This window comes from Columba livia, chromosome Z (assembly GCF_036013475.1).
Source record: "Columba livia isolate bColLiv1 breed racing homer chromosome Z, bColLiv1.pat.W.v2, whole genome shotgun sequence".
NCBI classification, from domain to species: domain Eukaryota; kingdom Metazoa; phylum Chordata; class Aves; order Columbiformes; family Columbidae; genus Columba; species Columba livia.
Window position 1 is genome coordinate 66807797 of NC_088642.1, and position 288358 is coordinate 67096154.

At 42.2% G+C, this 288358-nt stretch overlaps 4 protein-coding genes and 1 long non-coding RNA gene across 20 annotated transcripts; 2 read left to right on the forward strand and 3 right to left on the reverse strand.

Moving 5' to 3' along the window:
• Positions 1 to 10107: 10107 nt before the first annotated feature.
• Positions 10108 to 79645, reverse strand: TJP2 (tight junction protein 2). 7 transcript variants are annotated; one of them, XM_065046229.1, is made up of 24 exons: positions 79454 to 79645; positions 65851 to 65971; positions 34434 to 34487; positions 31480 to 31604; positions 29489 to 29591; positions 28168 to 28750; positions 26424 to 26527; positions 26111 to 26264; positions 24973 to 25081; positions 24737 to 24876; positions 24154 to 24220; positions 21979 to 22129; positions 21117 to 21225; positions 20357 to 20567; positions 18255 to 18442; positions 17135 to 17230; positions 16944 to 17023; positions 15691 to 15901; positions 15173 to 15273; positions 14614 to 14826; positions 14152 to 14262; positions 12888 to 13229; positions 12377 to 12462; positions 10108 to 11020 (listed from the first exon to the last, which is right to left on the reverse strand). In XM_065046229.1, exons 3-24 carry the CDS (start codon positions 34476 to 34478, stop codon positions 10852 to 10854), a joined length of 3498 nt encoding a protein of 1165 aa, XP_064902301.1. In that variant the 5' UTR covers positions 34479 to 34487; positions 65851 to 65971; positions 79454 to 79645; the 3' UTR covers positions 10108 to 10851. The 7 variants fall into 7 exon arrangements, with proteins under 7 accessions (XP_064902301.1, XP_064902299.1, XP_064902302.1 ...); XM_065046227.1 differs by lacking the exon at positions 79454 to 79645 and adding an exon at positions 79386 to 79406; XM_065046230.1 differs by lacking the exon at positions 65851 to 65971 and having other exon boundaries at positions 79454 to 79532.
• Positions 79024 to 81669, forward strand: LOC110356451 (uncharacterized). The gene is made up of 3 exons (XR_010469010.1): positions 79024 to 79150; positions 80301 to 80490; positions 80831 to 81669. It is a non-coding gene; the product is annotated as an uncharacterized LOC110356451 (long non-coding RNA).
• A 2199-nt stretch (positions 81670 to 83868) lies between these two features.
• On the reverse strand, positions 83869 to 97467 carry FXN (frataxin). 4 transcript variants are annotated; one of them, XM_021283257.2, is made up of 5 exons: positions 97326 to 97467; positions 94840 to 94937; positions 93376 to 93496; positions 88861 to 88958; positions 83869 to 85555 (listed from the first exon to the last, which is right to left on the reverse strand). In XM_021283257.2, the coding sequence occupies exons 1-5, from the start codon at positions 97344 to 97346 to the stop codon at positions 85402 to 85404; spliced, it is 492 nt and encodes a 163-aa protein (XP_021138932.1). In that variant the 5' UTR covers positions 97347 to 97467; the 3' UTR covers positions 83869 to 85401. The 4 variants fall into 4 exon arrangements, with proteins under 4 accessions (XP_021138932.1, XP_064902311.1, XP_013226996.3 ...); XM_065046239.1 differs by lacking the exon at positions 97326 to 97467 and adding an exon at positions 96671 to 96838; XM_013371542.3 differs by lacking the exon at positions 97326 to 97467 and adding an exon at positions 95332 to 96143.
• Positions 97468 to 102215: 4748 nt separating this feature from the next.
• PIP5K1B (phosphatidylinositol-4-phosphate 5-kinase type 1 beta) lies at positions 102216 to 216896 on the reverse strand. 7 transcript variants are annotated; one of them, XM_065046233.1, is made up of 15 exons: positions 216824 to 216896; positions 179631 to 179712; positions 177793 to 177861; positions 165117 to 165247; positions 155211 to 155328; positions 151019 to 151171; positions 148913 to 149212; positions 138684 to 138895; positions 134269 to 134352; positions 134120 to 134168; positions 133498 to 133582; positions 129224 to 129379; positions 128485 to 128629; positions 114210 to 114327; positions 102216 to 102958 (listed from the first exon to the last, which is right to left on the reverse strand). In XM_065046233.1, the coding sequence occupies exons 2-15, from the start codon at positions 179685 to 179687 to the stop codon at positions 102956 to 102958; spliced, it is 1680 nt and encodes a 559-aa protein (XP_064902305.1). In that variant the 5' UTR covers positions 179688 to 179712; positions 216824 to 216896; the 3' UTR covers positions 102216 to 102955. The 7 variants fall into 7 exon arrangements, with proteins under 7 accessions (XP_064902305.1, XP_064902304.1, XP_064902310.1 ...); XM_065046232.1 differs by lacking the exon at positions 216824 to 216896 and adding an exon at positions 216654 to 216818; XM_065046238.1 differs by lacking the exon at positions 216824 to 216896 and adding an exon at positions 216654 to 216817 and having other exon boundaries at positions 177793 to 177873.
• Positions 216897 to 243203: 26307 nt separating this feature from the next.
• Positions 243204 to 246385, forward strand: LOC135575269 (E3 ubiquitin-protein ligase Topors-like). The gene is made up of 2 exons (XM_065047389.1): positions 243204 to 244952; positions 245232 to 246385. The coding sequence occupies exon 2, from the start codon at positions 245319 to 245321 to the stop codon at positions 246372 to 246374; it is 1056 nt and encodes a 351-aa protein (XP_064903461.1). The 5' UTR covers positions 243204 to 244952; positions 245232 to 245318; the 3' UTR covers positions 246375 to 246385.
• Positions 246386 to 288358: the final 41973 nt, after the last annotated feature.

Consider the following 288358-nt stretch of genomic DNA (forward strand, 5'->3'; position numbering starts at 1 on the left):
GCCATATATTATATTCCATACTATATCATTCTACACCATAACTCATACCATTCCATACCATACCATACCATACCATACCATACCATACCATACCATACCATACCATACCATACCGTAAACCATAGGGTACGGTATACCATACCATACCATACCATACACCATACCTTACCATACCATACACATTCCCATACCATACCATAGCACACACCATACCATACCATACCATACCATACCATACCATACCATACCATACCATACCATACCATACACCAGACCAGACCATCACCATCCCATCCCATCCCATCCCATCCCATCCCATCCCATCCCATCCCATCCCATCCCATCCCATCCCATCCCATCCACCATTCCATACCCCATACCATACCATAGTATAAGTTAACACACATCATAGCATACCATATGTTACCATATGACACCATGCCATTCATCATACCATACTATACCATAGCATACACCATAGATACCATACCATGCCATACTCCATATCATACAACACCATATCATATGAACCATACCATACCATACCCTATCATACAATACCATACCATACCATAGCCTACCATACCATCCCTCATACCCCACCCTACCGTACTACACCATACCATACCATACCATACCATACCATACCATACCATACCATACCATACCATACCATACCATACCATACCATACCATACAATACCATATCCTAGGATAGCATGCCATACACCATACAATGATAGCATACAATACCATAAAATGTACCATACAATACCATACACGATACAATACCATACACCATATTGTGCCATGCCATATACCATACCATACCGTACCATACCATATCATACCATACCATACACCATACCATACAAAACACAATACCATACCATACACCATACCATAACATACCATACCATAACATACCATACCATAACATACAAACTAACAATACCATACCATAACATAAACCATATCATACCGTATTATACTATACCCCATACCATACCCCATACCATACCATACCATACCATTCCATACCATACCATACCATACCAGACACCATAAAATACGGCATACCATACACCATACCTTACCATACCATACACATTACCATACCGTACCATAGCACACACCATACCATACGATACCATACCATACACCATACCATACCATACCATACCATACCATACCATACCACATACAATACAATTTAATACCATACCATAAGCCAAATGACACAATACGATACCATACCATACGATGCAATACTGTACACTACCATACCATACACCATGCCGTACCACGCCATACCATACCCCATACCATACCTCATACCATACCATACTCTACAACATACTATATCATAAAATACTACACACCATACCATACCCCATACCATAACCCACACAATACCATACCATACCATACCATACCATACCATACCATACCATACCATACCATACCATACCATACCATACCGTAATCTAGGATAGCATACCATACACCATGCAATGATAGCATACTATACCATAAAATGTACCATACCATACCATATACGATACAATACCATACACCATATTATGCCATGCCATATATTATATTCCATACTATATCATTCTACACCATAACTCATACCATTCCAACCATACCATACCATACCATACCATACCATACCATACCATAAACCATAGGATACGGTATACCATACCATACCATACCATACACCATACCTTACCATACCATACACATTCCCATACCATACCATAGCACACGCCATACCATACCATACCATACCATACCATACCATACCATACCATACCATACCATACCATACCAGACACCATAAAATACGGCATACCATACACCATACCTTACCATACCATACACATTACCATACCGTACCATAGCACACACCATACCATACGATACCATACCATACACCATACCATACCATACCATACCATACCATACCATACCATACCATAAACCATAGGATACGGCATACCATACCATACCATACCATACCATACCATACCATACCATACCATACCATACCATACCACATACAATACAATTTAATACCATACCATAAGCCAAATGACACAATACGATACCATACCATACGATGCAATACTGTACACTACCATACCATACACCATGCCGTACCACGCCATACCATACCCCATACCATACCTCATACCATACCATACTCTACAACATACTATATCATAAAATACTACACACCATACCATACCCCATACCATAACCCACACAATACCATACCATACCATACCATACCATACCATACCATACCATACCATACCATACCATACCATACCATACCATACCATACCATACCATACCGTAATCTAGGATAGCATACCATACACCATGCAATGATAGCATACTATACCATAAAATGTACCATACCATACCATATACGATACAATACCATACACCATATTGTGCCATGCCATATATTATATTCCATACTATATAATTCTACACCATAACTCATACCATTCCATACCATACCATACCATACCATACCATACCATACCATACCATACCATACCATAAACCATAGGATACGGTATACCATACCATACCATACCATACACCATACCTTACCATACCATACACATTCCCATACCATAGCACACGCCATACCATACCATACCATACCATACCATACCATACCATACCATACCATACCATACCATACCATACCATACCATACCATATACCATACCATATACCATACACCATACCGTATACCATACCATACCATATACCATACCATAGCATACTATGCAGCATAGCATGCCGTACCATACGATAGCATACCATACACCGTAGCATAACATATACTTTACCATACCATGCCATTCCATACCGTACATCATACCAGACCATACACTATAACATAACATTCCATACCATTCTGTGCACCATTCCACATCATACCATGCACCATACCATACCATACCATACTAAAGAATATACCATACCATAGAATACCTTTCACCATATCATACCATACTAGATACCATACCATACGATAACATACAACGTACCATACCATACCATACCATACCATAAACCATACCATACTATAAACAATACCATACCATAGACCATACCATAAAATACCATACCATACACCATACTATACCGTAGACATTATCATACCACACACCATACCATACCATACACCATGCCATGCCATGCCATGCCATGCCATACCATACCATACCATACACCATAACATACGGCATACCATACACCATACCTTACCATACCATACACATTACCGTACCATACCATAGCACACACCATACCATACGATACCATACCGCATAACATACTATACACATTACCATATCATACACCATAACATTCCATACCATACAACGTACCATACCATACCACACCATACCATACACCACACCATAACATACAATACCATACACCACAGCATGCCATATACTCTACCATACCATATACTATACCATACAATACCATACCATACACCATACCATACACCATACAACAGAGTATCATACACCATACAATACCATACCATATACCACACCATACCATACCATACCATACCATACCATACCATACCATACCATACCATACCATACCATGCCATGCCTTCCCATACCATACCATACCATACACCATACCATATGTCGAGGGTTTAGTTTGCGGTGTGACAATAAAACCCTGGCAGAAGTATCGTTCATCCTCCTCTCCCCCGCACTTCCCCCTTTTGCCCCTCCCTCTCCCCCGTTCCTACCAAGGACAGGCGATTGGGAGGGAAGGAAGGACAGAGAGAAGAGAGCTGGATGTATTACTAATGCTACTAATACCAATAGAGAAAATAATACAAAATATACAAAACCAATCTTGAAAGTCTCAGCAACTGCAGAGGTGGCACCCAAAGTCCTGGATTGAACTCTGCAGCCAACCGGAGCTGGATTCAGTCTCTTACTAGGCCTCAGTTCGCAGGGACGACTAGCAAGGTCCTCTCCTAATGTCGGCCATAAGCAGAAGGGAAAAGGGAAAAAGGGACGAGATCCTCGTGATCTCCCGCTTTTATATGAAGTATTCACGTGAATGGAATGTTATGCACAGTTGGTCAGTTTCTTGGTCACCGGTTTCTCGTCGCCCCTCTCGTGAGATATCTATCCATGCTTATCAACAAGTTTGCATTCCATTACTATGTTTGCCAAAAGATGTCTCTGGTTCTCCAGGAAAATGCAGCTAATATGAAGGCTTTAGCTGACAGGCAAATTCACTAAAAGAGAAACTTGTTATTTAACAAAACCAGGACATTCCACCCCTTATAATATGCCATTCACTGAATGCTTAAACCTTATCAATGCAATCTATCAACACAGTCTGATCACTACTACTATATATATATATATATACATATCTATATATGTACACAGGAGTAATTAATCAGTGGACCATCCTTTGAAAAGTTCATTAAGTTCATTTTGTCACAACAGTCTCCCAGGGCAGGAAAAATGGTACGGTATGGTGTATGGTATAGTATCGTATGGTATGGTGTATGGTATGGTGTATGTTACGGTAAGGTATGGTGTATGGTAAGGTATGGTATGGTGTGTGTATGGTATGGTATTGTATGGTATGGTATGGGGTATGGTTTTGCATGTAATGATATGCGGTATGGTATGGGATAAGATGGCATATGGTATGGTATGGTATGGTATATGGGAGGGGATGGATGACCTATGGTACGGTATGGTACGGTATGAATCAGCAATTGGTGTATGTAATAAATACCAAGAAGTGCGAATCACATGCACGCTCGTTTGGAGGAGCACTCCTGTGAGTGGGTGCAGCGAGTGATGCCCTGTTCCCTTGGCGGCCGCAGCTGGACCCCAAAGCAGCTCCTGGCACCAGCCCCAGGGAGGTGACGGCCACATCTCCATGGGCAGTGTTGGCCGTGTCACTGTGATGTCACTGTGGGTGTGTGACGTAGGTGCCCTGGCGGGGATAAAAGGGGCTGCTCCTGGAGGTGGGCAAGCATCCGGAGGAGAACTTCGGTGCTGCGGGGCAGGAGTCTGGAGAGTAGTTGCCAAGGACCTGTCCTGTGTCCACTGTGCAGTGGAAGGCTCTGGGCATCCCTCAGTGTGCCCGTGTGTGTCCGTGTCCTCATCGCTCTGAGTTCGGCTGTGCCTGCCCTTGGGAAGCGTCTCTGCGCGTGTCCGTGCCCGACAGTGCCCACGGCCGTGCCGTTCACGCCTCGCAGAGTCCCAACACACAAGTGCAGGCATGGAGAGGGACATGCTGGAGGAAGAGATGCGCATGCTCCGGGAGTGCCTGGCTCAGCGTTCTGCTGAGTCTGAAATGCGAAGTGCGATGCTGCGGCGTCTGGTAGGTGTGGAGTTGTCCTCTTGTCCCCGGGGGCTGGGGCCGTGAGACTTGAGCCCCTGACCCCTCCTTTCCCCACGCAGGCAAAGAAGCAGGAGCAGCTGAAGGACAGCATCACGCAGCTGAGCGCGGAGGTCAGTGTCCCCTCCCCTGCCCACGTCCCCAGGCTGCGGTGGCTGGGGCTGTGTCACGGGCTCAGGGCCTCTGTGCGGCTCCTCTTCCCAGACCTCTGCCGCGGTGGAAAGTTTGGAGAACCGGCGCCGGGAGTGCCGGCACCTGGAGAGTCTGCTGGGCCAGTGTAAGGTGAGTTCCCCGAGTCACAGACGGGTTGCGCTTGGAAGGGACCTCTGGAGATCATGTTGTCTCACCTCGTGGCCCTGCTCAAGCAGGCTCACCTAGAGCCAGTTGCTCAGGACCATGTCCAGACGTGGACTGCGTCCCGAGTGGGGCGTGGGGGTCCCTGTGTCTGCCCACAGCGCCTGCAGGGCTGGGAAGGAGAGGGGATGTGAGGGCAAAGGAGGTGCCCAGAGGGAGCTGGGAGGCCATAATGGCAGGGGAGCGCACTGGTGGCAGTGTCCTGCTGCCCTGATGGCTGCTCCTCACCCCCTCCCCTCCCCCAGGAGCAGTGCCAGGCTATACAGGAGGCTGCAAGAAAGCGAGAAGAGGCGCAGCAGGTAGGGGGGAGAAGGAGGCCTGAGTGGGCACGGCCCTGGGGCTGGAAAGGCCCAGGGGTGTCCAGGTCCCGGCTCAGCCGCCCGCATGGTGCACCCGTTGTTTAGCAGATGGAAAAGCGCTATGCCGAGGCCGGGGCCTTTGTGCGGCGGGAGACCGAGGTAATGCCAAAAGGGCTGGGGGAAAGGGCTGTGTGCCCGCAGGCCCTGGGGTGGGGGATTGGCGGAGGGCCGCAGCGGGCTCAGGCACTCGCAACCCTTCCTTCTCCCAGGCGCTGTTCCGGGAAGTAAGCAATCTTCAAGAGGAGATGGAGTATTTAGAGGCCTGGTGAGTTGGGCCCCTGGCCCCACACGTGTCTCCGGGGTGTCTCTGCAGCACCGCATGATGGGGCTGCCAATGCTGGTGCAGGCACCGGAGTGGGGGGAACGTGCAGCAGGCGGTGTGACAGGGGAGCCCTTTCCCTGCCTGGGGTGGTGTGTGTTTGGAAGGGGACCCCTTGCGTGGCCATGGAGCTCTGTAAGTCGTCCAACCAAGCCCTGTTGCCCGCAGCCAGCTGCAGAGGAAGGAGGAGTCCGAGATACCACAGACTGCACGTCCGGAGCTGGTGGAAGAACAGCTGGTAAGCGGGAGAGCCTGTGCCAGCCCCTGTCCCCCTGCCAGCGGGGGTGTCCCTGGGGAGAGGGTCCACGGAGGTGCCAGCCACACACGGGCTACGCTCCTGCGCAAGGCGGGGGCCAGGGGCACCGTGCAACTCCAGCTGTCCCCACCATGCACCAGTGCTTGACAAGCGTCCGTGTCCTCTGTTGCCCTGCAGGAGAAGGACTCGCTGGCGAGGAGATGCGGCTTCCTGTACTGGCTGCAGTGAGTGTCCCCACTGCGTCCCCTGTGCCCCGGGGCCCGCTCCTGGGCAGCCACTGGGGTGGGCTGGTCACCTGCTGCAACCGGTGGGGCTCACAAGCCAGGCTGCTGGCAGGCTGCTGGCCGGCTGTGGGCTTTGCAGCCGAGAAGCGCTCGGCGTCAGTTTTCCCTGGGTCGGGGTGTTTTCCCAGGCTTGCGGAGTCTCATGTCCCAGCCTGCCCGAGGGAGCAATGAGAAACGGCTGGGGAGGAGGCCTGTGGGGCTCCTGGAAAGGGCCCTGCAGCCCATATCAGGAGGGGCTTGCGAGGCGTCCACCCTGCCCTGTCTCCCATGCCTCTTCTGCCCCGCAGGATGCTCTACATGTTCTTTGCCAGCCCGAAGTTTGCTGTCACCTGCATTCTTGCTGCTGTGGTGCTCTTTGCCTCCTGCATTGGCCTCGAGCTCTTCTGCGACCTCCTGTTGAACGTACTGTGTGAGGAGACCTACAACAACGCGGCCCATGCCGTGGGAAGGATCCTCCCTGTGGTCAGCGTGGGGCCGCTGCCCATTAGAGTGCCCCCCCAATAAAGACTTTTTGATCTCCACCACCGTTTGCACGTGTGTGTCCGTGTCCTCCGTGCGAGAGAGCTCGGCTGTGCCTGCGCTTGGGAAGCGTCCCCACACGTGTCCGTGCCCGACAGTGCCCACGGCCGTGCAGACTCTGGATGCACAAGTGCAGGCACGGAGACGGACATGCTGGAGGAAGAAACGTGCCCGCCCCAGGAGCGCCTGGCTCAGCGTTCTGCTGAGTCTCAAACGCAAAGGGCGACGCTGCGGCGTCTGGTAGGTGTGGAGCTGTCCTCTTGTCCCCGGGGGCTGGGGCTGTGAGACCTGAGCCCATGGCCCCTCCTTTCTCTTGATAAGAGGAAGAAAACTCTTTTAGAAGCCCTAGGCATCATGGAGCAAGACTAGGCCTAAGGTAGCAAGACTGGGCAACAGAGCAACAACAGCTGTAGAGAGACTGGACTTGAGGCAAACGGGATGTCGTTGGCTTGTGAGCCGGGAAAGCGGAATGTCCCACCAAATGAAGAAAGAGCTACATGGCTTTTGCTGAGTAGCAGTCCAAAATGACAATATGCTTGCTCAAGAAATGAAGTCAAGAAGCCATCACCGGGGGGGCACCAGGCTAAGAAAACCACCAGGGACCACTAGAGACCCCTGATGAGGACTCTCGACTACCAAAGATGGACTTCGGGCAAAGGGCGGGGTCATGGAAATAATTTCTGCTTAATGCATTAACTGAGCAGTAGAAACAAATGAATCTGCAATACGTATATGTAATCAATAACCGAGAAGTGCGAATCACGCGCCGGCTCGATTAGAGAAGCAATCCTGCGAGCGTCCGGTGTGCTGTAAATAAAATGCCTGCTTTTTAACAGTTTCAAGGTAGTGTGAAGGGCTCTCTTTGCCAACTTGTCGGTATCAATAGGCTAACAATGTCAGGTTTCTCTAAACTTGCTGGCTTCATATCTTGTATGATTTAGTGTGTTCTAGTTCATCACCTGGTCTTTCTTATCCCTTTTTCAGGAATTTCTGCTATTTTAGAGCAACTGCTGGGATAAAAACGTCCTTGAAAAGAAGTACGTATACCCTGAAAGGCTTAGATTTTCTAGGTTACATTTTGACACAACAAAGGAGAGTAAGGACAGAAAGAATTTAAATAGCTTGCTACAAGTCTGAGGCCCTTCGTAATATTCGCCACCATACTTGTGAAAATGCTACTGCTTTTCTCCAGCTGGGCACAGTTGGGCAGACAAACTTGGCAGCATCTGATGATAATGCTTCAGCACCTTATCCCATATCTTGGGAATTAGGCTAGGTTGAAGTCCCCTGGTAAAACTGCTGCTTAGAAACATGCTCAGGGGGAACTAGCAAAGCAAATTAGGTGCTGGTTAAAGAAGTAATATTCCTTTTTCTTTCTTTTTCTCTTTTTTCTTTTTTTTCCCCCCCTTTAACAGCAGCAGTGAACTTATGTTGAACAGCACAAGAATAGGGCAGGGTTACAAAAAAGTGTTACTCTGTTGAACATAAGTCACAAAATGTAGCTGCTAACCAGGAGGCAAAAAACCTACAAGATAATTACCCGCTAAATAAGAACTATACATGAAATGAATGAGTCAAGGATCTGGGGTTGTGGTGGGGAAAATCACACTGAAGAACTGATGATCAGGACACTCACTTTAGCTTTGTTACACAACCAAGCTATAAGGTACATTCTAATATAGCAAGTACTTAAAAATTTCCAAGGTAAGTTGTTGTACTGAAGTACAGATGAACCCACCTCTAAAAACCTGTAGCTGTCAAAGTGTTAATGGTAACAAAATTCCCTCCAGCTGAATGTAAAAAGGCTTCATCAAAGTAGTATCTTCATCAATATTTTTCTACTCCTTTATACTTTTACATTATCCCTATATGTTCCTGTATTTTAACTTGTTCTATATCTTTCTAGATATCAATTTTTATATTGCTATCTTTAATCTCTTTATCAATGATGTGGATGAGGGGATCGAGTGCACCCTCAGTAAGTTTGCAGACAACACCAAGTTGGGTGGGAGTGTTGATCTGCCGGAGGGTAGGAAGGCCGTACAGAGAGATCTGGCCTGGCTGGATGTTGGGTGAGGGTTGTCAGCCACTGGAACAGGCTGCCCAGGGAAGTGCTTGAGTCACCATCCCTGGAGGTGTTTAAAAGGCATGTGCAGATGTGGCGGTTAAGAACACGGTTCAGTGGTGGACTTGGCAGTACTAGGTTAACGGTTGGACTCAGTGATCTTAAAGGTCTTTTCCAACCTTAATTATATTATGCTGTGATTCTTATCTATGGTGAGCAGTGCAGGTTTCCCCATCTGAGATGCATCTATTCCTTTGCTCCAACAGGACAATTCCACCTTTTTAAAGGAAGCATTAGAAAACCATGTTTTCTATTCCATCAGCAAATTGCAATTTCTCTGTGATCCACGGAACAATTTTTAAAACCTTGGTCAGAATATTGGGAAGCAACAGTGACATTTTGAGTTACTTGAACAACACACGAGACCTTGAGCTGAACAGCATGCTGCTGTAGGTATACTTAGGAAAGTCAGAGACTCTAGAAGACTAATACTACTGTTCAAAAGATACACAAGGTTTGTCTAGAATATATGCTTTATTATTTGCAGTCGGTAAATTTTAATATATGATTGAATTTCTACATCATTTTCTCTGTTTAAGCACATCCTGGTCTTTCCAACAACCCAGTCAATTGCACCTTTATTATGTACAGTCAGTATTTATGAAATATTGCATTTTATATCTATGAACTTAGAAAAATAACATGCAAAGGGAATTGTTACCATGAAATGGATTAAAAAAATAGGTTAAACAGTCAATCCCCTTTTAGTGTGTTATGGCTTTGCACCAAGTAGCAGATGTCAAAACAAACAGTTTAAGATGCTTCTTGTTAAAGGCACTTACTGTTCTTCATATACACTTTCAAATTCAGTTCTATTGCATTAAGAAATGCATCTCTCAGTTCATATTTTCATAACACAGCAGAACAGTCCAAAAAGGCAGCATTGATAAATGGGAAAAAAGGGTTCATCTTAAAAATATTGAAGTACTAAGAATTAACACAAATGTTCAGGATTTGGTCCTTATAAAACAGGCAACATCATTCAGGCAATAGTCATTTCTTTTCTTAGATGCTAACAAAATAATATCCCCAAAAATGAACTCTTCCAGTTCCAGCGTATAGATATGTCTAAGTTGAGTAGCGTACCCTTTAACATCTACCCCAATAAAAATGCAGGTTTTCAAGACTAACTACTGCTCCACTTCGGCTGTGAAGAAAGAAACCTTGAAAGAGCATTATACATGCACATATTAGCAAGCCTACAATTCCGTGTCTCTGTATCTGGATGGCTGTCCATAATACCCCTTCTTAGAGTGGTCTGATAGCTGCCGACGGTACTCCTCCTCCTCCTCTGCATCGCTGCCGTAACTGCCACGGTTCTCTAGGTAAGGTCTAATAGGAGGTTTCTGTGGTTCCGGAGGTCTGGAGCTAACACAGGAAGACATACACATACACATCAAGAGCTTAACAGGTTTTCAGTTGTTGCTGCTACCCCAGCTGATATTTTCCTCAATTATTTTTGGACCAGATTCTTTCTATGCCTGCTTCTTTTGCATCCCCAGTTTCCTGTCTCAAGGTCTGCAGACTTCTTATGTGACATTTCTTAAACTGATAGCCTTGTCTCCTCAATCAAGGCTTTCATCCTTAAAAGTGGACAAAAATAACCCACATATGCTTTTTCTACACTGCGACGCTACCCATTCAAAATAACACTAAGCAGCTATATAGCAATAAAACCTGCCAAGTAAGGGCATTTCCTCAGTTTCAAGAGCCATGATTTTTGCAGCTCCACACTGTATGAAAACAAGATGTTATTCTCCTTCCATACTGCCCCTGTGCTTAAACACTTCCTTTAGGCCAATCATTAACATTCCTGCAAAAAGGCCACACCACCAATTTCTGTATGTAAGAAAACATTTTGCATATGTTGTTAAAGGTTACTTTTCACTACTTCTAAAAATCTGCCAAGTCTGTATAAACAAAGTACGCTTTTCTGAATCTACCATGAAAATCTGAAAATAGTAACTCCGTGTTTTCAATTTCTGCATTTTAGATTATATAGTATGACATTAAAGGATTTAATTCACTAGCAAAAACCAAATCCCAGTGCTATTAGCTATTACCAAGAGGCATGAAAAACTTAGAAGTCCTGCAGAGCAGAAAACAAAATGTATCACACAGTGTTAGCTCTCGCAGAGGTGACTGCTCAAGTCGCAGAAATACGCAGTGTGTAGGTTAAGATGACACAATGGTTAATGAGTCCAGAACGAACTGAATTTTAATGAAAGACTTCTCCTTTCAAGAGACTTGATGGGTGACCTCAGGCAAGTTTCATCCTCAGTTTCCCTACCCACTGAATATGTACTTGAATAACCAAGTGTTATTAAGTAATTAAAACAGCAATTATTTCTTAGGAGAGACCAACAGTCATCGAGTATCTAGCAGAGGAAAAATGGACATCAAAGGGTGTGAATGCAGAAAGGCTTCTGAGTAATACTGATTGGGGCAAAAACTGGCTCTGCAAATACTTCAGCAAAAGCATATAGTGTGTCTTCCTGGGTAACTCAAAATACTATAAATGAACTAAAAGAAAAAAAAAATCCCGAAAACCAAGAAGAGTTCACAGAAACTTTGCCCCACCTTTACAATAATCTTTGAGGCACACAAAAAAATGATATACCAAAGCAGGATTATTTGTATGAATAAAAATTGGCCAGATCAGTTTACCTCCTGCTGGTGAAATAAACAATCAAAACAGAATGCTTTAAACTGGATACACCTTACCTCACAGGCTGGGGCCAGTTCTGTTCAGACTTCTGTGTTTTGACAGGGACAGCATAAATATCTGGGTGCTTCTGGGCTATTTCAAGCTTTAAAAGAAAGTAAGAGAAAAGAACTATTATTTTGAAGTCAGTTCATTAGGGATTCTAGACCACAGATCTACAGGTCACAGCTACATCTGAAACAACTAAAGCACAAATTGGTAACTGATCTTATTCATATTCCCACAATTATATAAACTTTTGCTAGAGCTGTAATTCAAAGTGCATGTGAAAATAACAGATTGCCAAAAGCAGTAGAAGTATTAGAAGACAGCTTTCTATAGTTACAATAGGAAGCCTTAAAATATATCCTCTTTTCACAATCCAAACCACACAATGGTATGTCTGTAGGTATGGTTTCCCAAAATTCTCCCTCCAGAAGCAACATAACGCAAGGGCTTGATTTTCATTTTCAGGATGCAGGCTGTTCCACGTTGGAAAGCACAGAATGGGGAGAATGCATCTCTTCATACCCTGGCGTTTTGGGCCTCTTGTAGCTCTTGCATTCTTTGCATCCTCGCCTTATGATCCATCTCCTCAAATATTTTGACCTTCCTCAATACAGATTTTGGAGTATTTTCTTGTTCGCTTCCTTCTTCTTCCAACTTTGCCGTCTCCTCCTCCTCCTCTGCAGGTGGCACTGCTGGCTGAGCGTTTCTCAGGATGGGTCGCCCAAAGGCAGGTTTCGCAGAAACAGGTGGTGGTGCTGCTTTAGCTGATACAGTTGAAGACTCACTGCTGACAGCAATGTTACTTGACTTGGAGTCATAGTTCTTGGGGAAGTCATATAGCTCCTCCTTGTTTTGTAACTTCCCCTGTCAGTATAAAACACACAAACTTAATAATTTTCATTTCAAATGAAGGCTTTAACAGTGTCAATCCTCATCCAAAGTAATACTTGAAAGGTATTTGAACTGCTGCAATGTTTTGAAGTACGCTCATACACTACAGATTAACCTACAGAAGACTAGCACACTTAGTCTCATCTGTCCCCTTTTTTAAGGATTACCAGAACTACAACATGTGGTAGGTGACAGCACAGAGAAAAGTAAGATCCCAAATGATTTGTTAGTACTACCTAATGTAGAATAACACTACCAGGAGTTTAGAAGTGCACAGGACCCACACCTGTTTTCTGTTTCATCTTCATTTGCTTTACTCATGTCCTGCTCTGCCCAATCTCCATTGTCGAGGCATACTTGAATATATTTTGAATACATGCAGGATGCGAGGGCACCCGTCTTCATAAGGAAAGGAGTTTGGGGTCAGAAGTAATCAAGAATTGATAAAATAGAATTTGGTATCCAAACATCAAAATATTTTTCCCCCTGCATCATTCCTGAGCAAGGTTTGAATAGACAGTTAACATCAATTTCTAGTGATGGAGACTAATTTCAGAAATGGTGGATTCTAGTTTTGTGCTTTGCTGTAATGGCCATCAGGTACACTTTCCCTGATTATTTACTTACATTTGTCCTTGCTAAGCTAAAAAGAGTGCCTTTCAATTTGTCGGCAGACACAAAAAGGAGTCTACTTTCTTATTCCATGTAGGGATTGCACATAAATAACACCACTTTTCTGTCTGCTTGATCCTGCAACACCCTCAGTCTTTCCTTCTCTCCACACTTAAAATGTTTTTTAATCTCTGATAATTCCTATTGCTCTTCGTAATGTGCCACCCTGGAGAGTTCTCCAGAAAAAGGAACTTTGTATTCAGAATTGTTTCTACAAGTTTACCTTAGGTGGTTCAGGCTTGAATGCTGGAGGTGGACTTGGTTCTCTAAGGATCTCCCTGCTACCAGCTTTTTTCAACTGAGCCCTTGGTTCCGGATTGGTTTTTTTTAAACTCTATGAAAGAAAATAAGAGAGAAAAATCACTGCAGTATCCAGTAACTCAATCATTTTTCTGTCAAGTTTACTATTTTGAGAACAATAACCAGGAGACAAATGACTGTCAGCAACCTGACCACAATCACTACAGACATAATTGCGAAGCTCAAGGTGATGAGACATCATCAAGAAACCTATAGAGTTAGACAGAAAAGCAGAGCTACTACTATTTTGCTCTGCAAAAGGTAGCTCCAAAACACTACTAGAGGTAAGACTGAGCTGCAGTTTTTAAAACTCATTTTTAAGGCATAAATACAGGGCTTTCAGAAAGTCCAAAGTATAGTCTTGTTGAAAATCCAATCATCTCACCTCCTCATGATGCACAGGCTCAGAGGACCGGCTAACAGATGAAATCCTTGGTTCATCCAAGGGCTCATCAAGTTCATTGTCAGTGTATGCACCTCCTTCTCCATCCGTATCCTCTAGGTCACTGATCAGCCGACTGTCACAACTCAAATAGTCAGCACCCATTGCCGTAAGGTAAGACATACGATCATCTGCATCATCTTCCAAGCTGTCCAGCTAGAGAAAAGTCAGTAAGAATTAAGGAACAAATATTAAATATGTAAGAATTAGAGTCTAGTTAGGACTCAACATCATGCCAAACAACTCCTTAAGAATTACTTTGCAGAACTGAAAGGCTAAAGTAGAATAATTAAGGCAAGTCCTCATCATTCTCCCTTAGCCACAGCATTAGTGGTGAAAGCTCCAAAGAACAATAAGTAATTTTTTATTACCAAGAAAGATATCAATCAACCACTTATCTATCCTATCCAGCACTGGCAAACAAACTTATGAAAAATTTTTACTGGCAAGAGATATCTTGAGACATTTGTACAGCTTAGCAGAGTATGGACTGACTGCTTACCTTTCCTTCTGATACCCATACTGCTTCTCCTTGCTGTTGCTGAATTGTATCTTTCAGACTACCATACCAGCTATCATTGGCAGAATTCAAATTGATGGTGGCTGTAAAAAGTGGGAAAAAAGTACATATACACAGAAAATGCAATGTGATCCTTTATCCAGTCTTTGCTGTTTAACACTTTTTGTTTTAGTTATGTGAGAATGTTAAGCAGCCATTTCATCCAGATCATTGACGGAAGCATGGTATTTTTATTTTATTGTTTGTCCATTCCACAAGCTTATTAAATCACTTATATTTTAATGACAGTATGCCGATTCATCATTTGTTTTGTATTAGAATTTGGCAGAACAAGGAACTTTGAGAAAAGTCAAGGAAGGGATTGCTCATGCCCGTATCTTCACACTCTTCTACTTTTAGCTTGCATGAGTTAACATGCAGGGTAGTAAGTGGATCATCAAGACCCACAGTCACATCCACCACACTCTTGCTAAGGAGGTTAGACACATGTACCTCTTTACCTGTGAAGAGGTGTGAACAAGTTTTCTTCAGTTTGTTTGCTTGCTCATAAAGTTTCCTCGAGCTTTTGTTAGACGTGGAACACAGCCTTTGCCTCATAGTTTTCACACCCTGCTTACTGTCTGGGTTAAAGAAGACTACAATTGGAAACCACTGGGTATAATTTAGCAGGTCCACTGCTTTAGGAGTCACATCCAACAGAGCATGTTTATCCTGTTAACAAGAAAGCCCAGTCAGCGTGCTGCTTGTGGGAAACAAGAGGAGGTGCTTGGAACATCCTAGGAAAACCAGGATATTTTTGTCCAAATAAGATGACAACTTGTTGGATTTTTCCCCCCACAGTTGTATCACATTCAGAAGCCACAGCAGGCAGCCGTTTTCTTTCAGCTCCATTTTTCTGAACAGCTTTTGCCTGAATGTCAGTTAACTAACTTTCATGGTAAGTAAAACACACTTATTGCACTTTTTTTCCCTAAATAGGTAGTGAAAGTTAACTAACTTTTCTCTCTACCTGCCCCTACCACAGCTATTCTGGGTGCTATCTGTGAACTTCTATCTATTCTTACTAGCTAAGGCAAATCTCACTTTCTTCATTTGATATATTCCTCCTTAGCCACTTGTAGTACAAAGATGAATAGGATTTTCAAATGTGTGTTTCAGTGAGGCCTGAGCTCTGAACAGACTTCTGTACAACACTAACTCCTCTGGCATTGATTTGATTATGCCCAGGGCAATAAGCTGCAGAGTACATTATTTTTGCCTTAAGATTTTTAGGCTTCTTGATTGCCACCTATTTACTTGATCTCTAAACAGTATTAGAAAAAGAGCCAACGCGATCTCAATAGATGCCACTTAGCTATCATAGTCACTTCCTGTCCATTTCAATAGTAGCAACTCTGAAGAAATCTAAAACTTTACATTTCGGTAAGAGCAAATAGAGCACTGTGTGACAGTAAAGCCTCCATGGCAAATTCAGAAAGCATATAGTAAAACACAGACAACCACCTGTTCAGATTTAGAATGCACTAAGGAAGGAAAATTTAATTTCTAATATGCAGTTCACTCTCCCACTTGGAGGATAGCTAGGAAATCATATAAACTGTTGTTGAAAAATTGCAAAACAGTCCTATCATTAAGCCAAGTCTACTGCAGAAATAGATGCAGTGAAGACTTGAGGACTCCGCAAGTTTTAGGAGCAGACAACTCAAAGAACATGCCTTTGAGGGTAAGCAGTTTTCACAGAGAAATACTCTACCTGCTCAATGATTTGCCTCACAGTGTTCAAGCGCACTACGCCAGTTGACTTCTCTGAACCTGCATCTCTGGGTTCTGTCTCTGCAAAGACAACATTTTAGCTCATGTGGAGTGGCTGAGCAGCTGTGATTATTAAGTTATCCATTCTCTCAGTTACAGACGGGTGACAAGGAAGCTAGGAAGACAACTTACTTGCTGTCTGGTACAGATGAGGCAAATCATTTGACAACTTCTCCATAGCAACATCTGCAATAGGGCCAAATATCACCACGGGTCTCTTAAAACCAGCTGAAAAAATATATGGAGAAAATATATGTCTGATAAGACTGGTTTTATATACAAGTGAAGCGACACAGACAAGATCCTCAATTACTAGGCAAGGTTACAAATAAGCTGAAGATATTAAAAACATAGATTTTTCTTTTTTCCCCAAAAGTTTGTGCAAGAACATAACTCATACAGAAAGCTATTTTATCAGCTCAGAAAGCAAAAGAGACTGTTTTAATTTAACAGCTTCCTTATTCCTTCTAATGAAGACGTATTGAGAGAATTTTACATTCCAAAAACATACAGCAGATCTTCAGTAATCCTTCCATCCAGCAAAATAGCACAAACCTTGACCCAGTGCGTTTTGTGTGAATAAAGACACAAATGCTAAACCAGCTGCAAAGCAGCTTGAATAAGAAAAGCAAAATTGTTATGTTTATGTCAAAACAAGTGCAAGCAAACACAGTCCCTGTAAGTTAATAGGGGAATTATGTTATATTACTCAGTCTTCATCTTGATATCTGGAGCTCCTTTAAAATACTTTTTACTGTATGTTTTGTTCCATAATACTGTCAATTGCAAATACTCAGAAAACTATCATGAGCTGCTCGACATCATTAGTAATACAGCTAGTTTAGAATCACAGACCATATCAAGCTTGATTACATTTGGACAAATTTTTGAAAACATGTGGGTAAGGTAACGTTAAAGCAGTATTTATGAGCAAGCTAGATTGTGATTGATCTCAGGCACATGAATTGTACTTTCACAGTTAGTCAAGGGGAAGATGAGGAAACAAGAAAACCCTGCTTGTTTCTTCCTTTTTTTCATTGTAAGCCTTGAAATTGGCACATGTCATTTGGAGTCAAAGAGTAGCTAATAGCATTCAGAAATCTGCACTCTGAAAAAAATGTCATCCCTTCCTGTTGCTCAAATTCAACACTGAACCCAACTTGTTTGAAATCACTTATTTAGCTGACCAAACATTCAGACTCTGAAGCAGCCAGCAATAAACAAGCAGCTGGCTCACAGCAGTTTCACTTACCCTCACGCAACTGAACTCGCTCGTAAGCTGGGAACTTTGTGCTCACAGATACAATAGCTGTCAGATCTTCACGACTCTTCCTCAGGTTCTTCTTCACTCCAGATCGCTGCCCACGTGTTCTCCAGAAGTCTGCCCTATCACTTGAGCCATCTTTTTGGGCATTTTGAACACTGGCCATCTGCTCAGCTCTGACAAGGAAAGTACAGAATTCATTTGTACAGAACTAGTCAAGGAGGGCAAAGACTTTCAGTGAAGAAGAACAGATTTTCAATTTACAACAGGTAATTTGCCGGATAGATAGCATGAGTGCAGGAATGAATAGAGAAGTCCAGGGTCTTCTGCCTTGGAACAAAAATAGTGTCAGAATGATGCTACAACTTGCCACAGCTACAAAATTGCTGGGTGGGAATGAGTCCTCAGGTCTTAAACTGATAACTCACAGAAGCATAAATAAAAGAATGGTGAGTGTAACTCAGAGCTGAAGGCCTAAAAAATTAGTGTCACTACTCTTTTCTCCATTAGGCCTTGTAAGCTAAGTAACTACAGCATAAAAACAAAGGCTGGTTTGGTCAAATCAATTAACAGAGAGGACAGAATGTATTCACCAGGAAAGGGGCGGGGGAGTCACATAAGAAGGACCTATTAGAAAGCAGCGTAGCAGAAAGGGACCCGGGGGTCCTGGTGGACAGCAGGATGACCATGAGCCAGCACTGTGCCCTTGTGGCCAGAAAGGCCAATGGCATCCTGGGGTGTATTAGAAGGGGGGTGGTTAGTAGATCGAGAGAGGTTCTCCTTCCCCTCTACTCTGCCCTGGTGAGACCACATCTGGAATATTGTGTCCAGTTCTGGGCCCCTCAGTTCCAGAAGGACAGGGAACTGCTGGAGAGGGTCCAGCGCAGGGCAACAAAGATGATTAAGGGAGTGGAGCACCTCCCTTATGAAGAAAGGCTGAGGGAGCTGGGTCTCTTTAGCTTGGAGAACAGGAGACTAAGGGGGGACCTCATTAATGTTTACAGATATAGAAAGGGTGAGTGTCAGGAGGATGGAGCCAGGCTCTTCTCGGTGACAACCAATGGTAGGACAAGGGGTAATGGGATCAAACTGGAGCACAAGAGGTTCCAATTAAATTTGAGAAGAAAATTCTTCTCAGTGAGGGTAACAGAGCACTGGAACACGTTGCCCAGGGGTTGTGGAGTCTCCTTCTCTGGAGACATTCAAAACCCACCTGAATACATTCCTGTGTAGCCTCATCTAAGTGTTCGTACTCCAGCAGGGTGATTGGACTGGATGATATTTCGAGGTCCCTTCCAATCCCTAACAATCTGTGATCCTGTGATATTTCAGGAACTTCTGTACAATGCAGTCATGAGCTTTTTTCCCCTCATCTTAAAATCACAACCACACTCAAGAACTTAAAAGCTGCAGTCTAAAAATACCCAGACTTTTTGCTGATGAATTTTAATACTTTTACTCATTTGCGTACATTTGAACACTTATTATTACCTCACATGAATTTTGTCTAGGACAGCATATTTAAGCAAAAAACATTGCTGTGCTTCACTCTGTATTTCATATAAAAATAAGGACCACAGCTACCGAGAAATATTAGCCTTGGAATAAGTTCTTGAAACATTTTCCATAAGGATATACAAAAGAAATACAAGCACCGAAGTTCTTTTAAAAGATTAATCAGAATATTCTTGCACATGAGCGTCCTAAGGTGTAGGGGTCTGATGATGTTTTTTTTGGGGGGGGGGGGGGGTTGGTTTGATTTGATTTGGTTGGGGATGAGATAGGGGGTAGAGAAGAAGGGAGAAAAAAAGGGGAAAAAAATAAGGCAAAAATAGGACCCTACACCAGCTTTCTAGAAGAAGAATTGAAGTTAGCAGTCAAACCTTGGTTGATTGCTGAGACAGAAGTTCTAGGCCTGTGTTGCAAATACCTGATCTACTATGTAGGTAACACCACCCTCTCTCATCCTTTCCTCACCCTCCCATTGTAAGTGGAAAAAAAAGAAAGAAAAGTATGACATAGGAAGCAAAAATAACTTGGAAAAAAAAATTAGTTCTAACAATGGGTAGGAAAACAGCATGCCACCTTACCTGCTCTTATTTGGAATGAGTCCCTTTTCCAGTTCATTTCCAATCCTCACAGCCAGCCAGTTTCCCAGTTTGCCATCATACAGCGTATCAACTACTCTAAAGATCTCCCCTCTGGTGAATGCTAAGCTTTGTGGTGACTCTTTTTCACACTCAAAGTGGCTTCTGATGAAGAATGAATCTCCTCTACCACAGGCCATGATGTCTCTGTAGACTAAAACAGGAACTCCCCTTCAGTTTATATTTTTTAAACTTCCAAGAAAGATTAAGCTGTCATTCTAGAGAACAGTTTTGAAATTCTTTCCCTCCACTCAAAAATGTGCAAAAAAACAGCCTTCACATTAACTGTTGCTCCTTAACTGTTCATCTTGCTTAACTGTTCATCAGTAAAACTGTCCCTTTGCTGCTGACTGAATCCCTTATGACTGCCAAGACACAGCAGAAAAGTAATGCCAACAGCAGATCTTGGGCCAGCTGCTACAGAGAGAAAAGCAGAAGGAACACGCGGTACATTGTCACTCTTCAGGATTAAGAAGAGAGGCTACTTGTTAATAACAAAAGAGATGGAGAAGTGCTCTGAAAAACACATCACATATGTACATCTGTATGATCCTTGTGGTATGGAACATAGCCAAACTACTGAAAGGGAGAGTAAATAAAATGCTATCAACAATAAGCGCAAGAGACGTTATTTGTGGTTTCACTGACAAAACAGAGCTTAAAAGATCCATGGATATACACACATTTTATTCAAAGCACCTACCATCGTATTTGCTTTGAGCCAAAATTGTCACTGTTTCACCTTTGGGAATTTCTAAGAGATACAAAACAGCATCTTCCCGAACAATGCCTCTGAAGTCTTGAGTGTTTACCTGTGTAGAGAGAAAAAAAATTAAAAAAAAAAAAATAAAAAATCAACACCTGAAAAATCAACAGTAAAAGGAATAACCAAAGATTTTTGTTTGATCTAAAAATCTTAAATATTCTCTCCTCTTATACTTTTTTATTGAAGTCAATATGGATGTCTGTTGCCACCAGGATTATTTTATTCCAGCCATTAACAGTAATCTTTCTGAAGTAACACGGTCCTGGACGTGCACAGCTAGATTTTTGTATTTTGACACACTCCAAAACACCTTGAAAATTAAGGCTATCACAGGAGAAAATAGACAGAAAATGACATTAGCCTCCTATTTGCATTTTTGAAAAATAAAGGAGAATGTAGAGGACAAAATGGCATAGATGATATAATTGGGAAACTGGAAAAATAAATCACCGTTGTCCATGGAAATCAGAAGGATGAAAGAAGAAAAATGAATTGGCTTAAGTTTTTCCTCACTCTAAGACTATGAAGAAGCATTGTACAGAAAATTTATTCTCCCATCTAGTGGCATTTTTATTGATTAATATTTCTCTTACCTAACCCTTCCATAGAAAATTAAACTAAACCTTGATAGACAACTCTCCTTCAAAAACTCATTTCAGTTAAGACCCCCTCCACCACACATATACACTTCCAAAGCAATAACTTGACTTGCTAACATCTTAATTTCTTCCATAATTCCACTAAGAAGCAAACTACAAAACACAAAAGACATTTGCATTTCAGGGACACAGATTCATACCTTAAGAATCTGATCTCCTTCCTGTAGTCCCTCCTGATCAGCTGAGGTGCCTTCTTGAATTCCAGCAATAAATATCCCTACATCATTTCCACCAGCCAGCCGTAGACCCACACTGTCCCCTTTCTTGAATCTCACCATTTTCGTATTAGGACTACAAGATTTACAGGCAGAAAACAGAAGTAAGGCCAGGTGTTAGGCATATAACAGGTTGTCAAGAGAAAATAATTGCAACTCTGTTAACAAAATTGTATTAATAACATTCTTAGTCCCTTTCTTTCACTATATAGACTGTATTTACCCAGGTAATTCTTCAGTGAGGGAACAAAGCAGAGAATTTGCAGTTTTCTGAAACTGAATTAGGAAAAGTGAATAAGTAGCATAGACAGACTTGACAGAGCAGGAAAACAACTCCTTGTTCCTGAAGTCCCCAAATAGTCCTCTACCTATTGGATCCTCTCTCCTATGAGGAGCTGGGTCTTTTGTGAAAACCCTCTGAGTTACAAGTAATCATACTCATTGTTTTTTCCTGTATATGCTTGAGAACTGTCATATACCTTCCATTTACACCTATTTTCTTTGCAGTTTAACATGTTAATTAGACAGAAGTCTTCAAGTTTTCTTGTAATGAGAACTATTTCAAAGTATATTCTACTGATATGTTAACAATCAGTCCTTTCATATTGCACTGGGAGAGGCTACCAGGCTAGGTTCAGCTTTTTTGCTGTCAGAAAAGCTGTATGCCTGAGTGACCTTCAACACAGAGGACAGTACTTATCAGTCAGCCTTTCTCAGTAATACCCTAAGCCTGTATTATAAATTCCCCTTCACCAAAATAATCACTTGATTAATTTGCACATCAACGACAACATATGCAGGGGGCAACCCAGAAAAGACCAGACAATCCATTTGGGAAAATACTCCAAGCTACAGAATATCTTCAGAGAGTTATCTTTAGGCTTCTCCTTACAGTCTCAGTGCTCTTCTCCCTTCGATTTCTGCATTTGAAAACCCTCAAAAGAAAACGCATAAGTTGGTTTCCTATTAATACAGTTTACAACATTTAGTATCTTAATTGTTAAAGAATCAAGCCTACCAAGTTCCATTTAACTAGTTACAAAAATTACAAAAGAAACAAAATAAAACAAAAGCAACAAAACAAACACAAAAATAAACTTTGGAAGGAATATTTTGTTCACTTCCAAGCAGAGACTACAAATGCAATATGGACTGCACAGGCTTGGATTTGAAGGAGAGACATCAATTTCTGTACAGAAATTTCCAGCTTGTATAGACACACATTTGGCCTTATGTTGCAAAAAGCTTGTTTATTAATTACTTAGAGGACATTCTCTTTGTATCTTAATATTGCAGAGAAGGGGAGGATTGTTTTGTGTACATATGAAACAATGGAAGAGGTGTAAAATACATTTCCATAGAATTGCATAGGTTAGAATAGCCCTCTGCTCAAAGCAGGTTGTTCAGGGCCTTGACCATTTACATTTTTGAGTATCTCTGGTGGTGGAGATACCACAGCCTACAAGGGAAACCTGTTCCAGTGGTTAATGATCCTCATTAAAAATTTTCTTCTGTTCCCTTGCTCTTTTTTCTACTACTGTACCTGTCTGAGAAGAGTATGGCTCTGTTTTCTCTACAGCCACTAACCATTAGGTTTTTGCAGAGAGCAGTAAGATGTCCCTTCAGTCCTCTCTTCTCCAGGCTTAAAAAAACCCCAGTTTTCTCCGTCTTTTCTCATTTGTCATATGCTGCAGCCACTGACCCCTTAGACTCGCTCCAGTATGTCAATGCCTTTCTTGTCCTGGTGAGCCTCAAAATGGACACAGTACTCCAAATACTATCTCAAAGTGCCAAGTAGAGCAGAATAAAAATACAAAACTATGCCACTGTGCACACTGCCATGCAAGTCCAGAAGCACAGGGGTGTTCTATATATTCCGGGTAGAAGGCAAGTCTATAGCTTCCAGGCAGATAGTTTTACAACTAAGTTTAACTCACATATGGTCAGTTAGAAGGCATGTCACCTCTTCTTGGCATTAAGCTGTAAAAGGAGTATCTCTCCAAATGGGAAAAAAAAACCTGAAACCCATACAACCAAGAACCAGGTACAGGTCACTGGAAGAACACTGAATGCAGAAGAACATGGCAAGTGCCACCTTACCCATATATTGCTTCATCTTCAGGGCTGGGTTTAAGAATCGTTCTTGCAACTGCTTTTGGTTGAGAAACTGTAAATAAAAAAAGCCAGTAGAAGTTACTGAGCTATTGAAAAAGTCATAAACGGCAGCAATTTTAAGCTATCAGATAGCAATCGAAACCCTTCCATGCCAAAGGTAATATAGATTTAAATGTCAAGCATCTATTTTACTAGAATTTATTTACTTCCTTTTTTTTTTTTTTTTTTAAATTCTTGAAATAGAGCAAAAGGTAAAGGGAGGAACAGACAACTCTTACAGGCAAACCAGATTCAGGAATAGCTTCATTTGGCTGCTTAGGGCAATAGGCTACAGTAAATGCTCTAGGAAAGTACTTGTTTTTTGAGGCAGTAATTCTAATAACCAACTGCCATCAAAGAATCTCAAGTGTTTCTTCTCTTTCTGCACCACAAAGCAAAGACAGACCTCTTCTTTGTGTGTCAGGATGCAGATGACATGAAGTGTATACTAGATATGTCAACATGATTGGGGGAGAAGGCATTCTGCAACCAAGGAAAAAAAAATGAACCAAAAACTTCAAATTCTGACCTGGTGGGTCATCTTGGTACTTCATTTCTTTGTTTGTGTCTACAACTGTAACACCAGGAGTAGCAATGTCACCGATCGATTTGAATGGTGTAGGCATTGCTCCCATCCTGGGCATCCTAGTGGACGGATCATCTTTTGCACTAAAGGAAAAAAAAAAGTGTAGTGAAATCAGATAAGATAATGCCATATATTTTAAGACACATTAGAAAAATGGACTAGAAAAGACTACTTCTTACTTTGGTTTCTCTTCCAGCTTTTCATTGGATGAATGTGAATCTAGATCAGAATGAAGTAATCTGTCATCTTGAGGGGAGAATGATCTGTTTGACTCTATTTCAGAAATGTCTGTAAAGAGAGCAGCAAAATAAGAAATTCAGGATTTGTTTAAATTATATGCACACCTGATCACCACATTTATTTACACAGCTTTCATATACTGACTTTAAGTCTACTCCCATTTCAAAGTAGATTTGACTAGAGTTCAAAAAGTGCTGTATACCTTTTAGTGCTTCCATCCTCCTCTCTCCACCCCCTGAAAATATTTCTGGAAGGTTTCACACTCACATCATACAACTATTTCGAGCATAACACATACTCATTAACTAGTCTTAGCAGCTTTTTACTTGAGGTTTCATGGAGGTTCCCAAAAAGAAGACCACCTTGACATTAACAGTCCTCGCATCATTGCTTTTCAGTGACAAAAGAAACAGAGTAGCCCTCAGACTTGAACCACATCTCAGTTTTCACAGTAAGACCTATAAAAATTTGCATCCAGTATTCTGACATCAGAGCAGTAAATATCTTGCACTAAATAATGTAACACTCTGCTCCCTCAAATATCCTAGGCCCTTCCCAAAGCAAGATTATGTTGAGAGATACAGCTCACATACTGTGAGAGGTCATTTGTACAGAACAGATCCTGGAAATAGAAACCAGTTGTCCAGGGGGACTTAATTTCCTCTTGTCCTGGCATTTTTTACCTGCTGTTGAATGCTGTCACGAATGTTAATGCCCTCAAAAGCGGAGACCAGTCCAATCCAGCTGTTTTTAAAACTGAAGGCTTTTTAATAGAGCAGCTGATTTGCTTGTTCTGAGAAGTAAAATTGATTTTACCAGAACAACATTGCTGTTTCTATCTCTGTTCCTGCCCAAAATATAATTACATTATTACCACAAAATCCTTTCTCCCGAAGGAAGCGGGCTTGATGCTTAATTGCTATTACTTAGGTTTTGTATGTTTTTTTGTTTTGTTTTGGTTTAATTTATTTATTTTGAAATAAAAAAACTTAGTATTACTCTATCACAGCAAAACACTATAAGCTCCATACTGTCCCTGCACAGAGTCCAGAACTTTTTATCCACATTAAATCTCACCATCCATTTCCGAGTCACTGTCATTCAATGAAGGAATGTTGAGTAGTGTCTGCTTTCTGTCCCTAAGGACAACCAGCTGCAGCTTCCCTCGTGACTTCTCAATCAACTTTCGGGCATCAGCTAAAGACATGTTCTCTGTCACTGTACCATTGATCTGGACATAAAAAGGCAACAATAACATGGCAAGTAAGCACAGAAGTCCATATTGCGCTCAAGTCCCGTAGTGAACTTGACTATAACAAGACATACTCCAGAGTAACCACTATAAATGACAAGTGCCTGCTAAACTGCTAGCAGTGTAATCAGAACAGACCTTAAGAATGATATCCCCTTCATGAAGGTTGCCATCTTTGGTTGCTAGGCCAGTACGGGTCATTTCTTTTATGAAGATCTGACTTCCAAGACGGAGACCATATTCTGGAATCAGGAAAATGAACGACCATAGCTTAGAAGACGAGTGAGAATCCTTTTTTAAAAAACTAAACAGTGTACATGCAGCACAGCCCATTATAGCATGAGAAAAGAAAAAGGATGCAGACCTAGTAAGCTCACTTAACCCCAAGATAACTCTCCTACTTCTGTGTTGTCACTACAGCAGAACAAACAGCAGTCCAAAACCAATCACAGATGGATAATTAGTCTGCCCCTTCCACAGCAGAACAATGCCTTCGTTCTACATGTGCTTATTAACATGCTGGACTAGATTCTCTCTCTCTATCTTATTTTGCATGGTGTAGAAACAGTCGAAAAACGGTCAAAAAGCACTAACAGAAGGGCTGGGTTTTTCTGTTTGGTTGGTTGGGTTTTTTACCAGTTACGTCATGCTGACCCTGTCCTATCTGTACCCCAGCAAGTGTCTTGTTTTTTCAGGAAAAAGATCGTTTTTCCCCTTTGATTCAAGTACTTGTGTCAGTATATTTGCTACTTAACAAAGAAAGGCAACACTCTAAAACATCCTAGAACAACAGAAAAGGAAAGAAAGAGCTATCTGCTTTAAAAAAATGACCACATTTAAGTGAATCTGCAGAGCATATATATGAATGGCAGAAATTATGCTATAATTAATAGCTACATATAAAACTTAACAAAGACACCTTAAATTTATCCCTATCTGTATACCTACCTGCATTATCTTTACAAGTGTAAACAGTATATACAGGGGAAGAAGAGGAAAGAGGGAAAGGGATCCTTCCCAGGGTCAGTGAAAACAGAGGTTAGCTCCTACATATGAAGCTTAAATGAGCAAAAATTCTTCCAAATCTCAACAGGACAGATTAGAAAACAAAACAAAACCCCACCACCCACACAAATCCCACAAACAAACCACCACCTCCCTACAAAAAGCAACCACCAACAGTAACACCACCACAAAAACAAACACCACAAAAAACCCCCAAACCAAATTAACAACAAAAACCCAAACCAAACAACACTAAAACCCCCAAACAAACCACAAGAGAATGCACAACCTAATCTCAGACATGCTTTATAGCACAAGAATCTTTATTTCACCGGACATGAAAGATCAGGCTTTTGGCTTTCCCTTACGCACTCCAATACTCAGCAAGGAAAGGCTGTTTCAGCTGTTGCTATTTCAGTATTCTTTAATGACTTCCCAAAGTATTCAGAGCCAAACAATCATCAAAACTAATTTAATTATACTGAAGGGAATAAGTGCACAATTAAAAGCAGAGTCTACTCTTCACCCTTTGTAGCTGACCCTTTTGCAGATGTACCAAGTGTAATCTGAATCATGATCAGATCCATGTTTCCCACCAGAATCAGAAGAACAGGACAGAGAAAATGGAAAACCAAAGGACACAGTATCTTGAAAAGATTCAAATGATGCAGGTGAGCAGATTTTTGTTCAAAGGTGAAGTTCAAGGTACTGGAGGAAAAAGCATGTCAAAGCAGCCAGGAAGAATGAAAGAAGCGATCCGTTAGAAAATTACAATATTTAATCTGTAAAAGCAGAAAATATTCATCTCCTCTCCCTCCCCAAACAAAATAACATACTGTATTAAAAATGAATTCCTTTCCTCCTCTACTATACCTACCTTCATTATGTCTGCCTTTTGTTAAGAGAACACTGATTGGTCCATTCTGATCCTGCGCAGGTCCTAGGTACTCATGTTGGTGGTGTATTTCAGGTGAAGGACTTCGGGAACGAAGCCTGTCCCGACTTCGACTCCTCACTTCCCTCCCATATCTAGGATCAGGTTGAGATCCGTGACGATAACTGGGTGGGCTGTAGTCTCCTCTGTAGTCCCGTTCATAGCCACCATCCCTGTCGATGCTCCTTCCCCTGCTCCGATCTCTTCTATAGTCTCGATCCAAGCTCCTGTCGATGCTCCTGCCTCGACTTCGATCACGGCTGTAGCTGCATTCCCTGTCACGGTCTCTGCTTTGGTTACGTCCTCGGTCGTGTTCATCTCTGTAAGTCTGATCCAGGCTGTTTCCCCAGCTTTGGCTGCGCCCTCCATTACCGCTCTGCCAGCTTCTATCAGTGTAGCCACTTCGAGCACTTTTGCCATCAAATTCTGCGTGGTCATCCATTACATCTAAAGCTCTGCTCTCATACTCAGGGGATGGGCTCCGCCTCAACGCAGCAGCCTGCACCTTCCTTGGTCGTTTCACTACCTGTTCAGTCCAATACGAAACAAACAAAAACCCTCCAATGGTCAGAACACGAAATCCAACAGATTAATATTATTCACATTTCAAAAAGAGGCTGGGGGGGAAAAACCGCAGCAATGTTCTATTTATAGAACAACCAGTAAATTAGATTACTTAGATGTACAGAACAAGTATTTACTAATTGGAAGGATAAAGAAGAGTAGAAGAATTAAAAAAAAAAAAGAAAATAAAAAAGAAAAAAAAATCAGATCAGAGCAGCAAACACATTTTTTTACCTCTGTGAGAGTGTGAGTAATTGACATTCTTTTTTTAGGTGACTTCTAAAAAACATTACAAGTGCCCAGAAGAAAGAGAGAGCAGTAGATGCCTCCCTCAAGTAACGAAAGCCAATCTGGACAGCAAATCCTTGCACATGGTCTGTGTACACAGGACATCGTTTGCCTCATGTAACTTTCATTTTCTTCCAACTATTACTCATAATTCAGTAAATTAAAGATCGAGGACATACATTTTATTCACAGTTTTTCAACAGGATAATGTTGTGACACTTGTTTAACTTTCATTTGTTTCACTTGTAGAAATGATGTCTTTGCTTTGTTTTATTTACTTGGTACATTCTACTGGGCAAAGGCTTGCTTTGCTTTATGCATTTATAGCACACTTCATAGAAGAAAAACAAAACCTTGGCTGGCTACACAGGTACATACTACTGCAGAGTGAATACATTTGTAATTTACTTACAATGGTGGCCACTTTTCCACTTTTCCTAAGCTGTTGGACTGCAAAAGAATGTGGAACATTTTCCATTGGGGTCCCGTTAACTATGACCACCCGGTCATTTTCTCTGGAAGTGAGGGAGGGAAAAAGGAAGAAAAAAGGGATTCAATATGAGTCTCCATGAAAACCCCAGAGCAAAATTTATTTTTCTTTTCAGGGAAGGCTATGGATTTCATCCATTTTAACAGGGAGTTTTGCTTAAAAACTGTGCTTGTTACACAAACCCTACAATACCCGAACACTAGAAGAAGCTTCCAGTATGTTTAAAAGTCAGACTTTTGGGTAGCAGTGCACATTTTTGTACATGTATTATGTCCCGCTTGAGTACCTTGAAATAACGTCAAATAAGATTTTGCGTTTTTTAAAGAATATTTGTGATGACCATTAAAGCTTTTTCTTAAGCTCTTTCAGAACTCCTAGCCTCTCATACCTAGTGCTAGATTTTTTTCACACCAACATAAGAAAATCAAGAGACCTTCAAAGTGCTGCAGCCATAGCAGTGTTCAGACAAAACTTGACAAGTACCACTTCAGTACACTTTTCTGAAACACTGGATTCAGGTCCCATCTACTCTGAAGAAAGATGACTGTCGGCAGGGGGGCAGGGAAACCAACCAAACTATAATACACGTCCTCCCTGCCTTAAAGTACAGGCCAAAATATTACTAACTTGTCTATTCAGACCTCTTGCATGTCAAATAAACCATTAAGACTGAACTCAAGTCACCCTCAGGAGACAGCCCCATAACACATGAGTAATCAAAAACCATATCTTCCAGAAAGGCATTTCAGCATAAACAGTGCAGGAGATTTAAAACAAACAAAGCAACAAACCCCCCAAAAATGAACACAAAATTACCACTCCTCCTATTCTTCTGTTTACTACTCAGTTACTAGCTTTACAGTGAAGCATTAGTTCAAATAATTACTGGCTACAGTGACATTTTTTGCTAGATAGAAGAAATCTTTAGTAGTCGTTATTTTCTCTTCACTGTAATCAAGTCACATCACAATCTTCTTTTTAAATAAGAGGATTACATACTTTAAGCCTCTCTTTGTAAGGCACTTTCTCTACCTTCTGAATGATTTTTGTGCCTCTTTTCTTACCCTTCCAATTCCTTTTACTGAATGAATATGCCAGAACAACACACTACATTCCAGGATCAGTTTCATCCAGGTTTTATGGGAGAGTTAAAATAGCTCTCTTCACAGTCCATACATACAAAGATGGTGTCAAACTTAACGTTGTAACACTATATCAAGAGCCTACTTTACCATAAAACGCATTGCTGGGTTGTATTCCCACACATGCTGAAGGTTAGAACTATATTCCTTGGTTTGTTGGAGGAATGGCTTTGCATTCAGTTTCCTTCAGAATGTGTTTTGTCTGAATGTGCTCAAATTGCTTGGTATTGCCTTATCATCAATTTACCTAGGGTACCCCACATAATTTGTGAATGTGATTTTATTCCCAAATCACAGACGATTATGGGACAGGATGGATGAGAGTGGTGTTGTGCAGGGAACACTGATGTAAAACGAAGGTTTTGTAGATTTATGTTGAGAATAGTTTGTTACCTGCTTCACAAGAATCCTTTCGTTCAGTCCTTCAACAACTGCTCCCATGTCAGCCTTTTCATAAGCTCACCAAAAACTCATGTCTGGCAAAATGGCCAGAATCTACCCTTTTGAATTACTATTACTGCACAACTTTGGTATTCTTCCAAATTGTCTAGTTCTCATCAAGTATTCCAGGTGAAAGGAATAAAAACTGATCAGCAGTGGGCTAGAAATGGTTTTTCTCAGCCTACAGATTTAACATTACTTGTCCATGGTAGACATTGCCTCACCAAGGACAATGTTACCAGAAGTACTACAGAAACACTTAACTTCTAGATTATTTTCTTCAGCCATACCCTTAAAAAAAGCCACATGAAGAAATAAGAAATTGCTTACTGAAGTAATCCATCTGCTGGACCACCCAGAAGAACATCGGAAATTACTATTGATGTTTCACCATTTTCAAAATGAGGATTATCTCTGCCACCAGAAACTGCAATCCCAAATCCGCGTTTTGAATCCTTCACAACAAAAACAAATACAACAAAAACAATTATAACAAAACTCAATTCCATTCATAAAAATTTTGATAGGGAGAAGGAAGAGTAACATGAACGTTCCTGTGATGGCACTGTACCTAGGTATTATTTAAAATAAGACAGTTGTGTGCAGAGTTGCAGAAACACATAGAAACTGCAGATTTATAACGAATGAGTTTACAGATCCATGCAACAAGATGACATGTTCCTGTGTTCTAAAACCTCAGTCTACAGCCTTGTGATGGTGAGTAATTAAGCAAAGGACTCTCTAACTTAGCCTGCATTTTGCTCTACTGGTTATTCATAACAAATCTATTGTTATATAAATTTATTTTTCTAGTGATGCCTGGGAAAGTGGACCAGCTTTTCCAGGCTCTTATCTTCACCATAATTACTGTCTAGTTTGTAACAACTACTACTTAATCAAGCTAAACAAGAACATGGCTGATAACAATAAACAAGCACTGAACTTGTGAATTCACTATGATGGGACTGAACAAGGCCAAGTGCCGGGTCCTGCACTTGAGTCACAACAACCTCAGGCAGCTCTACAGGTGTGGGGAAGAGTGGTTGGAAATCTGCCTGGAGGAAAAGGATCTGGGGGTGTTGATTGACAGCTGGCTGAACATGAGCCAGCAGTGTGCCCAGGTGGCCAAGAAGGTCAACAGCATCCTGGCTTGTATCAGGAATAGTGTGGCCAGCAGGACTAGAGAAGTGACTTGGTTCTGGTGAGGCCCACCATGAATCCCGTATTCAGTTTTGGGCCCCTCACTACAAGACAGACATGGAGGTGCTGGAGAGAGTTCAGAGAAGGGCAATGAAGCTGGTGAGGGGTCTGGAGCACAAATAGGATGAGGAGCGGCTGAGGGAACTGGGGCTGTCCATCTGGGAGAAAAGGAGGCTGAAGGGAGACCTTATTGCTGTCTACAGCTACCTGAAAGGAGGTTGTAGCATGGAAGGTGTTGGTCTCTTCTCCCAAGTAGTAAGTGATAGGACAAGAGGAAATGGTCTCAAGTTGCACCAGGGAAGGTTCAGATTGAATATTAGGAACAATTTCTTCATGGAAGGGATTATCATGCATTGGAACAGGCTGCCCAGGGAAGTGGTGGAGTCACCATCCCTGGTGGTGTTAAAAACGCGTTTAGACAAGGTTCTCAGGGACATGGTTTAGTGCTAGAGTTAGGTTAGGTTATAGTTGGACTCTATGAAAGACTGTATGAGAGTCTCTTCCAGCTGAAACGATTTCACGATTCTATGATCATCTTCTCTCACAACCAACTATTTTAAGTATGTAATTTCTGTGGAACTTGTCATCATAGAAATATCAAATCCATAAAAGACCTAAGACAGCATTCGCAAACTCAGGGAAGTAAAAGGGTGCAAAGGAAGCATGTCTGTAACACTAGAACTGAGTACCTGCACTGCAGACAAGAAGGTGTGCAGAAAACCATACATTTTCTTAAACACACAGGTTAATTTTATCAGCTATTTAACATAGTCCTCCTATCACTATAAAATACAAATTAAGCCACATTTAAACAAAATGTTTTAACATAGTGATAGTGGCAAAGTAATACATCAAATTAAAGTGGTGCTTTTCCCCCAGCTCATATCATATGCCAGCTTGCGTTCCACTAATGTTAATATTAGGTGGTTATTTCTTTGAGAAGGAAAGCAGTTTTTTTTTTGTTTGTTTGTTTGTTTGTTTGTTTTGTTGTGTTGTTGTTTTTTTGTTTGTTTGTTTGTTTGTTTTATACAGCACTTCACTTGCTGCACCTCAGCTTTACAGGAGACAGTCTGATGCTTCATGCCAAAAGAGTATGAAATTCAAAATAATGGTAAAATTAGTTGGTAGTGTCTGATGCAGCAAGTCCAATGGCCCTTTGTCACCTCAGCAGTATAAGCCTGTCTCAGAGGCAAAATAGTAATGCTCATTTATGAGATATTCAGGATCTGAAAATCTGGAAACTACAGGAACTAAGGTCTGCATCTGCAGTCTTTCTGCTGTCTACCTCTGTAACCTGTAAAAACAATCTTTTCTCAAAAATTCAGCACATAAAACAGGCTGTGTAGGAAAGATCACAATTTTAACTTAGGTCATCAACTTGAGTTCATTGCAGAACATGTGAAAAAACATAAGCAGCAAGGTACAGTTTACTAACTGAACTCAGATCATCAGAACAGCTGGGAACACCACCATCACTGCACACATCCTGTGCCACGGTGTGGCAGCCTGGCCATTAGAGAACTCAGAACAGAAGGTCTACTTTCTTTAACTCAACAGGACTCTAAGTAATGAGATGCTTCCTGTTTTCTTGGTAGAATTGTTAAAAGTGAGAACTATAATGAACATATTTTAGAAACTTTGATGACAGTAGTTTTCCTCTAGATTCTACACAGGTAGATATTAAAGCTTAAAAAAAGAAATCAGTGTAATCATGTTCGGTGATTATTTATATAGCTTGCACATTAAACATAACTGCTTGTTAGAGCCACGTGCTTCGTTTGTAAGCTTATTCAATGATGAATTTAGCTACGTGGCTAGCATGCACTATATTATACTGTAATTACAAAGACCAAACAGTAGCTAGTACAGCACTTATATTGTTAATTTAATTTACTCAACATGAAAGAGTCATACTACTGTGTAACTAGCAATTTAGCATTAACATGAAAAACATACCTGATTTGGACAACAAATCCAATCTGTTCTAGACTCTGATACGCTAATAACATCTATTGTAAAACATACTGAGACTAAACCAACGCTTGAATATTTGTAAACTAAAAATATAACAGGCACTCACTCACCTTTTGTAAGGTCACAGTGTACTGTTCCCATATCAGCTCTTCCATGCCTGGGGCCTGTTGCACACAGAAACCAATTAGTAAACACAAAGCATACAACTATCTAAATTAAAATGTGAAATAGCCCATTAAAACACATGTATAAAAATAATACATGTATTCAATATTTTGGTAGACTTGGTATGAAATTATGTATTTCACAGTTAATGATGATTTTTCTCTAAAAAGACAAAGAATATTAATAGGTCCAGGGTGATAGAATTTCTTCACATTTCACCATTTTAACAGCTCATTCTGATTTTCTGGAAAAGTCTCATTCAGCAAAATTATTTAATTCAGATCACACTAACATTATACAGCCACACAAAATACTTAATACCTCTCCTTTCCAGTATGCAATAAGATTAGCAGTTGAAATTGAGGTTTTCAAACCAAACTAGCCTTCAGATCTTTTGCTTCATGTTCATGTGGATTTAACAAAATGTTTTGTTCACTATGAATTACAAAAGTGAGTATTTACTTAGTTTCCTCTCATGAAATTAAATTTTACAGGAACACACCGTGTATCACTATATAGCACTGGCATATCCATTTCTGTGACACTTCTCAGAAATGGTTTTTTTTTCCACATTTCCAGTTAAAACTGATCCTGAACTCATCAGTTTATCTTACATGATATAACCTGAAATCTTTCCAACATCACAGCTTAAAAATATAATACAGAATAATCACCCAGCTGTGATGCATCATATAGTACACAGTCAGCCCTGTAAAACGAGGAGAAAAATGAGCCACAATATTTTATGCACTGCAGAAGAAATATCCAGGCATTGCATGAGTATGTGTATGCACACACTCAAGCCACAGGTTTATTTGTCCATAATGCCAAAAGTGGTCTTCCTTCTTGGAAAGCTAAGAGTTGGCTCAGAAAACTGATGTTCACACAGAAGCTCAGTTTTGACTCAATCATCTTTTTAAAGGCATTTATGGGACTACTGGCAACTAAATTCCAAAACAACAGAGAGAAGTGACACAAGAAGGGTATGCCTATACTTTAAAGCATGCCCTGTATTTCCAGAGTAAAAGTCTTCTAGCAGCACAAAACTGGTTAGCAAGCTAGGGATGCAGTTTCTCGAATGCAAAGAACCCCACAATGTATCCTTCAATTGGGTTCTGAGCACCTCAAAGAGGAACTAGGTTTGCATTTTCCATTGCACATTCAAGTACTGAAAACCAAATTTAAAACATAAGTCATGCTCTGAGTTCCTGAGTGAATACACAAAACATTCAGCATCCTTACCAGGAATTTTACAACACTGAACAGTGTCAAATTTCCACTGTTCTCTCAGAAAATGAATATTGCTCTCCAGTTTCCAGAACCTTTTGGGTCTAATTAAAAAATAAATTAAAATACATGGAGAGGATGGCTTATAATAAAAAAAAAAATACAATTAAGTATTTCTATATTTCTACTTGTCTAGATCAGACAAGAATGAGTGGCATTTAAACTGTTAGTATTGAAACATATATGTCTTGGGTCAATTGATTACTCTGCTGAAGCACATGGTGAAATAATTCTATCTGATATTTGCATTTAACCGGCTGACATGTTTAACCCTTCAACTAGCTGACACTGAACCATCCGTAAGTAAAAAATTTTTCCTTAACTAAGCACCTTTTCTGTGTTGCTGTGGTAAATAGAAGTGACTAGGCTTGCTTGTCTGGCATATATGAAGACATGTAAACAGTTTACCTACTACTGATCCTTGCCTACATCATCACCGTCCTGCTTTTCTATATGGTATTTTTAAGCTCTGCAGAAAACCTGTCTGTGGTAAAGGAGGGCCTCAGTGTCATTCAAATTGAGTTGGTTAACTGAACAAAGTTTTAGAACTGAAAGACAGTGTCAATATCAATGATGTATAAAATCTGAAGGACAAGCAGATGGGTTCAAATTTTTTAGAAGCAGGGGAAATGGAAAACCTTTTTCCATCCTTCTCACTGTATAAAAGCCTCAACAACTTATATGTGCAACAAGAACATCTCTTAATTTCAGTCTGCACTGTATACAATTCTTACCAAGACCACCTCCTAGCCCAAAATACTGAGTCCAGCTCTGCACAGGCAAAATAGCAAGGCAGGCAGGACGAAATCTGCAAGAGCTTACTACCTGTGGGGACAAAGAGCAGCACAGTTGTCGTACTCTTCCAGAAACTCTGCCACAAGGTCTTTCAATACACTACCTGCTAAAAGAAGACCTGAGAATTGACTACTTATTCAGTGCAATACTGCAGAGAAAATACAAAGGAAAGCACAGTAAAGCTACTGAGGGTGGATTTCTGGGTATGAAACAGGTAAACTTACGGGAAATCCTTTCCAGAAAACTAGGTCTCCCATGAGCAGTGGCACAACTAAAACCTTGTGCACAACTGGAGAGATGCACTGTGTAGTAAATAAAAACATTGTAAACTAACAAAAGTTAGGCTTATTTTGCTCTGACAAGAAAGTCTCATGATATCTGGTCACAAAAATAAGCAGTAAGAATGGAAGACAAACTACTGCCTACAGATGCTACAATTAAGGTCTTACAAGATGTTGAGCCTACAGTATAATCTCACCTGTGCCTAGAAAAATTTCCTCATACTATCAGTGACTGTCTCAGGTACCTTCTGTGTAAATTTTGAAGGGTTACTTTTAGCTTGAAAACTGTTACTGAACATTCAACAAAAGCTAATTAAATCACTCACTTTAAAATTCATAAGCATTTGTTAGAGTAATACACTTTCAGAAACTGCTCCTTGTGAAACTTTCTACCATTTGCTGTATGTTATGTTAGTGAAGGAAAGCACACAATGTACTTGCAAAGCTCGTTTTGTGCAACACAATTACCAAGACAACAAACTAGTTCTGCCATACTGATAAAGCTATGCAGGTTCTGTAACACAGTTCAGAGAACTGAATGGTCACCTTGGAAGCCCATAAGGCATGCAACACATCTGTACTCCCTCAAATCTCTAAGTAATAATCTCTTCAACATTATGAAATGTACTGTTGCTTGTCATTGCCCACGATGCTAACCCACACTGACAGATTAATGGAGAAGACTGAGAGGGAGAGACTAGAAATATTATAAATCGTCAGTTGAGGACTTGATCAAAACTAAGATTGAAGTCTCCACCACAACCACAAAATTCCTGTATTCCGCATCTAATAATATGACTCTCCTCTGAATGTGTCAAGAGATGGGTTACAAAAAGCCTTCCATCACCTTGCCAATTGCTTCACACTTCATCTGTAAGGGAACACAAAGGGATAATAAGCAGCCTGTGCATCCCTTATAGGACCACAATTTTCACTGTAAGACTGCACACCAAAACACTGGAGAGAGAAAGGCAGGCAAAATGGTTAAAAACCCCACCTCCAGTTACTAATAGTAACTGGTTTGCAAGTCTACCCAGGTTTCACGCAGATAGCAGGCTACCTGCAGTACATGCAAATTACTGTAATTAGGTAGTCTAAATTCATAAGTGACTAAAGTCAGTCCATTTCTAATTAGAACACTGTAGTCAGGATTTGCTTAAATCTGCCTAATGCTCGTATATAGAAATGACAGGTGCTTTCTACATACCCAAACCAGATTGCTTAACAGAATCTTTGGCAGGAAAGTAGTCAAAGTGCTAAAATTGTCTGTGTGCTACTAACATGCAGCTGTTGCAGCTCTCACTGACAGCCTTCAGAGATTTATGCAATAACTTGCTACTGAGAGATCACAGAATACAACTTCATTCGCGCTGAAAGAAGAACAAAACCGTAAGACCTGTCACAGCAGTTATCTGGCTATAAAACTGAGTTGAAGACGGGAGGAATATACAAGGGGAGGAGGGGAAGAAAAGACTTAGAGCAACATGCAACAAAAAGCAACTCACGTGCCCTTTCAAAATCCCCAACTTTTTGACTGCATGTGACCACATTCTCTGCAGAGCTTGAGCTGTCTTCATTGTTGCAGGATATAATCTGTGAGGGGATGCCGCACATCCCCGTCTTTTCATCTGTTTCCACCACTCAACAGGGTTATGTAATTCTAATACAATAGTGGCCTACATACCCGAACAAATCCTGCCGTCAGTTTCACACAGAAACACATCAAAACCGCAGTAGGGAAATCTACTAGTTTAACCAACTCCCACTTTAAGAAACCCCAGAAAGAAACAGTACCATAATATTACATTTTTGTTTGTTGTTTTTTAAATTAAGGGCCAGGAACAAATCGATATGTAGCAAGTTATTCTTCTTCCAAGCACTTATGGGTTAACTCTACCAGGAACCTACTTGAAACTTCAGAAGAAAAAAGGTTTAAGAAGCACAGTGCAAATTATTTGAAAATTCATATTCCAACTATAATATTTTGCAGTAAAAATTACCACTTGTCTTGAGTAACACTGTGGTTTAGCAGCCTCTATCAAGTTTTAACAATTTAACTGCTGAATCCCTATGCAGAAATAACGGTATACATGCCAGTAATCCTGTCAACTGCATGTGCAAAATCATGTATTAACACTTGCAGAACTGTGGATTTTGCTACAGCAAACAAAAAGGGAAAGAGAAACAAAATTATAAAAGCCGCAAATAACAAGACACTTCCTCTGCTCTCAAACATTTATTATAATATTTGTAAGAATGATAAGTTAATCATACAGCCAAACAGACGAATTCAGTGGGAAATAGGTCAAGCTATCAGTTCCATCCATGCCGAAAAAAGGCTGTGAAATTTAAGCCTTAAGCGAACTTTTCACCTAGACTTTATGTAAGTAAGTTTCACAGGCAGTGACAGATAGGAACACAGGCCAAGTTCAGTACACAATGCTAACCAAAACCTCCATCCCCAGATTGCATTTTTCATTAGGGGAACAATTTATCTCCTTAAGAAATCAGACACCAGTGGAAAATATGGAGGGGTTTGTGCGTCTTTAGTTGGGAGCTTGTTTTTTGGTTTTGTTTTGTTTTGTTTTGTTTGTTTGTTTGTTGGTCTTTTTGTGTGTTATTGTGGTGGTTGTTTTTTTGGTTGTTTTTTTTTTCCATTTAAAATCAAGACTAAATCCAACATCCTGCAGTTTGACTGCAACCCCCATCTCCGCACCAGCCAGAACTCAGATGAACACAGGCTTGCACCTCCAGCGCTGGGCTCCCAAAGGCCAACACCCTTTATCCTGCACCCACGGAGTCTGGGAGAAGCCATTCCCAGAGCACATGTGTGGACAGAAGTAGTTAGAGTGTCATTAGAAGTTCGTTAAAATAGTTTGGAATTTTCATCAACACTTCTAAAGAAGAAACTCATTCCTCTGAACAGACAGACCCATATTCACAGCTTCTGAGACTGTATTTTAAATGTATTTATTTTAACAAAAACAGAAACAAATGTAAGGATAGATTTGAGACCTCTCTAGCCCTGTCTCAGCTCTCCTCCTCCTTGCCCTGATAAGGCTTCAACAACACTCCAGACTCATCAAAAATTAAAAAAACGACTGTGATGACATAGAAAACAAAAATGGCAAAACATCGTCCTTAAGCTGTAGTGGTTTTAACAGCAAGGACTCTTCTTCCTTCATTTTGGATTGTCTTTTCTCTAAAGGAAAATGAGAAAGACTGATCTATCGACTATGCTAAAATTTAAAAGGAACCTGAAATTTTTTTTAAAACCTAAAAAAATAAATAAATCAGGAAATCTAGGAATGTTACTACAAGTTTTCTCGCATAGTCAGAACAGGAGCTGTGAACAGACTGATGAGTTAACAGGAAGATAAAGGCTTTGGCATTTGGATATTTCATTTTGGAGGAAAACAATTTTTCCACGATAGGAATTCCTATTTTCATTTTTATTTTATTTTTTTTTTTAGTGACATGGAAATAAAAGTTTTTTGAACTACAAACAAGCACTATTCCAGATGCTGTCTTTTGACCTTACCTGCTTGTCTCTTTACAAAGAGTAAACTAAAGCCTAGCTTCACCCCCAGCATAAGATGACAGACACAATTACAAGCCCCTCACATTTCACACCTAATTGACACCTATTATCCACGGACATTTCAAACTGAAACTTCTTGAAAGCAAGCTCAGCTCCAATGAAAGACACACATCTTAGTTCTTTGTGTGAATCTATCCATACAACAAGACGTTTATGAATCATGTGAGGAAACATAAATAGAAAACTAAGCACGATGATGTGTTCTGTAAACTGGGACTGCAAAAAAGAAAAGCAGAACACACAGAAAACTCAACAGAGCAACCTGAGAATGTCACAAGAAAGCCTTACAGCAGGAGGCAGCATCTCTCCACGTACCCAGGTGAAGAAAGCTTTCTTACCTTGGCATGATCTCCCCAGCAGAAAAGCTAACTGCAGGTCTTACACCGACCACTGTCTGTTTTAGTCTCTTTCTGTCCAGCCAGCAAAGAAAAAGCGTGCTTCCTTACACATGATCTAGACAAGGCTATGTAAGAAATTGTCTTGTAATGAAATAGTCTTGTTGGCTCTATTATGGAAGTGAGCCAAGAACGAGGCCCTTCTTCACTCCATCCCCTTCATTTGCTACCATGGATTTTAGCATAAAAACCTTGAAAGCTGAGTCCAGGTCTTCCCTAAAGACAGATTCCATACTGAAGATAATAAAGAACTTTCAAGTCGAACTGAAAGTCATCCATCTGTACAGGATGGGGACATAGACCTTCTAGCCACTGACAGCAGTACCCAAGTACTCCAGAGCTGCATCAAGACACTGGCAGCACACCTGGTCTCAAAGACCAGATACATTAACCAGGGGATTCAGAAACTGCCTTCACATGTCACCTGCCTACATAAAGGCAATTACGATAGACAAAACTGGATGGCCCTAGATTTATTGACATTCAAAGATGTTGATTCACTTCACTTTCCGGGGGGGATCCCTGAAAGATCCCCTCAATAGACACTGGAGGCTGAGTGAAATAAAAAGCGATCTGTATGTGCATCAGTGTGTGGTGTGAAGGTCCACACCTCCTCTTTTTCAGCTGTAGGTCATAGTCTACCTAGGCTATTAAAATTGACTATGAAAAGACAATCACATACATAACATGAGCTACATATCCAGAGCCTGTCAAGTGTTATTAATTAGCATAATGAAAAACAACTAAAGAGGAATGGGACCTTTACCAGGCCTTTCCCATGCAGTAAGGAAGGATGCTCAAGCCACTTTGGAGTAAGAAGGTTCTGAATGAAGTGTTTTCATGAAGTATCTGCATATGGTATGGTGGACCTTTGATTAAGATCTAGAAGGATGAGAAAAACTATTTACCCATGGGTGTTTTACAATACAGCCAACCTTCACAAAAACGGAGGTACCTCATTTTCTACCAATAAATGCTCTAATACAAAGAAGCAATTCCTACTTTTTGTGTACGCTCCTGCACCAATACAGCAACCCCCAGAAGAGCAACAGATAATCCTGAAGAAACAGGTTCCCAGAACGATAAATGGCTCAGCTCAAAGGAAGAGAAGTGATAAAACATGGTTTGCAAAAGATATCCACCAGAAGTAATGTGCAATTACTCTTAAACAAAGCAGAAACTCCTTTATTTGTAAGTTGAACGTCATAATACAGAAACACAAACATAACTTTCTAATGCAAAAAAAGTAATGATGTCAAAGACATTTCTTAATCATGCTTCACTTAGAAAGTACACTATTCACTTCCTATAATTTGTAAATTCTACCTACAGCAGCACTGGCAAATGCTACAACATGTATTCCAGGCATTCAAAGACCAACGTTTACTTAAGGAGCACGAAAACTTTTTAAACCATCAAATGAGAACTGTTCACTAGAAAATAATGAAGGGTTTTTTTGTTTTACTTCTTTTAAGCAACAGTTTTGAATCCAGCAAGACAACACCCACAGTGATTACTTGACACTGTGCTCAACACTATTTCACTATAAATTTTGCTTCCAGTTAGAAAACTACTCCTTCTTAAAAATTACCCAGTGCCAAGGCTGTAAGCTAAAGAGCCAGGAGCATAAGTCAGGCTTCTTGACTTCAAGTCAAGTAGCCTATCCACTGAAATGTGTTGTGCAGGAAAGCAAACACACAGATTTCCTCCAATTCTGGCAAACAGAAGTGCTGTGGTTTAGCCTCAGCCAGCAACTAGGACCACACAGCCACCCTCTCATCACCCACTCTCCCTCTTCCCCCACCTCAATTGGGATGTGGGAGAGAATTGGAAAAAAAATATATCAAAAAACAATGCAGCTCCTGAGTTTAGACAAGGACAGCAGAGGAAGAGAGTAATAATAACAAAAATAACAATAATACAAAACAAGTGATGCACAACACAATTGCTTGCCACCCTGAACACTGACAGCCTTTCGGTTCCCGATCAGTGGCTATTTGCCTCCCAGCCAACTCCAGTTTACATATTGTACATTATGTCATATGGTAAGGAATACTCCTTTGGCCAGCTTGGGTCAGCTGTCCTGGCTTTGCTCCCTCCCAGCTTCTTGAGCATCTGGCAGAGCACAGGAAGCCAAAAAGCCCTTGACTAGGAAGGTCAAAGAAAGCATATCCACCCTAGTGAACAAGACTGACAAACTGGTAACAATGGATGAGGAAAAGGCTGAAGTACTCAAAATTTCTTTGCCTCAGTCTTCCCACACCTCTGGAGTGGATGAACTTCAAGATGGCAACTGGGGGAGCAAAATCCCTCCTACTGTAATTGAAGATCAGGTTCATGACCACTTGAGGAACCTATGGGACTTGACAAGATGCCTCCCAGAGTCCTGAGGGAATTGTCTGATGCAGTTGTCAAGCTACACTCCATGACACGAGAGGTCATGGCAGTCAGGTGGAGTCCCTGGTGACTGGAAATAAAGGAATAACATGCTCATTTAAAAAAGGGTAGAAAGGAAGACCCTGGGAACTACTGACCTGTCAGCCTCACCTCTGTGCCTCAGAAAGTCATGGAACAGATCCTCCTAGAAGCTATGATAAGGCACATGGAGAACAAGGAGGTGATTCCAGACAGCAAGGGCAAGTCCTGCCTGACCAGCTTAGTGGCCTTCTGTGATGGAGTAAAACTGCATCAGTGGACAAAGGAAGAGCTATAGATGTCATCTGCCTGGAATTCTGTAAAGCCTTTGATGCACTACCCCACAATATCCTTCTCTCTAAATCAGAGCTACGGATTTGATGGGTGGACTGTTTAGTGGGTAAGGAACTGGCTGGATAGCGGTCAATGGTGCAATGTCTGGATGGACACCAACGCAACTGGTGTCCCTCAGCGGTCCATACTGGGACCAGTACTATTTAATACCTTCACCAATGACACAAATGGTGGGATCGAGTGCACGCTCAGCAACCTTGTGGATGACACTAAGAAGAGTGGTGCAGTTCACATGCCTGATGGACAGGATGCCATCCAGAGGGACCTGGACAAGCTCGAGAAGTGGGCCCAGGTGAACCTCACGAGGTTCAACACAGCCAAGTGCAAGGTCGGGGTCGGGGCAACCACCAGTACCAATATAGGCTGAGGGATGAAGGGATTGAGAGCAGATCTGCAAAGAGGGACTTGAGGGTACTGGTAGATCAAAGATTGGACATGAGCCAGCAATGTACACTTGCAGCCCAGAAGGCCAGTTGTATCTTGGGCTGCATCAAAAGCAGCGTGGCCAGCAGGTCAAGGGAGGTGATTCTGACCTTCTGCTCTGCTCTGGTGAGACCTCACCTAGAGTCCTGTGTCCAGCTCTGGAGCCCTCAGTACAGCAAAGACGTGGACCTGTTGGAGAGGGTCCAGGGAAGGACCACAAAAATAACCAAATAGATGGCAAATCATGTTTGACACCTCCTATGACAAAGCAACGCCCTTGGTTGATGTGCAGTGATCAGTGGATATTGTTAACCTGGATTTATCTAAGGCTTTCTATATGGTTTCTACTGACTCCTCCTAGGGACACTGACATGCTACCCTATAGACAAGTGGTCTCTGCAGAGGGTGGATTGACAGAGGGCGGTGGTAAATGGCTCCTTTTCAAACTGGTAACCTGTCATGAGTGGGGTCTCCTAGGGACCAATATTGGGCCCAATGCTGTGTAATATCTTCATAAGTGATCTGGATGATGTGATCAAGTGTACCCTGATGAAGTTTGTTGATGACACCAAACTGAGTGGGCAAGTGGACACTTCAGAAGGGAGAGCCACCCTGCAGGATGACCTGGATAGGCTGGAAGAGGGGGCTAACAAGAACCTTATAAAGTTCAACAAAGACAAGTTGTCTTGCACCTGGGAAAACATAATTCAGGAGTGCATCACAGGCTGGGATCTCTGTAGAAAGGAATCTGTGGGTTCTGATGGACAACAAGCCCAATGTAAGTGAACTGTGTGCTGCTACAACAAATAAGGCCAACAGGAAGCTGGGCTGCGTTAGCAAGGGCATCAGCAGCAGAGACAAAGAATTATTTCACCCTACTCAGCACATGTCAGGCTATACCTGGAATATTGTGTTCAGTTTTGGTCCAATACACAAAAAAAAGATGTGGACACACTGAAGAGAGTCCAGAGAAGGGACACAACGACGACCAAAAGTCTGGGAAGCCTGCCATAGGATGGAAGGCTCAGAGAACGGGGTTGTTCAGCCTTGAGAAAGGAAGGCTTAGGGGAGACCTTATCACCATGTTCCAGGATGTAAAGGATAGCTAGAAAGAAGAGGGAGACTCCCTTTTCAGCAGGAGTCACATGGAAAAGACAAAAGGTAATGGGTACAAGTTACTCCTGCGTAGATTCCAATTGGACGCAAGATGGAAATTTTTCACTATGAGAACAATCAGCTATTGGAATAATCTCCTAAGGGAAGTTGTGGACTCCTCAACATCAGACACTTGTAAGATTCACTTGGATGGGGTGCTGGGCCATCTTGTCTAGACTGGGCTTGTGCCAGATGATCCTTCTGGTCCCTTCCCACCAGGTATTCTATTCTATTATTCTATTCTATTCTATTATTCTTCTCAGGCTCATTAAGGCTACCTTACATCTAGAAATAAGAACCTTTGGAAGGCTGACAGAAGACCAACACCATTCCCATTTTTAGCAATTCAGGTTTCCCTTCCCAAACACGCATCTACCTCATAGGCTTGGCATGGTTTTATAAGATATTAACTAAACAACAACTTCCTTTTGACCATAACAATTTCTACCCCGCTCCTGCTCATTTACATGCAGCCCCTTGACTCACTCCAGGTTTGGTTCTTCAAAGTAAGCCCAAACAGCTCCTGAAGCATAAAAAAACTGCTTATCGTTTCTCAGTCAATTACTCTATTGCCTTCATCCACCACTAAACCATGTACTTAATTAAGTGCCACATCTACACATCTTTTAAATACCTCCAGGGACAGTCACTCAACCACTTCCCTGGGCCATTTCTTCAAATGCTTGATAACCCCTTCCGTGAAGAATTTTATCCTAATATGCAATCTGAACCTTCCCTGGCACAACTTGAGGCCATTTCCCCACGTCCTATCACTTGCTACTTGGGAGAAGAGACCAACACACTCCATGCTACAACCTCCTCTCAGGTAGTTGTAGGCAGTGATAAGGTCTCCCCTCAGCCTCCTTTTCTCCAGGCTAAACAGCCCCAGTTCCCTCAGCCGCTCCTCATCAGACTTGTGCTCCAGACCCCTCACCAGCCTCACTGCCCTTCTCTGAACTCTCTCCAGCACCTCAATGTCTTTCTCCTAGTGAGGGACCCAAAACTGAACACGGGATTCAAGGTGGGGCCTCACTAGCACCAAGTCACTTTTCCAGTCCTGCTGACCATGCTATTCCTGATACAAGCCAGGATACTGTTGGCCTTTTTGGCCACCTGGGTACACTGCTGGCTCATGTTCAGCCAGCTGTCAATCAACACCCCCAGATCCTTTTCCTCCAGGCAGATTTCCAACCACTCTTCCCCACACCTGTAGAGCTGCCTGAGGTTGTTGTGACTCAAGTGCAGGACCCGGCACTTGGCCTTGTTGAACCTCACACAATTGGCCTCAGTCCAATGACCCAGCTGGTCCAGATCCCTCTGTACGGCCTACCTACCTTCCAGCAAAGCAACAGTCCCACCCAACTTGGTGTCATCTGCAAACTTGCTGAGGGTGCACTCAATCCCTTCATCCAGATCATTCATAAGGAGATTAAACAGAACTGGCCCCAATTCTGAGCCCTGGGGAAGAGCACTTGTGAATGGCGTCCAACAGGATCTGACTCCATTCACCACAACTCTTTGAGTCCAGCCATTCAGCCAGGAGCAGAGAAATACAAGCAACACAGAAAAAGCTTTTAATGGAAAATATAGGAAAATCAAAGTTCCTGAGTGGCTTTAAGGGTACCTAAGAGTATGAGAAAATATATTCTCTCCCGCTTGTTAATCCATCTTTGATAAAACAAGAGATTACTAACCTCATGCGTACACTTTACCCTAGCATATCCTGACAGACATTAACAGGTCACGTATCTTGTCTGTTTGCCCATATACTAGAAAAATCATTTATGGAAGCTTTGCAAGTAATACTGTAACTATGATATAATCTCATATATATTTTTAGATATAATAATAATAAACGTATTTTATATACATATATATATATACACACACTAAATACATCTGCCCTTGTAGTAGAGATGAACAGAAAGCAAGCCTTCTTCTTTTTCCCTCTCTCACTGCATATTAAAAAGCCATACAAGCACCAGGAGCTGCATTCCCATCTCCCACTGAACTTGCAGGGCACTTAGAAGTCTAGAGCAGATCAGCAAAACAAGTAGGAAATCTCATATTCCAGAAGAAACCCACCGAGTTTTTGACAAATGATTTTTTGCACACTGCAGACAATCCACAGAAGACAGCAAAACTTGAGAGCTGAAAACTCGCAACTAACCCAGAGAGACACTAGGTGGTGCAGTGATTCTGCAACTCAGGCACTTCCCCTGCCCCATAAAACAAGACGTTAAATACAGAATTTCTTTAGAGTTTGAGAATTTAGAATTACAACTTCATGCTATTGCTTTTGCATACTGCATATTCTTACTTCTCTGAAGAACTGGTTCAATATAGCAGAATATCTTCACTTATTTCCCAAACAGGTTGGCATTTGAGTGATTTTTCATAAATATAAGTTGTAGCAGTTAAAAACTTCTGAGAAAGGCCTAACATCTTGTTAGGCCAAATCCTGTTTCAAAGTTTCCCTTTCAGACAAAAAATGACAGGAAATATTATGTTAAAAGAAGGTGTTTGGTGTTCTTTGTTTTGTTTCTTTGATCTCAAGCACAGATCCTATCAGTCAAACAGACAATTTTTTTTTAATTTCAGCTTTATTAAGTTTAAGTGCCTTTCCACCACAATTATTTCAAGAATTAATTGCACTGTTTATACAAAGGAAACAAACATATTCCCCAAGCAGTTTCATGTTCTGAAAAGAGAGGAACATCTGGTACTTCAAAGATAAACCATGCGTATTACTCATCAGTCGCACCAAGACAGCATGGAAATTGGTAGCTGAAAAATTCTGAACTGTATTTTGAACTAATACTACATGACAGTTGCACCTACAGTCAGAAATATTACATTTTAGCACTAACAATAAAAATTAGAATTATAGTTACATTTTTGGAGTGAAGCTTTTTCTTCCAAGCTACTTTTAACCTGAACTTAAGAAGTTTATACATGCAAGAAGTACCATGAGGTCCTTTAAGGTCCTGATTCTGCTGACGTCAAGGCGTAATTTCTCATTGCACCAGAAAAGTCAAGCAACACACACTGGAATTTCCTCAAATTCATTCACTTGTATTTCATAGTACTTGTGATCTCTGCCAATAAGAATAACATTTAATCATTCCAATTCAATACCCACTAATTACTCTAGGACAGCGTGGTGCCTTTTAAAAACTATGATGCTTCTTGAGCAACTATATGTCTAACAACTGCCTGTTCCCTCTTTTACTATTGGAAGGGGGTAAAGGCTAAAGCAGCCATGTGAACTGCTTTGATGGCATGCTACCAGGAGCAGGTCCTCATTTCCCGCTGGGGGTGGGGGTGAGATGGGCTAAAAGCAGTATTTACCCACCAGAGTATAACCAATTCAATTCACAACCTTTGCATGGCATACAAATTTAAAACATGCAGGCAAAACTTCTAAAAATTTCTGGGTTGGGGTGGAAGACACAAGTTTACACTTGTTACAGCTGAATGCTACTGAGCTTAGATGCATACATATGCATCATCAAAACCCAGTACAATACCCCATTACAAGCTAAACAAAAGCCTATTCAAGACAGGGAGGGGACCAAAAAAAAAAGAAATAAAATAAACTGAGTATTGTATCCAAAACACAGCTGCAAGATACACAGGTCTTACCTACTGAAAACCTAGAACTCATAAAAATATAGCTTGGATCTATTTCAGGAGCAAGTTCCCTCCACTATCTTTTGCCCAACAACAGTTCTGTCATTAACCTGGTGAAATTATGCTGCAATTGTTCCACTGCTTCCCCCCACAGGAAGCAACCAATTGTTCAAGATTTCTGAGGGAACAGCTTCAATTGAAATACAAAATTGCCATTTTGGAAAGAAAACAGATCCCATGTCCAAAACAAAACAAAACAAAACAAAACAAAAAAACAGGGTGAGGGGAGGCAGCAAAAATGTTTTAAATTATTTGGGTTTTGTTTTTTAGAATTTAATTTCTGCCTCTTCAGAAAAAATACTGTGGGAACTAACATTTTTTCATCACAGTTTTCTTCCTTTTTACATGTTGGTTCACAGAGGAAAGCCAGAAACTGTTTTTCCCAAGTGTTCTGGGACATGGAGCACTAGCCTTGGCAACACTAAGTTAGTTTCCCACAGGTGTTGAAGGGGTTCTACAGAAAAGAACAAACCTCACCTCTTGGGCAGATGGCATGTGCCCAGTCTTGCAATAAAGTGGATTTCCTCTCCATCCCTTTTAAAAAAAAGACATAGCAAGGCTTCAGGAGACAAAAACCTGGAAGCCATGTAGTTTCAGCTGAAGATCAAAATTAATCTAGGCAAAAGGCTAACAGATCAATTATATTTGTTTATGTGGCATATGTATTTACACAATGGAAAGTGAGAGGAGTTTATTTACTGTTTTTTCTGAATGGTTTTCCTAGACTTTCACTTTGTCAGACAGACTAAGGTGTCTTTGTCTCTTTGTATACACTAAGAGAAGGTAACATTACTGAAAGGACACTAAACTTTCAGTTCACCTTATCAACAACTGCTTTAAAGACTGTCTCTGACTTAACTACCCCCATTTACTTTAATTGTAAAACCTAACGCATTTCTTTCCAGGCACACCGTTTTGGTACCTTCTGCTCCTAAAGACACCCATGCAAGCAAGGCCTGAGAATAGAAGTGATCCAGCAGTTCATGCATAAGCTAAGTTCAAGAGGACCACTTTTTGCTCAGCATCATAAAAAAGGGGTTTGTTCCGACGTATTCACAGTATCAGGATTTGACGGAGAGGTAAATTCACTAGCATAATCAATTTCATTATGCTAGATAAACTAACTTAAAAAATGAAGTCAACTGTGAAAAATAAAAATGGAGCCACCATTCATTGTCTCATTTCAGATTCAATTACTTCCTGCAGCCAAAGCACAGTTTTTACTCTTGTAGCATCTTAAAATAAAAAATTGAAAGAAAAAAAAAGGCACCATATGCATTACATAGTCCAAGGCACTCATTACAATTTTGTTCAACTTCAGTGATACATCTTCTACTGCTACTGTTTTTAAATGCTTTTGCTTCCTGCACCCACATTCAAAGAGCCAACAAGCAGAAGTGACTCGTTCTACCATCAAGCAACTACTGGTGGGAAATCACATTTCTGCCATTTCATGGGCCTTAGAGACTCTGGGATTGCATAACCTTTCTTACGCATCAACTACAGATCCCAAATTTGAGGAAAACAAGCTTGGTACCTGCCTACTACTTCACGTAACTGTTTTTTAAAAAGCCATTTCATTGCTGTAATACAATCCAAAAAAGTCAGCATTTATATTTAATCATCTAGTTACAACACAAGACAATGCAAAACTGGGTACAATTGTTAGTTTCTGAGCTTAGTCCCAAACCAAATTAGATATTTTTTCCCTGTTAAGGTTTCTAGTATCCTTTGTTCTAATTCTATTAATAGAAGAATTATATGCTGTATTCTTGGTAACATTTTGCTTTTGTTCCAGCATTCCTGTGGCAGTAAGATTCCATATTGTCACATCAGCTTTCTTGTTTTGGCTGATGGAAATGAACCTCAATATGGTTCTGTATAATGCTTAAAGTCTAATGGTATATTTGACCCCATCTAAGACTAAAACCCATTAAATTCACACAAGATGAAGTATTTAATACAATTATCAATGCCATATCACAAGCCTCACAAAACAAATGTCAAGGAAGTCACTCACGCACGAGGTAGATACAGAAAACCTTCAAACGCATTTAAATGTCTATAAAAGTAAAAACATAATTCAAATTTCTGTTAAATAATTTTAAATTGACAATTCAAAAGATATCAATCTCTACAAAATCAAGCAGTTTTGAAGTCATATGTTCAGCATCATTCAGATATGCACCACAACAGCTTGATTCACCTGCCAACTCTTACAGAGATATTGCACTAGTCGGTACACTGAAACTACAGACTGCTCTGTTGTCCTTGTTTGAAAGGAGATTCCTCCTTTTTCTAGTCACAGTAGTCATAACTCTCTTCCTTCTGTTCCTTCTGCCACCATGCTCCTGCCCTATAAGGCTCAGGCAACTCACCTGCCCCTCAAGAGGTCTGAACAGCCTACTCCGTCATGCCAGAAGGCATTGCCGAAGTTCACCTCTAAATTTTAACATATCTCACACATGCCCAAAATGAGAGCAAAATCTGTTGCAAAAGGGAGTTCAGTAATACTTCCGTCATCCATACAGCAGGATGTATGGATGCAAATGCAAATGTGGGGATTGTGTTTGAAGGGATTGGGTCCCTAAGTCTTATACTGATACTCTTCCCAATACATCTGGAAGAAGAGGAAACGAACAAAGAAAAAACCCCTATAATCCAATATAAAGTTGTGTTACACTGAAACTTACCACATACCTGATGACACTGAGAAAAATACTTAGAGGTAAGAAAACAGGAGGGCAGATGAGAGTGGCAAAATTCAAGTGTTTTCCATTCCTTCTCCTCAGTTCTTTTGCAAGGTTTGACATGAAGCTGAAGTATATCATGCAGTTATGTACTAGTGCATGATTTTGCTAACATACAAACATCTTGTTATAAGGAACATTTCAAACACCTCTCAACTTATTTCAAAACCACCCATTTTCTTTAGTATCAAGACAGTAACTTTCACTTGTCTTATTCATTCCCTAAGTGTCAACCTGAGTTCACCTGCAGCTGGGTCTTGCTTCTCTTGGAAGGATGCCAGCAGAACCATTTGAAACTAGAACCCTTCCTACCAAGTCAACAGTTCACATGCATGTAACATCAATGTAAGGAACTTCAGGTTTTGTTCCAACCATTACATGAAACCAAACTGACACTTCCCTGTGAAACAGTGCAATTTCCACTGAATTGCAAACTGAAATTACTCAAAGGATAAGCTGACTAGAACAAGATCAGAGAGTGACAGAAGAAATTTTATTCCTCCTTTCGCAACCATGAGCCACTTCCACAAATCACGAGGCTTTGTAAAGGATTGAGAGAGAAAAACAAGAGGATGTTCTTGCATATGTGGCTAGAAGGAAATTAAACATCTCAGAATCATTAAGGTTTAGAAATGCTTCCATTAAGTTACCACCCAGAGCACAGCTCACTTTGGTAGCCACTGAAAACTCACTCTCAACCGAGATTCAGAACAGAAAGTTTTCTTCTTGTGGTTTGAACCACATAAAAGAGCATTATACACTTCAAAGACCTTCTGACACACAAAGCAGAAGCAAACCATAATGAAGTATTCTGCTTTTTTCCCATCCAAAAGAAGTGCCTGTAGACAAACGGACTTTACAAAAGGTAAGAAAAATGTAATCCCATTTCAAATAATTATGATCCAAGAGTTTTAGTCCATCCTTACTGCTGCAGAAGACATTAGGAAAGCTAGTAAAGAAAGCTCGGAAAATAACAGAAAATTCAGTCAAATTATTACAACATACAGAGAAGTTAATGGATGAAATTTAATGAATGGAATTCTAAAATTTAACACCATGGCAACGTTAAAATTAAAGTGGCATTATAATACTCTGTCAAACAAAAAGCCTCACAGAAAATGACAAAACATACTCAAGGCATTCCCATATGTCAGATTAGATTACAAGTATTTCACATGAACCAACAGGACAGCAAAGACTGATGTACCAACAGTACAGGCTTTCCACATTTTACCAGTAGTTTACCAATGGTGTCTGAGACACATGACTGAAGATTTCTCCACCTTCTTCCCCCATCTTAACCCACCCTTAAACCTTTTAAGTGCAACTGGCACTGTGCACAAATAGCTAGGGAAGCATAACTGCCAAAGGGGAATCGATTGCATAGCAGCTATTGGAAATGCCAAAAGGCATCCATCTGCAATCAACACTATGTGTTCAGAAGTCTGATCCCAGTGCTTTTGCGGCCTCATCTACTGTAACACATCCTACCGAGATAAAACACATATAATATTTCACAACTCTGTCAGCAACTGAAAAGGAGTTACTGCCCAAGTACTGGCTCAGGAACAACAACCCTACTTTCATGCTAAACTGCAAGACTTTCAAGAAACTTCAGGTGCTGGAAGATTAAAAAAATACAGCCAAAATGTAGGCGTTATGTAGCCCACAGACAAAACAATGCAAGTAGAATTATACACACAGAAGTTCTGATAGAATCATCTAAGGAGCATACACACCAGTCAGCTATGCTACTGTCACTTCAGTTGCTCTAAAGAGGTATCAGCTTGACTTTGAACAGAATAACCAAAACCATTGACCACTTCTAGTTTTCCTAAGTAATTTTTATTCCACAAATAAAGTAGCAACAAAAAGTTAACTGTTTATCATCCTGTTCTGCAATTCTTCAAAAAGCCTCTGAAACACTAGACAGAAGAATACTCAGCCCTGGCCACTAGAAGAAACCCACATTATCCAGATTTTTGCAGTACTGGAACACAGAAAGAAGAGCAATCAGTGCCAAGCGCTGACCCTGGCAGCATGCTGCTCCGTTCAGTCAGTGGCCAACAATTTGCCTCTCACAGCTTTGTTTGTGGAGCCTGGAATGATAGTCTAGCTAGACATCCTGCATTCTCTCTGAAAAGCTCATACTAAGAATAATAATGGGTAAGCATCCAAAATGCTTTCTCATCACAGTCTGATAGGTGTATCAATTCTTGCAGCTGTGTAAGGAAGTTGTCAGATCACACCCAAGACTTTTTTTTTTTTCCACAAGAATTATTTATCTGAAATCTGGTTTTGAAACACACAATAATATTAATGAGATCTAGAAACTCCAGCAGCAGAACATGTAAAAAGATACTGCTCTCTGATTATTTAATAGGGCACAATACAAGGCACAAACACCTACAAAGCTGCTGACAATCATCTGCGTGTTTACTTAACTGCTGCCAGTGTAGGCCTGGAAGGACCATTTTCTTCTTTATTGGATTTTTAAGTTACGGGGTAGAGATGTGTAGAGGGTTCATGAACACATCTCTCCTGTTGCTTAGTAAATTGGATGATTTATTCTCACATAGCATCATGAGTAATTGCATGTATGTATTAGTTTTCACTGCACATTCCAGCTGAGTTGCATTCAGGGACACAATTCTGCCTTAAGGCTGGTATTTGCAGTCTGTCGTATCAGCATGGATCACAAAAAAATTATTGGCCAGTTCTTCATTTTTATGGTAAGAAATACATTCCAAATACAGATTTAAAATACAAAGTGATTTTAAGTTTATGTGCAATTTTAACGCAACCGTGAATGTCACCATAATATTTTACTCATAAGCTATATACAGGTCACTCAGAAGATAAATTCCCTGCAGCAACCAATGATATCAGCTTCCTAAGAAAATAATGCAACTTATCACTTTCTGTTACCCAAAGGACTCAAAAAATGTTTCCAATGTCAGCTGAATCTTCATTTGTGTTATATTTCTAATAATCACAAGCTGTGAAAAATTGAATTCCCAAAACTGTAGCCATAAATTTTGCATTATTTACATAGCTTCATTAGGAAAACAAAGATTAAACTAGAGGTCATAGCTGTAGTAGCTCTCAGATTATTTTTCTGTCTTTTTCTACAAAATAAAGAAGAAACTGTTGTCTTTATAAAAGAAACAGAATTGTGGTCTTTAGTAACTGTAATATATGGAACATAACCATTGCAGGAGCCACACCAACAATTTATCCCTCCTTAAGTTCAGTTCACATAAGAAACACGAGCTTTCTCAAACAATAGGCAGGAGAAAAGATCAGCCAAAACTCTGTTTCTGCTGACAGAGAAGCTGCCACTGAACTCACAGCCAACACAGCATATTCCCATACTGCATAGACTCACAGCTGTGAAATAAAAAGAAGTTGTATTAAAACCATTTAATTCTATTTCTTTATGTGAAAGGCATACCCAAAGACCTCATACATTCAGTAGAGACCTGTCAACCCTTACTTCTGTGGCGTTCTTTTTTCTTTAAACATGCATTTTCTCCATAGAAAAGAGAAAGTTTGTGGTATAAATAGGGAAGTACAAAAAAGGGCAAAATCTTGGATCAAATCAAGCCAACAGAAGCGTCATTGTTAACTTCAAAAGGGTAAGGATTCTACCAATATTGATAAAAGCAGGCCCAAAAAAATTGAAACAAATGGGAGGAGACTGACAGCACAACCTACCAGTACACCATTTGCTGAAATATACTACAAGGTCTCTTACTTCAGGAACCATTCCATACTCACTCTAATTTCATTTAAATTCAAGCAATAGCCACGTAAAGTGTATGTCTAAAGTATGCATCTGTAAATAAAAGCTCTACAACTACTATAGCTCACGCATGCAGAGTCAGGATTTCCATCCATCTCACGTCAACATATTTAAACCTCATCAAGGCAAGTCACCAACACACTGTCATAAATACTTACGGTTCTCTCACCAGAACCATCAGCAAATGACTACACCTACTTACTAAATGTATTCCAGCAACAGAAGTGTCAAATACAATGGAATCTGTGTCAAAGAGTTTACACCTTATATTCAGAACTGATGAAAGAGACAAGTAGAGAAGATGATGAAGACAACAGAACATAAAGGGTGGAGTAAGACTGAGTTAACTCAAATCAACTACACAACCTTTTATATTCAAAAACAACAAAATAAACAGCTCCCCCTGCCCAACAAACAAAACCCAAACCACACAATATGGAGATAACCACATAAAGTATCCGCAAGTAGTTCACTGGTGGCCAATAAATACCTGTAACATGTGCAGTATGGAATATTGGCAAACACAAAAAGACTCCACACACAAAAAGGATACTTACAGTAGGAGTTATTCTCCAAGCCACAAAACTATGAAGCACAAACAACTTATCCTTATGGCTTCTATCCACATTTTAGCAGGGGTGGGGGAGATGACTACAGATAAGTTCAGCTTACACTGCACTGCCTCTCCAGCTCCGACAGGTGCTGCCTGCTACTCCTACGTATTTGTAGCCACATGGATTACTGCAGTTCAGCAACAGGTGCAGGAAAACACCTCTTGTCATTAAAAACTGAAGAGTCTCTAAAAACCAAACCAACAACTAAGCAGGGGGCAGGGAGAGGGAGGATTTTATTTTTTGAACTTGGGAGTTTGTTTCTCCACGGAAAAAGGGATATTCTTGGTTAAAACACTGACCTGCATCCTGAGCGCAAACAGTATTTAAAACATAAAATTAAGGCTTGTCTTCTGCCGTTCAAGACGTAAGAAACAGGGCAGCAAGCCCACGTACCGACATGCACAAGGGAGCTGAACCCCCCTTTGCTCCTGCCTGCCAGCCTGGAGCTTCCCGCTCCTATTTCACCGAAAAAACACGGGATTTCCACCGCGCTCCGGCTCCAGCAGTGTCACCGGACAGCCCGAGGCAGCGGGACCGAACTGAGCAAACCCGAACCCCGCACCAACCGCAACCTCCCCCTCACACCAGCGGCCTCTCCGCCTGCAGATGGGGGTCCCGGCCTGGCTCGGAGACGGCGCCGCAGCGGCCACCGGAACGTTGAGCGGGTCTGAAACGCCCGTTAACACCTGCAACTGCCACACACAGTGCCAGACAGACCCCTGCCCCTGGCCCACCTCACTGCCCCCGGCTGCTCTGCCTCCCGCCGCGGCGGGACCCGGCCGCGGGGACACTACCACGGCCGGGCCAGGGGTGCCGGTGGGCAAGCCCGGCAGAAGGAGGAGCGCGGTGAGCGAGTGGGAGGCTACCAACCTGCTCCGCCCCCCCCGCGGGCTGCCGTGGTTCGCTCCCGGCGGAGCCCTGCGTCGCTCCCATAGTAACATCGCCAGCCCCGCCGTGGGCCGCTGCCGCCCGCGGCTCCGGGCGCTAGCGGTCAGATCCGCCAGCCCCGGGCATGCTTCTCCCCAGCCTCGGCGCCACTGCCCGGGAAGGGCTGGAGGAAACCGGTCGAGCCTCTGGCCGGCGGGAGAGGCGCGGCGGCGGGGGCGGCCAGAGCCCGTCAGGGACAAAGGCGGCACTGAGGAGCCCGCCACAGAGCGACTTTGTACTGCCGGGGCCCGGCCGCCCTCAGCCGCCAGCCAATCAAGCCTGCAAACGCCCCGGGGCGATGGAGAAACATTTTCATTCTCCCTGGGAAGAAAAGAATTGTTATTCTCCATTTACAAAAATATTTCTTGTATTCTTGCCCTTGGCAGCGGCCAGTAGCTGCCGCCTGTCACCGGGTAAACGGCAGAGATGGGGCCATGGTCCCAGCCCGCGCAGCGTTTCTGGCGTGAGGCTCTCGGGCAGTATCTGCTGCTGCTTTGCCGAACAGAAATGCACCGGTCATTTCTACCTTTTCTGTTCGTGTGTTTTTAGGAGGAGAGAGATTCAAAAGCACCCCACACCCAATGGCTTCCTCAATTCTGCAGCCTCGGTTGTGTTCCCCTCCCACCGCCTAACATAACAGCCCTGCCACATCAGTCTCACAGTCAACACTGCTGATTTTAATTCAGAGCCTGGATTGCTCAGTTGAGGCCATAATTACATATTTTTAAAAAGCATGTTCTTGAGGTATTCTCAAGAGCTTGCAGAAATGATGGTCGCTAAAAGCACTAAGGAAGACTGGCAGAAGTTCAGCCACACTTGTATTCAGAAATAAAGATTTCTTTCTCAGTGCTACTGTCTTCCTGAGGTTATATTATTTTGGGTGTATGAGTCAATACTTGAATCAATTCTTGGAAGGAAGAAAAAAATAATGAGGACAAACTGTAAGGGAAGAGCTTTCTCAGGCCAGTACTTTAAAAAAAGAATGCAAACAGCATGTTACTTTGTATGGCCTACCCTCAAATCAAGAGAGAAAAATGCAGAAAAATGCCAAAGCATGAACTTAGCTCTTCTTTCATTTGGTCCCTCCTCTCAGTTTTACAAGTGAGGGTTACCATCCAACTTGTGTTTGCATACTAGCCGTCTGATATACGACCAAAGTCAAGACCACTTGAAAAAAATTAGGTGTAGGGGGCCAAGCCCCTCATGCACATGAGGCACTGTGTTAGCATCTGGCATCGAGAACTGGTCCGTGAGATACAGTAGGACAAGACAAAACAGCTGCCACTCTGCACCACTGAGTGCTTCTGCACCTCTCTGCGAACTGGAGGCGACTTCCCAAAGATCGAGCACTGGCTGGCAACATCAGCCAACTGCATTCTCTTAACACAAGTATCAAGTTCACGGCAGCATAAGGCAGAGCACCAGCCTCCTGCAGCCGTCTCCCTCCACACAGGCTCTGGCAGAAGATGCACAGCTAGCACTCCTGATCCCCTCCCAGCCTGCTGGAGGGTGCAGGCAGTGCCAGTCAGAGCAACGTAAGGCTCTGCCTGTCCTGTCCAAGGCTGAAGAGGGTTACTTCTTATTCCAGATAAAAGTCGCGGTTTGGCCCAAAACCTCGTTTTGGCATGTTCTGTGACTTTATCACAGCCACACAGTATTAACACTAACAGTGAGGTTATCAGGCTATACTTTGTTGAGCTGTAACCTTGCAGCAAGCAAGGTTAACACAGCCAGCCTGAGCTAAGATACAGGAACTGACCACAGTTATGCAAGCAAAGTAGGCTGGTTTTCAACCACTTACCACAAGTAGTCACCTGAGAATGGCTTATCAGTTAGTTTCAATTCACTTTCCAGAAACAACAGACAACCTACCTGGATGGAAAAAAAAAAAATCTACCTGGACTTCCTTAAGGCCTTTGTCATGGCCCCCTACAACAACTTTCTCTCTAAATTAGAGAGATATACATTTGATGGACTGTTTGATGGATGAGGAATTGGCTGGACAGACATCCAGAGGGTAGTTGTCAGCAGCTAAATATCCAGATGGAGACGAGTGACAAAGGGTGACCCACAGGGGTCCATACTAGGACCAGTACTTTTTAATGTCTTCATCAGTGACATACACAGGGACCAAGTGCACCCTCAGCAAGTTTGCAGATGATACCAAGCTGAGTTGTGCAGTTGACACATGTGAGGGATAGGATGTCATCCAGAGGGACTCTGACAAGTTCGAGAAGTGCGCCCATGTGAACCTCGTGAGGGGGCCCATGTGAACCTGCATCTGGGTTGGGATAACCCCCAGTACCAACACAGGCTGGGGGATGAAAGGATTGGGATCGAGAACAGCCCTGCAGAGAAGGACTTGGGGGCACTGCTGGATGAAAGTTTGGAAATGAGCTGGCAGTGTGTGCTTGCAGCCCGGAAGGCCAGTTGTATCTTGGGCTGCATCAAAAGCAGCATGGCCAGCAGGTCAAGGGAGGTGATTCTGCCCCTCTGCTCTGCTCTGGTGAGACCCCACCTGGAGTCCTGTGTCCAGCTCTGGAGCCCTCAGTACAGGAAAGACATGGACCTGTTGGAGAGGGGCCAGAGGAGGCCACAAAAATGATCAGAGGGCTGGAACAGCTCTGCTGTGAGAAGGGTCCAGGAGACCTTATTGCGGCCTCTCAAAGCTTAGAAGGGGCCTATAAGAAAGATGGGGACAGACCTTTTAGCAGGGCCTGTAGTGATAAAACAAGGGGTAATCGCTTTAAACTAAAAAAGAGGAGATTCAGACTAGATATTAGGAAGAAATTTTTTACAATGCGGGTGGTAAAACACTGAACAGGTTTCCCAGAGAGGTGGCAGATGCCCCATCCCTGGAAACACTCCAGGCCAGGCTGGACAGGACTCTGAGCAACCTGGTCTAGGTGAAAATGTCCCTGCTCACTGCAGGGGGGTTGGATTACATGACTTTTGAAGGTCCCTTCCAATCCAAACTCTTCTGTGATTCTATTAAAACAATCCTTTTGGGCTCATTAAAACATCTCCCATGTTTGTTCTTAAAATTTCTCACTTGTAAGAGGACACACAACTTTTCCTGCTTTCTTATTTTTTTAAACTCAAACCAAACAGACACTTTGCCATGATGGCAGATAAATCATCCTATGCTAGTCCAAAAATGTGAGCAGTAAGTGACCTCTAGTGCTCATGCTCACTCTGGAGCTTGGCCAAGTGCCCAGATGCCCATACTGATGGCATAATTATCAACATTATCACAACTTACAAGTTACTTATCCTGAAATCAACTTCATAGAACTGACTTTCATGCCTTCCTGGGTATTTTCTGCCCTTTGATCATGCTGTCATCCCACAAGTGAATACGTAGGTAGGACTTATCAGGGGAAGATGACGCCACCTTAACCAAAAATGGAAGGACACAAGATTAGTAGTGTAGTAAGTGACAAGAGCTGCAGGAACTCCTCCAGCACAAGTTCCTAACCTCCTGTGGCAGGAAATGGGAGAACAGATACTCAAAGCACCCAATTCACGTAGGAGTGATTCCACTGGAGAACAGCATTCCCATTCTCTTTCTTTGTACGACGGAGGAAAACAAAACCAAACCCTTAAACTGCAGCTCAAAGCAGCACGTATTTAGGTGTATAATTAGACATAACTTCTCCTGAGTCAGCTTCTCTTAAACACCACAAGACGCTACACCATGGATCACAAGTGACTACACAGAAAATCTACAAACTAGCCAGAACTGGACCTAGGATAGCCACACAAGCAGAAGAGGGGCAGGAGACCCAGAAAAACAGTCTGTTCCATCTGTGCAGGTCTTTGCACACTTAAGAATGCTGGGAGGCATGGCTGCCTGCACTTTTCACTCATTGTCTCACTTTAAAACAGGAGATGCAGGTACAATTGTAATCAGTCCTAGAAGGGATACTGCATCATGAAACGTAAAGGCTGGGTACCAACACCATGTCAAAATTACATGAACTGGGTTATAAATGTGCAGCTCTGACTTCTGCAGTGTTTACAACCAGCTATTTTACATGTGCAATGACTGTACAAAGCACTATCATGTGCAGGGGATTTCACAAAATGCTACGTAGGTGTGGAGAGATTTTAAAATTAACTTCCATGGAAAGAGTAATTGGTATTAACTCTATGAGAAATATGCAAATAACTTCTAGTGACCACATTTCCCATTGAGATTTTCGGTTTAAGCAATCAAGGCAGACATTCTTCGCCCACAATCAGATTGAATCTGTGGTCTGTGTAGTACTAATTCAGAGATCACTTGCTCTAGCTTGAGTCATGCAAAACCTAGGATGCATTCCATAAATTATCTAATGCTCCAGTGAATTAAGCAGTTGTGCTGCTTCCAGCATCAGTGGAGGGAACACCCACTTAACACTACACTACAGGATGCAGATTTAAAATAAGCAGCTGCCTCTCACCATTACTCCTGCCAACCAAGTAAGGCTATTCAGCAACTTTCCCTGCAGTGACCAAGCTTAGTGTCCATGTTGTGATTCAGGTTCTCTCTGACTCCTCTCACCACCAAGCCTTTTAACTGGCCCTTCTGACAATCAGGGTTTTTTTTGTTTGGGGTTTTTGTTTGTGTTTGTTTGTTTGTTTTTGAATGTTGGAGTTCAATGCTTAGTAGTGCTGCTAGACAGTACGGCAAATGGGCAACCTACTTAAAGAAATGAGAACTGATTTCAGCAAGAGATATTGGAAGTGCAGGCTGCTAGCCCAGTTGTTGAACAGTCTGAACAGATATGTCAGTTTTGCTTTTGTTTTTAAGCAAGCGTTCATGATCCTCTGATGAAAGGTACCGTAGAAGTTTCTATAAATACAATGCCGCCAAACAGCCTTTCTCCCTTCCCTTCCAGGCAATCTCTTTAGACTGCTATTTGTCACCAGCCTGAAAAATCACACAAATCAGTCAGCCCAGTCCTACTTAAATAATTCATAAATCCAATTACATCCACTTCTTTATATAGTAAGCTTGGCCCTAACAGATTCAGCCTTCAGGATTAGAAGATGTGTAGGTAGCTGACCTCTGACTCTTGTTGAATTGCTCAGGAGCCACATGTGGTTCAAACACACAGCTCTACACTGGTGTTAAGTCACATGTATAGCGCACTTAATCCTAGTCTCTATCTTGAGGGGACTAGAGAAGCCACGTATACTATCTAGGTACTTGTTAACATGTGTAGAAGTAAATTCAATGGATGGCCACAAAGATGGAGCGGGCTGAAGCGCTGGTTCTGCAGAAGGAGGCTGTGGCAGCTGGGCTTGTTTAGTCCGAAGGAAGGATGGCTCTGGGACACCTAACAGCAGCCCACTGGTGCTGATGAGAGGAAGTCTGAGGAGATGCAGCCAGGCTCTTAACAGTGGTGCATGGTGCAAGGACAGGAGATGATGGGCAAAAGTTCAAACGAGAAGTTCGGAGGGATATAAATAGAAAATTTTTTCCCCCATGAGGGCAGCCAAGCTGTGGACCCAGGACACAGAGAGGTTGTACCATATCCGTCCTTGGAGGTTTTCCAACCCCAACCGGGTAAAGCCCCATGCCGCCTGTTCTGATCTCACAGCTGACCCTGATTTAGGCAAGGGGTTGGGCTAGAAACCTCTAGAGGTGCCAGGGAAGTTTCTCTGCCCTAGATCTCTATTCCCTAACAGAGGTTTCCCTTTACCTGAACTAGCTTATTATTCCTGGGTCACTGCATGACTCAAGTGCCAGCTTAAAGCAGAGTGATGTGTTCACTAACCTGACCCTTGTCTCCACTTTCAAAGTACAGCTTGTGATTATGCAGCATAAAGATTTTGGCATGTAGCTTGCAGGGTCCAGTATGTTTGCTATCTCTGGTCTAGTGTAGGGATGCACAGCTGTACACACTTTCCATGTTTCAAAGTAGCAATTCTAAGGCTGTTTAGTAAGCATGGATGTCCCTAGAAGAAACACAGAGCCCAACATAAACAGCATCCCATACTTTATACATACTTTTTCTGGGGCAATCAACAGTACAAAATCCGCTGTGGCTTACCTGGCCACCTATTTTGATGTTCTCATGGTAAGCATATATATATGTATTTTTTTTTAAACTTAGCCATACAGATTTACATAGACACTTCAAATCAGCAAATTTAAAGCATGTAGATAAATATTCAGAGCACAAAACAGTACTGTTCTAAGCCAATTAAAAAAGCTACTGTGACAAACTGTTATATGCTGAACAAATAGGAACAGCACTGGAGATATTAACAGTATGAAATACAGTAACAGTGTATTTTTCTCAAAAGTTTTGAAATATTAGTCATCAGTTATACTAGATCTCACAAGTTTATTCTGCTAAAAAAAGGCATAAGACTGCTTGGTTTTGACATTTCTTTGCAAAGAATGTGACTTAGAAAATATAGATGCACAGCAGTTTCCACAGGGTAGATAAAAAGCAGCATGAGAATCCACAAAGATGTTTTATAATAGTCAATAAAAAAGGATAGTCTGGAGAATAAAGAAATACATTTTATTTATTCTAAACACATTTTCATCTGTGCAATCTTTTAAACTACGCTGCAGCGTCTTGAAAATTACACTGATAAGTAAGGCAAGCAAATGAAACAGTGTGACCTACTGCTAGAGAGTGAAACAGGGACTTAACAGTGACTCTACCTGGACATACACACACCCCACAACCCTACGGATTATGCAAATTGAAGCAACTTTATTTGATATAAGCACTTTCACCACTATTAATTTAGGAAGCTACAAAAGCTAGTACTGTTATTCTAAAGAATGAAATAAGTAGTTTAAACAGATCCAAACCACACAAGTGTGTACTGTATTTCTCCCCAAACATCACACAAAAGTGCATATAAACATGTGAAAGGAAATCTCTTCCCCACCCCCAATGAATTCATTTTAAACAGAAGGCACCACATTGGGCACATTCTGTTTGAACATTCATTTTGCTTACATCTCATTTCCTTCCTCTCTTCTCCATGCTTCTTGACTACTCCTTGCAAGGCTGTGAAACAATCCTCTGCTTTCAGCAGTTTATCTGCCTTCCCTCACTAGAAGCCAAGCCCTACAACATGAAAAACTTTACCATGGTAATCAACTCTTATGGCTCAAACTAATTAAGACAACACAGTAAAGAAAACAAAGATCCCATTCTCATGGAGATCATTATTAAGAACAAGCAAAATAATATGCAGAATGCACAAGACCTAACATACACAAAACCTTCCTGTTAATTTTTTTCTGATACAGAGATTAATTTAAAGAACAAAGCTCCAGACAGCAGTTCTTCAGCCAAGTTTAGTCTTTTAGAGCACTAAAACTGTGCTTCAAAGCTCTGCCTCTCCCCATCCTATTTATACTGGCAAACCTCCTGCTGACGGGCTCATTAAGAAACAAAGCAGTTCTGCAGCACTATTCAGTAACAGCAAGGTACCAGCTAGGGTACTACGCTCGGTTTTGGGTGCTGCTCTTTGGGAAGGAGCAAAATGAGCTGGTGAGAGTCCAAGGGAGAACAGTGAGAACAATCGTCATGGAGAAAAAAGATGGACACAGCCATGCAGGTCATTCACTTGCCAGTTCCACAGCTCCTGGGAGCCCACAGGCAAAGTGGCTGGATGCAGCTTCTGAGACATCTTTTTCTAGTGGATACATGGTTCTGGAGTTTCTTCTGCTAAGAGCTGGGCTTCCAAGTATCCACATTCCCTGGTGAGAGGTTTGCATACCACACCAGATTCTTAACAGCTTTTTCTATTATGAGGAAAATGCTAGATCTGCTTGAGACCTCAACTGGGACATTTCTGCCTAGCTATGCTTCACTGATATTCTCATATCATCTTTTCCCCCACACACTGCCGTAAGTGAATGGGTCTTGCTTGATATTTTATAAAACGCTGACTTTTTTTCCCCCCCTCCTTTTCCCTTTTTTCCTTCCCCCCCCCTTTTTTCCCCTTTAGAGTCTTATTAACTAGCATCCTCTCCCATCACTCCCAGAACATTAAACTAACAGATAAGTAGATTCGTTTAAGTACATCACAAACTAAAAATAAAGGACAACTGATACCCACATTTCCAAGTAAATTACTAAAGCAGCAACAGCTATTCATATCTCAAGAATGAAAGATAAGTCAATTATGGTTTTGCAACACACCAGCATAAAAGCCCTTTGCTCTCTTAAAATTGTTATCTACAAATGACTTACAAAAACAAGCCAAACATGTTTGATCAAGACATAAAACTAAGGACGCATTTTATATTCTCTCTGGAAGCACTTGAGAAAAGGTTTCAAAAGCGAGGCTAAGATGCCAAAAGGATTATATTTACCTTAATGATGTACTATAATAAAATATGCAGCAAAACAACTCTCCCTGTGTGTGGCTATTCTGTTTCCCAGGACTCCACTGAGTCACTAAGCAATTCCCATTAATATTATCCTCCATGCTTAAAGTAATTTATTTATCCCCAAACCCATGCTAAATATTTATATTTGCTGAAGACATCACCATAGATTAAAATCATTTTTTACCAATGTTTAGCTAAGAGATGAACTAGTGCAGGCCTGTGCATTATTATTTGCATAACTTTAGCAGAATATTGAGTTCATTGCATAAGTCTCTCCTCTTCTGAAGGCCTGTTGTACATCATCCAGCTTTCAGAAAATGCACGTGCTCATTCTAGGTTGCTTCAGGAATCCAAAAGAACAGGTTCAGATTTCAACGTATTACTCTACCATAACTACAGTTTCTTAAAACCTCTTAAAATCATAGCTAAAAGAACAAGCATTACAGTTAGCACATGACGGGAATCCATAATTTTAAACTAATAGCCACTTCTGTTACAACATCACTAGTACCTTGTGAGGAATGACAGATTTTGAGCGTCTCTGTCTACTTGCTGAGAGATGCTTTGGGCTCGACGTATGGCTGTGCTCCCAGTCCCACTCACAAGGAGACGGCAGTGCACTAGTTCGCTCCCTGAAAAACAAAGCTTCATTTGAGTCATGTATAATCACAGAAGAGTTACTGCGAAACCTGCGACATTGAAGTCACAGTATCACAGCATGTTTGGGATTGGAAGGGACCTCAAAAGATCATCTAGTCCAATCCCCCTGCTGGAGCAGGAACGCTTAAGTGAGGTCACACAGGAACATGTCCAGGCAGGTTTTGAATGTCTCCAGAGAAGGAGACTCCACAACCCCCCTGGGCAGCCTGTTCCAGTGCTCTGTTACCCTCACTGAGAAGAAGTTTATTCTCAAATTTAAGTGGAACCTCTTGTGTTCCAGCTTGATCCCATTACCCCTTGTCCTATCATTGTTCGCCACCAAGAAGAGCCTGGCTCCATCCTCATGGCACTCACCCTTTATATACTTATAAACATTAATAAGGTCACCCCTCAGTCTCCTCTTCTCCAAACTAAAGAGACCCAGCTCCCTCAGCCTTTCTTCATAAGGGAGGTGCTCCACTCCCTTAATCATCTTTGTTGCCCTACGCTGGACTCTCTCCAGCAGTTCCCTGTCCTTCTGGAACTGAGGGGCCCAGAACTGGACACAATATTCTAGATGGGGTCTCACCAGGGTGGAGTAGAGGGGAAGGAGGAACTTTCTCGATCTACTAACCACGCCCCTTGCAATACACCCGAGGATGTCGCTGGCCTTCTTGGCCACAAGGGCACAGTGCTGGCTCATGGTCATCCTGTTGTCCACCAGGACCCCCAGGTCCCTTTCCCCTACACTGCTCTCTAATATGTAATTTCCCAACTTATACTGGAACCTGGGGTTGTTCCTGCCCAGATGCAGGACTCTACACTTGCCCTTGTTAAATTTCATCAGGTTATTCCCCGCCCAACTCTCCAGCCTGTCCAGGTCCCGCTGGATGGCAGCACAGCCTTCTGGCGTGTCAGCCACTCCTCCCAGCTTAGTGTCATCAGCAAGCTTGCTGATAGTACACTCTATTCCCTCGTCTAAATCATTAATGAATATATTGAATAATAGTGGCCCCAGTACCGACCCCTGAGGCACTCCACTAGATACTGGCCTCCAACTAGACTCCGCACCATTGACTACCACTCTCTGGCTTCTCTCCTTAAGCCAGTTTGCAACCCACCTCACTACTCTATTGTCTAGACCACACCTCCTCAACTTAGCTGTGAGGATGCTGTGGGAGACTGTGTCAAAGGCTTTACTGAAGTCAAGGTAGACCACATCCACCGCTCTGCCATCATCCGTCCACCTTGTTACATTCTCATAAAAGGCTATGAGGTTGGTCAAGCATGACTTACCCTTGGTAAAGCCATGCTGACTGCCCCTAATAACCCTCTTATCCTTGATATGCCTTGAGATGGCACCAAGGATAAGCTGCTCCATTACTTTCCCAGGGATGGAGGTGAGGCTGACTGGTCTATAATTAGCCAGGTCCTCCTTCTTGCCCTTTTTGAAGACTGGAGTGACATTTGCTATCCTCCAGTCCTCAGGCACCTCTCCCATGAGACAGAGAGGATATAAAATATATTTCACTGGTTTGCCAGGGTTCAGCTTCCCTGGTAGCCAAGTGGGAACAGCAGTTGAATAAAGGAGATACTCAGCAGTATTTGCTCTTGCAGCAATGCTTCAGACTTCAGTTCGAGCACTGTGCCTCCTCAGGCATCCACACCTGCCTGCACAGAAGGCAACAATGAGTTTTCTTTCGCAAACTAAATAGGGTACAGATAGGAAATATGCTTATAGTCCCTCTGTTGCACAGGTCCTCTCCACAAGGCAACTGGGCATTTTAACTTAGTCTTAGTCAGACAGCTTAGCTTGTACAAGAGTGTTGTACGAAGTTAAGCCAGTAAGAACACTGTATCTTGAGCACAGCCTCCCTAAAAACAATCAGGTATATGTGCTCCAGTGATGTCAACTGGTAACGTAACAACTCGAGTTGCCGAATGACACGAAAAAAAATAATTCCAATATAATTTGCTACATCTTCACCTGCAACATGCCTCTGCTACCCCCTTCTGCAAAGGCAGTAAGTTAGCTTCCATTCAGCATCCCTGTCAGAGTTCTTCTCTTCTCCCCCACCCCTTGTCCTAGCCTTTGATTTTCCTGTGTGGGAAAACAGAAAATTAATGGCTTAACTAGGATGAAGCAGAAACTTTTGACAGAAATAGAAACAGAAGCCAGTGGTTAGAGTTAGTTTGTTTGTTGGGTTTTGTTTTTAAAAGAAAACCAACACACATCTTGATTATCTTAACTCCTCTGAAAGAGCATCTTTCCAAAGTATTCCAATCTTTAAAGGATATAGCCAGACTTCCCTAGCAGAGTATCTTATCCATACTGTAACGGTTTGTTTGTTTGTTCATTTTCCTCACCAATGTATATTAATTCTGCTTAATACTCCATTAGCCATTTCTAGAGAGCAAGAGAGCCATAAGAAACAGATACTGAACAAATTCTGCAGAACTTTCCCAATTATCTACAAGTATACCCCACATTTTATGTATCGTGTCTTGTGTCTGGCACCCACCTTTTCTTAGGCACAATCATAATGAGGACCCAGGTTCAAAAAAGCAACTTTAAAACTGCACGATATTTTAAAGATACATATGGTCTCAGATTAACTTCTTAAAAACTTCAAATATGCAAACACCTGCCAGACATTACATTGTGAAACTATAATAGAAGGTCTTTTTCCCTCTCTGCTGATTATTACTTCCAGAAAGATGCTCTTATGCTGAAACAGTTGTTTTGGATCAAGGCATGACTTCTGAAGTTACAGAACAAAAGGATGCTTAATATGAGTTTACTATGCTGTGCATTATGAACAAACATCAGCTTTATTGTTCCAGGCTGTGCACAGAATACTATTCTAGAGGCTGCAAGAAAGTTACACAAGGAAGCTAAACCCAAACTACCACTGCTGTCATCGTTTTGCCTCTGCATCAAGATGCCGAAAGTCATAAAAATAGATCTGTCACAGAAAACACATCACTATTCCAAGCCAAAATGGAGGTAGAAAAACATGTTTTATAATGCCTTTGATATGGAAATGTAAATGAATGCCCTGGCAAAACAACGTAATTGCCCTTCCTGCTTTATTTCACACCTTAGTCTGGTTTTTAGATCAAGATTTTCACAACTTTCAAGTGATGGCACTGGAGCTGGCATCACACTCCAATGCTATTTTTCTTTTAATTTTAGGAGATGATTAAGTTAAAGGAGGTATTTGAATTAGGCATGCACCTGAATTTGTGCAGTGGTGAAATGACACATGAGGACCTCTATATCCCATGTTCCGCATTGTGTTTTGGGAACTGTCTCATTATGTCTGTTACTTTTTTCTTTCCTCCTATACACAATCACACTTCTAAAGCACCTTTTCCCTATGAACATGACAGGCTATCTCTAGAAGTTGAGTGATAGATGATACTAGCAATTCATTTACCTATTCCAGTTGTACAGAATTAGCAGTCTGCAGCTAAAAAAAAAAAAAAAAAGAACAGCTCTTTTTTCTTCAACTCACAGTTCACTTTGCTGCAATTGCTGGTTACCAGCCTTTAGTTCCAAAAAAGATTTAATGAAAACATAAAAGTGATCCCTATTACAGTCCAATGACAATAGCTTTTCTGCTTTTGTGAAACTGTTGGAATGGCAAATCCAAACATAATCCAAATACATCTTAACCAGTTTGGAATTCCAAGTGCGTATAACAATTGCATGAACTAAACCTCTCCCTGAAAGTAGGGAGATACCAAATCAAGTATGCTGGAAGCAAACACAAATATTAACAGGGTAGTGTCTTTTGCACTTTGACACTGACTAGCACTCAGTAGTAGATTAAAGCCAAGCAGTCACAGTTATGAAACAAAAAATAATGGATACTGAAGTTAGCAAGTTTCATTTTCAGATGGCTTGTTTCAAGCTGTCACTCTGGCCAAACAAGTCTACTTGAAAGCAAAGGGGAATTCTGGAGGAATGTACCATTACTTTCCAATACAACTCCTCAAACTATCAAGTTTTATCAACATGTGAAGAGTTCCTGCAAAATTCAAAGAGATTGGCATGTAGGTAACTTACATGAAACAATCAAAGGAAGTCACAGTCCAGGACACTCCACTGTCATGTGTCCAAATACATTGTCCTAAGAACCCCTTTTACTGGGCAGATTTTTAACAAAAAGCCCTACAAGCGCTTATTAATACAATACCAGAAGCTTAGGGCAAACTTGAAGAATACTTGTGTAGAAAAGAGGCTGGAAGCTGTTGGCTTCAGCATATATTCTAGACTGGTTTTTGTGGTTTTGGTGATGCAACTAGAAAAAAGATCATATTGTGCACTGTATTTTAATGGCTTTTACTATTGCTACCACCATTAGAGAAAGTGCTCTTGTGGAAAAATTATAGGATAAATCTGAGTTCAATCACAGTCAAATAGTCACAGTTTTACTCCAAGCTTTTCTTTGAGGTCTTGCTTACAGAAAACTATTCCAAAACAGTACATATTAATTGCTCTTGAGCAAAAGCTTCTCACTTTTTGCACTCCTCTGCAACGTCTGAAACAGAGTGACAGCATTCTAATGTACAGCAAAACTAGGAGAGCCTAGAAGGGCTTGTGAAGACACCCGTCCATTGATGCCACTCATGTAGGGAAAGCTGGGAGAGAATGACAATCCCCTCTCACAGAAAACATACGTTTTGAAGGAAACAGTCATAAAAATTTTCTGAAGCCTAGTACTTGTGTGGTACAAGAACAAACTCTGGATAGTCTTTAACAAAACCAGAATGCTCAGTATTTCACATTTAACACTAATAGCCCTAATTGACTCCTCTTTTAATAACTAAAACTTTCCTTCAAGGAAATGGTATTTCTAAGTATGATGAACTCTTGCTTCCCAGCAGAGAAGGAAAGTTGCACACATAGAGAAAAGTGTTTTCCTTTTCCACTTTTAGCAGCTGCCCCTAAAATATGTATATCTTCAAATGGGGGAGGGGGAGCGCATACATACAAACATCAGCTTAGTAGTAAGTAATAAACACAAAGCAACCATTTAATTTTCATTCTGCTGAGTACGCAACTGTTTAGCCTTTCTGTTCTTCAGCAAATGCCTGATTTAGAAATAATACTTTATCCTACTTATTGTACTAGCAAAGGACAAGAAGTACACAGAAATCTCTAATGAAACAACAAAGTTTAACTACACCACAGAAGATACAGCATTTGGAAGGTACAAAAAAAGATTAACAAGTTTTAAAATTGTATGATTCAAGGTAAGCACAGGCTTTTCCACAGTTGTTCACTGATTGTTTTTTAACACTTACCCTGGATGTTTCCACAGATTTGCATGTCTACCCTCAGGAAGCAGCTCCCTCTTGTTAAGGGGAGTAATACCTATAGCTGCTTCTAAAATAGTTACATATTTCTTGTACCGCATCCTGCCTCTCTCAAGAGTTCCACCACGCTAAGTTATCATCCAAACGCAGATGCTGCGACTGAAGTCATGCCTCTTCACCTCTCTGAACTACTGCTCTTCAAAACATGCTGCAAGTTCAAAGAATAAAACTAACGCTTTTTTCCCCCTCTCCCAGGCTTGAAGAGTTAGCAGGAGAGAGAAACCAAAGAAAAACTCCTACCAGATTCCCCTGAAACGTCATTGTTACATAATTCAATCTTTGAATAAGACACTAATAAAAATGATTGAAGAGACAATCACGGTTCTAAGCCTGGCCGGATAATGCACACTCTCCAATTGACTAATCCTTTGCTAAATCTCTGCTGTCTATAATCTTTCAAGTACTAACGGAGCACTAGGTACCATCTCTGTCAAATCCATCCAGGGACTAAAAGAGATCTGCACAGAAAACTTGAGACTGTTTCAGACATTGTGACAGACAAAAATAGCTCTTGCTTCAACTTTTCTGCTCAGCACCACAAAGCTCTGTACAACAAAACTGTTAAAAGGGATTTATCTGATCTGTTCAGAAAAGACATGGAGAAACATTTCCTTATGTGAACTGTATGGAACTAAGAAAGCTAAAGACTCCCATTATGATACCTACTAGTCATTCAAATGTGCCTCACACTACGCCAGAAGTCATTTTTCATGTCAAAATTGTTCTTGCCATGAGGTAAGCAACCGTGTGTGCCAAAGACCTCCGGTACTACAAAGCTGGAGGCAGATGTACTTGTTGAATAACAGAGACATCTTTGAAATGCTGCAGTACTGTCAAACTGCAGTTTTATAAGAGACATATTTGATTGCAAAAAGACTAACAAAGGAACTATTGTTGCTACTTAGATACTAAGACTGTAAGATATGAATGTTTTTCATAATATTTATATAATATATATAGTTATATGTACTTCTGCAGTAACATAGATAAAAATGTAAAAAGAACAGACAGGACAGGAAGATGGACGACTTCAACTCTCTCTGTAAAGTGTGCATTTTAGTTATTCCTTAGTATTATCAGACACATCTATACTTCTGATGGGTTGACTTTGTCTTGCACACTACTTATTTAGAAACTGCTAAGATGAAAACCACAAGTTTTCATTACTTATACTGTAAAATATTCCACTCTTAACAACACAATTTGTATAGCCATTGCCAGGTCCTATATTACTTACAATGCCATGTTACCCATATTTGGTGTTCAATATTCAGCTAAATGTGAAGGTTATGTTAACACATGCACACACTGAACTCTCTTAAGCTGTTACTAAACAGTAATCCCACAGGACTGATCTTAGAAGATCAAAATAAAATTAAGCTTTTTTGTTTTTAATTCAGGGAGTACCACTAACAATGACTGTCAGGGGGAAGAATTCAGTTTTCACCTACCTAGTTGCATGCTGATATGTAAGGAGTATGCAGCCTGAACATTTCTGATGTACTAAGAAAATAAATATATTAAAAGCACAGAAATTAAATTAAGTAAAGAATTACTTCTCCATGTCTTAACTACAACTTCAAACATCTGTATACGAAGCATTAAGAAGCTTAGGAATGCAAAGTACTACTAGAAGGCTGCAAGCACAGCTAACATCATTATGCCTGCACTCATCCTGACTTCTGATAGCTTGGGCAGCACTGACTAGGAAAACACAAGATAAGCAGCAGGCAGTTTTTTTGACTATTCCAGTTTTTAAGAACCTTCTAACTGTAGTAGTAGTCAACGACAATATTCAATTTTACTTAAATGTAGAAACATTTCAACAAAATCAAATCTTCCCTCAAAATCAGTTTTGTTAGCAACATCTGTATTACCACATTTCTCCTATGAAGTTTTGGTACTTCTTTCTGTCATCTGCTTAACACTTTATTAATCCTGATTTTTTCCCTTATATATCTAAGAAACAGTTCTTACAAAAACTTCCCAAAAGTACTTTTCAAAGACATGCAAAGTCTATAAAACATGGAGTGCAGCTCTGGTCCATATTTTCTCTTTGGGCAAACCTAATTAATTCCCACCAGTATAGGTGCTCAACAGCTAGACTTGTACACAGAAAAGCCAAGCTCACACAACAAGCATAAGTTACTCCCAAGCACTGCTTTTGGCTAAACGTTTCATTAAGTCTCCTGATATCTAGAGGGAGTGAGTGACTCACAGTTTATCAACTTCCTTCAACTTCTTTCAAAAACAGAAATTCAAAGCTGTTAGTGCGTTCATTGTTAGTGAAGGATGGCTTTTGCAGAGCAAACAAAAGGTCTAAAACATACCTTCACCCATTGTTTCCTGTTGGGGAGTTACCATCCACTCCCCTTCTTCTAGCCTTGTATTTTTTCAGGAAGAACAAACAGCAAGTTTTACTGCAAAGAACACAGTGCAATTTTCCTAACTGAGAAGAGAGAAGTGAACAAACATAATCTGAGAACTAAGCTGTTAAGAAAAATATTTTTGTCAACTTTAGGACCTCATGTTCCTCAGCCATATCCAAAAAGATAACAGCACGAAATCACCTCAGAGCTTGGCTAAAAAGATTCTTCACTTATTAATTATATTTGCATTCTCTGCTAACCTTCTGCCTGACAATCTCTCACACAAATGACTGATCAGTTTACAAAACAAAGAAAATCTAGCAACACATATCTGTCAAGCTGATACGGTGCATTGTGGTGATGTACCAAAAGGCTTGGAGCATTTGCCACAGCCTCACCAAGCTGCTCTAAGTGTATAAGAGGTCTCCATGAAAACTGTCAGCTTCTCTTGAACTGTTCCAAAGTTCATCACTCTTTTCTGTGCTTCCTTAGTTGAGACAGAGGGGGACAAAGAAAACAGTTTTAGTCTTAGGGCGGCGATTTCAACCTGGCTGAAATCCTTCAAGTGACTTTCACAAAAGCAGTTCTGAATTTTGCTTATTTTCATTCACACTGTAAAAACTGTAGACTCAATTGCAGCGGATGGTTTGGAAAGTAAGACATATTTCAGTGAATGGGGAGAGAATGACAGAAGCTCTATTCTGCATTAAAAACAAAGCCAAAAACATTTGTGAGATCAAAGCAAAAGCTTCGTTTTGCTCTAATCCTTGACAGATGAAAACAGAGTCATATTCCCTTAATTAGAGGTAGAGCATACTTCATGTAAGAACTGATGACAGAAGCATGAGTACACCTTCAGTCACTTCAGACCCAACTATAAAGGAGACAACTATTGCCCAACACAACCACAAATCACTTTGGAAAGAGACAAAATTATTTTCTTTCTCATCTCTCAACAATAATCTCTGTAACACCTACAGATCAAAGAATTATGTCATGAAGAGAGCAGAGAAACAAAGGCCTCTTCCCACACGCTTTTCTCAAGTGACAAGAATAACTATGACAGACGTTTGTCAAAATACAGAAGTGTTTTGATTGGGCCATATAGCTAAGAAATAGCTTGAAAAACAACCAGTGCATATGTAAAGCTTGATCTGTTGAAACAGTCTTGAGGCAAAGGAGCATCAAGGACCAGACTAGGGGTGTGGGGGCAGAAATGGTTTCATGGAAAGTGGAGGACCTGGAAACTTCTTTCAGACGACTTCACGGAAAGCAGTTGGGTTTGGCCCCTCCTTAGAGATCGTCCCTCGCCTGAACAGCCCATATGTTCCTGGAGATTCTCAGAATCAGCTTATACAAAGTTGTGCTAAGGAGGCTAGAGACACCAGTGGCCAAATCTGCTGGCTATTAAGCAGAGCTGGATGATGAAGCAGATGTTAGAACAGAGAGAGCAAGCCAGACTACTGACAGCCTTGCTGTTGGCAGTGACATGCAGAAGAGATTTTATGGGTTTTCTCCAATGTGTCTTAAAAACAAACCAAACAACAAAAGCAACAAACAAACAAAAAGCCAAAACCAAACAACAACACTCATGGGGCAAAACAAATAGCTTGAACAAATATGGGAAACCTTAGTTTAGATGAAGCCGAACACTGTCGAGTTCGGGCTCAGTTTATCAGTACAATGCAGGCTGACGATAAAGAATTAGTTCAGGATGACAGAGTAAAGACAACAAAACATTTCTGTGGGAAGTATTACTGAGCCAACCTGAGGAAAAATCCAAAGTGGACCAAAATATCTGAACCCATGCCTAGCGTAATGAAAACATACCCACACCTAAGAAGGTATGTATATCACATGTATATCAGCCACACCTGAGGCAATCTGCATAACTTTATGAAATAAAAAAAACCAAAACTCTCAAAAGCAGTTGCGGATTGCTGGTGCAAAACAGAAGCGAAGACAATAGCATGGAAATGGAGTAGGCATTGGAAAATATCAGAACAAAAGGGGATTTATATTTTCTGTTTCACACTCCTTATTTACCCTACTATTGCATCACACGGTATTTTTGTCTGTCATTTTCACATTACACATGTGAAAATACAGCACTAATGAGTTTCATTTTCTTCCTAGATTAGAAGCCATGGTCATCTGAGCTTCCAACACTCATACACAGTGACAATGCTGACCTAAATTCAGGAAAACTTGGGTAGCTCATGTTTCCTAAAAACAAAGCCTGCAGCTGATGAATACACACCAGGATAGAAGCTGTACAAGGTATCAGACCAGAGCTGCTTCAGCTCACTCTGTCATTACTAAGCTTGGATCACAAACATCCCACATACATTCGCAATTGCACGGGTCATCTAACACTGGACAGAAATCCACAGTCTGCATACTCATTTGAAACAAAAACTACAATATTCCCTATAAACATGCACTTTCAAAAAGCAATAATCCAATTTAAAAAAAACCCCAAAAAACAACCATAATAAAATAACTAAAAAATAACCCAAACATTGATAGTTTAAATTGTGAAGTGACCTGGACTGGTCTTTGCTGCTGCATAATTCCCATACTGCAGTCAGTACCTGTGTTAATTATGTAATATGTAAGTAAAAAATAACCTCAGCCCTCTACTGTTAAATGTAGGCTTTGTTTGGTTAAAAAAAATGCAGCAAGTTCTAAATCACTATTTATCAATTCAGAAAACAAAACAATCAAACAAACAAAACAAAAAACACCCCCCAAAGCAAACAAAAAACAAACAAACAAAAACAAACCACCAAAACCAAACAAACCAGCCAACTCCCAGCCCCCCCAAGCTTTCTGAAGTGCAACTAGGATAACCGAAGTACTGTTAAAAGACCGCTAAAGGGCAACAGACGGCTCCAAAGACCAGGCATAAGCACACTTTACAAGGGAGCAGACACAGGATCTAACACAGTGCTGCTCCTTCTGAGGAAGAGGACAGGTTCAGCTAATTGAGAAGGGCACCTCATGGTTGAACAGCTGTATTTTGACAAAAATCATCTAGGAGAGGAACCTGTGCAGAAATTAAGCCTGAGTACTTGGACATGGGATTGACACCAAACCCTCAGCTGTAGCAGAGGACATGCACTGGTGCGCATACATCAGCGTGGCCATGCAAAGCCAGTCATACGCACTTTGGCGCTGGAGCCTTTGTAGGTAACTCGCCATTTGCAAGTGTTCTTCACCACAGCAAGGTCCATAATGTTAGAAGATACGTCTAAAAATTATGGCCTGTACTCTTATTGCCATAAGTGTTTATTTTACAAATTGATTGTGTAACTTTTGAGAAGTCTTCTGAAGCTCAAAGAAATTTGCTGCAATCTCGGATCTAGATTCACAGGCCTCGTGCAGCTGATGTCAAGGATCACCTGCCAGATTTAATAAATTACTTTTTCCCAGCAAGGAGTGTTTTCATACCTGTTTGAAAATAAAACTGACTTGAAAGTCTCTAACCTCAACAAACTGCAGGTGTTACACCATGCCAGTGTTTTCTTTTCGCGGTTATTAGAATGACTTGCTCTAGGGTTACTACAAGAGGATGAAACTGATGCAGTCAAGGCATGACAAAAGTTGAACTGTCCTTGAGAATGTAAATACTGTTATTTCAGCAATTAAAAGAGAGCAGTCTTGTAACAAGAGATTTCCTTTACCCTACAAGGAAGTTCTGGAGACAGACAATATTGGTAACTGTCAAAACACACACACAAATGCTGTCATCTGAATTGGCTCTTAAGTTAAATGCAGCTTTGAAGTAGTCCTGGAATATTAGGCCATTCCCCAGCTGAGGATTACTATGATCAACTTTCTGATGCATCTAGGTTTTATAAAGGTACAACACATCCCATTTTGTGAACCATGTCACTGCCTAACCATTATTTTAATCAGATAAGAAAGATTTCCTGGTTGTCCTTAGAAGACACTGAACCAGGAAAAGGGGGATTAAGCAATCAAAAAAGTATCAGACACTTTATTACTTTGATGTTTCATTCTGAAGAGCTCTGTTGAGATTATAGTTCATGCAAAGTATTGGGATCATGCTAACCCCATTGCATAATTCCCAATACTCATCTTTAGTCTCACAAAAAGCCCAGTGTAGTGGCACTGACCACAGAAGTAGTTGCTGTGGTACAGCCACTGCAGAACACAAAGGCAGACACAGTTTCTCCAGTCCATAGTGACTTCCTTTTGCAAAGGGAAGAGCAGTCACTACCGCTACCTGAAATGTTTAGAGCATAACAAGATGTTTGCATATAACACGCTGGAAGCAATTATAACAGTAAACTCACCTAAAAGTCAAATACAGCAGACAGCTTCCTCAGACACCCGAAGAAAGCCCTCATAAGCGCGAGCTTATACGAAGTATAAATCTTACCGATCACGTCTAAATTGCAGAAACATGCTTACTACATGCAAAGCATTTCTTCTTTGCCTTTCTCTCAACCACAGCCGAATCACAGCCCTAAACCTCTAAAATGAAACTCTGCCGAGCAAAAGAGAAGTTATTTTGTTTCAAACCATTCCACCTTGGTAATTGCAGCCAAAGGTTAAAACAAAGCAGACTTCTGGTGGCCTCTGCTGGAACACAGCTATGGGGCTGACAGCTTTCAAATACTGTGCTATTTGTTGGATTCAACACCACTTTATAAATGGAGGGTAGGGAACAGATCATTCAGACGTTGCAGCTGTTTTAAGAAAATAACTATTAGAAAGCAACACTGAAGGTATGGAAGCTGTCAGGTAACCCATCTGAAAGATTAGTATATGACTCTTAACACAAGTATGTTCAGACAGCATGTACTTTTTCATCCTGGGAAAATATGCAGAGGAAACAGGTTTCAAGTAGGGGGAAAGTATGGGCAGAGCTGTCTAATAAAGCAAATGCATGCCGCTGGTAGATCAGCCTTGACACCACACGATGCAAATCTAATGGGCCTCGGCTCCAGCACGGCAAACAAGGCTGATGCCAAGACACTTTTAACAGGGCAATCAAGCATTTGGCTCCTGGAACTGCCTGTTCCTTTGTTTTACAGCTCCCCGTTAACTTGAAACTTCCCCTGACCCAGTTAGCCAAAGCCCAAGGCACGGCTGGAATTCACTTGGGATGTGCCAACATAAAGATTTCAGGAATTCTGTGTATAACAAAGGCAGCCCAAACCCCCGCTGTCGGGGGTGTGCTCCTGTCGGGGGAGCCGCCCTCCTAAGGGGGAAGAAAAAAAAAAGGGTAAACAAAAACCCTGATTCATCGGTGACATTCTCTCCCACTTCCCACGTAGTATCGCACTCTCCCGGAAAGTACTTAGCACGGAAAAAGTCACCGAGAGCCGCTTAATCCTGTTAGGGAAAAGCCGATCCCCGACCCGAGCCAGCCGTAGCGCGCCCCAGGTGCGCGGCGGCGGGAACGGGGGCGGGCCGGGGGGTCCCCGCGGCGGGAGTGCAGCCCCTGCCCCGGCGCCCGCGGACAAAGGAGTCGAAGTGCGCCCGAGGAAGGGCGGGGGAAGGCGGGGGAGAAAAACCCAAAGCACACAAAGGAGGGAGAAGTCGCGCAGCTCTTCCCGCAGCGCGGCCGCCGGGGCGGAGGTGGCGGCGGCGCCAGACGGGGGGCAGCGGAGCGCCGTACCTGCCCGAGGAGAGGGGAGCGGCGCGGAGCCGGGGGCAGCCCAACCCGCGCCCCGCGGGGGTACTCGCCTGCTCGCGGAGGTAGCCCCGGTGTGGCGGCGGCCGGCGGCGGGAGCAGCGGTGGCGGGAGGCGGCCCAGCGGCGGGGCTGCGCGCCCAGCCCTGCCCTCAGCCCTGCCCGCCGCCCCGGAGCGGCTGCGACGGCGCTGCCGACTCCGAGCGTGAAGCCGAGTCCGGGTGTGCTGCGGCCGCTCCCGGCGAGTCGGGCGATTTCCTGTCGGGGCGGGGGCGGCGCGGCCGTGCCGGGGCGGGCTCCCGCCGCAGGTGCCGGCCTCGCCCCCAGGTGGGGAGGCGGTGGCGGGGAGGACCGGGAGGGAAGGGGAGGAGGGACGACGGCGGCCGGACGGGGCGGGCGGCGCGTTGCGCGCCCCCTCTGCAGGCGCGGGTCCACCTGCGTTCCCGCCGCCTCCCCACGCCCCCGGCTGAGGGGCGACTTCGCCCGGCTCCCCTCCGGGCCCCCCTCCACACACACGCGGCGGCGGGCGGGGGAACAGGAAATACCGGTTGCAGCCCGGTGCTCCGCGCCGCTGAGTCACCGCGGCGGGGCCACCCCGGTCGCCTCGCCCCCCCGGCTTCTCTCAGCCCGTCCCTTCTCCCGAGAGGGGTCCCGCCTCTCCCGAGCTGCCGGTTGTGGAGGGCCGGGCGAGGCTGGCGGGACCCTCTCGCTCCTTCCTCCTCGAGCTGCTGCAGGGGTGCGCTGTCACCCAGCCCTGCGTTTGTGCCTTTCTTCTGATTACATCAACGTTTTGCCAAGAACTCTAAACTTTTCTAACTGCAAGACCTCTGAAAAGCTTTTAAACCACGGTGCAGTGTTTACACATGCTTCTGAATCTGCTTTTTCCTGCCTCTTATCACAGAAGAGCTGTGGCGAACTTCCCCCTGCTTTACTGGTGTGGTCACATCATCACTCACAGCTGAAACATCCAAGATTAGCAGAAGGCAGAGCAGCCTCATTTCCAGGCCAGAACACAGCGTCACTCTGCAAGTGCTACCAATGCTGTTCCTGAATCCCGAAAGGGAACTGCACTTCAGGCTGGCATTCCACAGGTATCAGCTTTCCAGCATTGCTCACGTCCCGCAGCCGAAATGGGAAAAGCAAGGCCGAACAGCCTTGACAGGATTCTTAGGAGTCTTATTTCTTCCGCACTGTAAAGCACTGAATGTCACCAGGAATTTGTTATCTGCTCTCATGGGCAGTTAAACCAAATGCAAACCCCTCTAGAATTCAGCTGTATATTCCCCCACTATCAGGTCTGTGAAACAAAAACTACTTTTAAGTTCTCTTGTTTGTTCTTAGTTGCTGGTGACAAAGGGCAGATGATTTTCCAAGAGATGCTAACTATTCCAGACTCACACACCTAATTCAGACTGGTTTCTTCCTTGTTAGGTGCAGATTACGTTTGTGCGGAATGCCTCATACAGAAATTAAGATAAAGAAGGCAAACAGTGTTCTTCATGAAGGTGCTGGACTTTGGAAGGAGCCACCGAAAGTGCGTATTCTATTGACAGCAAATACGAAACTGCATTCAGATGTTGCATTGAAAAAAAACCTGCTTGTAGCTACAGTTAATAATTAACATGCATGTGCATACAATAGTCTTCAAGTGACTGTTGCAGTCTAAAAGCCCCAAACAGCAAAACTCAGGAAAAAAACTGGACTGATTGAGAAACATTTCTGTCAGATATAGACAGGTTCAGCAATTGGTATGTAATACAATATTGCTTTCAAGCAGAAGTCAAGGCATGAGGAGTAGCAATTTAGTTTGACTTGCAGGTAGATGTCAGATTATTTGGTTTTCACTATGCTGGGTGTCCATTTCCTTTATGAATGATTAAAAACTTGAGCTGTTAGGTCTCTTTCTGAAGGTGCTGTTGTCATAGTGGCCTTGCAATGATGCTTGGTTAATGGTTCTAGAATGCTGAGAAGTAATACTATTGTCGTATCTGATATATTCCTATTTTTTTTAGTAGAACGGTAGAGAACACTGATGGCTAGCAGAAGAGCCTACAACTGGAAAACAACAATGCTTACAAAATTACTCATTGTAATACTGTTAACTTACCATAATTACCATGACAAACAATTTTAAAAACAATTCAGCAAATTGGGGATGGCAGCAACATTACACTGCTTGTGTTAAACATCTACTGTTTCCTTATCTAAACTTGTTTTTCCTTAACCTGAACTAAAAAAAAATAAAAGGTTTGTAATTAATTGTTCAAAAATCTTTATCTGTTTATAGCTCTGTTTATTCTGCCCCCAGTGAAACAGCCTCCGCTGGCTTTCTCCTTTGGTAGAGGTCATTAATCTTGTCTTTGTTCTACGACTGCCAACAGTACAATTTACATTGAACACATTTTGGGACAGAGGGAGATGTAACTCCAAACAACTTTTTCTTAAAGAGGAGTTGTTGTTGTTGTTTTTGTTTCTAAATGCTCAATAGCAAAATGGACTGGGACATGGAACGTGTTTGATTGGTTTCAATTTTAAGCAGTGGTGTGTAGTAAATGTGAAATACCACCCCTAAGGGGCCGCAGCACGCTGCAGCTTGCCCCTGGTACTTCCTTGCCCTGGCAGTGACATCAGCCCTTGGGCACAGTTAATCTCTTCCTGATGGCCTTTGCCTCTGCCCCTCCCATGCTTCCTCTTCTATTCTGGATGTTCTTCCAGGTATTTTGGCAAGCCTCCACCTTCCTTCCCAGGACTCCCACACATTCCAGAGCTGGTTAGCACAATCACATAGTTCAACCATTAACCAGGAGCTGAAAGTAATCAAACATGAACCTCCCTGCACATCCCGCTTATTCAGCTACCACCTCTTCAGGACAGGTCTTTATCGCATTTATTGAAGCTGCCAAAAGACTGTGAATTTTAAAGAACAAAGATGACTTTGTCACATGGAATAGTCTTGCAGGGAAAAGGTAACTAAAGGTTTCTTAAGAATTATCCCAAGGGGAAAGGAAAATGAACCAACCAACACCAGAGAAGCACTTAGGCACGTAACTTCTGTCAGACTGTGAGCAGTTGTGTGACTACATGAATCAAGACTTCTAAAGAACTCACTGGCACACAGAACACAGTGAATTTGAGCAAGGCTAGAAATGCAGGGACTTTCAAACAGCAGACCAGAAGCAGAAAAATACAGTCACCACTTCCAGAAAGAGCAATTAGCTATTGGTGAAAACTGATATACCCCAAAAGACCCAACACTGCCCAAGTTCTCTGCTGAGTCTGAGCATCCAGTACAGCTACTAATGCCAATACTTGTCTTTCAAAAGTATTCTGTGTGTTTTCCTTCACTAGAGGTGGAGCAACTGTTGTATGGGGAAAACACTGCCAGAAACACGCTGGTGGTTATCAATACTGACTGTGCACAGTCTCCATCAGAGAATTTTCCTTCAGCTGTTTCCTTTGGGAGGAGAGAAACAAACTAGTGATGTGGTGTCACGTAACCAGGGAGCAATCTGCTTATTCAAGTCAGTTACGGAAGTGAAAAACAGTACAGAGGAGTTATTTGTCTTGGGGCAATATGCAAAGTCTGACCTTAGTATCGGGGCTTGTCCTGTGCCTCCACTGTATGAGCGCCATGGCTGCCAGAGTCCTTGCCCTGACTTACAATTTCATGCAAATATTAGGGCAAAAAACGAGTCGCATCTTATGATTTCATTTTGCACACCACGATAAAACTCATTCTAACTTGCTGATGATGCTTATCTTCACCAGTTAGATTAAATCCATTTGTTATTCAGCTACCTAAACACAGGAAGTTCCATAAATAGCAGAACCAAGGCATGTCAAATGTGGAAGTTAAAGTCCTCTTATAAAATCCACCTGAACTGGCCAAATTTTGAAGAGTTTTTCCAGTAAGCGTTTTAAGAAACATAAAAAATTCAAAACAGTGTGTATGTCTGCAGTCTTTAGCTTTGTCATCACAGCTGGAAATCACACCTTTACGTAATCAATTAAGAATTCTACATGCAACTTGATCTTGGCATAGACATTTGCATGAGAGGTAAGGGAATACGGAATGAACCTCCAAATATGAATCAGATGCATGTCAGTGAATATGTTGCATGCAAATTACTTAAGAAAATAAATTTCAGAAGAATCAATCAGAAAAATAATTACACAAGCTATAGATGATCAGGCAAAGGCACAACCAGGAGGAAGTATCTTTGATTCAAACATCAGGTCATAACATATATACAAATAGGTTCATCTAGCTATTTGAAATACTAGGAGGTAGGACTAACTACTACCATTTTCCATATGCTATAAATTATTTTCACTGTTCTAAACAGTAAAACGATGTTCTGTTTTTAGCTCTCCTTTGTTAAAAAAAAACCCAACGTATTTTACTCTGGTATTCATATGAGTTGGTAGTCGTTATATTCACCTCATCTCATAGAGCTGAAGTAGGTAACTGTAGCTAAAGGCAACTTTTTATTTTGATTTAAAAACATGCAAACAGTATGCACAATTAACCAACAGCTACTTCCAGTTAAATGTTACTTTCTATTTATATGGTGGGAAATAGTGGGTAACAACACCTATACTTTAAATGCAAATACTGGACAACAATACTATATAGCTATTGCTTTTCAATGACACAATGAATCACATCTGTAATAATTCTAGCTAGGCAGAGGATCACACCAAACTAACCACAAGCATCAGACGAACCAAGAAGAAAAATAGTTTGCACTGAACATCTTTACATACATTGATAAAAAATTATGAGAGTATGGTGTAACTGTTTCCTTAAGAATCAGTCAACAACTTTGTGCTTCCATTTTACAGGCAATTAAAAACCACCAGTGGTAATAATACAACCATGCATGTGTTGAAGTGTTCTTCTTCCAGTCCATGATTTCTCTTAGAGTGTTTTTGGTTTAAGATGCGGAGTATGTAATTTATTTCACTCTCATTTTTTAACAGCCTGAAAAAGACAGCTTCATCAGCATAAGTACCATACTCAATTCTAAGAAGAAAAAAGGTGGAAGTTTCTGCATCTGCGCGGTACTAGGGGGAGCAGTGTTGTATCACTGTGAAAAAAGATAGCCTGTGCCCCACTTACTCAAGAAATGCAGTGAAACAAATAGTACTAATTTTTGCTACCATGGGAGGATCTTAATCTGCTCAACTAAGTCAAAAAAGCTCAATAAATTATGTATTTTACTTTTTGAAGAAATAAAGGTAACAGAAAGAGAACTTCACAGTAAAAGAATGAAGTGTTTGCAGATACTGCTGCACAGCTTAAACATCACTTGCCAGCCTTTCCACTTCCATAAGATGCTTCCAATCACACAGACTTCTAAGTATTTTAAAATTTAGCTCAAAAAAAATCCTCACGTGAAAGAAAGTAGAATTTACAATTTGGAGAAAAGTGCAAGTTCTGCAATACTTAGAGAAAAACTTTTACTACATGCATTACACAAAATGAGAAGTTTCTACTTGCCACAGTAATTTAATTTATGATGTGTTCAATTTGACTGTCATGTGTTATTCACTCACAAGAGTCACAAATTTTAATGCAGTGTATTCCCAGTACCACAACTTACGTCAATGCAGTTTGCAGGAGTTTCTTTTTTTGGGTGAAAGCTTCACCAAAAGAAGTTGAGCATTTGTGTGCTCGTCAGAAGTCACCAGCTGCGTCAATCCTTACCTCTAAACGAGACTAGAGAGACTAAGAATTCAGACTTCTGCAGTAAGAAAGTAAGAAATGCAGTGACAGCAAGGGAGACCTCAACCACCCGTACTGCATGGACACAGGTGCAAGCAGTGACACAGAAACCCAAAGACTGAGCACTAGAGAAAAATATATTATTTTCATTTTTGTTGCACAACATAGTGATGTCATGAAAAACAACAACAGAATTAAGCTCAGGTACTTCAGAAACCAACGAAGGGCTTGGCTTGTGGTTCAAGTCTTTAAACTTTCATGAGGTAGAATATCATCAAGTATCTTCTTTCCCAGAATATATTAAGCAGGACAAATCCAATTTCGTTTTTAACGCTGTTGAAAATTCTTTTGAGAGAAGTTCATGCAGGGATACTCTGTCATGAGAATATACCCAATTCCGTCCAGTCCAGTCATAGCGCTTGGGCCCACTAGAAAACAAAACACACGCTGTGTAAGTATTCATGGGGAGCTGCTGGAAGCATGTATTACCCCAGAGAGTGCCCAGGAAAATGAAACAAGTCATCATGGAGAAGGATGGGTGGGCAGTCCCAGGAAGTGGAGCAGAAAAGGTGCCAGGAACTGCTGAGCCATCTAACAGATATATCTGAAAGGTGACAAGATACATCAGTCACGCCCAGCAGACACAAGCTCCTCCCCTTCTTGCTTTTGGCACTGATTTACCCAATTTCTTCCCTTACCCACATCATTTCCTTGCACATGCATATTACAAGGGATATTTGTATAATGCTGAATTAATGCTATTGATTAGTTCTTGTAGCAGTCAGATGCAGATATACTAAGCACAGCAGAACACAGATCACCACTGTCACTTTCTCTTTACATGAAATAAAAGAATTACCAGCTGAATCCCAATATATTGGCATGTGGGATATTTATATTAAAAATGTCTTTTTCCTCTGTTCTATCATATAGTTGTTGGCTTGTTTTTTCAGGTCTAAATTAAGGATCAGGAAAGAAACTTGAACACTCGGGTTCCATTCCAGACCTTTCTATCCACTCAGTTCTCCACATCTGAAACAGGAGCATGACTGAAAGGTGCTCACTACTGCCAATGTCAGCTAGAGAAACTAAGAAAAGAGAAAGGAATGAAATAACCGTCTGGGATAAACACACAAACCATCAGTCTTACCCTCGAACTCATAGGGCAAAATGCCTTGGAACTCCGACAATCCACATACAAGGCCTGCTAGAAAACAGACTATGCTATGTATACACAAGAAGTATCTGCAGGTTCTCTACAAACATAAACACTGATCTGAACCTTGAATATCTGAATTACTTGCAATATTCAAATGAAGAACTTTCCAACCACTAACCAAACTACGAGAAACTACAAATGCAAACGCAGAGTCACTTCCACTGAAATTTCACTTACTGTATGTGAACTTGTAGTTATTTGGAATGGAGATTATGTGCTCCAGTTCCTTTACTATGCATTTCTCACCTCTTTGTCTTTGCAGCAAGCGTATGTTTATGCTGTCCTGCACCTAGGGAATGTCAGAATGGGATGCAGCCATTCATGAAACCAGGCTAAGACAGGCCATTTAATCAACACCGACACAGAAAAGAAATGCTTAAGTTATTTTAACTGTTTTAAAACATTACATAGCAAATATCAGCAATATGCTTAGCATATGGAACACCACCATAGTTCCCTGAATATCCAAAATGCTGTACAAATATGTTTTTTTCATTTAAATCAATAATTTAAGTAAGCATCTTGTAAGTTCTATCAACTGCCTACAAAGTTAAATACAGACTTAATAAATTTCCCAGGGAAAGTCTGCATACATGTTTAAACAATAAGAGAAGAATTAAAGTATCATATTGAAGTATTATTAAGAGATGCCATGTAAGGCTGAAAAGTCTTTTCATTCAAAAGAGCTACATGAAATTACTGCAATCACACTGCTGGCAGGTTGCACCCATCCTCTCACTCCGTTTTTTTAAATTGTCAAGTAAGTAAAGCTTTACAAACACAAGCTTAGGTAAACTTTGGTGTATAGATACATGACCGCAAAACACAAAGTAAAAAAATTTCAAGAAAATGTCTCTCACATCTTAAGAATTTGTCTCCCTTGGGAGATGTTTGTAAAGACTCCAGATTCTACATGTACTGTATAAATTTCCAAAATGTAACATTCAAGTGACCACTGGCAGTAACATTTGCCTCTTTCACTGGACGCTACTCCAAATCACAGTGTACTTGCTGTCAGAAGCTGGGAAGTGAACATGTAGTGTCATATTTCAGGAAATACCACTGTTTTCCATTATACCAGTTAAAGAAGCACAAAACTTAATGTTTGCAGGTGAATCATTTTGCATCACAGATGATGAAAAAGACCACAAGAGAATTTTCAAGTTTATATCTTTGTGTATTTTTTTTCACTACTGGAGCAATCAAAAAGAAAAGCTTAACATTATTTCACGAACGCCATATTCTGGAGCATGTATATCTTAGATCAACTAGGGTACGCTCCAAACAGCTACAAATTCCCTAAATTTTGGGTTTCATATATAGATGAAATCTTTGTGTCGGTGACAGAAAAATATCATAGTCATCTTAAGCAAAATCAAGGTTCAGAAATTACTCTTGTTGCAAAACACACGGAATGATCAAATTCTGAACACACACCCTTCATCTGTCTAAACAAAAAGGTTTGTTACCTTGCTAGGCCTGTGCCTTAGCAAGTCATATACCTCTTAAGTAAGTTACTTAATTAGTAAAATGATTCTGGTATCAGAAAGGAGTTAGTAGAAAAAAATTACTAACATAGCATGCTGTGCACCAGCCAGTACAGAAGAACACTAAGGCAAGGTTATAATTTTCTTTAGCTAAATTTTACATCTATTAAAATTGTCTCTCTTAAAATCTTAAATTCCATTGTGCCTTTTTTTTCCCCTCGTACAAACCCGACTACGGAAGTCTACTACAGCAAAACCATCCCCAGTTTCGCAATGAACGCATTCTTTCTGCAGGCTGTTCAGGAGGTACGCCTGCCTGGTTACTGGCAGCGCTCACACGTTCCAGCTAGCTGCCTCCTCCACCAGCAACGCGGACCAACTCCCTCCATTTTTTTCACTGGGATAGTGGCAGAGAATACAATTTTTTGGGGGAGACAGCTTTTCCCTCCTGATTGCACTCTCTGCTGAAACCAACCAGGAAACCTGGGATGGGCCAAAGCACAGCATTAGAGAAGGCAGAGGGAACAGCTAGCCAAGGCTCCCATAAAGTGCAGATGCTTGACAAAAACAACCAGTGCGAGAGCACATAAACATATAAAGCAGGAAATCCCACAAGCTTGGACGGGAAGGAGCCACCCTGTTTAAATACAAAGAGAGGTTTAGATCATAACAGCATCATCACTCTGTTTCCAACAGAAACTCTGGTTATTTTTTCAATCATGGCTGTTTATTTTTCCTATGAGTAGACTATATTCCTGTAGACAGCGGCTTTGGATCGAAACAGTGTACGAAAATTCTGTATTACATGTTTCCTGGATTAATTTAGGTATGTCAGTACACTGCACTGTGTCTCAAACCTCTGTAAGAAATTATTATTGAACATCTAGATTATATAATGTTCTGAGAATATACCAAGGAAAAGGGTTACTTATGAAAAGGATTTTACATAGTCCATGCTGTGCTATAAAAAAGGGGATGTACATTTCCACCCAGCCTGTAGACGTTACATAACTTACACATAACCTACCTAGTGGGTGAGGACAGCCAAATCTGCCGGTTTGGTGTTTGCTTATTGATTACATATGTTCCCATGTCTCCACCTAATTTAACTGTTAGAACTCCACTCTTAAAACACAAAGAAAATGAGAGAAATTAAAACTTTGCATCCTGTTACTTGACAAGAATTAAATCATCTGCAGTAAATAAACAGAAATGTACACATCTGTATCATATTCCCAGCTATTTCCCAAACAACTATTGCTTGGAATACGACAACCTACATATCTTCAAGTCTGATCTAGACTTTAAACCTTCTGGTCAGAGCTTTAGTTTGTTTGCACCACTCACAATGGCACTACTTCAATAATGCTCTTGAGCTTTGACCTGTCATCTTGAAAGGACTGCTAGTTTATTTTGCAATGACTAAAACATCATCCAATAACATTTTTTTTCTATTCATGAATAATGCAGGACTGGTGTGGCTTGAAGTCAAAAAGCTTTATGTGTCATTGCTAGATTTTTGAGCCATGCAATTTTACCTAGTTTTTCTTAAGTAACTGTAACAATTTCTCGGTGAATAAACACACATATTTCTCCAGTAATTCTGATGAAGTGCCTAGATCCTGATCCTCAAAAATGTTCCACTTCTCAACTCTATGAGGTCTGGTTTGTTTTAGTTATGCCAGCTTTAGACCATTATACTAATGAGCATTTATTTTCTCTTCCTTACTCGCATTTCTTACTGACAACGTGATTTACATGTCTCTGACATTTGCACCGGTGCAACTGAAAAGCAGATGTAACTCTGCAAAATATTTGTTGTAACTTTAAAAGAACAGCACTACCTGGACTAGAGTTAACCTGAGGATGAACTGAATTATGCTAATTAAAAATGATATCTCTACAGAATACAGCCTGATGATTCAGGTAATAGCTTAGTCACATTTAGTGTTTCTCAAATACTTCATGCCCTATATTAGAATAAAGCTCAAAGAGCAGGTTAGGGTGATTATGTTGGAAGAGTGATGTAAAGGCTTCACTCTCTTTCTGCATGCTCTTCAGTCCCATATTAAGTATTCAGCATGATGTTCTGCTGTACGCTACAGAAACACTGTAAGTAAAATAGGGTCTTAAAGAGTTAACAATAAATGACACTATCGCTTATATTGTGTGTCAGCTGTTGGAGAGTATTGTTCTTCTGTCATTGCAAATTAACAGGTTAATTTCTAATGTTGTGTTTAAAACATTTCCCCATACATTTTGCAAGGCCTCTGAAAGACTACAAAATACAACTTTTTAAGAACTTAAAATGCAAGATATTTTTACCATATTTTAAGAAATACTACTGTATGTGTTTTGTACTGTGGATGAATGCTGTTAGCTCATGCTAACACGAATATTCTTCAAAAGATATTTTTTATTCCTGGACAAGAAGACAAATTGCACAAAGAAACCAAGTTCATAGCAATTCACTGGCATAAGACACCTTTATCACGTTTGCCACCTTGTGGCCTGCGATAGCATCAGCCTTGTTCGTTTGGAATTAACTTGAGTAAACTTGGGACTGTTGAGCATTTTGCTCTTAAAAGAAAAACGACAAGACAGTATGACATCATACTGTCTATGCGAAAAATGACTATTGGTAAGAATTAAGATGGGTGTAAAAATAATTCTTCCTGAGCTTCACTGTGAATCAATGTAAAATACAATCCACTCTACAGTGACTGGAGATAAAACTCTGGCATCAGTTGACTCATCACCTTCACATCATGAAGTGTCTGTTAAAGAAGTAAATTATAAACTTTCTGCTAATTTTTGTCCTAAACTCTTTAAATTAAGCTGGTAAGTGCTGATATGCTAAAATACATTGAATGGTAACAGTTAAACAATTATTTTATTTTCAGAAAAAAACCAACTAGCAATAACATTAATCACATACTTAATTAAAGCAACAAATAGTATTTGCTAGGGGCAACAACAGAATCCTACTAACAATATGTTATTTTCTAGCCTAGCTATAAGAAATAAAGAATGAACATTACAGTGGCAAAGTTACACAGAAGCAAGTTTGCAAACTACTGGGTTTCAGTTCGTTAGGGTTTGGTTTTGTTTGGTTTGTTTTTTCCTCCACAGCGCAACCCAAACCACCTGCTTCAGTGTCCCTGAGCGTAAGAGCTTAACTGACAGGGTTAGCAGAAAGCAACCTCCTTGTGGTAAGGCATGAAGAGGGAGCAGCAGTTACGTAACCTCAAAAAATGCCATAGTGAGAGACCCGTGCTACAGACACCAGCGTGCAGCAAAACTGCATTTTCCTCCAAGTCATTCAGAGGGCTGTGACACACAAACCACATCAGGAATTGTATATAAAACTAATAAATTCCCTATACAAATAAAACTGACATTTTTAATCAGAGTCTGTGACTCCTGTAATCAAATTTGAGTGGCTGAGCTATTAAAGGCTGAAATTATCAGGCTAGCACTCACATACTGTCTCCTGTGACAGTTGCCTTCTCCCTATGTATGCCCTGGTGCCGCTTTTGCAACCACCTATCCAAACACTGCATCCTCTTGTGGCTTCTCTCCACCACAGGCTGTGCCATCAATAAAGCCAGGACAAACGTACTCTACCTGGTCAAGGCAAACACCGCTTCTCAGTATTCAGGGCAATCAAACTCCTCTACCAGGTGCACGTGATGTACATGTACTATGACACATGGGTCTATCCTGGTACCCACCAGGAGGGAAGTGACTGCTGATGTCAGAGATGTCAGGGATCCACCCAGGGGTACTGAGGGAGCTGCTGGAGGTGATCACTAAGTCACTTTCAGTTATTTATCAGCAGTGCTGGCTAACCTGAGAGGTCCCAGTTGACTGGAAGTTGGTGAATGTGTCACCTATCTACAAGAAGGGTCAGAAGGATGACCTGGAAAATTACAGCCTTGACCTTGGTGCTGGGGAAGGTCATGGAGCAGATCATGCTGAGCACCATCACACAGCACATACGAGACAACCAAGCAATCAGGCCCAGCCAGCATGGGTTTATGAAAGGCAGGTCCTGCTTGACCAACCTGATCTCCTACGACAAGGTGATTCGTGCAGTGGATGATGGAAAGGCTGTGGATGTTGTGCACTTAGACTTCAGTAAAGCCTTTGACACTGTATCCTGCAGCATTCTGCTGGAGAAGCTGGCAGCTCATGGCCTGGATGGATGTGCTCTTTGATGGATAAAGAACTGGCTGGAGAGCCAGGCCCAAAGAGTTGCGGTGAATGGAGCCAAATCCAGTCGGTGGCCGGTCACGAGTGGTGTTCCCCAGGGCTCAGTACTGGGGACAGTTCTGTTTAATCTCTTTATCAATGATCTGGATGAAGGGATTGAGTGCACCCTCAGTAAGTTTGCAGATGACAAGTTGGGTGGGAGTGTTGATCCGCTGGAGGGTAGGAAGGCCATACAGAGGGATCTGGACCGGCTGGATCATTGGGCTGAGGCCAATTGTATGAGCTTCAACAGGGCCAAATGCCAGGTCCTGTACTTGGGTCACAACAACCCCAGGCAGCGCTACAGACTCAGGGAAGAGTGTCTGGAAAGCTGCTTGGCAAAAAGGGATCTGGGGTGTTGACCGATAGCCGCTGAACATGAGCCAGCAATGGGCCGAGGTAGCCAAAAAGGCCAAGAGCATTCTGGCTTGTATCAGGAATAGTGTGGCCAGGACTAGAGAAGTGATCATTTCCCTGTACTCAGCACTGGTGAGGCCCCACCTTGAATTCTGTGTTCAGTTTTGGGCCCCTCAACAGGAAAGACACAGAGGTATTGAAGAGAGTTCAGAGAAGGGCAATGAAGCTGGTGAGGGGTCTGGAGCACAAATATGATGAGGAGTGGCTGAGGGAACTGGGGCTGTTTAGCCTGGAGAAAAGGAGGCTGAGGGGAGACCTTATCGCTGTCTGCAACTACCCAAAAGGAGGTTGTAGCATGGAGGGTGTTGGTCTCTTCTCCCAAGTAGCAAGTGATAGGACAAGGGGAAATGGCCTCTAGTTGTGCCAGGGAAGGTTCAGATGGGATACTGGGAAACATTTCTTCACAGAAAGGGTTGTCAGGCGTTGGAACAGGCTGCCCAGGGAAGTGGTGGAGCCACCAGCCCTGGAGGTGTTTTAAAGATGCGTAGGTGAGGTTCTTAGGGACATGGTTTAGTGCCAGAGTTAGGTTAGGTTATGGTTAGACTCTATGATCTTAAGGGTCTCTTCCAACCCAAATTATTCTATGATTCTATGAAATTAGAATTTAGTTTCTGTCTCCTCTTGTGCTCATTTATTTTTCTTTATTATATCTTTCTCTAAACATTTTAAATGCTCAAAGCATACGACAGCATGTGTTACTTTTTACTAGAATAGTTGCTGCAGTCAGCATAAACAGGCATATTTGAACAAAAAAGCTGTAAAAACTCATTGTGTTTTAAGTGTTGGCATTAAGGTGAATAATTTAAAATTCTCCTTCAAAGAAAAAAAAATCTAGAATAATCACAGTGGTAACAGAATTCTTAAAACATACCCCTAAAGAAACGTCATAATCTTCTGGTGTAAAAGGCTTATCTGTTAGGTCCTCAAAGAAATCTGCCAAGGAGTCCAGTGTTTCTTCAGCCAGTTTTTCGTAAGTGGTCTCATCTAAAGAGCTGTACATGACATACAGACCCACAATTAGGAGAAAAAACATGGAAGAGAGTATTTTCCCTATAATAAAAACATACCAAGACCATAACCATGAAGGAAACAGTAACCGTGAAAAACTCATACAAAACAAGCACTCATTTTTCTTTAGCTAATGTAGCAATCCACATTATAAATTGAGGTAGAATTTTGAAATTTTGGTAGTGGAAATCTCTAACTGAGGAATATGTACTGCTTTCCATACATATACTGACCCCTGTGTGCTACGAGGAGAGAGTTCAACTCCAAAATAAGGCATTTTCATAAAAGCAGTGTGCATGAATTATGTAGTTCTGAACTTTACAAAGAGATACAAGTATCTCCTGTTTAGAAGCGTATGTCATTTGACTCCAAGAAACTCACTGTAGCTATAAGCAGGTTACAAACATCAGAATCATGTGCCATGTCTATGTACAGCATTTGACTCCTCAACTGGTATTACCAGCCTAGTAATTAAGCGTTATTTAAAGGGTGCTTATAAACAGATACATACAATAACTTTCTTCTTCAGAAAGTGTCAAAGCACCCTTGTAGCCATTATGTAAGGTTTACAGCACTTGCGAGACTGCTTCTGTTATCCTCTTTAGTAAGTACAAAAGTTTGTGGGAACAAGGCCTAGATTGGTTTAATTAACCAAACGTAATTAAATCATGTAAGTTTTGCCATCCATGTCAGTGTAAACTTTTAACCAAGCGTATAGGTGGGTATCTTTAGCAACAGACAATTCGGTAAGATCATTTCAGTTTTTGCCAGCTGGCATGGCAATACAGCAGTCACTATGAACTATGACTCAGTATCTTCCAGCTGATTATACAGAACACAATTAAAAGAAAAAATATTGCTAGCCAGTTACTGAAATATACTGTATGCCACTTAGATGAGGGACACCACAGAAAAACCTAGGGGCAGGGAGAATAGAAGGCCTTAGGATTAGGCAGGATTTGTGCCCTGGCCCAGGGTGCAGTTCTCAGACTTCATGGTAAGAGCCATTTTAGAAATCTGCACAATCCTTGACTGGGCCTCCAATTCCAGCATCAGAAGGGGAGAAGTCTCTAACAGGTACTGTGTCACATCCTCCCAGCACCAGGCAGAAACTTCATGCACCCTGACAAGTGAAATGGTGCGAGACACCTATGCTCAGGTACCGGAATTACCACCTTCCCAAATTAACCCAAAATGCTTTTTGCTAAAATCATCCTTTACATCATCATATCAGCATTACATTAATTTGACAGTCTTATCGTGTCTAGAGATTATCATAAAATACAGAGACAATATTTTCATATGAATATCTCAAAATAAAATTTACCTTGTATCATTCAGAGTTCCTGCATTTCTTAAATTCATGAACTGAACAGTGTTGCTCTTCACCGCTGCAGCATATTGTAATTGCTGTTGAAAGTAAGCCTAAGGAAAATGGAAAGTCAAAACACAAAGAACTATAAATTACATATTTGTCACACAAAGTCAATAGATCCTTCAAGACCTTTCCCCCCCACAAATATTCATATTCTATGTTACAGAGCTAATATGGAAACAATTATGCAGCTTTAGTCCTTGGATGATTGAGGCAATCTATAATATTTTCTTCTGACACAAGTGGAAAATAAAAGAACTTTATTTATACAACAAGGAACTAGGCAAGAGAAGAACTACTTTCTTTTCTATCGCTTCTACCACAGAACTACTGAGCAACTTCAGACAACTGGCTTAGGCCAGGATTTTCACAAGTATCAGCTACTCAGACACTTCATTATCAGTAACTTCTGTCCCTCTGTTAGCAGCCATGAATATACTCAACTGAAACAGACAGAAACCCTGAATCCTCCGCACAAAAGCTAAGAGCTAGCATCACACTTCACATTCCAGGTATCTTCTTTAGAACAAGCTGTTTCATTTCTTGTTTTTCTTCTGTTTAAAATAAGCTTTTAAAAACAAATCAAAATTACAGAAGAGCTGTATCAACATACCGGCAACACAACACAAGGGATCAAAATGGGCAACCCCTTTGAGGGGAAGCAATCCATCCGCACAGATAACGTCGACTGCCTAGCCTAACGCACTAGCAGAAGCTCACCAAGAGAGAAAGATAGCCTGCTTGCCATTTCCTTCTTAACCTGGGCTATTAAGGCATATATTTTTGGATGAATGGCAAGACAGCATGCTTGATTGCTTTCTGTGTACTTATACAAGGTTTTAAAAAGTAACAGAGCTGAAAAACAAATAACGTTTTAAAAGGAACTATGACAGCCCCTCTTCAAGTGCACATGAGAGCAACACACACAAACATCTCTCTCCGTATGGTTTGATGTCTGTCCTCAGGCATTAGATGAACTCCTCTGTTAGGTCAAAGCCATCACACAGACATAAAGGACAGACAACAGCAAACTCCTTGTAACATCGCAATGATTCGGCTGACGAAGTACACTCTGATGCCTACATGTTTTCTACCGCAACCTTTAGCATTTATTTAATGCACATTTAGGATCAAAAGCTGTAGCGGCATAAATCCATTGAGACTCTGGACAGCTGGAGAAGCTGTGACTCCAGCCCTGTGCTCACACTCAATTTATGACTCGAGACTGCCACCGCGGTGCTGGCACACGGCTGGTACCACTCCTCCGCATACCAAACCCGCGCCGGGGATGGCCAGCACGCACCTCCTGCAACGGGAGAAGGGCAGCAAACCCGCCAACAGCTCCGGAGAGCAGCGAAGGCCGAGCTCCCCGCGGGGCAGCCCCGGCTGCACCCGCACGGGCCGGGAATCCGCGGGAACGCCGGCCCAGCCCTCCGGCGCCTCCCCGCGGGCGCAGGCCGAGGCTCGCCTGCCGCGGGCAGCTGCTGCCGGGCGCCGCTCCGCCCTCGCAGGGCTCTGGCCGCCCGCCTCAGCGCCGCTCGCACGGGCTGGCGCGGCAGGGAGCGAGCGGCCTTCCCCCGCCGGAGAGGCAGGGCCCCGCCGATCCGGCCCGCGGAGGGCCCGGCGGGGACCGTGGCTGTCGTCCCGGCCGCGGGCCCGGCGGGGGGCGACTAGGGGCCCGTGGCCGGCTGAGGAAACCCCGCCTGCCGCCCTTCCCTCCCCGCCCGCAGCTCCTTCCTCCCGGCGGCGCAGGCCGCGCCTCGCTGTCCCGCCTCACTCTCACCGTCCGACCGCGGCGGGCGGCGGCTGCCCCTGACAGGGGGGCGCCCCCCGGGCCTCCGCTCTGCCGCCGCGCCGCCGCCGCCCGCCGCGCAGCGACCACCGCGCCGGCCGCCCCCGGCCTCCACATGCCGCCGCTGCCCGCTACGGAAGCGGCAGGGGAGGAGCCAGCCCGCCGAGACGGCGGCGGACGAGAACCGCTGCGGCCGCTACCGCCCTCCGCCGGCGCCGCGGGGAGCAGCGCCGGGCCGGCTCGGGGCTGGAGAGCCGCTGCCCGGTGCGGGGGAGCGGGGTGGCCGCTGGCCCGGCCTGGCACTACCGCCCAGCGCCCCTGTCAAGGCGGGGGCCCGGGGTCGGGCTCGGGGCGGCGGGGCGCGGAGCAGCCCGTCCCGGGCGGTTGAGCGCTCTGCGGGCCGGAGCCGGGACGCGCAGGCGGGGCGGGTCAGGCGAGCGGCGCCGCGCTGGTGAGGGCGCCGCGCCTGCGGAGGGGCTGCGGGCACCGCGCCTGTCGCTTGCGGGAGCGTGACCGAGGCGGTGACCCGGGCGCAGCCGGGTGTCACCAGCGGGGACGGGCAGCCGGCCCGGGCGCAGCACCCGGAGTACGGCGCGGCGGTGCTGCCGCACAGCCCAGGACGCGCCGGGGGACAAAAGCAGGATACCTCGTGTTGTGTTTTTTTCATTTGTTTGTTTGCTTGTGTTTCCAGTTCCCCTGCCTCTGGTGGCTTCAGCCGCAGCTCAGCCACACTGAACTACAGTGTCTTTTGCTGCTGAGACGACATCGCTGCGTCGCCGTCGGTTACGGACTGTGTGCAGGGCGCGCCCGTTGCAGGAGGCGGCGCTGCCCCGCCAGCCCAGTAGAGGGGAGAGTGCCCTCCTTGGAGGTGGCGGCTCCTCTTGTGCTGTTAAGAGGTTTGGTTTGGTTTTTGTGTTTTTTTTTCGTATATAGGAGAACTTGGGGATGTGGAATCTGGCTGGTGTTGTAACCGTAAGAGGCTGCGACGGTCACTTGGTAACATGACTGCTCCTGGCGGGCACCTTCACCTCAGCTGCTGTTCTCAGACCCAGGAATAATTGCTCATGGGTGAATTTCTGCAGGTATCTGTTCAGGCAAAGCAGCCTTGCTGGGTAGATTTATAAGGAGCTGGACCTTGGAAAAGCAGAAATTACAAGCAACACTACCCACCCCCTCTTCACCACTGCAAAACAAACCAAACCAAGTCCAGGCAGGGCAAAGGAAAGTTGCTATTTATTTCTACCTTGCAAGGACTAGTGATTATAACATAGAGGCACAGTTCCTACACACCACAGATGCTGACAGCAGCCTGAGCTACAAAATAGTTAGGAAGTGTGTTGTGGAATGCACAAGTTGTTACTCTTTTATCACTGTGTAGTGTTCAGGTTTTGGGAAAATAGCAGTGAGTTACGTGAAATTAAATTACCTGAAATATAAGCAATGTCAACAAGGGAACAGACCTTGAGATAGGTCGAAGTATTTTCAAACCGTTCAATTCTAGTACAAGGGTATGAAGTCATTTGGTTTTGGTTTTTAAACTAAGGACAACTATTACAGGCTATCATCAAAGGCAAAACTTGCCCTCTGAATGCCGTATGATAGAGTCACAGGGTCAGATCTACAAATTTGGAGTTATTCCCTACCTTTCTCTAAGCAGGCATCATCAACCTCTGCTTTGAAATCACAAGTCATTTCCTAAGCTGTATGGTAAGAATCTGCTTCCTGTAATTGGCAAATTTTCAAAGTACGGTATTTACAGCTTTTCCAAACCTAGGAAGTAATGGAGAGGATTTTGTTTTGTTTTGTTGTTGTTGTTCGGTTTGGTTTTTTGTTTTGTTTTGGTTTTTTGGGGGGGTGTTGTTGTTTGTTACTTAAACCAAAAAAATAAAATAGGCTTGTCAGGGACATGACAGATAAAAAATAGTTCTGATGAAAAAAATTATTAAAAAAAATTTCAGTGGGAACACAGAGAAATTGCTTTTAGATCCTTCCATAGGACAGAACTGCAAGATCCAACAGCTGCAAGTAAAAAAATAAATATGTAGAGCATACAAGTATTAAAAAACTTATTACTGATTATTGTGTTTCGTTTTTACATTTCTAAACCTCTCACTCAAGCAAGCAGCTGGCAGCTTGTAATGCTTTAGGTAATAAATTGTCAGGTTTCTCAACATAATTTCTGTTTTTTTTTCTGTAAGCTGAAATTCTTTTCCACCAAACAAGGGGCATAAGCCCAGACAATTCAAGTCAATTGTGCACATTTCAAGTGAGACTTCATCTGTTGTAGTTCAGAGTTCTCTGTACCAAACCATGTTGTCTATCTTAGTTGGCCTCTTGTCTCTTTCCAGCAGAGTCCTGTGCGGGTGTTGGTTACCAGTATCCTCCCTCAGAGCTTGTTCTTGTCTGTGTTCTTGTTGCATTTTCTGAGGGAAGTCTTTTTTATTTCCAGCCCATACAAGATACTCTCTAGTTCCTTAAAGACCAGCCCACATTCTATCACTTATGGAAGAAACTAGTTACATTTTTTTTGACTTATAATGGTCAATGTTCTACATACTGAGGTATGGCCTGTAGAGAGAAATAACTTATCAGACTGCAGAATACGTTAATAAAGCAAACCATTCCTTTTTCATACCCTGATGGGGAGAGAGGAAAGCAGCTGGAAGAACGGGGGAATGCCTGTTCTTTTATGTAGCATTTGATCTAATAAAAGATACCTTGCCATTCTATAAAAAGAATGTCAGATGATATTTTCTGGTATTGTCCAGGTGGTTCCACAGTGACTTTTCTTTAATCACCCAAGGTCATGTGCGACTTTCAATAGGAAATGTTTGTTTCTCTCTTGTTTCTGAGTTAATGACAAATAAATTAATCAGTGTAGATTAAATATTTTCTCTGGTATTAGCAATCTCTCAAAATCTTTTAAAAAATGGTCAACAATGTCAAAGTTTGTGAACTTCACAGGACATTACTACCATCGAGGATCATTCACTCAACTTAAAAAAGGGCCTGAGTTAGGTATTAGCCATTTTAGCAATGGTTTCTTGATATTTTTCATCTTGATCCTTGTCCCTTACATTAATGCTCATACCAGAGCACTTTGGTATCAGTATCTTTTTAAGCTCATGTAAAATAACTGTGAAGCAGTTCCAGATGCAGAAATAGCTGCAGGGTCAGGCCTTGCACCTTTGGTCTGGAAGGAGCTGCCATCTCTCCTCTTGCAAGCAAATGAACGCACCACTGGAAATGGGTCAGCAAGTGGCTTCTAACAAAGAACAGGTGCACTGCACTGTTGATTACTTTTTAATCACTGTATATTATTCAAGGTTTGCAAAAATAGCACTAAGTTATATGAAATTAAATTGCCTGAAATATAAGCAAAGTCAACAAGAGAACAGATCTCAGATAGGTGTATTTTTTCAAACCATTGAATTGTAGTACAAGGACACGAAGTTTGATCGTGGTGTTTTGTTTTGTTTTTTTAACTGAGGATAGCTATTCCATGCTACCACCAAAGGCAAAATTCACCCTTCTGAATACCATATAATTAAGTCACAGGGTCAGATCTACAAATTTGGAGTTATTACCTACCTTTCTCTAAGCAGGCATCAGCCTGTGTTTTTCCCCTCCGGCCAGGTTGCAGGGACAGAGTATTCAGATACCACTGCACATAGATAGTCCACATCTGTGACCTAATTCTTCAAATTTCCCTCCCTGTGGTGAGTTCCATCTGTTTAGACCTGTAGAAATGGACAAGCACATTACTTCAATACCCCAGCATGTTGATTGTACCTTCTGTATATATTTTATTTTTACCTGACATGCACTGCTGCATCAAATTTATAGATCTGTTTAATAGTTATTACATTTTCATCAAAGTGCTACCAATGCAAGGTGAAGAGAAATGAAATACTTAGGCATGAGACGTAAACATCCTTACAAGCTTCTGTACTATTAGATGTTTGAAGCTTTATACCATTTTATGTCTTAGAGAAAGAAATGGGTTCCAAGTTGTTGATCATTAACATTGTTTAATCCCTCTTCCCTCTCAGTGGAACCATGTAGTCGCAAAAACAAAAAAACCAAAACCAACCAACCACAACAAAGCCCCAAACAAACAAACAAAACAAAACACAGAAAACCCAAACAAACACCCCCCAAAACAACAATAACAAACCAACCAACCAACACCACCAAAAAACCAACAAACCAAAAAACCACAAACCAACCCCACCAACCCAAACCACACACACACAAAACCCAACCCCACCACAACCACAAAACCAAACTTGTAAGTGCACATGTTTTGCGGGAGGTCTTCCCAGTAGGCTCCGTAGACTACAGAAGATTTCCTTTTGCAAGTATTAGATGACTGCTTTCATTTAGGAATTACCACGTAAAAAGGATTGTACACAAAGGATCGTTCAATCTCTGAATCATTTTCTGTAGGCATTCTGGTGTTGGACAGGATTGTTGCAGTTGAGTTGTGTGTCCTCTGGGGTCTTCCTAAGGACTAATCATTCAGACACTATGGTCTACTAGGTAATTGGGAAAAAAGTAACATGTATGTGATTTACGAAGGTTAACCGGGTGCTTAAATTAATACATGTCATGGTTTTCCCCAAATAAGGCTAATCAGAAGTACCTACTTTGTACAGAGACACACTGTAAATACGCTATGTACTGTGCATGAAGGAGCAGACACTTCACACAAACATACAAAATGTTTTTGCTCACAGGGCACATGGATTGGTTTTGTGCATTTCTAAGGGGAATGCTGTAGAAGAATTATCTTGCTGAGATTAAGCAATCTAATTTTAAAGCCCAGAAAAGAGGTTATTGTGAGACATGAGCTCTAAATTAAGCCAGAGACTCTACATACTAAGAGGAAAAAAAAATAACCTTTCCATTTCTCTATTCTGTGCATAATTAAGGAATAATACGCTCCTCCTTGTTAGGGTTATAGGATTCCATTAAAGTAAAAAAAATAAAAAACACAACAAAACCTTAAATGAAAAAAATTTCAGAGGTACAGAGCATAATTCTAGGAATTAAAATGCCAAATTCTGCTTTTGCAATCAAGCAGGTTTGCTATGCTTACTTGTGGAAGAAATGTTATTTCCAATAACATCCATAAACTTTCAAAGTGACAGCTGTGTGCCTTTTAAATACACCCGGGCATCGAAGCATGAAATCCTGGATTGATGGTCACTGGTGTTTGAGATTATCTCTCTGCTGCTAGGGAAATTAAGGAAACCAGAACAGTTTTCCACAGTTATGTTAAAATTATTTCCCATACTGAAAAACGTGAAATGCCTTTATGAAGCAATGCCTGCTGAGTATGTTCCTTTGCCTCTTCTACTCTAATTTCAAGATTCCACTTTTCATTACAAAGCTGGTAGGAGATAAAGACAGACGACATGTTACAAAGTGGTTGTCCTATCTCTTGAGATCCCTCTCGAGACCATCTCATGAAGGCAAATAAATACCAGAACAGTAAGTCCTTGTCAGATCAAAAGCAGGTTGACTGCTATCATAGTCTTGAGAATAAAATATTTTATTCATCAATAAAACTATAGTTTACAGTAGCATTTACTAAATAAATTATATATTTCCTCTTTTACAAGAAATAAACTAAAATCAAAAATATTTCAAAGACAACATATATACACAACATAAGGCCTTTTTATAAATAACATTTTTTCCTTTTCACCAACAGTAAAAATATCTTTAGAGGCTCATTTTCATACAGTATCTGCACAGTTTTACCCTAACCTTTGTATGACACCAATTCAATTTCCACTGATGGGGACCTAAGTGATTAGAACTGAAGGGTCAAAACAAATTGAATTAATTTTATGCATCACTGTGCTTATTTTTAAATAGATAAAGCATATAATAGATTTTGCTTGTGCATAGTTACAGAATGCATGCAAATGAAACCACTAGAGAGCTGGTAAGAAAATAATCACTCTCAAGTCCAAAAGAGGTGATTTGCAATATAGTAGAAAGCAGCCTGAATACACAGTTCTTCACAGTTCAGCAAGCAACAGCAGATGATACCAGAGCGTGGAATGTTTCATGTGATTTTTTTCCAAGTCCATCAATCCTTTCCGTGGTTCAAAGATCCTGACACTTCTTAGAATAAGTTCAGTTGATTATTACTCTTTGTCTATTAGGCTCAGCAAGTTCCTCCTTCTTAAATCAGGAGTGCAGAAAGTGTTCTTTGTTAAGCACGATTGCGTCTCTTGAGTCTTACTCTTCATGTATTCTTTGTTACTGGAAATAAAGAAATGACAAGTCAAGAGTTGCATTTATCTTCTTACAGAATTATAAACAAGTAACATATTTATTCCGCTAAAGAGGCTGCAGCACAATTTGTCAGCAATTCTTCTCTTACCTTTCCCTCTAGTCAAAAGCATTTGGTCTCTTGTTGTACAACAGCTCATGCCTGAAGTTTTGCAGACTTTGCAGTACACTTATATTACAGGAAGAGAACCACTTTCTGATGCAGAATGTGGAACACTCTGGACATGAGAGAAGACAGTCCAAACGGAGAGCACTCAGAAGTTCACAACAGCTTTTACTCCCTTGCAGAATTGACTGGGGCCTTTGTTACTTAAAAGTTTTAGGGGAAAAACTGCAGTCTTCCTACATCATGTATAAAAGTCATGTTAGCTTCTGCGCAATAGCCTTCCCCAGTTTAAAAATCATACCTATTCAAAAACCTGCAGGCACCACCAATGTTTTAGTCAATGTCATAGCAATCAATATATTTCACACATGCAAAAACTCCAAACCGTAATAATGTTAATGAATTAGAAGGCTGTATGTTCTACGGAAGCACCAATTATGTGATACAAAGTTGGTCACTTCTCAGCATCTCTACAGAATCAGAGAAGAAAGGAAAATAAATTGTTCTTTGCTTAACACCATATTATTAGGAGTCAAACTAAGGCTAAACTGACAGCTGAACAAAATACTGCAGTAAATTAAATGCATCTCAGCTAGTATATCCAACATGGGGCAGGACCCAAAACAAAGACATCTGTAATGACCTTAATTCCAAAACCTTAAAAATATATATAACAAAGGCATAAGTTCACATTTATTTAACAGGTTTTTAAGGTCACCTTTGAATTGTACTTTTCTATAGAAGCATTTAGCTAATCTTTAAATAGCTCAACAACAATCTAATCTTGACAATGAACAATAACAAAAAAAATCTCAAAAGACATTCTTAAAGCTTATCTTACCAAAAGGTAACCGGTAGATTTAAATCAATATTTTAGTTACGACTTCTAGCGCTAGACCTTGAACGCTGAAAACTGATATTTTAATATTGTTCTGTGGCAACCTTTAAATCTGTTACTATTTTGTACAGCAGTGTTACGGAGTTCATAGTCACTGATGGTAGTGGGCACAGTGCTAATTTCTCAGAGGCTGTCCTCTTTCTCTCAAGATAGCTGTGGTCTGGCAATGAAAGGTTATTTACTGCCATTTTAGCACCTGAATGTGCTAAGGGAGTCAAGTAGTGTTTACTTATAGGATGCAGAACACTTTAACGTGCAAAGTGAAATTGTTGGACAAGTGAGTAAAATTAAGAAAGTGACATTTTTAAAAGAGGATGACATAAGGCTTACAAGGATTTAAAAAAAATAAGAATCAGTTTGGCAAAAAAAAGTTGAAAAATGCTAGTACTGATAAATAGAATAATGCTTTATGAAGCCAAGATAATTTTTCACTAGCACCATCTAGTTTCTGTCTGAAAGCTCAGATCTGAATGACTGCAGGTCCATTTTTGACAGATATGATGTTCACTCAACAGAACTTCAGACCTTCCAGCCTTATCACTACTTTTAACTCTCTAAGGAGACTAGCAATATTGCTGATGCTAGCTCTATGCTATTCCAGTAATTACGTGATGTAATTAGAAAGAGCTTATTCTTGTTCCCTTTGATTCTTCCAAAGCAATTCAGAGAGATCAACGATGGAAAAAATGTCAGGAAAATTTACACATCAGAGCTGGAATAAACAGACCTGACAGAAACTCAGAGCAAGTGTTAATTGTGTGAGTCAATCACAGAAACACTGTTCATGCTACTGGTGAAATTTTAAGGAGGTGGGATTTTCAGACGTTCATCTTTGTGTTAGGTACAGCCCAGTTCTGTGCATACCATTCTGGAAAAACACCCATCTATTTCAAGGTGTGGGACATGATCCCCTAAGCTACACTGCAACCACTGCACAACTTCTGGGGTTACTTTGATTGCAGATGTACAAAACATTACTTTGTCATAGAGACTAAATTTGGCCATAGCAACTGGGCCCAAAATGATAAATAACGGATAGATGACACTACAGGATACAATCCCGTAATCACTGTCTGAGAGGTCTCACACTGAGTAAATAATGGATTTACAATGTTTGAGCCTACTTGAGGCTTTTTGTATTGGAGCATTTTTGTGCTCCAGTTCTCTTTTAATGGATTTGCTTTTGAGCCGATTCATTTCCTTGTATGGGGCATGAGAACATGCAGTTCAGTGATAATACGTGTGGCATTTTAACACTTGGCTCCTCAGGTAATGTATTACTTGTAATCTGAAATGGTACCTTTTTAATCTAATCAAGCACATAATTCCCATGTCTGATTTTCATCCAAGGGTGACTGAAATATTGTTGCTACATTGCTTCCCACATAACGTTGCTTCTGCAAGAACACCCCTGCCAAGCTACATTAAAATGTTTGGCTGTTGTTTTACCTGACGCCAGGTTTCAGTTCCCTGAGGGACACGGGCCTCTTTTTTTCCTCTCCTGTTTAAGATTGTGCATGGATGGATACAGGGGTAAGACGGGTAACAGAGGAAAGGAGCAGTTACCTCACCACAAAAAACAAGTAGGTTTGTGCCCGTCAGCCTTAAATGGGATTCTACTTTAAGGAAAGTGTGCTTGATTGGTTCCAGTACGTGCATATAACGTTTTAAGGATTATTCTGGGGAAAGGAAGGATGTCTGTAAGCAAGGAGGCCCAGAGGCCCTTCTCACAGTCCCAGAATTAATTTTCAATCTACCATGTTTTTCCATCAGTATCTTCAAGGGAAATGGTGAGGCAGATGAACTGAAGCCTCCAGAAAGACAGCAACGTATCAGAATTTGAGGTACACAGCACAGTGTGATTGTACACTTTTTAGCTTGCTTTTCCATGTAGTCCTGCCTGGGAACTGCTTTAATTTCAGCTGCACTTGCCATTAGCCCACAACAGCACCCTGAGGAAAACTATAACATGATTACAATTGTATCAAACATTATGAGAAACTGAAAAGCAAAATATTTCTGAATAAAAGCCTCGTCAAGAAGTTGCAGTTGAAGTACAATCCCCTAGCCAAAATGGTATCTGACTAGGATGCCTCATTTGATCAGAGCCAGGTGGGAGTTTTCTTTTCTGAAAAGAGTTTATACTAGATGAGAGAGCTTGGGGTGCTACACTGAAAATAGCTGAAGGCATGAAAATATTTGTAAGAGAAAGTAACTAAGGAGATGAGGAAGGCAATTGGAAGGGCTTGAATATGAAATAGAAAGTGCTCAAAGAGGCAGGTGTTAATACTTGATTATGGGAGAGAGAACAGAAGAAAAGAGGAAGAGCACTGAAGAGTAAGAAGTGGCAGTTTTGACAGTTTCTAAACAGGCACTTTATAGACCAATATTTGTAAATCTGTTCATCTATGCATTTACAGCGGCTTTGAAATGCAAAATTAATCTCCAGAGATATTTTAAGACTTCAAAATCCTATAATAAAATTGGCATTTGGACATAAACCATAAGTAATTCCAAATGTAATAATACTATCTACACAATTGATCTGACACAAATCATAGCTACACTAACCAGACTCTAACTCTGGGCTTGCTCATCACTACAGTTATTCCATTCTTTTATTTTACTGAAGCTCTTATCAATCCTTCTCAACCGTATCTTCATTGTTAGTGACTTCTAAATTATACACCAGTTCTGTGAGCCCTTCCTTCAACAACAGGAGGCAGTCCTGTTTTTCCATCTAACAATTTCTGTACTACCTAAGAATCTTCCGTTACAGTTAAATATACAGAAGTATTCTTCAAGCCTTATAGTTCATTAATGAAATCCTATAAGCAGGGTATATATTTATTTATTTAAATCCTATATTTACCACCAGATGACTTAGGATGTAGAGCATCACAATGGAGCAAACTTTGAAGTTTGTTACTGTGCTGATTATATGCATCTTCTTGTTCCACTGTAAGTGTAAAGGAAATCAAGCCTACTTGCAATGAACCAATTAAAGTAATTCTTAAGCCCTACTACTCTGATTTTACTGATACTGCAATTTGCCAAAACAATATGTCAGCTACCAGTTATTAAGTGACTTTGAGTGAAATTATCACTCTTAGGGTCCTCCATTCTAGGAACCAGTCCTTAGTAACACTGGACTAAGGTCTCCAGGATCGGCTGCACTTGCTGATCTCTCTTAAGAAACTTTTGAAGGATTTGGCTTGTAGTTCCTACTAATTGAATTCCACAGAACATGGTAGACTTTTGTGTTCAACAGTGCTTGCTGACATTAAATGCTTTTCTGCTTATATATCAGCTGACACTGCCTGAACTGACACAAATAAACAGGGCTTCAGCAGAACTTTAGAAGGAGACTAAGTTTATTTCCAGAGAAGGAAACACTGTTTTAGTCTCTTGTTTTGTACATTTCTACATCAAATTGCTAAACAGAAGAGTGTTACCTTCTCTGTTACTGTCTTACGTACAGAACACCTGTTTGTACTAGATAGCATCTTCTGCTTCTGAATATCTGATCTGCCATTGCATTACATATCCATAAAAGCAATAACCTTTTAATGTTTTAATTCTCTGCAGAGAAACATTTAAAATTGCCAACTGTCTTATATATCTGCTTCTATCTTTCTGCAATATTTCATTATGAATTAAAATTATCTTAATAGAATACTCAGTAGTTGTTTCCCAGTGTATGGTACTAGAATATTTAGAAATACTTTAGATTGGCTTATACTTACTGCTCAGTGCACATCATGGTTAGTCATATTTTATTCATAAGAGCTAGCTTTCTTAAGTTATTATCTGGGTTAATAGAGAAAATAAATCAATGGCATTTTTAAGTAAACTTGGGTTTGAAGATGTTCCTAACAGTGCTGCTTAGAACGAGAGGTGCACAAAATGCTGGTTTGCTGAACTTGGTCTTTGTTCAGAACTGACAAACCCAGACCAGCCCTTCAGTTGCAAACTCAAGATGTCTTTGTTCCCGTGTCCTGGAACTAAAATTCTTGCTGTTACCAGGTAAATTCTCGATTTTGACATCAGGTGCACAGTGTGAGTTTGCATGGTGTTCCCTTAATGTAACACCCCAAAACCAGTGCTCATACCTATAACAGGAGTATTTTTTTATTTTTTTGCAATCTCTGCTCCACCTCGCCTTACTTGACTGAATTTCTACATAACACTGTTCAGCCAAATGCCGTTTTTAAGCTATTTTTACAGTAAGTTTACACAATGTCATTTTATTTATTTTTTTTTTTCTTTCATTCATAGGATAAAAAATTCATAGGTCTTAATTTACTAGAGGACTAAAATTTGCCCAGGAAGTTTAGCATTTCAAAGCAAGACGGGCAAAGACATGAAAGGATTAGTGGAGTGACTCAAACTAAGCAAGTTAAGATATTTTTCATAGCGGGACCTGGACAGGCTGGAGAGTTGGGCGGGGAATAACCTAATGAAATTTAACAAGGGAAAGTGTAGAGTCCAGCATCTGGGCAGGAACAACCCCAGGTTCCAGTATAGGTTGGGAAATTACATATTAGAGAGCAGTGTAGGAGAAAGGGACCTGGGGGTCCTGGTGGACAACAGGATGACCATGAGCCAGCACTGTGCCCTTGTGGCCAGGAAGGCCAATGGCACCCTGGGGTGTATTAGAAGGGGGGTGGTTAGTAGATCGAGAGAGGTTCTCCTTCCCCTCTACTCCGCCCTGGTGAGACCACATCTGGAATATTGTGTCCAGTTCTGGGCCCCTCAGTTCCAGAAGGACAGGGAACTGCTGGAAAGGGTCCAGCGTAGGGCAACGAAGATGATTAAGGGAGTGGAGCACCTCCCTTATGAAGAAAGGCTGAGGGAGCTGGGTCTCTTTAGTTTGGAGGAGACTAAGGGGGGACCTTATTAATGTTTATAAATATATAAAGGGTGAGTGCCATGAGGATGGAGCCAGGCTTTTCTCGGTGGCAAACAATGATAGGACAAGGGGCAATGGGATCAAGCTGGAACACAAGAGGTTCCACTTAAATTTGAGAAAAAACTTCTTCTCACTGAGGGTAACAGAGCACAGGAACAGGCTGCCCAGGGGGGCTGTGGAGTCTCCTTCTCTGGAGACATTCAAAACCCGCCTGGACATGTTCCTGTGCGACCTCACCTAGGCGTTCCTGCTCCAGCAGGGGGATTGGCCTAGATGATCTTTTGAGGTCCCTTCCAATCCCAAACATACTGTGATACTGTGATGACTCCCTCCACTTAAGAACTATTTATTGTTCCAGACCTTTACACAGGGGAATGAACACTGGGTGCTTGTATAAGGTCCAGAATTGGGTTTTATTTATGTTTCTGTTGATACTGATCAGTCAAATACACATATATTTACCTACAGTTTCCCAGACATAACGGTAATGCATGTTGTACAAGCCAAAAATCATCACACCTGAGACTCATAAGGACAGCTTTACGGAAGGTATTACCTATGTGTGTCCCTAGATTTTCAGAGCATTCCGAGCACCATCCACCCCATGGACAAACTTAAAAAAAGCACTTCACAGTGCTAAGCAGTGTTAGTGATAAACAAGAGTGTTATACTATAAACCAAATTCAAATGTTTTCAACAAGAACTGGTTTCTTTGTTAAGTAGGTCCAAGAGAACCACAAAACAGCCAATTTGGAAGGGACCTTGAAAGATGATCTGGTTCAGCCTTTCTTGGGAAAGGGAGCCTGTATGAGTTTATCTAGCACACTGTCCCATTTCATCTTGAAACCCTCCAGCAACAGGGACTCTACCACATCCCCAGGGAAATTGTTCCAGGGACTGACTGTTCTCACTGCAAAATAATTTATTTGATATATCAAGATTCAACCTCTGCCCATGCAACTTGTACTTGTTGCCCCTTGTGAAGAGAAAGCCTCCATCCTCTTTGCAATCACCCTCTAATACTGGAAAACTGTGATGAGGTTCCTCCTGAAACTTCTATAAGCCAAAAAAACCTAACTCCTTCAGTCTTTCCTCATACAGCAGGTTCTCCAGTTCTTTGATCATCATCATGGCCCTCTTTTGTACCCTCTTCAGTCTTTTCACATCTTTTTTTTGAACTGTGGGGCTCAGAAGTGGACCTAGTACTGCAGGTGCAGCCTAGGAAGCACTGAGTGAAGTGGGATGATCATGTCTCTCTTGCTGCTAGCGATGCCCCTGCAGATGTAGCGCGGGATCCAATCTGCCTTGGTTGCTGCAGCGGCATCCTGCTCAGCTTGCTGCCCACTGGGAATCCCAGGTCCCTCTCAGCAAGGCTGCTCTCAGACACACAGATTGATTATGTTGTCCCAGATGCAGAACTTTGCACTTTTCTGTGTTGAACTTCACACAGTTCTTGCTGGCCCACTCTTCCAGCCTGTCCACATCTCTGAAAGATGCCTCTCTGTTCTCATGTCTCCACCCCACCACACAGTTTAATGACATCAACAAACTTCATGAGGGTGCTTTCAGTCCCACCATCCAGATCATTTATTAAGACATTGAAGAGTGTGGGGCCCAGTACTGGACCCTGGGGGACCACACTTGTGAGAGGCTGCCAACCTGAGTAAAAACCATTGATCTCCCACCCTCTGAGTGCAGCCTGTGAGACAATTTCCTGCCTGTCTCACAGGCCACCCGTGCAGTCTGTATCATGACAGTCTGTCCAGGAAGAGGCTGTGGGAAACTGTTGAATTTGCTGAAGTCCAGGTAAGCAATATCCACTGCTCTCTCCGTGCTGACAGAAGATGTTATTTTGTTTTAGAAGATGATCCAGTGAGCCCGGCCTGATTTGCCTTTGGTAAATCTGAGCTGGATTTCCCAATCACCTGCTTCACTTGGTTTCTAGAAGGATTCATTCCACCACTTTCCAAGGGACTGCAGTAAGGCTAATGGGCCTCTAGTTTTGTGGGTACTCTTTTGGGCCATTCTTGCAGATGGGTGTGAGATTTGCCTTCTCTGAGTCATCAGGGATGCCCCCAAGGCTTCTACTCTGCCCTGGTGAGACCACATCTGGAATATTGTGCCCAGTTCTGGGCCCCGCAGTTCAAGAAGGACAGGGAACTGCTGGAGAGAGTCCAGTGTAGGGCAACAAAGATGATTAAGGGAGTGGAGCACCTCCCTTATGAGGAAAGGCTGAGGGAGCTGGGTCTCTTTAGCTCGGAGGAGACTGAGGAGTGACCTCATTGATGTTTATAAATATGTAAAGGGTGAGTGTCATGAGGATGGAGCCAGGCTCTTCTTGGTGACAACCAATGGTAGGACAAGCGGTTATGGGTTCAAACTGGAACACAAGAGGTTCCACTTAAATTTGAGAAAAAACTTCTTCTCAGTGAGGGTGACAGAGCACTGGAACAGGCTGCCCAGGGGGGTTGTGGGGTCTCCTACTCTGGAGACATTCAAAACCCGCCTGGACACCTTCCTGTGTAACCTCATCTGGGTGTTCCTGCTCCAGCAGGGGGACTGGACTAGATGATCTTTTGAGCTCCCTTCCAATCCCTAGCATTCTGTGATTCTGTGACTTTTCAAAGATTATGGACAGAGGCCTTGCAACAATGTCAGCTGCTTCTGCTAACATGCTGAGGTGGGCTCCCAATTTATGGGGGGCTCCCAATTTATGTGGGTCAACTGCTGGGTTGACACATACACAGTTGTAGCTACTTGATTGTGTGAGCTGGGGGTCCAGCCACGCTGGTTAAGATGGAGGAAAGGAGGTGCTGGGAACCTCTGTCTTGTCAGCATGATTAGTAACTCATTTCCCGGCCCTGTTTAGTAAGGGGCCTATATATTTCCTCTGCTTCTGCTTAACTAGTGCCATAACTGAAGAAGCCTTCTTATTCTTGACATCTCTGGCCAATTTCAGTTCTAGCTGAGCCCTAACTTTCCTGTCTGCATCTCTGCATGCCCTAGCAAGGTTCTTGTAGTCCTGTGTGGGTATTTGGCCACCTTTCCATAGCTGGTATGCTTCTTTTTTCCTTTAAGTACACCCAAAAGCTCACTGTTAAGCCCCAGTGGTCTCTTGTTCTGCCTTCTTCCTTTTCTTTTGTCAGTGACAGACTGTTCTTTAAAATCTCACAGCACTCACAAGCTCCTTTGCTTCCCACGGAATCCCTCACGTGTGGGCTCTGAGTGTATTGAAGCTGGCTCTTCTAAAATCCAGTGTCTTTGTCCAGCTACTGGTCTTCAGTATGCTCAGCAGGATATTAAACGCCACAATGCTGTGATTGCTGTATCCAAGGCTGTCATTGGTAGTTAGGTTGTTCAGCATGTCTTTTTGGTTTGTGAGCAGTAAATCTAGCAATGTGCTGTTCCTGTGTTAGCATGCCCAGCACCTGTAGCAGGAAGCAGTCCTCATGCATTCTAAGAATCCCACGGACAACATGTGCACTGCTGTGTTGTTCTCCAAACAAATATTTGGGTAATCGAAGTCACCCATGAGGACCAGGTTCTGCTGGCCAAAGACTTCCTTGAGCAGACAAAGTAAGGTTTCATCAGCCTTGTGAGTCTGGTTGGAAGGTCAGTAACAGATACCTAACACAGGACCATCCTTGGTGATCTCAATCCAAAGGCATTTGACAGAGCTTTTGCGGTCTCCATAGCTTACCTACATACACTCAATTTTATTTTTTTTTTTTAAGTGCAACTCCACATCCTTTTCCTCTCTTCCTATGTTTCCAAAAGAGTTTGTAGCTATCCATTACGGTCTTCCAGTCATGTGAATCTCCCCACCAAGTTTCCATGATTCCTATCTGTAAGAGTCAGTCTGAATATGGAGCAATATTTGCCTAAAACATCATCATCAGGAACTGAGAGAACTGAGGCCCTGACAGAAAGAACGCATGGACAATGACTTGGAGAGAGGCCCGAGGAGAAGAATTGCGTTGCACAGGTCCTTCTGACCCAGGGGTGCTACTGATAACAATGGCTGCTGTATAGACTTTGCCTGCTGTCTCAGCCAAGCTAGCCCCGACCTCCTAAAAGGGATTGTTATGTGGGTCTCTCCGACCCAGGGACAATAGCTGCCATCCAGAAGATGGATTCTCACCTGCAGCCTCAGTCACACCTGTCCCCCACCTCCTCCTATGAACAAAGGCCAACGAAGAAGAGCATGCCCAGAAGCTCACCAAGGGTCCTGAGGTCACCCAATGGACCAGAGAGAGACCCCTGAATGCAGACCACGCAAGCGCAGATGGGTCCTGGCAAGGGAAGTGAGGACTTTTTCAAGCCTGTGCAGTTTAAGCCTGGGTTGTGAAACAAAGGCGGAGTCTGGCCTCAAACAATAGGAGCGAGGAGGGGAGTGAACTGTGAATCCCCCTTTACAGACAATTTATGTGTGTCATACCAGCAACAAGCCCAATTAACACAAGTCCTACAGGAGAAGGCTGATTTAATGGGCTATTGAGGTCACAGTTAACTTAGTCAATTCTACATCTAACTGACCACTGGTACTCGCTACTCTCTTGCTTTAGTGGAGACAGACTAGACTACAACTTCCCTAAGTATGCTGGACTATTAAATCATATTATCATAGAACAGTTTGGGTTGGAAGGGACCTTCAAAGGTCATCTAGCCCAACCCTCCTGCAATGAGCAGGAACATCTTCAACTAGATCAGGTTGCTCAGAGCCCCATCCAGCCTGGCCTGGAATGTTTCCAGGGATGGGGCACCTACCACCTCTTTGGGCAATCTGTTCCAGTGTTTTACTACACTTATCATTAACAAATTTCTTCCTTCTTGCCTGAATCTCCTCTCTTATTTGAAAACTGTTTATCTTCATCCTTTCACTACAGGACCTGTATCTTTCTTATAGGCCCTTTTTAAGTACTGAAAGACTGCAATAAGGCTGGAGCCTTCTATTTTCCAGGCTGAACAACCCCAACTCTCTCAGCACGTCCTCTGATCATCTTGGTGGCCTTCTCTGGCCCCTCTCCAACAGGTCCATGTCTTCCTGTAATGAGGGCTCAAGAACTGGACACAGGACTCCAGGTGGGGTCTCACCGGAGCAGAGCACAGAGGGGCAGATTGACCTCTCTCAACCTGCTGGCCACACTGCTTTTGATGCAATCACCAGGGACTCCACCTGTCTGCCATGAGCTCTGCTTCACTGGCTTCAGAATCATATATGTCAACACAACTTACCTCTCTGAGAAAGTTTAATTTCTACATTGTGGATTATTCAACATTAAAAGGAAACATTTTCACAACTTACTAAGTAGACATCCAAGACCGAAGCATTATCATTTTCCATTTCCAGTGTGCTCTGTTCTGAAGTTAAACAGATGGCACTGTCTTCTAAAGTGAATGTTGAACTTGAAGGCAACCCTTTACTGCAAAGAGAAGGAAGACTACAGTCAACTGAAAATACAAATTACAGAGAGCTCAGTCATAGCTGAAAATTTCAAAGCATATTTGTCTCTGAAACATAGAAGGTTCAAATACTTGAAAAGACAGAAAACAAATAGACAAATATAGGTGCATTGGCAATGGTTATATAACAGGCAGCTCATAATTGACTAACCTACACAAACCACAGTTTCTACTGTTGCATTCATTAAAATTTTGCCAGGAAGTAATACTGTTCCTGAACTCTAATGTTTACCTAAAGAATGAGAGTATGTCCCAGTAAATGTGGGATAATTTAATTAATTTCAAAAGAAGTTACTTCCACATTATGCATGAGGTAAACTTTGACAGGATTTCTTAATTCAAAATCAGGAAAAAATATGCTGTAGTTAGGCATGGCAGAATTGGGCGTTCTCACGCAGATACAGGATTGCTTGCAGCCAACAGTTCAGAAGGGAAGGTGGGAAAAGAACAGGAATGTACTGTACTTAGTTCAGTTCCACAAGGAAGTGGTATTTACAGAGCAAGTACACTCTATTATTTCATTCATGGACACAATGTTTTGTTCTCTGCTATCCAGAAAGAATATGAAACTGCAAATGCATCCACACAGGAATCTTGTTTTGTTTTTTAAACACACTTGAATCCACAAAGCTGAAACTCTTTAAGGTGTTTTAATGGAGTTCGGTGGCCATTTTCACCTGTCCTCACTAGCTGCCAGAAACTAACAGACTCCAGGCTGCCTTGAAACCTCAACTGTCAGTTTTGCAGAAACTTATTTTTAAAGTTCTTATCTAATTGCCCACAAGGCGAAAAGCAAACAATTCTGCATTTTAACTGAGTATGAAAATATGGTTACAGCCATCAGTCCAGTAATGACTCATTTCCCCTCTCCCTTTGCAGTACTTTGTAGTTTAAACATGTTTCAGATGGGTTATAATTTCAGAAAGGGCAAAGCTAGCATGCAAAGTAGAAAAAAAAATTAAAATGCTCAACAAAATAGTGAATCATCAGTCACCCTCATGTCACATCAGTATTAAGCACATAGCATTACATTTGCTACATTACAGTGTTCCTTTTATTATGTAGAGTACTAGGCATCTTTTCAATAGCAAGACTATTTCTTTTGTCCCAAAGGTCACCCAGCTCCTGCTGACTTAGTAGCATTTTTCTCACACCTGTTGTATTCTACGGAACAACATTTCAGGCACATCAGTTTTCTGCCAATGCTTCATTTTACTGAAGACCAGAGAGCAGACAGGAATGGAAAAAAAGGGTTGTTGCCAAACACAGAATTATAGAACGTCCTGAGTTGGAAGGGACCCACAAGGGTCATCAGGTCCAACTCCTGTCCCTGCATATGACAGCCCCACAGTTCACACCGTGTGTCTGAGGGTGTTGTCCAGTCTCTTCTTGAACACTGTCAGGCTTGGGGCCGTGACACCTCCCTGGGGAGCCTGTTCCAGTGCTCCAGCACCCTCTGGGTGAAGAACCTTTTCCTAATGTCCAACTTAAACCTCCCCTGGCACATCTTCTGCCATTCTCTTGGGTCCTGTTAGCAGTCACCAGAGAGATCAACACCTGCTGCTCCTCCTGGCCTTGTGAGGAAGCTGTATGTTGGTCATCTCCTACAAAATAAGCTCTGGCATGAAAGATACTACATCTTTGCAAAAGGGCAAGGGTGTAGGGGGAGAGAGACACTTTTGTCTGCAGAGTTTAGATCCCCACTGTCACACAGCTCAGTCCTCTGGATGTGCAAAGGCCCGTATATGAAAGCCATGTGACACGAGAGGAATGTGCAGTAAGCAGCTACTACTGCTATAAAAATATGCAAATCCTGTGGTCAACCCTTCTTCCTGGAAAATATTGCTCTGCATTACTAACTCTAAAGCAAGTAATGCAGGCTATGGTGTATCCCTGGCTTTCATTCCTGCATCAGGTTAGGTTTAAAAGAAAAAAAGGAAAAAAAAAATATATACTTATTCCTTTCATATACATATCAGGCCACATCACTATCACATTCATGGCTGTTATTTTTAACCTCTTTCACTTCCAGAAAACCTCTGGAACCTGTACTTAAGATGAGATAAGGATTCTGCAATTCATATTAGTGACGTTTATTTTATGTCCTTTGTGTATCAGAAGACTAAGACCTCCTTCCGTTTCAGTATAATTCACACACTTTTCTTCCCCTCTTCTCTACTTTTGCATTAGAAGGCACTGCGCTTCTTATGCTCTTAGCCTGTTAAATCGTAATCTGTTGCTTCACAGCCTGCTGTGGATAGCAAACAATAGCAATGTGAGTTCAGCACTCAATCTTGGGATTGTTAGTTAAACTACTGGTTTTGCCTATAACACAGTATAAAGACAATGCCATCTCCTCTTCGGAATGTGTATCTTTTTTTTTTCCTGCCTGTTATATAAATATACTATGCAGTCAAGGAGCATATGAGGGTCAAAGCAAAACCAGCACATTAAGAGAAATCAAAGAAAGGCTGCTATAAATGTCACAAAGCTAACACACAAAAAGGGGAAAAGAGAGGAAGAACAAAGTACTAAGATACAGTAATCCTACATACAGAAAACCAGCAATGACTGAAGTTCCTTGAACAAAATCAGGCATGAGAGAAGATAATGAAACAACACAGATGTCAGTCCACCTTTTTTCTCATGATCAAAGACCCACAATTCACCTGCTGATAGCAATCTCCTTGCTGCTGTGACTTTTACACCAAATAGTTAGAAACTCTGCAAGCAATTCAGACTCATCTCCTGCATGAAGAATTGTTTATTAAAAGGAAAAGTGCAGGAAAACTCTTGCAAAACAGAGCTTTCTTTCATATACCTTTTCTCTGTTTAAAAGAACCTGACCTGTCCACTTTGGGAAGATAATCCCTAAAGTGTATAAAGGAGAGAGTAGACATTTCAAGGCTCTGCCATGCTAATTTGCAGCTGGAGCCCATGCTGGTGTCAGTATAAAAGCAACCACTTCTGCCAGGAGCTGAACTCCACTGCAAGTGCAGCACAGTGCTTACATGTAATAACGCAGTAAAACCACCTTAGTTACAGCTGCTTGGTTAGAAATCATTTTCATGGCAGGATAAGACAATAATTTTGCTTGTTGTACTTGCCTTGAAATGACACATGCACCCCACTGGCTAAGTGACTAGGAACTTCATGAAGATATGCATAAGAACAAGATTTCCTATTTTTCTATGAAGAGGGGGAAAAGCAAGCAGCTTTTTTCTTTTTTTTAAGGTCTTATCCTTAGTGTTAATGTGGATCCTATTTTAAAAAGCACTAAATAGTTTGTCCTTATGCTGAAGGAAGGAAAAAAGCCTTACTTTGACTTTCTAAATCAGCACACTTCACTACTTTTAATCAAAAACCAGGTTCAATTTCTCTTCTTTCTGAGTAGAAAATGAAATAAACCCTTCATTTTCGAAAGCCCTTCTAAAATGTTCTCTGGGACATGACATGCAAAAAAGCCCTAATTCAAATTAGCTTGGAAAGTTAAAGACAGTTATGGATTGCTACTTGCAAATCCGAAAAATAGGTTATAGGGTACAAGGTCTTCAGGAGGAACAATTAAATTGGACTGAATTTTTGCAGATTTGTAGAGAAGCATAAATTTTACACATTTTAATCTAAGGACGATATATATAAGATCCTACTAAATTTCAAAGGAATAAAGGGAAAAAATACACTTTGTCAAGAAACTAGCATAACCAGTCAGGATTATCTAAAGTAATAATATAATACTAATAACAATAATAATTAAAACAAACAAACAAAAAAAATCAAAAGGCTAGTGTCCTTCAAACCTTTCCAAATTTTAAATACTCTCTCTGTCCTTCATATTTTATTTACACCAAACTGAAATGTCAGTTTTAGAGATAAAAGACTTCTGTTTTCTTCATGGAAAAACAAGTATGCCTCATCACAATGTGTCTACTTGTGAGGCAGCCCGCAGGACAGGTAAAACCATTCAGTCTCCTTTCCAAGTCATTGCACAGTCTTTGAAGAATGACAGAAACAACGCCAGGTAGTAACAACTAATGAAAGCAGAAGCTTGAGCTGTTATTTTGGTTTTAGTTTTTTGTATTGTTTTCTCCTGCAGTGTGAAGAACAGCTCTTGTAGGAATATAATTATAAGCCTCCTTCAGATAGTGCCAAAATACAACAGCCATGAGTTAGAACAAGCCACTGTTTCTCCCCTGCTGTGAAGAGTTGAAATAAAAATAGGATTCAATGTCTATCTTTGGATGTTCAATATGCTTTCCTGTAGCAACTCCCACAGTATATTTATCCCCTAAATAGCAGCACATTTGCAATGTCTAAAGTGTTTGAAAACTTCAATGAACTTTTAAAAAATTATCAGCTCATTACATCATTAGTTTTTCTATTTAAAATATTTGTGTGTAAAAGTCAGAGAAATGTCTTGCAGGATAAATGAACAGTAAAACTGTTGTTCCAAGGTACAACTCAATACCACTGTTGCAGAAAATCTGCCTGCATACATATAAATTTGAATAGGGACAACAGACATCTATGTACCTGTTGAACTAAGTGCCTTAATTAGTCCCATGTTTATAATGCAGAAATGTTATATCACCTCTAAAACCCAACCTCTGATTTCATTTAAAAAAATTACATGTGTCTGGAAAAAAAAAAAAAGTAGGTCAAATACAGTAAAACTACCTTTTAATATTCCACAAACACTGTTGACAAACATCAAAACCACAGACCTGAGAAAACAATACATATGACTGATCTTCTAAATGCTGCTTCAAGTGAAGGAGTCTGACAGTGAGTCAGTGCTACTACACTCACGCTAGTGGCAAAACATGACATATGAATCAGTAAACATCACAGTAAGCACATCAGTTTCGCTATGGTTAAACCTACACACCTTTGCAGGTGCCAATTAAAGTCAGGAGACCTTTCATTTATGTACCTGTCTTATATGTATAGCTGAAAAGAGATGTAAGAAATCAGAATTTAGGAACTCAGTCTAGATCACAACATACTGAGTAATAACAGCCAAATGCACTGAGAAGTACGGATCAATGTGTATCAGCCCATCAAAAGTGTAGCTTTTCTTTCTACTTTTCAACAACCAAGTTGCTTCCAAGAAACATTGGCTAAATAATTTATAAAACTTTTTCTGCAAAGGAAAACACTTATCACCTTTTTAGGACTTTATTAAAACAAATTACATTGAAAAGTGCTGCAAACAGGGCACCAGCAGTTGAGTGGGATTAGATCCAATTAATTTAGTAAGCACAGACAGAGGCATGCCCACTTCTGTTCATATACAGATCTTCACGAGAAAGCTCACAGTAACATAAGGGGCTGCTTTTATAATGTACCAAAAAGAAGACAGACAAACCAACACACTGTTCAGACTGCCACATCAAGTTATATCACTCTGTTCATCCAGTGTAATGGGGCAAAGGATCCCATCAAATTAGGACATAGGAAAGTGATAACTCTCTCTTTAAAGTGATGTTGATGAAGTTTGTGATAATTCTGCAGACTGGTTTATGATGCAGTCGTATGTCTCAAGGGATGACAGTACAGAGAACCAAAGTATGAAGCAACATTGTGTACTTTATGATACTGCAGTTAGGGGCAAATTATGGTAAGGCCAACTGTGTTCAGATATATAGTGCTGTTTTTACATTTACAGCAGTGAGATTAAAACAAAAATCCATTAAAAAGCCATTATACATTTGCTGGTGAAGGACACATTATTGCACTGATACTCCTTCTAGAGGGCTACCACTGTCTGTTCCCTAACTACCACTAATCCCAGCTACCTGATGGTAAGACCAGGTAATGTCACAAGTACCAACAGAACCTCGCATATACACTGTCCTGCTGCAAACAGAACATCGTTTTTTCAGGAGGCTTTTATTTTTCTGAATGGGTGGAGCCACGTTGTGAACATTTTACAAAAGAAGGGTCCCTCAGTCATGAAACTGAAATAAACCTTGGAACACAGCAAAGTCTTCTCATTCTCCCTACCCACACAGGACTAGAACTGTCAAAAGACTCAAAAGCAGGGCTGACAACTCTTGTTCTTCACCAGAACTTTTATCAGAAACTTCCAGGCAGTACCTCTGAGTAAAAAATACATTAAACAGCTCAGGTGTAATCAGGGTACTATATTTAGTTACAGCTCTTTCTTCTATTAATTGTTATGTTTGTTTAATATTCTGTTGAGTTACATTGCAGTGGTACCCTTTCTAGAGATGTTTTGAGACTGAACATTTGTAGCAGAAAATACAGTCATCTACTAAATCATTCAGGCTGTTTTCTGAAAAATAAAAAAAAAAATGTACCTTTTATTAATACTTATTAATATATATCTACAGGCTTGGAGCAGGAACAGGGGAAATTAAAGGGTCACTCAGGGCTAATTAAAAACACCACACCAGATCAGTTGCTCAAAGCAGACTGAGGAACTTCTGTTCACAAGACTAGTCCTTTTCGGTCTTTGTTAGGTCCTTCTTCCACTGCCAAGGACACTGACCTTTGCCTTTTGGGACAGAAATGATCCACTCCAGGGACAGAACCCCTGCTTTACAAAATACTTGGCTATCTTGCAAACTTCCACTAAGAAAATACTCCTAATAGGTCTTCTAAAAAATTATCTTTGTCACTGCTTTCTTGCCACCCTTCACAGCTAAATTATTGAAATCTCCAACAAGGGTAAATATACTATGGTAAAATACGAAATCTCTAGTTTTGCCACAGATACTAATAATTTCTATTTAGAATCTCTAGAGCTTTTTTCTATGCACAAGTCTCAGAATATAGCTGGGCACGCAGTCTACATCTGAGACTCAGCTCTCCTTGCTTTGCTGGAGTTAATGTCTATTTTGAATTCTTACTTGTTATATAGTATTTAATATTGAATCTAAATGTCTACACAAAGAAAATACTTAATATATTAAGAGTAGTTTCAGATGCTTAAATAATACATCAGTAAAGCAGCACTATAACCAGACAACTTAAAAGAAGATTTGTAACAAAGCAGCATTAATTTTTCCCAGACTCATACATTACTGAAGGTTCTCTAATATCCCAATGACTAAAAGGTTAAGTGTAAATGCCTCAGAAAACTTTAAATGAAGGAAAAAACAATATTTCTTATTCAGGAAATCTAGATGCCTCACTGATCCCTTGGTACTGATGCTAACCAGTCGGTACTTGATATTAAGGCCTGATAATCTTTCACCATTTACACTTAATTAATTACTCAGTATTTCTCTGTCTATGAAAGTAACTCATATTAACAAACAACCCCCAAACAAACAAGCAAAAAACCTAGTAGAGAAAGCAAATTTCAGATAAATCTTCCTTAAGACTATGAGCTGTACAAGATAGAGATAATCTACTAGATATACGTGTGAGGCTTAAACCATGGAAATTTAGACATGCCTTAGTAAATTAATGAAACTGGTGCATCATACAGATTTGCTTTACACATTTGAAGCTAAAGACTGAAATTTTATATTTTGATATGTGCCCATAACAAGCATTTACATGCCAAGAAAGATTCTCACTTCTATTTCCATAAACACTTCATAAACTACAATAAACCCAAATACTAACTTCTGACACCACCAGAGGAGGGAATTCTGTTCACTTGGATGGCCTTGTTTTCTTCTAAGGCCAGCATGCATCATTAAGAAAAAAGCATGTATCATTAAGAAAATATTAAAATGTAAGATTAAATAAGATGTATATATGCCTTTTGTCCAACAATACTTTTTGATACTTCTTCAGGGCTGCAGGTAGCAGTGTTATGCTCTTTAAACCAGCATTCTTCCATCTGCTTTTCTGCTAAGTTTCTTGCTGTGTTAACCTTGTCACAGTATCGTTGTTTCAACAGAGCATAATTGTTAATGAAATAAACAACTTGTTTATTTGATTAAGTACCCCTGAACACTTTTAGACATTATGCATTAGTATTTAGATACGTTACTAACTACTACAGCTCTAACCCTATAATAGGAAGAAAAGAATGACAGTACACCTTAAAGCATACAAAGCTCTTCAGATGTAACATGCAGCTTCTACCAGCACATTCATGAGATTTACAAATTACAGCCTTATTCCAATTAAATAACCGAGCTGAAACTGATATGTTTGTGGAACTTCTGCAAAAAAGAGGCAGCAAAAAGAATCTTGTAATAAATCTCTTAACAGCAACACATGTGCTGTCAGCAGTTAGTGACTAAAAGTTCAGACTTCTGCAACAGCATCCTCAGAGCTGTGTTGATGGCCAATTTTAATGCAGATTTCTAGTTGGGCAAAGACAAACTTGGGGAGAGCACAAGAGAGAAAAAATTATACATACACCTGTATACACCGAGTACCAGGAAGCACACTTCAGCGGAACAGAGGTTTTGTACAATTTCAACAGTGCGCTGAGTTCTCATCCTTAATGTTTAGACTGAAAAATAAACAAAAACCAAGCAAAACGCTCCCACTTTTAAAATTACTTTCTTCTGTTCAGTAATGGTCAGTCACAATGAGAACATTCAACTGTGCTGTTGCCCTCCTATTGCTTAAAACACTGTAGTTTATATCAGTTCTTAATTAAAAAAAAAAAAAGCAGCAAATTAATTCAATCACAGGAGAACTGCAAAGGCCTTTTTGTTCTTTAAGCTACAATTACATGCTTCAATCATAGTCAAATTTTCTTTCTTTCCCATGGGGTTTCCCCCAGTGTCTCAGTGCATCTGTTCCTAGCATTAGAACATTCAAGTATTTTTCCTCCACCTAGCTGCTTATTTTCATGAAGATTGCATTAATTTAACCCTCTTTGAATCAAGACAAATTCATCTAAGCTTCAGAGGCTAAGGGTGGTGGGTGGACAGACAGAATATTAAAACTTAACACAAAAAAGTTTGTTTACATAGAAAAACAGACTGGCAAAAGGTGTGGTTAAATATTCCTTAAAATAGGAAAACTAATACCTCCGAATCCCTGACACTGGAAAAAAAAACCAGCAGAAGAACTTGTTTTTATTTTCTAAGCTGTCTTTGAAAAAGTTGTTTAATAGAATGTCAAGTCATGGGACATTTCAGTTTGAAGTCTGGACATTTCTGGAAGTTTTGACTGTGCAAGAGGAAAAACAACAACAACAAAAAAAACCACACAGCTACAGCCCCTCAAAGTTTTCTAAAATTTCAAGTGGTCTGCACCAAAAAAGAAATGCAAAAGTGAGGCAAACAATTGAAAAACATAGAGACAAGCAGAAAGAAGATGAAAAAGAAGGCTGAAGTCCATACTACACGTACATCTTACAGAAAGGAGATACAGAATACATAAAAGGAAACAAGAATTAGTTTTCATATATATTATTTTGCTAGGCTCAAACATATCAGAAAAATTCAGCAATCCTCCTTATACAACCCACAGTGTCTTGGCATTGCTCTGAAGACAGAGACGTGAAATAGCCCTTTATGTGTCACGGGATTGTGTTTGGGTTTGTGACTGGAAGCCATGAGACCTTCTGAAAGATATATCAGAAAGATATTTTCTGTTGTATCCTGGAACTCCTATTTGAAACACTTCCAGAAGTGCCTGTGAAGGCACCTGGTGTAGTGGAAGGGGCCCTGCCCATGGTAGGGGTTTGGAACTAGATGACCTTTAAGGTGCCTTCCAAACCAAACCATTCTATGACTCTATGAATCAGCTCTTTGCAGTTATAAAAGCAATGTCAACTGAGACAACAGTCATACTGCTCAAGACATTCAGATTTGTCATCTTTAATTTATCAGTACTTATTCATCAGCTCTAGAGCCCTCAGTCCAGGAAGACATGGATCTGTTGGAGAGGGTTCAGAGGAGGCCACAGAAATGATCAGAGGGCTGGAACAGCTGTGCTGTGAGGACAGGCTGAGAGAGTTGGGGCTGTTCAGCCTGGAGAAGGCTCCAGGGAGACCTTATTGCGGCCTCTCAGCACTTAAAAGGAACCTATATGAAAGATGGGGACAGAATTTTTAGCAGGGCCTGTTGTTATAGGAGAAGGTTTTAGACTAAAGGAGAGGAGATTCAGGCTGGACATGAGGAAGAAATTTTTTACAATGAGGGTGGTGGAACATTGGCCCAGGTTTCCCAGAGAGGTGGTAGATGCCCCATCCCTGGAGACATTCCAGCCCAGGCTGGACGGGGCTCTGAGCAACCTGATCTAGTTGCAGATGTCCCTGCTCACTGCAGGGGGTTGGACTAGATGACCTTTGAGGTCCCTTCCAACCCAAACTACTCTGCAGGTGGAAAAAGTATGTTATCACTCTGCTATAAAAATAATTCCCGCTACAATATGTAGGCATTACATTTCTTAAGATCAACAAATAAATCCTTTCAAAGAAGTCTATTTGGACTCAAAATTGAACATATATTCCAGTGGAAAACAAACCTTTTAGATTCCAAAATGCCTCTGTACCAAATATAAACCTACTTGAGGACAAGTGCAAAATCTTTGAAAATTTTAATAGAAGCAATAAACTGTCAATTCTGTTCTCTTACTAAACGAATACTTGCCATTGCTTATGACACAACCATTTGACTGAGAAAGAGCTTCACAGAACAGAAACCAGCTGTCTTCTGACAAACAAGAAAGCCAACACTTGCTGAATAACATGTCATGTTTGTCCCTTTTTTCCTTTTTACTTCCCTTTTTTATCTAAAGTGCCTTCTGTGCTGAAAAATAAAGCCATTTTCCCCTCCTCACTATTCCTTCATTCACTACTTTTACCAGTTCCTCTTCACACTGCCTGGCTAACACCTCAAGTTTCCTCTAACTCTTCAAAGACTGAGTAATAACTTGAGAAAAAATAATCATCTAGCAGTCTTGAAAAGCACTCCTAATTAACTGTGTGTTTATTACTGCTCTCTCTTTTTTGCTCTAATGACAAGTCCCTAAATACTGCTTTGCATTATCTACAATTAATTATGCTACTTCTGATCTATAACAAGCCAGGTCTACACAAACCCTCCCCACATGACACAGTCCCAGCTCAGCAAGTCACCCCTGTCTGCTTAACCACGCTGGCAGCAGTTGCTTGTTTCCTACCACGAATGCTGAGCACCCTCAAGAAAAGATGGTGCTGATCTCTTTTTTTCCATACAAAATGCCGTTTCCTTCTCCTTAGAGAATTATTACATTCATGGCTGATAGAAAGCAAGGGCAATTCTGAAAAAAATTAAGATACAAATATGATGTGTGCTTCAAGATATCCAAAAGTATTGCTGCTCTCTTTTTAATTAAGCAAGTAACAGCATCTGTCTGCTCACTGGTTTGGGCACATGCTGCTCATTAGCATCAATAGGATTCAAGGAGCTATACAGATACCATATTATTACTATGCACACAGGATTGCCTCCATTTATTACCATACACCAGAGATTTCTGACTGGTTACAAGAAAATTTGTGTACTCTCTACTTTGTGCCAGGACACTTTGAAGGAAAACGGCTGACAAAGAAGATGCCAAACTGTAATTCTATTAAATAACTTGAAGCAGAATGTCATAGTCAATTACATACTTAAAGACTGAAAGCACACTCACATTTGTAAACAAATAGTTCATTCAGGCTTTGTTTCGAAGACTGCTCCAGGCTTGCTCCTTATCAGAGACAAATGGCAAAGTGAAGAGTCCTGCATCACAACATTTTGTAAAACTCAAAAGCAGAACTCCAGGGAGAAAAATCTGAATCATCTACAACATCATTGTAGCATGGGGTTTTTTTGTGTGTGTGTGTTTTCATTTCCCTGACAGCTTTTCTCATGGGAAGGCTGAAGCTCCTGCAATGTGCCACAAAAACATAAATAAAAATTCACTTATATATATTCTTTAGTGCCATGAAGAAGGACCTCCCTGCACTGGTGCAGAAAGCAGAGGTGGGTACAAAACTGCAAGTGCCCAGGACCATCTTGGGGAAATTAATACTGAATATGCTTAGAAGCTTTTTAAATCCTAAAAGAAAACCACGAGCAGTGACAGCAAAGCTCGTTCTCACACACCATAAACATTGAGACTGTGACATGAACTGGTACTTGGTCAGCAGAAAAACTTGCCACTGATCCCTGGCTGTAAAGGGTACATCTGGACCAGCAAGGATGTTAGTCAACCAGCCCCGTGGCAGATCTCCTGGCTATGGGGCAACATCTTCTGTTTTGACACAAGACATAGAGAGAGCTACACACCTCTGAATGCTGGTACAAGGTCTGCTGTGTTAAAAAACGTGTCCTGTGGCCCCGATGAATTGAAAATATGCAAACCTAGACTGTAGACACTAGTTGCAACCTGATTTTGTAAGATAAGGATGTGCAGGGTAATCACATAATGGACAACATACACAACAGTTTAGCTTATTTCATTGACTGAATCACAACTGGAGACTAAGGAAGTCTAAACACCAAAGTGTAGATCTGCTAAAAACCTTATTTATTTTAGAATTATTTTGGAATATTTTTACAGGAGAATATCAAGTACTTACTCATAGCTTTTCTCTACAATTAATTAATGGACAGCAAAGAGTATTGAAATGTTTTATTTGCAGTAAATCTGAATTTTTTATCCAAATAACTCTGCAGTCCTCTTTTGCTGAGCGACATTAATAAAAGCAGTTCTGTAGTTATATTTGATGCTTGAAGCAAATTGGAAAAAAAACAAACCAAAACAAAAAACAAACAGTACTCTATAACCTTATTTCTGGAAAAGCTAAAACTTGGTAAAAGATCATGGAATATTGAAGTCCTACAGCTAATTTTGTCATAAACTGGGTAAGACTGACAGAAGTTGAATTCCAGGAGCTCTATGTGTATTCATTAGTAATTTTATTTCCTAAAGCTTGTGTAGATGCATTTTAGGACAACTTGTGATGTTTCTGTAATTAAAACTTCACCTTTGATACACCCCAAAATATACCTTACTCCAAACTTTTATAGCAAGACACCAGACCTATGGAAGATGCCACATCAGTGAGATTTATTTCAACTTAATGAAAATGGAAGTTGGAAATATTACTTTGATCAAGTAACTCTGCAAGTCAGTTCACTTCTTATGAAAATGCAGTTGGTCAAATTTTCATAGGAGGTAAAATCCTACTGCCTCAAAATTGCTTTTGAAATAACTTGATCTTTTTGGACAACATACAGTTTAAGGTAAAGAACCACATCTTAGCACATGAGTGAGCTTATTACATCTGTATAGACCCATGTAGTCCAGGATTCCAACTTACTTCAAACAAAATTCAAGACACTTGAGTTCACAGGAGTTACCCTTCTTGATAAAAACAGAGAAATGGCTGTTCTGGGGTAAGACACAAGGTGAAGAGATCTGCAAGCAGGCAAGAACACACAACGCAGCATATCTCAGGTGTACAAGGTAGAGTACAAGCACACACAGACAATCTCCCAGCAAGACGCGATGGTGTAAGTACGATGTTGGACAGTCATGGCTGAAGTACATTCAAACACAACTCAAACCACATTCAAGCTGGCTCACGAGCATCTATGCAACTTTTCTTGAGACCTTCCTGGTTTTATCCTTACTGGGTTAAAATTAGACAGGCTCTAATCACACCCAAGCATGAAGTTTCATAGAAATTCACCTCAGAAAATGGTCATTTTGAAAGAACTTAAAGAAGAAAATTCAGCACTGTACATTCAGAATAAAGATAAAATGTCAAAGTAGGTCCCTATCCCTAGCACATCACAGTTTTCTGCAGTTGTTTTAGGCTACAGCCAGGTTACAAGTATTTCCTACCCTGTTGTCAGTGCAGTTTGGTTTATGGCACAGACCAAAGCCTAAGCAAGTTTTTAATGCCCAGTTTAGTTTTGGAACATGACAAAAAATTCAAAGTATACTATAAATTTTTTTCAGTGTTTATGCTTTCCATTTTTGACCCCAATCATAATACATACAGTATAATAGCAAACCAATATATAAATCCTATGGGCTTATGGCATCCCTCCTTTACTGGAGAGGCTCAAGACTGAACTACTAAGACACTTGCCTCTTCAGTTTTTTAGTTTGCAGAGCCCCCTTCCATTTCACACATCATCAGACTTATAGCAAAACAGCGGGGAATCCTCTACCCCATATAGAGCCTTTACCTGCTAGAGTAGAGCATAGGTTGATCACGTTGGTAATGCTCATCTACATTCAAGGAAGAAGAAGAAATTGTGGTTGCCAAGGAAGCTGCTTCAAACAGAGACGGAGTGCTTGGTACCAGATCTGGCCGGTGGCGTGAACCTAGTACTGCATACACAAAAATAAATAACAACACTAAAATTTAATTTCAAATTGAATCCAAGAATCTTTCTGCAAATGCATGGAGTCACACAGTGCTCTCAACAGCTTCCTGAAGCTTCTTAATATGTCTGAATTGATGAGAATGCAATATTCATGTTCCCATACCCACACTCTTTTGCATTACAGTGCGAATTTCGGCTGCTAGCCAGTACATTCAGCAGAATACAGAGCAACTCCAAGGCCAAACAGTAAACAGTGGTATGAATATCTGATTAACTATTCTCATTTCTGGAGCTGATCTCACAGTACCAGGGCCCAGTTTTCAGATGGGATTAGGCAGCTGGTTCTCCTTTGAGACTGGCTGCAGGTGAGCTCTAAAGGGGGCAAAGCCTGTATCTCTTCAAAAAGACTCTGGGAACAATGAACTGAGCTTAGAAACACTTCATGTGACATGTTTGACTAAACATCTTGCTCCCGAAGGTCTGTTTTGCCCAATACGACTAACAACTCTCTCCATGAGAACAACCTGACTGATGTTTTGAAAGATCAGACAGATTGGAAGCTTTCTGGTTATAGGGCTGTTGATTTACAAGACATTACCTTCTTCATCAAGGCTGGCATAGCTTTGTCCTTCAGCAAGAATGCCATGCTTTTCATCTTTCCACTCGTGGCTAACTGCACACACTATTTCTTGTGATGTTGCCTTTAGGGCTGTGATGGAATTGCACCGTTTCTTTGAAGGTGAAGACTTTAAAGCTGCATTACCAAATGAGCATAGATGTTAAATGATGTCATCTTATCCCCCTGCGCATCTTTAACAGCATATAGAAAAGCAAGCCATCTATAAAGCCAGTGTTTCTGAAAACAGACAAAACCATACCCAGATACAAACCTAATAATGAAATATTATACCAAAACTAGAGCCAAAGGCATTGTTATTTGTGTGTGTGAGGTACTTTTGTCTTTTTCTGCGGCTTCTTACTGCTCATAAGATGAAAAAACATCAAGTCAGATAACCAACCTTGACATCAGTAAGTTAAAAATCTCCTATGGAGTATTGACTAATGTAATCAGATACAGAATGATACAGAAAAAAAAAAAAAAAACAACAAAACAGAAGACAGGAAAACTGAAAAGACACTTGGAGTGTTGTGGGGGACTACAGTGGGTCTGTGGATTCCCTGACGGAAGGCATGGGAACAGAAATTAGCCTTGAGGATATGAAGGCCTACCCATAAGAAAGGTGGGAGTAAAGGAGTATCTGGAGATGTCAAGGTGTACCCGTGAGAGAGAAGGGAGTAGAAGACTAACACTGATGATAGCAAAATTAGCCAATGAGATGTTACTGCTGTAACTTGTAACCAATAGCGAAGAAACGCATGAATTGGTAAAACTGTATAAAAATGCACTTGGGGCAATAAATGGCATCTACTACTTTCATCCTGGAAGAACTTGGTCTATGTCATTTGTCCATCTCAACCACAACGGAGTATTCTGAGAGGTTATGATCATTTCCTTGAGCTGTGAACTAAAGCTATATAATGATGCATGTGCTAGTGCAGAATTTCCACTTCAGTGACATGTGTCAAACATCTTTTTTGGGTAGAAGAAATACTTCCAAAATGCGGATGGCTTGTACACTGAGGTATGAACATCCCCCTTTGTAATTCTTACCAGGGCCTGCCTACTTAAAATGGCATTCTGGGTGAAACTCTAGGATTTGACCACTACCGCTACTACTGAACCATGACTCTCATTTGTAGTTCTTCTCCAGAAGGGTGCCAGCAAGTTCATTTAGTGGTTTTCACTTGCCAGCTGCTGACCTTCATGCATTGACTGCAAGGTTACAATGTTGCAATAGCTGATATTATGCTCTAATACAAAACTCAAATTAAATGCATCAAAGCCAGTTGGCTAAAGACTGAAGATGAGAATCAGATCCATAGAGCTCCAGGATACTGTTAAAAACTAACATATTAGACAGCTGCTGAGCTAGCCTCTGCCCAAGCCTGAATCTACTTATTATGTTTTTTATTGTTATTTATGGTGGCTTGCTGTAGGCACTAGGGGGAAAAGCACACATTCAGAACAGGGCTAGGAGTTTACACTGAAATGTCTAACTTGAAGTTTCAGAACAATGTTCCTGAAGGCAGGAACACTCCCAGTTCTTTATTTTACAAAAGAATAACACATTTGAGCCATTAATCCGTATAGAATAGATTAATAGCCTTGTATGCAGAGCAGATCAAGAGTGGGATATTAAGACAGGGTAACAGCCTGGAAAAATGAGACAGAAAAATTAAGATTAGAGAGAAAATGAGGCATCATGTACTTAATTGTACATTGTAGTTTTCAAATAAAGAACAGATTGTATCTTGTGCTGACATAAATCTAGCAGTCAGAATTAAAAAGAACTGAAAGATGCAAATGTTCAGGAAACATATATGGCTGCATGAGACATTATTTTGTCCAACAGACAGAAGTATCAAGTTGTCTACTTCTTACTCTCTATAGTGCAGGGGAATTCCTTTGAGCATTGTCTCAGACAACAGAGCTCCCACCAGTTTTCTGGCCAAATTATTATAGGTTTTTGTGGACAGGGCCAGAGTTTCACAAGCTCACTCCAAATAATTTGAGGTGGACAAGAAGCTGGGAGAGGACACAGTTGGGACAGCATGATGTAGCCCCACTTTCCTGGAGATGGCTGAACGCCTGCCTGCTGATGGGTGGTGGATTAATTCCTTACTTTTCTTGCACACACAGCTTTTGTTTTACCTATTCAACTGTCTTTAACTCAACCTAAGAGTCTTCTCACTCTCACCCTTCTGATTCTCTGCCCTATCCCACCAGGCAGGCAGTGAGCAAGTGGCTGTGTGGGGCTCAGCTGCCCACTACAGTTAAACCACAACATACAGGAAGAACTCCGCTACAGAGGATCAATTTACCCTCCATCCTCAAGGCCTTAAGAGGACCTGCTGTTTCAGGGTCTGCTTTGATTTAAAGAAATCGATTGATTTTGAGAGAAGTGACAACCAGTTTTTGCTGAAAGACTTCACCCTTTGGACAACTCTCCATAGCAATATCCTTCTGTAGTGATGGTGGTCTTCTCTTGGTTTTTGTTCTTTCCGCTGTGTATTGAGTTTGCGTGGCAAGGCTTTGGTAACAGGGGAGCTACAGGGGTGAATTCTGTGAGATGCTGCAAGAAGGTTCCTACATATACAACAGAGCCAATGCCAGCTGGCTCCAAGATGGACCTGCTGCTTACTAATGCTGAGCTAATCAGCAACAGTAATCGCACCTCTGTGATAATGTATTTAAGAAGATAAAAAAAAATGCTGCGCAACCACAGCTGAAAGAGATGTGTGAGAATATGTGAAACATCCCTGCAGACACCAAGGTCCGAGAAGAAGGAGGGGAGGAGGAGCTTCAGGCATCAGAGCAAAGATTCCCCTACATCTGTGGTGAAGACCATGGTGAGGCTGACTATCACCCCCCTGCAGCCCATGGACATTAACTGTGGAACAACAATGCACCTGCAGCCCATGGACATTAACTGTGGAACAACAATGCACCTGCAGCCCATGGAGGACCCCACACTGGAGGAAGTAGATGTACTCAAAGGAGTCTGTGACCCTGTGGGAAGCCTGCACTGGAGAAGGTTCCTGGTAGGAACTGTGGCCCCATGGAGACAAGAGCCCACGCTGGTGCAGGTTTGTGACCCCATGGGGGACCCACACTGGAGCAGTCTGTTCCCGAAGGACTGCACCCTGTGAAAGGGACCCACACTGGAGCAGTTCGTGAAGAACGTCAGCCCGTGGGAAGAACTTAGGGTGGAGAAGTTCAGAGGACTGTCTCTCATGGGAGGGTCTCCACACTGGAGCAGGGGAAGTGTGAGAGGAGGAACGACCGGCAGAGACAGCGTGTGATGAACTGATCCCAAGCCCCATTCCCCATCCCCCTGCGCTGCTGGTGGGGAGAAGGTGGAGAAGATGGGAATGGTGAAGTTGAGCCTGGGAAGAAGGGAGAGGCTGGGGGAAGGTGTTCTAATATTCAGTTTCATTTCTCATTATCCTACTCTGATTTCATTGGTAATAAATTAATTTCCCTGAGTCAAGTCTGTTTTGCCCATGATTGGTAATCGCTGAGTGATCTTCCTGTCCTGATCTTGACTCATAAGCCTTTTGTTATATTTTTTCTCTCCCCCTGCCCATTTGAGGAGGGGAGTGACAGAGAGGCTTGATGGGCACCTGGCAGCCAGTGAAGGTCAACCCACCACATCCTGCACGCACCTAGCAGTGATATATATCTTACCCTTGAGAATAAATTAAATGACTAAGGAAGGAGAAATGGAGGGGAAAACTAGAAATAGCTGATAGTCACAAAGACAAAAGTCTACTAATATCTAACTTCTGGTTTTTGTTTGTTTGGTTTTGGTTTTTCTTTTTCCTTGAGAAAGCACAGAAGAAATACATGTAAAAGGGAAGAATGCCTATCTTTTCAAACATACTAGAGCTGGTAGGGAAACCATCTTTACTTTTGTAAATTAAGTAAATTAAAGTTAATGATGCAGTCCCATGAATAACAGATGCAGAACTGTACACATCATTAGATCATTAAATGTATATCAGTGCTAATATCAGGGAACCTGTTTTACCTTCAGATGACCCTGATGTGACAAAAAAAACCCACAGCAAATAAATGACGGTAATTTTACTATTGGACTACAATTCCATTAGCTTGAATGAAGAAACTCAACCCCTAGCAACATAAGTGCTACATGATGTTGAAGAAGGGATTCTTTTATTGCCAAGACAGAAGTGTTGTAAAATAACAATTATAAAAATATCTAAGAGTAAAAGTGACAACTTTTTTACCTTGAACTTTCTTGAAAACTCTTGTACTCATGAACTTTAAAAATCTGTCTGCATAAAAACCTGGTCGGTGAACAGAAACAGTATCCTACAAGAGTGAAAAAGGTCTCAGTCACATTTTCCATAAGTAAATCAAAGTAAATTGTCAATAAAGAAGCTGGACAATTCAGGTGATCTGTATTTCAGGCATACTCAAAACAAGTGAACCCTAACAAGTTTTTCATTTTTAAAGGTTAAGTCTTCAAGAACTTTTCTTTAAGTATTTCATTTATGAAATTATGAGTTATAAATTATGCAGCCAAGTTCTGCAAAATCCTCCTAGTATTTGAAATGCTTTTTTTCATATTACGTACATTTTTCATTTACAGATTCATCGCTGTCCTGCTAAGTGGACATTGTTTTGTGTAAGTTATAATGACAAGCTAATCATTTTAGTTGCTTTCTGAAAGACCAACAAATAAAATCAGAGCATGTATTGGGAAACTGACCTAAAAGATTTCAACAACAGTCCAAACCACGTGCTAATGGTAGACAAATATAATAGAGCTACCTCTTTCCTAGTCAACGTAAGTCAAAGTTCCATTATTAAAGTATCAGCAGTTAAAAAAAAATAAAATCTACTTACCCCATCATAAACAAGAGCTTTCCAAGAATGTTCCAGCTTCTTCATTAACCTAAGCATATAAAAACAAAATCAGAACTTCTTTACAAAATTTCCACTTTTTAAGTCATTCTAAAATAACTTATTCAATAAAAATTTGAAATTCAACGTACCTATAAGACTGGAGAATATCAATAATACCCATAAATAGAAGCAGCTTTTCTCCTTTATGGTTTTTAGCTGGAATACCTCCCATTCTGAGAGAAACAAAAAAAGTCAGATTATTTTTAAGACATCTCTAATCATCAGCAGGTGAACTGTACCCACTTGCAAATCAAAATAAATAAGCATGACTTCTAAGCTAGATACCACAGTGCCAAGGCAAATGTGAGTCACTTAGCATACAACTGGTTTTAAATGGCAAACCTAAAGTAACTGGGATCAAATGGTAAATATCCATTATAAACAAACAGTATCTTAGGATAACTTTTCGATAGAATTGGAAATACTTAGATGATCCGAAAACTGGGAAAAAGAGTATACATTAGTTTATTACTAGGGGAAAAAATAATTTTGCCTAGCTAAAGGAAAATTTTGCCACTTAAGTGATCACACACAACAAAACTGTAGAGAGCCTGAACATTGCCCCAAGTCTGAAAAGGTTGTTTTGTGTATTTTTTCCACCAAAAATTAAGTACGTGCTTTTCCAAAATTTCTTTACAGACAGATTAGTGACAGGAAACTAACAGCATCAATCTGAGAATCCTGACTGCCTGGGTTTCCACTTGGGTCAGAGTATTTACTCAGCCACGACCTTAAAGAACTAGATGCTCATTGTAAGACCCTCTCTTCCTAGTCCACCACCTAAAAAAAAGAATCTGTTGTTTTTAGAACCAGAAACTGAAATCCAATTTTCAGTTTCTTAGATTCTGTTGACATTGATGGACCCACTAATAAACCAGAAGAAAAACAGACTGAACATGCAACACAAGCAATACCTCCAATTTCTTTTAACAGTTTGAGAAACAATACACACACACCTGAAACAGCTACAAAAGACATAGTTGAGAATATATTCTCCCTTCGGCCACTAAGCCATAGTAGTCTCTTCCCTTGACAAACCAGGGCTACCCTCTACTTAACCTTTTCTGGGGGGTAGTGGGTCAGAGTAGTTTTTTATTGTTCTAGACACAAATGAAACCACATAAGAACAAGTGGGCTTAAATTACTGTATACCCTGTTACCATAAACTTCAGCTCAACTGGTCAGACATTCAGAAGTGCTAAGTGGTTTACAAAACTATATTTTGTCAGCTTTTCCTTGGAGATAGAACTGTAAATTCAACCCAGTACAAGCAGCAGTTATTCCAGCTGGGTATCAGTTCTCATCCTCATGCTTATATGGCCTTATAATGAACCACAACAGAAGACTGATCCAAGGGTCTTTTTTGTGGGACCCATGTTTATTTTCACCCACCTCAGTGAGGTTTGCCGCACCACCAGGTACATCAATACAAGAGAGGTGATGGTGCAAGGGGCCAAGGAAGCACTTGACAGTTGCAGCCAGCTTCAGCAGCAGCACTGCCTGGCCCAGCATCTGGACACCAATGCACTGGCTCAAGTGATGGGAGCCCTGGGTAGGTTTCCATATATAATAAACACAGGGACTTTCTTGGATGACCTATATCACCTTTGGCTTTTAGTCAAAAACAAAAACCAAACCAAAACACAACATCCCCAAAACTGCCAGTGCAACACCAATGCCACCATACACGAGCATTACAGAATCACAACGTTAGGGACTGGAAGGGACCTCAAAAGATCATCTAATCCAATCCCCCTGCCAGAGTAGGAACACCTAGATGAGGTTACACAGGAATGTGTCCAGGTGGGTTTTGAATGTCTCCAGAGAAGGAGACTCCACAACCCCTCTGGGCAGCCAGTTAAAGTGCTCTGGCACCCTCACCGAAAAGTTTCTTCTCACATTTAAGTAGAATCTCCTGTGTTCCAGTTCGTACCCATTGCCCCTTGTCCTACCATTGGTTGTCACCAAGAACAGCCTGGATCCATCCTTATGACACTCAAGCTTTACATGTTTATAAACATCAATGAGGTCACCCCTCAGTCTCCTCTTCTTCAAGCTAAAGAGACCCAGCTCCCTCAGTCTTTCCTTATATGGGAGATGCTCCACTCCACCATCTTTGTGGCTCTGCGCTGGACTCTCTCCAGCAGTTCCCTGTCCTTCTTGAACTGAGGGGCCCAGAACTGGACACAATATTTCAGCTGCAGTCTCACCAGGGCAGAGTAGAGAAGAAAGAGAACCTCTCTCAACCTACTAACCACCCTCCTTCTAATACACCTCAGGATGCCATTGGCCTTCTTGGCCACAAGGGCACAGTGCTGGCTCATAGTCATCCTGCTGTCCAAAAGGACCCCAGGTCCCTTTCCCCTACACTGCTCACTAACAGGTCATTCCCCAACTTATACTGGAAGCTAGGGTTGTTCCTACCCAGATGCAAGACTCTACACTTGTCCTTGTTATATTCCATTAAATTTTTTCCCGCCCAACTCTCCAGCCTGTCCAGGTCCCGCTGGATGGCAGCACAGCCTTCTGGCGTGTCAGCCACTCCTCCCAGCTTGGTGTCATCAGCAAACTTGCTGGCAGTGCACTCTAGTCCCTCACCCAAGTCACTGATGAATATATTGAATAATACAGGCCCCAGTACTGATCCTTGAGGCACTCCAACTAGACTCTGCCCATTGACCACAACTCTCTGGCTTCTTCCCTTCAGCCAGCTCACAGTCTACCTCCCTACCCAATTGTCCAAACAACACTTCCTCAGTTTAGCTGTAAGGATGCTGTGGGAGACCATGTCAAATGCTTTACTGAAGTCAAGGTAGACCATGTCCACCACTCTGCCATCGTCTATCCACCTGGTTATGTCCTTGAAAAAGGCTACGAGGTTGGTCAAGCACAACTTCCCCTTGGTGAAGCCATGCTGACTGTCCCTAGTGACCCTCTCATCCTTGAAATGCTTTGAGATGGTGCTAACAATAAGTTGTTCCATCACCTTTCCAGGGATGGAGGTGAGGCTGACCGGTCTATAATTACCCGGGTCTTCCTTCTTGCCCTTTTTGAAGGCTGCAGTGACATTAGCTTTCCTCCAGTCCTCAGGCACCTCTCCCGTTTCCCAAGACTTGGCAAAGATGATGGAGAGCGGTCCAGCAATGACTTCAGCCAGCTCCCTCAGCACCCGCGGGTGCATCCCACCTGGACCCATGGATTTATGGATGTCCAGACTATTTAATTGCTCCCTAACCCAGTCCTCATCGACTAAAGCAAACTCCTCCATTGACCTGGCTCCATCCGGGGTCTCAGGGGTACAGGGCTCCCCAGGACAGCCTCCGGCAGAGTAGACAGAGACAAAGAAGGCATTCAGTAACTCTGCCTTCTCTGTATCTTCTGCCACCAGGGCACCCACCCCATTCATCAGTGGGCCTACATTGCCTCTGCTGTTAATATATCTGCTATGTATTTGAAAAAGTTCTTTTTGCTGTCCTTGACCCCTCTCCCCAACTGTAATTCTAAGGAGGCCTTGGCTATCCTAGCTGCCTTCCTACATCCTCTAACAGCAGCCTTATATTCTTCCCAAGTGGCCAGCCCCTCTTTCCATGATCTTCCATGAGCATTCAACATCTTCTGTGTGAATATGAGTGATGATGTAAAAACCGTGTGAAATTCAGCTCTTTTTAATTTATATTCTAGGGCTCTGAACATCTGAAACTCTCTATAAATGCTAAAAACCCTAATTTTCCCATTTGTTTGCTGTAGGTTTATGTACACGGTTCTATGTCATCAGTTGTATTTATCTAAACAGCTCCCTTAAGAACTAAGAGAAGAGCTAAAACTTAGTTTGAAATTAAACCCTCATTATAATGAAGAATTGATAATGTAAAGTGAAAGTGGTGAACACGATTCTCTTAGTAATACCAAATGTATTTCAAAGGAAACAACAGAATAACTACCATCTATATACAATTTCTACTGCAGTTTTTGCTAGATAGAAAAGAAGAAAGCAGTAGTTCTTAACCTCAGGAAATATCATACATGGATGTGACTGCACTTGCCTAGTTGATGATGCAGTTCTACGTACCGAGTACACTCTTTGGAGATGAAAATAACTATTGTAGGAATATCAATTTCAGTGTTAATAAATAGTTTTTGCTTATGGCTCATCAGGTTGCTGCCAGTTAAAATTAAAATATACCTGGGACTCTTGTAATAGCTGTCTCATAACATGTCGTCTATAAATGAATGCTCTCATGCATACACAAGTCATTCTGAACTAAGAAAATTTGCTATAATGTATTTAAAGATGATCAAGCTAATAATCAATGTTTTATTTCCTGCTCTGCAGCAAATGTAGGTGGTCTTTTTTTTTAAAAAAAAAAAGAAGGCTTAATCTTTCAGCCCCTAAAATACAGTGTACTTCTTGAATGTTTTGCCTCTTAATACCAAGTGGCGCAGACTGAAGAAACAGAATGTGTGAGTTTCAATAGTAATCTTAAGAGCAGGTTATGGTACTTACGTGTTTGTTGTCTCTGTGGTGACTGTGTCCCCTGCCTTCCCAGGGCCCTGTATAGACTCCATGGCTGTGGAATAGAGAACCTTCTGTCCTCCATGACGTTTTGTGTCTGATGTACTTTGGGAACCCTCTCCTTCTTTTTCCTTCATGTTACTGTACAGTATGTGGATTCCCAGTAGCAGACTGTAATCCATAATCTTAAAGCTTTCTAGAACCTATCAACAAAGAAGAAATGTCTCTATTGAAACAAAATATGACAATAGAAATATGAACTAGACAGCAGCATTTGAAAACCTAACTAAAAATAGGCCAACAAAGTACAAGTTTCCCTTGAACTTTAATTATAATTAAACAAAAATCTTCTACTATCCCACATAAGTCAAAGTGCTAGCTATCTAAACAGCTTAATGCTCCTTACAAGTAGGAAAGAAAGATACATAGCCAAAATGTAACCTGGTGTTATTTTGTAGCCAAGGAAGATATGACCAGTCAGCACCTTTTAATTTATAGCAAATAATCAGTTAATAGTTCCACCATATACGTATCAACTACAGACCTTCTAAAGTCACCTCTAATGCATGTTCAAGACTTCCCTGAGCTTTTTTGGCCAGACTACTCTCTAGCTTCCCTTGATCTCCTGTTTATAACTGGGAAAGCATTCTTGGAGAACTTTCAAATGTCAAAAAAAGCATTTGCTACCACCTTCTCATTAATAGCTGATGCAATTTGTGTACAAAAATCATGCATCTCTCTTTGTTAGGTTAAATAAGATCTATCTAAACTGCAAATGCAGTTTATTTCTGAAGCATGACTTAACCAAGCAGCCCTCTCTTCCAGCTCTACCAACCATTTTTGCCTCTGTCAGTAGATGATGCCACTTGCTTCGTTCATGCACATGTACTGTCCTAAGTTCCTAGTCAGTTACACCATTATGAAGTCTGGCATATTGCCATTGAAAGGAAATACAGTTCAAGTCAATATGCGAACGTGAATTAAAACAAGCTGTGATTCTAATACAACAAAACTGTTGGCAAACAGCAGCTATGTTAAATATCTCATATGGCAGCAGTGCTAACTAGAGGAAGAGAAACTGGTAGCAGCAACCAGGAAGGATGTGCTGTGCCACTCACCTCTCCCTCACCTCATACAGATCAGGAATGATTTGTGATATGTTTTGGCACACAATGTTCTAAGATAACGGTGTAATTTTTGGTATGGAATCAAGAGGCAATAGCATATCGTTTCACGTGAACAAGAACAAGATGATGCAGAGATGAACAATAAAAAGCAGTAACTCCAGGTACATCATTTAGATGAAGACTATCAGAGCATAAATATTTTTACACAAAACACTGGGATGGCTAACACACATTTTGCAAATCCAAAATGAGATTTGTTGGCAGTCACCAGGAAAGGTCTTGTGGTTTGTGAAATTGCATGAGGAGAAAAAGGGAGCCAATTAGAGATAATTTTAACTCCAATGTCTATGTATATAGGCAAAGAGATAGGAAAGCTCTGTTCTAGTCTATCTGTATTTGTGATTATATTAAGTAGAAGCCAAAGGTACAATACAGCTGAATTCTTTTCAATCTCTGGCATTCATCTTCCACTGAACGCAGATTCTGGGAAGGTGGAAAAAAAAATACAATTCATATTCTATAAAAATACTTACTTTAGTGCAGTCAGCAACACTGCTTATGCAAAACCTGATTACAGCAGCTACTCAGGCTTGGAAAAAGCATTGCTGCTTTTTAGTTTTAAACATAGCTGCTGACAGCTCTGCCTTCAAGCTATTCTTTACTGTTTTTTGAATTAGATTACAGACATGTTATGATTTAATTGCACTAATTACATAACCTGCAACTAGAACTGGATGTAGCCTTATGGAAGGCTGTACTATAATATGTTGCTGCTTCTTCCACAGGGATGTCTCTGACAAAATTCATCTTTATGACTGCATCAATTCACCTCTGCCACTTAAACCCATACTACTTGTGCAATACAATGGACTAAAAATATCTTTGAGTATTTATGACTTTGCTCTAGGATTTCTGAAAAACATCACAAAAGCAAGTAGCTATTCTGTTATTCCAGTTCATTAGGAAACTGAACACATGTGCATCTGAAGTATTAACCACAGTACGTATTCTTACAAACACATTGCAAATGAACTCCAGCCCTTATGCCCTTGATATCCTATTCACAGCCTTACTGAAAAGCAGGATTGTTCAGTCTACAAAGTGCTTTCAGGATATTCTAACACCTTCTGCCCCTCTGCCCGCCTGCTGGTTTGATGTGCAGTTCTGATTACCTCCCCTTAGAAATTTGGTAACCAAAACAGCCACTCCCAAGGCAAATACACACCTTTTGACCAGATCCAAGCATGTTTTACTCTCCTTTTTGTTTTTAACGAAAATTCTGCTTTGAAATAATTAACCAGAAAAACAAGGAAGAATCTCTAACATCAGCATTCAACAAAATCTTTCTTTGTGTCAAACTCTTCAGTCTGTATTAAGACAGAAATTTCACTTCCATCAGTGGGATTTCCAGCTGAATATACAAATATATCTGAAGGGTTCTCACATATGTACCATTATTAACATATCAAATAGCAAATCATTATTATTTTAAAATACGTAAGCAAAGTTTTGTACACACAGTTGTACAAATTAATCTGATTTGCCAAGGAAAAGTTACAGACTACAACACATTGAGATACTGCTAACGATGCAGCATCCCATGAGAACACTAAAAGGCATAAGCCTTTTCCTGGGTCAAGGGTTGCTTGCAAGTAGTTTTTACCATTTTAGATGGAACTGCTTTCCAAAAGCAGCAGCAAGTTTTTGCTAGAAAGGTGCCAAAATGAAAATTCATTTTCTAATCTAATGAAAAAACACTGAAGCAAATCACAGTATTAAAAGGCTATATTCATAGCGAAATGAGAAAGCCCTGAAAAACACCTGCTGTTATCCACATGAGATCACTAGAAACTGACATTAACTTCCAGAAACACAACCCTTATGTAGTTAGAAGTGAGAGAAATTAAACCTCTACTCATGTAACCATTCTGAAATACACCTTGCTAGAAAAATGGCACTGGGAGATCTCGGCCAGAATATTTTTATTAGTTAGCACACAGCATGATTAAGTGTTGTATTTGATAATGACAAGTAAACATCGTGTTCATTAACTTGACATTAATTTGTTCATCTTGTTTGTATTTATATATGTGTTATTTCACTAACTACACTGATTCTGTCTACACGGTGTTGTCACTTGGTCACCGAGTACCACCTGCAAGGCTGGCTTTAGCTGCTCTGACAACTTCCAGATGGCAAGCATCGCTCATCCCCTTCTAGCTTTAAGCATTATTCTGCTTTCATGTCATATTAGAAAACAAAAAACATAGTGAAACGGTATCACAAAACACATTGTTTTGGAACATGGAAAAATAAATCCCTGAATGAGATTTTCTTTTCTGAGCTAATTAGATGTTAAAGCACTCTGAAATATCTTAGACATGGTTACACTCAACTATGTCAAACAGTGACTAGTAGAGGAAAGCAAGGATTTCTGCCATGGAATTTCAGTTTTATTTTAGATGCAGCCCAAATTGTGTACTGTTTGACAGGGAAATCTTCATTCACATTGCTAACCATGTGAAATAACTCAAGTCAGCAGCTCATTTTCATGAAATAATCAAGGAAAATGCTACTAAAAAAAAAATTCACAGGCTTATGAAATGCAACAACTAAAAGGATAACCATGCAAGCAAGCACTTCCTCTCCTACAAGTGTTTTGGAAAAGGGGTATAGGAACTAACATAACAGAAAGAAGACAGATTTTACACCAAGTCAACAATTATTCTCTAATGTAAGGAGACACATAAAAATTCCACAAAATAAAGGACTATCTCGTAAGATAAGCATTTCTTAGATACAAGTACACAAACATCAAATGCTTAGTGTGATGGGTCTGATTTACAAACTATCCCAAGAAAATTAATTACCAACCCCCGCAAAGCATACACAGTCACTTCTCATTTCAACAGAATTCTTGAAACATACTGTTAACTAACACTCCTAAAAATTACAATCTGGTTTCTGATTTTCAAAGCAGAAGTAAAGAGAAATTTGGAATTTCAGTTGACACTACAGGAGTGATAATATATAAAGATACAAGAGATATGCTGTATCGTTCTATGTCCATTTTCCTTGAACTGCTGTTTCTGACAAAGAGGCCCTTCATCCAAGATCAGCACATTCTCCACCTCCAGGCCATCTGTTATTTCTGCCCTATGCTGCAGTTCAATATTCCTTCAAGTTGTGCCAACACTACTGTTTGTACGGATATGTTATATATCGACCACCAGACAAAAACAGTGTTCACAAACTTTAATCTTCCAGGTAGTGTGGAGTTCTTAGCTTAATAATCCTGATAATGGTCCTGTGAGGCATCTAATCATTCTCCTAATTTTCTAATGCAAAAATACACTATAAAAATTAAGTGTTCTGCCACAGACAGAAAACCACTGATTCAGTCTTCATCCATCACGAAAGCTTTTGGTTTCCTCATCTGCAGTAAGACATGCCTTAACGAAGGAGGGGCAGAAGGAAACAGTAAAGATTATTTGAATAACACTTCTTAGTAATAGCTGTATTTACAGAGAGAAGAAGAAACTTATCTTTCCACCTCATGTATTTGGAAGAGATATGCCCCAGTAAGAAATCATAGAACATGCATACTTTGCCTATGTGTAGGTCATTAGCATTTCAATTGATAACTGGGAAAATACGATTCCTATTGAGACAGAAAATCTAATTACTTACTGCAAGACAAAATTCCCTGATTTTACAGTGAGTTGCCTCATCTGCTTGTGTAAAACATTTGTTAATGTAGTTTGAAATGTGACAGGTGTCACAGGATCACTAAGGTCAACAAGCTAACTGAGAAGAACTGATTTTGAGTTTATAGGCCAGCTCTTAAATACGCTTCTGTAAGAACAAAGCCATCCTTAGGTAACAAATGAAGATCACTAGTGCTCTTACAAATTCTGGCTCACTCTTTACCCATGTTTTTAGGTACATGGGGAATAAAACTTCAGTTTTTACAATGTCATGTATTTGCATTTTCTCTGGGGAATTCTATCCCAAATTTCTGGATAAACAAATACAGTTTGATTCGTATAGACATTTTTTTCATCTCCCATATTTATATACGAGAGGAGGCAGAAATACTGGGAACTGACCACTGACTTACAAAAAGAAGTCATCTGAGTGCATACAGGTAAATATCTTCCTAAGTAGTCATTAACAGCAGGAGGAACAATACCTGTAAATTTTTTTCCATTTGCCCAGTTACTAGAGCTAGCTGCATTTACATGCACTCCTCCTTTTAGCCATTTTCAATTTTCTTTTCTCTTGGATTCAGCAGCAGATGGAAAGAGAAAAACAAAACCAGGCTATTTTTAATAGAATACCTCAAATTCCTGCATATGACTAGTTGACATTTGAGAACATACTGTATCTGTGTGAGCGTGTGAAGCAAAGATTTACTAATACAGAATCCTGTGATTATCTATTCTGCTGGAATTCATGCTTCCTGTTTAAAGCTATATTACCATGCTATGTTAGGTAACTAGATGAGAAACGATTTGTAGAATAATATCTCTGTATAACCATGACACTGCCAGTTTTATAAGAGACTTCCTTCATTTTTATTTTTAATTAAACAGTTACCAGTTCTTCCGTACTTTAAAGGATTACAGGGAAGATATTAAGAGTGTTTTCATAATCAAACAACTGGACCACACGCTGATGAAATGTGATGGTGTACTTCTCCTACAGTACTTTTTGACAAGTACCTCTATAAAACTCTATCTTCACTTTTAAAACCAGATGGTCAAGAGCCAAACTTTATTACTTGTGTGTTTGGACTTTGAATTCCTTGCAGCAGAGAACAGCTGTCTTCCCCATGCTTTCTGCCTAGAACAGAGGTAACATGTATTTGTTAAGCTGCTTAATAGCTCCAGTAAAGATCAAATAAGTAGTAGTGGATACCCAGCTTTACTTTGATTCCATATCAACTATGAAAAATAAAATACTACTATTAACCCACTTCTAGTCTTTCTCATACAGGATTGTGCTAATGTTACTTGTACCTAACAGATCACTTAGTGCCACAGTTTATATCCTTTGCCCCATGTAAGTATTCCTCCACATCGAAACAATTTCTGCAGGATTAGGTATTTGTAATGGAAGACAACAGCAGCTAACTTTGACATGGAGTTTAATTTTCTGCACCTTTAAGAAAAAATAAAATCCCCAAATGCACTCTAAACTGTCTTTAATGTGTTTACTGACTTTGTTTTTACATAATACTTGCTTATGTACCATTCTTGGTCTCATTAATGAGTAGAACAGATTCTTTCAATAATTATAAGCCTAATTTTATTTGGAAATTGGAGAATCTGCACTATTCTTTAATAATTCATAATTTTATACATTGATCAGAATAACTAACAGCATGGTCACTAAAAATAGATCACAGCTATTGACACTACCTTCCAATACTCTCAATATTTACCATTATTAAAAATACAAGCACATTTGCTTTATAAATTGAAGCACTCTGAAGTGAATAAGGCTTCAAAGCAAAGATTTTTCAGGAAAGGTATTCAGGCAAGTGAAATTATTTATTTTTAGTACTGTTTGCCTCCAGTGCTTCCCTGTCTTCCTCCCTTTGCCTCCTGCCACCTACACCAGTAACTATGATGTCTGCTGCCAAGGATAGGATAGCTATAACAAGTCTCAGCAATAGTCTGAAATTTGAAAGCTAGTTCACATTTTCAACTGTGTGCATTGCATGTACAATAAACTCAGGAATATTACATCTTTAGGAACACTGTAAAGTTATACTCCTCGGTTTAGCTAAGGTGCAAAACGTGCAAAATGGTATGTGAGAAGAGTTTTCAGACCCTGTTGCCCTGCATGTGAACATAACAAGCAGGGGACTGAGGAGCTGGAGAACACTATCAATCTGTACCTGTCCCAAAGCTGACAATCTGCAGTGGCTACTGGAGCCACCAGCCCACGGCTCCATCCTCTAACCAGGTAGATCACACATCTCCTTATCAGAGCTGCAGGAAGGTGTGACAGACAAGACCTGAACTTCCAGCAGTGGTCCACCACTGCTATTACCACTCCTACCTTTCCCTAGGGATGGAGGTCTTTTTCAGCTGAGATCTTTCAGGAGGACAGCCCAGCTAAGCCAAGAAGCCACAGCACAACTTGAGTGTGAAAAGGCAGCATACAGGATGGGGGAGGACAGACAGGCTAGAACAGAGGAACTGAGAAACATTACCTGGGCATGAAGAGGTTGCAATTATTGTCAAGGAAACCAAAGCTCAGATAGAGTTGTGACTTGAAGAGATGTCAAGGGCTCAAAGAAGAGCTTCTACTGCTATATTTGCAATAAAAGGCTGACCAAGGGAAACGTAGGCCCACTGCTGAACGTGGCAGGTGATACAGTGGCAACAGACACAGATCACAACAGGCCCACATCGCATTCTTTGTGGTCACCAGCAGGCCTCTGCACTTAATGATGGGGCTACAGAAGAGAGGAACTACCAACTGACAATGTTTATATTAAAGAAGCAGGAGAAAAAACATTGCTTACTGATTCTGATTGCAAACATAAACAATGAAAATATAATCAAATTTAAGCAACACAGAAGATAATTTCTCAGTCCTGAAATATTAGCAAGATCAAAAATTTTCCTGCTTTGATGAATTTTTAATTCCAGTGCCTACACTAACTTTCTCACTCTGGAATAAAATGAAATAGATAACAAGTTTTGAAACCCTAAAAATCTATGTCAGTTAGCACTCACACCAAATAGCCATCCAAATAAAATCTGGGCAGAAAAAGAGCAGTAGCAAAATGGATGGAGTTATTTCTGTTCTTTCTAAAGGCAGGTAGTCAGATCCAGCCTCATCTGCTGAGCATATTCAGCTTTATGAAAGATAACAGTGTCTGCTCCCTTTGTTTTACAGAGGGTAAGACTTAACTGAACAGAAAAAATGCCAGTCTTTTTTTAATATACAGATAACATTCAGAGTGTGTGTGTATATACATAGACACACACAGACCCATACTATAGTAATATAAATGCATTATGTATACACATATATATATGTATACACATATATAATTTAAACATAATTTTCTTATTTTATTTTAATAAAGACTTAGCTGGGCCTTTAAGAACTGCAGACAAACTTTAGAGTTGTTAATCTAAGATAACACGTTGAATAAGCTGATGTTTAGTTCAGCACTCAACACATAGCAAGAATTTGCCCCTACTTTCAAAGAACCAGTAAGAGCCCCCTTTACATGCAACAATTAAGTGACTGATTCTTGTTTTTACTTTTCAGTCCAGTTCCCTCTTTTAGATTCTCTTCATTATTTTCTATACAATAGATCCTCCCAGGCTTTCACTGGGTAAGCAACCTTTGACAAGTGGGGGGATGCACAAAAAGGCATCCAGATCCCCAGATGTGACATACTGATACATTCTGCGTTATCACACATGGCAGGAGCTCAGAAAAAGCTCGCTGCAAGAGGCTACAGAAAGAACAATGTGTGGTGTTAGATAAACATCTCACACTGAATATGCAGCTGAACATTAGGTCACTGAGCTTTACAAACAGAGCACAAGGCATTGCAGACTTCTGTGATGATTAAACAAAGTACTATTCATGTGCAAAAACAATGCTTTCCATCTTTCGCCACAGGTGGCAGCGAATAACAAAGTCTGATGTTCAGGATGCCTCTTCTGTGTGATGAGTTCAGCCTACCCATTCTGCTGTTTTATTCTGGAATTCTTAGGATTCCCCTCAGACAAAGCCAATCTTTTCTTCTACAACCCCTGTGAATCTTGTGAAACTCTGAGAGACCTGGGTAACTCCCCTTTTTCCTACTTTATATTTTCTTACCTTTTCTACAGAAAAAAAAAAATCCATTTTACAATAATTCTGCCTGTCTACAAGAGGCACTGACTCCATTCATCAAGGTCCTCTCAAAGGACAATGGCAGGTATCCTTCTCCTGCCTTGAAAATGTTATGTGGACATTAAGCACTACTTTTCATCTGGGAAGGAAATCACTTTGCTCCAGAAGTAAGATCGCTGCCACTAAACATGCCTCCCCTACTCAACCTTCCCAGCTACTGTTAACTTACAAAGAGGTAGACTTCCCAAAGCAGTACTGAGCTTGCAGCTCTACACAGACTTTATCAAATGTAACAACGGTACCACATGGCTATTTACTGTGCCTCAGAAAAAAAATCGTTAAAATATCCAAATTAATGGAAAGGAAGATTAAAAAAAACAACCAACCAAATGGCACCGCTACTGGATTACTTTCATTTATTAATCTGTATTTCCATAGATGGATCAATGTAATCCTGCATGTAGAGACAAACATGGAAACAACCCTGTAGAAAGGGATCTGGGGGTTGCGTTAGATGGCAAGGTCAATAAGTCAGCAATGTGCCTTGGTGGCCAAAACGGCCAACCATATTCTGGGGTGCATTAAGCACAGTACAGCCAACCAGATGAAAGAAGCGATTGTCTCACTGTACTCAGCAATTGTTGGCCTCACCGAGTACTGTGTGCAGTTTTGGGCTCTACGATATCAGAAGGATATAAAAATATCAGAATGTGTCCAAAAGACCTCATTGCTGTCAACAACTTCCTCATGAGCACAGCAAAAGGGTGCTTGATGATGTGAGGGAATTGCTTAAAGCTGCATCAGGGAAGTTCAGACTGGACATTAGGAAAAAGTTCTTCAGTGGGAGGGTAGCCAAGTACTAGAACAAGCTGACTGGGGAAGTGGTCATAGCCCCAGGCCTGTTAGTATAAAAGAAGTATTTGGAGAACACTCTTGGATACATGGTTTAACTTTTAGATTGCCCTGTATGGAGTCTGTACTCAGACCAGATGACCTTCCAACTCAGGATATTCCATTCTACAACTCTAGGATCACAGATCCCAACAACTTAACTAAAATATAGCTTCATCAGGGCTTTGACATACATAGTTTTTCCTAATTAAATTGCATGGAAAAGGAATGGAGGTTAAACAACACTCTCATCCTGCTCTCTGTTTTGCTTAGGTAAATCTAGAACAGATGCAAACACAGAAGTTTAAATAGTCAACAATGTTTACTCACCCGACAATCCCGCTGTAGTGTTTTCATTAGTGCACTGTGTGTTTCAGAGTCAAAATACAACCCTTCATGCATGTCTTGCAAGAAATCCAAGTCTTTGAATGTAGGGTTGGACTTCTCCCTCTCTTTTCTTGATGCTCTCCTTTTGTATGTGGAGCCTTTCAAGTCGTACGTGAAATGCATTTTCAAAGCTCGTGGCAAAACATTGTTCATTACAACAATTCTAATATTAATGCCTCCTGACTGAACGCAGTACAGCCCATAAAATTTGGGTAAAAGAGTCCTTGGATTCTGGTTCAGATTCTAAAACAAAAGATGTATTGTTAAATATCTCTATTTTCAATAAATTTCCATGCTTTAGAAAGATTTGTTTTTTGTTTTTTGTTTTGTTTTTTTTTTTTTTAATAAAAAAGAACATTAACAAACATCAATAAAATCGTGCATGTTTTCATATTTAGTATCGTTTCTTTGACCAGTTGATTTTTATTGTGGGTCTGCATTTCAGAAAGCTAGCATAAATACCGCCTCTTTGCCAGGAACTTACACAGGCCATGAACAGAGAAGTAACTGCATTTTGACAGGTTCCTCCTTCCCAGACCCCACGAAAGAGCAGAGGAGGTAGATCAAACCCAAAAGCATCCTCAAGATTTCGTTTATTTATTCTGGCCCGAACAATCTTTGCATTCTACCTGCTGGAAGGAGTTTGCATCAATGCAGTTCTCATTACCTTGACTTGGACTCTGAAAAACAGACCCCTGTCTCCATGAGGCTTTTCTTGTTGAGGCTTAGTGCCAAATGACCAGGTTGTCTCCACAGGAATGTGAGATCATAACAGAATCATGACTGACCATCAGAACAGAAATGTGTGAAATAAGCCAAATTCCACAACAGGCAAAAAATTAACTAGGAGAGGATAAGAGAGGTGAAAGCAAAAGATGTCCTCCTGAATAAAACTACTCTCAGTTTTTGGCATGAAAAAGCAAGAAGGGGAAAAGTTACTTCAAGTCTTACATGGTTACTAAATCACAATATACAACTACGGAAAGAAAGTACATTAATAGGAAAAAATCAAAGTTATTGAAGTTTTACAATTTGGAAACTCTTGCATATGGTAGCAGTGAGGATAAAGTTCTCAGGAAAAAGGAAAGAGGTCTTATATTTACTTGTAGTAACTCAAACGTAGGTTGAGCCAATAATCATGATTAGTAACACTACAAAAAAGTTTGTGCCACTGTTGCGCTTTCTGATACTGTCAGTGCATAATATTTTTAAGAGAAACACTGAATCCATGTTACTCTGGTATAATAATGGCAATAGTCCTCATTTTTAGTACAAGTGAGAGGGTAATTTTTCAGGTTTCACGAAAGTAAAGAAAAATAAAGTCAGTCACAGGTTTAATAATTCGAAGTCCTGTGTACCACCCAGGAGAATCTATGTTTATACATATGGGTTTTTTTTCTGTTTGTGTTTTGTTGTTGGGGTTTTTTTCGTTTTTCTAAAAGGAGAATTAAGTTCTTACTTTGCATCAATGATGCAAATGATGACTGACAGATATAAAACAATACAATCAACTTAGCATTAGCCCTCATTCACAAATTAAGTTTTGAACAAATTCTATGGATAAATTTTTTTTTTTTTTTTTTTTTTTTTACATAATTGTTTTAATACATGAGAAATGGAAATTAGAAGTAGTCCAGGAACAAAAGGGAAACTGACCGGTCTATTTTCTTTGTCCACTCTGAGTGAAATGCAGAGCATAGACAAGCAAAAAATGGAGAAAAAAAAAAAAAGGTTGGATTAGAAATTTAGAAAGCTTTTTTGTTACTAGCTTATTAGAAGCAAAGCTTGGTATCAAATCAGAAGACTACATTCAGCTTCATCTTGAATCCTAGAAGAACAGCAATTACAATCTTAACTATATTCTTGATTTATATCTACTCTTCACAATGGGGGTGTGCAGTTGAAAGGTGAAAGATGGGTAAAAAGTGTCAAAAATATTATGAGAAATATGGATAAAGCCAATGAAAGATTAAAAGACAACAAATGAAGCTGAATCATGTGACACAAAACAGGAAAAACACAGGTAAAATACAGTCTCGACTGACTTACCATATAATAACCCGGCAAGAGCTTCTGAAGAAACTCAGCCTCTTTGTGTTGAACTGTTTTGATGATGAACTCGTCATCGCTAGTTACAAAAAACAGGGACCCACTGGCACCTGGGTTGGATAACTCAATTAAAGGCTCACTGCAGATTGAGTACTGGAAGAGACAAAAATTGTTTTTCACTGCCAATGCATGCATTACTCAAACACGAGTTTAATACAAAGCACCACACATTCAGGTAGGCACAGGGGAATCACGGAGCTTCATCTCTGGGTTTCAACTGCAGCAACACTGCTAACATACAGCAAGATGGGTCACAATAATCTGGCTGAGATTTGGCAGGGCTATTGTTACACCCCACTCTGCACGACCTTGGAGAAGCAACGGGCAGGTGAGCGTATGGTCCCTCTGCATGTCCCACTGCACCAGCCAAACCTTCCCTGGAGCGGAGCTAGTGGCTGAGGTGGAGAAAGTCCATCCCTGCACCATCAGCATTGAGAATTCTTGAGTCAAAAGCCTTAAGATGACATTTTCACTGCAACTATTCACTTTTCATAGCCATTGATGAAACAGGTACAAGAAGATGGTAGACAAACACACTGGGAGTAGTGGTTTCTCAACACAAAGAGACAAGTCCTCTTCTGTGGAAACTGGGATTGAAACTATAAGAATAATCGTCTCAGCACAGCTGCTACTGTAGTTTTCTGACTGAAAACTGCCTGAAACAGAAAAACCAAATACCAGTGAAGTACAAAAAATGGGGTTTTGAAGGACCATTATTTTTGATGCTTAGACAGGCTCTTTCTTCCACAGTGAGACAGTACTATTTACTATCACATCAGGAGGAAAAACACACCAAGGAACAGTCCTTACTAATAGAACCAGATCTCACACAGAGGCTAATGTACATTTATTAAATCTCCATTAATTCACATTTCATGACTCACTCAAGCTAACAGAGAGGTGACATTAACCTCAAAAACACAGGAAAATCTGTTTATATTAAACTTGAGAGCTTATTTAAAATATATCATTAAACTTTCATTCACATACTCTTTTCCTTTGTTACATATCACATATTTTACACACGTGGAGATTTGCTGTACAGTCCAGTATTTGAAGGATTCAGTCTTTGAAAGAAACAAAATTACACAGGATGTGAATTGTGAGTAGTGTAAGCACCAGAGAATTATTATTAGCAGTACACTATGCCTTCTGGTCTTCTCAGAACAAAAGGAATAACTGTTTCAGTGACATATATCTGGTTTATTGCCTGAAATGAATTGAGCAATTCCACAAGAAAAAACAGTTCTGTTTGTTCAAAACAGCTTCATTCAGTTTAACCAATTTCACCAATTTCAGTGGGTGATGATAGCAAAGAAAATTATACAAGAAAATATAACAAATATATGCTTTTTTGAGCACTTGAACTAAAGAAATGTGCTCCGTCTTGACTCAAAACCACTGCCTTAATGCATTTTCTTATCATGGCTCCAGTTGCGGCTTTTTCGATGCCTGCAATTTTTAAATAACTTTTGCATGCCATAAAAATGTTACCTGTTTCTCTCCCTGCTTCTCCACTTCACTCAGTTCCAATTACTACGAGACGCCTTTCTTATTAATCCTACAGCTGCAATTGCCTACAGGTAGAACAGCAATACTGATCTGCAGTACTACAGATCTTCAGAGCAAATCAGCAGCTGTATTGCATTTTTCTTGCCTAAATATATAAAGCTTCATGAGTAATTGTCATTATTGTAAGCATTTTCAAACCAATTACCCTAAGCATTAAAGCTCAATAAAACAGTACAGCATAAACACAGTTATTAGCCTATACTGTGTGCTGGTCATTATACCATTCAGTTCATTCCTGGAAAATAAAAGTCTACCCACCAAGTACTGCTATACAAGGAGTCCAGCAAATTTTGACTGGACAGAGATTAAAATCAAATAAAATCTGAAAAGTAAGAAAATCCTCAAGCCCATGACCATTAAGTTCTTAAAGATTAATAAGTTTACTTGCAAAATGCCAGCATTCCATGAGGTTTCCAGTGACAATTTAATTCTACCAGATGTTAAAATATATTTACCTTCATTATCTAGTCTGACTCCTACAGTGCATTACCACTGAAGGTGCTTGGAAAAGGTGAAAATGCAAATCTATGGGGTTTGTCATTGCAAACGAACAGTGTAAACTCACATGTGCTTGCTGTAATTTCTCTTTTTACTTCCATTCCCCTTCAGCCACAGTTGGACAATCAGTTGGCATTTCATTACACTGTTTTAGATACTGAATTGGAATAGTGGCCACCGCATGACAGATCAAGATTTCACAGAAACAGGAGGGACTGTTCAGCCAGAACCATGAGATACGCTACTAGGAGCAAACTGTTAACCAGATGTTTTGGTCATAACCAATTAGCAAAAGGGTCTGAAACAATAATTTTGTTTTATGATCACAGCACCCCTCTGGTCATATCTGCATCTGGACCACAAGGGACTACAACCTACTCTGATTGCAAAGTGATGCCCATTTGGAATCAGAAACAACAGAAATGGATTCTAACGTGCTTGCAGAGCAAGTACAACCCTAACAGAGACATGCATCAGTTACAACAACATACACTGAAGTATCTGCTACATTTCACAAAAATACCTATTTGAAAGAAATCTACTCTTGTATTTTCAAGAAAACAAAGTACACTTAATTTTGAAACTAGTTTTTCTAGTTGTCCCCTTTCCTTATCACTAGTGTCTTTTGCTGTGCCAAGAGGAAAAAGAATCTGCAACAATTTGACTTTACTGGGATTTTCCCCTCAGTGATTAGTCATTTTGCAGCTAAACTGAGTGTCACAAATCTCTTATCAACAGCAAGCAGTCTTTCTATACTCTTTAACCTATGCCACTGCAAATGCTTCCTTGGATGGAATAGAAGTTGCAGGTGATCATAGCTTTATTCTAGGAAGTACAGTCTTTTCAGCAGCTGGCAACTACAGCCTGAGTCTTTTGCCAGGTCTATAAAAGTAGATAAAACACATTACATAATGACACCTTTATAAAACTCCAACCCAACTCCACTTCCCTGCTACTAACATCTACAATTCAAAGGAAATATCTGTTTTTATACATAATTATTGTTGTGAGGCCTAGTAATTAAAAAAATCCATAGCGTTAAAGAATTAAAATCAAACACCCACATTCAACTGAAATAAAAGCAAAACTAGTCAAGTTTTGCTTTAAGGTTCATTTTCCAAGGGAAAAAGCCCTTATAACACACTTGAACACAACAGAACTCAGCTAAGTAATATATTAAGTAATGCTTCAGCACAATTTAATAATTTTTAATTTTCTATTCCTTCAAGGTCTTTCAAATTATTTTATTTTTAAATAAACAGTTATCAATAATGGAAGGAAAATATTTGGAAACTCATTCAAAAGAAGTTAACAACAAAACTCTGACTGATGTACAAAATTGCTAATCTGTACTGGGACTCTGATTTGTTGGGTGGACATTAATGAGACAAACTAGACATAAAGCAAACATCTACAAAACAATCCAGCTCTTTGCTTTCACACTATCCTTCCAAAAGCATAACTATGGGAGAAGTAAAATAGTGGATCTGCGTGCCTGGCAATGCACAAGGTGGTTTTACCAAGTAAAGGCTGCTTGTATGACAATATCAAATACATCACCTTTTTCTTACGTACACAGTTGAATACTGAGAAGGAAAAAGTCTTCAGACTATAAAATACAGAGAACAAAGGAGGTACTCTAAAATGCTTATTTTTTAGCCTGCCACCCAGTTTTCTCAAGGGTAGATGGGAACATTTGCAGACAAGAGCTTCTTTAATGAAGTGAATAAATAACGTAAATAACACAAGAACAGTTTATTAGAACTGAATTGGTAGAAGTCACACAAGTATTGACTATAACTTCTCTAGTAACAATGACCTGAATGAGCAGTAATACTCAAGTTACTCTAGTCAATTAACAAGGCAGGTTTTTATAGGAATAGCCTGAAAGACAAAGAATTAACATTTTCATAAAACACTAAAAATATTCACTAGTTGTAAACCACTCTACACACAAAATTAACTACCCATTTGGGCACTATTAAAGCACCCTGTTCTGCCACTATGAAGCTGGTATACATTACAATCATTTGTAACTCAAAGGAAAACTGCAAGCTCTTACCAAGTAATCATCAGGCTTGATACCAAAAAGTTCTCTGAAATAGCGGAAGGCAAGAGGTGCATACGTCTTAAATCTGAAGTCAGGGTAATGATGAGCGGGGGTTAGATTGCTCCCTTCACTGAAAACAAAAACAAAAATAAACCAAACCAAATTATTACTCAGCAATTTTTAGCTATTTCTTCCTTGTAGCCAGTTTTACTGTAAAGCTGCCTAATGCAACCCTTGGCCTTCTGAGACAAGAGTCATAAATGCAGACAAACCTCCCTATCATCATTAATCAGTGTAACAAGTGTCTGTGAGAGACAGAACACTCCCAGCAAATTCCTTCCTCCTGTCTTAAAGAGAATGACTATTTTCACCATCCATATCAATTTACATAAAGATCAGGTTTAAACTAATGCTGCAAGTTCTGATAACTCCTCCCAGGTAAGCCAATCTAATAGCTTACTGACACGGGAAGGGTAAACTCCACGTACGCTCTTGCAAAGGGTTTGGAAGTCAATGCAGCAAAATAACTTCACTACTGGCTTGGTGACCTGAAGTGGTTTGCAGAGGGGTCAAACAGGCACTAAGGACAACACAACACTGAGGGCAGAACTGTGTGGCCAGAGCAGGAGGAAGGAAGCAGAACCACACCTGGTTTTTGGTGCCAACAAACATGGATTTGCTCAGCCTTATTTATGAAACAGCATCCTCAGCATTTGTCTGCCACAGGCTAACTGCAGTGATGGTACCTTTTTCTTTCCTGATGGTACAGTCCAAAATTGGAAAGCCACTCTGGCATTGCTGACCTTAAAGGGGTTTTCTGTTTGGCCGGTTGTCATGTCACGTATTTTATCCCACCCCTATCTAAACCGGCACTAGCTTAACACACTACATTGGTTAAACAGGAACACAAGGTACAGACCATTTAGGGAATTCTGGGAAATGGTATGCAGCTACATGCAAGATACGGATTCAAAACAGAAGAGGCACAAAGACTACTGGGATGGCCAGCCTGGAAGACAGTCTGCCTTAGATGGGGAAAAAACCAAACACAAACAAACAATTGTTATAGGCTCCTTAGCTCTTTGCCTAGTTTTATATTTACTATCTCACTGTATTATTAAGCTGCAGTTGTATGAATCTTGAGATGACAGTACACAATTAAAGCTAAAGGAGAAAGTCAGATGCAAAATGCTGCCAGAGGAAAAAAAAAAAATAATTAAAACTGCCGGTGGAATCATTAATAATGGAAACCAAAAGAAGGCTTTGAAGCAGAAGAGTAAAGCTCTACACTATGATTTCAACACAAACAGGAACAGTTTAAGACAGTTTGATCGGTCTCCAAACAGTCTGATAAATAGATGAGTACAAAATCCAAGACTTAACACAGTGGCCAATATCAGCTCTTGAAGACTTCTTTACTCACCTACCCAGACCACTTTGTTCAGAAATGAAGCACATACCTCTACGCTTGGCAATAAGACTATCCAAAGTAAATAAAAAAGATAAATGAATAAAACTAGGAATTCACACAGATGTGAAAAGTAGTAAACTCTAAGCAACATTCCTGCGAAGACTAAATTAAATATCATGAAAATATTAAAGAGCTTTGATCCTGTACAATTAATGCCTGTCATATGAACTTGTCACCTTCCTTTAATAACAATTCGATGACAGAAGTCTACTCAACCCACCTAGCCACCACTGCATGGATACTGCCAAAACCCACCATAACTGAACTGCTTCTAATTAAACCGTGTGATTGGGAGAACAAGCTTTCTCAGGCTCCAGAAATACATATACTTGAGGTGAAAGGAGGAAAAAACCCAGTTTCTGTCTGGAAATCACAAACAAAATGATGGTTGTGGATGACGCAGGACACATACAAAGACATTAGAATACTGCTGCTTCTTGGAGAGCTAAACCACACGGTTAACAGCTAGTGAAGGCTGTGTAGTCCCAAAGAACTCATCTGATCACTTTGTAGTCTACTGTATCACAACTCCAAGGCATTAAAATAAAATCCACATGTATTTTATTGTTCTATTATATAGGAAAAAATGGAAATCATCAGGGTATTAGGCTGACAATAGTAGTTTTTCTTTACAGTCAAGATTGGATAATGCTTTTTCTCATAAGGTCTTTCAGCTGCTCAGAACACTGCTAGTCTTCTCTGACACTACGTTTTATACAGCTGGATGCACGTCATTGCATTTTTGTGCAACTTGAGGATGCCACGGGATAATATATACTATAATGGGAATGTGGGGCTATATTTGCAAATCTATTTAATTATTGTAAGACACAGACAAGAACAGAACAGTGTTCTCTGCTGAAGCATCACATCATTGTCAGGGAAGATTAATCACCTAAACTTTATTAAAAACTCCTACCTTTCAATACATAAATAATTTTATAAATCTGCTCCTGCACCCATAACTCAAAAGCCTCTTTTGTGAAAGCACAGCATTAAATACATTAATGTCCTTACTATACCAGAACATCTACTGTTGCTGGAATTTCACCAGGCTGACATGAAGACAGGAGGAAACAGCAACAATACTATGGGTCCAAGCCATTTTGCAAGTGCATATGGAGTAAGATGTCCAATACTGGGTCTGCAAATGAACAGTAATGCATAGCATGTAGAGACTAATTCCAGAGTAATTGCAGAACAGAGCAATTATTTTGGAACAGCATCTACACAGAGGGCAATTCCATTTAGTTAAAGCACACAAGTTTACTTTATTACAGATAACGTATTAAATTTCGTTATGCAGACAAGTTTCCTTATCCTTTGTAAAATCAGCTTAAAAATCCCTTTTACTAAAACTCTCCAGAGCTTTTTATCATACCCTTCCATTTCTGCTAAACATATTAATTAGTTTCAGCTTTACTGCCTGATAGAAAAGTTTACAGGATCACAACAGTAAGCTCTTCTGTGATGCAACAAGCAAGCTTGACAGAAATTTAAGATTTCTTGGTTATCTTTCTGGAAGAAAGTTGGTAAGGTTTTCTTGTTGCTGCTTTCAAGGGAAAAAGCACCCCCACCTCCATTAATTTCCTGCAGTCACAGAAAACCTTCAGATTTCTTGTGGCTGAGTATGTCCTTGCTCTCACCTGAAAGGGAAAGTTTCCACTGTACGAAATGCTTACTGCAAATACATCTCAACCTTATTTAGACAAAATTATTCATCTTCCACTCTGATAGCTCTGGAGATAATGTATTTAATGTTTTTTTCCCCACATCTTCTTGGTGCAAATCACAAGTGTGTTTCAGTGTGGTTGTATTAAAGTACACATGCCAAGCACTGCATATAACAACTTTTAATCAGAGGAGGGAGATTCATGGGGACAATTATGTCTTTGAAGTTGAACAAGAAAAATACTTGTTAACTGTTGACAAAAAACTTAATCTGCAAAATGGAGCTTTGGATAAAATAGAAGTATACTCTCTATATTAAAACTATTAGGTAATTGTACAATTTTCCTCCCAGATGCTTTAGGTCACATGTCTACCAGAGTTTAAAAAAAGGAAATATAAAGGCTTTTAATATTGGCTTTCACTCTTTGGTTCTGGCAATCTTGAGGAATTCAAGTCTCTGCATTTGCACTATGACAAACAATATAGGCTTTGGAAATATTAGGAAACAACTGTAAATTACGAGGTATTTTAATAATCTTAGTTGTAAGACCACACAAAAGCAAAAGACTCATAGGTAGAATTAAAAAAAAAAAAAAGAGGTTAAGCTTAGTACACAAGTGTGCTTTAATACTGAAATTTTAGACTTTTTTTTAAATCAAGCATGCCTAGAAGTGACAGTATGTGCACCTTAACCTGTCTCTTAGTAAAAGCTGAGGGTTGATTTAAAGTGTACGTGGTACAATATCAAACTAAAAACGACCTAAAACTAATTGCATTTTTAATGGTTAACCCTGTGGTTTGCAAAAAATTGCTGAAGGAGACACCTAGATGTGTTTCTTGTCAGCTTTTCTCTTCCATGGCCTCACCCCGGCAGGCCGCACTCAAGAGACTGCACACCTATCTGAAGGGGCAGGGAAGGCCAGCTGAAACTCTTGGTATTAAGCTTTCATCACAGAGCAATGTTAATAGGCTCTGACATAGTTGTTCACAAAAGAAACAGTAATGTTGTAGTTGTGGGCCTACGTATACCCTCCTTGTACGTATTGTAACAAGAGTGAAGAGAGGGAACACCTCAGGTCTCTCATGTGGCAGCAACGCTTTTTAAAATCTTCAAATCAAAATAAAACGTCTAAAATGAAATGTTCCCAATATTAAAAACTAAGATAATAGCTTTCACTGTTCTTGGATAAAACTGTTCTTTTACAATACATCAAAATGTGTTTAAAATCTACAAACTCACAGACCAAGTGGTGCTTTGGTGTATTCATTTCCTACATATCATTTCAGGAAAGCAACTGTTTCGCACATGATGTAAGTAGGTATTATGGCTATCTGTACAAATAGGTGTGTGTTTTTATCACACTGTGGGATAAAGTCCAGTGGTAATACCTTTGTCTCCCCACGGTATGTTCTCCTATACTTTTGGTTTCTATATGCTATCTTAAGCAGTCCCCTGCAAGGCAGCTTTAAAATACAACTGTGATAGTAAGTATCTTCAAAACAAGCCAATTCTACCTATGTAACAGCTGAATACACAGACATTTTGTTATGATGATGATATGACTATTTTACCACCAACTAGAGATGCCATTAAGGCAAGGGATCTCACGGTACCTTAAAATAGTTTAAGTATGTCTACGTAACCACACAATTAACCAGGTTATCACAGGTTTACCAAGAATTCGTCACTAACAGAAGTAGCTAAGACCAATAATTCATAATGAACAAGTTTTGGCTTTTCTTGCCACAGTACCTCCGCTTCGAATACTATTTGTTTTGCAGACAGAAGCTGTTCTTCCTATCTGTGCTATCACTCTGCTCACAAACCATAAAAAGTGCCAGAAGTTGGGTCGTTCTGTGCATCTCTGCAACTGAAGAACAAAACAAAAGCAGCAGCATTTATCAAAGGCTACTTTCTTATCTGGCTGTGAAACTGCCCAACTGGAAACAAACAGTGGTGTAAATTACACAACAACTAAGTGCTAGTGTGAACATCTGAGCACTATTCACACCCAGCCTACAGAGTTTTCTGTACTTCTTTAATTACCAAGACACTTAGCTCATCAGGTAACCTATGACAAGTTTGGTACAAAGATTTTTCCAAGGACAAGTGTCAGTTTTCATTTTTCTAAATCATTCCTCAAAAACCTATCAGAAAACAGCACGTTTGATTTAAGCTGTAGGGTAAAACCAAAACAGGTTAAAATATGTCCAAGATTTGACTTTTCCTAGTACTTTTGACTACTTATTTGGACAGTCATCCAAATGCTATCGTAACACAGTGTTAAGCTTTTGACATTAAGTAGCAGAAAACACTGAATAATCTTTCATTAGCATCACAAGAAAGCAATCTGACATTGAACCAGTTTACTGTACAGATGACTGTAGCTGCAGGGTGCATACAGGTCAATAGCATATAACAGACTTACTAGTTAAATTAGAAACCACAGCCAAGTGTTCTCAATGTGCAGGGTTCAGACCCTAAAAATAAAGTGTATTAGCACAGGAAGTGCACAAGACTGATTAACAGCTTGCTGCAAAAAGGTCAGACTCAGAGCTGTGCTTAGAAACAGCATCCATCTAAGAAAACAAAAAGAGATGAAGCCTGGAACATGCTGCCTTGCTCCAAATGCTCTGCATTTCTGAGGCTGCATATGACTGACTAGCCACAGTTAGCTGACAGAGTGGAGCAGCTTCTGTTTGGCTTGTGAAGCATCTCTACAGAAAATGTGCCTATTCAGTATGTGTCTGCTGGAAATGCTTAGCCAGCTGCCCACATTGCCAGCTCACAGGCAGCTGCACGGCCCCACGGCCCAGCCACCAGCTTGCCACTCCTGCCTAACACAGCGAGGCTTATTAGCTCAGCAACAAGGCTTTCTAACCACGGCCACACTATCTGGAGCCAGCTCCACACCTCAGTCAAAAGCTGTCAAGACACTGCTGTGGCCACATTGCAGAAATGATTGATTTGGAGACAAAACGTGCTGCCACAAAATGAACTGGTTCCAACCAAGGAAGTCAGGAGCACAGAGCACAATGCATGAAGCACAATATGGCCCACATGGCTGAGTCACGGGACAAAGTGTATAGAGCACTGGCAGGACACAAAACGTTCCCACTGAACTTTCCAGCCACTGCTGCTGCAGCACCAGGTAAGCAACTCTGTTTCTGGGTTTCCAAAGCAGTGTTTAAAAGCCAGAATACAGGTTACTTACAGTAGTTCCTCCTGCAGTTTCACCCTATTCAGGGATCTGGGCAGAAACTTCAGACACTATCTTCAGAATCAACTGGGTCACTGCAGACTATACTTGTTTCTCAGTCCAAGGAGCGCATTTGCATCATGCTATTTAAACTCCATCTGGACAGTGGTTCTCAAAAAACTCCTTTATAAAATCCCCTAATAATACCTCATTTAGTGCCCAAAAGCCACATGCAATAAACTCCTGGGCAGCTCAACAAAAAAGGGATGAAAGGAATGCCACAATGTGAAGCAGAAAGCGACAAAGGCAGTGTATGAATGAAAGCAAGTGCCTTTGCAATCGAAACCCACCCACTGTACAGAGATACCCGTATTACACTCAAAACCACCTCCTGAAATAAACACCTAAATCATTCTGGGCTAAACTCTGACAATTTAACCCAGTTACAAAGTAACTCTGGACCAGGCATAACCTGCAATCCATAGAGTTATTCCTGATCTACATCAGTAGCGGGCACAACAAGCGGGGCAGTTATGTTCGGGTCTGAACAGGTCACTTTTTTACTCTGATGTTTTTCTCCCTCATTCATGAATCCTGAATTCTGCTGGAAGTGTTTTGCTATGGGGTACAGGTGGTGCTGAGGTTTACTTCATGGGCCCAAAGATACAAGGAGACTATTTATCTTATTCAACTGATAAAATTTATAAACAACTGCTGGCAATTTTCTCCTAACAGAAAAAGGGCATGGATAACACTACTTTGCTCTCTGGCACGGAGGCTGCTGTTTCATTGCATTTCTACTAGCTCGGGTCTATTTTATCACCACCGCCGTAAGAGCGCTGCTGTTGTTGCCAGAGCAGCAGGTGTGCCGCGGCTCTGCAGGACAGCTGTGCTCTCACCTGGCTGCACACCCGCGTGGGGAGAGGTGGGAAAACATGGGAGGAACGTGGAGCAGGACAGCTTGCGAAGAGGCAGGCTGCTGTGAAAATGCCGCAATGAATGGCAAGTTCCACTAATGGCCTGCTTGGGCTTGCAGTGGAACTGCGCATACCCAGAGCAGGTGGAAACACGCTGCTCCTTGCTCAGTAAGCACCTGCTTGCAGCACCATGCTTGCTGCACTGTCAGGTTCTCATCCAGCTGCAGACATCTGGCAAAAAGCTGAACTTCTGCTTGCTCCAGGGTGATTCCCGATAGAGGTAGGCCCACTGGACCTGGCAGTGTAACTAATTTCAACTAATTGCTTTCAACCCAGACCAATCCAAAGGAAAAAAAAAAAGTCATTAGACTAATGACTTTTAACAACACTGCCTTCACATGTGGGTACCACCCCAGGAAAAAGCACCTTGAAAGCACAGCCCTATCTGGAAAAAAGACACAATCTTAGCCTTTTACCTCCAACTATGGTAATGAAACTACCTACAGATACGACTCAGGAGCAATCCACATAATGACACGATGAAAAACTCAACATCCCAACACCCACAACAAGTAGGGAAGATGCCTGTATCATTATGTGCCTTGCTAAATTATCACAATTTATAGAAACTAATACCACTTTGGACTGAAACCATTTTAGATAGGAGAACGTGCATGCTACATTGAGACACAGGGAAGACTTGAAATTTGATGTCTGTGGATTAACATAAGAAACCAAGTGTCTTGGTTTTAAGAGATTGTGGGGGATAGCCAGATTTCAGTTTCACAGAGAATGTTATCAGCAAGTGCTCTTTATGGAGAGGCTCCATATATAATTCTACTTACTACACAGCTATGAAAAAAAAAAACCAAAACACACAACTATGCTGCTCTGGCCATTACTTTCATTTGTCTAATTTTCCTCATATGATTTATTTATTTATAGGAAACTGTCCCAAAAGGTGCTACTAAAGCTTTTATAATAAGTTTTATGTTAGTGCATACTGGTTATTCCTTCTGCCTTTGTTTTCTTTTTAAGCCAGAGGGATCTCTCCCAGGTCTCCCTTAAAACCAACACAAAACAGAGAAATCTGAGTATATAGGCATGTTAAGCTTCACATGAGAGAAAACATACGCAATGTTATGGACTACAAACCATGTTATTTTACCTGTTCCTTTACAACTATGTTAAAAAAGGTAGAGATAAAATTTTTTCCCAAAACTGTGCTATGTAATAAAACAGTTTTACAATGCATGTTTCATTTAATTTCCATGAACAACAAAGTTGGTATCATAGCCAAAGTACAGAAGTTTGCATCACTGTCACAGTCACAAATTTCACTAATACGATGGGTCACTCCCTCTCCATTTTTCAGACCAATAGAAACTTCGTCAGAAGATATGGAAATTTCTCAGCTGTAATTTGGATTTTTTTAAAGCAAATAAAATCTTGTTATAAAAGTGTATGAAAACATATGGACTACAAAACTGTGCACAAACTTTATCGTTAATACCAGAACAATACCCTCAACTACGAGGAACTAAAGAAAGTAACATAAAAACTTCATTTCACTTAAGAAATACATTTTCTTCTCTTTGTAAGATATCTCAATTCAGAGGAAAACAGAAGATGAATCAAGCAAATTTACATGAGGAGAGATCAACATTCAAGTGCCTGCAATTATTTTGTACGTTGTCAGTTTAACTTCGTTTTAGTGACATCAGTAATTTTTAAGGATTGTAAATTATTGCAAGCAGTTTATGAAGGGGCATTCAAACTGCACATGAACCAAACTTTGAAAAGCTCACAGAAAACACTCTCAAATTCAGGGAATACTGCATACATTGCATGTCTTCATGGAAACGATGGACACTACTTACACTTAGCACTTCTAAGAACCCAGACAACAGTTCTATTTTCCTAGTCTTGAAAGCCATTTTTCCTTAACTTTCTTTATCCATTCCTAGCATATATAACTTGGAAAAGTTACACAGCACTGTACTTGAGCTTCTGAAGCCCCCAAATTAGTGTTTGGGGGCTTGATTGATTTCTCTTATCAGCATAACCATATTATTATAAATTCTATATCATCATCCACTTGGCAGCGACACAAGCTGAGACGCAAAGCAGTAATGGTGCACAACCTGTAGTCAGCTAGTAAGAGCTGAGCCAGCTAGTCCTGGCTAGAATTTTAAGGTGTGGTGTAAATTCTTACACTGTTCTTAACATTGCAGGATTTGACTTTTCATAAATTCTGACAACACTTCAACAAAATGCTCAGTTTTATGCTGAATTATGCTCAGTTTTAAAAAACTAAACTATACAAGTGAAGGTTGGATGTAATGCTTAATTGCATACAGATCCACACATCACTTCCAAATATAATTAACAGATCCTTTAATTGAAAGCATCACAATTACTTTCCTTCTCTAGAAGAAACAAGTCTCAAATCTTCAGTTAAGTGTGATCTTCCCAGTTTTCTCCCTACTTTTGTTTTCAATGACAACATGAAGACAGGATAGTTTTCAAATTCTCATACATTCAATTAACTCTAGCCTTATTTTTTTTAAAAGCGGAAAACAATCATAGTTTAAAACATCTAGTTAAGAGTTTCACTATGAAATCCTATTGAAAACAAATTGAATAGACTTGTCCTTACCTTGGCAAGAAGACACTCTCCACTACATAGAAGTCTTGCATAAGAACATCTCTGTCTGGTTTTGACGTAAGGTTTCCCACTGTGTATCCTATTCCCAACTGGATAGCACCTTTAATAGCTGAGGAAGCAGTCTGTGTAGAAAGTAAGAATTCAAGCATGAGTTTGTCAAAAATAGATTTCCATTCTTTATCAATAACATTATATACTAAACTGTTAATAATTTTTTTTCATAAAAATGCTATGTCATATTTACCTCCTAGACCTCAGAAAGATGACCACTTTTCAGTTAAAAGATTTAAAAGAAACACTATGTTGTAGCAAAAGCTAAAAAAAAAAAACCAAACCTCTGATTGTACAGACTGAGACTTTTCAAGCCGTTCAAATAATTTTGACATTGCCTTCTAACTTCAGACATTTCCAATCTAACTGGACATTCAAACTGCTTCAGATAACTGCATTATCTTCTGGAACAAAAGTCACAAATTTCAGGTGATTGTACATGCACACCAAGGCATCACAACGCAGGCTGATGGTTTAAATACAGATTCTGGAAATGAATGTATTTATTATAAGTTCTACTTAACAGACAGTGCAAGAGGTGCATTAGCTGGGGAGAATCCAGAGAGAAACTGAAGGGATGAGGAAGAAAAACCTCTATAGAAAAATCTATGCGCATAGAGTGAAACATCTTAAATTCAACGAACAGGGCTTGCAGGGAGAGAAAGGTTCAGAAGTACAGTGCCAAATAGTGACAGATACTGTATATATGTGAATTGAGACCATCTCTGAAACTTTCTCCTGCTGATTAGACAAACCTGCTGGATGGATTAAAAAAATGCTGGAACTGAGTCAAATTAAGAAATTAGTCAAGAAAGGAATTCTTCTTAATAAAAGATGGAAGGATGAAAAGGGTGAACAAAGAAAATCATTGGGAATGGAAAGAAGGCTATCAGGAAGAAAGTTATCTTCCCTTGGCATGTTGTATTTTCACCAGTTTGATGATACCATTTTGGAGTCTGTTTACAGGCTTTACCTCCCACCCACCAAACAAGCAACGAACTGTCTCAGTGGAAGCAAAGAACACCAGAAGTTTCATGGTCAGAACTACTTCAGCACATTTCAGGAGTGGGAATTACATAAGAAAGGGTTCAAGTAAACAAAACTACTCTTGTTATCTTTCTCAGAACAGCATATGCTTGAGTGACTGCTTATTTTTAGAGAAGAAAGGACAGAGATGTGCAGCTCCTAAACAACTGAGACTGCTCACCAAACAGAACCTGCACTTGCATAACAGTTCAGAACAGGCAATTTGGTGGGAACAAACAGCACCACCATTCTTAGACTGCTACTTTGATTATTAAAAAGATTTGGCTTTGTGTCATAAGAAGATTCGCATTTTTCTTTCTTTGAAAGGCCTCTATTCATGAATGATTAATGGCCAACAAAAGCAGTAATTATGTAACTTTGATCAAACCAATACACATGCAGAGTTTCTGCTCCATAGCTGGCTGCCCATCTTAGTCCCTTGCTCTGGCAGTGAACATGTTTGAAAGAGCACTAGATACCACAGTGCTGTATTCTACTACTTATAGAATCATAGAATGGTTGGAAGGGACCTTCAAAGGTCATCTAGACCATTCCCACTGCCATGTGCAGGGACACCTTCCAGGTTGCTCAAAACCCCATCCAGCCTGGCCATGAACACTTCCAGGGATGGGGCATCCACAGTTTCTCCAGGAAATTTGTTCCAGTGCCTCACCACTCTCATGGTAAAGAATTTCTTCCTTATATCTCAACTAGCTCTACAATCTTTCAGTTTAAAGCCATTAGCCTTTGTCCTGTCTCTACAGGTCTTGGTAAAAAGTCTCTTTAGGGGACTGAAGTACCCTTTAGGTACTGAAAGGCTACTATGAGGTCTCCCCAGGCTGAAAAACACAAACTCTCTCAGCCTGCCTTCATAGGAGAGGTGCTCCAGCTCTGATCATCTTTGTAGTCTCCTCTGGACTTGCTCCGGTAGATTCATGTCCTCCTTATGCTGGGGTCCCAGAGCTGAATGTAGGACTCCAGGTGGGGTCTCAGCAGAGTGGAGCAGATGGGGGGAAATCACTTCCCTCAACCTACTGGTCACACTTCTTATGATGCACCCCAGGGTATGGTTGGTTTCCTGGGCAGTGAGAGCACACTGCTGGGTCATGTTGAGCTTCTCATCAACCAACACCCCCCAAGTCCTTCTCCTCCAAGCTGTTCTCAATCCATTCTCCATCCAGCCTGTATTTGTGCTCAGGATGGCCCTGACTCAGGTGCAGGACTGTGCACTTGGCTTTGATGAACTTCATGAGGTTTGCATGGGCCGACCTCTTGAGCCTGTCAGGGTCCCCCTGGATGGCATCCCTTCCCTCCAGCATGTTGATTGCACCACATAGCTTGGTGTCATCAGGAAATTTGCTGAGGGTACACTCGATCCCACTGTCCACATCACCAATAAAGATGTTAAACAGTGCTGGTCCCAATACAGACCCTGGAGGAACACCACTCTTCACTGGTCTTCACTTGGACATTGAGTCATTAACTGCAACAGTTTCAGTGGGACCAACCAGCCAATTCCTCATTCACTGAGTGATCCATCCATCAAATCCATGACTCTTCAGTTTAGAGACAAGGATGTCAAATGTGTCAAATGCTTTGAACAAGTCCAGGGAGATGGCATCAGTTGCTCCTCTCTTATCCACCAACACTGTAACCCCGTTGGAGAAGGCCACCAAATTGTCAGGCATGATTTGCCCTAAGTGAAGCCATGCTGGCTGTCACCAGTCCTCTCCTTATTTTCTGTATGCCTTAGCATCATTTCCAGAAGGATCTGCTCCATGCTCTTGCTGAGAAAAGAGGGGACACTGACTGGCCTGTAGTTCCCTAGCTCTTCCTTTTTTCCCTTTTTAAAAACGGGGCTTATGTTTCTCCTTTTCCAGTCAGTGTGAACTTCACTGGAATGCCAAGGCTTCTCAAATGTGATGGACAGTGGCTTATCAACTTCATCTGCCAACTGCCTCAGGCAGGATGAGAGAGGATAAGTTATTAAAAAAAAAAAAATAAATAAAGCAGGCAACCTGACAATATGATTTGAAGAACCCAAGTCTGGATCACCTTTCAAGCTCACAAACAATATCTGTAGGATTTCTGAAAATTCAAAAGGAGACCTAGAGTCTTCGGAATGCAGAATGTAAGGCCTTCTACTAGTATGGTGCAGACCTTATCTATAACGTCACCTTCTTGTTAATTCCTACTCCTATTCAAGAATGGTATTAGTAACCACCCATCATTTCTGCAGCAATCACAGTAATGGGTTTAACAGAAAAGCAATGTTATGACATAATTCAGGATATTTTAACAACTGCTTTTTTTAAAAAAAAGATAGCAGTTACAGGATGCTGAAGCCAATTGCTGGCCCAAAGTAAATTCTTTGTAAACCGCTGTTGTAAGTTATCCCCAGCAAAGGCTGTTCACCCAATACCCCCTTACGAATTACAAGGTTTTGTTTTCACAAGCCTTAAAATGAAAACAAAACAAACCTTGGAATTTGTCTCAAAACAAATACTTCTTTTAGGTCTAACTTTGTTATTATTGTTATTATTATTTTGTGATTAATAATGGAATCCAAGGAAGGATAAAAAAGCTGTTCCTCAAGCCTTAGGGGAAATGTTTGTGATTCATCAGTTTCATTACCACAAAAATGTAGTTTGGGAATCTAAAAATGCAAATGAAAAAATTGATCTCATGCATTTTTGCCTTACTCAGGTACCTCTTTTAATGGCCATGAAGGCAGCAAAATCTAGTTTCAAACCCAAGCCCCTTATTTCTTTCAATTCCTCTTGAATACTCTCCTGCTGTAGAGCAAGCAATAAATTCAGCAACCTTCTGAGCCACAATCTCTCTCTCTTTTAGAGACTGAAATAATATTTTTTTTCCTATTACCCTCATGCAGAGGTTCATAAAGTTGCCAAGTCCACGTATCAGCTGTAATTGTACAGCTGACTGTGTACAGTGACTGCACAGTGGCTCTTGCATCTTTTAACCTATTACCAATACCTTCTGAAGCTCTAAGAAATGAAAGGACGAGAATAATCAGCAGGATAAACAACTTCAGCTGATGAATTTTAGACTGTGAAACTAAGTGGAGGGTGCACTCAGTCTCTTTATCCAGAACACTGATGAACAGGTTGAACAAGACTGAAAGTCTTGTTACCACAAAGCATATTATATATTGCACAATAATTATTTCCATGAGAGTGTGAGGGTTGTAAATGGCTGAAAAACCTAACTAACCGCTGATGTGAAGATAAAGGATTGGTTCTGGGTACATGGTGCACAAAAACTTCAGACATGGCAAATAAGTTAGTTCTTTTAAACTCTTTTTCTTGTATTTTCCCCTATATTTGTATGGTACTATTAATGACCAAAACCAAATCATTTAACAAACCATCAGCAGAAAGTAAATGAGTAGGACACAGGCTTCACTTAGTTTTATGGAAGTTCCCCTCTACTCTCATTCACAAAGTTATTCTCCCATTCTGCTTTTAACTCTCAAGTGGTCTTTGCTAATTCTTTATGCATTCCCCACAAGCAGCTTATAATAAAATTTAGCACTAATATTCTCACCTTCTTTAAAAGCAGACATCCTAGGAATGTCCTTTAGGACTGTGTGGATGTAAACTTTGTCCTTGTTTATCTGCTCTCCATTTTTATAACTCATTTTATTGCAGCTGAAGTTTGGCCTATGAACATTCTGGGGCAAAGAGGGTGATTCTTCCAGAAGACACCTGTCTTATTGCAAGTGCTATAAAGCAATGATGAAAAATGAACTCTGCCTCAGCAACTCCACCTCGTTATCACTCTGGAAGGCAGGATGTTTGCTTTCCTCCACCTGCTATGCTACTGTCATTGAAACGGGTTTCAAAATCTGCCTAATGAAATGGTAGAGATACCTAGTTACCACAATTCTACGTAACAGATAGGGAGAAAAAGGCATTTGAGTAGAAGCCACCACTGATTAACGTTGCTCTGTAGCCATGTTTCCTACAACATAGCTGCCATTAGTTCATTTCTTTCTGCTACTGTCTGTGGAGAAGCCTGGTCTCCCTCACCAGCCCACTCTGCTGCTTGATGGGACTTAATGAACTGGACTGGTGTAAATAGCTGCATACAGACACCTTCCTGCAGAAATCATTCTCAGTGAAGTTAAAAAAAAAAAAAAAAGGAAAAAGAAATCCACATGGTCTAATGTAATAAAAATTATTTAAGCCACATGCATTAGGCTAGATATGAATTTTCTACTACAAATAAGCATTTGCTCTTCAGTTATAGTGGTTACCGTAAGTACCATGAACCCACACACACCATCACTCCCACGCAAATACAGTCTATCTTTTCCAGATTCCTGAAAAGACACTAAGCCTCCACAAATTGTGCAAACCCCTAAGCCAAACCACCTGAAAAGCAAGCCTGTTGAAAAACAGCATGGTTTCTTTCAGTAACATTTTAAAAGACCTCTCTTTGAACACTGAGAAGTTGCAATTAGATTCAAGATGTACAGGCAGCTATTGTCAGTCTGTTGCTTCTGCACTACAGTTGTCTCCTTTGAGTGCCTGCTGTGCTCACATTCCCATTGAAATAACACTTCTTGTAGCTGCTTCTGTTGAAGGTGGCTACCCCATCTCAGCATGCTCTCTGCAGCTGCCACATGTGAGCTATCAGTTTCCTTTTATATCACAAACAGGGATATAAAAATAGAGTTACTAGAAAATCCCACTGATTTAAGTAGTTTTACTGTTTCTCCACAACTTGTAACCATGGGTCCCCGCAGCCGCAGTGCTCCTTCGCTCTTCCTTCAGCTAACACTGTTTTTCTCTCTATCAGCTGTTTGCCCAGCTGCTGCAGGTCACACTTCATGAAGGTGGACTTCTGCCCATCTCCCTCACCTCTGGTTCTTGCTGCTGGGATCTGGGTGTGGGGAGGAGGTGAATGCCTATTACTAAGTTGTTCTTTCTTCTGTCATACTATGCTGAATGCTAGCATAAATGCTAGGTCATTAAACAAGTGGAACTGATAATACTGCATTTTTTCCTCTTTATACCATTACTGTTCAAAGTTGGTGAAAGCAGTTTTCTTGTACTTCTATGAGTAATTCTAACAACTTTGTTGGGATGGTCTCCCAGGAAACAGTTGAGACACCGACACATTAGATTCTTCCAGCTCAACTGCTATCAGAATTATTTTCTGACCCAAGCTGAATCTGATCTCCCTTCATTTTCCAAAATGGGTTTCAGGTGACTCCAGGGCTTTCAATTCATTTTTCCTCCGTTTCAAAACATTTATGCCTAAATTTCAGGAGTTCAAATTCTTTAGTTCTTCTCCCTGTCTCTCTGAGGAAAAGAATTTGAGACCCATAAGTTTGGTGGTTGCTCCAGCAAACCTGGTATAGACAGTCACTTTAGGAGATGTACAAAACGCTCAAAGTCTGCCATTGAAAACATAGGTCCCAGTGCAGCAAAAAATCCAGTAGCGAGGTTTCAGTGTTTGCCAGAATAAGTCACCTACATGCAGACATTAGATGCGAGGTATAAACCAATGCCAAAAGTGATGCAGCAATGCTGCTTGTACATGGCTGCATGCTCTAAAAACGGGTAGCTGGTTTCCTTTATCCAGGCAAATTCCCTTTGCTCCTGGGCGAAATGACTCACACGATATGCAGTTTTGAACAGGTTACGTAAAGCACTTGTAAAACACTAAGCGGAAGAACCGCAAGATATGTAAGAACGATAAACAAAGTGTAATTGTATCCAAGTGTGGCAGCCTTCAGATTACAAGTAGAGATTCTGGTAATCTAGTAGCAGGTTTCCATAACAAGTGCACTACATATCTCTGCTTTGTTTCCTCGTGCAATTTTCTTCTACATACTTACTTTTCTTCTACACGCTTACTGGACTTTGGCAGACCTGCCTGTGCCCCATTCTTGCCACCATCCTAGAATTAAGCATCAAGATGCTACTGTAATCTGTTTTGTCAGGAAGCAGATTCAGGTACCACTGCAGAGGTGTCAAACTCCTTTTCACTGGGGGCCATACGAGTCTCGCAGTTGCCTTCAAAGGTCCAAATGTAATTTTAGGACTGTATAAATGTAGGAGTAGTTACATTTATATGGTCCTAAAATTACATTCCCCTGGACTGCTGTGTGATTGATGACATCACAATGTAAAAGCTGCTTGACTGTCAGCAGCTTCTCACAACAAAGTCTGCAAACTATCAGGAGGAAATTAAAAAAAGTAGCTATTATATACTCCAGATTTCAGTGACAAGACTGTGACAGATATCCCAGAGAAGCTACAGTCTGGTGATTGCATTTTGTTGCCAGGCTTCCTTAGTACTTTGCTTAGGATCTTCAAGAATGAAATGGAGCAAGTAATCACAGTCTCTTGCTCTTTTTTTTTTCCTTTCTTCTCTCTGTTTCTCCCCCAAAACACCCCACCCCCAGGGGAGAAACAAAAAAAACCACCACCATCAAAAACCACAACAAACCACAACATCACCAACAAAAAAACCCCAAAACAAACAAACAAACAAAAAAAGTAAAAACCAAACCAAACAAAAAAAATCCCTGCCCTCAAAGATCTGGCCACAATTTGCATGATTTAAGACTTATTTGATAAAGCTGTTTGAATCCTCTATCTTAAAAGCTGCATTGAGCATTACCTGTGAAATTTCTCTTCCATTAACTAAGTTCTTGGATTAGAGTGACTGAAACGTTTTAGGTGATATTCACACTGTAAACTTAGCAACTTCTTGAAATTTACTGATACTGAGAAAGCCCAGGAGGAGTTTCAGAGATTGTAACAGTTGTAGCAAATGACTGCAACTGAACAGCCCTACAGATCCACCTTAAATACCACAATTTTAAGGACAGAATACGCAAAGGAAGGTTGTGGCAGAAAAAAAAAAAAAAATGAAAAGTGTGCAAGAGAAGGGGGTAAAAGCAGAGAATAGGGCAAAAGGGGAAGAAAAAAAGAGAAAAATTTAAAACAATTTAAAAACCCCACAAATTCATGTTACATGTTCTCTCAAGGATTTGACTAAATAATACGAGACAATTAAAAGCCAGAAGAGCATTTCCGTCAGACTGCAATAGCAGAAATACTAAAAGTCAAGAATAAAACAAACAAACCAACAAATTAGAGCTGAATAAATCAGCAAGATTCATAACAGAAACCATGACACTGTCTTAATCTAGTTATACATTTCAGAGTCTGAAAGGATCACAGAATCACCAAATGTTAGGGATTGGAAGGGACCTTGAAAGATCATCCAGTCAAATCCACCTGCAGCAATCCCATGGCCAAGTTATGCCTAAGATTTACAGCATGGTCAAAACACACCCATGCATACAGACAGAGGAAGGACAAGCACATTTTGAGGACTGCCCATTTTCACCAGTGAATGATTCAGATGCTTTTTCTTAGCACAGAGCTACAAACTAATTTACCACAGATAACTAGTCCTCAGAGACGAGGTGCACCAGATGAGAACATCACTCAGCAGTGCACAACCTGACACTATGAACGGCAAAAGGCAGAATTACAGAGTGAAGAGGGAACAAGAGCAGAGGGAGCAGATCAAGGAGTCTTTACTTCCCACATGTTCTACATGTGCTCCAGCAGCTGAGCCCCATGGCACCAGGTGCAACTGCAGCTGTATGTCATTGCCATATCAGTCAGTCCAGTCCAGCTGTATCAACATCATCCACTCTGGAGTCTTCGGAAGCAAGGGGGAGTGAACCACAAGAAAAAGAATATGAAGGTCTCCTACACACCCCAGTGGAAAATTGTTTCTTCTGGCTTGGGTTTTGTTTTTTGTTGTTGTGTTTTGGTTTGGGTTTGTTTGTGGTTTTTTTGTTTATTTTTTCCAAACAGCTTCTAGAAATAATTTGTTCTCTGATGGAAATAGGTTTTAGCAAGCCATCATTCACCTCTATATCAAAGGGACAGACTGTATTGGCTAAAGCAGCAGCTTCATTTACACTAGATAAAAAATGCCTTCATCTCCAAGACAAAAATACTACTTTTTTTACACTTGCATAAAACACATCAATTTTAAAATATCAAGTATTTGCAATTATTTTCTCTAATTTCCCTCCAGGCTTCTCTTAAGAGAGAACTCACAGTTCTTAATAAGGGATGTTTACATTTCCAGATCAAGCAATTAAAACATTGTTTAATATATATTGATTAGACAAGCTTATTTCTCATTGGATCTGACATAGGAAAATACCTCCAAAGCCAAGGCCTTTATCTAATTTTTTCTTATGAGTCACTGCACTTTACATCACAAAGCAGACATTTTCCATGCAATACTTTTTCCATTTCTGTGTACTTTTATATATATATATATATATATATGTGTGTGTGTGTGTGTGTGTGTGTGTCTAAAGCTGCACAGACATAACCTTTGCATGCTATTGTAACAGATGAATGGACACAAGATATCATTAAAGCAAAAGGCTATTTTGACTTTTAGATCAGATTGATGACTGGTGTCCCTCACCCCCATCCAAGGAAAACATAGTTTTCAGCAGGGCAGTATCAGAGCCTCCATTTTACCTACAGATTTCATTTTATTTTGGGCATTACAGACACTCCCGCATGCATGTGAGTATCATGTACTTTTTGCCACAACGTGAATGCAGACTGTGAATCGATAAAGTCCCTTTGCAATTGCTGGGAGAGGATAGAGAAGCAAACTGGCATTTTGCTTTGTGAGGACATAAAAGAGCTGAAGGAAGATTTTAAATTTAAGACCAAACCACCCAGCTTATAAGAGAGTTACTGTTACTGAGTGCCCCTGTGGAATCAGTAGGTCCCAACAGGACACGATGGCCAGATGACATTAACTCTTCCTTCACTAATCTCTTTGCTTTGCAAAGGTGACCTCTAACTGGGGTGGGCTTGAGACTGAAACTCATCACATTTCAGGATGGTTATCTCTTAGAATTATCACAAGAAATCCCTTGAATTACCCACACAAAGCTTGACATTACAAAACCTTTCTAATGTCTGTGTTTTTGGACTAGATGCTAGTTACTCATTCTGCTTCCAGCTATATTATTGCTAGTTTGAAACCCTCCACATCCACTTTGCATGATACAACTTCTTTGGCTACCAGACCTTTGTGGGGAACACATCACTAGTAAGAACTCCAGGTCAAAGACAAACACCAGTACCGGAGGTCCCATGCCACAAAGTCCTTCATAAACTTACTCAGTCCCATCTTAACAGCAGTTATACAGCTGCCCTTGTACTACATATTCAAGTTCAAAGCAGAGTAAAAACCAGAATTGTCACAATTCACGCCCAGATACAGTTCTTTGCTCTTCTAAGCTTAACAGCACAAGCTTCTTCACCTTTACTATGATTTATTTTTATTTTTATTTTTTTTTTTTACAGAAAAATGTGGAAGTGAAGCCTCTGAGCAATGAAAATGGGTTGGCAAGCACAATCTGACCTCAGAAATATGTGAGTATCTCGTCTATATCACAGTTTCCGCTGTGATCGAGGGCAGTAGGAGACTGGAACAGGAACTGCCCAAGTAGCTGAAAAAGCACCAGCTAAGGAAACAAGCTCTTCTCCAGCTAATTTTTGTAGGAGGTGGCAGAGTCATAGGACAAAACCACAAGTATTTTCCAGCCACACAAACCAAGTGCAACAACGTATGACTGGAGAACTGTAGATGCAATACCTGTATGAAAGAGTGAAGAAAAGCAACGTGGGTAACAAAAGACAGGAGGCTCCTAATTATAAGTAAGACTTCAACAGAGCAAGACTGACTTGTGAAAATCATCTAAACCTATGGAATTAAATGGGAAACACAGGTCAAACACAGGTCCTGACAGGCTCACCCTGTAATCAACGTTCTAGACATATATGCAGTTGATTCTGTAAAAACATACAAAACAATGTTAACTGGAGTGTCTGGAGAAGGTGAGAATAAACAGAAAGTGCAAGGTTTGCAAGGAATTGGGCTTAAGAGGAGAGATACATCGCCTGATGCTTTCGCTTTTTAAAAAAAAAGACATGCTACTAGGAAACTCCGCATGGATAAATTGTGGGGTCAACATTTTTTATTAAAGTTACCACAAAAGCAGAAGCACAGTAATATCTGGTCATAACACTAATCAATGGGGCATATGCAACACAGGATCTTGAATTCAGAACAACTGAAGGTGTAAATATAAATAAAGGAATTAAACTGGTATAAAATACAAGTACAGACAACTGGTGATGCAGGGGAAAGAACAGAATTTAGAGAGGATAGTCCCTGTCATCTCTGTGTGATGTGGTTGTGAATCCTAGGTTTTGTCAGAGATGGACTTCTAGTAAATACACAGAAGAATTTGTACCATGGTGAAAAGCCTTTAACAAGGCTTCCTCTGGAATATCCTCAATTTAGAGTTGAACATGAACAGAGAAGGGCATGAAGGATGACTGGAGGGAACAGAAAGTCGTCTGTGGTGGGACTACTAGGATTTGTCATGTCTAGCCTAGCACTATAAAACTGCAAAAGTGTCCACCTCAGGCACTGAACTTTTCTTCCTTTCTCATACCAAATGTCAAGAACAATTTAGACTTCAACATTTTATAGTCATAAGCTGGGAGACTGAACATAACCTATATCTAAAAACAAAAAACATTTTCTCAAACATTATTTCATTTCTGAGAAAATTATCTGGAATGTCAAGGCCACCAGATACTGAAAATGTACCTTCCAACAAATGGGATGGGAAAAGAAACACTAGCTTATTATTCTCCTTGACTTCATCATCAGTGCTGTACGCAACACTCAGAAATTAAAAACCCTCATCCATGATATATACTGCTGGAGTATGTGGATCTACACACTAGATTACAGAAATTAAGAAAAAAAATAAATCACCACTTCTTTGAGGTGATCTGTCAAGAAAATGGTGAAATCTGGTAGCTAACAATTTGGTTGTGTAAATATGTATAGAAAAACATGCATTTATACCTCCCCTTAGTCATCGACAGTGCTACCTCGACCTAAATAATGCTAGTCTCAGACAATCAGTGACAGAAAAACATAAGCAAAACCAGTATCAGCTACTGTTACAATATCTAAATAGCCCTACACTACTACCATTGATGCATGTTCCTACATTAAATATGTTCCTCTCTTTAACAACATTTCTTTTTTGAAAAACAAAGCAAACAAAAACTGTACTGTTTGGCAAAGCACTGAGGAGGTGGTAGGGCAGGTTTGTAGTTCACAAACATTGACTAAACATTCTAAGTATCTGGGAACTCACTGTACTAAATTTCTGACAACGGTGTTTATGTCCAGAGGTGTACCTGTTGCTAAGAGCAAAGAATCTCTATCAATTTGGCAAGAGTCTATACTTGAAAGCTGTACAGACCAAGCTTTCAAATAGTCAGCTCTGGAATGAGTAGAAATGTCTTAAGATTTCAAAGAAGGAAAAAAGTACTTTAAAAAAAAAAATCCACGGAACATGTTTTGTTTGTTCTTATATTTAGTAAGTTCTGAAATATATTTCAATTACAGCAGATTTGAATTACCAATATAAAGGAGAAAACATGCACAAAAATGTTGTATTATTTACCTTCTTATATGTCTTCTCTTCATTTGGTTTTCCTGCAGTAACATCTCCATTTTCAGTAACAGATGACATCTAAGAACAAAGCTTAAGGTATAAACAAAGTAGTTGCTTTAATGTCCAGAAAACATCACACAATCTGTTATCATTTTTTTTGCCAAATTCAAACTTTTTAGAAGACAGCAAGTCACCAAGATCAGGACATTTCATGAGCATTTTCCTGCACTGAAGTTACCTCAGGCTTTCCTCTCTGGTCACTTACTTAAAAGGACGCCCAGAGGGACAGAAGGTAAATATTTCATTTAAGATCACCTCTTTTCCTCTTTATAGAGACAGCACAAAATGCACTGTATGCCCTATTTTTGTACTGTATCCAAGAGTCACTCTTCATTTGAATTACTAAATGCATGGCAAATTCACTCATATGTTTTAGAATGAGTATGTTACATGTTTCTCTCTGCGAGTAAGGAACATGCTTTCAAGCATCCAAACATACCACCTATGTTCCTTGCCCCATTTGTTTCTGATTAATTCTTGTTCTACTACCTTTATGCATGTCTCTGAAACAGCTCAGCTGTAAGTCCAGGGGTCCCACATTTAGACAGGTGATGCATCAGCAGCAACACAAAACCCCAGCTGTGTGCAGTCCTCGAACACATTCAGAAAGAGCCACACCTAACAGCCTCATCATCTCTTTATCAAAAAGGTAGCGAATTCCATTACTGTGATGGTAATGCAGTGTTCTGGATTATGGAAGTAGTATTAACTAACAAAGGACTGGCAGTAACATTAAAAGTTACGGGTCACACTATCATTTTTTGCCACCTTTTCTCTATGGTTACTTCACCAACTTTCACAGATCAACAGTGGCAAATGTAGCACAAGTCACTTTCTAATTAACTTGTATCAGTTTCTAAATTACTTGACCTGTAAACTATTTGGGGAAAGGCAACATCTATTTATTAAATGTTGTATAGTGGCAAACAAAAACAGAAGCTCCTAGGCACAATGCACTACAAAACGATAAGGTCTGGTAAACTGAGGAGATACAACATTTACTGGAACTCAGTGAAATCTTATTTTCTGTGTTTTTCTCTCTTTTATGTCAGCAATGCAATCCGCTTCCAAAGCAAACATACATTTTACTTTTGCTTCACACAGTTTGGTCACTTTACAGTTTCAATAAAATTAATTACGCTCATGGAGTCTTCAAAATTTTGATTTTTCCAAGACAGCTTTTCTGCAAATCCCTCTCCAAAGGAACCAAATATGTAAGAGTGGCAAATTATCCTCTCTCCTGAAACATTGTGCAAGCACCGTACTCATCTACAGTGCAAAACCAGAACTCAAAAGGATCCTTTTGGGAAGGATGCTCCAGGCAGACTAAAAGGACAGCACTGCCCCAGCCATATGTCCAGCATACAATTGATTCTATGTGACCCTCTATTTGTTTTTCCTCACACCAGTATAAACGTCTGCAGGAAGACACCGCAGTGAAATCTTGCTCCTCAGTGGATTGCATGAGAGGATCTTGAAAGGTAAAATTACGGGAAAAACTATCAGGCTTGTGAGCTAGATATTCAGCAGCAGTTCTCAGAGCTACAAGGCCTTTGGCTGCATTGATACATGTATCTCCTCAAAGGAGCATGGAGATATTTTATTTGACAATGCATATTATCATAGCTATAAAGCAACACCAGATCAAGAATAAGCCACTACATTAGAGATCACCTGGGTCAGACACTAAGTGTGGCTGCCAAAGTGAATAAAACGAAGTATTACAATGACATGTTTTAAAATCATTCTAGCTTTTGTCACCACTTTAACAATAGAAGTATGCATACCCTTATGAACAACAGGACAAGTCTTCTGGAGCTGAGAGCAAAGATCAAGCCATTCATTAGTGTTCTTAATGCCTTCCAGAACCTATTAAAAGAAAAATCTGTTATCACTCTGTCATCGCAAATTTACATATCGCAGAACAGCCTTAGATTTCCTTTCTCTACTATTCTTCAGCCTAAGCGACAAACCAGCTATGAGTGATCAACATTTATCTCATCTAACTTGATTAATAGTCACAGAATGGTTTGGGTTGAAAGCCTTAAAGATCATCTGGTTCCAACGCCCCTGATATGAGCAGGACACCTTCCACTAGACCAGGTTGCCGTGTCCAGCCTGGCCTTGAAGACTTCCAGCGACAGGGCATCCACAGCTTCTCTGGGCAGCCTGTTCCAGAGCCTCACCACCCTCACACCGAGGATTTCTTCCTTATATCTCATCTAAGTATACAATATTTGAGTTTAAAGCCATTACCCCTTGTCCTATCACTACAGGCCTCGGCAAACAGTCCTTTTTCATCTTTCTTGCAGGTCCCTTTTAGGTACTGAAAGGCTGCTATAAGGTCTCCCTGGATCCTTTCTTCTCCCAGCTCTCCCAGCCTGTCCTCACAGCAGAGCTGTTCCAGCCATCTGATCTTCTTTGTGGCCTCCTCTGGACTTGCTCCAACAGGTCCATGTCCTCCTTATGTTGTGAGTCCCAGAGCTGAACGCAGCATTCCGTTTAACGTACTTAGAAACTGGCAGAACTACACAGGATAAAATAAGTGCAGTCTAATTTCCCTTTGCCCTAGGGAAATTTCACTACTGTAGCACCAGCAATGCTACAATAAACATTTCTATACAGCAGAAGACGTACATGCTCTGGAGTGTTGTGTAATTACATGCTCTCTTCCATGAGGATTTTAAAAATTAAATAATAAAACGATCACTTGGGGTAGTCCATAGTTTAATTCCACCAAACGCAAAAGACAACAACAGGAGTGACAGTTTGGAAGACTGCACATTGAACAGACATAGACAACAAATTCGTTTTGGAAGTTTCTAATAATGGTAGTTACTATCAGCATAATTTCTGCAAGTAATCTTGTTGAGGTGAGCTATTTCATAGTTAAAATGGTTTGACTAAACATAGGAGAAAATACCACATAATCAGATATTATTTGATAGCTCTTTGGTATCAGTTCTCCCTCTCATCTTCTGCATCTGTTTCAAGATATATCAGTAAGACTAGTCTTTGATTCAGCTTCTCGGCCCTACTGGAAGAAAACCAATCTCATTTGAATTCAATCAGTACAGACAGCAACTTGTATAAAACTAAAAACTGATTTAGCAAAAAAATATTCCCAGGCCTCATTCACTGAATTTAATTTTCCAGGAATCTGAAAAGTATACAGAACACCACTAAGAACAGAAGACTTCAAAACAGTATTTTCTTCCCCTTCTGAGAAGCGGACTATTAATTGCACCTGAGACCAAAAAAAAAAAAAAAGGGACAACAAGTAGAAACCTGGATTTTCTGACAACAAAACAAAGCTTCCTTAGAAAAACCTCTTCTAACATCACATCACAGTATCTTCCTACTGCAGCTAGCTACATTCTTCATTGTAGTCTTCCGGCAATTAAAGTAGCTTCATCAGTAATTCCTTTACTTGGATGTGTATTAGTGCGATCCTATACATCAACTCCTTCTTAAAGGCATTAAACCAATTATGATAGCTTTTAAAACTGTGTGTAGTTTATCTATCTTACCTATATTCACGCATTTGATATTAATTAATACCAATCCATGCCTGCAACTCTACCAGTATATTCATTCAGACATCAGGAACTTCTGTTAAAACAACTTCTGTAGGAAATGAAATGTCATTTGAGTCACTAGTAGGAGGAAGACTTTATTAAACTGATCCCTGGGTAAAACCACCAAAACCCCTCAAATTGTTGTTCTCCACACACCTTTGAGGACTATCGATATAATAAGCTGTCCTACTAGTCTCAAAACTTTCTAAAATATGATCATACATATGCTGGAAAAGCCAAACATGAATGCAACACCAGAACTTCCTTTCAGTAAGATGTTAAGTGAAGAAAACATGCATGCCAGACATGTGAAAAAAAGCCTGTTTGTTTCCACTATAGTCAAACAAATTAATCAAGAACATTTATGTGAAAATGAAGAAAGTAAATTTTTCCTAACTATATCAGTTTATTTCATTATTAGAGACATTTAGAATGGAATTATTTCAGTTCCTAATCTTTTGAGAAACAGAGCACACAGATCTAACACCACAACTGGGTTTGCGTCAAACATTTTCCAAGATCTTTGGTACGACAGCTATTCCATGCTAATAATTCCTTTTTCAAAACAACTGTTATTTCATGTATTTTCTCCCTGCTCTGCAGCTACTGAAATGATACAGTGTGCCTTCTCATGTGCTTTATATCGTACATAGCAAGAGCTACCGTCTCAGATTTGCTGAGGTTTAACAGTGTAAAGACAATACTTAAAGACTTGGACCCACTTCCAGGCTAAGCTACTACTATTTATTTATTACAATAGCAGGAAACTACCGTAACTAAAGCATTGGACCTCTGCATGTATCTGAGAAAGAACAGGCTCACAATAAAGTAAGACTGTGGGTTAGGGGTAGGGATAGAAGAGGAAAACATTTAAAGATATTGTAGGTATTCAGTGAACAACTGGGCTATAAAGATCTTCTGTTTGGCTTCTTAGATGCCACACATCCCACCTGATGACAAAAGAGAGAAACATTAAAATCCAGTAGAAATTCAAAGAGTATTTTTCCTAAATGCTCTTGAAAAGTCAACGTTTTGGTCACCAGTCTCCCTCGCAGCAGAAAACAGTGGGAAATGCTCAGTTCCTGAGACACAAGTCTACAGCCTTCAATTCCAACTTCCTGCTCAGAACATCTCCATCCTTGTCCTAAACATAGACTTAAGAGAATCACACCTACTCAATATATGCTTCAACCTTTAAATGAAAAATTTGTGGCTCACAGTTTAGCTTCTCGCACTGGAATTATTGAGTTGTACACTTCCCAACTAACAGAAACTGTAGTTCCCAAGATTCTGGGGCAAAAGTGCCATATGCATTCTACTCCAAAGCTACAGGGCCGCCTTTTCAGTTTCTCTGCCCAGCCATGGCCCTGCTGCATCAGCTCCGCCTGCCCACCGCACAGCTGGAGCTTCAGGAACTGAGGTGACAGCAAATGCAAGCTTCCTACACAGCTTTTCTTTTTGTTCCTTAATTTTCAATCACATTTTCCTGAAGCAATTCACCCTTTACCAACAGCATGAAGCATTCATTTTGCCAGATTATAAGTATCTGTTTTTACGCAACTTTAATTGCTTAGGCGCAGCTCACAGGTTATGACACTAACACTTTTCAACTCAATTCCAAGTGAACTTTGGCATTCCCACCAGCTTCAATGAAAACAAACATCCATGACAAATACTATTGTTAAGCTCCCACAGACCTCAGGCAGGCAAAAATGAGTTCTGTCTTTTCTTCATTACCAAGAAAATAATAATTGTTGGAAGAATGCATTTCTTAGCATCTTTAGATGATTTTCTTAAATTTATCAGTGCTTTTAAAAAATTATTAAACATGCTATTTAGGAATCACATTCCAAATACAAGCCATGTAGCTTCTTGCTATGACTGCCACCTTGTCCTGGCTGGTAGTTAAAATTCACATACGTTTCTCCCAGTCTTTTGAGAGAAACACTTCCCCAGGTGTACTGCTGCCAGGCTTCTACAGTGGCTAATATATTCAGAAAGAGAAACATCATTTGAGAGAAAATGTATTGCTGCCTTTTCACCTGGCATAATCTGTCATTTTAAATATGAGAAGTAAAAAACCAAACAAAAATTAAACCTTAAAATTTTAAACCCCAAAAAACTTAAAATTTTCCAGTGGGCACAAAGAGAATACGGGAAGTTAAGCAATACAAGAAGCAATTAGGCCTGTGTCCTCATTTCGGCTGGGATAGAGTTAATATCTTTCTTAGTAGCTGGTATAGTGCTGTGTTTTGGATTTAGAATTAGATTAATGTTGATAATGCACCTACCTTTTGGTTGTTGCCAAGCAATGTTTATACCAAGCCTCAGTGAGGAGGCTGGAAATGCACAAGAAACTGAGAGAGACAGCCAGCACAGCAGACCCAGACTGGCCAAAGGGTTATTCCATACCATATGGATGTCGTACTCAGTCTATAAATTAGGGAACAGTTCACAAGGGGACCACTGCTCAGGAACCGGGTATTGTTTGATGGGTGGTGAGCAATTGCATTATGCTTCACTTGTTTTATATATTCTTTTTTTATTATTATCGTTATCACTTTCCACTTTGGTCCTATTAAACTGTCTTTATCTTAACCCATGAGGTTTACTTTCCCCCCCACCCCCAATTCTCTCTCCTGTCCCTCTGGGGGTGGGGGCAGGAGCAGAATGAATGGCTGAATGTGGTGTTTAGCTGCCTGCCAGGTTAAACCACAACAGTCTGTTTAAGACCAATAATAAATCAAAAAGACAGGTGCCTGTTTTTTAGCTTTAAGAGTCTGAAACACACAACTGGATCTTCTCACTTTTTATTTTTTCCCCTAAGTGAATGTACTGGGATGGAATACAAAATTTTGCAATTAATCCAGAAATTTGATTCTTGTACTTTGATGCATTTCAGACAATCTATTTATTAAAGATAGTTGCTTTCTAATCCTTAAAAAGCTCGCTTCCTCCAGAAAGACACAAAACCCCCAGAATGGGGCAGCTGACTCCTCAGAAAAGCACACAGAATCTCATATTAAATTCATACCAAAGATATTAACTCAGCATAAGACAAAAAAATGAGATTATCAGAATAATAATTTTATTTGTCGCAAGTAACTGGAAGTTTTCAACACCAGACTGCATTCTTGACGATGGCAGTTTGTCAGCACAGCACAAAGATGTTGCCAAGCATTTCTAATTCTATATATAGCATTTATAGTGTATTCCGTTGAAAAGAGTCACCAAGAGTCACTCTCATTACTCCTCTGTTATGACTTTAAAGCAGCATCTTTTAATCCAACTATGAAAATCTCAGCCATTTCATTTACAGAAAAACTCACTTTAGCTGCTAAGATTTGTCTGATCATATTTTTCCTTGTGGTAGTTGTGAAAGTAGCTTGACAAGTCAGCTCCTCTATTCACTAAAAGGACCTGCAAACCTATACGGCAATGTGCTTCCAACAAACCACTTGAGGGACAAGGTCACACAGTGCCAGATTTCAGCTCAAGCATGGAACTGGAAATCTGTGTTACACACTGGTGGGGGAAGGAGCAAAACCTCTAAACCAAAAATGCTTCACAGCAGAAGAAATCCCTCAACACATACTCACTAATGAAAAACTACTAAGAACTCGATCTTTTGTGATTCTCCCCCACCCTGCCCTGAAACCATTCACAGTATTCTTAGAACTAGGAGAGAACAGCTCCAAGATCAAAAGGCACTAATAATGCTAATTCCCCTACTGCCTTGGGATGAGCAAGACTGGAACTCACACCTTCTTAGAGCTACGAGACCAAACTTCTCTTGAAGATGATGCATTTATAAAGTCTCCCTCCCTCCTGTAATCTTGGGCATCCAATACAACACATACATCAGCACTAGTTTTCCCAATTAGATCTCATCTCATCTTTTTTTCCATTAAGCTTGCTGGTACCCTGGACTACTGTCAAGTTCAGTTGACAAATTTAGGTCAACAAAAAGTTAGGGGCTCAGGACACACAAAATATTCTCCAACACAATATAAATCACATACATACATCTTGTTTCCATAGGAAATCAAGTCAAAAATATCGGCATACTTCCAGGTGTCCCTGGGAACAGAAACTGAAGAAGGGACCTCCAAGCTTTTTCACATTGCACTGTTCTCAGAACTCTCAGGAGGCAGATGAATTGTTAACAGCAAGGGAAAAGCGTGACCTAAATTGTTAGAACTTTTACATCAATTGCATTTCAGTTTCTTTATAGAGCTCTAAAACAATGGTGACACTATTTTTCATTATTTAATTGCCTTCATTCTGAAGTGACCAAACAATGCAGATCAGTGTTTGAGAACCTGCAAGTCCTGCGAGGCGGTGTGCCAACAAGCAAATGTAAACAAGTGAAAGGAAATATAATTCCGTGTAGCTCAGAGTAAGAAACGTGGCAATACAGGAAACATTGTACAATTTTCTCAACAGCCATCACAAGTTAACCACCTCAACTAGTATCTTTTCATTTCAGTGAATGTTCTTTGCACATGAGTGTCTGCAGAGTTACATAGCTCTCAAGTAAAAACTGACGTAATATATGTGTCCGCTAAGTTTTAAGAAAATACATATACAGTTCAGCTATTTTTTTTTCTTCTCCTCCACCAGTCTGTGGAATGGATTCACTTCATCGTATCAGTAGTCATGCAGCAATCTAAGATCAAACACACCTGTATGTCCCCATGCCAAAAACATCTAAGAAGTAAAAGCTAGTAGATATATATATTTTAAACCAATATACCCTGAGAATGAAGTCAATGTTTACATGTTGCAATGCACTGGACAACCATCAAAAATTCTGAAAAGTCTTAAAATGTGAAAAAGTCTCTTTTCCTCAATGAATTCTAAAATTCAGAACTTCAATCTGAGTGTCTTTAATGTCTACGATCACTGTAATGCCTGGTAACCTATTCAACCTCTACCGTCAACTGCTGTGGCTCCTGCTCTTCACAGAAACAATGAAGGCTCTCTTACTTCTTTCCAGACACCAACTGTGAAAGCAGAGCATACTTTTTACTGCATCACAGATACAACTGATTCATCCTGCTTAAAAAAAACTCAACCAAACAAAAACAAACAAAAAAACCCCACAAAAAAAACCCACAACCAACCAACACAAAACAAACAAAAAAACCCAACAAACCAACACAAGAAAACACCACCAAACCACAAATCTATCTTTTCTGCATATCTGGAAAGAAAAAGAAAAAAAAGGTATTAATTGTAAAGGAGAGGGGAAAAAGAATGTTTAGATCTGTTACCTTGGCAAGTTCCACCCCCAGCTTGTTATATATGATTCAAAGTCGAACCTTCTGGGTAAAATTTGTGATAGTACTGTAACAGTTGTTACGCTACCGAAAACTGTAAGAGACTAGTCTTGCTAATTAATGCTAGGATGAATGATTTCTGAGTGAACAGCTGCACCAAGCTATAAAAAGCAGATCAGAAATTGTATAGCCTGTTACACCCAGAAAAAAAATTCTTAAGACAATCCTGCTCGTGTTGTCTAGTTTCAAGACCTGATTAGCCTATAAATCCAGTGAGTTTTTTATTTTCTCTCAGAAAGAAGAGGGAGGTGGAGATCACAAGTAATACACAAAGTGATGAAATTCACATCTAAAATAAAATTGAAAAAAAAAATCATCATCTCACGGTCTTCATGACAACATTGGGACAGTACAGAGGCTACAGAGAAACCAGCAAGCAAAAAGCATCACAAAGCTGCCATTTGGACTGTTCACCTAGTCTAAATCATCTCAGCTGTTCATACCACCTTCACCTACCCAGCTCAATAACCCGCATTAGTTTCAGTGCCCTGCCGGATCTTTTAGGGTCTTAGTAACTAACCCAAGTAAAATGCTAAGATTTTGACACTGTTTGATTTCTACAGTGACACCCTATTTACAGGATTATGGCATAGTATTTGATTTTTTTAACAAAGGTCATAATAGAAGTGCCAACTTCTTTTAGTTTGCTGAAAAGTAATTTACCAGTGTTATTTATATTATAAACTACATAGGTTTATATTGTAATGCTTCAATTTACTTCAAGACTTGTCAGATTATCTATCCTGCCCCATTAGCTTTCAGAAAGGGAAAACAAATAAAAAGGTAGAACTGCAAATATCATATCCAAAGTTTACAAATACTCAGAATACAGTTTTTTTTACCCAGGAGATTTAACAGCTCTTAAGGGTCCTGCCCTCTTCTATTAATTTGTTGTACTCCTAGTGCATTAACCTGTTCTCTCTCAACAAGACCACAAGTTATAGCTATTTATTTTATTTTCTGTAACAAATCACATTATTTGTTTTAAAAATAATCCACTGTGAATTTTCAGGTGGAAACTTGCTTACAACAATGGGCATAAAACTTTTATTAAGGGAATCAAAGTTTAGAAGTCCTTGGCAACACAGCATACTGTCCTCCTCCAACAAAACACACCCCTTTCCATTTGAATTTTCTGCATTTTTAAAATTCTGCATCCCACAAATAACTTGAAAACCCTCTAGGAATTTCCAAATTCAAAGCTACATTCTGAGAGTCTTAAATCTATGTTACCCCTCCACTGCCTATTAGCCTCTTTAACCCCTACTGTCAACTGCTGTGTCTTCTGCTGCTCCCAGAAGCACTGAAGGATCTTGGATGTCCATCCAAACACCAACTGCAAAAGCAGAGCAAACTTTCTACTGCATAGTATATGGTGTTTGCGCTTAAAACTATGGAACTTTTCCAAATCACTGATCCCAGACCAGCAATCAGAAGGAACAAACATCTGATCCCTGACGTAACTGATGTCACATCGTGTATTTTGCAGAAACTGCTAACAGGCCCTCCTTTTACAAAGTGAAATGGCCTCATTAATTTATCAGTATTTTGTAACAGACTGAAAGCATATGAAGTAGAAAGGCATATTTGTACACAGCAGAAGACTTCCTAATTCCGACTTACATTTTCATAACTGAGGTTTCACATGCCAACAACAGTAGCTTTTTAGAAGACTAGACATCTTTTTACAAGGTCAACTGGGGTTACAAACGAATAAGAATCAAGATGGGGTTTTCTTTGAGACAAGCGAAAGAAAGAAATACCTACACACTACACACAACTGTATGCAACAGAAGAAAATAGAAGTTACCATAGTATCCCGGTGAAGGGCACAGGTAGAAGACATTGCAGAGTCCAGAATCAGAGTTCTGCTCCATCACTTCAGCAACTTTGATATGGCAGTAGTCCTGATGCTACTAACACATACCAGACATTGCACTGTGAGATAACACCATCACATAACACATGCTGTCCAACAAAATACTGCAGCATGCTGGGACCAATGGTTGATTAAGCAAGCAAAAAGCACCACAGGGAAAATTATTCTACATTTGCCTTTGACACTACATAAAAAAATTGAATGACAGGGAACACATGCTATGGTGATTATGATTTTTGGAAGGAAAGTAAGGCCAGCTACATCACTGCCTAACTGGTAGGTAAGATCCAAGGGGAATGAAGATGCATACAATGGGGAAAGGAGGTCAGTGAAAGTGTTACTTATTTTCTAAAGGAATGACACAAACAGAAGTGCAAACTACCCCACCTTTCTTGGTGGGTAATATATACAAAAGAGGAATTTTGTCGAACCAACAACTTTAGTGATCTGAAATTCCAGAAAGAAGCATACAAAAAAAAAAAAAAAAAGGAAAATAGGTCAAATGGATAAAGTATAAAAAGTACAGAGTGAACACACAAGAGCAAAAGTAGAAAAGCACAAGACTAATCGCTACTATGAGAAATGTGTATGAAACAACTTCACAACAGTTGTAAGGCTATGTTTTGAGACTTCTATGTTTTCTCTACCTATACACCTTTTTTCACCACAAAAAAGGTCAGCCATACTATGATTTTCTTCACCAACTCAAAATAGCTATGCAAACTGAACTTCACAACAGAAGCACCTAATGAAGAAAGACAATAGAAATTATTTGCTTAGAATAACATTGCAAAAACGATTGTTAAGCAGACAACTCACAAAATCTGTGGTTAAAATAATTCACGTGCACTAAAACAGACGGCATAATTTATTCATCAGTTCTCCACTGGCAACTTGTAAGTGAAACAACACCGGGAACTACACAGCCCTTTAGCATATAATCAATCACAACAAAGTTTGCAGAAAGATATGCTGTGGAAACACTGAGCTGAATGCTGGAGTGGATTATCATGATCTTCAAGTCCTCTATGCTTTCTTACCCTGGGTCCTGCAAGCATGGCTTGTATATACAGCTTTTACTAAGTTAAGCTTTTCAGCAGCCAAGTTATCAAAGAAATTCAAGTCTTTAAAATCCCAGTTTTGCCTCAATTTGAGGGCCCTTCTATACAGCTGCAAAAAGATAGTTGAAGACTGGAACAGACTACCTTAGAGGATGTGACAGGCAATACTGGAGATTTTTTGACAGATTATACAACTGTTTTAAATGTAGTTGATACTGTCCTGAACGAAGGAAAATGTCTGGATACCTTGTCATGATTCCTCCTGGTTTCCACAGTATCACCATGTACCACTCAGGCTGTGCATCTGCAACAATTCCAACTGATCCAAGCTGGTGCTGCTATGGTCCTGCCTTACAAGCAGGCACCTCCCAGCATCCTTATTATGGTGCCAGCGTTCCTCAGGCTCCAGGAGAACTCACCTAGACAATTAAGCTAACAGGAAAATAACCAGCCAAAGAATAATCACCACAATGGATCTCCTTACAACCACAAACACAGCTTTTACATGGACACATCTGAGATTAAGAAGAAACTTGGAAGGGGATGAGGAAGGTGACGCAACATGTCAGACCTCTGGCCCATGCTGAATGGCAGATCAAGTGTCTCGGTTGCTTCAATCATCCACATACTTCTGCACAACATCAGAGCTGCAAGTCTACTTCTGACAAAAACAGAAAGCAAGACTGAGAGGCAGATGGAAAGAAGCGTTATCAGTAGTGCCCAATGGGGTGGGCAACAGCATCAGAACTAAGCTCAAAATTAGCTTGAGGAAAAGATCTGCAGTAACACACGGCTATGGTTAAGTTCCCAAACGTATATTCAAACAGCAACTTATTTTTCAGGTGCCTAGGTTGTATGAAAAATAAGGTCACTCAAGAATAGATACAGAAGACCACTGTAAGCACCTAATTTGAAAGTTATATCTAAATTTACATGAGAAACATTTGAAGTTACTGTACTGGATAATAACAACTGTTATGACCAATTAAAAATAAACAAAATGCCTCACCGCACTCCCCCACCCCCCAAAAAAGCCCTCTTCTTTCAGGAAAGTTAAAACTGCAATAAGAAGCTTTCCTTGGACCCGTCCAACTTAATTTCAGTTAGAATTCAACAGAAAGCTCACTTTATTCTTGAAAATCATTTTTAAGGAACCCCTTTGTACAATTCTCAACACAGAAAACCTTCTACATCACCAAAATTCCTTTGATTAGATTAAGAGTTCTCAGTTTCCTATACAGCAAGAGTTCCTCAGAGACTTTTCCCAAGCCACTTGCAGAGCTATGGGAAGAGAGATCATTATTTCATTTTATGAAATGCTCTATAAAGCACAAACACCTTCTCAGTTTAAATGAGCTTTCTAACATGCTTCTTTTTAAACAGCAAAAAAAGCTTTAAGGGAGAAAAAATAATTTCAGAAGCTGCATTAGGCAGGAGTAGTTTAAAAAGCAAGAGTAATACAATAAAGTCAAATTCTGAAACTAATTAAGGAAAGAACTGCTCAGCAGGTAAGGAAATAGCTGCTATTTGTCACAGCTGCTGTCTAGTTGTCATTAAATGGAGACAGCAATCTTACAGCCACTACAGAAGAACTGCACCACTAAGTGCACCAAAATAAATGCTACTGTTTTTCAGGTTATGCCACTCCCTGACCATGTGGCTGCTTAAATTCAGAGGTTGAAACTGCCCCTATAATGGACCATATATTTCTGCTCTCCAAGTCAGTCTTTGACAGGCAGGCCAGAAAGAGCAACCGACTGCTTTTTGCCTGGCAGCAGCCTGACACCGTGCTGAATTTGGCACTGATCTGACATTATAAATATACTTGTAGTGTACTTTAAGAAACAAAACCACAGTGTACATACATATCCTACTGACATTTAAGAACACGAGGTATATCTTGGGAAGGAATATGTACAGCTGTTCTAAGATATGAAAACCTAGCCACAGGATTTTTAATGGCGATACAAAAGTTTTCAAATAAACATTTTTTAAGTAGTTATTTACAGCCAGATAATATAAGCAAATTGTTTTCCAACAGTCTTTCACTTGCCAAATCAAACGGAAAAACCTGCCCCTGAACATTTTTGGCAGCAAGAAAGTAAAATGAAGTCATTTCTAAATATTTTTGCCAGTTCTGAAACACTCCATTATTTTCTAGATGTGGTTTATGCTCCTCATCAATTGCATCAATATGAACATTCTTGTGTGAAAAATGTGAGTTCATAAACAATATATAACACCACCACAGTCTTCCTCCCCAGGAAATTTCTTTTTTTTAAATAACCTATCTGGAAAAATTATGGGAAAATTCAAAATCTTAAGCTATCACTATAAGCAAAAGATACATCTGAACATAACTTAGCTTTTTATTAACACACACACAGAAGACAGGGAACACAATGAGAGTGGGATTTAAAAAGAAGACAGTTCACAATCAGCAACAAGAGCAAGTAGTGGGTGAACACTTTGCAGCAGAACCATACACAGCCTGACACCACTGAATTTTCAAGAGAAAGACCAGAACCTGTCAGCTATTCCAAGGAAAATGTGAGTTTTCCCACAAATGAAAGAGGTCTCTGACTCCTTGAGAGGCCCCAGTAAGAATCTCCTTCCTTCACACATAAGCCCTCTTAAACACTATCTACAATTCCCAAGGCATCATTGTCACTGGGTTAGAAGCATCATTATGACTGGGTTAGAAAAGGCATACAGCATTCTCTGTAAGTCAGCGAATGGCCGACACCACAGTTTTCAAAAGGTAAAAATAACGCTTTCAGCATTCAGAAAAATAAATAAAACACACCACACTTTTTGCTTAATGCACACTGTTTTATGAATCATTAACAGGAAATAAAATAAAATTGCAATAAGATAAAATATAGTCACTGGCTATGAACGTTACATGGTTTCCATAAACTAAAGCGGAAAATGAAAATCCATTAAATTAATAGGTTCTCAGTGGAACAGAGTGTTCTTATGATTTAAAGTACATAATGTAATACTCCACTTTCTGATATGCCTTACCTGGCATTAATCAGCTGGAGTGTCCAATTAAATAAACACCTTTTTTAGCCTACGATTTTACCAGCTACTGGGTTGTAATTTTTTCAGTCTGAGGTGACATAAATCAGCACACTGCATGGCACATATGTTTAAATGTATTTATAGAAAATTGCCTTTCAAGAGTTGCTGTTAGCAGTGTGCACTCACTACCCCGAAAACCTCTCCAGTTTGTGTCTTGCTCCCAGGAATAAGCAGCCAGTCAATTTGCTAGGTAGGTGAAAAGGGATACTCAGTATTTTGGACTAGCTAGCTATGCTTTTACGTTAGAGCAAACGAAGAGACTGGTCCTGTCATAAAATACCATTATAAAAGCACTGAAGTGCACCCCTGCACTAGTTACCAAAGACCACCAAATAAAAGGCAAGAAAAAAATTAATAACTGAGACACACAAAAGCCAGCCAGACTACCCAGCACACTGACCCCTCCTCATCGTCCCAGCACCAAGGGTGGCCACAGGACAGACAGAGGCGGCCCCTTCGCTGCAGCAGGAGCAGGTCACAAAAATGGTGATGGTGGCATGAACAGTGTTCTTGCAGAGCAATGTATTATCCAAATGCTTGTAAGTGAAGGCCATTAATTTAAGAATCCGATGAGGAGGTCAGATAAAAATCTTTCCCGAGGCACTCTGGCTGGCGTGTTTGCGTGTCTGTGTGCGCAGTTAGTGTGTGCGCATGTGAGAGGAAGGGCAGACACTGTAAGATGCCTCACAACGCAGACTGAAGACACTGTACCACATCAAAAAAGCTGCTGTTAACTAGCAGTGACTAACACTGGTCCAGCATACAAGCCAGAAAAACTGGACACTATCCACATCTCCCTTCAAAGCAAATGGCTTTCAGCAGAAAGCACTCATTTGGAGACAGAGCTCTAAGCCTCCATTTTCGCTCAAGAGAATGAAGGAGTTGCTAGAGTGACGCTAAGTGAGGCTGTCACAAGGACACACAACAGCCTTGACCCAGCAGCTGATGACAAACCACTCCCCCTCACAGGGGTAAAGCAGACATCCTGCAATGCTTTTTGGTAGATGCTTCACTTGGGAGTTTCTCTGAATCATGTAAGTAACGAGGAGGTTTTCTCACTAAATAACTCCTTATCAATTGCTCTACCAAACAATTTGCCTGTGTTGGTACACCTGTCTCTGAACAATCTCTTGCATCAATAGGCCTGTCAGGTCCCAGAGACAGCACGTGTGGTCCCTGCACAGGCTGGGAAGGGTGTCCTTCCCCGCCAGCAAGTTCCAGGTAGCACAGCTCTGCATAACAAATACAGCTCCCAAGCGCTAACACTTAACAGGGTGGTCAGATGGAACAGGAATCTATAGAGGTACCTCATACCTGCATGACACGTAACTCCATGAGGGCGTACACTCCTTTTGCTCAGAGAGCAGCCAAAGCTACCAAAACTGTGTTTCCCTGGACTAACCTTCAAGACACTGGTTTCCTTTGCTATGTTTATATCCTCACAACAGGAAAAAACGTGAAACTAGCTGAGAAGTATACTTTCTTTCACTTTGAAGACTCTCACACATGAAACAGGCAGGAAGGGTCCAACTAAACACAGAAAGGAAAAAAAAAAAAAAAAGAGAGAAAAATGCGCAAGAAGGGAAGGGAGAGACTCGGTCAGAGCCTGTACACAGTTGAACTGGGAAGAAAGGAGTAATAGGAAGCAAGAGTGGATGAGGAGCAAGAGAGCCAAAGTGGAAGGGAAATATATGTTAACAGGAAATACATGGATCGGAAAGGCTTTCTGCTTTGGCCTATTAAAAACAGGGATTCAGTGTCATTAACTTTGACTAGTCAAAAGGATACAGGGAAGGAAAAAATAAATTCAAAAAGTCAATAAACAGCTGATAGTATAAAGTTATGTTGTAGGGAAAAGAGCAAGAAAACAAACTCGATTTTTATATCCAGGACAATACGGTACTTTTTGGCCCAACATACAGAGGGGTCAGTTCACTGTGAAGCATAGATACATACGTTTATCTCACAGATATTCAATCCTGCCCTGTTTGCCTGCTGTGAGGTAACTATTGTCTTACCAAATGGCATCAATCCATGGTCAAGATCAAGGAGACAGATCAAAACAAACCAACCAGGCAAACCCAAAGAGCTTATATACAGAGGAAACCATTGTAATTTGCTCCTGCACCGCAGGAAAGCTTGAAGAGACCCATCTACCAAAGACAATTTGAGGGGGGCTGTACAAACAAACCAGAACTGGCTCATGCAGAAGCCTGTTATGGGCTCAGCAGACCTGAGCAGCTTGCTGCAGTAAATCACATTTGCTTATATCAAGTTATTTTGAAAAGAAAGGATTGTCCAGCCTTGGTTTCATCACTTTCACCATGACCTATTATTAGGTATATCACAAACTACAGACAGAAATTTAGCATTCACATTTAGTGAAAAATTATATAAACACATATACACACACTTCTTTCGTATTTTCCTCCACTACTTGGTACCAACGTGTAGCTGATCTGTCTGTGTGAGATGTGATTCTTATTACCCTTAACCATGCATACCAGTGCATAACTTTTTTGATCCCAAACTCTTGAACAGGATTTTTAGTTTACATTATAGTTTATGTTTAGTTTATTTTTAGTTTATTAGGATTTTTAGTTTATGTTAAGCACAGTGCTGTTATGAAAAATAGTTGCAGTTGTAGACAGCCAAGACATAGTCCTACTCACCTCTCTCAGAAAGTCTGGCTTCTTTATTAACTCCTCACACATCTACTATCAAGTCTCCTAATCTTTCAGTAGACTGCTGAAAACCAGTGGCTTGAAGACAACCACCTTAAATCCTTTTCTGCTGTCATTTCCTTAAGAAAAAAACTGATACCATCCACCACATATTTGTATCTTTTAGCCACTTAATAGTTTGATGCATTTCTGTGAGGAATACATCAAGTACAACAACATTTGAACATGGATCAATCTAAACTACTACTCACATGCATAATTTTGGCTAAAACAAAAGCAACTGTAGAAACAATTCTGGTACCACAAAATCAGAGAAAAAAGGAGATAACGCTTCAGTTCTATGGCTTAGTAACCAGATGAAATCTTTACGAAAGAAAAGAAAAAAAAAAACAAACAAAACAAACCCCACACCCAAGGAATTCAGCAAGATATTAAATACTACTTGAATTTTTTGCAGTACATCCTGTCAATATCGGGAAACATCCTCTTGCATGGTTATTTCAAAAGTATTGATCCTTAGTAGGAGATGCTGGTAAAGCATATTTTAAAACCTTGCCAAGCAACTAAGGTTGCATTACTGTCCATATTTGTCATGGTCCTCCAAATGGTATTTCACCACGCAAAACAGACCAAATTGGAAGTCTAGGTGCACAATGCTCCTTATGAGAAAGTAACATTTGCATGTAGAAAAGAGTTTTGGCTTGCATACTCTCTGTGTGGGATAATTCAATGGTTACAAAAGGAACCTTTGGGCTAAAGGAGGGAGAGAAGGGAGCAAGATGTGAAGGTGTACTTATTTTGCGTAAGTTCTGTGTTACGCTGTTCTTCCATACTGAACAAAGATACATGTTTCAGCTTCTTTCTTACCTGTTACCAGAGGCAAAAATTAGCATCACAGGGATGAGAAGCACAATCAAAATAAACCCGACAGGCCCAAATGAGCAAAGTTGCTCCTGCAACATGTTTCATGATAACTGAGAGCCTGTACCACAGACATGTAGGCCTCACACAGCCTTTCTTTTCCTCTGTCATTACACCATGCAAAACAGATCACAGATTAAAGCGAACAGAGAAAGTAAAGATTGAATGCATAGAATTTTTCTTCTTCTAATTCATATGCAGGTTGAACTATGGGCCCTGAGAGAGAAATACAGGATATCAGCACTGTGATTTAACTGCCTTTACATCTCATGGCCACAATTCTAACAAATAACATTTGCGTGATTTTAGTACAGCAGTTAATCACCAGAGCAGGAGCCCATCTCTCGTGTTTTGGCACAGACCTCAGTCACTGCTGCCTGTTGCAAGGCCCAAACACAAAGCTCCTCACTCCACATGCAGCGATGGAGGCCTCTGCTCCTCCTCCCACAGCAGACACCTTGCAGAAGTCTGAATTTTCCTCACCATGCCTCATCCTGGACACAATGACATAATACCTAGCTACAAACATGTCATTCTTCAGGTCTGGTTCTTCACATGCTCAGCGGAATTCTCAAAAGGGGATTTTTCAGAGTTCTATTTCCTATTCAACATCTGGACCCCATCGTCATTTCAACTGATCCACACTCTTGCTAGACAAATTCTGGCTTAATCTCCAAATTGAACTACTAAACTACACAAATGTTCTCATGGTAACTTGAAACACACTGTTTTTTTCTGTTTTGCAGCTCGTTGTTGCACAATTCCTACCAGGAAAAGACATCTTTGATAATACGGGAAAAAATATAGCATGATTTTCTCCCCCACTCCCAACATTCTGTGTGAAATGAAATTTGTTTGTATTTTTGAAAATGAAGATAGTTAATAAATATATTGAGAGCAGGCTTTCTGCAGAACACACAATTTTATCAATGTTAAATTTGAGATAAGAGTCCGAGAACTGCCTTTGCAGCTCATTAAATCAACATCACTTTGACTGTATGCTACAGTACGTGTGATCCTGTATAAGCAAGCTTCACCACTGAATTCTTAACACTCTGTCACTGCACACTTTTCCCAATATAGTTCCCTCCTATCACTTGGCACCACGCATCATTATTTTCATGGGCCTGTAATATTTGCAAAAATGCAATGATAATGCCAAGGCTGACTAATTGAATGACAGACAGTCCACATCCACTCCCTTGAGCTGTTTGTCTACACAGCATTTATCAATAATTAGGAACACATTTAAGCATCACAAGAAGTGGCTCAAAAATAAGAGAATCAATGTTGTTTCTGAAGAAATGTGTCTTCCTTACTTCTTGCACCCCTATGACCTTAGAAAAATTACTCTGATGCTTAGCCATTGGCAGAACCAGGACATGTTAAAAGAAAATAAAGTGGAAGTACCTATGTACTGAACAATAACCCACCTTTTTATTGCAATAGCTGCAGAACTAGCCACATAGAACAGAAAAAGCAAAACTAACCCTAAGGAAACTATGAATGGGAAACAACCCCCTCATGAAATTGAACAGTTCAGAGTGGTCTGAAAGGGAAACTACTTAAATCCTTTCAATAGTTGTACATATAGACAGAGTTGCACATGAAACTTCCCTTTAACAATAAATTCTCACATACTACACCATCAGTAACTGCATCTTCAGACGAGAAACAGGTCCATCTCTTACAGGAAAGGAGTTCGTGTGTTAGTTAGATAGCCAAGAACTCAGAGCCCACAGGACAAAAAAATATGACTCATCATGGATATACAGAGTCTCTGACATCCTCGTTTTCTTTATAGAACCATGTTATGACACTTCTGCCATTTTCCTTATTCCTCACCTTCAAAAAATGGAGATTATATACAAGCCACTTTACTGCAATGATCAACTGTATTTAGAAGTGTCATTATAGGTACTACAGCCTGGTTTGACTTCGCTTTGGAAGAAACTGGACTGCCAAAATTCAAGTGTATTTTGAACAACCCAGAATCATTGAATTCACAGAGGCCAACTGTCCTGTTCTGCACTGAGACTTTACAGAATTATGGTTTCACTCTTTCAAACTCTTGCAAATATTTGTATAATATGGCGTGGCATCAAAAATAATATCAGAAACCTTTTTTTTCCCCTACTGTATGTGTATTTGTTAACTCTGTGGGTAAGATTAAGAACAATTGCCTTACCAGTTTTCACCTCTTATTCTGATTTTTCAGATATCCACTACTGCTCATCTGTTCTTAAAATGAGACACTCAGCTGGGTTTCCACTTATGTCGGAGATGAAAGCAGCACCCTGCCTTTCAAGTTACAGAGTCTGAGGTGAATGCTGCAAAAAAGTTTTGTCTATTTATATTAAGTGGTAATGGTCCGTAAAAGACCTAATGCATGTTAACGCATTATTTTTTTCTAAGTGGAAAACTCTTGCAGTATATACAGGACACAATTTGATTTCCCATTTAAAGGAATTTTCTAACAGTACGAAAAGTGAGGCAGGTAATGGAAGACTGCTTCACTGTTCAACTGATGGCCTTATTTCTAACACTTATTTGATGGGACACAAGGAACTAAAATTTTAGGAGATGCTGCTATACCTCTGTACTCTCCAGGGAGATCAAACCACTTAAATAGTATTTCAGACCACTTTTTGCTAAGCATGTATATCCAATCTGATTTTACTTGAACACAGTTACATCAAAGTAACAGCATATCCTGGGGAACAGGTTGTCACCCTTAAAAGGTGACTAGTTTAAGACTAGTTTAGATTAATTTAATTTAGAACTTGGAATGAGCTGTAATAAAAATATTGACCTGAAAAAACTGTTCCAGTAACAAAGAAGGGGTGATTACAGCAAATTTATGGCACCAAAAAAACATCTACATTCACAAAAGGGGTAAAAGGAGAGAGGCTCTAATAGGATTACAACAAAAAACACTCTTTGGATACAATGTAGTAGCTGAGTACAGGTCTTCTAGAGTAAGTGCAGAATATTTTAATTTCATCAAGATGGCCATTAAAAAAATCAAGAAATATGTCGTGTGGAGTTGCAAACTTTCCACAGGCTTCTGTTACTTTTCTCTCCATAATATATCACTTTGTTTTTAAACGCACATCTGAGTTTTGTTTCATCAGTTACTAAGAACACAATAAAGTAATATCAATACAGTGTCTTCTAGTCTGATGAAATTCAGGCCTCGTTACTCTTCGTAAAACTACTACTATTACCTATTTGCATATACATAAATGAAACTAGCATTTCTTTTCATATATATAGTGAATATATATATATATATATATATTCTATATCTATATTCTATATATAGACTATATATATATTCTCCCTCAATTTAGGGCATAGATGATGAAAGTCCAATATATTTCACATCTAACAGAGGACCCAGGCTACAGAGACCTCTGTAAATATCATTCCAAACAAGCATATTATGTAAATCTCAAGAGAGTAAGGAAAACATGAATTAAAACACAAGATGGGAGGGGTAGGTCCATCACTCCAGACGATCACCCTTCTAGATAAAAAGCAGGCAGGTGCCTTATGTATGCATCATGCTACAGTGCAGAAGAGCCAGAGAAAAGAAATGTGTGGTCCTGCAACAGACTAGAAATGGAAGCTCTTCTCATCCACCATCCTCAATGTGACTCTCTTCCTCTCCTCTAAGATGTTCCACTGCTAGGACACTTGTCAAATGATCTGTATGAGTTACCCACAGCGCACAATCCTACAACAGGTACTTCATCTCTGATAAACAGTATTTAAGGAAACACCTTGAGAAAGAAAACAGAGCTCTCTCACATGAAAACACTTATTAAATTTGTTGTTGTTGAAACAGTAGTTTTTTAATCTGCTTATAGGATGGACTCAAAGTCCTGGAGTTAAAAAATGCGGTTTTCAACAGCTGACAAAATACGAGGTCCTGAAGGTTGCATCTGCAATACGCTGTAGGTCCAAACAGGACTGATCGTATAATTTCCTACAAAAGAGGCTGGCAATATGAACTCAGGAGGCCTATTTAAACTGACAAAAGCAGCTTAGTTTCCTACAATCCTGTATGAAAACAGTGTATTTTGAAGCTTTACCTGCACTCAATCCAATGATTTCTGGAGTTGAACGTGCTTCCTGAAACACCATGAAAGAAGAAAAGTCCTTCTTTTTCCTGACTGTGTTGGTCACCGCTCACTGCCAGAATCCTACACGTTACCAGACAAGTATCTATTTGCAGTCTATCTGCATTGGGGGTTGGAAGATGAGGGGGATGGTTGAAGAGAAGTAAGATGAAAGCAGACCTTACTGAAATAAACCAGCTTGTTATTCTAGGTCATTGTTCTCCCCATCCTTACAGTTTACTTCAGTTTTCCATTATACTGACATATGGTCTTACTTCACAGGTAGATGGCAAAGAAACTGTCGGCCTTCTCCAACTTACTGGCAAAAAAATCTGCAGACCCGCTAGCAAGCATATCGCCTGGAAGGACAGAAAGAGGCAAGACCACCCTATAAACATCCCACACCCACTCCTCCGGGTATCCGTACTTCAACTCATGAACTAGAAATGCACCACTTCAGAAAAACTGTGAATTGTAATGCAAGCTGGATTTGATGCATGACATAAGTGCCTTATGCATTTTCACCATCCAAAAATCAGACCAAACTGAACACCTTGACAGGCTTTAGCCTTCCTTTTTCTCTTGTGAAAAATATATTTTCTCCAAAATCAGCAGGAAACAAGCTGCTCTAGGTTTGGGTTTCTAGCTATTCTCCTGGCCATTGACTAAAGGGAGCAGGAAGCATAATTCTGCACACTTTCAAATGTTAAAAACAGGTACATTACACTTTCTCACACTTAGCTAACCTGGGAAACACTTTCTATCTTAATTATTTTTTCCACTAGCATGCACTATTTTGGCAAAGGAACTCTAGGTTTAAACATCAGTGTTTGCAAGCACCTGGGGTACAGCTTTGGGAGCTTTGCTTGATAGCTAAGAATATCTGAAAAGAGAGTCCTTATTGTTTCATGCCTGCAGAGCAAAGCTCTATTAATGCTTCAACAGTGTGACTTGCAAGAGCATTTTTCAATTCCAGCGTCTGAGTTGCACAAGAAGTACCTAAAAATTCCAGCTTGCTGGCTCTTTACAAAAAGCTGTTGAGTTACAAATTCAAGGGGGCCCTGTGCTCCTTATAAGACATCTACATTTGCTTCTAGCATTGGGACAGGTAGTGAGAGGCAGTATCACCCATGTGGATGACAGTACAGACACCTATAGCCCAGGCAACCTGTTAAGTTTCCATGTTCAAAACTATAAAATCATGGAAGATGTGTTCATATTCTTCTAAGGTCAAAATAAGACCAAAGGTGGCAGCAGGGCGGGGGGGGAGCATGTTTAATCACGTTTTCAAATAAAATATTACTATAAATTACCTCTTTAACAGCCCTTTTTCCTCTCCACAGTTCAAGACAGAAAAAATCTATTCTGTAATCATTCACAAACTTACTGTCATCACTTCCATTTACTAGAAACAAACTTGATTTTAAGAACATTCCTATTTAGACCAGACTTTTGAAAACACAGGAAAAGTGCATATACTTTTAATCTCTGTAAAAGCACATATTTAAGTAATAGGTAGACATATTAGGCCGAAAGGAAATACACAAAGTGTAAAATCTACCTGAGTCCAGAAAGGCCCCTCAGAAGTAGGTTGAATAATGTTGTTATACTTACATATCCAATTTTTATATGTGTTATATATACTGTCTACATTATACATTGCATATTAGACATTTTATATTATGAAGATATTTATACATACGTAAGTTGTACATATACACACAGAGAGATAAAGAGTTATAAGATACAATTTGATGTTAACATGGTGTGACAAACTGAAAAATATCCTCAAAAGAACATACCATCAGAACTGTGAAATGGAAAAGTAATTTGTTCCTGTATAACTCTTCAATACTAAAAAAAATACTAAAAAATAGATTTTTACTGAAAAGTAGTATCTAAAATGTTAGAAAGCTAACATTTTTTACTACACAATGAAGGTACTTCTTACATAAGATATGTTCTTACAGTAGCTGAAACACAAAGAATATAAAACTGAATATTTCACAATATTTATTAAAATCATTGCAAAATCTGTATTATGAATTAGTGAATAACACATCACACCTCCAATACTAGGCTATAACTTCTCATAAAAAACAATTGTTTTCAGTTAGTTTTACACTGTATTCAAAATCATTTACCATTTTGCTGTGTGCCACTGCAACACAGTATTAGATCTGAGGGACTCCTGGCTTTCAAGTCTATGTATCTTTATCACAGCAAATAAACAGATAAATTACTTTGTTTTGCATTTGTTTAAGTTCTTGTTTAGCTGAACTTGCTGTTGATTATTGGCATTCTTAGGCTGTATTGCTGCACAAAAAGAAAAAACATCCTTGCCAACACAAGGTACAACAGCTGTAGTGCCAACCACATTTTATGGACCACATTCAAATCAATCCAATCATGGCTGAGCATGAATGGGAATTTCTCTTCCCGGTGAAAACCAGATACAGAATCACAGAACACTAGGGACTGGAAGGGACCTCAAAAGATCATCTAGCCCAATATCCCTGATGGAGCAGGAACACCCAGATGAGGTTACACAGGAATGTGTCCAGGTGGGTTTTGAATGTCTCCAGAGAAGGAGACTCCACAACCTCCCTGGGCAGCCTGTTCCAGTGCTCTGTCACCCTCACTGAGAAGAGGTCTCTTCTCATATTTAAATCGAACCTTCTGTGTTCCAGTTGGTACCCATTACCCCTTGTCCCATCATCGGTTGTCACTGAGAAGAGCCTGGCTCCATCCTCATGACACTCACCCTTTACATATTTATAAACATTAATAAGGTCATTTCTCAGTCTCCTCTTCTCCAAACTAAAGAGACCCAACTCCCTCAGCCTTTCTTCATAAGGGAGATGCTCCACTCCCTTAATCATCTTCGTTGCCCTACGCTGGACCCTCTCCAGCAGTTCCCTGTCCTTCTGAAACTGAGGGCCCCAGACTGGACACAATATTCCAGATGTGGTCTCATCAGGGCAGAGTAGAGGGGAAGGAGAACCTCCCTAGACCTACTAACCATCCCCCTTCTAATACACCCCAGGATGCCATTGGCCTTCCTGGCCACAAGGGCACAGTGCTGGCTCATGGTCATCCTGCTGTTCACCAGGACCCCCAGGTCCCTCTCCCCTACACTGCTCTCTAATGGATCATTCCCCAGCTTATACTGGAACCTGGGGTTGATCCTTCCCAGATGCAATACTCTACACTTGCCCTTGTTATATTTCATTAAATTTTTCCTTGTCCAGCTCTCCAGCCTGTCCAGGTCTCGCTGGATGGCAGCACAGCCTTCTGGTGTGTCAGCCACTCCTCCTAGCTTGGTGTCAAATTTGCCCCTGTACATAGATTTTAAAGAAGACCTTATTAATCAGTTTTGGTGCTAACTCAACAGAATGCAATATAGTGGAGATAACATGATCTCACACATACCATTCCTAGGGTACTTAGAGTAAAATTCTTTGCAAATTGGCTTTTGCTACTGTTGTCACCACTTTTGTTATCTACTATCAGCACAACAAAAGTTAAAACTGGAACAAATGGTATTATTTTTCTCCCTCTCCATTTAATAGCCATTGCTCACATCTGAAATGATAGATCGCTGTCTGAGGGTTTAGTTCACCAAAATGTTTGTTTTTGCTGAAAAGGTCCCTGTTCTCTTGAAGAGAATGTAAAGGAACAGACGGAAGGAACAAGAATGACCCTATAACTTCCCAACATCACTGCTGGCTTTGCTAATCATTCAGTGAATGCCAGGCCTGACTGTCAGTTACATTCATACAATGTCACACATCAACAGAACATGCGTGACAGAGTAGAATATATAGGCACAAAGTCACATAACGGAATACATGGCATGAAATATACTGCCAAGGTCCATTAAATAACATAGGTGCTTCACAGTGTCAAATCTAAGTCTGGGAGCTGCTAGAGGTTCTTAGAGACCCACAGCACAAGTAGGCTGACAGCCTGTGTTTGCTTGTCATGCATACAGACAGGTAGCAGGCAGAGCATACCGCCCTGCTGCAATATGGTGACAAACCACAGGAAACACAACAGGGACAGCACCCACCCCTTTCCTATACAAAGTACACTGTATTTCTCCTTTTTCCATTTAGTCCTTAAAGGTACAGCTCTTATAACTTTTGGTTTAGTCCTTAAGAGCCTCTCACGTAAAGGGCTGAGCCTTTGCATCCCTCACTTCTGCCAGAACAAACTGCAGAGACTCAACAGGTCTCATGGGGCAAGCCCTGGCTTTCTCCTCACATCCCAGGTTTTAAGTGACAGCTTGTTGGGCAGAGTATCAAGTTAAACGTGACAATCTAAGCACGAGTTTTTAACAACAAGTGAAAAACTTACTTAGCCTAGGCCTTGTATGCTGATCTTCATGAAAACGTTTTTACCTTCAGTGCCTTATACATCAAATCCATACAACCAAAACGGAGGTTACAAGAACCAGCTGCAGCTTGCTGAACTACTCATTCCCACATAGCAGCTACCTTTAATTCTTCCATAAAATGCAAAGTTGCATCAGATGTGCTCTATAAAATTTGTGTTTGCAACTTTAGATCTAGTCTTAACGGCAAAGACACAGCATCCAGCAAAGCTCATAGAAGTTATAAAGAAACCACTAATAATTTTACTTCGCCTCCTTCCAAGTTTGAGGGCGCTTTGTGCAAATCCCACCCTCCAGTATATTATTGCCATACTACCATTCTCACTTTGTAAATAGATACTTCATAATATTTCTCAGAGTTTGCAAAGCACTTTATAAATATCCCTTACAGTTGACAGGTTAAAGCAACAAATTCATAGAATTTATGTTTATACTGAATATTTGAGTTCCTACAGAAAGACTTTCACCCTCCATCTCCCTGTATCAACAGCTGCTTCTTGTTTCAATTTGCAGAAGTGCCAACAAAACACCAGAGTCAAAAATTGTTTGCTCCCATCCTTTTCAGCCTCAGCTGAAAAGCCTCTTAATGTAAGTCCCCAATGTTTCAAATGTATTCTGCATAAAACCAATATAAACCAACAATACTAAATACTGTTAAACAATACTAAACCAAGACTGCAAGCAAACATCAAAATATTTAATGTAGTTGCTACTGTAACAAAGTTTTAACCCAAGCAGTTACTAAATTCCAGAGGTTCATCTCTAATATCCGCAGAGATTATTGCAAACGGAAAAATTAAGTCCTATTTTTCACTATGCCTGCTTACTTACCCCTCAAACTACTTCATAAAAACATATATAATCCCAGCAGTTTTCATTTAATTTGTGGTGCTTAGCACAATATTATAGCTTTGCAAACACTGACAAAAATGTTTACATTTCAACAAACAAGTTAAAATCCTGAAACTAACGATCCCTGTAATTAGACCTAAAGTTAAGATAAATACTTCTGCTTTGAGGGTCTATGTAAAAATCAAGACATTGCTCAATAGCAGCCAACACAAATATCCTAAGGCATCTTATGTTTTTAAATCAAGTTTTATGAGCCACACTTCCCATCATGCACCTTATCATTTGCAGGTATAGCAAAGCAAAGTGAAATTCTTCTACTAATGTCAGGCTGTGACCAAACAAAAAAACAAAAAAAAGCACCAAACAATTTATAAATTACTTCCTACCACAGTCTCTTATTAAATGTGTAATTTCAGCTGAAAGCAGATGAAATTGCCACTGGCATTTTAACCTCCAGTTTAACTATTCCAAACAGATAATTCTCTCGTGTGCTTTCACATTTTTCACATTTGCTATAGCTATGGTGCTATCCTGATATTGCAGATTAAATCAGACATATACTGGACACTGAAAAGATAGAACAAAAAAGACTGGACATTAAAGAAATCAGGGTTGGATGAACAAATAAATTAGAAGACTGAATAAATTTCAGATCACATTTGTTAGCTGCCTAATTCAACTCAAAGTTCTATAATATCTGTACAAACAACATGTGAATAGACCAGATAACTTCAGACTAAAATAAACTGAACATAATGATTTTAGATTCAAGCTCTTCCTCAAGCCCCTCCCAACCAAGGGGAAATCTACCTGAGTTTTGAAAAGGGCTACAAACCACTTGATGCAACTGTCTCCCACTGACTTCCAATGCCTTTCTGATCACCAAGTCAGCCTGGCACAGGAACGCAGTCATAAAAAGGTAAGATTCAGCTCAAGTAAGGGCTGCTATAATGCCATACATGGAAAAAGTTTTAAATAAATTTTATCATAATTGCCGTGGGGTACACTTCTAGAATAAACCACTCCAGTGCTTTGGTAGCCTGCCTCAAGGCAGGGAAAAAAAAAATAAATACATCAGTCTACAGTATCTCCCTTTTGAAAGGCAAATGTACAGTCAAAGTTAGATTATGACCTGGCAATACATGTGATTATTTAAAATAATGAAGTTAAGTGCCTTAGCTTCCAATACACAATGAAAACAGATTTTTTTTTAACTACTACAATTCTCACTAGATGCCTTAATTTAACAAAAATATGTCTGTTCATTAGCCATTTTTTTTTTCCAAACACAACCTGATGCAATAAGAATGAAACACACAAAGCTACACTTTGTTGTATAATATCACAATCAAAGAAATCAGGTCATCCTTCAAACACAGGTGACTCTCACAGTTAATTTACAAGTTAAACACAAACCAGCCAGAGGTTCTGAATGTGCATCAGTTCTTCATGGTAATACGTTACATGTACCCCTCACGCTATCAGTCATCTGCATCAACACTGCGCTGATGTCAGCCCTCTGCCAGCTGTGTCCTGAGGCACATCTGCCCAGACCATCATGCCACAAGGCTGACTGAGGGCACTGGCAAGGCTGCCACTGGGACAGCTGTGAGTGAGATCCAGAGCCACCTTTGCCCACATAAAAGAAGTGTGGCTAAGTATGGAAAAACCATGGCCAGGTAGAAGCTGCATTTCAATCTTTACATCATGGCACACACCTTCCCTAGCAGGGGCTTCCCTTGCTCACCCAAAATATACCCAGACTCAGATCTCACCACTTCAGCTCCTGCATGTGTCAGAGGGAGAGGCTGCGGATGAGAAGCCTGTGCAGCAAACTAAGAAAAGAAATGTGAACAGCTGCAACACATGAAAGGGTCTTGATTGGGTTTCAACATTCTGTAGTCGCAGATCATTACTTCATACCAAATTTGGAATGATGATTAAAGTGGCAAGATGCACAGGGCAATTCTGAGTGACAGGTAGTCTCTGCAATGTGTATGGGAGGAGTCAAGGCAAGTGCTAAAGGTAACTGAACTCAGTAATTGTGCAGATGTTCATGGCTGCTTACTAGCTAATAACTGACCTCCACATAAGGTCAAACAGCTGTTACAAAAAGTACCATTCTTACATCACAGGTAAATACATTCAAGGACCAAAATTAGGAGGCAGGATACTCCTACTATGCACAACTACTTTGGGGCTGCACTGAAGTCACAGTCTGATCAAATGCACTTAAAACTACAGTGATCTTTCTCGAGCAGGTTCAAAGATGAGTTCTGCAATACAGAACTACTGTAGGGATTCTTACACAACCTTTCCTCTGGAGAAACTAAGGTAAAGAGGGTACTGCTCTCTGACAATCAGTTTGACATGTCAATCTTCAGATACATCTTCCACCCTGTAGAGCTCCCATCACCTCTGTGACACAAAGCACATGAAGCAGAAAAGAAGCTGGGTAGGTTCAAACATTGAAAAGACTCATCAAAATAAACTCAGAGGTCAGTAACGTGCAAGGCATGCTCTGTTTGGGCTTTAGTACAATGGAGCTCAGACTCCAAACAAATCCAGCTAATTCCAGCAACTGTATCCCCCCCATAGACAGAATAGACCAGGGTTCGTTTTTTCCTGTCTATATAACATTTCTAACTATTCATATGCTAAGAAAATACTGTGATGGACATTGCTGAAACACAGTGATAACAATTTCCTTTCTTGGTGTTGCGAAGTACATTCATCTTACAACACAATCAGCCTTGCCACAGTAAGCGCTGTATCTTTTAAAGCTGTGAGTGAGACAAGTGCATATTAGACACCCCTTTACAACCACGCCTATACAGAAAAGGAAAAAAACTAGTACTAATTAGCAATGCAATAATTAGTTTAATGACTCACTGGATTGTTATTAGAAAGAGGAATTTAATTGATCAGTTCAGCTGCTAACAGAAGGCAATAATCCCAAGTTTAAGAACCAGTAACTCAGAATCCAAATGTGTTTCTTCTTTTATACTGAAGCTTCATGTGCTCACTCTTGGCTAATTACAGCACAACAGGAAGGCCTGTGTTCATATAATAATAATAATAACGCAGTGTGCTGAGATAAGGAGACATAAATGAGGGAAACACTGACTTCGTTGCAGGCGGTACAGGCTGTAGGTGATCTCAAAGTAATCATTTGCTGCTCAAAACCTCCAGTTTTGCTACTCTGTTAAAAACAGCTAGTCAAATAAGATAGATAGTCCTAGATGGGCTCTGGCTGTCTTCAGTTAACACTTCAGTGTAACTGCATGCAAAGCACATCACAAAAGTCACACCGATGAATACACCAATGTACAACAGAAACTGGTATGTTCTCTAGCACAATATCAACCTAAAGAAAGAGAAGCAATCATGTAAACCTTAAACAAAGGCACAGGACAGCCTTACAAAATATGCAGTCTAGCTAGACACTGGTACGTTTCTTAGCTATTTTGCATGAGAACACCCCAGTACACCAAATCTGCTGTTTAACATACACAGACATGGTCCTAATTAGTTGAGAGAGACCTCGGGGCTGAGCAAAGATGATAGTTTATAATACTTCAAGACTTAATTAAAGTTTTGAGGGCTAACAAGTAGGACACCTCTCCTACTGTTGGAGTCACTTTTTTCAAACACTGGAGCCTAAGACTAAGTAAAATATCCTTAAGAATACAATTCAGACGTGAAGTAGAATACGAACCATCTTAACATAAATATTTATAGTTATAAGCTACTTATTCTTTTAGTCTCAGCTCTGAAAAATTATATTTTAAAGACCAAATGAACTGTTAATTTAACAGTGAACATGTTAGCAAGTATTCCTACATAAATGATAGAGAAGCAATCTGCCATTCACACTGCAATTTAAGAGGTCCTTTTGAATTACTTTGGACTATATTATTGGAGAGGTCTGAAGCTCTTCCTTCTCACAATCAGTATCAGTAAAACTTCTCTGAAATTCATTGTTTCATCTAGTTACAACAGAATTTTAAAGTGTGTCTTAAAATTACACAGATGTTTTAATTGTAGGTACTTTTATTATCTCATGCTCAAATTACATTATTTGCACACCAAGAAATAATATTCCATGTCTGGTTTTCTGCCTAGAAATCAGATGTCAAACTGCCTCTTTGACTATGTCATCTCTGTTTCTGCATATGCTTAGAATGACCATATTCACATGACTGAAGAATAAAGTAGTAGCACCACATCTCTGACAGGATCATCACCATACATTTCATCAGAAGCATAACCAGAGTAAATGTGATAACAAAAGACTTACAGTCCTTACCCATCCACTTTCCCCATAGTTTCAAACTGTTTCTAGTGTAAAGCCTCAAAGCAAAGTAAGGTTCCAATTCAGATTTCTATTAATAATGTTATAATCACAGAATCACAGAATCGACTGGGTTGGAAAAGACCTCAGAGATCATCGAGCCCAACCCTTGGTCCAACTCTAGTCCGTTTACCAGATCATGGCACTAAGTGCCATGTCCAATCTCAGTTTAAAAACCTCCAGGGACGGCGAGTCCACCACCTCCCTGGGCAGCCATTCCAATGCCTGACCACTCTCTCTGTAAAGAATTTCTTTCTAATATCCAGCCTAAATTTCCCCTGACAGAGTTTAAGCCCATGCCCCCTTGTCCTATTGCTAACTGCCTGGGAGAATAATAATGTTATTTCCATTTGCAATACTTTAGTGTCCTGCTATAGTGATCTGTGAATAGCTGGCAAAATGTTTACTGTGTAAACAAAACCAAATAACATGAAATGTTCAAGTATCGTTCTTTAATGAGATGACTTGTTACATCATCATGTTTGTATTAAAAACAAAACCAGAAGCTGTGGACTCACATGAAAAGGTTTTCTGTTTCCTAGCCAAAAACCACTTCATAATACTTGCTTTGTTTCTGTGCTGAACAAAGTGACTGAACTTGGGACTTCTCTCTTCCCCCCAAGGATCTTCCACTACCACTCTGAACATGAAAAGTTTTTTGTTTTCCTCAAAGTGTGTGCAAGGTTGAGTAAGGAATAAAGGGCTAAGGTGACAGTCCCTCAAAGGCTTCTGTATGTGCCTGTGTCTTCATGCACTGCAATATACCTTATACAATTACCCATATTGACTCCCACATTACTCAAAATGAAGACACCATTTTTCACAATACCTGGGTACTCAAATTTGACTTAAGGGTGTACTCTTCCATGCAAGGTAAGCCATATGTGCCTTTTTGTTTCCAGACTACTTATACAGAGATCTGAGGGATCTTACACAAGACTGCTCAAAGCCACAGAAATATCACTTTATCTCTCTGCAGCCTGGTGACCAGGAGCTGGGTGGGCTGGGTAAGGGTAATCTCCACACTACATAAACCAGGAACACCCCATCTGCTCTCTGAATAGACTCACATAAAACATATCATAAAGGAAAGTGGTGAAAAGATCCTAATCAGCGCCTGCAGGCGTAGATCTGCTGATTACGCTTTGTGGTATGAAGAGGGTAAGGGTGCAGCAATTTTTACCTTGACTCACAAGCCAAAAGACCATACTGCATGCCAACCACTCCATTAGCCAAGAAGGCAAATTTTCACCCCTCCATCCTAAGACAACCTTTTGTAATACAGCCAGGAGACATATTGGAGAAAAAAAGGCTGAATGGGGTTATTTATTGCCTTAGTAACATTTTTTTAGACTTATGAATACAAAAATATGTGTATTTTCAAACAAGTCTGTACACAAGCCCTCTCAAGCTTGCCAGACATTAGAACAATAGAAGTGCACACTAAAGACAGAGGTCCTTGACACACCTGACACATCCCTTACTGGGGTTCTGAATGTAAGACCTGACAACTGAAGTAACCGAGTAATAAAGTGATCTGAAAAACTTAACTCAGCACCACTGAAAATAAATTCAGCGTTCTTAGCCAAGATAGTTTTGTTTCTTTTCCAGAGATTAAAAAAAAGTCACTGAGCTACTGTTATCAATGACAGGCAAACAAGACAACTACACACCACAGCACAAGAACACCTTCCTCTTGAGGAGGAGGCACCAACAAGCCATGTAGCGCAACTGTCGCACTGTCAGCCAGAGCATGGTCTCATAAAGCGTTGCATTACTCTCAGGCAAAAAGCTTTGACTCACAACACATTAAAACCAAGAACATCTGTAGAATGTCTCAAGGTAGAAAGTTATCTTAGCAGTATCCAGGGATTCCTGGAATCTTTCCATTTAGGTCAATCATACTCTGAAGATTTTAATATACAGTTATAAAAGGAAGCCCGTGAATTTCTAAGCTCCTTTTTCATAACACTACACCTTCACAGCTTGGGTTAGGGAAGGTGTGTAACCATGAGGACTGCCATCTTGACCCCAAAAAAAATATTTTCATTAATCTTCTGATCAGAGATAGGCAACAGTGGCAACTGTAATGGATTTCCACATGACCCAAATAGAAACCTGGCTGCTCGCTGTTTCTCTGGGTCGACATGCTACCTCATGCAGTTAATGCTCTTCATGAACTGGAAAGAAAAAAAAAAAAAGAAAAAAAATTCAACCTTAGATTTGGTGAAGTAGCAACAGCTTGTAAAGAGGAAACTCTTACCAGCTCTCATGGTCTTGTGTCCAGTGGCAGGAGGCTTCACAAGAATTTACATGGTCAAATGGGAGTGCGATTCCAGCACTGGGACACCTTTCTACACAGACCAGTCATCAAGAGCAGCGAAGTAACACAGGACAAAGGCCAGCACAGGCTACGAGCCCAGCACAGACCTGGGACTCCCATCAGCTTGCCACCCTTGGTACCTCCCTGCTCTTCCAGCTGCTGCTGCCTGGACCAGTTGCACTGAAATCAGGAGAGGGACAGGCACACCCCAGCTACAATTAAGCTATCAGTTAGCTACATAGATATATTCTCCGGCATATAAATGACTCACACAGGTACCCAGGCCAAGAACTTACCATGAAAACAAACTCAGTGGGAGAAAAAGAGAAAATTCCTTTCCCAAACAGAGATGGATGGGAAGTTCTGGGTACAAAACAGCCCAAGGAGAATCCAGCTCATTCACTCCCTTTGCAGACACAGGTCTGCCCCTGGGCTTTGCAATGCTAAAGCTTATGCCAACAAAAGAAGCCCTGATGGGCAAACAAAGTGAAATTTGGACTATGATGCAGACTGGGGACATGGTAGGGGCAACAGGTGTTGCAACCAAGCAACAAGTTCCTCTCTCTTGACTAGATTACAGGAACACAGACAGAAGTCTCACATACTATTTCCTTAAGACAAAACTAACAGGTCTCTACTAATTCCACTTCTCTTCCACCTCTCCACTGCCATTTACACACCCCCACAAATGGCTGTACCAGCAAATTGCACCATTTAAACAGTCAGTTGAAAAATAGCTGCCCTCCATGCCAACCTCTTTTGTTCTTGCAAAGTTATTTTTAACCTGGATCAGTTCAGTGATCCGATATTATCACAAACCCTCACCAACAGTTTGCCACCAGTCCAAAAAGTTGCAAACTGTAATAACAGTTGTAGTATCCTGAAGTCAGCTTTGGTGTTGAAGGCAACATCCCATTAAACTGTAGCACATCAAGCTACAAGCTTAAATGCTAGCCGTTTCCTTCAGTTCAGCAGGCACAGCTATGTTTCTGGAATTGTGAACAAGATGTAATAGCTGCATTTGTAAATTACAGCAGTTATTTCTACTATTGAATGGTATTCGTTTTTTTAAGTATTGGTATAATCAAATCATCTTTGTATTTGTGTCCATTACACTTAACATAATTCTGATCATAAACTAGCTCTAGTCAAAGGGCACCAAGATAGGCTTTTCCTGTGACTGATGCATCCTACAACTATGCCCCTACACAGTACCACACAATTTTACAAGTAACTTACTTTTTTTACTATGATGCAAGGAGGAAATAACAGTAAAATGGTAATGATTGTACCTTGCAACAGCCTGATAGGGTTTTCTACTTCACAGCTGGAGAATAAAGTGGAAAGATAAAATATGGGATTTCCAGCTCTCTGAGGAAGGACTTGAAGTTTCTTTCTCATGTGGGAGGAGAAAAAGCTCTTTCTGGACTGTATAAATATGAAGAATAAGATGTGCGACTTCATAATCACAGCAGGAATCTACGATGACAAATGAAACACTTGATCTATTTAGGGAAAATAGAGTTCAGAATATCAGTGGTGTTGGCCCACAACAAGCAGGTGCGGTACAAAATGGATTCAAACACAAATTATACCTAGAGGATGAAAAATTGTCGAAGCTGTTCCTAACACTGGATGGTAGAAAAAGCGTGAAGACCCTCTTCCCAGTCCTGCCTAGCACTGTCAGCAAGCCTCAATTTCGAAAAGCATTTCATAGCATTTAACTTGTGCAGAGTTTGCTATTCAGTTCTAAGCAATATGGGGTTTTGAACACTACAATATATACCAAACTGCTCATCTATATGCTTCTAAGTGCACATTATATTTCACCTGACTAGTGAAGTTTGCTTTTTAGCTTCCACAATATATAAATTTCAAGTATAGCACCATATAATTACCAGCAGTAACCAAAGTAACCACACTGCAATACCATCAAGTATACAATCTGCAATCATTGTGTAAGACTAACGCTTAGGCAGGCTCTCAGCAGCTGTTAGCACTGTACCCTGCAGGGTGCTGGAAACTGCACAGAAGCCGTGCCAGCTCTTATCTCTTCTTAAAACTAAATGGGAGCTGAGGGGAGAAGGGGGAACGGCACCTTACAAACAGCTGCCCAGGTCCTAACAAAAGGCTGTTGCCAGCTTCTACCCTAAAGCAGCCAAGAACGCCAGCACACTTACTGTGTCTTGGTTACACAGACCACAAACACACAGAGTGGACACCGTACACACGGAGCTGCAGGAACCAGTAAGTACATTTTCAATGCTACATGTACCACATTACGCAAGCCACAAAGAAAATATTTTTTTACAGTTCCTAGCCCATTCCACTGTTGTCAAAAGTAAGAAAAAGAGAAATCCCTCGCCTACCTACAGGCTAGATAAGAAACAAAACTGAAAAAAACCCAACGCCATCCCACAAACACACACTATTACAGCAAACCACGCAAGCATATGGTTATTTTCAGGCATGTGTTTCAATTCTCCTGATATCAAGAAGACCTAAATACATAAGTAAAGGTTATAAACAGCTCTAAGCTAGCACCAACCGAACTCAGTGAAAGAAACCTCCTGCCATTTTTAATGGTTTAAGGATCAATTCCTAAACTTCGAAAATTATCTTCCAGTCCTGGCTTTATCTAACTGGGGGAGGGAGAGAATCTATGAAAGAGATTAAATACAGTAAAATAAAAGGAGTGAAGAAAAACATATTTACAATTGCATTTTATTTTTAGCTTGACATGTTAATTACCAGAAACTGATCTTTAAAAACGAAATACATTTAAATATTTGTCTTCAGACCTTCCAACCCTAACCCTTCTGTGATCTGTCTTCAATTTTGGGTTTCATGAATCAATTATGAGATTGCTATAAAGCAAAAAAGTACATTAAGGATAGGAAAAAGTATCCAGTTGGAGGAAGACATGTGACAAATTCAGAATTATTTCTGTTCTTTAGGTTCTGGAAGAGTCAGAGCAACAACTACACCAGGCGTTCATCAGACTACGTATTCTCTGAAGATCAAAGAATTTTGAAAGACCATTTAATGAGTTTTATTACAAAAGCACCTCTACCATAATAAACCATGGGATAAATATCCTATAAATTTATGTTGAGACACAGAAGACACAGTAAGTGCTACACTATATATTCACTAACTCCTGAACTGCCAATGCCCCTTGCTCCTTATGTTAGATTCATTTTAAGAAGAGTTTCTGTGGTTTTAACTTCTATCCAAGACCTCCTCCTCATCACAATATGCAAATGTTTGCTCGTAACATTTACATAAAAACATAATTATCTAACAAAAGAGAAGGAAAAAACCCACCGTTTCTTCACCTTAAGCAATATCCTTTTAGAATCAACATGAAACAAGTATACTTACATTTCCTTTGGGAGACCTAACATAACATCCGCACAAAGTTTTCCTAAAGCAACAGCACACACCATAACTCCATTTTTAAGAAGCAGTATAAAAAAAGGAGGGGAAAAAAAATAAAACAACCTCTGATAGCCAAAGAAGTGCTTTGAAACATTCTTACTTCAGGAGAGCCGTTTTATGGTACTGAGAGGTAAGTTTTACTATGCAAAGAGCTTCCTGCTATTCAGCAAACCCCGCACCTCGGACAGAAGCGCCCGGCCCGGCCCCCGGGTCAGCGCGGACCCCGCACGGGCTGCGCCCGCCGGGCAGCTCCACCGAGCCTGGAACAGACTGTGCTCGCAGGGACGTACCCCTCGCAGTTCCCTCACACGCTCTTGGGTTTGGGTTGGTTTTGGTTTTTTACTTATAAAGCTACAACCCCACGATTAAGAGACTTAAAAGTCCGTGGAAGTTCACAAAAAAAAAAAAAAAAAAACCGCCCCCAAACAAACACTAACAGCCCAGAAAGGAGAAGCGTTTTCTATCAGCCCTTCGGCAGCGGGGCGGCACGGCCTCGGGTGCAGACGGGGCTGTCCAGCTGAGACGGGGACCAGCCGCGCCCGGCCCGGCTCAGCGCCTGCCCCTGCCCCAGCCCAGCCCGGGGCGACCCCTGCCCGCCGCGCCCGGCCCGCCGCCCCCGCAGAGCTCCCCACGCCGCGGCGAGAACCGAACAGCCACAAAAACGAAACCGGAGGAAAACCCGACGGCACACGCCGAACCCCCACGCGGCGAGACCGCCCACCCCACTGGGAGGAAAACAAGGTGAGAAAAAACAGGCACCGTACGCACGGATGTGCCCGCCGCCAGCTGCAAGGGCCTCCAGAGAGCCGTCCCCGCCACGGGAGGCCTTCCTCCCGCCTCCAGCGCACCGCCGAGCCACCCGACACCGAAGCGGAGCCCTGGGCTGCAGCCCCCACCGCCCCCGACCCGCCCGGGCTGCAGCACGGCAGCTCCCTCACCTCCAGCGCCGGTGTGTGGCGGCCTGAGGCGGGGCGGCGTGAGGCGGCGCGGCAGACCAGGCCCCGCCCCGGGCCGGGCCGGCTCCTCCCGCTCTCCCGCCCCGGGGCCGAGGAGGAGCGAGTGTCCCGGTGCTCCCCCAGCGCGGTTCACCTCACCGCCCGCGAGCTCCGTCCCCCTGGCCCTTGCTGCCTCTCCTGTTTGCCGCCTTGTGCCCCGCATCTGCTGGAAGGAGTCCAGCGGCGGGCTGCAAAGTCTGGAGCGCCTTTCTTATGAGGAGAGACTGAGATCGAGCTGGGTCTGTTCAGCCTGGAGAAGAGAAGCTGAGAGGGGATCTCATCAATATTTATAAATATCTCAAGATGTCAAGAGATGGGACCAGATCCTTTTCCGTGGTGCCCACCAATAGGATGAGGGGCAACAGGCACAGACTGAAACACAGGAGGTTCCGTCTGAATATGAGGAGAAACATTTCCACCTTGAGGGTGACAGAGCACTGGAACAGGCTGCCCAGAGAGATTGTGGAGTCTCCTTCCCTGGAGACATTCAAAACCCACCTGGACACATTCCTGTGTGATCTGCTCTGGTGAACCTGCTTTAGCAGGTGGGTTGGACTAGATGATCTCCAGAGTTCACTTCCAACCCCAACCCCAACCATTACGTGATTATGTGATTCTGTTTGCAGGCACTCGGGGCACAGGGGGGTGTTTGGGGCACCGTGGGGGCCCAGGGTGGGTGAGCAGCTGGTGGTTGTGGGTTCAGGGTCCACAGGAGACAAGAGCTGTGAGGGGTCCTGAAGGGCTGTCCTCATCAAAACCTTCCTGAGGCCCACATAACTGGACAGTGAGGAAGGCTATAAATTAGTGCAAATGAATGAACGTGGAAGGGAAAATGGGACAACCAATGTGTAAAGGTTTCCTGCTGAAGAAGGTGGGGGGCTGGGAGGACCTCATTCACAACACTGCTGTGTTGAGGTGAACGTCTCTTCTACAGGGGCCTGGTCTCTTCCCAGGGAGCAGTGCTGAGGCTGCACTCCTGCTGCATGACCCAAGGCTGCGCATGTGGCTGTGCCTGCTTACCACTCAAGAACGGTTACAAACCCTTAGCATCTGCTTAGGACTTCTTTATTCCTGGTAGAATAGACTGATCCCAAGCTACACAAGATGAATGCATAATAGCTGTGCATTTAAAGCTGTGATTACTGATACTGGACATGCTGATTCATCTACATTGAATTCCAAATGCAGAAGGAGCTACTGTATGTGTGCACGTGTTAAAGAAGATGAATCGCATAGCATTTCAGCATGCTACTTCTACTTTGTTCCATTGTGTTTAAGGTCCTTACCTCACTCTGGCTTTCATCTGCCATAGTATTTATAACAAGTGATAGCAGAGCAACTACATCACGTATTTACTCATAAACATGTTCAGTAGTCATATCTCTTAAGTGATGATAGCTTCCCCAGGTCAGAGTTGCAAGAGAGATCTCTGGGAAACTAGCTTCTGGTTTTATCCCCTCAACCTTCAATTTCTGCCCTTCCCACCAGTACCACAGTGGCTCATATACACCACAGCAAGATGTGCCATCTAGCTCAGTTTTAAATCTTTAGAGTGGATGATGCTTTCTTAATGTATTGAAAATCTGGAGCGTTAATTAGCTCATGGTGGTATGTATATTTGCAAGATGATGGAGAATAAGCTAATACAGTCATGGCTTCTCAAAATTTCCTTTCAGATCTTTAAGGTGGATGTTTCACACTATGTTTCTCCTCAACCAGCAAGACTGAACTGTCTTGCAGAACTCTTGCAAAGAAAGTTTTAAGAATTGCAGACAGCAGTGACACTGGTTATATGTGGCAAACAGGCCTCACCAAATCCCAGGCCCAAAAAGAAAAGCAGACAGAACCTCTGCTGCTTCTTCCTTGAAAAAAAGCATCTAGAGTAGGAGAGTTTCTTCCTTCTTCGTGCTGAAACAAACAGGTACCTTGAAGTTTTTTTCCACTCAGTGCACTCAGTAACAGTGCTTTATGATATAATAAAACTGTCAGTAAATAACATGTTATGAATCTCAATGATGATTTTCTTCTCCTCACACTGCCAGAGTGGTAGTGTGAGTGCCCTGGGGTCCAACAGCTGCATCCTGCACAGACATATTAAAACCAGCCCGATAAGAGTTGTGTCTAGCTGTGGTAGTAGAGAGCTCCTTACAGTCTAAATTTTGCAATTGTCATTTTGGTAGATTGCCCCACTGAATTCCAAGCTCACTCTTTAAGCTGTTCGCATCATACAGTCTAGCAAGGTAACTACAGGAAATCTGCAATTGTAACTGCTAGTCCGACAAATTCACTCTTCGATGGGACTGATGATGTTTGTGTAGAGGACATTTATGCTCACTGCTTCAAAATACTAAAGCATCTCACAAACTATGTATTTCTTCTACAAAATATCTGAGATGAGAGAAATACCCTCTCAACTTATTTAGTTTTATAGATGGGTGATTGAAAACATAGGTTGGAAATCATTTAGGTTGGAAAAGACCAGTGGGATCATTGAGTCCAACTGTAAACGTAACACTGCCAAGTCCACCCCTAAACCATGTCCCTCAATATCACATTTATGAGTCTTTTAAACACCTCCAGGGGTAGTCACTCAACTGCTTCCCTGGGCAGCCTGTTCCAATGACTGACAACCCTTTCTCTGAATAAATTTTTCATAATATTCAATCTGAACCTCCCCTGGTGCAATTTGAGGCCATTTCCTCTTCTCCTATCACTTGCTACATGGGAGAAGAGACCAACACCCTTCATGCTACAACCTCCTTTCAAGTAGCTGTAGACAGCAATAAGGTCTCCCCTCAGCCTCCTTTTCTTCAGGCTGAGCAGCCCCAATTCCCTCAGCCACTTCTCATCAGACTTGTGCTCCAGGCCCCTCACCAGCTTCGTTGCTCTTCTTTGACCATGCTTCAGCACCTCAATGTGCACCCTTCAGCACCTTCTTGTAGAAAAGCCCAAAACGGAACATGGCACTTGAGATGCAGCCTCACCAGTGATGAGTGCAGGGTGACAATCACTTCCCTAGTTCTGCTGACCACACTGTTTGTGACACAAGCCAGGATGCTGGTGGCCTTTTTGGCCACCTGGGCACACTGCTGGCTCATGTTCAGCTGGCTGTCAGTCAACACTGTCAGGCAACTTTCCAGGCACTCTCACCTGAGCCTGTAGTGCTGCCTGGGGTTGTTTTGTCCCAAGTGCAGGACCCAGCACTTGGCCTTGTTGAACCTCATACAACTGGCCTCAACCTATCAATCCAGCGAGTCCCTCTGTACGGCCTTCCTACCCTCCAGCAGATCAACACTCCCACCTAACTTGGAGTCATCTGCAAACTTACTGAAGGTGCACTTCATCGCCTTGTCCTGGTCACTGATAAAGAGATTAAACAGAACTGGCCCCAATATGGAGCCCTGGGGAACAGCACTCGTGACCGGACACAACTGGATTTGATTCTGTTCACTACAACTTTTTGGGCCTGGCTATCCAGCTAGTTTTTTTATCTAGCAAAGAGTACACCCATCCAAGCCATGAGCAGCCAGTTTCTCCAGGAGAATGCTGTATTGACAAGTGTTGACATGTATTGACAGTATACTGAGGTCAATATTAAGACTCAGAGTTCCAGATCAAAAGCGCTGTGACAGAGTGATGGTCTAGTATAAATTAACTTCGCTGGTTCAGACTCCTTCAGACAATTTTTATGAATTAGCTTTATGCTGATGAGTTTTTTACCTTTTCTCCCTCAACAGTTTGCATTCCTGACTACACCTGACTGTGTGGGGAGAAGTGTAATTGTGTACCATACCTGAGCCAGAACAAGTTCATGCTACTGAGAGTCAGCCATGCACAAGTCCAGGATGAATTTTGCTGCAGCCATCAGTAGTTGCAGCTGGATCATTAGGCCAATTCAGGACATTTAACATTTTTATTGCAACTTCACATTGTCAAATCATTTGCATAAGTATGGCAGTTTAGAGTATGCAGTCGCTGCAGGATACTTATGTTGAGTTCCAGTTGTCTCTAACAGAGGAATGAGATGAGAATGTCAAAGTAATTTTTTATGTCTTGAAATCCATGAGTCAGTGCTGATCTTAGCTACTGAATAAGTTCAGCATACAGAGTCCACCATCATGCACAGATAATATTTTAGACCCACATAAGTGATTTCATTTATATGTTCCTTTGGTTTTATATAACAAGTAACCATGGACAAATTTTTGAAGGAAAATAAGCAGCAACTTATAGCCTTCTGAGTAACAGTCAGTAACAAAGCCCTCTGCATCAAAAGCCTTCCTCTAGATCATGATTTATGCAGGAATTAAAACTCAATGTGCAGCTTCAAGACTGTCACTTCTGTGATATGTTAATTTGGAGAGGTTTTTTTTTTCTAGAAATGCGTATAACTACAAAGAGTTCTATTTCTTCTCTTAATTAAAATAAGCAATTTTCTTCCCTCTCCCATGTTCCTCTTCTATCATGTCTTTGAAAAGTATGCAAGGTTATATTAAAAACAAAAAACAAACAAAACCCCCCAGTTTTCCAGTTCTACTGATTTGATCAGCTTATGAAAATAATTTAAAAGGATATATATTAAAATAATATTAAGCATGTTTATTAAGGATGCACTTCACAGGAAATTAAAACTTATTGGTCTCATATTTGTCTGAATATTCAAGGGCAGTTCCTCTTTTCTGTGCAGTAATTGCAGATATAATAAATTTCTTATATTCTTACATATTGTCAAGGAGATGTTAGATATGGCTTATCAGCATGTCAACACTGAGCCTGAATTTTCCTGCATTTTGTTTGCTGAAAACAAGGGTAGGAGAGAAGGCCTGAGTGCTTTTAAGAAAGCAGACATTTTTCAGTAGGGATTTCTGATGACTGCTTTCAGAACAGTGTAAGTCTTTTGTATCAAAGCACTGATTGCTTATCTCCTTTATTTTTTTTTTGCTGCTCCACATAGATGCTTCTGAGATAACTGAGCGGGACTAGTCACTAAGCTATGATCTAAAAAGCAGAGAGCTCTTCATACAGGTGCTCACATAGGCCGTGGTAATTCAGACAACATTTGTTTACAAGGTGGCAAATCAGTCATCTTGGTGCCTTTCTTAGAACAAAACTGCAGTCTTTGTACCATTTATATTATTATTCTGAATGGAACAGGTGCACTTTTCTGGATTCAATGAAATAGGAAGAACTGCCACCTCCCTGAACCACTTTCTGCAGTCCAGCCAAGTTTACAAATGAATTCAGTGTTTCTGAATTTCTTATCCACGACTATGTTCTCTTAGCCACCCATATATCCTTGCATTTGTCCTAGTTAGTGAATCATTCTGGGATAAGCTGGATTTCTTTGGTTGTTTTTGTAACTATGAGGCTGCAGAGCATGTGTATGTGATGCTGACAACACCTAGACAGGACTTCCAGTCTGAGTGTTGCCATTATTTCCTGTTTTTTTCTTTTCTGAAGACTATTACATAACCTAAGCCAGGAAATGGCATGTAAGAGAAAAGAGATTGTAAAAACTTTTCTAAAAGTGGAAGAGGGAAAAGCATCTGGGTGAGTTAAAATGTCAGCACTGCCAAACAGAAAGCATGCAAATTTCTGGCAGTTAATTCAATTAACTTTTGCCACATATTCAGTTGAAAACTCAGCAGTGTCAAGGTCTCCCAGCTGTTAAAAACTAGATGACATTGGTTCTGTTCCCCAGTTCAGGCATGTATCTAAAGCAATCTAATCTAGGAATAACAGTCACAGTGAAATTCTAAAACAGCATTTTATTTTCGTGTTTTATTACTGCTTTATTTTCGTGTTTTATTTCGTGTTGATATTACTGCTTAGAGAATATACATACAAACTGGTGAAAATCTTCAGAGGGCAAGAAATTAGTAAAATGTTAGAATGAGTGTTGTCTGAATGTTTTTATTGACTAGTCTTCTAGTTTCATGTGTTTAAAATAACATTGAAATGATAGTAGAAATGTCATTTTAGATTAAAAGGATGATTTGAACTCACCCTTTTAAAGAAACATCAGGTTTTAAGTGAGATTGCATTTATAAAGAATCTACACGTTTACTAATGATACACTCATTAATTTACAGTAAGCTCTGTTGTTGAAGTATGAGTCCTGCATCATATCTGAAGCAAATTGCAAAATGAAAATTCCATACAAACAAATAAGAATGCAGCTACTAGACTGTAGCATGCATCCTGCACACTTCTGCTGGCTTTAGTGTCTTTCTCCTTCTCAAACTTATACCTTCTCTTTGGTGTACTGAATCAAAGCACACTCTGGTCTGAGTGCATGCCTCAGGTTTCTCTGACAAATGAGTATAAAACTCCCAGTTCATTGTCCAGCAGAGCAAGATCATCTTTCAGGGAAATCTAATGCCAGTGCAATGTCTTCTGTGCAGAGAGAGACCTTCTCCCATGCTTGGGATTCTACCCTCTCTGATAAAGAACCATTTGTTCTTAAGTCTTTCTGAGCTGGTATAAGTTTTTCCTTTTAAAGAGTATCTCATCTTTAGAGAAAAATGAACTCAGGATCCATGTCATGGAATTCAACCATGAGGTGCAGTGCATTTCCAATGGGTTTCAGTGTCATTTTACTGATAATATCCTGCTTTTGAGGTGCTGTGCTCACATACATCACTGGGGATGAGAAAATTCAGTTTATAAGAGTATTCAGAAGCGCGTTGCTCATTTATCAGTATGATGTCTTAGTATTGCAAAACAAGATATTGCATCTGCCTTTTGCATGTACAGAAAGTTACATGGGAGTTACAGTGCACTCTTTGCAGAAATCTCTTCTTAAGTAACAGGTTAAGAAAACATGGGTTTATTCCCTAGCTGAACAGGAACTCTAAACCCTGAGAAGCCTCCTCTTCTGGATGTAGAAACCAAGCCCACATGTTTTTTTCCAGACACATTCCTTTGTAACTGTGCAAGAACAGAGTTCCAGAGTATTTATCTTTCTTATAGTATCACAACATAGTATGGAAAAGCAAAGGCTGGTAAATACTATCCTTGTGCTAAGGCTAGCTCCTGTGGGCTGTCTATAGGACACAGTGCAGTGCTATGCAAATATACTGAAGGGAACTCTGGTACCAGGTACAATGTGGTTGCATTATCAACTTAATTAGCCCAGAAAAAAAGGTGATACTAGCATACTTACACAGCCTGGGATCCAAAAGCAGTGTCTTTCAGCACCATCTCTAAACAGTGATAATCGGGGAGGCTGTGACTTTCTAACGCTGCATGAGATGCTGCATTAGGCTGTTCGAATAATCCAGCAAATGTTCTGTAGAGAACAAGCTGCTGCTTCTAAGTCTGACATGAGTAAGCAAGTACTACTGTGAATTTTTTATTAGTGGAAAATGCTAAAAAAGAGTTTTAGTAATTGTTTACAGTTACAAAAGAAAGAACAAAATAATAAGCATAACAGGGAACAAACAAAAGCAGATGTACATGAAACAGAAGCTTGTAAGATGTTCAGAATTGCTTGTCCTCTGTCACCGTCAGAATGCAACATATCCAGGAGAATTTCTTTTGCGGTGTTTGAATCTTCTTGTGCAGTGGAAATGTTTATCTTGGAAGCCTTTAAAAACAGAGAAGCAACAGATCTATCACGATGCTTTTAAAGTTTTTGCAAATGTTCTGTGCCTCAGTGAGCAACCTGCATTCAGATCTTTATGTCTAAACAGAAGACTGTTGAAAGTACTGAGACACTGTGCTGAAGAAAAGGTGTTCCTGTGCAAAGGTCAACAAAGAGCCATAGATAAATTCCTGACTCTATGTTCTTGAGTTCGCACATATGACATAATTGCTAGTGTTTATCATACTTGTGACTAGGATACCTCCTGAAAACACCGCTATATAGTCTTATGTTAGAAGAATTTTTTTCTTTAATCCACTAGTTTTGCTGTAAATGAAGGTGTCATTTCTGACTCAACATTTCTGCTGAGCTTCTCTATGTTATGACTTTATATTGGTATACACACATTATTTAGGAACAACTGGAGAAAAAAACAAGTAGCTGTTTTTTGATTGTATTTGGATGTGGAGAAAGGTTCCAATCTTTTTTTCCCTTCGTGGATATGTATTACTACTCATGACTGCAACTCACCTGTTTGTAGCCTGAGTGAAGATGAATTTGAAGAGGGAAAATTTGATAAGGAATAGGAGTGCGTGCCTGTAAAAGGCAGATGCGCTTTACCCGAAAACACCTGGCTATCATGGACCAGTATCTGCTCCATTTAATGCAGAAATGGGAGAGGAAAAATACGATAGGATCACATTTTTGTTAGTACTCATGTTTTCCACTCTTCATTTCAGTTCTTCTTTACACATTAAAAAAAAAAAAAAGCTGTCTTCATTCGATGTGAATGATACCATCAAGAGAAAGAGCCACCAGGGCAGTAGGATACAAATCACTTTTAAAAAGAACCCGTAAGGAACAGAAAACTTGTTTCTTTCAGCTGTATGTATTTTTGAGGTATCTGACTTTCTTAAGCTACACAGAACTAGAATAACAGAACTGAATGTCTTTTTGGTAAGGTTTTCACCTTTCTACTCAGTATTTTCTCTAAGGACATGTATAGGCTCAGCCAAATGAGAATTGAGGTGTCCATACATACCTCAAGACAACATTATTTTGCTCCAGAAATTATTTCCTAACAAAATGACTGTCACTGAGTTCTTTTAGTAATGAAAGGGCCATTTTCTTCTTCATACTAACACATGATGACCTTCAGTGCTCCTCAGTATGGTTTGTTTCCTGTCTGTTTACATATAGCCCCTCTAAATTCCTTTGGGCTTCTCACAGAGTCATAGGCTCGAAGCCTATGCATGGGACTTGCAGGAATATGTCAGGCATTAGTTATTGTTGTCCAGGGTGAATATGATTGTCATTATGATCAAATAGCCAATATTATTAATTATAGTAATTTTGCACAATACAGGTCAATCCGAACTTTGCTACTGAGCTGCTACTACATCGGTAAAGCCTGAATTTGCAAGAGCTTTTGTACGTGAGTAGTTCCACAGGTATTATTTTTCCAGTGGGGTGAAGTCAGATTCCTATAGTGGGCAAGCAGGGGGAGTAGTGCAATTAAATTCAGCTCTCATAGCTATATCACTTGCTTGGATAAACTACGCTGAATATGTTACCAGTGTTCTGTGAGGCTGAAATAATGTTGAGCTTCTCATCATATGTGCCTATAGTCTCTTGAAATTTCTCTCTTGAATTGCAGCTGCTTTTATGAAACAGAAAATAGATTCATCTTCATAGTTGTTGCAAATGGAAGACAAGCCTTTGAAACAAAACCAGGCTCCCACTCCCACATACAGTGTACTGAAGAATTAATTATCAGTAGAAATACTTCAAAAGATGTACATAAAATCTTGAAAAAGTGACATCACTGTATTTTTAATATAAATCATCAGTATTTCAATTTATTTTTGCAATTATTTCAATTTTCATTCTTTTTTCTATCCTTAATGTTCATTATTTTTCAGTTTATTGCTACGTGCTCCTCTGTTTTTCCTTGAATACTACTTTAAACTGTAAATAGTTGCCACATATTTCAGATTTTGTTTTGATTTGTGGAAAAAGAGTCTCTCAAAGCTAGGTCCCGTGTATTCCTGCAACTTTTGCCTATTCTTCTGTGAAACACACATATTCTGTTCTCTAGTAGGTTCAAGGTGTGCATGTTTATTTATTTTACTTAAACCTCATAAACCGTGTTGGCTTTCTGGGTGGAGCAGTGATCAACAGCCAGGGACTTTTTCATGGTGACTCCCTTCTTTGATTGTTGCACTTAGAAATGCTTCCTGTCAGTATTTCACTTTCTCACTTAAAGCGATATTAATAATCAGAAGCCACAGTGCTTGTTACTTCTACTATCAAAAAGAGTTTGCCAGCTTCCACTTACAAAAAGACGTACAATATTTGTCTTAAAATTCCTGCTGCTAAATGCCAGACAGTGTATGAAAGCTGGAATTCATGATGGCAGAGAACTTCCTTGCCTGGATAGCTGCAAAATCAAGTTGCAATGATGCAGCACACCTGTTCTTCCCAAAGGCAAAAAAGAACCTGCAGTTGTTCATTACTTGAAACATCATGACCTGAAGTTCAAAAGTTTGCAGCTTTCTGTACACAGGGTTGCTAAATCTGTAGTAGTATCTGTAGTATTATCCATATACGAAGACCTCTATTTTTTAAAGTTTTTTTTCCCTTTTTTTTTTCTGGATGGTGGGGAGGTTACAAATCATCATCTTGCTCTTCTTTGATATTCATTCAAATGGGACAGTGAATCCAAACTGAACATTTAACCTTTGGTGATGTACTTAACATTATGCTAGGTTCTTCAGCATTGTTGATTATGTTCCCAGAGCTGCAGAGGAATTTTGACTTCCCCGATCTTTAAATAATTAAATACATTAGACAGAGTAGTTGACATATTTAACAGTAGATGTTTTCCTATTGTGAGGATCTAATAAATTGTATAGCCAAGTCCCCCATGTGAAATCCATAGGAAAACTGATTATTTGAAATCCAGTCTATAAGTCTATAAATGAAAATCAGTCTAATGGCTGAAACACACTTGCCAGGTAATGAAAAACAGGGTTTGGTGTTGGTGTTTTTTTTTTTTTTTTCTGAAGCTGTAAGTCAATTTACTTCTTTTAGGTCAGGGTTCCTATAGACTGAAATCCCACATGTACTTACCCTTATGTTACTAGTCATTTAATACTGAGTCTGATCTTTTCAGGGAAGGGATGAGATATTTTACTCTCAGTTCTGTGTATGACAAAGGCAACAGGAATTTAGTCTTGTTTGTCATTTACAAATTTACTACAGTGTACTTCAGAGCATCAGTTTGTTTTAATATAAAGACTGTTCCAAAGTATCATTCCAGTTTATGTTTCTTAAGATAGGACTGCCCTTGTTCCTAAGGCAGCATCCTGCCTGGCAGTGAAGAAGATGATATGGATTCCTGTGGCAAATGAGAAGGTCACAAATAAATTACATAAACTGTATTTCTTATAATGAAGTACTGCAGTTCTCCTCACTGAGAATCTAGGTAGTAAATATTTAACCTGTTTTTATACCCCCAAAAACATTCTTAGGAAGTTAATTTGATTAATATGATCATCCTTTAAATATTTTTATGATAGTCATTTAGAACAGGAAGTCAATAAAACCTTACTGTACACTCAACTGAAGGTAAAAAAAATACCTGGAACCAGAGCATTGTCATAGAATTTTATTTATGAGCATTTTGTGTTTCGAAAGCAATTGCAGAAGTAAGAAATAGCTTAAATACTTTGGATTGTATCTTTCACTTTTTTATTAGTTATTTCACTTTTACAGTGATTGTGAAATTGCTATTATCATTTGTGAACTCCCCTTCTTAACTGTGTTTTTAATTGCATCACCGTGTTAAATAAAAACATTATTTTATCATACCCACAATGCAATCTGGCATGTTTTGAGTCAGCAATTTACTTGCTGAATAGAATGTTTTTGGTGACAGTTCACATTTGGCACACTGACAAATTCTTGGAGATTTCTGGCTAAACAAAATCAGGGTCTTCCAAGTTTTTCAGCAAATGTGTAGGGGAGTGTGACTGGAGCAATGTTATGTGCCACAGTATTTGTTGCAGAGTGGAAAGAACTTAATTAAAAAAACAAAAAAAAATTGGAAGACTGAAAAGCTTATTATTCTCCTGGTGGACTTTTCAGGCCACTAAAGATTTGGTCCTGCTGCTGTTGAAATTGATAGCAAAATCTTCAATTATTTGGTAGGATCAAACCCAAAAGCAAATGGAGTTCTCTAAAGCTACCAAAAGCATAATGTAAATGTAGCAAATATAAGCTATGACCAATTTGATCTAGATTTTTTTTGTTGTTAGTAGCTGAGCACCCCGCACAAGTTTTTTTGTATCTTTAAGACAAACCAGGGACTCAAATGTGAAACCCAACATATAGCCTTATTACAGAATTTGTCACAGCTGGAAGTCTTGAATACAAAAATAATGGCACTGATTGCTATAATCTATAAATGCATTTTCTTCCATTCCCCATTCCTCTTCTATGAGATGTGTTACTCACCAAATAAGCATTTGAAGGCTAAATTTACAAGGTGGCAATTTAAGCACTCAGTAAGTTTCCATTTGTTACAATTTGAGAAACATGGTGGACCAAAATTGTTATTATTTGATGTTTAGAACTGAAGGTACCTGCTGTCTTTACACAAACAGTCAGCAGTAGAACTTTTTGTTCATTCAGGCAAGAATGGCATGTTAGAGAGTCAGAGCACCATGTACCAGTATGTTTCTTAGTGGCATCACCCTGGAGGATTTAAGTATTGTGAGTAATAAATTGATCCTTTAAACTGATCAAAGGACTAGGAGTTTGTCATACAGCATATTTACAGGGATAATCAGAATCTAAGTACAACTAGTCTCCACTCACGTAGTAATCAAAAGCTATTATTTATTTAGGAACGGATTTGATCTATTGCACCAGAAAGAAATTATATCTCACTAGTAAACCCATTACTTCATTAATTCCCAAGAGTTCTGATCACTGGAATTAAGAGGAAAGGTCAAGGGAATTTCACACAAGAAGGGATGTGCATCCCTTAAGAAGATACTCTTTTTACAATTAGGTTAAGATTATATACACAAACATGAGGCAGAATATACACATATGGATTAAACATCCAGAAAGCTCCAAGAAAGTATGCAAACAGTGCTATGGACTTTAGTTTGGGTGAAATTATTTTTAATTTGATGATAGCTATTAAGTCTTAAGCTGCACAACTGAAGAAAGAGAATAATGCTTGCAACTGTTCTTTCTAAACAGTTTTACATCAGTAGCCAAGTTTTCAAGAAGTGAGTGTTCAGAGAATACAAAGGTCATATAATTATAGATAGAACAGTTAAAACCAGCATCATTCCCATATTTTCTCCATCAGATGGCGGAAGTGACAGAGCACACATGGCAAGCAGGAAACATGTCAAGAACTTACTAGCTGCAGCAGCTGTTCTTGCAGAAATTCGATTTCTCTTCAGACTAAATGCACTGTCACTTTTTAAAGGAAATACCAAAGAACAATCCACACTTTTGCAGTGTAGCCACATGCAGAGTCACAACCACCAAAAGAGACTCTTAGTTGAACCTCATCAACAGTTTCCTTCCTAACAAATTTACTTTTACCAGGTCCTCATCTGCACACTTTTTCTAAATAATCTTTTAGGAAGAAAGATGGGCTCACCCTCTTTTCATTAAGTGTCTGATTTAAGTCAGCCATTCAAGTCTTCTGCACCATTCAAAGTGCCTCAAGAAGTGAGCTCAGGCCACCCTTACATTCCATAAGAAGCCCAGTTCTCCGTCATACGCTCCCATCACCTATCTGCTAATCATACATGAAAGAGGTAAGGATATTTTGTCCTGGTACTATCTTGAAAGCTTAATTAACACATGGAAAACCTTTTGACAAACAACTCCCTTAGACATTTTTTAAAATGTGTACAGATTTTTTATGTTTTGTTAGTGCTTTACCTTCTTATAGAAAGAATGTGAAAACTGAATTTTTTTGTCATTAGTTGTTATTTAAAATAGAATGAGAGTAGCCATTTGTCTAAGTGTCAGTTTTATTCTATTGCATTATTAACCTACATTTTATAGTTCTGGCCATAAATATTAGACATAACTGTGCAATAAACAGAAGGGAATCGACAGGGGAGGTCAGGCAAATAAGAGAAAAAATAGTGTTAGGGAAAGTGAAAATGGAAATAGAAGAAGATACTGGGAGACAGAAAGAAAAAGAAGTATAGGTACCTTGATATGGAAGAATAAAAGCAGAAGCAGTGTATCTTTGTACTTGCTGTCCGTGGCATAGTGCATCCAGACCACAACTCCTCAACTGCAGAGAAGCTGGGACGTGATTTCAGCTTACTGTTTCACACCCCTGCCAGTTGGCAGGTATTATTATTAGGTTCAAATTAACATGACAGAAGAAAAAAACCCTTAATTTCTGAATGCCTAGGCCTCACATAGGACAAATAGAGAAGCTGGACACATAAATAAAGAGAATTGAAAATTAACTAGAAAGGCTAGTAAGTACTGCCAGTGATCTGATCAAAGGCTTGAACACACTCATCTTGTACATATAAACTTGCACCTTGACTCTGTATGACATCTGTCTGCATTTAAGAGCTATATGATTATACAATTAGCCAGAATCTTAATGGTACTGATGCTAGGTCCTCCCTAGTACAGAGGCAATTTAATTCCGGTTGCATTTTGACAGCAAAGGAGCTCTCCCAGGATCCCCAACTCAGACCTTGCAGGAAAAGAGCTGCTCTCTTCAAAACCTGGACAAAGTTCAAATCAAGTTAAAAAACCAATTTCTCTGCTACATTTTTGGAGGATGTAGGAAATTGAAATGTTTCTCAATACTTTCATGTCTTTTTTTTTTTTTTTGATAGACAATTGGTTGTTATTAGGTGGCAGGTGTTCACAATGGCATGCATGTGCAGCCCTAAGTCCCATTTTTGGATGTGTAATACACTATCATTTTACAATGTTGTACAGACTCTCCAGGGATGACAGGTATACAAGCCAAAACAATTTTGAGATTGATTCTTCAGAAAGGCAAAAGTCAGATTTTCCTGTTTGATGTAGTCATGGGACTCCCAGCAGAGTGAAGGAAAGTTATATGTTCAATCAGATGACAGAAACTCAAAAAATGTCTTCTCTCTACTTAGCAGTGCGAACAAATGAACTCGTCTCAAACGGCTGTCCTTTTAACCAGACTGCTTATGTCACTGCCACACATTGAGATAAACACATAATCTCAGGTTTGTAATTTGGAGAAGCATGTGAAAGGTGTGAAAAGAGGCTAAAATGATCATAATTTTAATGATACAGCTTATAAATCACAGTATGTTGTATCCAAGGAAACAACTCTGGGCTGTAAGTTGTGTTTGATTTTCTTCTCCGTTCCTCCTTGTGGGGTCATAAGCTGCACACAAGATAACTATGAACAGTCCATGTTTCAATGAGGTGGCCTTTACACCCTTCTTCGCACAGGTGCATGGGAGTACATAAAAGGTAATCTAACCTATCACAAGAAACTTACCTGCCTTGAAAAATCAGAAAATATTTATGAAAATAAAGGCAGTGTAGAGATATCCAGAGCTTGTATTTCTTCAGTCCCCTAGTCTTGGATAAAAATTTCAAAGGTATCCAGTGCCATATAACATTCTGAAATGTTCAGCAAGTGCAATTGACAGAGTAAATTGACTAGTTGATACAGAGGGTAGTGTTCCTGAAATAATTTGTCTAACATATTTTACAATAAATCTCATGACTATCAAGTATTATTAAGTGGGGTACTGAATGTCACAGTGGAGAGCAGCAAGTTTGCTGGCAGAGCAAAGCTTTGACAGAGAGCATCCTTTTCTTAACACAGAAAGTAAACATAGCTGGGAAATGAGCCGGCTAAAAATCCACTTTTACTCTCAATATAAGTATAATTTAATGTCCTCTGGAAAAGCAATGGACTATTATCCCAGTCATCAGGTTCAACTTAGCAGCAGAGGCTGCACTACTGGTAGGGTGACATAGTTCTAGATAATTTGAAAGTATTAATCTGTTTGGAGAACACATTTCTGGAATAGTACTCGTGTAGGCTGCCTACCTGAACACAGAATGGACTTCTTATGAAGCCATCAAGTGAAATTCTGTGTGGTAAGGTGTGAACTTCTGTTTTTCTAAATAAGCTCGTTAAAAATGTAGGTCAAGGCCAGAAAAAAACATTATTAGCTACCACGGTCCCTGAAACAACAGCTGGGCTATAAAGGTGGAGATTTTTTAGTTTTATTGAATGTAGAGTCCTCTCGACAGTGAGGCCATTAGATGGTTGGCTGCAACTGCCGTGGCCCTGCACAGATGTTCCCAGGTGCTGCTCATCCTCCTGGACCTCTGCAGAGTCCCGGCCTGGCTGCCTCCTTCTCTGTCCCACCTCCCGTGTCTATAGGTGCTGGCAGACTTCCAGCTGCCCCTCATGGGCAGCTCTTCCTTTAGCTCACTAAAACCACACGTCGTGTTATTTGGAGTGAATATTTTAGTCATGTTAACGGTGCAGCTGTTTATGAGAGAGAAGGATGGAAATTTTCAGAGCAGTGATTAATTTCATTTCGCAGTTCTTGGATGCCTGAGATGAGGTGGTTTGGTTTGGTTCCCTGCCACCCCACTACTCATGGCTTCCCAAGTGGGTAAGAATGAGATTTTGACAGTAAGTTATAGGAATAAACTGCACTGGAAATTCTGCATGGTGTGCACTGAAGCTCCACAAACAGGACAGTGCATGTCTGGCTGGGATGCATTGCCTATGCAAAATGCCAACAGCACTTTTGTCTTATGTGGTAGGGGAGAGGTGCGCAGAAGAAATGAGGTATGGGAGAAATTAGGATGCCACACATTGTACATGCTCAATAGATTGTTCTTGATGGGCTCAAGAAGGCTGACAAGGGTGCGTGTGAAGCTGTGACTGTGTGTACCCAGTATTTCTAAAACAGGACCTACCTGCGGGGGAGCATGGGCAGCAGCCTGGACTGGAATCTGCAAGAGGAGCTGCTCAACAACCCAAACCCCAGTTCTAGCAGGCAGCTTTCTGGCAAGGCTTAGAAGGGTTAGATCAGCATGATGCTGAACCCAAGCTGATACTCCTTTTGAAGACATGAGGCTTTCATGTTTAAAAAGATAAGCAGAGAAAGTTTATCTGTGAGCAGCACAAGGGGCATAAGCTTGTGCCTTTCTCAGGCAAGCCTTGGCTAGTACAGAAGGAGATGTGCAAGTGGTAGCAAAGTGTGTTTCTCAAATAGTACTGCTGTACTATCAGCAACTGTGTGGTCACCAAGAGCCTCAATGGTGTGATGGAAATCCATGGAACATGTTGGAATTTATTAAAAAATAATCCAGTTGGCCTGCAATTTGTAAAGCAGTTACAACCCTTTCAGTTTACAGCCCAATGCAAGAGGAAACAGCCAGCTGTCTGAAGCAGACCATTGTCATCAGAAGGTTAAATAGCTTGTTGGGAATCACAGAATCACAAGTACTGTTCTTAGCAGGGTTATACAACACTGAGTGACTGCTAAATCTTCCTTAGTTGCTTTCAACAGAGACATTGAATTGTCTGCAGTGTCACTCTGTAATTAAGGATTTAATTTTACAGAGTGAAATTGTTTGCCTTATTTAATGGGGAATCTGATTAGATGACTGTAGTAAAACCTCTGATCTCTCTTGTAAACAGCTGTGTTCTTTAGCCACTTCCATACATGGAATATATTACCTTGGGTTTGTCTGACAGTAACCTACTTCATGCTTTGATACAATATTGCTCCCTTGTTTAAAATGTTAATTTAATAAATTTTAAATATTGTATATTTCCTCTGTTAAGATTCTCTTGCCATCTAAGGTTGGCTGTTACTTTTCCTATGTGCTGCAGGAAAGAGAGTCTTAAGAACATGTTTCATTAGGTGATGTCATAATCAGAGCTATAACCAAAGCACTGGAAGATCATACAGATTGGTAAGAACTGCTACTGATGTCCAAAAAATTCCAACATTACCATTAAAGTCTTGACACTTTCCCCTGTCACATTGCTGAGAATAATTCTGATGTATAAAAAGCATGCAGGTCTGAGGAGAACCAGCTGAATGCCTCTTAATAATGAATTTGTTTCAAAGTTGTAGGTTGCATTCCATGGGCTTTATCCTCCTTCATTAAAACCAGTAGGGTTTTTCTTTCACTTCAACAAGCACAGGACTTAGTCCCTCGTGACGTTTCCTCCTGTTTTCTAACAACTAAGCTACCTCATCTCAAAAGAGGAAAGGAAACGGGCATAAGCTTTTTTTTCACATTTCTTTTTAATTGGTATATACAGTGTTTTTATGAAAAGAGCTAGAGTACGAAGTAGCAAATGGATAACTTCTATTAATCTCTAACAAACATATGGGTATGCAAAAAGATTAATAGAATACACAAGCAGATGTATGGTGGCAAGTTGCCAGGTTCCGGCTAATTCTCATGTGAATATGATTAAACTTCAGTGGTGGGTCTGGCTCCCATGCTTCCAGTTTATTTAGCAGTCTCCTAGATTGCTCTCAAGTTCCAAAACTGATGGGAAAACCAAACAATTTAACTGGCTTTAGATCCAAAACTGTTTGGGCTTCCTGTAGATCTGCTTCAGTAACAATCACTGAGTTCAGAGGTGCTTCTAACCACTGATGGTTCAGGCAAGGTTGTTACTCCCCCTTTAGTCCTTCTACTCAGACAAACAGTGAACCGTTTACAGAATTGTGAGAACAACATATTCAGCTCAGTCATAATGAGAAATAATTTCTCACAGAGAAGGGGGAGTGTGTGGGGTTCACAGCCAGTGCAGCGTGTAGCTGAGCTGGATGGCCAGAGGTATCCAAGGAACACTGAAGATGAGCTGGGGCAATTGCCTGTCTGCCCTACAAGGGGTATGCAGTGCAGCTGTGCCTGTGGCACAGCTAGTTTAGGAGGAACAGCTCATACCCTTTTTTTTATCTGGACACCGTGGCAATATCAGGAAATAGTCTGCCTACTGCCTGTATACCCTTCTGTTTCATCACAGCTTGAGAACTCTGACCAAGAGCACAATATACGGTTTAGGAAGAGTGAGAAGTATTTCTATTACCCTTTTTTCTTAGGTGTTGCACCTAAAATATCACTCGTGTGAAATAAGCACAAAATATCATTAGTATCTATTATAATGACACAAAGAATAACCTTGTACTTATGATATAAAATACAGCACTTTCCTGTTACTTTTGTAGGTATGCTTACCTATGGAAAGAAAGGATTCCCTGGGAAACAATTGTCTACTTAACATGATGGTGCTTCTGGATTTAACCTGTAGTTTGTATCTGGGGAGGACACAGAAAATGTATGGAAGAAGGAGAATTATTTTTTCTGTTTCGTTTGTGGAGGATTTTGCATTGTCTTTTTCAAAAGGACCATCATCCGTGTATAAGTGACATTTGTGTTACTACTGAGTTTTACAGAAGCAGCAACCAGTGCTGACCAGTTAACCAAGAGAGTAAAACTTTGTACATACAGGTGAATATAAAGTTTTTCCACATTTCCTACTGAGATGTTATCTCATAGCTTACCACAGAAACCAAATAAAAATGGAATTTAATTGACGTCACTTCACGCTAGAATATTCTTGGAGCCAGAAAATATCTGCCTAAAGAACTTGCTGACCTTAATGACTTCTCTGATATCTTATCTAGGGAAAAAATTTATACTTACTTGCTCACATCATAATCTGAATAAGCAAAATAAGGAAAAATAAGGAAATATGTTTGGCCATAAATTCCAATTAAAATTTTACCTCATGAAAGTTGCATATGTAGAATAAGGAAAGTGAGTTGGTTTTTCCTAAATGGATCTGCACATGAGAAGGTGGTTGAGGGCCCCCATTTTCTCTAGTCTTCTTTTTGTTACCTATGTGCTTTTACAGAAACCTGTCATGTTGTCTTTGATATCCTGGCCAGATTAAATTCTCTGTTCTAATGACCTGGTAGGTTTACAGGCATCTTTCCAAAAAGCTGTTTTTAAAAAGAGTAGTCCAAAGACTCCCCAGCAAAAGATAGTAATAAAATGGAAAATAAAGCTAGTGAAAAGGGGAAAAAAAATGTATAATGCAGGAGTGTATTAAGACTACAGAATACAATAATTATGTATGTGAAGGAAAGTTGGATGTGCTTTTAAGATTTTCTACCAAAATTATTAGCCCAGCAAGTCAATAGGTTTAAGTCTGCTTCCTTGGGAAACAATAACAGAGTTCACCAGTGACCAGCAACTTTTCATTAAACCCACCACTGTTGACCTGGGGACAAAAGTGCCATATTTTAGAGTAGTGCTAAGCTTGCCAGGCAGTAGCTTCTCTAGCTGTGTAGGTGCCAAGCAAGCACAGTAGGCAAACAGCTCTTTATTTCAGTGCAAGTAAAGCTGTACCTGATGTCCAAATCCTGTCTATCAAGATACACAGTTGAGGGCTTTTTCCCACCACGCTACCAAAGGCTATTTCTACAGGGAAAAAAGTATTTTTAAAAGTGTGATGTCTGCGTAATCAGCATTAGGAGTGTGTATTACTTACTCTTCCAATGGCTATTGGTTTTAAAATAAATTCTCTGCTGAGCCAAAAATTATATTTACACAGAGATATTTCTAGAAGATACTTTCTCTCCCTTTCTTCTCCCCCAAAATGTTACACTCACTCGTAATTTCACATCTGTCAATACTGGTTTCTTACAAACACCCAAGGGATTTTATTCCATGAACTGAGGAAAATGCCTTTTGTGCTTACAACAAAAATATTTTTAATTTTTTCTTGGTCAAAATAAATCATATATATCATATCATATCATATCATATCATATCATATCATATCATATCATATCAATGAACCAAACCAAACCAACCGACCAAAGCAACAACAACAAACCAAAACACAAAAAACCCAATAGCTTACTGTTAAGAGAAGATAGGAATTGAGAAATGCTAATATTGTGTTTGTAAATAAGACTGGATTAAAAGAAACCTTGAATGTTATATAAGCCCTAAATACGGTTCAAATAAAGAAAACTTCAGATCTGGTAATTTAAGAATTCCTGTTAAGATGAATGTGAGATATAAATAAGATAAATAGTATTTCCAATATTACTTTATTTGCCAAATGCTGTCTTATCAGACAAAAGATCTTCTTAAGATATTATGTGGAGGATGGGATTTTATGGAGTAACAATATGTTATGATTGATTTTTTTAAACAAATACCGAAATAGTAAGTGTTTGGCAGCATGAAGAAAAATGTAGGGCCATGGAAAATATTGTATTGGATAAGTCTGATGTTTCAACTCTGACCAAGAATATCAGATATCTCAAAGGGACATACATAACTGATATTTTCGGAGAGGCCTATTATAAATCACCTTACTCAGCACTATGACTTGTGTCCCCAAACCCGAAGGCTCCTCTTATTATACAAACAAATCTGCAATTGTGGATGATCACTTTAGTCATATAAATGCATAAAGTCCACTGAATCTATGGCATGTTCTGGGCAATCGTTCCATCCTAATCACCAAGAGTACAAGACAAAATAAATACATTAACTGGCAAATGTACCTGAATCACTTTTTTCAGTTATATGTCTAATTCGAATTTTGACAGAATAAATACTCCTTGTGTTTTCTACATGGCCTGAAACTAAGGGCTTTCCAAAGCTTGTGATGATTTGTAAGTCTCCTATTCCTGGTACATCCTGTTAGAGACAGGGATGTCTGAAACAATAAGAGTGTTTCCATGTAAGAGCTCATTACTGATATTAACAGGAAGTAGCAGCACTGGTGGTGTTTGCACTGCATGCTGTATGCAGCCATCTGTGCCCATTAAGCTACGAATGACTTTGACATGTAAGCACTGAGTAAGGCCCAGCACATCACAGGTCAATGACATTTTAAAATCTGTATTTTGGGAGAGAACATTATCAGGTAACTTTGTCAATTAATTGTTTTCAAATAATGTAGGCATTATTGGATGAAAAGGAGAAAACTTGGGTTCTCTCTGTTTCCTCTGTGTTGGTATGTAGGTGGTTTTGCTCCCTGTCCTCCCCATGAGCCAACTGGGGCAAGGTATTCCAAAATCAGCTTTCAGAAGAGTACTCTTGTTAAGATTGGAAATCTAGGAAAACATGTTTTGGGTAAAGATTTTCTTCCTCCTAAAGCAGAAAACATTTCAAAGGACCCAGTAATTCCTTCAGACTTGAAGAAAAGGCATCAGGCTGGTTGAGGAAACAAACCCTGAAAATGCAAGGATTACAGTTTTACAAGCAAACACAAGGAAAAACTTGGTCTTAAAACCTGCACAGATAACATAAATGAGATCATTTATTTTAGTTTTAAACTGAATAGTTGTGTATGTGGCTGCACACCAAAATAATATGATAAAAAAAAAAAAAAAGAAGGCACAGAATAAGCCTCTTTTTGCTGGTGTTGCTGTATTAATATAAACTGCCCTTCAGATGGTGCTCTTACAATTCTGTGTACCAGAGCAGTGGCTCCCGAGGCGGGGTGTGCAGTCCTGTAATGTAGTGCTGCATCGTAAGAGGGAAGAACTCCTTTCCACACACAGCACCAGACAACTTTTCATAATTTTTAGCATCCTCAGTTAACTAGCATGGTCTTTAGTAAAGACACTTGCCAGTCTTTTGGTTCAAGTACCTCTCTTGTTATCAGCTTCTACCGTGATCAGTGAGCAGTTGATGTCCAGTGTATTTTTATTGCTGTGATACTGACTTCTCTCTGACTTCCCACAATGCTAATGAGCAGGGGAATAAGAAAATCTGGAAACGAGGAAACTGAAGAAATATTTGTGCAGTGTGGTGCTGTGCATGACCTATCTCTGTGTTCCTGGTTGAGTCCTGGGACGCTGCCTTAGCTGTTTGCTGGATGGGGAGGAAGCAGGGAGTGAGAAGGGAGAGAGTAGCCATGTACCTTTCAATTCAATACTTTCTCTTTCTAAATTATCAGTAACATTTTCTGTGGAAAAATATCTTGTTCTGCTATCACAGTTTTCACATTTATCCATTTTTTTTTTGCACTCTCACCTTTTTAGCATAGAAATGCACATGAGTTTTGAAGCAATGTAAGGAGACAACTTTTCTTGCAGTGCTCTCAATGCTTCCTCATATTGCTGTCACATTGCAAAAGCAGGAAATGTCACGTGTATACAAAGGGTGTAAGAATACAAACACAGTTCTCTAAACACTCTTGGTTTTGTGAGAACAATAGCATTTCTCAAGACTGACTGATCATGTTGCGCATACACAATGCTTTCTCTCTCTGCTGAATTTTTAGGACAAGAAAGAGAACAAACTGTTTATTTGTCTACTGAGTCTATTTTCCTCTGGCTACAGTCTACAAAAGATAAGTGTTAGCGTAGTAAATTTTTCCATGTCAAAGTAGGGCTCCAGCTGATGCCACTAAAAGCATGTTCCTGCCCACAATTGTTAGAGATACAGCAGCTCCTTGGCCCAGAATAAAACCCTCGGTTACATTTCCCAAGCACATTCAGTACCAGTTGCGCTAAAGTGCTGCAGTGGCTAGAGGACGTCTAATTCTCTGTCGGGGTAGAGCTTCATTCTAAGTGTGGAAACTAAAGCTTGTTCAGGTCTGCTGTGCCCTGCGGTCACGGTTGTGTCTTCCCCACCCCTGGGTCACAGGCTGTGCCTTGCTGGCCCACTGGAGCCTGTGCCTGGGCTGCTGGTGCCACAGCCCCCCGGGGCCTTCTGCCAGCTGTTCTGCCAGCTGTGTACATGCTGTGCACTCCTTCCTTCCTTCCTCCCTCCTTCCTTTCCTTCCTTCCTTCCTCCCTTCCTCTTCTTCCCTATACTTTTCTTTCCTTTTTATAAGGAATATAGTAATATTGACAGTCCCAGATGTGCTGCAAAGTTTTTATGTTTACCAGTTGAACCTAACATAAATCCTTCAGCCACCAAATCATTTGCCAATTAGACCAAACTGCAAAATAAAGGCTTTTTGTTTATGGACCTTAGATATTGTGTGTACTCTTTTCCAACCAAGGAGACAGACGAACCTGAGTCACTTCTCCCCCTACCCATACCTCTGGGTGGAACGTGACACTGCACCAAGAAATTAATCTCTAGTTTGAGGATCCCTTGACTCCAAAACTTCCAAATTCTGTTGCTTTTGGAATTTTATGGTACAACAGGCTGATTTTAAACCACCAAAACTTCACGCGTGAAGAGTGATGACAAATGATGATCTGATGCAGGGAAGCCATATCATAAATGTGAAAAACCCATTGAAAAAAAAATAGCATGCTCTAAAGTATTGTCACAAAAGCAGCATAAGTTTCTCCTTGTTCATGGTATGGAGCCCAGTAGAAAGGAGATGATAAAGCTGTTTCCTAGGGTTGCCCTAGTTAGCCTCTGGATAAAAGAGAGAAAGACCAAACATAATGAATTCTTTCTCTGTCAAACACTGATAAAATAACATCAGATTTACCATGGTGGAACTGGAGAGAAAGTTTGGATGCAAATCTGTGCTCCAGGTTGTCACGGAGGCACCCCAAGGTTAGTTTAAGGGACAACAGAGTCAAAACAACTTTTATTAAACTGGTGAGAAACAGGGTTTTAGCACTCCAAAAGTGACTTAAATACAGGTTGAGGAAAATTATTAAGGGGCAGCAGCTAATAATTCAGGCGGTCCACAGAGTGCATGCACGTGGCTTCACCAAAACAACGCCGAAGCAACCCCTGAGTCCTGGAGGAGTACACACTTGCCTGAACACGGTGTGAGATTATTTTAAAGAGATTCATGTACTTGTATTGAGTATGGAAAGTGTACACTCGCGATTCGGCGAGGGTAAATTTATAGTACACTCACAATCCTGCGAGGGTTAATACACGCGCAAATGTGCATGGAACATTACACGTGCTTATGTGGAAGCACGGGAGGAAAATACACCCGTGATTGTGCGAGGAAATAATTTATACACGTGCTCATATTGACCACAGAAAGTTACATGTGCAAATGTGCACGGAAAGTAGGTACACTCACAATCCTGCGAGGATTAATTTTACACGTGCTTATATTAAGCACGGAAAGTACGCATGTAAATGTGGACGGAAATTTACGCGTGCAAATGTGCACAGAAAGTTACATGTGCTTATGTGGAACCATGGGAGGAAAATACACCCTCGATTATGTGAGAATTAATTTTACATGTGCTCATATTGAGCACGGACAGTTACATGTGGAAATGTGCACGGAAAGTAAATACGCTCGCATTCCTGTGAGGAGAAGTTTTACTCACACCCGTGGCGGGAAGGCAAGCGGAGTCTCCATCCCGGGGGGGATCTGTCCTGTATGCCTTGTAGGCTCATGATAGGGAAATAAAGGACAGAAATGGAAAACACCTTATGGAGTACGCCTCTCATGTGCCATGGCAGCTGTAGAGCTCTTGGAGCCATCGCATCGTATAATAGCTGTGCTTTCCTGGGGTTTTCCCACCAGTTCTTAAACATCTCTCCAAAAGGTGTTTCTGTACAACAGCAGTATATAAATATGTTCAATCAAGGTCCGAAAGCATGAATGCCTGATAAAACTGTGTTAGGAAATCCTGGAGAAGATGAAGGCAGAATGTGCATGGCCCACAGGCCAGCAGCATGGCTGGCATACAGAAACTCTGGAGCCAAAGGCTATCAAATGTGCCTTTGGTAAAAGATAAATCCCTTTGCTGTGTTCAATGGTGACAGGATCTTCAGTCCGGGTTCAAATCACAGCAGGAAATGCTGGTGATATCACACAACCCATATTGCCCTGAAATTCAATCTAGTTTCTTCCTCACCACTAGATTAACATTCTTGAAATAGGTGATAATTTTCATATGTATCAGACACAGTCCTCATAAAGTATGGAATCTTCCTCCAAGGCAGAATTGTTTTCAAAACAGATACATGAGAAAAGACAAAGATTGTGATGTCCACGACGATCTTTCCTCTGCCCAGTTGTTTTTCTGGAAAGTGCTCAAAAAACAGTGTGAAAAATGGCACAAAACTAGAAAGGGAGGAACAAAGAGAAAGAAGCGGAAGGAGAGAGCACTGAGACTTGCAAGTAGAAGCACTCTTAGGCTTTGTATTGTAAGGAAACCTTTAGACCATTCCCCAGCACACAAGAAATGGCAAAAAGAGAAATCAGCCCTTCCTCTGTGCTTGGTGAGCTTGACATTTGTCTCATGCACTGAAAGATCCCTGGCTTCCACGCATCTCACCTAGATTTGTACCCACATCAGTAAAGAGATCACAAATGCTCTGGACCCACGCTCTGTGATGCTGAACGGCAAATGTGTAATCTAGCAGTGACTGCACCTAATTTGAAGGATTCTGGATGCATTTTGAGGCAAGCCCAACATTCCCCAGATGACCCGCATGAGCATTCTACTTGAGGTCTTTAATGACACCGCTGGGAAACAAGGAGCTGCGGAGGTGAAGGGGAGGAGTGGTTTGGTATGGTATGGTATGGTATGGTATGGTATGGTATGGTATGGTACGGTACGGTACGGTAAGGTATGGTATGGTATGGGTGCAGATAGCTGGGCATCCCTGCTCACACAGAGCATTTGATACACAGTACCTTTCTCAATTTGCCAAGCCTGATAAACTGCTCATGAAATACTATGTGCCCTGCCCTGACAGAGAACGTATCCTCTGTGGTTTTGTCCTCTCTATCTATCAGCCTCCTTCTCTCTTTTTTCCCTTCTCTTCACACATCTCATTGAAGAGCTCATTTCCTCTGCGACACATCCCAGCAAATGCATTTGGCCTTCCCAGCTCTTCTGCCACGCTGCAGACAGCAGCTAACAGAGGCTTAAATCCCCCTCTCATGTTTTTTTCTGCAAGTGTCTCCTGGCTGTGCCCATGATGTTTTATTCTTCTGTTGGTAGAGAAGTTGTGTTTCCAACACAACGGCACTTTTTAGGCTCAGGTTCTCCCAGGTCTGTTGTTGAACAGGTGAAAGAACCACGCTTCTCCTGAACTATAAACCTTGCAGGGGTCCTTTGCCCAAAATGTTGCTTGTGTGCGCATCTTTCCATTATCTGTTCATTCTCAACATTGTCTTGGAATGGGACGAGAGCAACAGAAGGCTGTCATGAAGTCACTGTGTTAAGGACTGTCTCATTAAAAAGTTGGCATACCAGAAGACAGAGCTAATAGTAGACAAGGAAACCTAAAGGATTTCAAATATGATTGCTTTGGCTTTTCAAACAGTCCACACAAAATGTGGGATTTGTAGAGTTCATATACATCTATCTTTGTTCATTCAAGCCATTCCGTAGCTGGAAGGATCTGGAAAGGACTTGCATTTTGTCGGAGATGAAGGCGTAAATGATTGAAGCCTGTGAGCACAGTACTCTTCTAATTCTGAACTCTTCATGCGCTTAGGACAACTTGTCAACAGTGCGGTGTGAGACAGAAGGAGAAGACAAGCACAGCCTCAAACCTGGCCTTATGGAGACCATTTGTCAGCTTCCAGTTGAACTTTCTTCAGATGACCTAGATGCTGGAACTCTGCGTATGTCCTTGTTATTTTAGACATGTTCTCTGCATGGAGGCCTGTCCTTCTAAACATGCAGATGACTATAGCACCCTTGACTCTGATACCGTCAAACTTGGAAATAACAGATAATGATCTTCCAAAAGGAAAAGAAGTACCTTGACTTATGAGTGGAAATGATAATAAAAGCCAGAGGTAGGAAGAGCCGATGAGACAGCATGGCCTATGCGGGGATCGACCCTGGGCTCCCCAAAGTCACGAGCAGGGAGCCTGCAGCCCTTCAGCCATCCAGGCACTACGATTCCTCCCTGCAAATCCCGACGTCGCACAGGGAAAGGCAGCTCCCAGCTGGGGGTGCTGATATGCGGCCATGGGCAGTCCACGCTGACTGGTTCCACCACGCTCCCCCTTGCAGGAGACCTGCGCACCGTGTCAGAGGTGGGGACAAGACACAGTCACAGACACGGGTGGCAGGTGACCAAGCTAGGGTGGCAGGGAAACACAGAAGCAAAACTAATGCAAGAGTATCTTCTTTTTTTCTCCAGCTGTCGTGCACATGCAGGGTGGAAGGCCGGCTGGAACATCACCAAGTGGTGGAGAGTGACATCAGCAAGCAAGGGACTGTGACATCATGGAGCCACGGACTGTGAGCTCGCGTCCCTCACTGCTCATCTCCGGGCGCCGGCAGAGCCTGGCTCAGCCTGGCTCGTGCCTGGACTCCTGCCGAGCAGCCTGCGAGGTGTGGACGTCGGAGCGAGGCTTCTCGTGGTGCTGGCTGGTGCTTTGGGGGCTGCTGTCGGCAGCTCTCGCTCCCATCCCGGAGCCATCCCTGTTTTTGCCCAGCCCTGCCTGCTTCAGGCAGCCGGGCATCGCGGCACACACTTGCTGCAGCGCAGGTGAGCTGTGCGGGAAACATCCCCCGGCCTGGCTGTGGGGTGGGCGACGTGTCTCGTGGAGTGGGGAGGGTGTCCTTGTCCAGGGGCCTGGGCATTCCCTCCTCCCCTCCCCTTCCCTCCCCTCCCCTCCCCTCCCCTCCCCTCCCCTCCCCTCCCCTCCCCTCCCCTCCCCTCCCCTCCCCTCCCCTCCCCTCCCCTCCCCTCCCCTCCCCTCCCCTCCCCTCCCCTCCCCTCCCCTCCATGTGACGGCCCATGACCATGGCCTCTCTCCTTTGGCAGTGCCCAACACCTTGGGCAGCACCAGCGCTGGCCAGGGGAAGCAGCTCCTCCTCCTCAGCTCTCCCCAAGCCGCTGCGCAGCACAAGCATGGCCAGCGAGACAGCGCGGAGCTGCCCCATCTGCGGTGATGCTCAGAAGACCGTCGCCTTCGTGCAGCCCTGCCAGCACCGGTTCTGCCTGGGCTGCATCCTGCGCTGGGCTCAAAGGACATCTACTTGCCCACTCTGCAGAGGCCAGATGCAAGAGATCAAGTTTTCTGTGCGGGGACACGACCAGCTGTGTGTCACCATGTCCCCTGCACAGCCAAGCCTGGCCAGCATCCAGGCCAGCGCAGCTCCCAGCCGCCCGGTCAGCAGCAGCCGCTCTGGCCCCGCAGGGTCCCCTGTGTTCTTTGTGATGGGGACGCCATTCCCGGAAGAGCAGGGGGCTGTGGAGACGGAGGACACGGCTGCCGTGGACGGGCTCCTGCCCCAGGTCTGGGCAGTGCTTTTCCGGCGACACCAGCAGCTCCTGGAGCCCGTGCTGCCCTGGCTCAGCCTGGAGCTGGACGCCATCTATGAGGAGCAGTGGTGGCTGGTGGTGGCAACAGAGAGGATCATTGTGTACGCCCTGTGCTGCCACGGGCTGGACGAGGAGGCCCTGGTCCAGCGCATGGAGCCCCAGCTCCAGGACAATGCAGCACCGCTGGTGCGTGGCCTCATCCAGGTCATCGTGGAGCGGTGCAGCGAGGAGGCCTGGAGGCTGCTGTGCTCCTACGGGGACGAGGAGGACGACGACGGGCGTGCAGCCAGCCCCAGCCCCCCCAGCTCCCGGGTGGGGACTCCTGACCCCAGGCTGGCCCCCACCAGCCCTGCGGGCTCCGACGTGGAGGATGAAGCCAGCACGTCGGAGGCCGCCCTGAGCAGGGCTCCCAGCTCCCTTCCACCTGCGCCCGGCCCCGCGCTGCGGGAGCAGCCCCAGGAGGAGCCGGGGCAGGTGGCGCTGGCAGGTCCCTCTGCCCGGGGCCGCAGCCGCAGCCCCTCCGCTGCCGACCGGGGCAGGGACCGCTCGCCTGGGGGGCCCCGGCGCCCCCCAAAGAGAAGGAACCCCGCGCCCCAGGACTCTCCTCAGCCCCGCAAGAGGCGGCCCCGTCGGCGGCACTAGCGGGGCTGCAGCTTCCCTTCGCAGAATCAAAAGCAAATAAATGTCTGTTTCTCTGACACATTCTCTGGCTGCTGCCTTCTTCCCCTTCTGGTGCTGTTGCACTCGAGTACCCTGAAGTGACGGTCATCCATAGAGATGAAACATCCGCTTCTGTCTCAGGCGCACAGAGCAGAAGAGGGTGTTTCCACGAGTCTGGTTGGCGAGGTATAACTAGCAAGTTTGGCAGCAGACAGCACTTGAATAGGAAACAGCACATCTGCAGAAGCATACGTCTTCTTCAGAACAGAAGCGTGTGTCCACTTGTGAATGCGCCTGTTTGACAGTGTCCGGGTAGAAAAATGACAACAGGGAAGAAAAATATCCCCAGCCTGTTCTTTCTGCCTTCTCAGATATGCTGTCTGGCTTGGGCCACACTTTGCAGAGTTGGACAAAGACCAAAGAGATACCAAAGGAAAAAGAGATGAAAATGCAAGGTGTTTTTTTTTAAAGCATACTTTCCTAACTGAACTCCAGCCAGATGGGTGAACAGGTACTCTGGCCGTATGCTGAGATCAGGCTTGTGAGAAAGCGCACAAGTCGAGCAGCGTGAGAACAAGCGGTGGGACTGCATGCTACGTGACAACACCAAGGACAGAAGAAGAGCGTGTGACAGACAAAACAGTGTCTATGGCAGTAACTTTGGTGGGAACACAAAATGCATTGCTTATGTAATGACTAACTAAGCAAATCGGCAAGCCTGAGTTTGTAATAAATGCCTCTTCTCGCGCCTTACTGAGAGTCTGTGCCTCATGCGCTACAAATGGCACCCGAACAGGGACTTCCAGCGCGGCTGTAAAGAAAGCAGCCATTCCGGTAGCGCAGCCCAACTGAACCAGGAAACAGGAATCACAGCGCACCCAGCACCGAGGAAAGGTGAGCGACTGGGAACCACGGGAGGGAAGATATCCCTAGAGCAAAGGCAAAGCCTAGGTCTCCTTCAGCGATTGTTCCAAAGGCAAAACTGGGACACATCAGGGGTCCGATTAGTGACTCTAGTAGAACGGATTGCTGATCACGTCCCGGACTTTCCTACAACTGGTACGTTTCCCTTGGAGGCACGGCATGAAGTCGGACGAGAACTATATGAACAGGCAGCGACCGGAGATAATGCTGCTTGCCAACATTTATCTACCTGGGGGAAAATTGTTACTAGTTTAAAAGCGGCTCAGAAGGAAGTAGCTGCAAGGGTGGCAACTAACTGTGACCCTTCTGCTCCTCTCTTGCCAGGGAAGGAGTGGGATCCTGTAGAAATAGCGTGCAAAAATGCACTAACCACGGATGCGGTAGCGGAGAAAGGGCTGGCTGACAACGAAGCCCCCGCTCGTACGCGACAGCCAACGCTTTTGACCAATGATGGTTTGTGGGAGTCGTCCAACAACCCCCTTGGTCCTGGCCTGACGGACCCGGAGCGAGAGCCTGATTTATTCCCCCCAGATGATACTTCCCTACTGAAAGCGCACACTAGTTTAACCGTGTGGGATAAAAGTCGAGAAGAGGCTTAAAAAGCAGGCGAATGGCAAGTGGTCACAGCATGCCCTGTGGCCTATTGTGAACAGCAACCTGCAGGCTTTCAACAGCTGTCTTATGAAGTTGTAAAGGAATTGCAGACTTCAGTTAAAGAAAATGGGGTTACTTCCTCATGCATTGTGAAGTTTTTAGAAGCGTTAAGCGCCTCCTAAGTACTGACTCCGCATGATTGGCGTTCTTTGTTGAAAAAGATCTTCACCACTACTCAATATATCGTATGGCGATCTGATTTTGGGGAGGACTGTACTATGGAATCTACCCGTAATGTATACCGTCAAAGAGGGATCGGTTACAGTCATTTAGCTGGGGAATGTGCTCCTGCTTTGCCAGAGAATCAAGGTGCATATCCCAGAGACATTTCTGTTTAATGCATTAACTGAGCAGTAGAAACAAATGAATATGCAATAGGTGTATGTACTAAATGCTAAGAAGTGCGAATCACGTGCACGCTCGTTTGGAGGAGCACTCCTGTGAGTGGGTGGCAACTAACTGTGACCCTATTGATACCGACAAGTTGGCAAAGAGAGCCCTTCACACTATCTTGAAACTGTTAAAAAGCAGGCACTTTTCTTACAGCACACCATACGCTCGCAGGATTGCTTCTCTAATCGGGCCGGCGCGTGATTCGCACTTCTCGGTTATTGATTACATATACGTATTGCATATTCATTTCTTTCTACTGCTCAGTTAATGCATTAAGCAGAAATTATTTCCATGACCCTGCCCTTTGCCCGAAGTCCATCTTTGGTAGTCGAGAGTCCTCATCAGGGGTCTCTAGTGGTCCCTGGTGGTTTTCTTAGCCTGGTGCCCCCCCGGTGATGGCTTCTTGACTTCATTTCTTGAGCAAGCATATTGTCATTTTGGACTGCTACTCAGCAAAAGCCATGCAGCTCTTTCTTCATTTGGTGGGACATTCCGCTTTCCCGGCTCACAAGCCAACGACATCCCGTTTGCCTCAAGTCCAGTCTCTCTACAGCTGTTGTTGCTCTGTTGCCCAGTCTTGCTACCTTAGGCCTAGTCTTGCTCCATGATGCCTAGGGCTTCTAAAAGAGTTTTGTTCCTCTTATCAAGAGAAAGGAGGGGCCATGGGCTCAGGTCTCACAGCCCCAGCCCCCGGGGACAAGAGGACAGCTCCACACCTACCAGACGCCGCAGCGTCGCCCTTTGCGTTTGAGACTCAGCAGAACGCTGAGCCGGGCGCTCCTGGGGCGGGCACGTTTCTTCCTCCAGCATGTCCGTCTCCGTGCCTGCACTTGTGCATCCAGAGTCTGCACGGCCGTGGGCACTGTCGGGCACGGACACGTGTGGGGACGCTTCCCAAGCGCAGGCACAGCCGAGCTCTCTCGCACGGAGGACACGGACACACACGTGCAAATGGTGGTGGAGACCAAAAAGTCTTTATTGGGGGGGCACTCTAATGGGCAGCGGCCCCACCCTGACCACAGGGAGGATCCTTCCCACGGCATGGGCCACGTTGTTGTAGGTCTCCTCACACAGTACGTTCAACAGGAGGTCGCAGAAGAGCTCGAGGCCAATGCAGGAGGCAAAGAGCACCACAGCAGCAAGAATGCAGGTGACAGCAAACATCGGGCTGGCAAAGAACATGTAGAGCATCCTGTGGGGCAGAAGAGGCATGGGAGACAGGGCATGGTGGACGCCTCGCAAGCCCCTCCTGATATGGGCTGCAGGGCCCTTTCCAGGAGCCCCACAGGCCTCCTCCCCAGCCGTTTCTCATTGCTCCCTCGGGCAGGCTGGGACATGAGACTCCGCAAGCCTGGGAAAACACCCCGACCCAGGGAAAACTGACGCCGAGCGCTTCTCGGCTGCAAAGCCCACAGCCGGCCAGCAGCCTGCCAGCAGCCTGGCTTGTGAGCCCCACCGGTTGCAGCAGGTGACCAGCCCACCCCAGTGGCTGCCCAGGAGCGGGCCCCGGGGCACAGGGGACGCAGTGGGGACACTCACTGCAGCCAGTACAGGAAGCCGCATCTCCTCGCCAGCGAGTCCTTCTCCTGCAGGGCAACAGAGGACACGGACGCTTGTCAAGCACTGGTGCATGGTGGGGACAGCTGGAGTTGCACGGTGCCCCTGGCCCCCGCCTTGCGCAGGAGCGTAGCCCGTGTGTGGCTGGCACCTCCGTGGACCCTCTCCCCAGGGACACCCCCGCTGGCAGGGGGACAGGGGCTGGCACAGGCTCTCCCGCTTACCAGCTGTTCTTCCACCAGCTCCGGACGTGCAGTCTGTGGTATCTCGGACTCCTCCTTCCTCTGCAGCTGGCTGCGGGCAACAGGGCTTGGTTGGACGACTTACAGAGCTCCATGGCCACGCAAGGGGTCCCCTTCCAAACACACACCACCCCAGGCAGGGAAAGGGCTCCCCTGTCACACCGCCTGCTGCACGTTCCCCCCACTCCGGTGCCTGCACCAGCATTGGCAGCCCCATCATGCGGTGCTGCCGAGACACCCCGGAGACACGTGTGGGGCCAGGGGCCGAACTCACCAGGCCTCTAAATACTCCATCTCCTCTTGAAGATTGCTTACTTCCCGGAACAGCGCCTGGGAGAAGGAAGGGTTGCGAGTGCCTGAGCCCGCTGCGGCCCTCCGCCAATCCCCCACCCCAGGGCCTGCGGGCACACAGCCCTTTCCCCCCAGCCCTTTCGGCATTACCTCGGTCTCCCGCCGCACAAAGGCCCCGGCCTCGGCATAGCGCTTTTCCATCTGCTAAACAACGGGTGCACCATGCGGGCGGCTGAGCCGGGACCTGGACACCCCTGGGCCTTTCCAGCCCCAGGGCCGTGCCCACTCAGGCCTCCTTCTCCCCCCTACCTGCTGCGCCTCTTCTTGCTTTCTTGCAGCCTCCTGTATAGCCTGGCACTGCTCCTGGGGGAGGGGAGGGGGTGAGGAGCAGCCATCAGGGCAGCAGGACACTGCCACCAGTGCGCTCCCCTGCCATTATGGCCTCCCAGCTCCCTCTGGGCACCTCCTTTGCCCTCACATCCCCTCTCCTTCCCAGCCCTGCAGGCGCTGTGGGCAGACACAGGGACCCCCACGCCCCACTCGGGACGCAGTCCACGTCTGGACATGGTCCTGAGCAACTGGCTCTAGGTGAGCCTGCTTGAGCAGGGCCACGAGGTGAGACAACATGATCTCCAGAGGTCCCTTCCAAGCGCAACCCGTCTGTGACTCGGGGAACTCACCTTACACTGGCCCAGCAGACTCTCCAGGTGCCGGCACTCCCGGCGCCGGTTCTCCAAACTTTCCACCGCGGCAGAGGTCTGGGAAGAGGAGCCGCACAGAGGCCCTGAGCCCGTGACACAGCCCCAGCCACCGCAGCCTGGGGACGTGGGCAGGGGAGGGGACACTGACCTCCGCGCTCAGCTGCGTGATGCTGTCCTTCAGCTGCTCCTGCTTCTTTGCCTGCGTGGGGAAAGGAGGGGTCAGGGGCTCAAGTCTCACGGCCCCAGCCCCCGGGGACAAGAGGACAACTCCACACCTACCAGACGCCGCAGCATCGCCTTTTGCATTTGAGACTCAGCAGAACGCTGAGCCAGGCACTCCCGGAGCATGCGCATGTCTTCCTCCAGCATGTCCATCTCTTCCTCCAGCATGTCCCTCTCCATGCCTGCACTTGTGTGTTGGGACTCTGCGAGGCGTGAACGGCACGGCCGTGGGCACTGTCGGGCACGGACACGCGCAGAGACGCTTCCCAAGCGCAGGCACAGCCGAACTCAGAGCGATGAGGACACGGGCACACACGTGCACACTGAGGGATGCCCAGAGCCTTCCACTGCACTGTGGACACAGGACAGGTCCTTGGCAACTACTCTCCAGACTCCTGCCCCGCAGCACCGAAGTTCTCCTCCGGATGCTTGCCCACCTCCAGGAGCAGCCCCTTTTATCCCCGCCAGGGCACCTACGTCACACACCCACAGTGACATCACAGTGACACGGCCAACACTGCCCATGGAGATGTGGCCATCACCTCCCTGGGGCTGGTGCCAGGAGCTGCTTTGGGGTCCAGCTGCGGCCGCCAAGGGAACAGGGCATCACTCGCAGCACCCACTCACAGGAGTGCTCCTCCAAACGAGCGTGCACGTGATTCGCACTTCTTAGCATTTATTACATACACCAATTGCTGATTCATACCGTACCATACCGTACCATAGGTCATCCATCCCCTCCCATATACCATACCATACCATACCACACCATATGCCATCTTATCCCATACCATACCGCATATCATTACGTGCAAAACCATACTCCATACCATACCATACAATACCATACCATACACACACCATACCATACCTTACCATACACCATACACCATCCTATCCCATGCCATCCCATCCCATCCCAGATACAATACCATACTGTTAGCAGTCAGGACACATAACCACGGGCGTAGTTATATGTGGTGCTTTATTTCAGCGCTGGGAAAACAGGGGTTCGCACCCAAAGCTGGCTTCGCTAGTCAGTTTAAGTTACACAGTATTTATGCAGTCCGTTCACATACATATTCATATATTCATTAAGATACGTAACGGTTACTCAGTATTGATTACAACATTGATTGCAACATCTTGGAACTATTTTGATCATGTGCAGTGTCCTCACTCTATGCGTATTTAGGCTACGATAAAAGCTAGGTTGTTAAGATAAGAGTATACTCGAACACGTTCTGCTTGAACATCCTCTCAGGGACAGTTTACAAAACTGATTCATCCTTTCAGGAACATTTTGTAAAACTGGTTCAGTTAGCAACAATACCATACGCCATATGATCCAATACCATACCGCATACCATAATATCCAGAACCATATCCCATACCGTACCGTACCGTACCATACCGTACCATACCATACACCACACCATTACATACAATAATATATCATACCATACCATAGGCCATACCATACCACATACCGTGCCATAGACAATACCATATTAAACATACACGATACTATACCATACATGATACTGGACCACACCATACCATACCATACCGTACCATACCATACCACACACCATACCATACCATACCATACCATACCATACCATACCATACCATGCCATGCCATGCCATGCCATGCCATGCCATGCCATGCCATACCATACCACGCCATGACATACCCCACAAAATACCACACCATACCTTAGCATATACCATACCACATGGCATACAATACCACACCATATACCATACCATACCAAACCATGAAATATACCATAGCACACCGTACAATGCACCATACGATGCCACAATATACACCATACCATACACCATACCACACTATACCATACAATACCATACAATACCATATAGTACCATATCACACCATACCCCATACCAAACAATACTCCATACCATACCATAACATACATCATACTATACCATACCATACCCCATACCAGTCAATACCATACCATACCATACCATACCATACCATACCATACCATACCATACCATACCATACCATACCATACCATACCATACCATACCATATGTCACAGAGCAACCCACAGGTCAATTTTAGGGACCACAAGGTCCAAAACCAACTTTTATTAGACCAGCGAGGCACAGGGTTTTAGCACTCCGAATGTGACTTAAATACAGGTTCGGATATCAGTGGAGGAAATTATTGAGAGGGGCAGCCACTAATACAACAGGAGGTCCACAGATTGCATGCACGTGGCTTCACCAAAACAGTGCCGGAGCCGTCCCCGAGTCCCGGAGGAGTACACACTTGCCTGAACACGGTGCGGGATTATTTTTATAGAGATACACGTACTCACAGTGAGTACGGAAAGTGTGCACTCGCGATGTCGCGAGAGTAAATTTATAATACGCTCGCAGTCCTGCGAGAGTTATTTTACACGTGCAAATGTGCACGGCATCCTACACGTGCTTATGTGGAAGCACGGGAGGAAAATATACTCGCGATTGTGCGAGGGGCTCTCGGCGGCCACTCGCGATTGTGCGAGGAAATAAAGTACTTGTGCAAGTGTGCACGGAAAGAAAATATACTCGCAATCCTGCGAGAAGTTTTACTTACACCGTGGTGGCGAGGCAAGCGGAGTCTCCATCCCGGGGAGGGGGGCTCTCGTGGCGGCAGTGGCTAAGCTCGTGCTCCAAGAGACCCGCGGCAATGGGCGGAGTCTCGACGAGAGTCCCGTTTTGTTATCTGATCAGACCTGACTGTAGGCATTGTATAAGCTTCTCTGCACCCCCCACACTGAGTGTGGGTGCCCCTGAAGCCCTCAAACATCCCCCACACTGGGCGCGGCCCAGTGTGCCTTGGCACTCCCTTCTTCTAATGTCCCAGGAGCCAGGGTGCTCTGGGCCAAACAAAAGAAGCTGTTAGCCTCAAATAGCAGAGAAAGGGGAAGATGTGCCATATTAAAAGAGGGAGGGGGGTTGCCATCTGCCACACCATACTATACCATACATACCATATGCCATAGCATACCATAACACATTTTACTATACCACAACATACCATATGCCATACCATACAATACCATACCATAGCATAAACCATACCATACTGTATACCATCCCATCCCACACCATATACCATAGCATACCATAAGCCATAGCATACCATAGCATAACGCATACTATAACATACAAAACCAGACCCCATATCATACCATACCATACATACATCATACCATCTCATACCATACACATTAACATACCATACCATACCACACTCAATACCATACCATACACCATACCATAATCCACACCCTACAGTACCATACCATACCATACCATACCATACCATACCATACCATACCATACCATACCATACCATACCATACCATACCATACCATACCATACCATACCATACCATACCAGATACAACACCCCATACCATACCATAGCAAACCATACTACATACCATACAATACCATACCGTACCGTACCGTACTGTACCATACCATACCATACCATACCGTACCGTACCGTACCGTACCATACCGTACCGTACCGTACCGTACCATACCATACCATACCATACCATACACCAGACCATCACCATCCCATCCCATCCCATCCCATCCCATCCCATCCCATCCCATCCCATCCCATCCCATCCACCATTCCATACCCCATACCATACCATAGTATAATTTAACACACATCATAGCATACCATATGTTACCATATGACACCATGCCATTCATCATACCATACTATACCATAGCATACACCATAGATACCATACCATGCCGTACTCCATATCATACAACACCATATCATACGAACCATACCATACCATAACCTATCATACAATACCATACCATACCATACCATAGCCTACCCTACCGTTCCTCATACCCCACCCTCCCGTACTACACCGTACCATACCGTACCATACCCTACCATACCCTACCATACCATACCATACCATACCATACCATACCATACCATACCATACCATACCATACCATACCATACCATACCATACCATAGCCTAGGATAGCATACCATACACCATGCAATGATAGCATACTATACCATAAAATGTACCATACCATACCATATACGATACAATACAATACACCATATTGTGCCATGCAATATATTATATTCCATACTATATCATTCTACACCATAACTCATACCATACCATACCATACCATACCGTACCGTACCGTACCGTACCGTACCGTACCATACCATACCATACCATACACCAGACCAGACCATCACCATCCCATCCCATCCCATCCCAAACCATCCACCATTCCATACCCCATACCATACCATAGTATAATTTAACACACATCATAGCATACCATGTTACCATATGACACCATGCCATTCATCATACCATACTATACCATAGCATACACCATAGATACCATACCATGCCGTACGCCATATCATACAACACCATATCATACGAACCATACCATACCATACCCTATCATACAATACCATACCATACCATAGCCTACCCTACCATTCCTCATACCCCACCCTACCGTACTACACCATACCATACCATACCATACCGTACCATACCGTACCATACCATACCCTACCATACCATACCATACCATACCATACCATACCATACCATACCATACCATACCATACCATACCATACCATACCATACCATACATTACCATAATGTACCATACCATACCGTACCGTACCGTACCATACCATACCATACCATACCATACCATACCATACTCCATTCCATACAATACCATATCCTAGGATAGCATGCCATACACCATACAATGATAGCATACAATAGCATAAAATGTACCATACGATACCATACACGATACAATACCATACACCATATTGTGCCATGCCATATACCATACCATACCGTACCGTACCATACCATACCATACCATACCATACCATACCATACCATACCATACCATACCATACCATACCATACACCATACCATACAAAACACAATACCATACCATACACCATACCATAACATACCATACCATACCATACCATACCATACCATACAGCATACTATACCATAGACAATGTCATACCACACACCATACCATACCATCCCATAACATACAAACTAACAATACCATACCATAACATAAACCATATCATACCATATTATACTATACCCCATACCATACCCGATACCATACCATACCATACCATACCATACCATACCATACCATACCATACCATACCATACCATACCATACCATATCATACCACATACAATACAATTTAATACCATACCATAAGCCAAATGACACAATACGATACCATACCATACGATGCGATACTGTACACTACCATACCATACACCATGCCGTACCATGCCATACCATACCCCATACCATACCTCATACCATACCATACTCTACAACATACTGTATCATACCATACTACACACCATACCATACCCCATACCACAACCCACACAATACCATACCATACCATACCATACCATACCATACCATACCATACCATACCATACCATACCATACCATACCATACCATACCATACCCTAGGATAGCATACCATACACCATTCAATGATAGCATACTATACCATAAAATGTACCATACCATACCATATACGATACAATACCATACACCATATTGTGCCATGCCATATATTATATTCCATACTATATCATTCTACACCATAACTCATACCATTCCATACCATACCATACCATACCATACCATACCATACCATACCATACCATACCATAAACCATAGGATACGGCATACCATACCATACCATACCATACACCATACCTTACCATACCATACACATTCCCATACCACACCATAGCACACGCCATACCATACCATACCATACCATACCATACCATACCATACCATACCATACCATACCATATACCATACACCATACCATATACCATACCATACCATATACCATACCATACCATAGCATACTATACAGCATAGCATGCCGTACCATACGATAGCATACCATACACCATAGCATAACATATACTTTACCATACCATGCCATTCCATACCGTACATCATACCAGACCATACACTATAACATAACATTCCATACCATTCTGTGCACCATTCCACATCATACCATGCACCATACCATACCATACCATACTAAAGAATATACCATACCATAGAATACCTTTCACCATATCATACCATACTAGATACCATACCATACGATAACATACAACGTACCATACCATACCATACCATACCATACCATACCATACCATACCATACCATACCATACACCATACCATACTATAAACAATACCATACCATAGACCATACCATAAAATACCATACCATAGACCATACTATACCGTAGACATTATCATACCACACACCGTACCATACCATACACCATGCCATGCCATGCCATGCCATGCCATGCCATGCCATGCCATGCCATACCATACCATACCATACCATACCATACCATACACCATAACATACGGCATACCATACATCATACCTTACCATACCATACACATTACCATACCATACCATAGCACACACCATACCATACGATACAATACCGCATAACATACTATACGCATTACCATATCATACACCATAACATTCCATAACATACAACGTACCATACCATACCACACCATACCATACACCACACCATAACATACAATACCATACACCACAGCATGCCATATACTCTACCATACCATATACTATACCATACAATACCATACGATACACCATACCATACACCATACAACAGAGTATCATACACCATACAATACCATACCATATACCACACCATACCATACCATGCCATACCATACCATACCATACCATACCATACCATACCATACCATACCATGCCATGCCATGCCTTCCCATACCATACCATACCATACACCATACCATATGTCGAGGGTTTAGTTTGCGGTGTGACAATAAAACCCTGGCAGAAGTATCGTTCATCCTCCTCCCCCCGCACTTCCCCCTTTTGCCCCTCCCTCTCCCCCGTTCCTACCAAGGACAGGCGATTGGGAGGGAAGGAAGGACAGAGAGAAGAGAGCTGGATGTATTACTAATGCTACTAATAGCAATAGAGAAAATAATACAAAATATACAAAACCAATCTTGAAAGCCTCAGCAACTGCAGAGCCGGCACCCGAAGTCCTAGATTGAACTCTGCAGCCAACCGGAGCTGGATTCAGTCTCTCACTAGGCCTCAGTTTGCAGGGACGACTAGCAAGGTCCTCTCCTAATGTCGGCCATAAGCAGAAGGGAAAAGGGAAAAAGGGCCGAGATCCTCGTGATCTCCCACTTTTATATGAAGTATTCACGTGAATGGAATGTTATGCACAGTTGGTCAGTTTCTTGGTCACCGGTTTCTCGTCGCCCCTCTCGCGAGATATCTATCCATGCTTGTCAACAAGTTTGCATTCCATTGCTAGGTTTACCAAAACATGTGTCTGGTTCTCGAGGAAAATGCAGCTAATATGAAGGCTTTAGCTGACAGGCACATTCACTAAAAGAGAAACTTGTTATTTAACAAAACCAGGACATTCCACCCCTTATAATATGCCATTCACTGAATGCTTAAACCTTATCAATGCAATCTATCAACACTACTACTATATATATATATATACATATCTATATATGTACACAGGAGTAATTAATCAGTGGACCATCCTTTGAAAAGTTCATTAAGTTCATTTTGTCACAACAGTCTCCCAGGGCAGGAAAAATGGTACAAGTGCACCTCATGACCACTGTTTGTGGGTTAAAGACATCAACTGCGAAGAAGTTGTCGGGCGCCACTCGAAGAAGCTAGCTCTGGTTTCGTCATCACTGTGTTGATCTGAAAGACACTTACTAAATACTGTTAGTATTGCAATTCACATGCTGCAATTCAGTATTGAATATTTTCACCTAAACTCAAATCCCCTTGAGGTACACACCAAACTTCTCCATCCTTAAGCATCACCCACCAGTTGCTGCCAGGTCCCTGGACAAAAACAATCCCACGAACGGGCTTGCCTTTGCCTGAGGCAGGAGTAACCCAGACTGCCTTTCCTAACATATTTCTGATTGGGCAGGCCCGGCTCGATTGGTTGGTCCCCTACTGTTGACCAACCAAGTGGCTTTTGCTAAATGTGAATCCCGGTTTTTAAAGGTTCCACCACCAAGTGCCTTTAGTGTAGTTTTTAGCAAACCATTGTACCTTTCAATTTTCCTAAAGGCTGGTGCATGATACAGAATATGGTATACCCACTCAATACCATGTTCTTTGGCCCTATTGCCTATAATACTGTTTTTGAAATGAGTACCATTGTCTGATTCAATTCTTTCTGGCGTACCGTGTCGCCAAAGGACTTGCTTTTCAAGGCCCAAGATAGTATTTCTGGCTGTTAGCATGAGGTACAGCATGTGTTTCCAACCATCCAGTGGTTGCTTCCACCATTGTAAGTACATAACGCCTACCTTGACGTGTTTGTGGAAGCGTAATATAATCAATCTGCCAAGCTTCTCCATACTTATACTTTAACCATCACCCCCCGTACCATACAGGCTTTACTGTTTCACTTGTTTGATTTCAGCGCAAGTTTCACATTCATGAATAACCTGTGAAACAGTGTCCGTAGTTAAATCCACCCCTCGATCGCGAGCCCATTTATATGTTGCATCTCTACCTTGATGCCCTGAAGCATCATGGGCCCACCGAGCTAGGAGAAGTTCACCTTTATGTTGCCAGTCCATGTCAACCTCAGCTACTTAAATCTTAGCAGCTTGATCCGCTTGTAGGTTGTTTAGATGTTCCCCGGTGGCTCGACTTTTAGGCACATGAGCATCTACATGACGAACTTTCACAGGCCGGCTCTCTAGCCGAGCAGCAATGTCTTGCCACAGCGTGGCAGCCAAAATGGGTTTACCTCTGCGCTGCCAGTTGCTTTTCTTCCATTGCTGTAGCCACCCCCACAAGGCATTTGCTACCATCCATGAGTCAGTATAAAGTATTGGCCTCTTCTCTCGTTCAGCAATGTCCAAAGCCAGCTGGATGGCTTTCACTTCTGCAAATTGACTAGAATCACCTTGTCCTTCAGTGGCTTCTGTAACTTGTCGTGTGGGACTCCACACAGCAGCTTTCCACCTTCGATTTTTTCCTACAAGACGACAGGATCCACCTGTGAACAGTGCATACTGCTTATCAGTCTCTGAAAGTGTACGGTGGTGCTTCTTCAGCACATTTTACTTCCACCTCATCTGGAGGCATCCCAAAGTCTTTACTTTCTGGCCAGTCTGTAATCACTTCTAAGGTCCCTGGACTATTGGGATTTCCAATTCGAGCTCGTTGCGTGATCAGTGCAATCCATTTACTCCACATAACTTCAGTTGTACGATGTGGAGAGGGAACTGTCCCTTTGAACATCCAGCTCAGCACCGGCAGTCGAGGTGCTAGGAGGAGCTGTGCTTCAGTACCGATCACTTCTGAAGCAGCTCGAGCTCCTTCATATGCTGCTAGTATCTCTTCTTCAGCTGGAGTATAGTTGGCCTCAGATCCTTTGTATCCTCGACTCCAAAAACCTAAGGGTTGACCTCGGGTTTCTCCTGGTGCTTTCTGCCAGAGGCTCCAGGTAAGTCCATTATCTCCAGCTGCGGTGTAGAGCACATTTTTAACATCTAGTCCAGTCCGAACTGGTCCAAGGGCCACTGCATGAGTTATCTCACGCTTAATTTGTTCAAAGGCTTGTCGTTGTTCAGAGCCCCATTCAAACTGGTTCTTTTTTCGAGTCACTCGATAGAGAGGGCTCACAATCTGGCTGTAGTCAGGGATATGCATTATCCAAAAACCTACAACGCCCAAGAAAGTCTGTGTCTCCTTTTTATTAGTAGGTGGAGACATTGCTGCAATTTTGTTGATCATATCCATTGGAATCTGACAACAGCCATCTTGCCATTTTATCCCTAAAAACTGGATCTCTCGTGCAGGTCCCTTGACCTTGCTTTGTTTTCTGGCAAAACCAGCATCCAAAAGAATCTGAATTATTCTCTCACCTTTTTCGAAGACTTCTTTCTCTGTGTCGCCCCATACGATGATGTCGTCAATATATTGCAAGTGTTCTGGAGCTTTACCTTGCTCCAGCATGGTCTGGATCAGTCGATGGCAGATGGTAGGACTGTGTTTCCACCCTTGGGGCAAGCGATTCCACGTGTACTGGATGCCCCTCCAGGTGAAAGCAAACTGCGGCCTGCACTCTGCTGCTACAGGAACAGAGAAAAATGCATTAGCAATGTCAGTTGTAGCATACCACTTAGCTGCCTTTGACTCCAGTTCAAATTGCAGTTCTAGCTTGTCAGGCACAGCAGCACTCAGTGACGTAACTTCATTCAGGCCACGATAGCCTACAGTTAGTCTCCACTCGTCACGAGACTTACGCACTGGCCAGACTGGGCTGTTAAAAGGTGAGCGAGTCTTACTGATCACACCCTGGCTTTCCAATTGACGGATCAACTTCTGGATAGGAATCAAAGAGTCTCGGTCAGCTGATCGGAGCCAGCCCAGCGAGGGCCGGAGCCGGCGGGGTTCAGCCAACCACGAGGTTCAACCGAGATTAGGAAGCTCAGAGGGAAACGTACAGGGACAGTGTGATTCCTGGCGAGTCCCGATCCCCGCAGCCCCGGCAGCCATTGCGAGAGAGCGGCTGACGTGGTGGGGGGCGTTCACACGGTGATGGTGACCACACCCCCCCCTTGCCTTGAAAAAGCCTTTAGGAGGGCAGCGACTAGTCTCTGCCCACCAGGTGCAAGGGAGGAGCAACCAGCTTGTGTAGCGGGTTAGTCCCACCCACACTGTGCTGCAGCAGCGGGGGTGGTAGCTTGTGCAGCAGTGTGCAGAGAGCACTTGTCGCTTGTCAGCCCCTCTAACTTATTGCCAGCATCCCAGACTGCTGACGACCATGGTCGCCTCCAGGAGGAGAGCTTGTCTGAAACAGACTGTGGCTACGCAGACTGAGGAGGTTCTGTCCCGAACGGTGGCTGTTCAGCTCTCCGGCTGCAGGGAGTGCCAGAGCCTGCTGCTGCCGGGGGAGGGAGGCCAGCAGTCCACCCGTGTGAGGTGTGAGCAGGTGCAAGACCTGCTCGACATGGTTGTGAAACTTAAGGAGGAGGTTGAGACGCTGAGGACCATCAGGGAGTGCGAAAGGGAGATCGACTGGTGGAGTAACACCCTGACGTGCCAGCTGCTTCCCATAGTCTGAGGGGAATGAAGAACGATTTCAAGGTCTTGGGAAGGATGGTGAAAGACTCAGGGGCTCAAGTGATCTTCCCTTCACTCCTTCCATCTTCAAGTGACGATGTGGGATGGAATAGGAAAATTCAGTCTCTAAATGGTTGGCTCCAAGACTGGTGCTACAGGCAGGGCTTTGGATTCTTTGATAATGAGTGGTTTTATAAGACACCAGTCCAGACAGTGTCACGCGGGAAAGATTTATCTCGCAGGGGCAAAAGGATGCTGGGGCAGGAATTAGCTGGGCTCATTTGGAGAGCTTTAAGCTAGGCTCGAAGGGGGATGGGGTTGTAGCTGGGCTTGTCCCAGTGGGGCAGCATTCTAAAACTGATGAGGACCGGGTGGCCTCCTATGCCCCTAGGGAGAAATTGGTGTGCTCTGCTCACTCCCTGAAATGCCTGTACACCAATGCGCGCAGCATGGGGAATAAGCAGGAGGAGTTAGAATCCTGTGTTCGGTCGGGAGATTATGATCTGGTGGCAATTACAGAAACATGGTGGGACAGTTCACATGACTGGAATGTGGTCATGGATGGCTATGCCCTTTTCAGGAAAGACAGGCCAGCCAGGCGTGGTGGTGGAGTTGCTCTCTATGTGAGAGAGCAACTACAATGTACTAAATTCTGCCCAGGAGTGGATGACGAGCGAGTTGAGAGTGTATGGGTCAGGATCAAGGGGCAGGCTGGCAGGGGTGACACTGTTGTGGGCGTCGGTTACAGGCCACCAGATCAGGCTGAGGAAGCTGATGAGGCCTTCTATGGGCAGCTGAGAGTGGCCTCACAGTCACAGGCCCTGGTTGTTGTGGGTGACTTTAACTTCCCTGATGTTTGCTGGAAGGACCATTCAGCCAGCCAGCCACAGTCCAGGAGGTTCCTCCAGTGCATTGATGATAACTTCCTCGTGCAGATGGTGGAGGAGCCGACTAGGAGAGGTGCACTGCTGGATCTCATCCTCACTAACAAGGAGGGTCTGGTCGAAGCAGTAAAGGTTGAGGGCTGCCTGGGTTGCAGTGACCACGGGATGGTGGAGTTCAGCATCTTGTGTGGCAGGAACAGAATAGCAAGTAGAATTGCAACCCTGGACTTTAGCAGGGCTAACTTTGGCCTTTTCAAGCAATTGCTGGGGGAAATCCCATGGGCAAGACTGCTTGAAGGAAAAGAGGCCCAAGATAGCTGGATTGCATTCAGAGATTGCTTCTTCCACACTCAGGATCAGAGCATCCCCACACATGGGAAGTCAAGGAAGGGAGCCAGGAGGCCTGCGTGGTTGAATAGGGATCTGTTGGGTGTGCTCAAGCAGAAGAGGAGAGTTTACAGGTCACGGAAGCAGGGGCTGGCCACTTGGGAGGAATATAAGGCTGCCGTTAGAGGATGTAGGAAGGCAGCTAGGATAGCCAAGGCCTCCTTAGAATTACAGCTGGCGAGAGGGGTCAAGGACAGCAAAAAGAACTTTTTCAAATACATAGCAGATAAAACTAATACCAGAGGCAATGTAGGCCCACTGATGAATGGGGTGGGTGCCCTGGTGGCAGAAGATACAGAGGATACAGAGAAGGCAGAATTACTGAATGCCTTCTTTGTCTCTGTCTACTCTGCCGGAGGCTGTCCTGGGGAGCCCTGTACCCCTGAGACCCCGGATGAAGCCAGGTCAGTGGAGGAGTTTGCTTTAGTCGATGAGGACAGGGTTAGGGAGCAATTAAACAGTCTGGATATCCATAAATCCATGGGTCCAGGTGGGATGCATCCACGGGTGCTGAGGGAGGTGGCTGAAGTCATTGCTGGACCGCTCTACTATCATCCGTGCACCTTGTTACATTCTCATAAAAGGTTATGAGGTTGGTCAAGCATGACTTACCCTTGGTAAAGCCATGCTGACTGCCCCTAACAACCCTCTTATCCTTGATATGCCTTGAGATGGCACCAAGGATAAGTTGTTTCATTACTTTTCCAGGGACAGAGGTGAGGCTGACCGGTCTATAATTACCTGGGTCCTCCTTCTTGCCCTTTTTGAAGACTGGAGTGACATTTGCTTTCCTCCAGTCCTCGGGCACCTCCCCTGTTTCCCAAGACTTGGCAAAGATGATGGTGGATGTGGTCTACCTTGACTTCAGTAAAGCCTTTGACACAGTCTCCCACAGCATCCTCACAGCTAAGTTGAGGAGGTGTGGTCTAGACAATAGAGTAGTGAGGTGGGTTGCAAACTGGCTTAGGGAGAGAAGCCAGAGAGTGGTCAATGGTGCGGAGTCTAGTTGGAGGCCAGTATCTAGTGAAGTGCCTCAGGGGTCAGTACTGGGGCCACTATTATTCAATATATTCATTAACGATTTAGACGAGGGAATAGAGTGTACTATCAGCAAGTTTGCTGATGACACTAAGCTGGGAGGAGTGGCTGACACGCCATAAGGCTGTGCTGCCATCCAGCGGGACCTGGACAGGCTGGAGAGTTGGGCGGGGAATAACCTAATGAAATTTAACAAGGGAAAGTGTAGAGTCCTGCATCTGGGCAGGAACAACCCCAGGTTCCAGTATAGGTTGGGAAATTACATAGTAGAGAGCAGTGTAGGGGGAAGGGACCTGGGGGTCCTGGTGAACAACAGGATGACCATGAGCCAGCACTGTGCCCTTGTGGCCAGGAAGGCCAATGGCATCCTGGGGTGTATTAGAAGGGGGGTGGTTAGTAGATCGAGAGAGGTCCTCCTTCCCCTCTACTCTGCCCTGGTGAGACCCCATCTGGAATATTGTGTCCAGTTCTGGGCCCCTCAGTTCAAGAAGGACAGGGAACTGCTGGAGAGGGTCCAGCGTAGGGCAACGAAGATGATTAAGGGAGTGGAGCGCCTCCCTTATGAAGAAAGGCTGAGGGAGCTGGGTCTCTTTAGTTTGGAGGAGACTAAGGGGGGACCTTATTAATGTTTATAAATATATAAAGGGTGAGTGCCATGAGGATGGAGCCAGGCTTTTCTCGGTGGCAAACAATGATAGGATAAGGGGTAATGGGATCAAGCTGGAACACAAGAGGTTCCACTTTAATTTGAGAAAAAACTTCTTCTCACTGAGGGTGACAGACACTGGAACAGGCTGCCCAGGGGGGTTGTGGAGTCTCCTTCTCTGGAGACATTCAAAACCCGCCTGGACATGTTCCTGTGTGACCTCACTTAGGCGTTCCTGCTCCAGCAGGGGGATTGGACTAGATGATCTTTTGAGGTCCCTTCCAATCCCAAACATACTGTGATACTGTGACTGTGGTTGGTGCAATATTGCCAGCAATGCACTGTCGTGGTAGCAGTTAGCACCTGCTGATCGTCAACCATCAGCAGTCCTACAACAGAAGGGTCATCTGACAGACCAGGCACATCAGACAGCTGTTCTATTTTCTCGGTGTCCACAGCTGCTATCCCAAATGCCCACCTATACCCTTTTGGGTCCTTAAAATACCCTCTCCTGAGGCAGTCTATGCCAAGGATGCACGGAGCATCTGAACCAGTCACAATGGGATGCTTTTGCTAGTTTTTTCCAGTTAGGCTCATTTCAGCCTCTACAACAGTCAGTTCCTGGGATCCCCCAGTCACTCCAACAATATCGATGGATTGCATTCCTTTATAATTAGAAGGAATGATCGTGCACTGTGCACCAGTGTCCACTAAAGCTTTGTACTCATGGGGGTGTGTTGTATGAGGCCGTCGTATTTGTACAGTCCAATAAACTCTGTTATCCCTTTCCTCCACCCAGTTGGAGGCAGGGCACCTCTAATTTCTGTTTTGCACAGTCTCCGGGTGTGAATTAGAGGTTCCTTAAAGAGCATCAGAATCTCGTCTGCTCCTTTTGTAAACTGGAGCAGCCACATTCCTAGGAGCTTTTCCTTTTATCTCACGTACTCGTTCTTGAAGTTCTGAGGTAGGTCTTCCATGCCACTTATTCATGTTTTCTCCCTGCTCATGTAGGAAGAACCACAGTGAATCTCTTTTTGTGGGCTACCTCTGTCCTCTCCCTCGAGATTGGAAACGCCTTTTCCTAATAGCTGAAACATAGGTTTGTGCAGGTCGTGAAGGGTACGTGTCTTCTCTGGGTTGTTTGATTTCTTGCAACAGCTTTTCAAACCGGTCATCAGATTTTTCACACAGTTTCTCCACAGCAGAGACACAAGCCCGTAGAGAACCAGCAAGGCTGTCCTAAAAGTTCCGGACCTGCGCAATCACTTCAGTAATATCTTGTACACCTCCAGCTGACCAGACCATTCCTGCCAATGACGTAGCGTATGCAGGTGGTGTGCTTTATACAAATCTGCGCCACAGAGGTCATTTACAATTGATTCTGTCTGGGTCTGTCCCCTCTTGGCTGTTTGGTCCAAAATAGATGATCTCTCGCACAGCTAATTCTCTCAGGAACTGAATACCTCTCTCCATAGTATTCCATTTCCCTAACTTGGATATACAATCTTCCTTGTAGGGAAATCTTACTTTCATAGCTGCCAGGAGTCGGGTCCAGAGTGTAGTGGCGTTAGACTCTCTTGAAATTGCCCTATCAATGGTGGAATCTCTTGACAGAGATCCCAGCTGCCTGGCTTCACCACCTTCCAATTCAATTGTTTCTGCCCCATTGTCCCAGCATCGGAGCAGCCAGGTTAAAATATTCTCGCCTTCACGACGACTAAAGTCTTTTCGCAGATCTCTCAGTTCACCTGGAGAAAAGGACCGAGTGGTGGCCACTTCATCTCCTCCCTGCACTGGTGATGCCCCTTGGGTTGATGTTGGCCCTGTGCCATCACCTGCTGCACGAGTAGTCTTTCTAGTGACTTTCTTACAACCGGCAACTGACGCTGATATGGGTTCACCATCATTTGATTCATTTCCAGAGTCTGAATGACTGTCACAGAGTCGGAATGACAGTCGGAATGACTGTCACAGTGATTGCTGTGGTTACAGCAGCAGCATTGCCCAGTGTGTGAAGAAGGGGGCGCTGCCTTGTTAGCCTTTGAGGCTGGAGAAGTAATGTTATGTGCAGCGACCTTGGCAGAGGAGCTCTGCGGAGGAGCTGTAGCTTCAGCCTGTGAAGCCGCGGTTGGGGGGGCAGTGGCTGCAGCGGCAGCTTTCGCTGTTTTGCTCTTTCCTGAGCGGCTAGGAGTGCTTTTTGCTAAAGCTTCCGAAGACGCACCGCAAATCTCAGGACAACAAAGAGATGCGAACCTTCTATTGAACCTCATTTCTCTTAACAGAAGCACAAACTGACACACATTCAGCAAACCAGATAACACCATCACCGTGCTATCAAAACTCCAAGGATATTCAAAGTTCTCTAAAACATTTGCGAACTGTCCTAGGGAAAAAACAAAAGTATTGTTAGTCAGCCTTTGTAAAGATTCGCTTGACTAATTAGCAAACACAGAGCCATACCGCTCTTCAATCTCTCCTGGAGGACTTTCAAGGTAAAGAAGAAGCGAGTAGTGCCCCCAAAGCACCAGCCAGCACCACGAGAAGCCTCGCTCCGACGTCCACACCTCGCAGGCTGCTCGGCAGGAGTCCAGGCACGAGCCAGGCTGAGCCAGGCTCTGCCGGCGCCCGGAGATGAGCAGTGAGGGACGCGAGCTCACAGTCCGTGGCTCCATGATGTCACAGTCCCTTTCTTGCTGATGTCACTCTCCACCACTTGGTGATGTTCCAGCCGGCCTTCCACCCTGCATGTGCACGACAGCTGGAGAAAAAAAGAAGATACTCTTGCATTAGTTTTGCTTCTGTGTTTCCCTGCCACCCTAGCTTGGTCACCTGCCACCCGTGTCTGTGACTGTGTCTTGTCCCCACCTCTGACACGGTGCGCAGGTCTCCTGCAAGGGGGAGCGTGGTGGAACCAGTCAGCGTGGACTGCCCATGGCCGCATATCAGCACCCCCAGCTGGGAGCTGCCTTTCCCTGTGCGACGTCGGGATTTGCAGGGAGGAATCGTAGTGCCTGGATGGCTGAAGGGCTGCAGGCTCCCTGCTCGTGACTTTGGGGAGCCCAGGGTCGATCCCCGCATAGGCCATGCTGTCTCATCGGCTCTTCCGACCTCTGGCTTTTATTATCATTTCCACTCATAAGTCAAGGTACTTCTTTTCCTTTTGGAAGATCATTATCTGTTATTTCCACGTTTGACGGTATCAGAGTCAAGTCATCTGCATGTTTAGAAGGACAGGCCTCCATGCAGAGAACATGTCTAAAATAACAAGGACATACGCAGAGTTCCAGCATCTAGGTCGTCTGAAGAAAGTTCAACTGGAAGCTGACAAATGGTCTCCATAAGGCCAGGTTTGAGGCTGTGCTTGTCTTCTCCTTCTGTCTCACACCGCACTGTTGACAAGTTGTCCTAAGCGCATGAAGAGTTCAGAATTAGAAGAGTACTGTGCTCACAGGCTTCAATCATTTACGCCTTCATCTCCGACAAAATGCAAGTCCTTTCCAGATCCTTCCAGCTACGGAATGGCTTGAATGAACAAAGATGTGTATGAACTCTACAAATCCCACATTTTGTGTGGACTGTTTGAAAAGCCAAAGCAATCATATTTGAAATCCTTTAGGTTTCCTTGTCTACTATTAGCTCTGTCTTCTGGTATGCCAACTTTTTAATGAGACAGTCCTTAACGCAGTGACTTCATGACAGCCTTCTGTTGCTCTCGTCCCATTCCAAGACAATGTTGAGAATGAACAGATAATGGAAAGATGCGCACACAAGCAACATTTTGGGCAAAGGACCCCTGCAAGTTTTATAGTTCAGGAGAAGCGTGGTTCTTTCACCTGTTCAACAACAGACCTGGGAGAACCTGAGCCTAAAAAGTGCCGTTGTGTTGGAAACACAACTTCTCTACCAACAGAAGAATAAAACATCATGGGCACAGCCAGGAGACACTTGCAGAAAAAAACATGAGAGGGGGATTTAAGCCTCTGTTAGCTGCTGTCTGCAGCGTGGCAGAAGAGCTGGGAAGGCCAAATGCATTTGCTGGGATGTGTCGCAGAGGAAATGAGCTCTTCAATGAGATGTGTGAAGAGAAGGGAAAAAAGAGAGAAGGAGGCTGATAGATAGAGAGGACAAAACCACAGAGGATACATTCTCTGTCAGGGCAGGGCACATAGTATTTCATGAGCAGTTTATCAGGCTTGGCAAATTGAGAAAGGTACTGCGTATCAAATGCTCTGTGTGAGCAGGGATGCCCAGCTATCTGCACCCGTACCAAACCAAACCAAACCAAACCAAACCAAACCAAACCAAACCAAACCAAACCAAACCAAACCAAACCAAACCAAACCAAAGCAAACCAAACCAAAGCAAACCAAACCAAAGCAAACCAAACCAAACTAAACCAAACCAAACCAAACCAAACCAAACCAAACCAAACCAAACCAAACCAAACCAAACCAAACCAAACCAAACCAAACCAAACCAAATCAAACCAAACCGAACCTCTCCTCCACTTCACCTCAGCAGCTCCTTGATTTTCTGCAGAAGGTTTCCCAGCAGTGTCATTAAAGACCTCAAGTAGAATGCTCATGCGGGTCATCTGGGGAATGTTGGGCTTGCCTCAAAATGCATCCAGAATCCTTCAAATTAGGTGCAGTCACTGCTAGACTACACATTTGCCGTTCAGCATCACAGAGCGTGGGTCCAGCATCACAGAGCGTGGGTCCAGAGCATTTGTGATCTCTTTACTGATGTGGGTACAAATCTAGGTGAGATGCGTGGAAGCCAGGGATCTTTCAGTGCATGAGATAAATGCCAAGCTCACCAAGCACAACGAAAGTGGTTATTTCTCTTTTTGCCATTTCTTGTGTGCTGGGGAATGGTCTAAAGATTTCCTTACAATACAAAGAGAGTACTTCTACTTGCAAGTTGCACTGCTCTCTCCTTCTCTCTGACCCTCTCTCACACTTCTTTCTCTTTGTTTCTCCCTTTCTAGTTTTGTGCCATTTTTCACCTTTTCGAGAGACGTTTAAGACCTGGTGGGAAAACCCCAAGAAAGCACAGCTGTTATACGAAGCGATGGCTCCAAGAGCTCTACAGCTGCCATGGCACGTGAGAGGTGTGCTCCATAAGCTCTTTTCCCTTTCTCTCCTTCACTAATAAATGAATCACTAAAGGTACTTTACCAAATTTCCGTTGTCTCATTTTTCTATTTTATTTACGGTTTTCCCATTTTTCTCTTTCTTCCTTTTTTCTTTCCTCCGTTTTTTTTTTTGTTTACTAAGTTACCAAACTGACCAAAATGCAAAGACCCAAGCTGCTGGTGTCCCTCCAAGAAGCAGACAAGTTCCACGTGTTTCGCTTGGGTCACAAGTATTGATGCACCAAATTCTGCAGAATATACTAACCCACCTACAATGCAGGGGTCACCACATGTCTCACCTAGGTAGTATCCAAACCAAACAAGAGCAAACCAAACAAAGAAAAGTGCCTTCTCTCTACTAATGGAGTCTTACCCACGTCCTGAGCTGGTCCCGCAGCGTCGCCCTTTGCGTTTGAGACTCAGCAGAACGCTGAGCCAGGCGCTCCTGGGGCGGGCACGTTTCTTCCTCCAGCATGTCCGTCTCCGTGCCTGCACTTGTGCATCCAGAGTCTGCACGGCCGTGGGCACTGTCGGGCACGGACACGTGTGGGGACGCTTCCCAAGCGCAGGCACAGCCGAGCTCTCTCGCACGGAGGACACGGACACACACGTGCAAATGGTGGTGGAGACCAAAAAGTCTTTATTGGGGGGGCACTCTAATGGGCAGCGGCCCCACCCTGACCACAGGGAGGATCCTTCCCACGGCATGGGCCACGTTGTTGTAGGTCTCCTCACACAGTACGTTCAACAGGAGGTCGCAGAAGAGCTCGAGGCCAATGCAGGAGGCAAAGAGCACCACAGCAGCAAGAATGCAGGTGACAGCAAACATCGGGCTGGCAAAGAACATGTAGAGCATCCTGCGGGGCAGAAGAGGCATGGGAGACAGGGCAGGGTGGACGCCTCGCAAGCCCCTCCTGATATGGGCTGCAGGGCCCTTTCCAGGAGCCCCACAGGCCTCCTCCCCAGCCGTTTCTCATTGCTCCCTCGGGCAGGCTGGGACATGAGACTCCGCAAGCCTGGGAAAACACCCCGACCCAGGGAAAACTGACGCCGAGCGCTTCTCGGCTGCAAAGCCCACAGCCGGCCAGCAGCTTGCCAGCAGCCTGGCTTGTGAGCCCCACCGGTTGCAGCAGGTGACCAGCCCACCCCAGTGGCTGCCCAGGAGCGGGCCCCGGGGCACAGGGGACGCAGTGGGGACACTCACTGCAGCCAGTACAGGAAGCCGCATCTCCTCGCCAGCGAGTCCTTCTCCTGCAGGGCAACAGAGGACACGGACGCTTGTCAAGCACTGGTGCATGGTGGGGACAGCTGGAGTTGCACGGTGCCCCTGGCCCCCGCCTTGCGCAGGAGCGTAGCCCGTGTGTGGCTGGCACCTCCGTGGACCCTCTCCCCAGGGACACCCCCGCTGGCAGGGGGACAGGGGCTGGCACAGGCTCTCCCGCTTACCAGCTGTTCTTCCACCAGCTCCGGACGTGCAGTCTGTGGTATCTCGGACTCCTCCTTCCTCTGCAGCTGGCTGCGGGCAACAGGGCTTGGTTGGACGACTTACAGAGCTCCATGGCCACGCAAGGGGTCCCCTTCCAAACACACACCACCCCAGGCAGGGAAAGGGCTCCCCTGTCACACCGCCTGCTGCACGTTCCCCCCACTCCGGTGCCTGCACCAGCATTGGCAGCCCCATCATGCGGTGCTGCCGAGACACCCCGGAGACACGTGTGGGACCAGGGGCCCAACTCACCAGGCCTCTAAATACTCCATCTCCTCTTGAAGATTGCTTACTTCCCGGAACAGCGCCTGGGAGAAGGAAGGGTTGCGAGTGCCTGAGCCCGCTGCGGCCCTCCGCCAATCCCCCACCCCAGGGCCTGCGGGCACACAGCCCTTTCCCCCCAGCCCTTTCGGCATTACCTCGGTCTCCCGCCGCACAAAGGCCCCGGCCTCGGCATAGCGCTTTTCCATCTGCTAAACAACGGGTGCACCATGCGGGCGGCTGAGCCGGGACCTGGACACCCCTGGGCCTTTCCAGCCCCAGGGCCGTGCCCACTCAGGCCTCCTTCTCCCCCCTACCTGCTGCGCCTCTTCTTGCTTTCTTGCAGCCTCCTGTATAGCCTGGCACTGCTCCTGGGGGAGGGGAGGGGGTGAGGAGCAGCCATCAGGGCAGCAGGACACTGCCACCAGTGCGCTCCCCTGCCATTATGGCCTCCCAGCTCCCTCTGGGCACCTCCTTTGCCCTCACATCCCCTCTCCTTCCCAGCCCTGCAGGCGCTGTGGGCAGACACAGGGACCCCCATGCCCCACTCGGGACGCAGTCCACGTCTGGACATGGTCCTGAGCAACTGGCTCTAGGTGAGCCTGCTTGAGCAGGGCCACGAGGTGAGACAACATGATCTCCAGAGGTCCCTTCCAAGCGCAACCCGTCTGTGACTCGGGGAACTCACCTTACACTGGCCCAGCAGACTCTCCAGGCGCCGGCACTCCCGGCGCCGGTTCTCCAAACTTTCCACCGCGGCAGAGGTCTGGGAAGAGGAGCCGCACAGAGGCCCTGAGCCCGTGACACAGCCCCAGCCACCGCAGCCTGGGGACGTGGGCAGGGGAGGGGACACTGACCTCCGCGCTCAGCTGCGTGATGCTGTCCTGCAGCTGCTCCTGGTTCTTTGCCTGCGTGGGGAAAGGAGGGGTCAGGGGCTCAAGTCTCACGGCCCCAGCCCCCGGGGACAAGAGGACAACTCCACACCTACCAGACGCCGCAGCATCGCCTTTTGCATTTGAGACTCAGCAGAACGCTGAGCCAGGCACTCCCGGAGCATGCGCATGTCTTCCTCCAGCATGTCCATCTCTTCCTCCAGCATGTCCCTCTCCATGCCTGCACTTGTGTGTTGGGACTCTGCGAGGCGTGAACGGCACGGCCGTGGGCACTGTCGGGCACGGACACGCGCAGAGACGCTTCCCAAGCGCAGGCACAGCCGAACTCAGAGCGATGAGGACACGGACACACACGTGCACACTGAGGGATGCCCAGAGCCTTCCACTGCACTGTGAACACAGGACAGGACCTTGGCAACTACTCTCCAGACTCCTGCCCCGCAGCACCGAAGTTCTCCTCCGGATGCTTGCCCACCTCCAGGAGCAGCCCCTTTTATCCCCGCCAGGGCACCTACGTCACACACCCACAGTGACATCACAGTGACACGGCCAACACTGCCCATGGAGATGTGGCCGTCACCTCCCTGGGGCTGGTGCCAGGAGCTGCTTTGGGGTCCAGCTGCGGCCGCCAAGGGAACAGGGCATCACTCGCAGCACCCACTCACAGGAGTGCTCCTCCAAACGAGCGTGCACGTGATTCGCGCTTCTTCGCATTTAGTACATACACCAATTGCATATTCATTTGTTTCTACTGCTCAGTTAATGCATTAAACAGAAATTATTTCCATAACCCCGCCCTTTGCCGGAAGTCCATCTTTGGTAGTCGAGAGTCTTCATCAGGGGTCTCTAGTGGTCCCCAGGGGTCTTTGCAGCCGCTGGTAATTTCCGCTTGGCTTTCATTGCTAATTTTGCTATTACACCATATATGTCTCTGGGATACGCACCTTGATTCTCTGGCAAAGCAGGAGCACATTCCCCAGCTAAATGACTGTAACCGATCCCTCTTTGACGGTATACATTACGGGTAGATTCTATAGTACAGTTCTCCCCAAAATCAGATCGCCATACGATATATTGAGTAGTGGTGCAGATCTTTTTCAACAAAGAACGCCAATCATGCGGAGTCAGTACTTAGGAGGCGCTTAACGCTTCTAAAAACTTCACAATGCATGAGGAAGTAACCCCATTTTCTTTAACTGAAGTCTGCAATTCCTTTACAACTTCATAAGACAGCTGTTGAAAGCCTGCAGGTTGCTGTTCACAATAGGCCACAGGGCATGCTGTGACCACTTGCCATTCGCCTGCTTTTTAAGCCTCTTCTCGACTTTTATCCCACACGGTTAAACTAGTGTGCGCTTTCAGTAGGGAAGTATCATCTGGGGGGAATAAATCAGGCTCTCGCTCCGGGTCCGTCAGGCCAGGACCAAGGGGCTTGTTGGGCGACTCCCACAAACCATCATTGGTCAAAAGCGTTGGCTGTCGCGTACGAGCGGGGGCTTCGTTGTCAGCCAGCCCTTTCTCCGCTACCGCATCCGTGGTTAGTGCATTTTTGCACGCTATTTCTACAGGATCCCACTCCTTCCCTGGCAAGAGAGGAGCAGAAGGGTCACAGTTAGTTGCCACCCTTGCAGCTACTTCCTTCTGAGCCGCTTTTAAACTAGTAACAATTTTCCCCCAGGTAGATAAATGTTGGCAAGCAGCATTATCTCCGGTCGCTGCCTGTTCATATAGTTCTCGTCCGACTTCATGCCGTGCCTCCAAGGGAAACGTACCAGTTGTAGGAAAGTCCGGGACGTGATCAGCAATCCGTTCTACTAGAGTCACTAATCGGACCCCTGATGTGTCCCAGTTTTGCCTTTGGAACAATCGCTGAAGGAGACCTAGGCTTTGCCTTTGCTCTAGGGATATCTTCCCTCCCGTGGTTCCCAGTCGCTCACCTTTCCTCGGTGCTGGGTGCGCTGTGATTCCTGTTTCCTGGTTCAGTTGGGCTGCGCTACCGGAATGGCTGCTTTCTTTACAGCCGCGCTGGAAGTCCCTGTTCGGGTGCCATTTGTAGCGCATGAGGCACAGACTCTCAGTAAGGCGCGAGAAGAGGCATTTATTACAAACTCAGGCTTGCCGATTTGCTTAGTTAGTCATTACATAAGCAATGCATTTTGTGTTCCCACCAAAGTTACTGCCATAGACACTGTTTTGTCTGTCACACGCTCTCCTTCTATCCTTGGTGTTGTCACGTAGCATGCAGTCCCACCGCTTGTTCTCACGCTGCTCGACTTGTGCGCTTTCTCACAAGCCTGATCTCAGCATACGGCCAGAGTACCTGTTCACCCATCTGGCTGGAGATACATTTCTTAATGCAATAGAACTGAATTTGAAAGTGTATATGAAGAACAGTAAGTGCCTTTAACAAGAAGCATCTTAAACTGTTTGTTTTGACATCTGCTACTTGGTGCAAAGCCATAACACACTAAAAGGGGATTGACTGTTTAACCTGTTTTTTTAATCCATTTCATGGTAACAATTCCCTTTGCATGTTATTTTTCTAAGTTCATAGATATAAAATGCAATATTTCATAAATACTGACTGTACATAATAAAGGTGCAATTGACTGGGTTGTTGGAAAGACCAGGATGTGCTTAAACAGAGAAAATGATGTAGAAATTCAATCATATATTAAAATTTACCGACTGCAAATAATAAAGCATATATTCTAGACAAACCTTGTGTATCTTTTGAACAGTAGTATTAGTCTTCTAGAGTCTCTGACTTTCCTAAGTATACCTACAGCAGCATGCTGTTCAGCTCAAGGTCTCGTGTGTTGTTCAAGTAACTCAAAATGTCACTGTTGCTTCCCAATATTCTGACCAAGGTTTTAAAAATTGTTCCGTGGATCACAGAGAAATTACCATTTGCTGATGGAATAGAAAACATGGTTTTCTAATGCTTCCTTTAAAAAGGTGGAATTGTCCTGTTGGAGCAAAGGAATAGATGCATCTCAGATGGGGAAACCTGCACTGCTCACCATAGATAAGAATCACAGCATAATATAATTAAGGTTGGAAAAGACCTTTAAGATCACTGAGTCCAACCGTTAACCTAGTACTGCCAAGTCCACCACTGAACCGTGTTCTTAACCGCCACATCTGCACATGCCTTTTAAACACCTCCAGGGATGGTGACTCAAGCACTTCCCTGGGCAGCCTGTTCCAGTGGCTGACAACCCTCACCCAACATCCAGCCAGGCCAGATCTCTCTGTACGGCCTTCCTACCCTCCGGCAGATCAACACTCCCACCCAACTTGGTGTTGTCTGCAAACTTACTGAGGGTGCACTCGATCCCCTCATCCACATCATTGATAAAGAGATTAAAGATAGCAATATAAAAATTGATATCTAGAAAGATATAGAACAAGTTAAAATACAGGAACATATAGGGATAATGTAAAAGTATAAAGGAGTAGAAAAATATTGATGAAGATACTACTTTGATGAAGCCTTTTTACATTCAGCTGGAGGGAATTTTGTTACCATTAACACTTTGACAGCTACAGGTTTTTAGAGGTGGGTTCATCTGTACTTCAGTACAACAACTTACCTTGGAAATTTTTAAGTACTTGCTATATTAGAATGTACCTTGTAGCTTGGTTGTGTAACAAAGCTAAAGTGAGTGTCCTGATCATCAGTTCTTCAGTGTGATTTTCCCCACCACAACCCCAGATCCTTCACTCATTCATTTCATGTATAGTTCTTATTTAGTGGGTAATTATCTTGTAGGTTTTTTGCCTCCTGGTTAGCAGCTACATTTTGTGACTTATGTTCAACAGAGTAACACTTTTTTGTAACCCTGCCCTATTCTTGTGCTGTTCAACATAAGTTCACTGCTGCTGTTAAAGGGGGGGAAAAAAAAGAAAAAAGAGAAAAAGAAAGAAAAAGGACTATTACTTCTTTAACCAGCACCTAATTTGCTTTGCTAGTTCCCCCTGAGCATGTTTCTAAGCAGCAGTTTTACCAGGGGACTTCAACCTTGCCTAATTCCCAAGATATGGGATAAGGTGCTGAAGCATTATCATCAGATGCTGCCAAGTTTGTCTGCCCAACTGTGCCCAGCTGGAGAAAAGCAGTAGCATTTTCACAAGTATGGTGGCGAATATTACGAAGGGCCTCAGACTTGTAGCAAGCTATTTAAATTCTTTCTGTCCTTACTCTCCTTTGTTGTGTCAAAATGTAACCTAGAAAATCTAAGCCTTTCAGGGTATACGTACTTCTTTTCAAGGACGTTTTTATCCCAGCAGTTGCTCTAAAATAGCAGAAATTCCTGAAAAAGGGATAAGAAAGACCAGGTGATGAACTAGAACACACTAAGTCATACAAGATATGAAGCCAGCAAGTTTAGAGAAACCTGACATTGTTAGCCTATTTATACTGACAAGTTGGCAAAGAGAGCCCTTCACACTACCTTGAAACTGTTAAAAAGCAGGCACTTTTCTTACAGCACACCGGACGCTCGCAGGATTGCTTCTCTAATCGAGCCGGCGCGTGATTCGCACTTCTCGGTTATTGATTACATATACGTATTGCAGATTCATTTCTTTCTACTGCTCAGTTAATGCATTAAGCAGAAATTATTTCCATGACCCCGCCCTTTGCCCGAAGTCCATCTTTGGTAGTCGAGAGTCCTCATCAGGGGTCTCTAGTGGTCCCTGGTGGTTTTCTTAGCCTGGTGCCCCCGCGGTGATGGCTTCTTGACTTCATTTCTTGAGCAAGCATATTGTCATTTTGGACTGCTACTCAGCAAAAGCCATGTAGCTCTTTCTTCATTTGGTGGGACATTCCGCTTTCCCGGCTCACAAGCCAACGACATCCCGTTTGCCTCAAGTCCAGTCTCTCTACAGCTGTTGTTGCTCTGTTGCCCAGTCTTGCTACCTTAGGCCTAGTCTTGCTCCATGGTACCTAGGGCTTCTAAAAGAGTTTTGTTCCTCTTATCAAGAGAAAGGAGGGGCCATGGGCTCAGGTCTCACAGCCCCAGCCCCCGGGGACAAGAGGACAGCTCCACACCTACCAGACGCCGCAGCGTCGCCCTTTGCGTTTGAGACTCAGCAGAACGCTGAGCCAGGCGCTCCTGGGGCGGGCACGTTTCTTCCTCCAGCATGTCCGTCTCCGTGCCTGCACTTGTGCATCCAGAGTCTGCACGGCCGTGGGCACTGTCGGGCACGGACACGTGTGGGGACGCTTCCCAAGCGCAGGCACAGCCGAGCTCTCTCGCACGGAGGACACGGACACACACGTGCAAACGGTGGTGGAGATCAAAAAGTCTTTATTGGGGGGGCACTCTAATGGGCAGCGGCCCCACGCTGACCACAGGGAGGATCCTTCCCACGGCAAGGGCCGCGTTGTTGTAGGTCTCCTCACACAGTACGTTCAACAGGATGTAGTAGAAGAGCTCGAGGCCAATGCAGGAGGCAAAGAGCACCACAGCAGCAAGAATGCAGGTGACAGCAAACTTCGGGCTGGCAAAGAACATGTAGAGCATCCTGCGGGGCAGAAGAGGCATGGGAGACAGGGCAGGGTGGACGCCTCGCAAGCCCCTCCTGATATGGGCTGCAGGGCCCTTTCCAGGAGCCCCACAGGCCTCCTCCCCAGCCGTTTCTCATTGCTCCCTCGGGCAGGCTGGGACATGAGACTCCGCAAGCCTGGGAAAACACCCCGACCCAGGGAAAACTGACGCCGAGCGCTTCTCGGCTGCAAAGCCCACAGCCGGCCAGCAGCTTGCCAGCAGCCTGGCTTGTGAGCCCCACCGGTTGCAGCAGGTGACCAGCCCACCCCAGTGGCTGCCCAGGAGCGGGCCCCGGGGCACAGGGGACGCAGTGGGGACACTCACTGCAGCCAGTACAGGAAGCCGCATCTCCTCGCCAGCGAGTCCTTCTCCTGCAGGGCAACAGAGGACAAGGACGCTTGTCAAGCACTGGGGCATGGTGGGGACAGCTGGAGTTGCACGGTGCCCCTGGCCCCCGCCTTGCGCAGGAGCGTAGCCCGTGTGTGGCTGGCACCTCCGTGGACCCTCTCCCCAGGGACACCCCCGCTGGCAGGGGGACAGGGGCTGGCACAGGCTCTCCCGCTTACCAGCTGTTCTTCCACCAGCTCCGGACGTGCAGTCTGTGGTATCTTGGACTCCTCCTTCCTCTGCAGCTGGCTGCGGGCAACAGGGCTTGGTTGGACGACTTACAGAGCTCCATGGCCACGCAAGGGGTCCCCTTCCAAACACACACCACCCCAGGCAGGGAAAGGGCTCCCCTGTCACACCGCCTGCTGCACGTTCCCCCCACTCCGGTGCCTGCACCAGCATTGGCAGCCCCATCATGCGGTGCTGCCGAGACACCCCGGAGACACGTGTGGGACCAGGGGCCCAACTCACCAGGCCTCTAAATACTCCATCTCCTCTTGAAGATTGCTTACTTCCCGGAACAGCGCCTGGGAGAAGGAAGGGTTGCGAGTGCCTGAGCCCGCTGCGGCCCTCCGCCAATCCCCCACCCCAGGGCCTGCGGGCACACAGCCCTTTCCCCCCAGCCCTTTCGGCATTACCTCGGTCTCCCGCCGCACAAAGGCCCCGGCCTCGGCATAGCGCTTTTCCATCTGCTAAACAACGGGTGCACCATGCGGGCGGCTGAGCCGGGACCTGGACACCCCTGGGCCTTTCCAGCCCCAGGGCCGTGCCCACTCAGGCCTCCTTCTCCCCGCTACCTGCTGCGCCTCTTCTTGCTTTCTTGCAGCCTCCTGTATAGCCTGGCACTGCTCCTGGGGGAGGGGAGGGGGTGAGGAGCAGCCATCAGGGCAGCAGGACACTGCCACCAGTGCGCTCCCCTGCCATTATGGCCTCCCAGCTCCCTCTGGGCACCTCCTTTGCCCTCACATCCCCTCTCCTTCCCAGCCCTGCAGGCGCTGTGGGCAGACACAGGGACCCCCACGCCCCACTCGGGACGCAGTCCACGTCTGGACATGGTCCTGAGCAACTGGCTCTAGGTGAGCCTGCTTGAGCAGGGCCACGAGGTGAGACAACATGATCTCCAGAGGTCCCTTCCAAGCGCAACCCGTCTGTGACTCGGGGAACTCACCTTACACTGGCCCAGCAGACTCTCCAGGTGCCGGCACTCCCGGCGCCGGTTCTCCAAACTTTCCACCGCGGCAGAGGTCTGGGAAGAGGAGCCGCACAGAGGCCCTGAGCCCGTGACACAGCCCCAGCCACCGCAGCCTGGGGACGTGGGCAGGGGAGGGGACACTGACCTCCGTGCTCAGCTGCGTGATGCTGTCCTTCAGCTGCTCCTGGTTCTTTACCTGCGTGGGGAAAGGAGGGGTCAGGGGCTCAAGTCTCACGGCCCCAGCCCCCGGGGACAAGAGGACAACTCCACACCTACCAGACGCCGCAGCATCGCCTTTTGCATTTGAGACTCAGCAGAACGCTGAGCCAGGCACTCCCGGAGCATGCGCATGTCTTCCTCCAGCATGTCCATCTCTTCCTCCAGCATGTCCCTCTCCATGCCTGCACTTGTGTGTTGGGACTCTGCGAGGCGTGAACGGCACGGCCGTGGGCACTGTCGGGCACGGACACGCGCAGAGACGCTTCCCAAGCGCAGGCACAGCCGAACTCAGAGCGATGAGGACACGGACACACACGGGCACACTGAGGGATGCCCAGAGCCTTCCACTGCACAGTGGACACAGGACAGGTCCTTGGCAACTACTCTCCAGACTCCTGCCCCGCAGCACCGAAGTTCTCCTCCGGATGCTTGCCCACCTCCAGGAGCAGCCCCTTTTATCCCCGCCAGGGCACCTACGTCACACACCCACAGTGACATCACAGTGACACGGCCAACACTGCCCATGGAGATGTGGCCGTCACCTCCCTGGGGCTGGTGCCAGGAGCTGCTTTGGGGTCCAGCTGCGGCCGCCAAGGGAACAGGGCATCACTCGCGGCACCCACTCACAGGAGTGCTCCTCTAATCGAGCGTGCACGTGATTCGCGCTTCTTAGCATTTAGTACATACACCAATTGCATATTCATTTGTTTCTACTGCTCAGTTAATGCATTAAACAGAAATTATTTCCATAACCCCGCCCTTTGCCGGAAGTCCATCTTTGGTAGTCGAGAGTCTTCATCAGGGGTCTCTAGTGGTCCCCAGGGGTCTTTGCAGCCGCTGGTAATTTCCGCTTGGCTTTCATTGCTAATTTTGCTATTACACCATATATGTCTCTGGGATACGCACCTTGATTCTCTGGCAAAGCAGGAGCACATTCCCCAGCTAAATGACTGTAACCGATCCCTCTTTGACGGTATACATTACGGGTAGATTCTGTAGTACAGTTCTCCCCAAAATCAGATCGCCATACGATATATTGAGTAGTGGTGCAGATCTTTTTCAACAAAGAACGCCAATCATGCGGAGTCAGTACTTAGGAGGCGCTTAACGCTTCTAAAAACTTCACAATGCATGAGGAAGTAACCCCATTTTCTTTAACTGAAGTCTGCAATTCCTTTACAACTTCATAAGACAGCTGTTGAAAGCCTGCAGGTTGCTGTTCACAATAGGCCACAGGGCATGCTGTGACCACTTGCCATTCGCCTGCTTTTTAAGCCTCTTCTCGACTTTTATCCCACACGGTTAAGCTAGTGTGCGCTTTCAGTAGGGAAGTATCATCTGGGGGGAATAAATCAGGCTCTCGCTCCGGGTCCGTCAGGCCAGGACCAAGGGGGTTGTTGGGCGACTCCCACAAACCATCATTGGTCAAAAGCGTTGGCTGTCGCGTACGAGCGGGGGCTTCGTTGTCAGCCAGCCCTTTCTCCGCTACCGCATCCGTGGTTAGTGCATTTTTGCACGCTATTTCTACAGGATCCCACTCCTTCCCTGGCAAGAGAGGAGCAGAAGGGTCACAGTTAGTTGCCACCCTTGCAGCTACTTCCTTCTGAGCCGCTTTTAAACTAGTAACAATTTTCCCCCAGGTAGATAAATGTTGGCAAGCAGCATTATCTCCGGTCGCTGCCTGTTCATATAGTTCTCGTCCGACTTCATGCCGTGCCTCCAAGGGAAACGTACCAGCTGTAGGAAAGTCCGGGACGTGATCAGCAATCCGTTCTACTAGAGTCACTAATCGGACCCCTGATGTGTCCCAGTTTTGCCTTTGGAACAATCGCTGAAGGAGACCTAGGCTTTGCCTTTGCTCTAGGGATATCTTCCCTCCCGTGGTTCCCAGTCGCTCACCTTTCCTCGGTGCTGGGTGCGCTGTGATTCCTGTTTCCTGGTTCAGTTGGGCTGCGCTACCGGAATGGCTGCTTTCTTTACAGCCGCGCTGGAAGTCCCTGTTCGGGTGCCATTTGTAGCGCATGAGGCACAGACTCTCAGTAAGGCGCGAGAAGAGGCATTTATTACAAACTCAGGCTTGCCGATTTGCTTAGTTAGTCATTACATAAGCAATGCATTTTGTGTTCCCACCAAAGTTACTGCCATAGACACTGTTTTGTCTGTCACACGCTCTTCTTCTGTCCTTGGTGTTGTCACGTAGCATGCAGTCCCACCGCTTGTTCTCACGCTGCTCGACTTGTGCGCTTTCTCACAAGCCTGATCTCAGCATACGGCCAGAGTACCTGCTCATCCATCTGGCTGGAGTTCAGTTAGGAAAGTATGCTTTAAAAAAAACCACCTTGCATTTTCATCTCTTTTTCCTTTGGTATCTCTTTGGTCTTTGCCCAACTCTGCAAAGTGTGGCCCAAGCCAGACAGCATATCAGAGAAGGCAGAAAGAACAGGCTGGGGATATTTTTCTTCCCTGTTGTCATTTTTCTACCCGGACACTGTCAAACAGGCGCATTCACAAGTGGACACACGCTTCTGTTCTGAAGAAGACGTATGCTTCTGCAGATGTGCTGTTTCCTATTCAAGTGCTGTCTGCTGCCAAACTTGCTAGTTATACCTCGCCAACCAGACTCGTGGAAACACCGTCTTCTGCTCTGTGCGCCTGAGACACAAGCGGATGTTTCATCTCTATGGATGACCGTCACTTCGGGGTACTCGAGTGCAACAGCACCAGAAGGGGAAGAAGGCAGCAGCCAGAGAATGTGTCAGAGAAACAGACGTTTATTTGCTTTTGATTCCGCCAAGGGAAGCTGCAGCCCCGCTAGTGCCGCCGACGGGGCCGCCTCTTGCGGTGCTGAGGAGAGTCCTGGGGCGCGGGGTTCCTTCTCTTTGGGGGGCGCCGGGGCCCCCCAGGCGAGCGGTCCCTGCCCCGGTCGGCAGCGGAGGGGCTGCGGCTGCGGCCCCGGGCAGAGGGACCTGCCAGCGCCACCTGCCCCGGCTCCTCCTGGGGCTGCTCCCGCAGCGCGGGGCCGGGCGCAGGTGGAAGGGAGTGGGAGCCCTGCTCAGGGCGGCCTCCGACGTGCTGGCTTCATCCTCCACGTCGGAGCCCGCAGGGCTGGTGGGGGCCAGCCTGGCGTCAGGAGTCCCCACCCGGGAGCTGGGGGGGCTGGGGCTGGCTGCACGCCCGTCGTCGTCCTCCTCGTCCCCGTAGGAGCACAGCAGCCTCCAGGCCTCCTCGCTGCACCGCTCCACGATGACCTGGATGAGGCCACGCACCAGCGGTGCTGCATTGTCCTGGAGCTGGGGCTCCATGCGCTGGACCAGGGCCTCCTCGTCCAGCCCGTGGCAGCACAGGGTGTACAGGATGATCCTCTCTGTTGCCACCACCAGCCACCACTGCTCCTCATAGATGGCGTCCAGCTCCAGGCTGAGCCAGGGCAGCACGGGCTCCAGGAGCTGCTGGTGTCGCCGGAAAAGCACTGCCCAGACCTGGGGCAGGAGCCCGTCCACAGCAGCCGTGTCCTCCGTCTCCACAGCCCCCTGCTCTTCCGGGAACGGTGTCCCCGTCACAAAGAACACAGGGGACCCTGCGGGGCCAGAGCGGCTGCTGCTGACCGGGCGGCTGGGAGCTGCGCTGGCCTGGATGCTGGCCAGGCTTGGCTGTGCAGGGGACATGGTGACACACAGCTGGTCATCTCCCTGCACAGAAAACTTGATCTCTTGCATCTGGCCTCTGCAGAGTGGGCAAGTAGATGTCCTTTGAGCCCAGCGCAGATGCAGCCCAGGCAGAACCGGTGCTGGCAGGGCTGCACGAAGGCGACGGTCTTCTGAGCATCGCCGCAGATGGGGCAGCTCCGCACTGTCTCGCTGGCCATGCTTGTGCTGCGCAGCGGCTTGGGGAGAGCTGAGGAGGAGGAGCTGCTTCCCCTGGCCAGCGCTGGTGCTGCCCAAGGTGTTGGGCACTGCCAAAGGAGAGAGGCCATGGTCATGGGCCGTCGCATGGAGCGGAGGGGAGGGGAGGGGAGGGGAGGGGAGGGGAGGGGAGGGGAGGGGAGGGGAGGGGAGGGGAGGGGAGGGGAGGGGAGGGGAGGGGAGGGGAGGGGAGGGGAGGGGAGGGGAGGAGGGAATGCCCAGGCCCCTGGACAAGGACACCCTCCGCACTCCACGAGCCACGTCGCTCGCCCCACAGCCAGACCGGGTGATGTTTCCCGCACAGCATCACCACTTGGTGATGTTCCAGACGGCCTTCCAACCTGCATGTGCACGACAGCTGGAGAAAAAAAGAAGATACTCTTGCATTAGTTTTGCTTCTGTGTTTCCCTGCCACCCTAGCTTGGTCACCTGCCACCCGTGTCTGTGACTGTGTCTTGTCCCCACCTCTGACACGGTGCGCAGGTCTCCTGCAAGGGGGAGCGTGGTGGAACCAGTCAGCGTGGACTGCCCATGGCCGCATATCAGCACCCCCAGCTGGGAGCTGCCTTTCCCTGTGCGACGTCGGGATTTGCAGGGAGGAATCGTAGTGCCTGGATGGCTGAAGGGCTGCAGGCTCCCTGCTCGTGACTTTGGGGAGCCCAGGGCCGATCCCCGCATAGGCCATGCTGTCTCATCGGCTCTTCCTACCTCTGGCTTTTATTATCATTTCCACTCATAAGTCAAGGTACTTCTTTTCCTTTTGGAAGATCATTATCTGTTATTTCCAAGTTTGACGGTATCAGAGTCAAGTCATCTGCATGTTTAGAAGGACAGGCCTCCATGCAGAGAACATGTCTAAAATAACAAGGACATACGCAGAGTTCCAGCATCTAGGTCATCTGAAGAAAGTTCAACTGGAAGCTGACAAATGGTCTCCATAAGGCCAGGTTTGAGGCTGTGCTTGTCTTCTCCTTCTGTCTCACACCGCACTGTTGACAAGTTGTCCTAAGAGCATGAAGAGTTCAGAATTAGAAGAGTACTGTGCTCACAGGCTTCAATCATTTACGCCTTCATCTCCGACAAAATGCAAGTCCTTTCCAGATCCTTCCAGCTACGGAATGGCTTGAATGAACAAAGATAGATGTGTATGAACTCTACAAATCCCACATTTTGTGTGGACTGTTTGAAAAGCCAAAGCAATCATATTTGAAATCCTTTAGGTTTCCTTGTCTACTATTAGCTCTGTCTTCTGGTATGCCAACTTTTTAATGAGACAGTCCTTAACACAGTGACTTCATGACAGCCTTCTGTTGCTCTCGTCCCATTCCAAGACAATGTTGAGAATGAACAGATAATGGAAAGATGCGCACACAAGCAACATTTTGGGCAAAGGACCCCTGCAAGGTTTATAGTTCAGGAGAAGCGTGGTTCTTTCACCTGTTCAACAACAGACCTGGGAGAGCCTGAGCCTAAAAAGTGCCGTTGTGTTGGAAACACAACTTCTCTACCAACAGAAGAATAAAACATCATGGGCACAGCCAGGAGACACTTGCAGAAAAAAACATGAGAGGGGGATTTAAGCCTCTGTTAGCTGCTGTCTGCAGCGTGGCAGAAGAGCTGGGAAGGCCAAATGCATTTGCTGGGATGTGTCGCAGAGGAAATGAGCTCTTCAATGAGATGTGTGAAGAGAAGGGAAAAAAGAGAGAAGGAGGCTGATAGATAGAGAGGACAAAACCACAGAGGATACGTTCTCTGTCAGGGCAGGGCACATAGTATTTCATGAGCAGTTTATCAGGCTTGGCAAATTGAGAAAGGTACTGCGTATCAAATGCTCTGTGTGAGCAGGGATGCCCAGCTATCTGCACCCATACCAAACCAAACCAAACCAAACCAAACCAAACCAAACCAAACCAAACCAAACCAAACCAAACCAAACCAAAGCAAAGCAAACCAAACCAAACCAAATCAAATCAAACCAAACCAAACCTCTCCTCCACTTCACCTCAGCAGCTCCTTGATTTTCTGCAGAAGGTTTCCCAGCAGTGTCATTAAAGACCTCAAGTAGAATGCTCATGCGGGTCATCTGGGGAATGTTGGGCTTGCCTCAAAATGCATCCAGAATCCTTCAAATTAGGTGCAGTCACTGCTAGACTACACATTTGCCGTTCAGCATCACAGAGCGTGGGTCCAGCATCACAGAGCGTGGGTCCAGAGCATTTGTGATCTCTTTACTGATGTGGGTACAAATCTAGGTGAGATGCGTGGAAGCCAGGGATCTTTCAGTGCATGAGATAAATGCCAAGCTCACCAAGCACAACGAAAGTGGTTATTTCTCTTTTTGCCATTTCTTGTGTGCTGGGGAATGGTCTAAAGATTTCCTTACAATACAAAGAGAGTACTTCTACTTGCAAGTTGCACTGCTCTCTCCTTCTCTCTGACCCTCTCTCACACTTCTTTCTCTTTGTTTCTCCCTTTCTAGTTTTGTGCCATTTTTCACCTTTTCGAGAGACGTTTAAGAACTGGTGGGAAAACCCCAAGAAAGCACAGCTGTTATACGAAGCGATGGCTCCAAGAGCTCTACAGCTGCCATGGCACGTGAGAGGTGTGCTCCATAAGCTCTTTTCCCTTTCTCTCCTTCACTAATAAATGAATCACTAAAGGTACTTTACCAAATTTCCGTTGTCTCATTTTTCTATTTTATTTACGGTTTTCCCATTTTTCTCTTTCTTCCTTTTTTCTTTCCTCCGTTTTTTTTTTTGTTTACTAAGTTACCAAACTGACCAAAATGCAAAGACCCAAGCTGCTGGTGTCCCTCCAAGAAGCAGACAAGTTCCACGTGTTTCGCTTGGGTCACAAGTATTGATGCACCAAATTCTGCAGAATATACTAACCCACCTACAATGCAGGGGTCACCACATGTCTCACCTAGGTAGTATCCAAACCAAACAAGAGCAAACCAAACAAAGAAAAGTGCCTTCTCTCTACTAATGGAGTCTTACCCACGTCCTGAGCTGGTCCCGCAGCGTCGCCCTTTGCGTTTGAGACTCAGCAGAACGCTGAGCCAGGCGCTCCTGGGGCGGGCACGTTTCTTCCTCCAGCATGTCCGTCTCCGTGCCTGCACTTGTGCATCCAGAGTCTGCACGGCCGTGGGCACTGTCGGGCACGGACACGTGTGGGGACGCTTCCCAAGCGCAGGCACAGCCGAGCTCTCTCGCACGGAGGACACGGACACACACTTGCAAATGGTGGTGGAGATCAAAAAGTCTTTATTGGGGGGGCACTCTAATGGGCAGCGGCCCCACCCTGACCACAGGGAGGATCCTTCCCACGGCATGGGCCGCGTTGTTGTAGGTCTCCTCACACAGTACGTTCAACAGGAGGTCGCAGAAGAGCTCGAGGCCAATGCAGGAGGCAAAGAGCACCACAGCAGCAAGAATGCAGGTGACAGCAAACATCGGGCTGGCAAAGAACATGTAGAGCATCCTGCGGGGCAGAAGAGGCATGGGAGACAGGGCAGGGTGGACGCCTCGCAAGCCCCTCCTGATATGGGCTGCAGGGCCCTTTCCAGGAGCCCCACAGGCCTCCTCCCCAGCCGTTTCTCATTGCTCCCTCGGGCAGGCTGGGACATGAGACTCCGCAAGCCTGGGAAAACACCCCAACCCAGGGAAAACTGACGCCGAGCGCTT

Coding starts and splice junctions, on each gene's coding strand:
- TJP2 (XM_021283255.2), bottom strand. CDS start 38,428: ATGAAGACAGCTCAAGCTCTGCAGAGAATGTGGTCACATGCAGTCAAA. Junction 18,443..20,356: donor CTCATTCCAAATAAGAGCAG/GTAAGGTGGCAT, acceptor TTTCCTTGTCAG/AGCTGAGCAGATGGCCAGTG. Junction 11,021..12,376: donor AACTGGCCCCAGCCTGTGAG/GTAAGGTGTATC, acceptor TTCCTGTGTTAG/CTCCAGACCTCCGGAACCAC.
- PIP5K1B (XM_065046233.1), bottom strand. CDS start 179,687: ATGAATGGCTTGATCTTTGCTCTCAGCTCCAGAAGACTTGTCCTGTTG. Junction 138,896..148,912: donor CACTACAGCGGGATTGTCGG/GTGAGTAAACAT, acceptor CTTTGTTGATAG/GTTCTAGAAAGCTTTAAGAT. Junction 133,583..134,119: donor AAGCTCTTGTTTATGATGGG/GTAAGTAGATTT, acceptor TCACTCTTGTAG/GATACTGTTTCTGTTCACCG.
- LOC135575269 (XM_065047389.1), top strand. CDS start 245,319: ATGGCCAGCGAGACAGCGCGGAGCTGCCCCATCTGCGGTGATGCTCAG.
- FXN (XM_065046239.1), bottom strand. CDS start 96,796: ATGTGGAGGCCGGGGGCGGCCGGCGCGGTGGTCGCTGCGCGGCGGGCG. Junction 93,497..94,839: donor GGAACTCTGAATGATACAAG/GTAAATTTTATT, acceptor TGTCATGTACAG/CTCTTTAGATGAGACCACTT. Junction 85,556..88,860: donor TGGCTGTCCTCACCCACTAG/GTAGGTTATGTG, acceptor TTTGTTTTCTAG/TGGGCCCAAGCGCTATGACT.